Raw genomic sequence first — 288358 nt, 5'->3', positions numbered from 1 at the left:
GGACAAACATTGGCTATGGTTACTGCCACTCAATTAAGTCTTTCCAGACTGTCAAATCTCCAGGGTAATGAATTAAATCTGAATTACAAGAACAAGCTAGCAGAGTCTTGCTCTGTATCTTCAGCCACCAACTGATATATCCCACACGTGAGTCTGCAGATTAGTGCTCCTCCAACAGATGTACCAAAGAAGATCAAAGATTTTTGAACATAAACTGTAACAAGATGTGGGTATAAGCAATGTCACTGCTGTTAAGTCAGAGATGAATGCAACAAACAAGGTATTGTTTTAAAGCAGCTCTTTACAAAGATGGAGCAGGGGCCAGGCACTATTCACAACCACAAGGGCACAGCATCATAGCTCAAAAGGAAGAGATGGTGGCAGACAGCCTTGCATTTAGGAAGGAGAAATGCCAGAAATTACTGAGAGGATGTCACTCGGTGCTTCTTGCACCTCCTGGCAGGGAGAAAATGAGCATCCTCTGACTTAATTCAGCAGCTGCCTCCCTGTGGTCACAGCAGAGCAGAGCTGGGGTTTCAATTGCTCTACTTTGGTCTCTTGACAGGGGAGGGACAAGATTTTTATACCAGATAGACAAGTACAGGGAAATTGATGGTGGAGAAATACCTGGAAATTCAGTTCTAGCAGGGATGGCATAACATATCCAACACAAGTCATCACCTGTCAGAGCCTCTACCCCAAATAACCAAATTTCTAAACAGATACAGGAGAAAGCTTTGTCAAGTACTTCTCAAATGCACTAAAACAGAGGCAGCCAAATTAATCTATAGTCCTTTTTCTTCTATATTCCCAAAGACAGACAGAATTAGAAAGAAAAAGAAAAATCCTAGAAGTCTAGACCACATGATTTTAAGCTTATTAAGTATTTCCTGAAAGAGACAGATAGTTGTCAGGGCCATACAGTTAACCCAAGAAATCAGCTGCATATGTTTTTTATTTCTTAAAATGAGTTTCTAAGTTATAAATTAGATTAAACAGCCACCTTCTTCCTGTCTCTGCCGAGTAAATGGCAGTAACAGTAGAAACCAGGAATAAAACGTGAAATTGAAGAATCGGGTAACTAAAATTGATTAAAGATTATAACAGTGTTCATAAAAATGTAATGTTCAACATCAAAATGCAACCTCCAGCCCCTTCCTGCACATGAAGGAACCAACAGCTTGAGATGGTGATATGGCATAAAGTAAATGGTGGGAAAAAGGCACATGATAAATCACTGTCACCACAGATAAAGTAACAGATACACCATTTAGCAAACACATCTCCACACAAATATCTTGACGTGTAAGTTTGGCTTACAAATACCTCCTGTAGCTTTAGTCACCATTACCCTTCCAGTAGCTTTACAATCCTGTGCACAAGATGACAATCAACCTTGGCATGGCCTGTGGACCAGAAGGAATGAGCTGAATAAACTTCAGACACTGATATTGGTGCTTGTGCCTATCCCCAAACTCAGTGACGCAGCAAACCAAACACAGGAGGTGGCCACAACACATCATCCCCTTACCTATCACTGCCCAAACCCACCTTCTGATTGGATCCCCTAGCAAAATCAGGGGGAAAAAAGTTAGGAAAAAGAACAGGAATTACCCAATATCTCTTAAAAAACTATCATGTGTAGCAAGTAAATTATGAAGTCAAAGTAACCCCTATGGATACTAAGTACATATAATATAGTACTTGATCTTCAAGTCACACAGATCTCTAATTTAATAAACCAGTTGTAATGGTACATGTGTGCAAGCTTCCCTCAGCTGTGCAGCAGAAGAAAGCCTCTAGTTCAAGGAATAATTAGATTTCCCTAAAATGATCTTATCAGTCTCTCCTGCACAGAGGAGCCAGGCCCACTTATGCCATACTACACGAGCAAACAGATTCACAGACTAAAAAAAGACTGATACAACTTTCCCTTAGCATTCCTCACACTACAGGCAGGCATGAAAATAAAATTAAACAAATCACTTTTTTTTTCCTTTTTTGTGTATGTTTAGATAAAACATCAAAGCAATCAATAACACTTTTCAGACCATTAAGTTTAATTGATGAGAACATCCATTAACAGAGTAATTTCTGAAACTGTAGGTATTAATTATTTTCTTTCAAAACTTATTACTCATTTTTATGACTTGAAGGCTATTGGGCACCCAGGAAAATGACGATATTAACGCTCAATACTTTCTATTTACTCCCTGTTTTACAAGATATCTTTCAAAGAGCCTCAAAGGTACCAGACACATCTAATAGCAGTGCAGCCATCACACACATCCCCCAGCACTGTCTATCCTGGCTAACAAATGATTTTGGCCTCCTATTGACTGTAATCAAAGGGCAACTTTAGAGCCTTTACATAAAATTACCTAGAACATCAGAGATAGTATAAAAGTCCTACAAGCATTCAGGATCTATCCAGCCTACTTTTCCATATAAAGTATCCTTTTGCACAAGCTCTTAAGAGAATCAACATACTTTCAATGAAAGCTAACGTTATTTGAAACATTACAGAGGATGCTTTGTTTGCTTTTGGTTAGTTTGGTTTTTAAAATTAAAACTTCAATTTCACTTTAGAAGAGCCAAGATTTTGACTTTTATCTCATAGGAGAAAGACTAATGCAAGACAAAAAAAAATTATACAAACACAGTTATAAAGAAACCAGGTCCATGGGTATCCTCACATTTCAAAATCAGGCAAGTCAGTCAGATCCAGGCTCTGAAAAAAACCCTAAATTCAACCTATTTATATCTATTTTTCCACAGAAAAGCCATACTCTAACAGCTAGAGAAGATTGACTTACTGTTGATGATTTGCCTAGGAGTTTTACAGATACTCACATTAATAAAAGAAACAGAATTCTCTGTATCAAACTTATAACTAGTAATGTCAATTTTGCTTTAACTATTTGCTCAATTGCGTGGTTTTGGGACCCACATATAATGTTATAAACAAATCTCACCACTGCCTAAGGGAGAAAAAGGCAGAAATTACTTCAGCAGAAGTGAATGAAAAAGACACTTTCTAGCTATAAACTCATATTTGTGGTCAATATTTAATAGTATTTGTGTAGCAATATTTCTGCAATTAAGTTTATGCACACTGTGCATCATAGTCCCAATGAATCAACACAAATATCACTTTCATTTGCAAGAGTTTGATTTCTGAAAAGAACATAAAATTACCTGAAATAAAGTTGGCTACAATAAAGTTGGCTGGTGTTCAGGATTTTTTTTCTTAAAAGTCATTTAAGGAAGAGACTAATAGGAAGCATACTTATCTCAAGTTTGCAGGTCCAGTAGCACAACTTTGTGTTTTGTTTCTCCATTTGTTAGTTAATTAACATATGCACAGAGGACAAAAAGACAAACTAAAGACCTACTTTGATAGACCCATTCCCAGTTTATGCTCTCTTTCCTTCCCAAGCTTTAAGACTCAAAAATAAATGGCAATAAGGGCATTAATTTCCTCAAAAGTCCCCTTGTTCGGGGGCTGAAGGACTTCAGGACTGTGTGAACAGTTGTACATTCAGTTTTTCTACCATCCACTTACCTGTGCTAACTTAACATTCTCTTCCAACCCTGATGACTATGGTTCTAAGATCACCCAGTCTGACTATCAGTCCAGCACCCCCACTGTAACCACTAAACTGTACTACTCCCTGCCAGATCCAGAACTGTATTACCCAGTGCCTTAAACACTTCCAGGGGGGTGACTCCACCACCTCCTGGGCAACCCATCTACCCTAACAGTGAAAAAAATTCTCTAATCTAATCTGAATCTCCCATCTCAGCTTAAGGCCATTTCCTCTGGTCCTTTCACTGCAGAAGAGACCAGCCCCCACCTCGCTCCAACCTCCTTCCATGTGGTTGTAGAGAGTGGTGAGGCCCCCTGAGCCTCCTCTCCTCAAGACTCAACAAGCCCAGCTTCCTCAGCCATTTCCAATCAGACAAGACTTTAGATGGTTCTCAAGCCTTGCTGGGCTTTGCTGGACATGTTCCAATGTCTCCATGTCCTTTTTGAAGTGAGGGGCCCAGAACTGGACACAGAACTCAAGGTACAGCCTCATCAGTGCCAAGTACAGGGATGTGATCACCGCCCTGGTCCTGCTGGCTACATTATCTTTGATCCAGGACAGGGTGCCATTGTAGCCAGAGTGACACCGGCTTTTACACAAGAGGTTTTAGAATCACAGATTAGTTTGGGTTGAAAGAGACCCACAAAGATCATATGGTCAAACTGTTTTGCAATGACCAGGGACAGCTTCAACTAGATCAAGCTACTTGGAGCCCTGTGCAATCCGATCTTGAATGTTACCAGGGTTGGGGGATCTACCATTTCTCCAAACAACTTGTTCCTGTGTTGCACCAAGCCCTGTAAAAGAAAAATTCTTATCTCTAGTCTCAGTCTATCCTCTGCTACTTTAAAACCAATACCCTGTGTCCTATTGTTACACCCTGCTAAGAAGTCTGTGCCCCTCTTTCTTAAAAACCCCCAGTGAGTACAGGAATGTTGCTAAGAGGTCTCCCCAGAGCCTTCGCTTCCAGGCTGAACAATCCCAACTCTCTCACCCTGTCTTCATAAGGCAGGTACTCCAGCTCTCTGATCAGCCTCATGGCCTCATCTGTACCTGCTGCAAGAGGTCCATGTCTTTTCTGTGCTGAGGACTCCAAAACTGGATGCAGCACTGCAGGTGGAGTCTCCCCAGAGCAGAGGGGCAGAATCGCCTCCCTCAGCCTGCTGGCCACACTGCTTGTGATGCAGCCCAGGAGGCAGCTGGCTTCCTGGGCTACAGGCTCACATTGCAAGGACCTTGTACTTATGATTAGCCACATATTGAATAGTGTTACTCTTTAAAAGGGATGCTACCAGCTCACTAAATACGGAGGTTGTCATCTTGTTGCAAAGCTCCCTTACCTTCTCGGTGATGTCTCATGGGCAGCTCCTCACAGCACTGACTCCTCCTTCTTCTTCACAGCGCAGCCAAAAAACTCCAGCTCGCTTCTCAACCAGCTAACCCACTCTTTTATAGCATTTATCCTTATTGGACACAGCTGGGGCCTGTTAAGGGCAGTCCTGTTCCTAATCCTTGGTAATTAGTACAGCTGCAACTCCTCAGGGGTGAGATTACCTTCTGCACCATCTTCATTTTCTTACATTCTATCCCCCCACATATGGAGATCAGACACACTGGTCAGTAATTCCCAGGTTACCCTCTAGAACCAAATTTATGGACAAGACTTACACTGACAACCCACCAGCTTCCTGCGAGGGTGGGATGCAGCCGCAGCAGCGCGGCTTCTCTCGATACTCACTCCCGGCTGATTTATTTTCTCTGACCCACCTGCTGAAAAAACAACCACCAATACAAAACACAATAAAAAGAAAAAAACACACCACCATCACCCCACAGATAATGAGAAACTCCTGTGAAAGACCTTCCCAGCACGTTCAGCAGCAGAGTCCAACACAAAGAATTCACTGACCATCCCTGGCCCAGGTTTTCCTCTGAGTGCCCCCAGTTATGCTGCTGTTGTCAAGTAGTCACACTGATTTCCTGGGTTTGATTGACAAAAAAGAGCTTTTTGTCAACAGCTTGAGCACCTTTTGTAAGGCATTTTTCTAATTCTTCATGAGATTTTTAATTTCCTGTTTGTGTTTGGCCTGCCATGTTTTAAGGACTTTCCTCTACTGTTCATCTGAGCAGGCTTTCCTGTTTCCAGCTGCTGGCCATTTTGTTACAGTGCCCTCCACTGAGGTTGCTATCTAGTGAAGTAAGCTCCTGAGAATGGTTTAGTATTCTCTTTTTTTTTTACTTTGAGATATATGTGGGGGCTTCTGATAACTTTATTAGAATAACTGTATTGTAAATAGCCCTCCGGATGCTTATAGGCCTTTTAGAATAATTCTTTAAGTGTTTGTTGTCCAATTGTCCGTTTGTTCTACAGATCCTGTACTTAAAATCAAATGACCATGTTCTGCATGTGTTTGTTTTGCTCTCTTCAGCTGTAGAGCTCTATGTGATCTTATGGCAGTCACTAGTTACTGAGCAGCTCCAGTGCACCACTCAGGAGCACGTCCAGAGTAACATCTTTCTGGAAGCACCAGGTGTTCTGGGAAGCAGTCACTTTGCACATCTGGATGCATCCTGTCTTTTTCCCATCATGAAAAGGCACCAATCCAGTCTCTACAGGGCACCTGCTGAAATGTCTCACTGTTGCTGCCTGTACTGAATTTGCAGCTTCCCTACTCTCATTTCACATTTCTTGAGCACTATTACAGGTCTGAGCAGGGGGCTGGTAACACAATCTTAGCACTGCATTATCATTAGAGCACAAGATTTCTGCCCACAGTATTCCATGGATCTGCTCTTCTCCCATAATATTTTTTATGCTGTTGTGCTTTATAGGATACTTCCTGTACAGCACCACTCCCTTACGACTTAATGTCACTCTCATCTTTCCTATAAAGCTGATACAGCAGCACTGATTATCCTCCTTTCATTAGGTCTGTTTTCCAAAGTTATCATTTCACACCAAATTCCCTCATCTTACATTATAAGCCTTAAAGCTGGTGGAACAGAACTCAAGTATTTCCTTTTCTCCATCTCTCATTACTGCTTCTTACTGCCTCTGTTAAGTGGCATTGCAGATGTTCTGAGAGGACTCCCTTTCTTCTTTCACTGTGCTCTTCTTTGTCCCTTGCAGGCTTGTTTGGTGTACCCTGAAACTCAGCCATGCTCCCATGGCAACCTCTGACATTGCTACCCCTGAAGGTGCTCCTGCTACAGGAGTAGGCAAGAAGACACTACAGCAGCAGCTGGCAACAGCTGCATCTGAGCAATCAGGCCACTCTTTCCTGACAGGTGCTTCCCTACCTGGAACTTGCATCCTCCACAGAGGGGCAGAGGCTGCTGCCATGATGGAGGCTTCACCTGCAGCCGTGCTGGAGTCCCAGTGCTTTGTGCACAGCTAACTGGGAGACACACACAGTGCAGCTCTACGAGGCTCTTTCACTTAGTGTTGAAAACAAGCCATGGAAACAAAGCAGACAAGAAGAACAAAGAAGAAAAACCACTGAATGGGCAAGGTCAGGCTATATGAAACCAGCACTGATCCCACTATTTCAATTTAACTAATATTCATCACCTCATCAGAAAAACCCTGCCTGCATTCTGCACTCCTTCCTCAGCAACATCCATCTGTCAAATTATGCACTCCTTGCTGAGACCATGATATTATGGCTGCAAGAAAGCATTTAGCCCATCATGGTTGCTATTGCTAAGTAATAAATAATACTTAAGGGAAAGGAAAAAGAAAGTATAAGACTCTTTTTTAATTCCATTTGACTGAGCTGATGGCCTTCACCTCTTAATATTATGTTATTATTGCTACAGTAGGAAGACATTTAGCTTCTAAGTGTGTTTGAGACATCTGTGAATGACTCATTATCACTTCCTTTTGTTAGAAAAGATTGGCTTCTGGCTCAACTCCAAAAAAAACCCACTGGAACACCTGAACACCAGAACCATACTGTTGTGACTACTGATCCATCTGCAAAACAAGCTGGCTACCTGCCTGATGCAGGATAGCTCAACAGGGAGATACTCTTGATGCTTCTCTGTAGCTATGCACCCCTCACCCAGAGACAAGGGGCAATTTGTTAGTTGCTCACTAAATCCCTTGGTTTCCATCAAGGCATTTTGGAAATCAACCAATCTGCAAGACATGTCACAGGTGCAGGCCAGGTGTTGCAGTGGATCAGAACAGGAACCAGAAACAGAGGTTTTAGCAAATGAACAGGGACTTTGACAGTAGCAATTTAGTTTCAATATGAGACCTTTTCTTATTGACTTGGTTTATCAGTTTATTTCATTACTTATTGAATTATGACTGCAACAAAGGCACCTGAACAACTTTAAAATATTTTAATTGGTCTGCATGACATAATTGATAACCAGAATTTATCTAGAAATACAAACTGCCTTTTGGTTGTCTGTCTATTATAACAGCTACAAACTGAATAATCAAATCCTTTCAAAATAGCCTTCTTTTGTCAAAAGAAATATAGAATGAAAACAGACATTACATGCAACTTCTAATGTTTTTCTCTTTTCCCCCATATAATTAAAGGGCTTGATATTCCAAAAGCTGTTTTGCTGTTGCTTGTACTAACATGATTTGCAATTATTCTAAAATCTCTTTCCATATGTAGACAAGTTTTTCCATTACATAACACTACAACTAAAAGAAAAGTTACTAAAATTAGCAACTCATTTTTACCTCTCACAATAGATGAAAATATTTCACACCAGCAATACCTTGTTACCCCTAGCTGAGGTGCCAAAAGTATTTTTCCATAAAAAGAAGGATTTATAGGAAACATTTGCTTTTGGTTTGAGAAGTTAAATGTTCTGCTTGCATTTAAGTCTTGCATTAAGTCTTGGGTTAAACATTTTCAACAACTTCCTATTCCTAACTTCTAAAGCAAAACAGGTCATGACTTAAGAATTTTCTCTCTGGGGTACCAGCCTCAAGAATTGTGTTCTGAATTAATGAGAAAATCCCAATTCTCAGTCCAACATATCAGAAGTATGGAAAAACATTAAATAAAAGAAAAATATTAATAATAAATAGACTAATCTATTACCCATAACTATTAGAAAATGAGCACAAGCCAGCTGTATACCTTACTAAAGTTAAACTCTGCATCTTTCAAAGATGTGTTTGAAGTGATAAGGCAAAGAGGGAAAGGATTGTTATGAACACAAAGTGCTAATCTGCTGTCTAAGTCCTACTGGATCTCTCCCCTAACACTTAATCTAAAATGCTTTCAGCTCTTAAATTCACCTTCCAAAACCAGCAGGAGGTTAAAGCGGGACCCAATGGGAGGTTACATTTATTTAATATTCAGTCCTTTCTCAGATGAAATATTGCAGTCTGTCCTCCCAGGTATTTGTAAAACCATTAAAATAATGGCTTATAACTATTACTTGAAACAGTTCTATTTGTAACCATCATTGACAAAGGGTAAGCAAAGTGCATTAATTTTCTTTGAAAAATACCCAAATCCTTTGCTGTAGAGCACTGAGGGAATGTGCCCCATTAACTAGTTCAATGCTGTAAACTGAAGCAATGCTAGTATTTATTGTTTAGCTAAAAGGAACCTGCATCTCTCTAAGGCCTTCTCCAGCTGTACCCTCCATGCCTCACAGCTCTGCAGCTCACACAGATGCCTCCTACAAGCTCTGACACAAGTTCGGATCCTGTACCTTTAGACATTAACAGCACCTGTAAAGATAATATTCATTTGGCTATGAAAATAGCCAATTTCAATAGCCATTGAAATTGGCTATTTTTAACAGTCACTACATTTGACAATATATATTATTGTACTTACATTTTTGTAGTATCCCTTAGAAATAAGATCATCACAAAGAAGCAGTAATAACACAAAATCCACAGAAGCATCAAACAAGACCTGTCACAGAAATCTTTGTGTCATTTCCATGACATGCAATGAGAACACCTTCCTTTAACTCTGCAGATCTCAATTTCAAATCTGCACTTATACGCTGTGAAAAATTTCTAGAAGTTTAATTTTTACTTTTGCTAAGGAGAATTTTAAGTAGTATCAAGAGAATATATTTATCACGTTAAAAGAGGAATCTTAAGTGTGGCCAGGCAGTTTTGACTTGTGTTAAAAATTTTTCATTTATACATCATTCTTAGTGACCATGGATAAAAGAACAATGATGAGTGCTTGTTGCTACCACCTTGAAAGGTATCCTTAAATTAAAAGCAAATTCGATATGCAACACTGCCTTTTATTGAGAACATCCATTAATGGATTTTTTTTTCAATCTTGTTAAAAAATCCACAAATCTAGTATTTTTATAATTTTGCAGTCATTAAATAACTACTGATAAGAATAATATATAGACTTTCTCACGCTATTTTGATACTGCAACAGCTTTTCCCAAAAAAATGTGTTTGCTCTGATTTAGGTTTTCACTTAAAAAAAAAGCTTTAGAACTTGAAGCCAGCAGCATCCCTTCAATGTCACACTGAACAAAACCAGGGCACTGCTTTGGGCCCTGCTGGCTGTAGGCTTCTGCCACCCCCACTGGATGTGGATGGTGCCTTCAAAACACCTGCAGCAGCAGCCCACATGCAAAGGCCAGATAAAAATTCTCAGGTTCCTAAGCAAGACATTATTTCCTTTGCTCCCATCCACCACAGGTGAAGCTATACTGCTGACAATTGGTTTTTTTTTCTCAGATAAGTCCCTCTTAAAAAGACTTTCCCGTTACTGCATCCCGTTGTAGTCACTATGAACATCTGCATATCCAGCTGCTACTTTTATTACTGTCTCAATTCCAGAATCCTTAACATATTTTTCCTTTTTCTTTTTTAACTATATTTAAGGTATGAAACACCTATAATTACATTTTCTGTATAATCAATTAATTATGATAGTTAATCACAGCCTTCTCAGAAGGAAAACGCTACTGAAGGCCACAGCTGAGGTACATCATTTCAAATGCAGACACACAGCCAGGCAGACAAACTGACTCTCAACCACTGCTCCCACATAACCTTCTAGCCCTTTATTTTTTTTCACATCTCCCAAAACTGTGAAGTCAACAGCATTAATATGCTACAGGCACAAGTACAGCATCTGTGCCAAATCCAGACATATTCATTTTCACCAGCTACCAGTGACTTTATGATGAGCTTATGAAATAGCAGCAATAGTTGATGATTGCTCTGCTCCTGTCCCAGCACCAAGCAGCCAGAGGAGCCATGGGCAGAGGAAAACCACCACAGAGGCTCAAGAGGCCTCAAAACAGGGATATCACTGCTGCTTGCCTGGCACTAGCTTGCACCTTGCTGCTCTGCCTGGAGAAGCACAGTGGGTCCTCTTTGTTCCTCTTAATGACTTTTTACAGCAAAAATCAAGTGGGAAACACTAACACTGAGGAAGACATCCTGTAAAATTTCCAAGGATGCCAAGAGCCACCCTGATGTCAGAGCAGCTTGCTGAGCCAGAGAATGGCACCCCTGTTGAGTACAAGGCCCTGGGAGCACAGTCAAAACCAGAGCTCCGCAGAGGTGCAGGCACGCTGGCAACACAAGGGTTATATATACTGAGGATTCAATTGCCAGTTCGCTTCTTGGCCTTTGATAACCAGAAACCAAATTGCTTTTCTGTTGAATAAAGTATCTTTCAAATTCAATTGCTTATCTCCTCATTCATTCAAGAATGAGAGACCTCAGATTTACAGAAATGAGAACCCACAATAGAAATATGCTATATTAGACACAGAACAGACCCCTGAAAAATAATCAAAACACACTCTATTGATTTTAACCTTCAATATCAAGGTATCCTTCAGCAGTCTCAACTGGATCCAGACTATAAGAATTTCCAATTATTTGAATATCTGTATATGGGATAAGCGTTTAGTTATCAACACCCACCATAAAACATATTTTGGGTTGTTATTAGGGCACCATTACTATGAAGAACTGACTGCATTGCCACTTCAGGCCACGCTGCTGCTGCAGTGAGAGCGGCTGCAGACACAGTGTGGCTGCAGACACAGTGCCCCGTGCCAGGGCAGGCGCCTGGGGCAGGGCGGGGGCGCTGCCCGCGGGGCAGAGCTGCCTGTGCTCAGCTCACCCCAGGCACCGCGCCCAAACGAGGCTCCAGTGCCACAGGCTGCGGGAGGAGCCACTCATGGCGCTGAGGGATTCTGCTTGGTGACAAGTCACCTTAATGTGAAAGGCACATGTGTAACTTTGTGTCCCTCAGGTGTCTGCAGCACCAGCAATGATATCGTCTGCTTCTTAACTTCCAAACTCTGCAATTCCAAAAAACTGCGGGCTGGAGGGCAGCCGGCCTGGGCAGGGAGCTGCTCTGCAGGCCCCAGGTGCCAGGGCTGGGTCACCGACCCACCGAGGAAGGGCTCTGCCATTCCAAATCATCCTGCACTGTCACAGCCAGATCCCGAGGGGCTCAAGGCATGGCAGCCTCCCCCCCGGCTGCTGACCAGCAGCTCTTCCTGCGCTCTGGCCCAGGCACTGCGGCAGCTCCTGTGGCCATCAACACCAACACCTTGCTTTGGTGCCAGTGCTCCATCCAGGGTGGCACAGAGCAGCCAAATGCTCCATTCACAGGAAGGGTTGTGCAGCACTGAGGAAAGAGGAAAGCAAAACACTTTTTTTCCTTATGAGGATTGCTTGACATCAGAGTATTATCTCTCTCCTCTGATCACTCAGGAGAGTCAGCCCAGATTTAGCAAAACCAAAAAGGAAATTTAACAGAGTATTATGGTGAAAGGCATTATCACAGACTTCTCCGACTCATTTGCACTGCTGCAGGGTAATACTGTGAAAAGTATTAGTACAGATGCATTTGGTGATTTAAATAAGCAAATAAAAATCCTATTGTAATCCTTTGTTTCCTCTGCATTTTCACAAACACCAACCCAGAGTTTTACAGACTTCCTCCAAAAGAGTAAAACTGTTCCTTCAAATAGCACTTTTCATTCTATTAAAAAAAATATATAAAAATATTTAAAATACTAATATAAAATTCTCATTAACTGACATTAATGAAACCTCTGCTAAAGGACTGCTCCTGATGAAAGGACAGGCACCACATATGAACGCAGAATAAAACCTCTAATTTTTACATAAGCTGAAAATCCACTGACTAATAGACTATATACCTTAAAGGTTATATATAACTCCCCAAAATAAGCTCCTGATAGTTCTCATCAGTTTGACTTTCCCAACTTCACCATCAGAGGTGCTGATAGCTGCATTCTGTTACTAATGTGGCAGATCCTTAAGAGTCTCTCCAAGCTTTCTGATGTCGGGGTTTTTTTTCATATCAACTCAAATATTACTTCCCTACTTGTATTGTCAGTGACCAAGTGAGGGCAACAAGCACTAGAGCAGATGTCTGGAAAGCTCTATCCTATCTTTGCAGCCTCAGGCCACAGACAAAGTCCCTTTTGCACAGAGGATCCACTCTGACTTTCTTACAAGGTTTCTACCAGGATTACCTTTGAAATTATCAACTGATATGAGACAATAAAGCTGTTTGGAGACAGGTATACTTTTAGGTTTACTCCACTTTACACAGATCTTCTGACCATGGTTTGAAGAGAACGCTTGAAAAGCAGACACTAAACAGTCTCCAAAATGTAGCTGCAGAGCCTTGTCAGACTCCCATTCCAGACAGTTGTAGCACATGAAGCAGCTCTCCAAAATTCTGGGTAATTTTGATGTGTTTCTGTCTGTGTCACCTTACCACGTACTTACAGCATGCATTAGCTTATATTGAGAAAGACTGATATTACACTTAGTATCAGAAACCTTTTCTACCTACTGTCATTATGAGCTGTAAAGTCTAAAAGGATGATTATAAATGAACCTTCCTAAGGTAAAAGTAATGATATAACTTTTAATAGTTTCACAGTTTCACCTTTATCATCAAAAAAAGAAAGGTACGATGCCTGACTTTCGTAAATTTAGCTAATTTTAAACATCCAAAGTAACTTCTAATAGGTGCCATTATTGAAAAGATGACAAATTTCTGTGGATTCACATTTTCTTATTAGAATAACCCTTCTTAGATAATCCACCAAATTTGCCATTGTCTTTATTATTTCCCACACTGAACCCAGGAGCAGAGAATGTTTATTGTATATTTATTTTGGATGTTGCAAAAGAAGTTTGATTACTTGGTATGGCAACTTAGACCTAAAGAGAGTTTAGAAAATGATCTTAATGTACTAGTAAATAGAGAGGTTTGATTAATATCCTTTAACAACAGCGAAAAGAACCACATTTTACTGTACTCCCATGACACCACCAAGCAGTGGCAGCAATAATCCTTCACCACACTGTATAATGAAAAAAGCACCACAACTTTAAAAAAAAAATTACAATTCACTATAGCTTTCCTTTAGAGTGCTATAAAATGCAAGCACATTCACATGACAGTGTACGTGTATACGTGTCTCTTAATAAAGCTTCTCTGAAGGGCAATACAGCATGTACCATGGAAACAGGGGTTGCCATGGAAAGAGCGCTTTTTAGTAGATGGCAAAAGAAATGAGGATTTGATTCCCGCTTTCTCACTTGTCTCAAAAAAAAGATTTAAATCTGTGTAACTATTGACATCAGCAGAGTTATTCCTGAGAAACGTCAGTGTGAACAAACAGACCTGATACGTTCACAGAGCAGAATTTTTGGCATCGGGGCTGTGGTGATGTGTACAGCCCTGCATTTCAGGGCAGCTCTCCAGCTATCCCTTACACCACACACAGCTCTGCAGCCAGCCCCCCTCAGGCACACTTGTGACATATCCTTCGAAGCTCTGCAGGAGCCAGAGCCACAACAAGCCACAGGAGAGTGGATTTGCAAAGTTGCTGTTCCTCACTGGCTCAATTCTCATGCAGAAAGTGCCAGAATCTTTTACCTGCCAGATCTTTTCTTTGCTTGAGTACAAAATATTTGCTGTTATAATGTGCATGGTGTTACAAATGAATGAAAAGCATGAATCAAATTAACTTAAAGCATATCGGTTTTCAGACATGCTTAAAATGAAGACTGTATTGATGTGTTTCATCTAGCTTACTCATTAAAATGGCATTCTTGATGTCCTCATGTTACTGTAATCTCTGAAGCACTGGACAAACAAGTACATTTGTTTATCACTCTTTCCTTACTAAAGAACAGGGTTTTATTAAAGAGATCAATCACCTGTGTACAGTTTAATAGCCTGAGCTGTGCATGTAAGACAGAGCTTGCTTCAATAGCCCACAACTCCTGAAGTATAGAGGGACATGTAAAACCATTTGTTGCTTTAATAAAACAAAATATTTCTCAGAGCTAGCAAGTACCCTATTAAAATTAGTAATTTGAGACAGAAAAGCAGTGCTTAGAAGAAATGAATTCTAATAAAAGCAGCAGAATCAATCCTGTTCACTTACTTCCATGAGACCCTATGCTTCTAAGCAGAGACACAGAAACGCTTTACATGCTTAATGCACTGCCTTCTCTCTTATTGAATCATGCTTATTGTGGAAACAGTCTTTTGAGACTTCTGGCTGTTTTGAGGTAATTGGAGGATTGCTGCCTCTAATGAATGGTCTCCTCATAATGGAGGCCAAAGTGTTCAAAACAATGTCAGAGGCAAAGCGTACAAAGGAAAGCTTTTCAGAAATGCCAATGAACAATCCTGAAATACATTCTTTTACTAAAAGATGATCTTTCGTACTAGGCTACAGCTACAGTGTAATGAAGTTGTATTAGAAGAGGAAATAATGTTTTATTAACACTGTTGGACGTTACTACAAATTGCAACAGCCACCCCTTTTACGATGAAAGGTGGCAAAGAAATCTAACATTAATGAAGACTTCACTTTTTCACAATCAAGAGTCAATAAATAGCTAAGCTGTTTACTTAATTGTCCAAAATTGTTCTTTTACCTATGTTAGAGTGAAGAACAGGAGCTTTCTCATTAGATGAAAACTTGCAGTTCAGTGCCTGTCAAGCTTTTGAGAGTTCTAATTAATTTTTAACTATTTAGCTTCATAACAAGATTATCTGCTTCATTTGGGGAAAAAAACTCCCTTTAACTGCCAACTTTGATTAAGCAGTGGTTTTAGCAAATGGACATGTCATGCAAAGAAGCTGTTAGCAGCTGTAACAAGAAAGATAAAAGCTATTGAAACAGCATTTTATAAGAAAACAAGCCCACTATAGGGAGCAGCAACTACATAAAACACTAAGGTGATCAAGAAGCGCTTCCCGGATTTTGAAAATAAAGACAAAAACACAGAAGAAAACCAATCCTTCATCTCCTATCAGCTGTTCCTGTTGCCAATGATTATGGCAATATTTCACAGAGAACATATGGCAGTGTTTATAGCCATCAGGCAGTATTTCACAGAAGCTGCGACACCATGTGTCCACCAACTAGCCTTTCTGATTGCAATTAATTAGAGAAGCAGGAGGCACTTTTTAAATAACATTACATCTTAGAGATTCCTGAAGTTTCATGGCCCATGTACAAGACTAAGTGACAGGAAAGTCTATTAAAATTGTAACAAGCGTAGCACAGTGAGTCTGTCCTTGAGGAACAAGACCTAATAAAAAAAATACTCTCCTTAAGGAGCATAAGAAAGAACAGAAATATAATAAGCCATTCAGGGTGGTACTTTGGAAGCCTGCAACAATAAGGAAATATTGAAGACCTTTAACAGGCCATTTTATGAAACAGATTCTGCAGAAAAGCTGCCATAGTGAAAGCTATAGGGTTGGTTTATAGTAGCAAGACCCAAGAGGATGTGTACCAAAATTACGTGGGGATCTGTTAAGGAGCCGAAACTTACAAAATTAACTGTGGCAGTCGTTTCATGACTCCTGTTTTAATAAAAGCAAGGAAGTGAGGAAAACTAAGGGTAATAACTACCCAATAGGTTTTCATACAGAAGTGAAAAGCTGAGCATCCCCAGCCAGCCCGTACAGCTGAATCCAGCACTTCAGGTAGCCCCACTCAAAGATAAAGCAGGGGGGGCCAGAACCACCCCACACAGCAGCAACTACAGCAGCACTGCAGACTATAGGGCAATTATTCCCACGAAAAAAGCTTTCCATTACAGAGGTATTTTCCCAACCCAGTGCAATCTGAGCCATTAGGAATGAGCCAGGAGAATCACACGAGCTCAATTTTATACTACAAGTGATCCAACAGGCAAGACACCAGTCAAAACTGATACAAAGAAGTTCAGCATCGTGTTCCTGCTTTTGGGATTGGCTCATAGCATCCTCTGTCCTTACTGACACCTTTGCCCCATACAGCCTGCATCCCTGATGCTTCTTGTCTTGAGTTAGGATTCCATTCCCTGGAGAAATGGAATATGAGAGCAAGTTTGGAGGAAGCCTGTCCAGCTGCAGCCTTAGCAGAGCTACTTTCTTCCAAAGCTCTAAGCTCTGATCATATAACTGAGCTCACCCTGCAGCTCTTCCCATGGCTGGGGTCCAAATGTATCTCTCTTCTCTCCAGACTCTTATTCTCATACAACTTCTAGAAACTCAACACCTTTGAGATGCCACTACATCTACTGAATTTTTCTAAGTTGGCCAGCAACCTCAGAAATTATTAAGACATATCAACAGTGCAGCCACCCAAGCCTCTTTTCCTTAAAAAAGCAGGCTTCAATATCCCTCTGCCATTATATTCTTGTTATTTTAGTATTTCCTTCATTTCCCCAAATCTCTAACCTCTAATTTTTATTACAGAATTCTCATCTTGGGACACAGGAATTACAAATGGTGTTGGTAATAATAGATACATTTATTTTTATTATTCTTAAGAGCAAAATTCCTCAATATACTCATGACGGATCTTGAAAAGGTAAACTAATGACCACAATTCACCTGCCTAACTCTAGTACAGTAACCTAGGATCTGTTGTTCACATGTACAACATGACAGAAAATGCAAGCCATGTTTAAAATTGCATCAGGCTGTTGAGATTGGTAAAAATCTTTCCTCTGGAACTGGGCATGCTATTTAAAACTCCAGATGTAGCCTCAACACCAAGCAGCAGCTAAAAATGAGCCACCATTCCACCCACCACTACAGTTGAATGATGACAATAGGGTAACTTTATAAATAAATAAGTACCAAAATAAAATGACAGCTGGCAACTTCACCATCCTTGTCTGCACTTTCCTAGAAGCAGAACTAATATTTTGAGCTGTGCATGTTGAATGCTTTCAAGGTTTGTACTCCATCAAAAAAGTTCCCAAACTGCGAGGCTGACAGCTGCCACCAACTTAACAGCTATACCAAAGTTCCTGGCACAACTTACAGTGGCTGCCCTAAAATTTAAGAGTAGCTTCAATGCTGAAAGAAAATTGCAATATATTCCTTAATAAAATATATTTAAATGAAAAGAAGAAAAAGCTCAGAGAGAAATTCCTATGCAATATGCACCACCAGCTGTAGTGCCATTTCTACAGCACTTACTAATGTTATTTTTAGGACAGTAACACGAATGCCACTGATAATCAAGAGCTGTGGCAGGAATCACCCTCCCCATTAAATCCCTCCTTTTGCCCCTTTCAAGGGGCTCCCATGGGTGCCCTGCTTTCCATGTGGGCTGGGAGCTGGACAGGCACCCAGCCCATGCCCCTGGGATGGTCAGAGGCTGCAGGCTCTCTCTTCCCTGCTGAAATGCAAGGAGCAGCTTGCAGCCTTGGACTGACCTGACCCAGTGATCCAGGTCTAGCAGATACAGCCCAAAGCCAGGGAGGAGTTGAAGGCAGCAGGATGGGCCCCAGGTGTGGGCAGCAGCCACAGTACAGTGTGGGCACTGTACCTCAGCCTTAGACTTTACCAACATCAACACTGCTTTGGGTATGACCCACTACATACAACTATGGTCTTTTAGGGAAAGGAAAAAAAAAGCCTAAAAACTTTAAGGATTTCAGCAGGAAGGAGGTATCACACACAGAGACACTCTACCTCCCACAGTGGCTGGCTGGAAAGATAAGCAGATGAAAAGTAGAAGAATAATTTATACTCCCCACTAGCTAAAGTGGGAAAAATATAATTTGTACCCAAAACACCAGGATGTAACAATACAGCTTTCTTTTGGACCAAAAAAATATTCTCGACTCAACTATATGCATAGTTATCCACATAACAGTCATGTCAGCAGAAAGAGTCATAAAAAAAACAAATATATATAAGATACCTGTGAAAAAGCCACAATTTGAGCAGAGCTCATCTGAGCCCAGCACTCTGCACTAGCCAGCCTCCTAATACCAGGGACCCAGCCAACCCTAAGGCCAGATTTGAAATGTTTTTTCTTTTTAAATCTGAGATGCACAACCTGGCACCCCCCTGGTGAGAGACCACTGATTCCAGTCCATCACCTGATTTGCTGTCAGGCCACTGAGTGATCAGATGAGAATGAAATGAAAACCAAGATGGTTCTGGCAGTCACACCTCACACCTCTCTGCAACACTGGCACTGCCCCGAGGAGCTAACAGAGCAGCTGATGATCAGTGGCCCATCCATTCTGTGTTTGAGAGACTGGACCCTGCCGCTAGTTCACATTGCACAAATGAGAAATAATTAGGAGATATAAATGGTCATTTTAATGAATAATTGACTTCTACCATAATTATTAGAGCTCTGATCACCTCCAGAATTTATTTGTGCAAGTACCTCAACACCAAGATTAAATTAATTTTCTCTTAGGCTAACAAAGGGATTAGATGAATAACTGAGTTGAAATAAAAAGTTTTCCCAATATCAAGCAAAGCCACGGAAAACTGAATTTTATATTCCTTTCCTGCACACACCTTGAAAGAGTCAAGTTAAAAATGAACAAATCTGAATTTCCAGTTCTTGTTTAACTAACCAAGTTATGCTTTAAAAGTCATGTAATGCTTTTAGAAGTCTTCTAGTAGAACCCACATTAGTCACTCTGAATGAACCATACCTTCACTGTAGATTACTTAAAGATGTACCTACACACATTACATGCTATTATCTGGATTACCTTTAACAGGAATAAATGGATAAGACAAAATATGCTCTTTTAATGCATATGGAATTCTAATTTCCTTGCACAGGCTGTGTTTAGAAGGGAGTGCTGTTATCAGATGTCACAGGCTACTTGACACCTTTGCACATATCACACAGAGGAATGACCAAGAGAATTCTTAGCCTGAGCTATCCTAACCATGACACACTTCAGATTCTTTCTGCCTAGAATAGTGATGCTGCAAAACAAACTAACAATTAAAAATCTAAGCTAGAACAAAAGCATGTTTTTTCCTTCCAAAACAGCTACAGAAATCACACTGAACATATTGTTTTGGAAGAACTTTGAAATAATATTCCTTGATTCTCACTCCATTCTTCAGATGCTCTATAATGATGCGTTAGTCCTTACACCATGTAGTATGCGATTTCTAAAGACAACAGCACCTTCTAGGTCAAACTGTCTCCTGGCCGATGTACATTAAGAGAGTTTATGGTTTATGTGAGATTGTTACATTAAACACAAACACTCCAAAAATCTAGGGAAAAAATATAAAGTACGGTAGTTCTTAAGCATTTGAGTGCAATGAAAATGGCAGCAAAGACTACTGCTAATGAAAGTTTCTAACTGAAAAAAATGCAAACAAAAAGCAAAATAAGAATCAAATTAAAGTTGCTATTTTTTACTAATAAAGAATTTTCATTTAATTTTTTCCCCTCAAGAAAGGTCATTTAGATACCAGTTTTAAGATTTTTTTTTAATCTTCTTCAATTAAAATTATCTGAATGAATTTTTTTTATTCTAACCCTTCTTTTGGTCAAGACTAACTCAGAATCAAGATTCATCATTCTTCAAAAATGAAGGCAAAACCCACCTTCAAATCGATAAAGAAACACTGAGAAATATACATTCTAATTTATTCACTTTTACCAAAATTCAAAGCTGATTGTTTGACACTGGTGTTCAGCTCATACTCTTTTTTACTACTGTAAAATAAAACACAAGCTTATATCACAGCCGTGAAAACACAGAAAAGAGGACTAAGCTGGAAAGTTTTGGCTTTATCAAAGGGCACACTGCATGGCAAATAAGCCTAAGCTGATCTACTATTAGAATAGAACAGAGTAACTCTCACATGCTTGTACTTGTTGTGTTGTGTCTTTTTCTTCCATCTATTTCCCATAAGATCTGAATTCACAAGGCATCATTTGTGATAGGAAGAACACTAATAATTAGGTTATTTATACTTTGTTCGCATTTTCTTCAACTGAAAATTACTGACGTGAGAATGATATTTGCAAACTGATTTGTATTCATATTTCACTCTTTGGAGGCAATGATAATTCTCCAGGACACAGAATTCTCCCTAGCATTTTGTTCTGAGTAAACGCAACAATAGACTAGTAACTCACAGCTTTAGATTATGCTCCAAAATAGTTGTAAGTCTCAAAAAGGACCGGGGGGAACCAACCACATACTCACAAAGGTTTCATGCTTCTAGTCTACAGCAGTGTGAAAATTGAACCACTAAATCTTTAGGGCAGTAAATGACCTTGAAAACTCACTCAAGATTTCATTTATTCATTACCATAGGATTTATCTGTTCTGAACATCAGACTTGCTTCACCACCACGGACTTGCCTGGCAACTACTGATGTGTGCCTGACCCCAATTACTGTCCTGGGCCAGCCCCAGTCACTGGGTGAGGGCACTGCAGGATGGGTACCATTCCGAGGGTCCCCTGCCATATTTGTCCTCTAGTCCCAGTTTGTCAGCCCTTGTGGATCAGCCAAGCCCATGTTACCCTGTTACCCTCAGCACACTTTTCCCAGATTTTTGGCTTCTAGCACAGCCATGCATCAAAGATTTAGTGTTTAACTCATGTTTTCTGTCAGTGCCTAGTCCTGATAGAATGTTTTGGGTATTAGAAGAGTTTTTCACCAATCCCAAATGACCACTGCATGCACAATGCTGAAGTTCACCCCTATTTCTTTTAGCCTTGAGAGAGTCCTCACTTAACAGCCAACATCCCAGGCCAGGACAGTATTCCACAGATGAATGAAGTCCCACAGTTCTGTCCCTCAACTCTAAAGAGGCAACCGGGAACCCAATCCACCTTGATTTAACCAAACAGTCGGATGTGGGCAATGGGAACATGTGCTGCAGCATGGATGACACACATCACACTGCAAATGCTCCTGCTGAAGTTCAGCAGCAATAAATAACAAAAATAGAGCAGCTGCTGCATGACTTGGCAAAGCAAAGTCTCTGGGCAGGTGCAGAGCATAAGCTCCCATGCAGTGAACAGCACCAAGAACTCATTAGGTTTGCTCAAGTCATGAAGGTTTGGGTTTTTTTTTAAGTCATCGCCATAGTTCTCAAATTGAAAGTTGGAGATTATAAACTGCTACCTCAATCATTTCTTGAAAACCTAGACCAGTTTAAATCACCAAGGGCATTTGAAGCAGACACCTTCCTTGAAGCTATAAAAATGACAGAGTGAGACTAGCACAGCACATGGACACAAAGCAGCAGGGCACATTTTACCCTTTCTGCTGCATCACAGATTTACATTGTGTCCAGAATCTCTCCAAATATTACAACAGCATTACTCCTTCAGCACAATATATGTTTTCAACCTCCACTGATCTGAGCATGCTCTGACTTCCAGAGTATTCTTTGAGATCATTTTCTACATTCTCATCTCACTAGCTGGCCTCAGGAAAGGGCATGTCCTGCAACAATACCAAGAAGTTCTCAGTTTTCTAGGCTTCATCCAAGAGCAAACAGATTCCACTGGGTTGTGGATCAGAGCCTCAAAAACATCACCGACCACAAAGTCGTGTGGAGTGACCAGGTTAGATAGAAAGGGTACAGAAATCCCTAAACACTAGCCAGCAGGAGCTCTCCTCTGGCCAGACCCTAATTTGAACCTCCTCTGACCCCTCCAACCATTTGCTGCCTTGGCACTTGGCCAGTTTGGTCAATGCTCTCTGAGAGCAAATTCAACAGACCCTCAAAACATATAAAGAAAAGCAAATTTTTGAAGGGAAGCCACTTCTGCTGGGACTAATGAATATAATGATGGTGGAGCAAGTCAGCCTAGACAGAAAATACACAGTGAATCCATCCTAACAGTTGCTTATTTCTGGTCTCGTAGTTAAAATAAAGCTCTTCTCTTTTTTGGCCTCATCATGTCATGTCAGATTGTCCTTCCTTTTCGGCCGTTTTTTGTTTTGCATGTATTTCATAGGATTTTTTAAAATAAAAGTGGAGGTGTTCTTGGCATTTCTGCCACAACAGTAGGGCTTGAACTTAAGGTCAAATTAAAGGAACAGTGTGTTCTGCTACCATGACAACCATTCCAGGCTAATATCAGGTACTAAGATACAAAGAATGAAGTGATAAAATCACTACATTAGTTTAATAAACAAGTTCCATTGTCATCATTTTACTATATATATATATATATGGTTCATTGAAAAAAAATCAAATTTCAGAACTTATTTTACTTGGCTTGTCACTCATTATCTAATAAAAAAGAAAAATTATTGCCGTTCTCAAGAGCTTCAGAATTACAGATATATTGAAAACTCATTAAGGCTGCTATAGATTTTTAAGCCATATTCTAGGTACACCAAATTTTGCAGACCCTAAAGCAAACCCTAATATGACATTTAATTTCAATTCTCACTTTACATATTCATACTCCGCCTCAGCCTTTTAATAAATGTATAATTGAATTTTAAATATAAATCTTAATGTGTCAAGCCATAAAGTTAAGGGCACACCTTAGAAATTCTTTATACCAAGAGGATGAATGTGAATGAAAGGCCTTCTCAGCACACATCCAAAAGCTGGTGCAGTGAGCTACAACCTGGGCATGTCTCCCACATCCTTTACCTCACATCCTGATCCAAAGCCAGCTCCCAAGCCAGAAAGATTAAACACCCACAGTGTTTGCTGGAGCTGGATCCAGCTAATGAAGGGAAGAGGATTTGCCAGGCCTGGATGCAAAGTAACCAACGCCACAGGGTTTGAGGCAAGCACCTTGAGGAGCTCCTGGAAAGCCAGGCCAAGGCCAGACAGGGAGAAGATGTTGCTGCATTTATTACTGGAGTGGGAACATCCCACCAGCTCTGCTTCCCACCAACCCCCTGGGCAGCCTGGACTGAGATGGCCAGTGAAGGTGCCAGAGACACAGAACACCATGCTGAATGACTGCCCTTGTATCAGAATTGCTAATAAGACAAAGATTTAAAATGTCACTTTTGGCTAGTGCTGACAGTAGTGGCTAGAGAAATAATTAACACTGATTTCCATATTACTGATAATTTTGCAAATGAAAATGAATGGGGCCAAATGGTTCTGAGAATTTAAGATAACTCCAGAAAGTCAGAAAATCCAACAGAGTCTGAGCACTTTATTTGCAAAATAATTTGAAATTACTTTGCATAGTAATAGGATTCTGGAGATATGTTGTTAACCATGCAGAACAGCCACACTGATTGAGAGCTGCAGCAGAGAAAAATAAAAGTTTTCTCCACAACAGAGGATTGCAAGACATTTTTGTGACCTTTTTAACCAGATTAAAAAAAAAAAAAAGGCCTTCACAAATCACCAGCACAACATCACTCAAAAGACAGAGATAGGTCACCAGGCCCCACCAGAGGAGACACTGCCTGTTTTCATCAGCCAAACCAAAGCAGCAGATCCAGACAAAATTTCTGCAGCATTTGCCTGGTTTCCTCAGGTGCCCTCAGACATGCTTATATGAAAGTCACATCTTCACTGCAAAAAAATTAATCTTTTCAGTATGAGAAAACATTTAGAAAACACGCTAACAAATTTGTCTGATATATTACATTTAATAAATGCATACACCCAATATTTACCTTCCAAATAAAGTCAGATCAAAAATGAATTGCTGAGTAACAAACATGCTCAGAAGCTGCTGATACCCTTCCATCTCATGCATTCATCTGCCTCTTGGCACCTGCTGTTGGACATAGATTCAATACAACTGTGTCTGCCTGGCACCAGCAAAGCAAACAGTGCACAGGAGTGGCCTATGGTCTTCCAGCCACACATCCACACACAGACTCAAGAACTGTAAGCTGTAGCTGCCAGTTCCTCCTAAAAAGTCTCAGGGCAGGAGGACTAGCTGACCTAACTGGTGGGTTGTTTGAATAGCTTTTGCAGTGAGGACACAGCTAATCCTTGGTTGACAGGCCAGCCAGGGGATTTTTATTTTTTTTACCTGTGATTAATGGACTTGACATCCATGTTCCCACAGCTTTTGCTAAACATGCAGTTCAGACCTTATTGTTAAATACCACCAAGATCACAGAAAACTAAACTCTTATGACAGCAGAGTGACTATGCCAGAGGGCAGACTGTTCTGAGACAAGTATTGGATTGCTCCAGAAATGTAACACGGACTAATAGTGCACTACAGAAATGCTCATGATCCTGGGCCCCTGAATACCTTGCATCCTTAAAACTAGACCGACCTTTTTGAATAGAAAATAGATTGTGAGAATTCAGAGATCTAAAAAGATAGCATGTTATTCCAAATTATACTGGGAGATCATACTCACATACAACGTGTTTATCCTATTTAAGTCAGGGCATATGCAATCAACTTGACCTTTCATTTTGTATTTAGTCACTACTCAAAGCAATATGACTAAAGCATTGGTGGAGGTCTCCCTCCTTCAGAATTCTCAGGTTGGAATGTGGACAAAATGCAAGACTCAGAAATCCTAATTTCTGTTTTTCCTCTACATTTTGCACAAATGCCAATAACAAAAAAAGAGTTAAAGCATGCCAGTCTGAAATAGAAAAGCAGTGTCAGTTCATAAGGGATGCTCTTTAAACACTTAGCTCTGTCTGAACTATTCTTGTTTTAGACTGAGAAGTATTTTAAACCTTAATTACTAAAGTCTGCAAGACTGTGACAGATCTGTCTTTTCCTTATGGGCATCTTGCCAGGATGAAGCATGAATTCTTTTAAGATCACCATACTTAATTAGTACTTCAGCCAAGTTTATGGTGCCTACATGATTCAATAGACTACTTTGGCTTTGGCAAGTAGATCTGTCTGTTGCAGTTGGGGAGCTTCTAAGGTCAAAGCTATTTTTCATGCATTTTCACAATTTGTCATTATGTCTTGTTTGTGCATGGATTTTGATTTCTCTATGTAAAGTAGAGACTAGAAAACTGAAATTTCCTGGACCAAAAAAACCTTACTTTGAATATTCCTTACTGCATCAATAGTCACTGCTTGATTGTTGGTTCAAAACGTTGTTATAGAACCCGGGTATGCATCTACAACAACAGCTCTGTATGGCAATAGAGATAATGGGGATGGAAGAGCTGAGTTATTGTCCAGGAGACTATTCCAGATTCTGAAAAGCACAGTTGGGACACAAGAATGATGTTGTATTAAAAAAACAGGAGAAGGAACAGATCTCCTGGGAAAATCCCTCTTCCTTTAGCACTACCTCTCACCTCTCGGATGGCATCAGGGCTGCAGAACACGCCCAGCACCGTGCCGTGGCACTGCCTCTGCCCAGCAGAGTCCTGTGGCACAGGGAGCCACCCTGCAGGGTCCCAGCCACCGCACTGCCATCCCTCAGCTGCACCTCCTGCACTCAGCCCTGGCTGTGCCTGACAAGGGGAGATGACTGATTGAAGTGACAGGGTTTCAATCGAGAGAGGAGCTTGTTTTGGCACAGGCTTGTCTCCTTCAGTAAATCTCTGGCTTTATCAGCGCTGTGCAAGTGACCCATTTAGCCCTGATGGGTGGCAGTCCCTCCCTGGCAGCCCCTTGTCGGTGACAGCCCTCAGGTGCCCAAGCACGGCAGGCTTGATACAAGTCACACCCTGCTGCGAGCAGATTAACCTGCAGAATCATGCAGGGCTCCTTTTAACTGTGTATTCTAGCCAGGCACAGCGAAACCACAGACTCCATCCAACTTGATAAACTTTCTTTAGCTTCTCCATTTCCTGCACCTCATTTATATTCACTCTGGAGGGTGAATAAAAATAACCAACGACCCAGGCAGCCTGACTACTGTGCAGAAACCACATGAGCCAAGAAATTTCTAAACGGTCTTTGTATAACCAAGTAGTTTGCCAGACAACACTGGAGTGACTTTCAAAAATCTGCATATCCATATAGAAGATGAAATATTAATAAATTTAATATTGAAATATTTGATTAAATTAATATTAATTCATCATTAAATTTTTAAGACTTTCATATTTCATAAGAAAATCACAGTGAAACTACCAAATAGGGACTTAACATGTGAAACCAATTATACAAGACCATTAAGCAATGCCTCAAAAAGCAATCCAAACAGTTCTCAGTGATAAAAAGGTATTAAGTGAATTTTGTTTACAAACTGGTTTGTGCAAATTCTCACTGGAAAGATTTTTTTTCACTCACAAATGTATCACGTATGTTACTAGAACATTAACATATAATTCTTCTTCAGTTCTGTAATACATATGGGTCCTATCTTTTTGGTTTTTTTACTACAGCAATAGAGTAAACCCTCTGAATTTTTTCTATGGTTGTTGGTGAATGTTCTTGAAGAAGCTGACTTACTGATAGGTGAAAACAAAAGCTTTGATTGCAATCAATTATCTTCTGGCAAAGCAATGGGGACAATAGTGGAGGTTTTTTCAAGAGGGTATATTCAATTTCTGCTAGTAGTTCCAAGTCTCACAGTTAACAACTTCTGGAGGATCCAATTTTCCTTTCCACAAGTACCCCTATTTTTCTTCTATCAATGTTATTCTTAAAAAATCATCTTGATAATATCAGATTCATTTAAAGTATAAGCAATAGATTTTGTTCAGTTAATTCCTTTCCTTTATATGTTCTTCTAAGGCAGTTCACTTTTGCCCTCTCAAGTATTCATAGTGTCCAACAAACTGCAGTCAGAATATCTCAGTCAGTTCACCTGAGATGTGAGCTAGCAGCTTATAAAGTCACAATGCAGACACATTAAGTCACAATGCAGACTATCTTTCACTGTAGCACGGCTTACCCGGGCTCAAATTAATTTTTCAATAACATTAAACTTTTGTTTGCCTAACGAACAGCACTGGACTGCTATGGTGCAGGGGGTTTCATAATTAGATAAAGCCATTGTTTGGAGTCAGACAGTGCCCGTTCACAGTTCAATAAACCACTTGTCACAGTTGCTTGGTCAGAGCAGACCTGGGTGTCAATGGGAACAGTTAACAGCGAGGCAGCAAAATAAATTGGTCTCCTGGGTAAATAAATTGAACATCAATATGAATATGCTTATCAGTAAAGACTGTAATTTATAAAGGTTTTGTAAATACTGCTTTAAATACACTGATGTTTAAGGAAAATGCCTTTGTGTCTTTTATGCTTTTTTTTTAAAGTTTTAACAATGGCCTTTTGTCCGTAAGTTTCATACATATTACTGCAAACAATACAAAATCATGCCATCACTTACAGCAAAACAGTACTTTGGGTATTTTTCTTAACAAATAAGTACAAATAATTATACCAGATTAAGGTGTGTTTACATTTCTCATGTTTGTTTTGCCATTTGGAAGTACCCAAGGAAATCAGACAGAAGCCCACTGAACACTACCCTGCTTTTAGCCAAGATGAAATGTAACTTCTTGGCTCTCCCAGCACCATCAATGTGTGTCATGATGCTCTGGAACTAGAATACAAATTTTAACTTTTCATTGTGAGACTACTTTATCCTTAACTCTTCAAATGGGTTTGATTTATCGAGACTTTTGCTTGTGATTAATCTCAAGAAAGCCATTAGTGCCACATAAGATCATACACACTTAGATAGTCAGTGGTTCTTAGTCCTTACTTCTCCACAACTAGATAAATGGCTAGGAATACAAATTATGCTGAACAGTCTGCAGACTAAAATATGGTCAAAGAAAATTTCATGGACATCTACTGTCTTGTAAGAAAACTGACATGGTAAAAAAAAAACTGAACACAATGAAATTTTTTATCTCTGTGCGTATATATATATACACACATACACATTCAAACCCCCCATAAACTTCAGCTGTTCAAAATTCATGAAAATCCAAATACAAAGGTTCCTATTAATATTGCACTCATTTGCAAAAGTGATCATTATTTCTGCCCTGTGTCTAGACTGAAGAAAAACTGATGGATTGCATTTTCTGGAATGCTTCCCAAACCAAAGGACATCAACAATGTTATTATTTCCATGGAAATAGTTTGCTTAGCCCTAAATCAAATTTTCATTTTAACACATCAATCCATGTACATCTATAAAAAGAGGAGGTAGGAGGGAGGAGAACAATAACATTAGTAAAGCTATACATAATTTGGAAAGAATTAGGGAAACACACTGTCTTGCTGTTTCCTTTACTATTCATTTTATTTGTCCTCTTTACACTACTAAAAAGAAAGGCAAAAATATCTATTAGGTTTCAAGTCCAAAGCAATTAATCACATGAAAACTACTGAACTGGTTTAAAAGTTACCTCTTCAAAATGCATAACATGTTTGTTCTTAAAAGATCATTATTTTATTTCAATGCCATTCATAAATGACATATTGAACTCAAATGCCTCTTTCAACTCTTAGCGTCTATTCCAATGCTTCTGAACTCCCTCTGCACTGCTCACCCAACATTATTTTTCTGCTCCTTTCAAGAGAAACATAAAGCATTCTCTTTTGTACAAACTGCAACACTTCCATTTACCAACCCAAAGAAACAATTAATTAATTTGCCCCTCTTTTTTCAGAAGCAATCCTAATATTCTTTTTTTTTCTCCAAACATCAAATACTGAACTTTTTATTCTAACTCAGCCCATTCTGTGATCAAATACCAAGTTCATTTCACTTGAGAACAGCTAGTTCTATTTTTCTTTCCAAAGGGAATCTCAGAAAGCAGCTCAGGTCCAACTAATTACAAGCAAGTTTATTAGAACAGTCTAGATATGGGTGATTTCAATAGAAATCTCTGCAGGAAGGGAAGAACTGCACATTACTGGAGAATACAAGTGACAAGGTCATTACAAGCCCCCTGTGCCTCCCTTAGCATCTCAGATCTGTTCTCCTCCAATTTCTGTGTCCTCTTTATATTCAAATACAGATGTCATAGTTTCGGTTCCTCTCTCACTTTCTGCTATGTTGGAAAATTAATTTTTCACTGTATCTGAAGGTTGGCTTTAATGATTCTGATACATACTGTCCAAAACAACTTGCAACAACTCATTTGGATTTCTTTTCACAGCCTTGATTTGACAGGATCCTTTCAGGGCAACATGACTTTACCTGCTCAGAGGCATATTTCTATTAAATATTTGCCTTTTTTTTCCCATGTAAATTCCTAAAATATTCTCTTTATTAAAATTTCTTAGATTTTTTTTTCTCTAGCTGTCATCCCACTTTGTTATATTGAAACACAAAAGTAGAATTCTCTGCACAGTATTTATATAAAGTGTGATAATTCAGGGCCAAATTACAAATATTTTTTCCAGACATTTCTCTCTTTTCATATTTTTCTTTTCTTAAATACACACAACTCATCACCACAATGCTGTGCCCACCACAAAAGGAAATTTCCTTCAGGAGGGATCCAAGCTACAGTTCTCATAACTGAAAACCAGACAAGGAAGGGAAACCAACAAAAAGTCAAGAGCTGGGGAAAGTCTGAGCGTGCAGCCCCTTCTAAAATCATGGCTTTTTATTTAAGTGCATAATCAAGACTTTGACATTCAATCATGCACATAGGTGTAGCATGATTATTTCAGTGAGTCAATAAAAAAAGCATTGTTGTCACAAGAAGAAAATAACAATTTGATGCAATAAAATTCAGAGACATCCCTAAAATTACCCAATACCATAATCAGATAAATATAGAAACAAAAAATGAAAGTACAGAGCTCCAGTTAAAGATCAACACTTGGTCTTTTTCCAAGCTGGACAATAATTCCATTCAGTTGTTTAATTTCTTTTTTAATTTGTAATTGGATTTACAGTGGAGGTTATGCCACAAAATAACCTCATTTCCAGTTTTAAGCTTTTACCTCTAGGAGATAAGTAACACCCCATGACCAAAAAAACCAGCCCACCTTTTTACCACATGAATTCCACTCTGTCTTCCTTCAATCCTTCCACCATTTCTGGCTCAGAAATTACAAAAATCAGACTTCTGTCTTTAGTATTCCCCAAAAAGCCTACCATACTCATAATTGAAAACCATTTTAAGCTGAAATGGCATTATAAGCATTACTGTACAACTGAAATAGTATGCATATTCTAACAAAAGGCAGGATCATAATGTATGAGTATGAAAGTCCTAAAACATGACACTGACCGTGTTAATCCTGGAATCTCCTCCCCCTACTGAAAGCGTGCCTTTGCAGCCCTCATGTTCCCTTAGCACAGCTTTATTTTAGCACAGCAAATAAAGGGAAACTCTTTCTTCTTGATTCAGGCTGGTTTTCCTTCAGGTAGATGAACACTGAAGTCGAAAGAAATTGTCAGTGTAATACTCTGCTTGAATGAAATCACTATGCCTCTTATCACAGAGCAGAACCAAGAAATACATCAATAAATAAAGATGTATTATTCTAGACTGTCATTTTGGTTATTAGGGTAATGTATTCCAGAAGGAAGGGAGGAAGAATAGAGTGCTCTTCCAGTAAATATGTGGCTCTGCAGGTATTAACTGAACAGAAATACTGTAGCAGAGCTCCAATTTGCAGGAGCCTGCAGCAAGGTTGCATTCACAGCAAGGTCAGTAAAAAATGGCAAACACATTAGCAAGTAAGCTACTCTCATAAGCGTATGACATTTTTTCCATCAATATTTTGTGGGAATTTAAACCACAATGATTTTATTATTTTATAAATCTAGGTTAGCATGTGTATAATGACATGGCAGTTCATGCACAGTGTCAATATTAAATGCCAGTTTTGAATTCAACAAGGCATGTTATTAAAATGAAAACTGATTGACGTTTCCAAGGAGCATTAGCTCTCCCATAAGTAACTCAGACCAACCCCCCTAAAGAGAGCAAATTATGTCCACTTCAGTGTCCAGCAGTCCTCCTACACAGCATATGAGCAACAACTCATTTCCACATACACCACTTCTGGATTTAGTCCAATATGATTGTGTTATTTTTAAAATAGGGGTGCATAGTACCACAGAGGTATTGGCCACCATTTGTGGAAAGGTCCAGAAATACCTCTGGCTGTGAGGGATATAGCACACAGTCACAGTTGTAGAGAGAAAGACTTACAAAATTGATTTAAATATCATATAAAGCTTTGGCAGCTTGAGGAAGAGTAAGTGCTCTGATAATTTCACTGCTATTTTTCATCTGATTTGTCAGTTAGTGGTTAAATCCTGGTGTTACTGAATTCAACCAGACATGTGTCACTGACTTCCACAGACTAAATATCTCCCACCACAGAGACCTTTCCTGAAACTGTAGTCAATAGAAATGTTATTAACTTGTATAATTGCAGAAAAAAGCATTATTACATCCACTAGTCAGTACATAATATGACAAATCATGCTTCATTCAATATCCTGTAATTAAAAATACTTCTTTCAACAGCTGGACCATTTAATGCAGAGAGGCAGCATTCCCTTTCACACTGCACAAACAAGGCCTGGCTAAAGGAGCTGGAAACAGACCACACCTGTGCCAAGTGACCATACTGCGCCAACCGTAACAACTGCAAAGCTGAGAATGAGAGGTCAGAGCAAGTCAAAGTGGTTAAAGGGCACCGAGGCACGGCTGGGCTGCACCAGCTCAAGGCATTGCAGCAGGGAAGAGAAAACATGGATTTGCTGGGTCTGCAGAATAGTGTGTGAGTGACAGGATGGATTACAAGGGTCAGTGAGTAGTCATGTGTGAGTGCAGCTGAAAGGAGTTTAGGAAATCTTGGAAACTGTTAGTGGAAAAGGGATGACAAGTAATGGGTTTTCAGGGGGAGGGGTGGATGAGAGCTAAAAGATGCCAACACAGTTCCAAAGACCACGACCAAGGCTCTTGTTCCAGGTCTTGTCTTCAGCAATAAACTTAACTAAAAGATTTCTTAAATTTATTTTTATGATTTTTTTTCCTAGCTCTGTCTAAAGCTCTCACAAGATGTCTCTGATTACTTCTCTGGGCATTTCTAAATACACAAAGGCAAGATCATCTTGCACGATCACAGATATTTGTCTTCCATACACATACATTTCCCAAATATAAACACCCTAGAAAATCCCACCATTGGCTGCCTGCTTCTTGCACAGCTAAAAAGGCAAGGTATTGACACAAGTCCCTGAACCAATCTATCAAAAACCATCAAGAGAAGGCAGTTGTTACTAAAGCTAATGTATACTTTGCACAACTAATATTATGAGAAGAGTGTTCCACCAATTTCAGCTGGAGTTTAGGGCAAAATTGAGTAGAAGAAGGGGCAAAGTAGATGTCTGAAGTTTACAGGAAACATGACCATTTATTAGTAGCTGTGACAAGAAGAAAAACTGAATACCATGACATTACAGTCAGAGCTGAAAGTAGTTCTGGGTACAGACCCAGAGCTGTACCACCAGAAATACAAGTAGAAAGAGAACTGGGAGGTGAAGACAGTGTTCACCAAAGCCCAAATGTTCTTAATCAAAGAGGCAGATAACCAGCTGCCCCCCCTCAAAGAGCTTTCCACCACTGACCAACACTACCTCTGATTTTTACAGAGCAAGATGAGTATTTTAGCCAGCTCTTGTTCCATGCAATCCCATCAGTCACACCTGCATTTGTCAAACCTATTCCACTGAGAGCTGCCCATTTTGGGATACAGAACTTTTCTTCCCCCTAACTGTATTACTGTTATTATCACTATGCATATGACCTCAGAAATCAGGTATCTATTTAAAAGTTCCCACAGTGGCTGCATTTCCACCTCACCTTCAATTTATCCTGCCACACACACCTGCATCCTGCCTCTCACCTGTGCTGTGGTGCATGTGCTTATCCAAGTCTGCAGCAGCAAGGATGGGGCTTCCCTGGAGCTGCACTGTGGCTCACCTGTAGCAATGACTGTCTAGTCAAACAAAGGTAACAGCACTACAACAGAGTTCTGGTTTACATTAGGAAGCTATTTTCCAATGGTCATCACACCCAGGTTTCAGTGTTTGAACTTGTCTCTATTCATTGCTCTTCTAGGAATTTCTAAGGCTTGATGTGAAGCTCTGTCTCTCCACAGAAGAGAGCAGCACAAACTCCTTTAGGTCCTTTACAGTCCAACTGGAGATACTGCAAGGGTAGGGGAATTTTAAAAAATTATTAGATATTGAAAAAAGAATTGCTAGTAAGTGATTAAACAGATGTGGTGTTCTAGAGTGTGTAGATATTTTGGTTTTGTTTTTGATGAAGAGGACTATCTTTACCATCAACAAATAATCATCCATTTAAAATATAAGATGTAGATGTAAAAACTTTGAGTCACTTACTGCAGTTGGAAATCACTGATGAGTACTGTTGATTACCACTGCAGTTTTTCAAAAAGCTTTAAGATTAAGAGACATTCACTGCTTTTCTTCTGTCAGGTGCCTCAAAAAGAAACCATGAGAAGAGACACACAATGGAAAACGGCGGGTTATAGCACATGAGACTCCTTATTAAAAACATAAAATGCCTTTCACTCTTGCTTTTATTAAGTCTACTTTTCAAGCCAAATGAAAGTTAGGTGAGCCCATTATAATACAAGTCACGTCTAACTATTTCATTATCCACGTCCTGCAGCACGATCGCCCACAGAACACCTTTTGAAAGCTCTGGAGTGACGGCAGCAGGTTGAATATAATGAACAGTGTTACAAATGGGGACATGAGACGACAGGTCTGGTGAAGAAGGAGTCTCCTGGAAACTGTATGGCTGTAATTACTGAGTGCTGGTGCTGTCTCAGTTGGCTTTGAACAAAGGTAACCGCCTTCAGCAAGTTATATTTCCTCAGCTAGCTAAAATGAAACCAGTCAGAGACACAAATATTTATGATACACAATACATAACCAAAGTCATTGTCTGCTTTTATTACCTTTTTTTTTGTTGTCGCTTTGAAGTCTCCCACATCAACAGCACAAGAGAATTAAACAGTGAAGCACTGAATTATTTTTAAATTAGACTTCCAAACCTAGAATGTTGAAGTCATACTTACAGGAAGATAAAATGCTCTTATTCTGGGCACTACGCTTGCACACCACCTTTATTTCTCAACAACTCATTCAGTTTGCTGTTCAAGAATCTGCCAAGCAGAAGTCAGTGAGAGCTGAGGCCCCTGCCTCCCTGCATGTGAGCACCCCTCACCCCTCAACAAACACCCAGCAGGAGCAGTTTGGTAATAAAGGGAGCATCTGGTGCAGACAACATTGGAGACAGCAAGACTGAGAAGAAAGCATAGATTGGCCTGAGCTTTCTCATCTGTGATCTGTTAAATCTTAGAAATGGGCTCACCTGCCCATACAGTAAAATACCAGAGAACAGCAGACAATCATGTCATAATTAGATAAGACACAAGGTGAGAAAGAATATCTCTGTTGAAGTCATTTCTGTTATTATCTGCATGCCCCAACTCCTGTTTCCCTCTTACCTCTTTTCCTGGAGAATCATAAATTCTGAAAATTCATTTCCCAACACTAGTGATAATCATTAGGTTGTATAGGAGAGAAGACAACTGGAGCTATTATATCGTTATTCTTCATCTTTATACCAGCTATAGTTTTATGCCTGCTGACAACTAAGTACCACACAGCCACTCACTTGCTCACTCCCCCAGGCAGGATGGCAAAGAGAATCAGAGGAGTAAAAGTGAGAAAACTTGTGGGTTGAGATAAAAACAGTTTAATAGGGAAAGTAAAAGTCATACACACAAGTAAAGCAAGGAATTCATTCAATACTTCAGGCAGGCAGATGCTCAGCCATTTCCAGGAAAGCCAGGCTCCATTGCTCAAAATCATGACTTGGGAAGACAAACACCATCACAGAATCATTGAGGTTGGAAAAAACCTCAAATATTATCAAGTGCAACCATTAACCAAACACCACCATGCCCATGAAACCATACAGCTGAGAGTAATCATCCCAAACACCCCTCCTTCCTTCTCTTTCCCCCAGCTTCATGTGCTGAGTATATCTCCATATGGTCTGGGATATCAGCTGGGGTCAGCTGTGTCCCCTCCCAATTCTTTTGTACCCCCAATCTCCTCACTGGTGGGGTGAGGTGAGGAACAAATGGCTTTCATGCTAAGTGCTGCATTAATCGCTAAAACATCCCTGTGTTAACAACACAAATCCAAAACATAGCCCCAGAGCAGCTACTGTGAAGAAAATTAACTATGCCCCAGCCAAAACCAGCATAATGCCATATTTCTTCACAGTTAATTATTAAAAGAAGACAAAAAAACTCAAAAATCAAAACCAAAATAGGTTCACAAAGGTAAAATTAAAATTACTACAAGTTTGGAAAAAAACCTTATAATGAGCAATTAAAAAGACAGGAAAGTTAGCTAGTGAAGAGATGAATAAAAGATGAAACAGTATGACATAAAATATAGTGAATGGAGTGAGAAAGGTCAGCTAGGTGCACCTGTACAGCTCTTCAATGTTTTCAAAGATTTCATATCACACAATGCTCTCAATGATACAAGAAGGCAATATATTTTGAAGTGGACAACATGACATATAGAACAAGCCTGAAGAAGTTACTGCAATAGTATGAGTAATATCCAAAAAATCCAGAATTTCATTTTATTTGTGGGTGCCCAGCTGTGGTTCACCATTCCCTGTGGAGCTGCAGAGCCACCACAGCAGCTCCCACCTGCCCATCAGCCAGTTATGCCTCTGTTATTGTCACGGGACAAACACACTGGGAGTGCACAGGAAAACTGGTCTGCAGAGGTGAACTGGCAAGAAATGAAACAGCAAAGCTTGTACATACAGATACTGTGCAAGAAAAGTTATTTTGCCACTATTATCACAACAGGAAAGCAGGAAAAAATGCAGCACAGGTTTACAAGGTAAAATCAGAGTTCACACTCTCAATCTCACTTTCACTATCTTGCATGTCCCACAGTCTCATTTAAGCTTTGTGAATGAGAAATTAATTTGAAAAGGGGGTTTCTATTCTTTATTACTCTGTTCTCCCTGAAGAGGCATAACCAAAGCCATAAGAGAAGCATCCTTTGTCAGGTCAAGGATCAAATCTGGGGAGAGTCCAGGACTAGTGAGAGGAGAAGAGGACACAGGTTTTAGTTGCACCAGGGGAAGCTTAGCTTGGACATTAGGAAAAAATTCTTCACTGAAAGGATGACTAGACACTGGAATGGGATGCTCAGGGAGATGGTGGAATCACCATCCCTGAAAGTGTTCAACTAAGACTGGACACGGCAGAACACCCACACTCTTACCCTGCCTACCACCCTGCCAAAGCACTGCAGGACAAAAAAAATACAAGACCTTCATACTAGGCAAAGAAAACACTGACTGTTAGTAAAACTTCACAGAAATAAATAAAAGAGAAAAGCAAGCCTAACTGTCAATACACATTCTCTAACTCTTCCCCAGAGGCTCACATCTTACCGCTGCTGTAACTACCGTGCCCTAAAGGCCTCTGTGCTGCAACTACAGTTCTGGCTTTTTAACAGATTCCTGCCCTTCATCACACCTGTTACCACATTACATCCTCCCACTGCTACTCTAAACACCTTCTATTCACAGTATTGACAATGGGCAATTTCACAAGGAGGGCAAAATAAAGCAGCCATGCTTAGTCTGGAGCACACAAATTTACTAACTGTAAACTATGTTCATACTGTTGGTACTACTTAAAAGTGTTTGGCACTGGCAGCAGCCTGAGAGGCTGAAAACCAAGCCTGAGATGTGAAATTGCAGCTTCCTTTTCCTCCTGTGCAAGCTGTAATTATCCTGCAGGCCACAAAAGGTAAATACACCTGAAACGTCAGCCCATTAATTTTCTAGGTTGAAGCTCTTGAATGCTCCATCTCAGCTGGTTGGCATGGAGCATTAGGAAGCCACAAACATGCTTCAACATTTGACATGGAAAGCAGCACAGGCCCCAGGCTGCACAGGCATGGGCACCTGTGGAGCTGCCACCCAGGCCAGGCACCCTTTGAGCAGAGCCACCTTGCTGAGAGCTGCATTGCCTGGCCAGAGCCCACTGAGCCCAAACCTCAGTGCACTGGGGAGGCAGGACAGGTACGGGCTGCCTGCATCATCAGCTCTACTCTCCCACCATCACATGGCCATACCATCCATGCCTGTTCCTATCAAACCACATCTTAAAACTTCTTGAGAAGATAAGGTACTGCTATTAGACTGAAATTATTGCATCTAAAATTGAGAAATGCTTTTAACCCGTGCTACTAACAGGACAACTCAATTTACTTTTAGAAAAAAAAAAATTAAAACTTTCTTGAGAAGATGTTCAGCTGAACTACAGGTAAGCAGTAAGGTATAATACAGCTTCACTCCAAACACAGAAACAGCAGTGATTTCAATCACTGACTCCTAGATAAAATAGTCAAACAAATGAAGTGACAAAGAAGATTGAGAGTCTTTTGCCATCTGATAACGGTGTGTCACGCATGGTTACTGAGGGCATTATTAACACACACACACACAGTGATGAAGATTTGAAGGTTTTCTATATATAAGCTAGTAAAATTTTTCATATGTGAGTCATTTAAGGCATTCCCTGTGGATTTTTTACTATGATAATATTTTAGATGACTAATATGGAGGATGAAGGGGTTTTGCCAAATCAGTTCCAAGTTGTACCAAATCAAATAAAAACAACAAAAATACCTCTCGGGACAATGGCATCTTCTACCATGTGATTTTTACTACACAAACCACTTTAGGTCAGACTTATGGAAATTTTGACTGAAAAAAAATTCAAATCCTAGTTTAAGGCTTCCAGATTTGTCCTAAAAGTAAAGTGGCGCTGCAAGAACTATACAAATAAGGAAATCAACCTGAAACATATACCAATTAAGTCAAAAACATTCTTAGTGCTCATCACCAAAAAAAAAAAAGAACTCAAAGGCTTCACCTAAACAGTTTAAACAATCTGTGCACTGTACTACTAGTGGTAAATATCCACTGGCTGACATTTAAGAGACATGGATGGCCAAGAGTGATTATTCTTAAAATAACATCTCAAAAATCATTTAGATAAAGGTTTATATCTCTATATTTCTGATCAAAAACTTAGGATGCAACTGAGAATACATGGCAGAGCAGATATGCCCTACAAAATCTTATATTAGGAAGCAGTTGCAATCATTTTGAGTAGAGATTTTAAAAGAAGAAAAACAAAGAGCAATGTAGGCAGTAATTGCTAATGTTAGTCCATTCAGAGAGTTATCTTTTATCTGCAGACTGCCTGCAACACTCCCAGTAATGACTTGGTAGGCACAGCAACAAGCAGTATCTTTTCCAACTTGGTTCCTAGTTAAGGAGCACCCATCCCTTGGTTCCCAGTTCAGGAGCACCCATCCCTTCCTGTGTGCTACACCACTCACATTGTTCACACTGCTGCTGCTACCAAGCGTGCTCTGCTGCCAAGTATGCTGAAGAATTCAGCATCTGTTACATATCTTTCCCCTGTTTAGGGTAAACAGTATGTATTTATCAAGAACCCAGCTCTGCTGATTAACCACCCTGTTTCTCCCTTGCTTCCCCATTTGCAATTCTCTTCCATAAAATTTCTGCCTGGACTAAATCTTTGCCTGCACACACACCATATGGCACAATGATATAAATGCAACAAGACTAAGTTAATTGATTGTATTAGACCCCATGAAACAGATTTTAAGTTCAATGATGAGCATTTTTTCACCAATGCAGAACACAGAGGTGTCACCCAAGCCACAGAGCAACAGGCTCTTGCACATACAAGTTATTTGTGCACAGAAGAGAGGAATTCTTCCTTTCATAAACTGGAAATGAAAGAATAGCAGTCTTTCTATGCATATTTGCCTCATGAAGTGTACGTACCTAAGAACTGACAGAGTCATATCTAGAGCTCAAAAGATATATGAAAACCTTTACCAAGCAAAGCAATGAAAATCCTGAATCCAGCAATCACATTGCAGTAGTTTTACTCACAGAGAAATTAGAACCAGGCTGAAAGAGACTATAAACAAGTGACTGTCTCTGCTTTTCCATTTTTTTTTTAATTACCTCATTCTGGGATTTAGGGATACACAAAAGTCAGATAAACATCTCTCATGTAGTTTACTATCTGTAATCTCTAGCCCCCTGCCAAAATTTTTGCATCACCTATGATGAAATCCAAGGAAAAGGAAATCTGTCACTTTAATACAGCTTCCAAATCACACATAACAAGGTATTTTAGAAGAGAAGATTTTATATCTATTCAAAGAAAAGAGCAAATATGAAGCATTTTTCTAGACAAAGAGAAAAAATATCATAAAAAGAACCTTAATGTGCAGTAAAAAAAAACCAAGAAATACAAGCTGCTGTTGAGCATGGACATAAATCAGATGCTGGTATGCTCCCTGCTGCTTATGTGTGGTGTTGCTCATCACTACCATAATTTATATATAGGGAAAAAGTTCTTATTTAAAAAAATTAGGGTGCAACTGATTTCAATGCAAATTCAGGAACGTGAACAATGATATTCACAAACAAATATTTTCTACTGAGGTCACTGAGCAAATGGGAATTCTCAAAGAGCATGACCAAATCCACTTTATGGGGAAACATCAATTCCAATGATTTGTTAACTTCCAGTGATTCATACAGCGGGTACATGAGTTTTCAATTTTTGTTTATAGAATACAAAGTATGTTAGTCATATATTTATGATTTTTTTACTGAAACTTAACATGATCTGTCACTATGCTATTTTGCATTATTTTTATTCTCAAAATGTAAGATTACCAGATAGAAACATCTTCACTTTCCAGATATTTCTAGAGCCCTTTGTACTAAACCTTGCAAAGTAGTTAATCTCTGTTATTTTTTCCTTTCCCCTCTCTTGCCACTAGAGGAAGAATCACAAGAGATACAGGTTGCAACTCCACAGCAAAAGCTGGCTCTGTACCAGTGAGTCCCTGCCCTTGGTGAGTACAAGGTACTCAAGGCTCCAAGGGCTCACCACAGCCCTGCAAGGGCCAGGGGGTCCCAGAACCCAAGAATCAACTCTTCCCAGGGACAGCCCTCCCAAGTTAGACTGGGGCATCTGTCCCCTTTAAAAGGCAAGCAAACATTTTACTACAGCCTTTCCTACATGAAGTGGGTCACTACAGAGCAGGGAGCATTCATGGATGCTCCAGAGAAAAGTGGTTTGCTGTTGGATCTGGTTTTTTCTCAGCAAGACAGGTTAAGGCTCTGTCATGCAGAAAACCAGAACAAATAACATAAGACTGGTGGCAATCCTGCTCCAAGGGAGTGGGGGGAGACTCAAAACAGAAGAAATAAATGCAGTTTGCAATGTCAAGTCATTACCAAGAGAAAGATTGTGGGGTAAAGTGCTGCCTGAGCCTGCAAGCTCAGGTCTGCCAGGCAAGACAGTGCCTCCTTCCTGGGTGCAGGGAAAGGCTGAACACAGGCTCCAGGTAAACAGAGCATCACATCAAAGGCACACCTCACTCCACCTGCCATTTTCCTGCCTAATGGGAATAACCTGCAGGACCCCGAATACTGCCTAACAGCTTGGATCAAAGAGGACAAAGAAATATTTGCTATCCTCCTGCAGAATTGGAGTTTGCACTACAACGAAGATAAAAGACTATTTGTTTGTCCTCATTACATGAAGCTTTTTCAACAAAGTAATTAACTGTAGCATAACAGAAAGCTTCACTGGATAAGAATTTTTAAAGCATGTGTTGAAATCCAGCTACTGAGAATGAATTTGAAAGGCCATGTAGAAATACAGAAAAAAGATGTGAGGCTTTTTTTAGAACTTTATGTTTTTAATATTTTCTACCCTCTTAAAAGCATAACCATCAAAGCAAATAAAAGTTTAATAAGTAAAAAAAAACATTTTAAATGAAAAACCATGATTAACTTATTAAGATCCATTAAGTGTATAATTACAAGGATTCTATTGCATTAAGATACCAATTTCTTTAAAGCCAGAAATAATACCTGCTGAAACTTTAATTATTTAAATGAGAAGAGAAAAAGGCATGTTATCTTCTCTGACAAAGATTAAAATCAATTTAATTGCTTCTCTGCTGCATTGACACGATTCTTGCTGTGAGTCAAGCAACCAAAAAGGGAAATTAATACTGCAGCTGTTAATCAAGTGATATTTGTGTGCTTCATCTTATTATAGCAGGAGCAAGAATAACTACTACTTTGGAGAGTTTGTCCACACTATATTTCACAGAATTTTTTTGCTTGAAAGAGCATCTTAACTTGAGTTGCAGGCATCTCCAGGTGACATGCAGCCTGAGAAAATTGTATGTTACATTGTTTGATCCCCTCGTAAAAATTGTTCTTCCAAGAGTAAGGTTTATTTCAAATTAAATTCACCCTCAGGTATCTGACTCGCTACTATGAAATTACCAAGTCACACCAAAAAGAGACAGAAATACAGCTGGAGGAGAAGGTTGCCTATGAATCATACTTTCAAGGAAGAAAGCAGGTCAAAGAAATCAACAATTTCAGTAAAATTAGAACATGCATTTAAAACACGAACAGCTGAGCGCACAGCACAACCCATGGCTTCAATCTGCTGATTTAAAAATGTTTATCCTTGCAGTGCCTTTGTTAAACCTCTGCAGCAAGTGAATATTCAGCAACACCTACAGTCAACAAATTAATGTATCTGATTGTAAGAAAAATGGTATTGTGAGATATTTATGAGTTCTGAAATACAAACCCATGTGGTTCCTCATCATCTCTTATCAGCCCCTGTTAACTTTACAGATGATGAGTAGCACCAGAATAACTGAGGTTGTCAAAACTAATAGATCTCAGAGGCTCAGCATCAGCACAGTTCAGTTCCACCTACAGTCCACTTTTGAGGAATTTTAACTCCTTCACATCTCTTCACTGAGCAAGAACCAATTCCATTACCTGGGCTGTTATTTACTGCTGGCAGCATCAGGCACTACCCTAGATATTTCAAGACGAGCAGGCAGCACTTTTGGGGAAGGACTTGTGTTTAGTGGCAGAAAAATACCAAGCAGGTCAATTTAAATACAACCTAAAGTACCATCTGGATCCTACTGAAAATTCTAGGATCTGGGAACAGCAAAATAAAGGTAAGATTTTTTGAGAAGGGCTTTTCTAGGACAGTATGGGTACATTTGGTAACAGAGTAGAATCATGCGTAACAATAATTCTTCTCTTAATGCACTAGCAAGCAATAATTAACTAGGTGCAGAGTTAAATGGCTGTTTTCCACTGCAAAACCGGTTTGAGTTTTGTTTATTGCAAAGAGTCAGTGAACATGAGGAGCCAAATCTCTTTTCCTTCTATATTACTTGGGCAGTTTCATTTTAATTTAGTGCTTTAAACTGGGTATCTGGTCACTTCACAGCCCCTGCCATGGCTGGCTGTGCTGCTATCAGACCGCCAGATTACATTCAGTTTGGCCAAAAGTGGCTGTGATGGATCCCAAAGGCTGGTTTTTAAGAAAGAAAAGCTTCAGTGAGTTTTGATACCAGACTGCAGAAACCAGCCTGGGTGTGGGTTGTGACAGACTCCCAGAGCTCAGATGTTCTTGAAACTGAAAGCCAGGGAGCCCTATTTAGAAGGGAGTTTGGCTCCATTTTAAGATCTTGCAGATAGGCTCAGGACTAGGTCTGCTTTTGAATGCTTATCTTCTGCTTCACTGAGGGGAAAAAAAAAGAACAAACAAGCTTCTGGCTGTAAGACACTCCAGTTTACCATCATTACGGCCTCAATTTTATTTTTTACAGCAAGTGATGGAGCTGCCTCCATCATCCTGGATAACCTTGGGAAAACTCCCCTAGCAAGACACCAACAAAATCTCACCCATACAAGAAGTGAGTTTGACCTGTGCACATCCTGCCAGCCCCAAGGACCCACTCTGGAAAGGACTGGAAATATTCTGGACAGAAAGTTTCTGCTCACAAGTCCAGGGAGGAAGGGAAACACCAGACAAGCCACTAAGGATGCTCATGAACACAGCAGCAATTTATGGCAAGTTTATTTACTGTCTCAAAAAATTGCTACATAGAAATCTGAATTAGGAAGTCTCCTGGAGGCTTTGCAAGCTCCCCAAGGAGCTGCAGGAAGTAGAAGAGCAGCACAGCAAGCTGCAAGGCACCTATGCACTGGGCACTGATGGCTGCAGGGAATGCTGCAAATCCCAACAGCCTGGCATGCTGTGGAGCAGCACAGTGGGACCCTGGACAAGAGGCCAAGAAATTCAAGTTGCTATTCAGCAGGGGAACAAAGCCAAGGAGCCCAACAGCATCAGCAAAGAAGATTTTCCTCCCTGCATTAGATCAGACTCAGAGGGAGAGGCTGGTGACACCAATAAGGACAGAACACGAGCAAGAGTCACTGCAACCACGCAGAAGAAAATAAATCTGTCATGGAGATGAGACAGCAATAACAGCAAGCTCTCTCTGTGCCTGGCAGGCACGGGCAGCTTCTGCACGTGCTCACGCACACACCCACAGGCTCAGATGGGAGCCTCAGCTGAACAGACACTACCAGGGGCTCAGAACAAGCCACAGCATCAGAGAAAAACTTCTCACTCATCTGACACAGCAAACAAATACATCCAATAACCATCATGTCCTCTGGGGTGTGCAGCAGAACAAAAAAAAGAAAGAGGTTTAGAGAAGGAGATTGATAGAATGAGTCCAATCTTATTTTCCACAAAATGTGACACAGCAAGCTTCACTTGCTCTGATGCCTGTCAGAGGGTCTTTGTCACCAATAGACAGTCTGTCCATCTGCTAGGTGAAAGCGGGATTGACTTTAGCGGCTGCTTCTCTTAAGAGTCCTAAATGTAATCCTGTGTCTCCAGACCAAACAGCCGTGTTCCATCCTGTTCGACAAGGATAACCTTACATTGCTTCTCTTCTTTCCCTCACATCTCGTCCATCCTGCCTCTGGCTGTGGGATGCCACAGGAATAAAAGAGTTCTTGGTGTGTGCTGTGCAAGCCCTACATTTGGCAACAGCTTTTTTTGATCTACATGGTTACACCCCAGTCAGTCAGGGTACCAGTACCATTTATATTGGTCTGTATATTGCCAACCACCTAACCAGACTGAGAAATTAATTAGAAAAAGAAAAAAATTTTAAAAATCTAATAAAACAGCTGAAAGCCACAAAACTTAAGGCAACTCAATAATATCCTTTGTCCTAAAACATTAAAGGAAAGTGCCCAGAGTTGTTGGGTGCACACAATGCAGCACTTCCCAAACAGTGTGGTACTTAGCTTTGGAAGTGCTGCATAGCCAGAAGCTGTGTACACTCCCACAACAGCAGAGCACAGGTCTGCAGAAGCAGCAGAGGGATGCAAAAGAGGAGGATATTTACAGGGCAGGGAAATGTGGTGGGAGGGGTAGAACAGCATAAAAGCCTCCTGGCTCTAGGGTAGTCACTGAATCTGCCACATGTAAGCACCTTGGTGTACCTTCAGCAGCTTGCACAAAATGGACTTGAAACCATGATCCAGTTCACAGCACTGCCTTCCCAAAAAGCTATTCCTTGGAGTTCAGAGAGCACTGACTGCATCTGGAGTGCCCTCACCAGCTCCAACACCAGCACTCGGATAAGAGACACAACACAAGCAGGACTGGATGATGCTGTGGGCCAGCCAACACTGCCCCTAAGTCACAAACCCCTTGGAAATGCTTAGTGCTTCGCTGCTTAGGTCCAGGGCAGACCCAAATGTATTTAAAGAGTCTGGAGAAAGAGAGATGAGAAAAATACATCTATCATTTCAAGAGCTGGCAGTACTCCTTTTTTGGGGAAATCTAGCAAGCAAACACAGTTTTTCTTATCGATTTCAAATGAAAGACAACAAAAAGTAGATTCAAGTCTTTCTTCTGGACATAAAAATGTTTTCAACCTGTATTCTGTACATTATTTTGAAGGCTCTTTCAGAAGCCATTTTGCTTTTTCCAAGTACTTCACTTCCACAAATAGCAGACAAACATAGCTTGTAGTAATTAGATATTAGCCTTAAATCCTCCCACTCCTCTCAACAACACCAATTCCAATTAGATTTTTGCATTTCTTTCATCACTTTGTAGAGATGAAATGTTCTCTAACCACTTGGCATGGTGCCAAGATGAATATTTGCAACTGTAATACACCACAGCTAAATCCCACTCCTGCTACAAGTTGTGGTGTTTTGCAGTAGAGGCAGGGAGGTGCTATAAAAGGAAGTAAAACCTGGTTTGATTTTTTCTTGTGGGTATAATTTCACAAAATAAAAGTGGGCCAGAATTAAAGGAGATGACTATTTTATAATATTGACTATATTTTAAATTCAGTCAAATAAAAAATATACTATTTATTTTATTAGATAATAATTAATACTATTTAATTACTAGAGAGCACATCAATCTTCTGGTATGGAGAGAGCCTGATCTGTGGCAGAAAATGTGTGAGAGAACTCTTGCTCCGGTGTGCTGAGAACAGAGTCACATTTCTCTATATGTCAGCACAGAACACCAAGGATCCATGTGAAACATTTGCTTTTTCTGGACACTATCAGCCTGAACAAAAGGAGAGATAAAGTGCTTCATAACCAATATTTTGGCCTCAACATTCCTTTTCTCAGCCAACAGCATTTCATAAAATCAGAAACAGTAAAAACAGATTTCTGGTCCCTCACAGCCTGCCAGGAAGCCAAAGGACATCAGAAGCTTATCAGGTTTCCAGCATCTCCAGCTCTCTTCAGTCATGCGTTCATCTTCCTGTCCTCATGACTTCTTTCAACACCAATAATTTGCAAAAGGCTTGCAGAAACAGGAAGGAGGGAGGGAGCAAAAGGTGTCCCCTCATCTTTCACCATCAGTAGTTTTTATGTTCTGGCAGTATGCAAACATAACTAATAGCACAGCATAGATCACTCTCGATGAGCAGCCATCATCAGGGACACAAGACAAACACAGAGGGGATGCTCTGAGATTGCTGGTGCAATTTAGGGCTGGGGAGCTGGGAAGCCACACACACTTCAGATGTCTGACAGGATTCTGCACTAGTGGTGCTACAAGGAGGCTTGCAATGATTAATTCATGCTTTACTGCTCTATCACTACATCTGCAGCAAGTTAACCTCTCTGCCTCAGTTTTAACTTCTGCAAATTACAGATTATAATTACAGGCTAAGGATTAATTAATATTTTAAAGAGACCTAAGGCTTGAAAAGGCACAAAACTGTCACCAGGTATGGGGGGGAGGAAACATTTTCTATGATGCCCATGAAAGTGTTATTCAATACTGTATGGAAAGAATGCACCCAGATTTGTATATGAGACATGCTGAAATAAAAGGAAAGAAGAAAACAGAAGTCTTTAAAGATAAATAGCAATTGTGAAAAGAAGTATATAGCTTGCTCCGAGCCCTACAAATGCTATGGATTTATGAAAAGAACAACAACAATATTATTGTAACTCCTGACCACCCTTAGATATGGCTCCACAAACAGTTTCCACCTGGGAGGTTACATGTGAATTTACAACACATTTTCTACTCTACAGTAACTACCCCCATGTCTGCTTTTACTGCCCAGTAAATACAAGACAGCTTATAACACACTCATGGTTCAGCTCATGTAACTTCAGCTAGGTCTGAATCTCAGAACACCGTTATTAAAAACACATGTATCTGAGGTAATGACAACAGCAGGTCCTGCATGACACCAGCAAACAAAACCTGAAATGAAATTCAATACTGCATAATATAAGGCAATGCAAGATGATGTGAAAATGGCCTTCCTGCAGATCTATGCACTGAAGAGGCATTTAAATCTTATTATACCCGATCATATTGCACTATTTGGGCACATTTCTAGATAGCATAAAGAAACATTATGCCTAGTACTGCTAATTCCCCACATGCAGCAGATGGTTTCACCATAGTGAAAATGTGTGTTTCAAAATCAGGCCCTGTGTAGGGAAGGTAATGATGGAAACCGTGGCATCACATTCCAGAGATACAGAGCTCAGTTAAAAAATTTATAAAAAGCCAAATGCTACATAGGCAGTAAATATGGCAATGATTTACTGAAGCTTCTGCAACAAGTAGGGGAGCCAGAAGTGAGATGCTGATGCTTTCTTTACCTTTATGATGTAGGAGAGAGCAGCTGCAGAGAGCACAGCTAAGGCATGGGGTTCCAAACAACAAAGTTGTTTTATGTGCCTGTGGTATCAGAAAAGTAGAACTACCAGCCCCAGTGCTAAAGGAAAGCTCAGAAAGCATGGCAAGCAGCAATGCCACATCCATAGCCTAGTGAAGGCAACAAAAACCTTTCTGAACACCTCACACAGCCCAGGCATATCAAGCTCTGGCTCCACTGGACCCAGTGCAGAAACACCTGGTGTTAGAGGAGGCAAACTTGGAATTTCTATGAAATTTCTCTATAGGGAAAGAATGTCAGCTGTTGCTGTTAGGAATTAAAGAGGGCCAAAAAATGTACTCAAGGCAAATTACACCATTTCTGTGACAAACTCCCTGCAAGAACAAGACTGCTTTATTGGATGGAGACTTGCATTTTGGCTCACAAACATCCTCAAGAGTTTGTCCCACTCTCCCTTGAAGGCAGCCCTTCCTTGGGACCTGACAGCAACCAGCAGAGGCAGCTGCCTTTTACAGATCATGACCTGAAAAGCAAAGATGTTTTTGTGTCCCTTTATCCTATAAACCTTTAGCTAGACAAATGGGTTTGGCAAACTTCTCACCAGCTCTTGTGAATTTGTTCTTTGAGACCAGTGTGAAACAGGACAAGCAGATCCAGTATTTTATGTTTGATATCCAACGTTCAAAAGGAATTAAATGAGCATGAGGTTTGGGACACAAGGGAGGAGGGAGGAGTTGGGGCATGGCTTTTCCCCAAATACCTTCAAAGAGACTGTCAAAAGACTGCATTGTTTATCCCACCCCTGACTCCTGGCCCAGAGGAAGCTCTCTCAAGCAGAATTATCCCTGTACCGCCCTGGCAGGGAGCAGGTCTCCACGGAGGCTGGGTCTGGTTTCCAAATCATGGTCGAGCTGAAGGAGGAGCCAGGACTGTCACATGAAGCCAGAGGCAGGTTCCAGGTGCCCAGCACTGCCCATGAGCCCTGTGTGCAGCACCCAGTGCCAGCTGTCCTACAAACAGAGCAACAGTTTTAACAGGGGCTTCATTACTTGCAGAAGGTTAATCATTTCTGCTGTGATTAGATCCACATGGAATCTGTTTGAGACTTAGTATTTCTGCATTCCCTCCTGGGATGAAAATGAGCCGAAGAGAGAAGATTCACCAGGACCAAATCCCTGCTCTGCCAAAACAAGCACATCCCGTATCAGCTCCTTCAGTTTCCTACACCTCAGTCAAAGCTTCTCAGGAAAAAAGTTTTTAATTAAAAATTCCACATTCCCTAAGAAAGTTTCAACAAATTGCCACTTTCTGACATTTGTTTTGTTGAAAAATTTCTGACCAGTTCTGTGAATATAACATTACATGTGCTGCACAAAAATAAACACTTAGAGAAAGCTAGATAATATAAATTTGGAAACCTGTTAATTAGAGCTAAACACATGAAACATATGTCAGTTACTGATATATATTAAAAATACAGTTAAATATAGCAGCTTGTTTTCCATCACTACAGCTATGTAATAGCTCACAAAAAAATGAGAAGTGTGAGGGCAACATCTTGAGACAGCATATTAGTGTTCATTTTGCTCACCTTAATGGTGTCCTATGTACATGTCCTAAGACAAAACATCACTGCTTTTCGGGGACCTTCAGCATGTAAAATGCAAGAACCAATACTGCCTGCTTTATCATGGGCAGTAAATTCCAAATCAAAGGTATTTTCTCAGAGCTACTAGTACTCAACCATGAGAAAGCCTGACATGTCTATGATAGCAACTTATGTCAGAATTTCATACAGCATCTATTACCTTGGCACATGTGTGTGTGGGTGTTTACTGTCCAGAGTCTAGTACTGGTACTTCTCCAGAAGTTATAGACACTTTCCTTCAAAGAGAGAATACTAACAGTTTTAAGTGAAGGATGAACAGAAATGGGCCAAAAAACCTTTTCCTCTTAAGTGTTGCTCTTTGCTGGGCAGTACCAAACTCCTCATGCAGACAGAGAAAAGATGACAAACTGTCTGAGTCAGCTCACTCTGAGTAATTTCCCAAAAGCAGACTGGCCACTGCACCATGAGCTTTGGCACAGGCAGGGAGCAGCTCTGGGGTCAGCCACCACAGGACCCTGCCAGCACAGGTCTCACTGCCACATCACAAACTCCTCAGCCAGGCAGAGACACATTTTAACACTGGTGATCAAATGTATTGGAGCTGCTCATGAGAGCATGGCTGCCAGCAGGAACCAAACCCAGAACCTTCAGTTACAGCCATACAAGTTGCTACTTCCAGCCCCAAAGTAAAAACTCACAAGCAATTACAAAAATCCACCAATAAAACACACCCACAAAACAAAAAACAAAGGGAAAAAAAAAAAAACAAAAAAAAAAAACCAAAAAAAAACCCCACTAGCTCCAAAAAAACCCCACTACACAGCCCCCAGATATGCCTGATCTCATTTCCAACACAACAAAAACAACTACACTGAAAAATTACAGCAGAATAAAGACCCTTAAGCCACAGACATTCTGGTCACGTTCGCTCACTAACATGAGAATCTCATTGGTATCCTGCATGATAGAGTTTGCCCTTTCCCCATCAAAACTTAGCTAAAAAGCAGACACAATCAATAATCCTTCCAAAACAGATACCATTTTCTGCACATGCCAAGAGTTTCTTAAATCATTTGTATACTACACTTGGGTTTTCTTCTCTCTGTGCCCAGAGGCTAAGTCCTCATTACACTAAGAGGAATTAAGGAAATCTGAAAGTGTTCATAACATTAGGTGGGCTGTTTCTATGATAGTAATGACTTTCCTGAATTAGGTTGTACAAACCTAGAACAGATACATACATAAGAAAAGCAAATGCTATAAAGTGAACTTGACACTCCTAACCAGTAGCTAATGAATTTCTTTGATAATACTGAAAAGTTAAAAATAGTGATAGAAAACTATTTGTTCCTATATAAAGAATTAATACTGCAGAAGAAAGCCTCTTTGAAGTTTTATCACATTTCATCCTTGCTGAATATTTGTGGCTTCAGCAGCTGCTACATGAAATGCAACTGTCAGTGCGGTGAATAAATACGTAAGCAGTACTACAATGCAGCTGCCCCTGGTAACAGCATTAGGATAAAGCCTTTAGTGGTCACCACAGACCAAACCAGAAATGCACTCTGACTTTATAAAGATGTGCTCTCATGTCACTGAACATGCTAGCCCATAGACTATAAAGCTCATGTACTAGAGCTTATCATTATTTTTCCTCCTTCTTCAGAATTCAGAAAAGGGAGAATCCTTGTTCACTGCTTATTTTGGCTTCCTCTCTGTAAGACATTTCTAACAAAAAACATGTTCAGCTCCTTTTCCCCTCTGGCCCAGTACTAAAGAGTTGCTTTCATCTCTCCCCACAGTCAGCACTACCTCAACCCCTCTTTCCCCTTTCTCGTGTTTTAACACAACCCTCACACACTGCCAGTAAAACACAGACCCTGGAACAATGCCTGTGGGAAAAGGGACAAGGTAAGATCAACTCCCTCATCTGTGCTGGTCTGCAGATTTCATCAGAATACTGATTTCAGGGAGAAAAATATCCTGTTCATTTTTCTAGGAAGCTCCAAGAGCAACAGACCTACACAGATGGACACCAGTGTAATAAACAGAAAGTTGGCAGTGTGAAGGGAACACCTGTTGCTGACAAACTATTTTTATTATAGTTTTAAGTCTGAATAGCTTGTACTACTTTTAATTTTTTTCATTCTCTCATAGATCTCAGTTAGATATAATCACAAGTCTTCAGATCAACTGATTTTCTTAGTAGACAAGCTTTTTTCGTAGAAACGAAATATGATTCTTTTATAAGGTCACTCTTTGAGAGCCTGCCCAAATAGAGATGAAAACATTAACAAGGGCCTGCTCTGTATTCTAGAGAAATATTTGAAAAGAAGGGAAAAAAAATATCTGCCAAGCAAGGACCAAGTGAGAAGTCATGCTATCTGCCCATTCAGCACTTCTGCAAACAAATCTATTTAGTCACCTGCAAGCTTGGCCATAAGCTCCCTGCAGGAATTATAGATCAGGCATTCACAAGCCCCAAAGATTTTTGTTCAAAGTTTAATCACATGACAGAAAAATATCACCCATTTACTGTATATACTACCTCAAGTTATCTGATAACATCACATTGTTGAAAAGGTGAAGGAACCACACAGCACTGACAAAGTGACAGAAATCATTTAAAATGCTCAATTCATCAGTTATTCAGGATATTCTCACAGAGAAGGGGAAAAAACAGTTATAAAGGAAGGTGTGCAAATGTGCTGAAGCTTAAGCATTAAAGTGAGGAGCACACCTAAAATACCAAATACTAAATTCAAATGAATCATTAGGATTTCCTCCTTCCCCCATTGCAAGAATGTTGACAAAAAGATCTAGAATAAAAAAGTAGCTGTGTTTTCTGAAAGGAACCATTTCATCTTGTTGGGGGTTTTTTGTTTCATTTCTGTGATATCAATGGTTATTACCCCTCCCTCTCAACATCATTTCAGGTCTAGGTAAGAGTGTCACAAGTACATCCAGCAGATCTTTTAAAGTACTTGATTTGCTTGTAACTTCATACCACTTTGGTTTCAGCCTTTCCTTTGCCTTACTTTGTAGTCTAGAAAGATTATGAGAAACCTAAAGAGGCACAGTCATCTACCTCAAAAAGAATGTAGGGAAACAGCTGTTTTGTCTCAAAGAGCATCTTTTTCTTCTGCAATCGCATTTCAATTTCACCTATCCCTGGGGAGCCTTGCTCCTTTTTCTAAAGGAAAATAGCTCAAACAAGGCAAGTCAGTAAATGGTTTTATACACCACAGCTATTACCTAACAAGTTGGTCAAAATTTCCTCAGACTGCAGGAGCCAGCTCTATCAGAGATGGTCCAACACCACTCAGTAACACTCAGGCAGCTTTATGAGAGAATAAAGAAAAATACACACATATCCCAAAAACCCCACAGGTGAGGCTGGGAAGCAAGACTGAGGAAATAAAGGCAGGGTATCCCTGCTGAATGTAGTTTTCCTCCTCAGCTGACAGATAATGCAGAGGGAAACTTCTTGCTGCACATCACCTCAGGGCTTTGCAGTGGTACAGGAGGTGCCAAGGCCAGGGAGGCTTTCCTGACATATGCACTTACTGCCTACCCAGCAGTTATTTGTAGTGCAGAATCTCCAAAACATTTGCTTAAACAATTATGGGGGCTGTGTGACTACATCCCAATAAAACCAAATTATTGACATATATTTAGAGACTTAAGGAGAAAAAACAATATACTAATCCCAAAGGGAAAAAAAAAAAACAAACTACAAAAGAGACCACAAAAGATGGAAACAGGAAAAAAAATTAGTAATTTTCTACATAGACACACTCTGGAAATGGCTGAATTACATTCAAACTTTTTTTGGAGAGAATGAAAGGAGTCCAGCTCAAGTGAGACAGGTGGTTGAAAAATTCAGACTCAACAGGTACAATCAGACAACACTATAAGAAATAAGAGTCATGATACTAGCTATAAGTTTGCCCTTAACACCTATGTAATGCCAGGTGCATATTTTATATCACTGTACAATACAGCTGCAACAGTAGAGAACCACATCATAGAGGGATCTTGAGCTGTGCCTTCAATCCACAACTGTACAAAGCACGTCCCCTCCTCTATCTTTCAAGATTATAGCACTGAGGACAGAGAAAAGCCAGCATGTACCAGCCCACCAGCACTGAGCATCCTTCAGGAGAGCCTGGCCTAGATGAGAAATGCTGCATTCCCACCACGTTTTCCTTCTCTCTCAGCCATTTCTTCCTGCCCAGTCTCCACTCCATTGGTTAGAAAGCAACAACCTTGGTCTTCTCCAAAATGGGTCTTAAATCAGAAAAAGCAAAGTGAAACCAAATCTCTACCACCTTATCCTACATGGTAAGCAGCCCACAGAAGCAACCAGCCAGCTCTGTGTTAGAAGGCTGATGGAGGAAGATTTAAAGCTGCCAGTATCAAGGAAAAGCCAATCTCTTACACCCATTTTTAGGCAAGCAGCCCAATTACCCAGAGCAGCTGAGCTAGCAGCTCTCACGTTGGCAGTATTGTACTCTCAGTCCTCACGCTTTGGTGCCCAGTTTCATGCTGCTGTGTTTGAATATTGTATTGTAGACCTGCTTCGTTTGGCCTTTGTCACTGCTCCTATTACCAGGTTCAAGAAGTTCCAGATGTGCATATTAACAGCACTGACAGCTTTTCTAGAGCAAAACAAATATCATCTTTGAGTTGTGCTTGGCAAAATCTAACTTTTTTAAGTGTACATCCATATTGCCTGGCATAAAGGCAGAGACCCACCTTGGGCCCAAACTCTCCCTTCCCCCAGAGGTATACAGATATGAATTAAAAAAAAAAAAAAAAAAAAGAAAATCAGAAGGCTTTGTGATTACTCTGTGGCACACTGAGACTCTAAAACTAAACCCATTTTATTTCATCATATTCAAATCCCCACAGTTCCAGTGAAATTTAATTATACCTTCACTTTGCATAATTAAACAGCCATTTCATGGCTTTCTAAAGCATATAAAATGACTGATGAGTGCAGTGGTAAAACTTTCAAAAGTACTAAGAGATTTAGGAGGCTACACGTATGTCTAGACAGCAGCTAACTTGCATAAAAGCAGCAGTATTATTTTGTTTGCCCAGTGGGATTAAGCAGTTCTCCATATATGCCACATTTTAGCAGTTCAAGTATTTCTGATATTTTATCTACCCCATTTACAGCCAGCTCAAGTAATTGCATCTCATAGAACAGATAGATGTAAAATCCTGGTTATTTATCAGATGGAACTCAACATTTTAGCCACAAAGGAACTTTCAGAAGGTTCATAGTTTGGTGAAGCAGCGGCTATGAACACTCAATTGAACCCTTAGCACTGTTTCATGCCAGCACATTAATTAGGAAGCAACATTTTTTTCCCTCCCTACACACTCAAACAAACACATACTATGTGAAATTTTTTTAATCTCATTTTGTATATTCCCTGAAAAGCTTCTTGGAGCAAATTCACCATATTTTAGGTTTCTTCTTTCCTGGTTTTCTGTGCCCTGTGCATCCTTGTGATATCCAAGTCAGCTGTGCTTAACTCATTCCTCTTTGAGAAGAGGTGATAGCGAGCTGTGGCATCTCTAACAGCAGAGCACAAAAGCTTTTTCCAACTTTTTTCCTTTTGGAAAACTGATATTTTGTAAACAGCTAGAATAGGAATCACACATATCAAGTAGTATCTGGCTTTTTTCTCTCTCTCATTCCCTTGTGTTTTCAAAGAGACCACCTTTGCTGATGGAATGGTTTCTGAAGCTAAAGGACACATCTTAAAGAATTCTTTCTTTTTATAGCAGCACAGGTGATAGGGACTTTCAGCCAACACACCACGCACAGAACATAATTAACAACAGTCTGCGAAAGTATTTGCTTCACATACTGGGTGAAAAGTAATGGTTTTTACCATTCTCAGAATCTCTACAAAAAGCCTTTACTATGCCCAGAATGTTATCACTTTATATGCAAAATTATTCAAATAATGCAACCAAGGATAACACAAGTTGATTTGCCTACAGCAGACTTTTCTTTTTAATTCAGTCTTGTTTTAACAAGTCAGTAGGCCATAACTTAAGATAGCATTGCTATGCCCAATACATAATCTTGTATCTTGTAAGAAAACCAGAAAAAACATTAATTAGGACTCCTGTCTGAAAAATACATCGTGCTGCACTTCAAGTAGTGAAACAGGTGTTTTAACTTATTTTACACATTTCCATTCAAACACAATCCTAATGTGGAATGGTAAAGACTAAAAGGAAAAAAAACACAGATGGAGTAATATATACATAACAAAATGTGAAAGTATAAATAATGCAAGCATATGGCATACATGTGAAACTGCTTAGATGATCAGGCAAAAGTCAAATGAAAGCAGCATTCCCTCTTTTAATCTTCAGTCATAAGATGGACAATCTTCTTGCATTTTTACAAAGGTTAGAACAGTCTTTTTTCTTGACAATTACAATGCTCCCTAGACGAAACACTTTTTACTCAAATTTCTATTACTGCATTTCTAAAAATGCACCTTAGCTTGGCCCAGTCACTGGAGATTGTGCAGAGCACACAGATCTGATCACAGCAGTTCTGTGATTTAGCATCTCCAGATCCACATGTACCTGATGGCTGTGCATAGAAAAGGTCACCTAAGTTTACAGCGTGCACCTGGATAGAATAACAATACAGGAGAGATCTCTAGTGAGGAAAAACAACCTTGAAAACACACCAGATTGCATAAACTAAAAATGTTGCCAGAAGCCAACACAGACAGAAGTAGAAATTGCTGAAAAACAGTTCTCCAACAAACAGTTGACACACACAAACACAAAACTTAATTTCAAAAAAATAAGCAACCTACTTTTTCTTGGACAATCCAGCTTGAGGAGCTGCTGCCCCAAGCATAGCCTGTGACCTTTACAGACCCACTCAGCTGAGGGACCCCTACAAAGCTCTTTTCACACCGGGAGCCAATTGGACCTTGAGGCAATCAAAGGCCCGATCAGCTGCTGCAGCTCCCAGGAACCCCACCCCTCTGCGGTTCTGCAAGGGATGGAGGGAAGTTCACACACCAACACCTCCGCTGCCCCACCACAAACTCCATGTTTTAATGGAAATCTCCCTCTGACATCAGTTTGAGTTACATTCCGGGGACTGCCTGAGGTCCAAGTGTTTTTCTCTTTTGTGCAGAGGAAAAAAACACCAGGCACACACATTTCTCACACTGTTGCTGGAAAATTTGCCACCACCAAAATGTCAGAAGTATTACATCCATGGCGAGAGAGCAAGTGTCTGAGGGGCACAGCCAAGCACCAGGGTCCCTCTCATGCTCCTGCTTTATGTCATGTCCTCTCCTGTGGATGGGGAGGTGACTGCCAGCCGTTCGCTGGGACCTATGTCCCACTGGCATTTGCTGACTTGCCTGTGCCACAGGCAATAGTGCAAACTACAACAGCATTTGCCACCCAGCTTCCTTTTACTCAAGAATGATGGCAGTTAGGACAGGTGGAAAAAGAAAACAGGGAGGAAATTCAGTTACCTGCTCCAGCAATTTAGGACTGACTCCTGGAAACAAAGCTGTAAGTGTCCCTGCAAGTGTCATCACTACAAAGCCAGAAATGAACACAAAGGATTTAAAAAACAATCCTCAGTTACAAATGCACATTGATTTTCAATAAAGCCATTTGAACATTTTTTCTTTACTTGGGCTGCAGTTTACTCTGTCTGATTTACAGACAAGATATCCCCATATAATATTATTACTACTATTATTTTGTATGTGTTAAGTATTTTTTTAAGCATTTCTACTTCCAGCAGTGGGGAAAATAATATGAAAGAGAAAAAAATAATAGAATGCCATTTGATTTTCCTTTATTTCCTGTTGGAATTGCTTGGAAAGCTGAAAGAACACAATCTTACCAGATAAAGAGGCATTTGTTTTGAAATAGCAACACAGATCATATTGGCTTTCCACCAGCAATGTCCCTAACAGACTGACCACAGGAAATTAAGAAGAGGCAGCTCTGAGAAAGCTCTTCATGATTCATATTCAAGGTGAGTGGCCAGCTTTTTCTTCCTCATTCAGCATCTTTCCACTACAAAACATCCATATACTAGAAGGCTGTCATGCAAGAGGCAGAGGTCATGCAAAGAAATTAAAGTAATACAACGGGCTGATATAGGTCAACCTGGTGATTGCAGACCTTCCAATTCAGGACTGCCTTAATTTGTTCAGCTATCACAGAGGATAGCCCCTGAAAGAGCAATCACAGTAAAAATGCATGAATAGGAACATGGAAAGGATGCAAAGAGCACCACCTGTTTGGTGATGCTGGATGCTTCACACACACATCCTGGCAAATACAAAAGGAGGAAACCTTAGAACAAAACTCTTGACTATTTTTCATCCACACACAGTACCTATGGGATCTGATTTCACTTTTCAAACAGATGCAACTACAGCTGCTTCACTTGCAAGGTGTCTCCTAACACTGTTGATGAATAGCCCTACATTTATCTCCCAGGGACATTGATCAGAAGGGAATCTGCTTTGTGCTCCAGATTTCAGTAGAAGTGCCTAAAACCATGAAACGCCACAGACAACCCAGGGCTCAGCTGGGAGGATGCTGCTGTTGTTATGATTCCTAAATAGCTTTCAGGCACTGTCTAAAGGAAAAGGGAGCATGCACTTGGAATGGCTAACAGTGAAGAGAGGGTTACACACTGGAGGTACGTCTCTCATTCTGTGTCTCCTTCAGGTGCTCAGGCCCTCAGCTCTTTGCCAGGACAGCACAGTGAGGGCTGAGAGCCTGCCTGCTTTAGGGCCAGGAATCTGGTACAGTCATCAATTCAACATTTTACCCACTACTATCAGTACTTACTTTTAAATATTTAGTGTCAATATTTGACAGGGGCAAATGAGATGATGTGGATAATTGTAGACTTTTCAGCCCTGCTTGAAACCAGAGGAAAATAATGAAGCATTTGATACAGAATGCAGCTTTTAAAAAAGTGATGAAAGGTGGTGTGATGTAAAACAATGTGGGTTTATGGAGAAGAATAGAACTTTTCAAGTAGTTGTTACCTTTCTTAAGAGAAATACAAGTTTCAGTGAAAAGGGCAATATACTTAGCCTTCTGTAGGGTATTCGACTTGCTAGTCCTGATAGAGGAGCTCAAATAATATGGGATCAACACAGTTAGCACTTAATGTGTTAAAAACAGGCAGTCAGGTTTCATCTTAGTAATTCGAAGTAACTAGTTATAGTTGAGAAGTCATCACAAGTAGGTACTTATGGGGAGGACCCCAAGGATCTGCCCCTTGAACATGCAGTGCTGACACCTCCTGAGGACACGAGAGAAAACAGAGCCTCCCCACTGAGAAAGGCAGGAGAGCTGAAGAATAGGAAGGTGGTGAGAAACAAAAACACATCTTTGCTATAGAGCATTCAAGGAGCCACATGCATTTCAGGACAGGCAAATTTACACGTCAAAAACCACAGACATTCTGAAAATAAAGAGTGAAAGCCAAAGTAAAAAAAATTAAATATGTTTAAAAAAAAACATTTCTCCAGGCATTGGCTCCCACATTCACTCCTCCTTGTGGTGCAGCTAGTAATCATGCAGCATGGGGCTGGCTAGTTGTCTATTCAGAGTTAGATTTCTGTTTGTAAATTTTGAAGGCTTTAAATTAAAACAACGAAGAAAAGGTTCCAGACATTATGTGGTAATCCCAAGCCTCCAGCTAGCTAAACCAGGAGAAGGGAAACAAGAGAAACCTCCCAGGAGATGCAGAGAGGATAAAAGGGAATGTTACTCATTCCAGAAAGTGCCCCACTGATGGCTGTAGACTTCTCCCTGTTCGTGATGCTGTGGAGATGTCGTAGATGCCATGGGCATCCCTGCATGTTGCCTCATCATTTTTGGCAAGTGAGAACTAGGTAAGAAATGACAGGTCACAGAGTGGACCCAGAAAGTCTCCTTCCTCAGGACAGCACCTCAGCATGTGTTAAAGTATACTGCTGCACTTGAAGTGCAGCTAAGAATGTGTTACCTGCCTCTGATTTTTGTGCTGAAGAGTGATGGCTTCGAGTACATGCTTAAATCAGTGTCAGAATCCTTCACTTCCTGGCTGAGCAATTAGTGTCAAGCCAGGGAAGGGGAGATATTTTTATTGTGAGAACATATGCCCAGAGAGAGTAGGACTGAGCCCAAAAATCATCAAATATGGTCCTGAATGTTGCCTGAGGGTAAATTTCAAGTTGTGTCAACTTGGCCCACATTCGAAGGAGTAACTTCAGGCAGGCAGGCAGGAGTAACCTGCCAGCCCTGAGAGCCATCCATTACATCCTCCCTGACACAGAGGGAAGCAGGTTAATTTTGATTCAGACAGCCCAGCAAAATCCTACTTGTACAAAGTGAGCCATTCTTCAAGGCTTGTTTTGAAAGGCTTTTTTTTATAATGGTTAAATAACTATTTGTTTTTGTGCTGTTATCAATCATCGTGGTGAACAGCCAGTGATAACTGAAAAAATTGGATGTGCTCAGAAAGGAAGAATACCTGGGGACCAGGCTATAAACATCCTTCAAAAAGAAAGCATCCTCTGTGGAGAGCTGATTTTCATTCTTTCCAAACACATATCCTAGACACACTGGCACTTCATGAATAAACAGTTTAACTGCTTTAATTAAGGCAATACAGCTAAGCTATCACATCCAGCCAAGCTAACGGGACTTCTGCTGAACACTAATGGTGAAAGTATTATTTCCTGAAACTTGGACGAGGGGCAGTTTTACAAACTATTTTTTTCCCTAGTCTGTTCATCATCACTCTTGTGTGAGAACAAGTTTGTGGTCTCCTCTGTACTATACCCACTGAGCTACAAAATGTAAAGACTAGAAACATCTAGTCATCAATCCCTGTTAAAGCCTCACTTCAGGAAATACCCAGTAAAAAATGTCACTGTTTTAAAAGCTGAAGTCTGATATCACCATTCTCCCCTCTCCCTCCACTCCTTTTCAAGGCATGCAGTAAGTTTCAGCAGTTTCAGAAGGAACTGTGTCTATCACAATAGTTGAAACTCTGGCAAAGGTATCTAATTATGGAGAAGGAAATGGCAGTGCTCTAGGTTTCAGTGCTTGCAAAGAACAATGACTCCTCCTTTAAAATAAGCAATGAAAGAATAATACCCTACATATTGTATAGGAAAATTCTAGTTAAAGAATCTAAAATTATTTATGAATGTAAGGACAAAATCAACAAGAGCATTAGGAGAATTTCTCAGCACAGACAAAAACATCCCTGACAGGCACGAGCAGTGTGTCCTGCAGACTTCCAGCAAAATATTTGTTCCTTTAGTAAGAAACCCACCTGGAGAACCTCATATCCAGCACTGCAAAATTGAGGGGCCAAGACCAAGCTTAGAGTTTGGGCACTAAATAAAAAGATGACAAATTTTCAAGTGTAATGAAAATAGTTTCTCTAAGGATTTAAGCATGCCTTCGTGGCATGAGCCCCTGCCCTTGGGCTCCTTCAGCATGCAGTCCATGAGCCACAGCCCTCCACAGTGCTGGAGTGTTGGAGTGCACTCCAAAATCCATGCAGCTAGTCCAGAAAAGCTCTGCCTGCCCACAGCATCTCCCTGTTTGTGTGCAGATCCCTACTCTTGGGTTAGCTCAGACAAGTTTACATGAACTGTAGCTGTACCTTTGAACTTCAGTGTAAGTATAAGAAATTAGCTGAGGTGACATGCACAGCCAAGGCACCCCTTGGTGCTGCTGGTGACACTGCTGGGACATCTGTCCTCTGCATCCCTAGAGAGAGGCCTTTGTCCCCCTTCTTTCTGACCTGAATCTCTCATGTCACACCTCCTGGGGCACAACAAGGAACCTGGCCAGATGTTTCAATTTCCTCATATTCACAGCTTTGATTACATTAGACTAGACAGGATTTCTCCACTGCCACTACCCGGGGGTAATGTGAAATGAGTTATGAACATTATCCACTCTGTGGTGTACATATCTGATGCCAAGGAAGCCTTAATGGGGTCAAGTGGAATTTCATGCTTGAAGAAGCTCATATGCTTGGACATGACCCAACTTCAGAAAATGAGATGCTTTTATGTCAGTAAAAAGGCTTTGGAGATGCAGTTCCTAGTAGAAAGTGACTGCTGTGTGAGGAAGCCTGGTGTAACCCGTCCCAAAGGGGAGTCCTGCCGTGGAGGCAGCTTTGTGTCATTTACACCACAAACTGTTTGGTACATTAAATGGCTCTTATTCTTTCTGAACGACTGACTACAGCAGCCTAGCATGTTTGGTTCACTAATTGAAATGGATAACCCGATCTACAAGAGAAAGAAAAATAATACAAAGTTTTGCTTTTGAGCAGGTGGTAACCATGACTTGACTCTTCACGTGATCTCAGCATTTCAGCTACTTAAGAGAGAACACAGGACACATCATCTGTTCTTCAGTGAAAAGCTGAAGTTTTGATAACATCCTCTGAACTGTTGAGTAACAGCTGGAGTGAAGCCTCACTCCTGCACACAGCTCCTCCCAAGGTGAGTGCCTGCAGGAGGCTCCAGTGCCTGACCTGGTTTAACACTACACTGGAGTATCAGGAAGGTTTCCAGATGCCCTATTTAAACACATGAGGACTTGATGCCTCTGAAATCTCCACCCTCAGTCAAACCAGACTGACATTGTCTGAACCCCACAAGTTCAGAAGTGACAGGGACAGGGGAGAGGGAGGACAGTCAGATAGAAAGAGTGACCACATTTCTCATTTTGTTGAGAAACCAGACTAAAAATCATTAGCTAATTAAGATGATCATTTTTGCAGTCGAAATACAATATGTTGGTATTGACTGCTATATGCATAATCAATAATAATATTTAACATTGCTGTAGCACTTTTTGTATGCAGCATGCACTGATTTAATCACTGACCAAGCAGTACAGAAGATGAAATTCTGATGGCTGCACAGCTTTTACATAATGACAAGGGAGACTTGCCTGATAAAGCCTGGCCTAGAAGGGGTTAACATGGAGTGCACTCTTATGATGAAAGAATGTGTAATTGTCTAAAGATAAAATATATTTATTTTCTTTTAAGCACAGTAGCTTGTCCAATATGCAGTCCATTACATCTGCGTGCCAAAGATTTGATCCAGGCCCGCTCTACATTTATTAAGTTTGCTTTGTGTAAATTTGTGGATTTAATAAGAGAGAAACTCTGGGAGCAGAGTGTCCAGCAATCCATTTACTGCTGGCAGAGGCCGGCTACCACATGCTTCAAAGGAAAGCACAAGAAACCCTTTGTAGACTTGTAGGGAACAGCCTGTTCAGAGAAAAAGCCCTAATTAGTTCAGAAGATGCCTTGTACCCTGAAGCACAGGAGGCATTCGACAGTAATTAAATATAAAGAAAATTAGCATGTAGTTCATGAACCACACAAGCAAGACGACACAATGCCTGGTAGCCCTGAAGTGAACTATTCTGGACGCCTAGAAATTAATACTTTTGTTATTAATGTGACCTTTTCCTCAGCCCCAATTTAAGTCTGAAAGAAAAGGAGAAGGATGAGAATTCAGGAGCAACTGCAAGAGAAGCTAAGACTTGCCAGTGACAAACATGGTGTGAGGAAGAGGCAGAAGCACCAACTTCTGCTCGACCTGGACCTGGCACCCAATGGCACAGGGTGTAAGGAGCTTCCCTTGCACCTCCTCTCACCCAAATCCTGTGGGAGACACACCAAACAGAGCACCAGATGGTTCCCACTTTGAAGAAAAAGGTGGAAAGGATTTCAAACAGCAGCTGAAGTGGTTCAGGGAAAAAGAAAAAACAAATGAATGCATCACAAAGGAGGACATCACATGCCAGACAGGCTGGATGGGTGCAGGGAATGGCAAGGAGAGATGAAGAGAAAAGCAGTTGAAATGTGAATTTCCTACTGTACTCCAGTAAGGTCCTACTAGGAGCCTGAACAAAGAGATATAGAAGGAGCCAGACACTCAGGACATGCAGGCAGGAGCCTGGCAAGCCAATTAAAAAATAGGACTGAAAGGATGAGAGGTAAAATCATCTTGTCAGTATAATATGAGAGGTAAAGTGTGGGTGATACAGACCATGAGAATAGCAATAGCATCTCAAGTGCAAATAGATACTCCTCCCCACCAACATACGAGGCATTAGAGAGAAGCATCAGTGGATATAAAAAGGATGTGCAGAGTAAATTCAACACTGTTAAAGACTGCAGTGCTTGCCAACAGGCTCTACCAGCAGGGCATGTCAGGTTGCTGGTTTTTCCCAAGTCAGGCTACATTTTACAAGGATGGAACATATGTCTGGAGGGAGTGAGGAGGCTTGTGTCTTTTCCACCTGCCTCAGCCCAGAAGAATCTTTCCTTTGGGGCTGAAATGTCTCATCACAAATGTCCCCACAAAGCTTTTGCTCTTCTCCCTATCACACCTGCATCAGAGGACCTTACACTTAATGCCATGAAACTCATCACACTTCTGTATTTCAGTGTGCACTATAACCTATTTCTGCTCACATCACAGTCTAATCCTTGTCTCCATTGAAAGTACCTCCTAATTTTTATCATTATATCTGCTCAAGACCATTGATTTTTTTCAGCTCTGCTATTATTTTTAAAACTGTATATCAGTTCTCCTTTGGGAGTCCCTGTGAAATGCATCCTCCTACTCTCAGGTCTCCTGGTTTTCCTTTGCAATTAAACTTTTATGGTTTAGTTCCTTGGCACTGCTTACAGCCTGAGATGTGATTTCAGACCCTTTTTCCATGTGAGCATTTCTCTGGCATTTGACATGGCATGGCCCCAGTGTCCCAGAACAAGCCCCGTAACCCCTGGGAGCAGTAATCTCACTCAGTGACCATCTTTCATGCTTCAGTGAAGAATCCTGAAACTTTGGAAGAGGAACAAAGGTGAATTTCAAAATCTCAATATTTTTCACAGGAACACAATTCCTATGTCATTTCAATTTTCATCATTTATAAGCAAAGCAACAAAACCCAGGAGCAGTGGGGAGGCAGAGTGGGGTGACTGCCTTGCCAGACCTGGCAGACGGCTGTGTTCATGCTCCTGGTATCTGATACAACAAAGGCACGCTCAGCTAATCCCTGCTGGCAGCTACCATTTCAGCTTCTGCTTCTAGTGGCAACACAAGGCAGCTAATATCCCTTTAAATGCCTGGGAGATTCATGTGAAAGGAAATACAGGCACCTAACTGGAAAAAAAAAACCACCACAGAGCCATAAATCCCAAGTCAAATTAGGAAAGACCTAGCACAGTATTACTGGCAAAAAAAAGTGAATATATGTATAAATGGCAACGAGCTGCATGTTTACAGGCAGTCATCTTTAAGCAAGATATCTTCTGTCTTTAATAAACACACACAGCTTTTTATATATGCCAATGCAGACAAACAAAGCAATCAATAATCCTGCTCAAACAGTAGATACTAAGCCTGAAATTTTTTTTCAAGAGTTTATCAAACTATAAATGTAAAAGCTGTAATGCTGTCTTAAAAAGTTATTCATAAATTAAGAATGACACAGACAAGGCATTACAAGTGTACAAAAAAGCAGAACTGACCTTAAGTATAAGAAGGCCACCATAATTATGTGCCTGTTACTCAGACTCTCTTATAGATGCTTATTTGCCTGCACTCTGCAGGAAACCAAGGTCTGGCAGCTAGGAGTCACAGCTTGTCTCAGCTCCTCCCTGCAGGTTTGGATGCAGACCCCACAGTCAGTTCCTACATCAAACAGCTCCCAAGTCTGGGGTAGGTGGTCCAAAGGCAGCCCAGCCTTAGCCTTAAAAAGAGCTGACCTCAGCTGCAGCTCACCTCACCCATCTCCTACCTTGGTACAGGTCTGGGTGTTTTCAATCACAAGCTGGAGTCCCCAGAGTAATAGGACTTTCAAAAAGCCTGCTTTATTTAGAGCCACAAGACTGGTGAGAAAGGAGTTCTCTCCTGTGTAGAGCCTATGCTCACTCTCTCATGCCTCTCCCTGCAGGTCAATCCCAGGGCCAGCTGCTGCTCTCCTTGCCCTGCTCAGGGCAGAGCAGCAGCTCTGCAGCCCAGGCAGGCTGGGGCAGGAGGATGGCACAGAGCCTGGCACTGCTCAGGGCAGAGCAGCAGCTCTGCAGGCTGGGGCAGGAGGGTGGCAGAGCCTGGCACTGCTCAGGGCAGAGCAGCAGCTCTCCAGCCCAGGCAGGCTGGGGCAGGAGGGTGGCAGAGCCTGGCATTGCTCAGGGCAGAGCAGCAGCTCTGCAGCCCAGGCAGGCTGGGGCAGGAGGGTGGCAGAGCCTGGCATTGCTCAGGGCAGAGCAGCAGCTCTGCAGCCCAGGCAGGCTGGGGCAGGAGGGTGGCAGAGCCTGGGCTGTCACACCAAGTGCTCATCGGGCAGGGCACAGCCCTGCTCCTACTTCCTGCTTAACCCAGAAAAACAGTTTATATCAGTTTACATTTCCAAGGCTACCATGGCAAGGAAAAGTGCCAGAAAGTTCCTTTTTTTGAAATTAAAGCCTACTTTACATGTTTAGCTCCTCCAAACAAATGCAGCCTCGACCATGTTTTGAGAGGCCCGAAGCCTAGCTCAGTGCAAGCGAGAGAAAAACTCGGGGCCTAAATCATCTCGAAATACATCTTGAGTGACTGTGATCACCAATGGAAATGTGCCATAAAGCACATCAATCTAATTTTGGAAGCAAGATGTCCAACGGGATGGCAGATTGCTAGTTGTTTTCCCCTTGCCTGTGGTTCCCTTCAGCCCCCTCAGTGCCTCCATCCCTGGAGGTCCTGCCATGCGCGGAGCGTTCAGCACTGACAGGAGCCAGTGCTTCTGATCCAGCCACTGCTGCCCACGGAGCTCCTGATCCAGCCACTGCTGCCCACGGAGCTCCTGATGACACTTACACACTGCAGCACTCAGTGCTTGCTTCTCTCTCCCTCGCCCCAACCACACCTCTGCAGAATGTCCCAAGCCATTGTTGTATGTTTCTGTCACTGTGCCATTAACCTAATTAGCAATAGGAAACAAGAAATCAAGACAGTGTTTAGTATGCTGAATTTCCAGAATGATTTGCTGCAGCTTTTGTCTGTACACAAGAGGATGTCATAAGAAGAGAAAAGCTGAAAGTTTATCTAAATTAATCTTTTGGAATCAGAAATAACAAACAAATACAAACACTCAATAGAAAGCTTTATTAATTTCTCCATTAGCCTTGATTTTCATTTTTTGTGAGAAAAAAAGTATTAGCAAAATATTAAAACATTCAATATTTAAAATTTCAGCATTATGCAAACCTGTAGTTACATAGCAGAGATATTAAAATATTAACACCTTGTAATTTTTTTTCTTTTTGAGGAGCTGGCCATGACTCTTTTAGCATGTATTTGCCTGGTTTATCAAGTTTAACAATTGTAGTGTGTCTCTGGACTATAAGGCTAATGTAATTAAATCCTATTAACACATCAGGAATAAAATCCTTTAATAGGCACATGAGGCTTGAGAGGCAGCTCATTCCTGAGTACATTTAATATCCTTAAATTAAGCAAGTGTGAATGGGAGGATGAATCTTATTAAAAACTTAAATCTGATTATATTTGAAAATTATTGGTTTCTTAATGTAATAAATTATCCAATACAGACTAGAACAAATAATATATCCTAGCTTCACATAACTCCACTCTATAACAAGTGACAAACGAAATTAAGAATGACTGTGGGGCAAAAAGGAAAGTCTTTTTATAAAAGTCATTTTGCATAATGAAATACTTAAATCATTTTAACAAACACTGGGGGAGGGGATGGAAGATATATATGCAGATGAGGGCATTAGAACAGGACTCATTTTTTCTCTTCAAAAAGGAAACTCAAAGACAGTCGGATTGGGTTTTTTCCTCTAAAAATGCCATTCTGACGAATTTGTTGTAAATTTTGAAAAGAAAAGATGAAGCTTATGTTGGTGGGAGCTGATTCCTTTTCCAGAAGGCTAATGCAAATGTAAACCATCTGCCACACATTCTGCTGATAAAGCTGTACTTCCGAACAATGGACCAACAGCACTGGAATACTAAAACATTAATGCAACATTAGGAAAAAGTTTTGAAAGAGATAATAACTTCCATAAAATAGAGGTGTTTTTACTGCCCCTTCATGCAAAGAGAAATTATTTATGATAGACAGATAGATAGATCTGTATGTACACGTTTTCTTATGTAACACGTATGGGTCATAAATCAGGAAAACTGAGGAAGTAAGGGAGTCAGTTAATGAGATCCTCTGCTAAGGTATAAATCACATTAAATCACTTCTATAAACAGAAATACCTCAAAGTTTATAAACAGCATTGCTACTTGAAAAGAAATCTGGAATTGCCATTAGTCCCTGAACACAACAATCTCTTCCTTTCAACATGGGGTCATTTCAAACCCTTAGCAAGAAACGAGAAAAAGTTGGACAATCAATAGTCTGAGGTCTTTACTCAGGACAGTGGACACCACCCAATCCCTAATAAATCCACTGGAAAGTCTCAGTAGATTTTTTCATCTGGTCCTATGTGACACATTTCTGAATGGAAAAACTGGGTATCAGAAAGCTTTACTTTCAAATCAGAGTAACCAAAACGATTTACTGTGGATTCATGCAAACAAAAATAGTTGACCTAAAGAAAACACCAGCAAAATATCCTTATGGAGATAAGAAAACTACACAACTGATTATACAATGTGCCCCAAAATGGTTTCTTAAACTACTTTGATGATGGTAGGTACCAATGTAAGAATTTCTAGTGAAAGAATTTATGATCTTTCTATCATGTAATGCACTAGATTAAAAGTGTTGCCCTATTTTAGCACAGTAAAATACTCTCAAGTGCATTTCAGGCTTAGGAGAGGGCATCATATACGTATTCACCAGAACAGAGATATAAAGTAATTTGATCTTAAATTGCTAATGATTTAACCAGAAGACTTCAATATCCAGTAGTTCACTTAACTATGTTAATTATTCAGGTATCAAGCTGGGGGTGGGAGGCCAAAACTGTATAATCACAAGTTAAAATTTCTTTAAAATGCAACACCAGTAATGCAACTTATGTGTTGAATAGACAAAATAGCTTATCCTAGAAAAAACAAAGTATATAAAATAAGCAACTCTCCTCCACCACCACCTTCGGTAGCCAGAACTCATTTCTCTTTAAATCTGAGGCAAAAAAATCCCAAGAGTTCTGGTTGTTTCTTAGATGGATGACAGATTTTGTTCTAATTAATCTAGAGCACTGTGTATAGAAACGACTGCAAAAGCAAACATGTCTATTAACAAAAAGCAGTGATTACTGCTTGGCATTTAGCCAGTAACTCTACATAAGCAATGAATTGATGCCTGCAACTGTCTCAGTGCCATATGGGTTCTGCTGTAGCAATGAATTGGATCCAACGCAAGGTTAAGATGTGTCAAATTTAACTGGGGTTTAATTGATACTGGTAAAGAGGCTCTAAATAAAGAAACAGTGTGTGTGCTATTAGAAACAGGATGCATGTCAGCCTACATCCCCCAGCTTGTTGGCAACAAAACTATGCTTAGAGATCCAAAGGAGTTTCCAAACTCCTCTTTTTTGCCTTTTTCTCTTCTTTTTTCTTTTTTGATTAAAAAACAAACAAAAAAGAGACAAAAAAACCCTTTAGGTTAACGGGTTTACTATCACTTAATTGGAATTGAAAGATGGAACACTAATCAGGTGGACAGTGTTACCCGTTCCTGTCTTTTACATGCTACAAATTCTTCACAGCAACACCAGTCATTTTGCCCGGCTGAAAATCCAAGGTAGTATTTCCATACAGTTATGAAGAAATATCCCTAAACTACATAAGTGGCAAGATTGCACAGCTTACTATGCAAAAGCTAAAATGGTAATGTTACCTCCAAAAAGGATTCTCCTCTCTTGAACAGCAACAGAATACTGTGTGACCCCTAACGTGCCTCAGAACTTACTCATTGTGTGTGATGGTTATTTTTGTCCCACTGACAGCTGTGGGGCAATGAGCCTTTTACCCAGTGACTCAGCCTTCTCAGAGCATAAACACCAAAACTGCTCAGTGGGGAACACAGAACTGCCACATCCTGGCTTCCTCCTCAGCTTTCTCCTTTGAACCAGCCTGAGCCAAAGCTGCCTTCACTGCTCTGCCTAGGGTTAGGCTCTTGAAAACCACAAAAAGGCATGCCAAGGTTCTCATTGCTTATTAATGCCCAGTTATATCATGTGCTGTATATATTTCAAGCAAAATGCAAACCCTGGTCTCATGCAGCAAGAAACACAATGAGAAAACAATTTTTTACTACTGTATCTTTAATGCCTCACTGACTGTCTTGCCTGAAAAGTAGGAGCTTGATTTTCTTCCTCTCTGTCCTTTCGAACAATGCCTGTGTCCGAGAGACAAGATTGCCATGTTAGTTCCAATTCTCTAATACTCAGTCTTGTACACTGGAAATCAGTATGGAACACTGCACTCACATCTCCCCTAACTTTTTACAGCCTTTAAATTGCCAGTCTTCTGACTACATTTCTTCAAACAATATTGCCATCTGACTGATATCAATCAAACACATTGCCCTTTGATGTCAGAACTCACAGAGTCATCCCACTTGACTGAATTTTGATTACCTCTGTATTCAGTCAAGTAATGTGCTGTTCTTCAAAAAATAAAGAAGCATAGCCACTGTGTCTTTTTAATAAAAAGACTCTTGGCTCCTGTATTAGGAAAATAATGCCAAAACCATTAGCTTTGATATTCTAAGTTTGCATGTATGTTTTGTTTCCTGAGTAGAGATGGATGTTTTATGGTTTAGTATGAAATGAAGGAGAAACGTTTAGGGATTAAACTTCTAATATCAGGCTTTCATCTGTTGTGGTTCACACATTTCCCACATCTCAATAGTCCTACAGTACCAGTACAGAGGGGATGTGCACCCATCTTTTTTTTATTATTTTAAATTTTAACCTGTTCCACATTAAAGCATTAATCAAAAGCAGAAGGTTTGCTCAATAGGGAAGGGGAAAAAACCACCAGATATTAGATTCCCTATTGTTTTAGTCAGGTGCAAAAACCACACTAGCAGGCACAAAGGACAGAAGTCCAGCCAAAACCCTGAAAAGCACTGACCATGACAACTGCTGCATTTGGTATTTTTTTCTTTGATAGTTAAGTTTTCCTGGGCTTTTTTTCTAACCCCTGCAGTATTCTGTTTCTCTGTGCTCTACTCTTTGCTTCAAAGAATGCATACCTTTGCATTTTGCTACACCCACCTCCATCCCTCCACGCTGCCAGAAGGAAGGCAAGAATAGCAGACTTGTGTCTGTAGGTCAGAAGAAGAAATCTCAGCAAAACTTCCTTTGCAAGCAGATATTTTTAAAGCTGTCCAAGCAGAGAGAGCCACTGGCCATCTTCCAATCTGACACTGAGCATAAGGATATGGTGTTTAACTCCTGAACAGGAAAAACAGACCCATTCCAGGACATGAGATCAAACATAGTCTAAGCATATCAAAGATAACTGTCTGCAGAGCAAGTGGGGACCAGTGCAAGTCACTTTCTCCTTATATGTTAAAAGTGCTGAGAAGATGGGCAAGATTTACAACCTTAAGAAGGAGGCAGCCCGAGCCACCATCTGGTAGAAATAGTTCTCAAACTTGTGGATAACAGAACCAAAAAAAATTACTTTCAAAAGACCCCTTCTAAGAAATAGCACCTCAGGCAGCTAAAATTCTAATTTTTTTTTCTAGCAGAAAACATCTTTTGGTAGGAAACCAGTAGTTACAAAAAATCCCCAATCAAAAGGAATATAAATTAAAAACAAAACAAACCAAGAAACCCCCCTTCCCAAACAACAACAAGCAAAAAACCCTCTTTATCTTACCAAGCTACCTAAGCGTCCTTTATGGTCATTTATGTAACTGAGTGGGCTGTGACTGTTCTTGATTTGGTTATTGGTACACCTGCAGTACATACCTACTAAGCATGCTGCTTAGACTCACTGAATTAGCACAGTTTCTATGGCCTGTGTTTCAGACAGCTCTGTCTTTTGCTTATATACCTCATGAAAATTCAAGTCTTTCACAATGCTTAGCTTTTGCTGCACTCTCACTCCATCACTGTTGCCAATACATAAAGTTCCTTGGCACATCAGGGCAGACAAACTGTTTCTCTGGATGGCTCATTTTTCCAGAAATGACATGTGTCACAAAGCAGCTCAGACTCCTTAAACCCTACATTCATTCCCAGCCAGTCAATATATTCTCATGCCCTTGTATACAACCTTCAGTCCTTGAAAGGAAGAAGAATTAACTTTCATAAAATCAATCCTCAGTATTCCTAGCATAACTGACTGTACTGTCACACCTGAAGTCTCTGCTTCTCCAAACATCCTCCTCATCCTTTAGGGGGAAGAAAGGGATAACACCAACTTTAGGAATTTGCACCCTCAGAATAAGCACAAGCATTTCTGGAGGTAGGAAAACACCATGCCTTTGTGGCATGGAGAGAATGATGTCCTCCTTTTGCTGGAGATAGACTGTCTGAACACTCACAGCATCATTTTTCCATTTCTGGGCCAGGAAAACTGCCCCAGCCATTCTTTGCAGAGTCTGATCAAGCAATGAGACTTGCTTGAGGCTATACATAATTCTTAAGATTGTACTTTGAAGAATGATTTTAACACAAAAGGGATTTTTTTGCTCCTTTCAATTGAAATGGCTTATAGTGACACTTATTTTTATTGGTTAGCAACATGAAAAGATTAGGTCTGCCAGACATTACAGTACGTGGGTAGTGCTGATCAGAAAAAAAGAAACAAAACCAAAAACAAGATTTACAGCTGTGGGTGGTTTATAACTGTGCTAGTCTTCCTTCTTAGTCTGCCTCTTCTAAGGCCATCAAAAGCTCCTTTGGAGTTGTACTTACGACATGACTTCAACATGTAAAAGGATGTATCAGTATGAGTTTACTTTGGCTTCTTCAAAGTGCTGTTCTTCCAGGCACACAGGCTCTCATCCCACAAGGAAACACTTTATGTTTTCAGTATCCATCACAAATGCTCCACTCACTGTCCCAGTTTTATTGCCTGGCTGAGCATGTTTGAGCAGAAACAGTGGGGAAAATGCAGGTGCTGAGGTAAGAGCCTGGGAGAGGAGGAGAGCAGGGCTGCCCTTGGCCAGGGCTGATGTGGCACAGCCACCCCTGCCACCCACTGGCCATCACAGCCTGCCCTGGGACCTGACCCTGGCCCACAGCAAGATTGCTGCTCACACAAACCAGGAAACCACCATGACGTTGCATTAGGAATTGCATTTCCATTTGGAAGCTAAAAAATATACAGTAGTACTGTAGTATCCTTCCATCTCCTGCTTCCAGAGCTGCTCACTGCTGGCCCAGGCTTTCTCCTTTCATCTACCTTTTTTAAATCTAGGAATGCATTTGCCTTTGACCATAAAAAAAAAAAAAATGTAGAGAACTCAAACACCAAAATCTTCAATCTCTAATCACAGGTATGGAATGCTCAACAACTAGCACAAAAGAGCTCCTGAATCATCATTCAGGAAGGAAAAGCACAAATGTGACTGAAATGGCGTTTACAAAATTAGGATCAAATCTTGGGCACTTTCTAAAAGCATTTTTGAAAGAAAGATGTGTTAGTGGTGCACTAGCATGGGGAATAACTTTCCTCCAAGCCTCTGACAAAACAGCTCACTGAATGATGACTGGTAGATTTTGCATCATTCAGAAAAAATAAATAAAAATCAAATTTGAGTAGCTGAGCATAGTATATATTAACATTGAATGGTTATTATGTTCTGGTCAACTGTTAGAAAGCTGTTAGAAGAGGACATCTGCTTTTCAGAAGAGAACTATACTTGAATGGGACTTTAACTCTTACACATCAGTGATTCATTTTTTTAGTCATGCTCAGTCACGATTTTTTCAGACATATTTCTTCTTTCCCCTTCTGATAATCTAAGCATAAATCTGTTGCAAATCTGATGGGTACCCCTCCATCCTCTGTCAGAGTCATGGTCTACTTACAGGTAAGAAGACACTTTTACTGTAACATCCAAATCATTGCTTGGTTTTTCACACTCCTAAAACACCAGTGTCCTGCTTCCTTCTTCAGCCCAATCCCAACCTCTTAAATAATTGAGTCCAAGCTTCCACATTATGTGCAAATATAGTAATTTCTATTTGAAAGGAGGCAGGAAAATTAAACACAATATGTCATTCTAGAACTACTAAGGGGCACTACTAAGATATTAATGACAATTAGCACACAGAGAGATATGCAAGCTATGGACTGGTTTAAAGGGAGAAAATCCATAAACTCCCCCAGAAGATGCTTTAGCCACTGCAGAAAAAAGTATAAAAATCCAAAAATTAAAAAATTAGCTAAATGCTGCTTATCCACTCACAGACTGGGGTGAGTTGCCACAGCCAGTTCTTTCCTTAAGCCTACTGAGTACAGAGAAATACAGAGACAACATGAAAGTTTCTTCTGGTGTTCTTTAGGGAAATAATGGAAAACATAGGGAAGAATTAATTAATGTTTTCATTGGCTGGGATGTCCATTTCAGCAATTCAGAGGACAAAAGATTAACTTGGGAAGCTAGGAGGAGTTCAAACTTGCAAGGAGTTTCAAAAGTCAAGTGCAAAAGAGGTTAGCACCAGAGGATACAATAAAAAAGTAGTTTAGTCTATGATCCAAGGTAAAAGCATTGTTCTTTAAAAGCTTACACAATGTTGCAAAACTGTATGGTGTGCTGCTAGCAAACAGCTTCAATAACATGCTTTAGGAATGGCAGCTTTTGCTTTTGGTGCTCATTTAAAAGTGGTTCTTGTGTCTTTTGTACCATGGCTCATCATGTGTTGCTGTTCTGGACCAATTCTTTCCTTTTTGATTTGATGTTTCTTGGACCCTCAGTCCTTTAGCAACTTATCTTTTAATTGTCACACTAAACACAATACAGCAGTACTGTTTCTTGGTATTGTGCTTAAGCATTATTTCTGAAGCCCTGTCAGAGGCATTGACCTTCCACTCTCTTGCTTTGAGTCAATAGGAAGTCACCAAAGACTAGGCTGAGCTGTTTCTCTTGAAACACTTTTCCATCCCTGAGTTTTATGTCCAAAGGTTGCTAACTTCCCAGAAGTCAGGAGAGCAGCACCTTTCACTGATGGTGCTACAGGCCCTCATATCCAGGTACACACAGCACAATTACACTCCAATGCAAACAACAGGTGTTTGATTGCAGTGAGGGGCTTTACAAACCATGCAGTTTTCAATTCTTAACTGCTGTGACAAGTTATTCCCAGGAAAACTAAGCATAAAGGCTCAATTTTACCCTTCACCAGTTCAGAACCGATTGTTTTATGAACTCCATTAGGAAATATTTGTTTATGGACTCATTCCTTTGGACCAGAACCTTTGTATTTCTCTACTCTTGGTTAGGATTTCTCTGCCACTATGCCCATCTCTGGACAGACAACAGCACAGGCCAGGAACTGTGATTTACTTCAGTTACACAGCACAATAATTTTGATTCTAATATTCCCATTCTGCAAGGGAAAATAGCTCTAAAAACCATAACATACACAAGCAAAGTCCTGAAGAGATACATCTTGGCTGTTTTAATTGGGAAATTCAGAAAAGCTTTAGCTGTATAAAGTATTTTAATCTGAAAAAAAAAGAGTAAAAAGAACAAACCATTGAATAGCAGCATTTATAACAGCTCTGCACTGCCTTCGCAGTGGAAGCATCTCTGTTCATGAAAACAGTCATGGACAAGTTCAAAACAGGCACTTGCTGATATGCTACCCTGAAGGTAGCCAATATTTGGGGCCATTTTTAGAAATTGACAGCCTGCTGAAGGCTTGGATAATCTGTACTTTTGCCACTTGGTTTTCAAATGCAGAATACAAGCTCAGCAGCCCTTACAAAACATTGCAACTGTGGAGTGATGAGGGCAAATTCTGATAGAAGGACTTAACCCACTCCTGATTACAGCTGTGCAATGTCCTCACAACTCAAACATACAAAGGAGATAACTCTCCCATTTCATTCATTATGACAATCCTGACTTTAATTCTTTCTAGACATTTCACTAGGAACATGCATTTTCAAACAAAGCTCACTCCAAGCTGTGCCTTTGGCAGCACATGGATCACTGCAGCAGTTCTTGGAAACCTGCATTCCTTACAGAAGGCTCAGTCTGCTCCAGCCCTCCTACACAGCCGTGGAAGGACAGGAGGATGCATGGCACTGCCCACTGCTGAGCACAGAGGAGCATCTGCACTCATGCAGCCACGTGCTGCAATTGCCCACGGTCCATTCGATTTGAAATTTTACTGCCTTCTCACATCAGCTCCAAGGGCCAGTAGAATTATAGAGATATCCACAAAAGGGAACAAGAGATGGTTACAGATCCTCCCGCCCCACTGTAATTTACAGTGTTTACATTCCTTCCTGATGGCTGGTTGCTTCCTTCACCACTGTCATGCTTTTACCACCATGATGGGAAACAATAAGGCAAGAGGAAGAGGGCTGCAATCATGAAGCAACCCAGTGACAGCCCAGCTAATAACATGAAATAAAACACACTGTGCTTCCCTGCTCCTGTGAGAGAAAATGATGAAGCACAAAGCCAGCTCTCATCATTCAGGAATCTGGCTTAAGTAAAAAAAAGAAACACCACATGATGGCTGAAGAAAAGGATTTTGGATTGTGCCACAAAAATAGTTCCCTTTTCTGTGTTCCATGACTGGAATTTTAGGTCTTCCTTCATACCCACACCTGTGAAGTTGCCAGCCCTGGTAAAAGTGAAGGGTTCCTAAAGTATTCCACAGCAAACCCCACTCTCAGCAAGCTGTGACAGCCATCCTGTTTCAGAAAGCACGTGTACGCTGTTCTGCCTGGGGACTATTCCCTCCTGCAAGTCACAAAGACACTCCTGGTTCACTGTCTATATTCCAAGAAAAACCCTGATGACTGTAATGAGGGAACACAGTTACCTTCTCCTGTTTACTTATTACCTGTAAGACTGCTCAGAAGAGTGACAATTTTATTGTGTTTAGTCTTTTCCCCAAAAGTTAAATGGTTAGAAATGTAATCAAATAAAATGTCTTTGCAGTCCATTTCATAATCTTTCAGCTAAGATTTTACTTTTTAGTAGACTTTTACCTTTTTTTTCCAAAATAGTAAGTATTTATGACCTGTCACAGGAGAAAAAAAAAAAAAGTTGAAAAGCTCTGACTCACCAATGTATTGCTCCTCATCATCACCTCTGACCATGGCTGGATCTTGTCATTTAAATTTTTATTTCATTTATTCTTTGAGCAGTCTGACTTCTTTAGGGAAACATAAGAGCAATCAAGACCAGACTGAGAAGCATCCTAAATACATAACATTATATTCAATTTGCCTTTAAAAAAATTTTTCTATTTCTACTATCTCTGACTTACTGAGCATGCAGAGATGCAGAGGGTACATATTCCTTGCTATTTTATAAAGGAGTTCTTTGAAAATAAGCAAAGGCATAAGTCAATTTTTGAAATGCAGAAGTGTTATTAGTACCTGAAATTTTAGTTTCCCACTGTAAGGCCACATTTCTTTGCAGCAGTTTCATTTTTATCAGGATTTCAGCAGAGTACAGTGATAAACAGCTGTTGCATACCCCCAGGCTCACAAGTAGTTGAGTAAAAATCTGCAATTTCAGGAATGTACAATTGCTAGATTTTTAATAAATACACTGTGTCATGCATCTCTATATAGCAGACTTAGATAACATATTAGTATTAGAGGCATATGCTTATTATATAACTTCATTCCAATAATGCATTTATACCCTGATTTATATGAGCTTAATCATAAATAGAGACAAATTAAGAAGTGCATAATAATTTTCAGCTGAAAGACCAGCACCTACTGTTCTGCACAGGGATTCATACCTTACTTAAAAATCACTGTGTAATTTGGAAGGAAATAATCTCTTTTCTCATGCTTGCATCTATGTAGCAAAAGGAAATGATTAATACTCAAGATATTTCCACAATGAAAGAATCTGCTTCCTCCTTCTTTTGATTTACTCTCTCCTATTTTTCTTGTTTTCTTTCTTTCTTATTTTGATAAAGGACATTGCAACTATCCATCAGGACTGGTCTTAATCTTTGTAACTAACCCAGTTCCTGAAGTCCTCAGGCTTCGTGCAAACCATCAGCACTTGTATACAACCATATTACCAATTGTTCCAGACACAAAGCACCTCCTTGCAGCCACACTACTCTTTTATTTAGCCTCAATATTTATTTAGCTTCTTATAAGAAGAAACATAATCAAGAAAGGGCTCCAGAATTCATCGTGCAAAGAGATATTCATTGCATAATTTATGGCAGCAGCCTGATTTCCTGCCAGTTGCCAATACACTGGATCACAAGTTGCTTTCTCTCAAAATCAGTACAGCGGACTTTTTTCTCAGAAGGTTTTCTGACACACCCAAGAGCACGAAGAGGAGAGTCCCCTGCCCAGTGCTGCTCAGCAGAATGCTTTGCCAGGGAGGGCTGCAAGGGGCAGCAGTGGAGGCACGGGGCCTGCCCTGCCACCATCACCACCCAGCAGGTACCCCTCCCCGAGGCACAAACACCCACCAGCAGGGATCCCACCCAGCCTGACTGCAAGACCCTGCCTTCCTAAAAACACAAAGCACTCCTCCCTTCCCTGTCCTGGAGGCTCACTATGCAGGAACCAAACTCCCAAACCTCCATGGTCCCCTGGGTCTTTAGCCCTTCTCCCTTCCCCTCCCAGCTGTCCCTGCCTCAGGCCATCTCAGCACACAGCAGCCTCAGTTTGTGTCTCCTCAGCCTGCCCTCCTCACCTAGCTGCAGGAGAAGAGCCACACTGAAGGAAGCTCCTACCCAAAACCAGAAACCACAGCCAGACCCTACAAGCCACATTTAACAAGAATGCTATCACCTGTTTGGCTATAACATCTGCCAAAAATATAAGTTAAATATCAGAAAATACCCAGTTTTAATGCTAATGTGAATATTTTTACTAACACTTGTTGAAAGGAGATGACAACTTGCCAGGAGCACAAATGCTCCAGGAGACACTGCATCCCAGTCTAACTAACAGCATTTGTTCCCTGCAGGTTATTGCTCAAAATGAGATAAACACTGGAAAATCTTTCAACTCACAGCACACAGGAGCCACAGTAGAAAGCAATGTTTGTTTTAGAAATAAGATTACAACATATACAGTGATTCATAAATATTTGCATTTTATAATTCTTTCTGCAAATGAGTTGGTAAGTCAATCCACATAGAAATGAGATTCTTCCCCTACAAAGGGAATGAGCCACAAAATTCTAACTGCCTGTGAGGTCTGGTCACTTATCTCACCCGAAGAGCTCTTTCCTCACTTTGTGCAAGTGCCAAGTTCCTAGCTTTTCTTTTGCATATCTTCTTACTTGGAGCTGTGTGGGAAAGGCAGCCATTCCCAAAAAGCAACAGAAATGGCAGGAATAAAGCAATGGCCAGCTCCAAAACAGAGCTGATGCTTCAGTCACTTTCCTGCAGTTCCTTCCCTCTATTGTACAAAGAGTGTAAATACTTGGCTGCCACAAAGTCAGCATGCTCCAGCTACAGGATCTAAAGAGCACAACCAGACTTACAAACACTTTTTACAGTGATATTAAAGAAATCCCTGGCAATTCTGGGGAAAGCAAAAGGCTAATTAGCTCTCAATAGGGATGCAGAATAATGCACACCCTCAAGGGTGCTTCTCCTGAGGTCCAGGTATACAAAATAGCAGTGCCACATTCTCTTCATCCTGACAGACCTAAGGATATGTGGAGGCTGGAGATCCCTCTCCAGGCTGATGAATGGCAAATCAAGAGTACGTGGAATTGTACTGAGTCACTTCTCTCTCCTGCCTCAAACACCATAGGGAAAAAAAGAGAGGGAACACAAAAGGTTAAGAAAAACAATCCAAGCCACAAACCAATAATCTCATGGCAGCCCAAACACAACATGGTCACCTACCAGTGCATAAAGCAGACAGCATTACAGGAGACAAAAAAACACCTAAGGCAGCAGCTCACAGCCAGGACAGCACAATACAGCCTTCAGCTGTGCCTTGTGGGCTTCCTACTCAGCAATGATGCCTCCAGCGTAAGGGTTGCCTCTCCTAGGAGACAGAGAAAATGGCAGCTGCAGGACTTCACTTAGGAATAAACACTCTTAAGCCCCCTCCTTTCCCCTACTCCTCTCCAGACACTCCCCTCCACCCAGACAGGTGTGCTCACTGGGCAGTTTTGCTCTTTTTCCACACTGGGCTGGACCCTTGAACAGGCAAGAAAGCGTAAGGGAGAGGTGGCTGCTGCAAACATCAGCAGCTGTGTCCTCCTGCTCTGCGCAAGGGAAAGTGCTGCCTTCGAGACAAGCTTGCTCTGTGAGTAAGCCAGGCTGAGAGAGAAGATGAGCATATCTAAAAATGAAGGACAATAAACACACTAACAAACATAACAAACCACTGAAACAACAGGGGCACATGAGGAGGTGCAAATGTGCTTAACCAAGGCCACCAGAAGTGTGTTGCAAACCACACTGAGCCAAGTGCACATGCTTAATCTGATGGCAGTAGTGGTTCCCTTCTCCACTTTGGACATTGATTCTTTTCTTTCCTTATCTTGTGCACCTGGCAAGCTCTGTGAGATATCTCCCAAATTCCAGCAAATACACCAATTTCTGACCATTTGAATGAGGCTGTTGCTAAGCAACCCCTTTTTCCTTTCTCTTTTGGTTTGTTTTTTTGGGGTCGGTTTGGTTCGTTTAGGAGGGGGTTTTTTTGTTTTTGTTTTTCTTTTTTCTGTTCAATTGCTCTTACAAGAAAAACAACATAAAATTAACAATCTCAATTTCTTTATGAAAACAGCGCCTCAAAAAGCAGCACACTTTTGTGGAGACCAACTGTATTTCCTATATTCTTCAAATAAAGTCTTTAAATGAAAAACAAGTTTCTTAATAATATGATGTTACTGATTCTTACCTACAGGCCATTCTATACTTTTTTTTGGGAGGGGGGCATCCAGTGCTAATCAGTTTCCTTACATCAATTTTTTTCCTTCCTACCCATACATCTGTTCCTCTGTGTGAAAGATGGAGGAGAACCTTTTTCCCTGAGTTATGGTAAATACATGAGAAAAAAAAAGTCCGCATAAGAGACAACCCAAAGCATGCAATACTAGTGGGAGATTTTCTTTTAATTTCAACAGATTTTGGATCTGAAAGGAGTCAGCCCATTTATAAATTTCCTTGCAAACAGTGCACATAAAACCATGAAGCTGTTTCTGTAAGCGGCTCATTAATTTAAAAGGGTGGCTGATCCCTGAAGGGAAGACCCACTTCAACAGGAAGGTTCTGATGTCACGCCGGGATTTCATTAGTGTACCGGCTAGGAAAAATGCTGAAATAAAATGTAAATAACTAACTAATTATGCATGCAGTACAAAATGGAGCGCCTCCAAAGTAATTAGAAATGTCCATACATGGCAGTCGGAACTGCAAGCTGAGCACAGAGGGTTCGTGCTCTCCAGCTATGACAGCAGAGCCATCACAGAGAGTTTCCAGGCTGTGGTGGGGCAAAAAGAGCTGGCATTTCCTGAGAGTGCAGCCTGTCACTACATTTAAATTAACAAAATTACGGGGGATTGAGCCACTGCCAAACCGAGACATCATGGGTTCCTTGTCTGTCAGAGACTCGTGCTAAGGGAAGGCTGAAATCTTACACTGGCAGACAGATAGAAATGGATTGTTTTTAATAGAGCTGAACCTCAGTAAAGACAAATATAGTCCTGTGTATTGTGAGTGAAAATGGTGCGAGCTACAAGAGAGGATGAACATAGTGACGAGTCAGGAACTAGGATGTTTCCCCTTCCCTTCACCAATTAAAATTTTCTTTTATTTTCATGTCATTATTCTACCTGTAAAACCAAAGGATTCAATGTAAATGCCTTTTTTTTTTAAGAACTCCTTGTTAGATCTTTTTAATCCTTGGCACAAAGAGATGTAATTTTGAAATTATTTTCCTTCTAATGAAAGTACCGTCTTTGCTAGGAAATGTAGGAAACTTTCTTTGTAGAGAATACAATTATGCAGAATGGCACAAATTTTGCTGTCATTTGTAATCCTAAAACTCTTGTGGAGCTATTGAAGCTACATGGGCATTTCAGAGAAGAATCTATTTTAACTCTTAGACACTCTCTGCTTTTTTACAGCAAGAGCTGTCACTTCCCACTCAATTCTTCTGCCAAGACATCACTTTTCCTCTGCTGCAATCTGAACTGAGCCCTGTTCTGTCACAGTGATGTGACGCTCACTACCTGGGCCAGAGGTTTCATTCTGTAAGTCAGGTCACAACTTTAGAAGCATTATTAGCAGCCAGAAGAAACACCGTGCAAGGCTACTGCTTCAGAAGGGTTTTTCCCCTCTAAAGCCTCCCCTCCATTTTGATTTAGAAAGTGGTAAACTAAGGAAGAGTCTCTCACATCTCTTGTTCTTGGCTGGGTGTCATGGGTGCTGCTGCTTGTCCCTTCTTTTTGGTTATTTGTCATACCATAGTGAAACACCCATCAGTTTTAAGGTTCTTTATGGTTCACACTATTGTCACCCAAGCCACTACATTTCCTCCTATAGATCAGCTTTCTGTGCTTCATGCAAAAGTCTGTCTTGTCATTGCCTTTGTCACATCTATTCATAACATCTTCTACACTTCTCCTCCAAAAACGCATCTATCTAGGAAAGCCAGATTCCTCCTCCTATCTTCACAGATATTTAAAGTATTGCATTCCCAGCTCAACTAGCAACAATTTTACATATGTTTGTGTAATTCCTTATATGCCACAGGTCTCTCACGTTTAACCCATGCAGGATTAGAAAGCCTTGACCCCCATTTCCCCAAGGATTCTCTGTGTTTTACCTCTTTTACATCTTTAGGTGAAAGCAGAGCTTGGCCACCTCCCAAACCAAAGTCCTGCTCTGAAATGGCATCAGGTCTAGTTACTAGGAGCTCCTGCAAAATGAGAGCCACCATCATCACACTTGGCACAGTAACCTACATTTTGGAACAGATGAAGTGCAAACTGCTCTGACTGCCTAGTTTCAGCGTCTTGCTCAAGTCAGGTTTCTGATGTGTGCTCCTGAAGCAAGCACGGCTCTTCCCTTGCTCTCACCTCAGGTCAGCAAAGGCTGCTTTATTAATAACTGAATTTAAAAGCCAAATAAATTTAAGGCAAGTAAACATTACTTCCCAAACAAGGAAAGAGCTGATTATCTGATATCTTACCAGTGCCTTCTGGTAAGAACCCAGGATGATCCTGGGCTCGATTGTGATTTCTGTGCAATATTTTTCAAAGCATGATGTTTGTTTACCTTGGGTGTTTGGGGTTTCTAGCCCAGGGCTGATGTTCCCAAGTGTTCAGGGAAGGAGCCTGCCATTTGGGAAGAGCTGTGTGGAGCCAGGCAGGGATGGAGCTGCACACCAGGCTGCCCGTGCAGGGCCAAGGAGGGCTGGGCTCACACCGAGCCCCAGCCTCACCTGTGCAGGATGTCACAGCCACAGCGTGGGGCGGTTGCCATGGGAACCCTGTTTTCCCAGGCAAAGCACACAGATGCATGCAGCCCAGCAGCTTGCTCACTGTAAATTACTGTTTTCTCAAGAGCTCGGTGACTGATGGGGGCGCTCCTTCAGAGCCTGCTTGAAGTGTTGTGAAATAAACTCTTTTTGGGGCACTGTAATGACACCTGTGCCACAAAATGCAGGTGTTGGCCACAGAGAGAAGGGCAGGGGGATGGAGGCGCTGGGGGGTCAAAGGCCACCTGGCACCCCTGCCTTTAGAGCTGCTGCACAGCCATGGAAACACAGGGCAGCAGTTAAAGGAGGGAAGTCCTATGTAGAAAAATGTGCCATGGAAGTAAAATTTCATCTTAAATACATTGTGAATATTGTGAATTGATTGATCAATTATAGCAGACTTCAATGAAATCACTACCCTAAGTTCCTAAAACCCACAGGAGTTTTTTAATAGCCCACAATTTTAAAACCACCTGCAAGTTTAAAAACATACCTAGGCTGAAGCTTAGAATTGAGAACGGGGCATGAACAAGGTGAGTTTATTGTAGTATGATTATTAAATAAAAATAAATTATCTTTTCAAAGTTTCAGAAGTGAAAAATAAACAGTTGAATAATGCAGGTGCATGCTGCATACCCTTTCAGAATGACCAACAAAAAAGGGTAGAAATTCCTTGCCCATAGAATTTAGTTACCAAAATAGACTGAAATAAATAAATAAACCAAAATCTGTGCATTCACAGTCAGTTACTTCTCTGCCTTAATAAACTCTTCAGAAAGAAACATACATTTCTTAAACTAGAAATACTCTATTCTACTGAAGTCACAGGGTGAACACTGGATTCTGAAAAGACAATGGATCCAAAGGGCAAGACTCAAATTTCTCTGGGAAACATTTACCATGCAAGCAGAGCATTTACAACTCTCTATGTGCAGTCTTTGGTATTTTCTGTTTTTTTCTTTCTTTTTTTAGAAGATAAAGAAGGGGGGAAGGGGAGAGTGCTGCTTCTGGTTTACAGGCTACAAGATGAGATTTGCAACATGCCATATTTTGTGTGGTCTAGCAAGCTACTACTGGTTCAGGGAGCAGAGTATTTGCAACTGTTTTCCTGGATAATAACACCCCATGCAAGTGTTTTCTAACTGAATCATATAGAAGGTTTGGAATCCAAGTGTATAAATACTCAAATAACTTTGTTTTAAAGCAGGTAAAAAATGCCAGAGGGAAAACAAACAACAAGAAATCACATTTGAGGAAGAAAACCAACCAACCAAACAAAAGGCAAGGAGAGAGACGGAAGGTGCTACTGCTATTTTTCTCGTGCAGCGAGGTGTTTTGTGAGGAGGTTTACATCCCTGCAAAATAATGTTAAATTATAACCATATTTTAGCCATTCAAATCATTAACAAGTCCATTTAAACTATCTCCTACCAAGGACTTGAGCTGGGGTTAGAATACACAAGAAAGAAGAAGGAGCTTCACTGCTTGCTGTATTCTGGAAGTATTACTTAAATTATATTCAAGACTCAGATAATTATGAACTTTCTTTTCCTTTATATTTATATGGAATATTTATTGAATTGCACAGTGTGCTTTTACAATAAAGTGCTTTTTACGTTGGTTTCTTTGTTCATCCAAAATAAAACTGACAGTTATCCTTTTATAGCCTATTCTGAGAACATTTTCCCTTCTTTGAAACTGATTGATGCACTACTTTAAATGTTCCTGCAAATATCGTTTCAATTCAAGTTTCTGCATAATGTAATAAGAAGATAAAAGAATTCTATACTTCAACAAGAGACATTACAAAGCAACTAAAGACATTATCAAGGGCATTAACAAGCTCCTAATAGCAATAAAACCTTTTAACTGTCTGATGTAGAACATGCTCCCACCAAACCACCACATATTATGGTAATTGGCTCCAATTTCTGAATCTTTCATTGTAAAGTTACAAAGAGTTAGGTAGAACTGAAAAATGAACCTGGAATTCACAGTTCAGTTGCTTATCTTCTTTTTGTTATTGTTATGATGGTGTTTTCTCTACAATACACAGAATCAGCATGAGTTCCAGCTGCAGCAGCATCATTTTATATTCTGCTCTGAGGTTCCCGAGTCTCCTCTTATGCTTGTTCCTCAATATTTAAAGGTATATGGTTTTAGTCCTCCCAACAGCTTATCATGTAAAGACTGTTACAATGTGTGAATTAGTGAATTATTTTGGCAACTTCATTTGCTCATTTACTACAACACTGAAACTTCAGAAAATGAAATAGAACTTAACTTCAATGTTCTAATTTACCTTAGGAAATAACCTGGGGTAAGTTGCTTACTTTTCTTTTTTGGATTCTCCTCTCAAAACCACAGAAGTTCAGGCTTCATCCAGGGTCCCGGGAAAATAAATATAAAATTCAGTACACAATAAAAATGAAACCAGAACCTGCAGCAGAAAAGTGGAGAAGAGACATGAGGCTGTCTGGTGATTACCCTGCAGTGTAAAGCCACGTGTCCTGCTGACATTGTCTGTAGCACCACACCATTCCTCTCAGGCTGGCAACCTGTTCAGTGGAGAAGGGCAATCCAACTGGTATCTAGAACCATGGTCCAAAAAATAAGCTGTCATTTCGTGTCTCTGGAACTATTCTGGCTTAAAGGACAAGACACCAAGAAACAATATAATGCAAAAGAAATTTCAAGGAGAAAAAAAAAATCAACCAAAAAATGTTATAAAGTTTCCAGCCCAAAGCTTGGTTTTCAGATAGCACAAAACCTGCCAGGCTCCATTAAAATGACAGGCTTTGGGGGCAGATGTGCAAGGTTTAGAGAAGAAACACACACTGGAAGCACCAAACAGGATAACTGGACTACACATGCCTCTCTCTCAGAAGAGGGAGGCACTACCTCATTTCTGAAGTTCTGGCTGATGGCCGGAAAGACAATCACTGGGACTTGACTGAGATCATAAAAGCACAGCATGCAATTTCTACCTTGTCTGGAAAAGCAGTTCTACTATTTCCTGTAGCATTTAATGGCACAATCCTTTCATTACAGTGTAAATTAAAGCAATATTTTATTATTTCCATTATCAAAGGCTGCTTTAATTAGACTCACTTAAAGGTTTGCTAAGGTTTTTGACAACAGAACACACAACTATTACAGTTACAAACATGCTTTCAGCATGATTACTGACAAACTCCTGAAACCTACTCAAAAGTAAAACCAAACCGGGACGAACAAACTGCTTTTCTCCCAAAACTCTGTGACTGTGGTCCTTCTACTGCAGCTGTTGTAAAAGTTTGGGAGATTAAAACAAAACAAAATTAAACCAAAAAACAAACAAAAAAACCCAACACTTGAGAAGCAACAGACCAAGGACACCAATTATGAAGGTGAAACATTTTATCAAAGCATTTTAATTACCGCGACTTCACGTTCAGAAAACACAAAACGGACTTTTTGCTTGACACCAGATTTTCTTCGTAAATTGCAATGAAATCTGCAAAGCCTTGCCTTCGCTTATTTCAATCTATTGTATCTCTGGCGTAAATTCATTAACTATTACAAGTGAGATATTAGCCTTGGGAAAACAAAAAATGCATTACTCAATGCCATATTACCTTACATATTTCCGCATTGAAGGAACACCTAATGGGGTGGTCTCTATCCCAGATCAACCTTCTGAATGGTAGCATTGCTAGAAACGTTTTTAGGGCATTTTGGATTAATTCCAATGTTAAAACAATACATTTTCTAATCATTATTTTACAGAAACCAAGCAGAAAGAAGCTAACAACTCCAGAGCCCGGGAAGAGCAATAAGCAGGCACCACGACACTGTGTTTGGCACATAGCCAAGATGAAAATCGCGCTGATGCCGCCTCACGGAAGGGAGACGCGTGAGTTATCCCCTGCGAACACGTTCCTCTCTGATTATCGCCGGGGCTCAGCGGCACTCGGCCCTTCCCAGCGCACGGGGACCCAGAGTTAAATCACCGCGCTCATGCCTTGGGGGGCGGGGGAAAGAATTTACCAAAAAAATTAAAATAATAATAAATTTTAAAAATTTTAAAAAATAAAGGAAAATAAAGGAAAAATATCCCGCGCGGCTGGGGGAATTAATTAATTAATACAGCCTGCATGTAAGGGGGGCGCGGGGGCGGCAGGGGAAGCCCCGCACGCCGCAGGGAGCGGGGCGAGGAGAGTGGGCCGAGGGGCTGGGGTGCGGAGCGGGGGGCGGGGGGCGCTCGGTGCGGAGCGGGGCCCAGGCCGGCCCGGCCGCCGCCGCGGTGCTCGAGCAGCCCCTGGCGGAGCCGGGGAGGCGCTGCCGCCGCCGCCGCTCCGCCCGCCGAAGGGGCAGCCCCGGCCGCGACACCGCCCGCACCCTGCCCGGCTCCCCGAGCCACGTACCGCTCCCTGCGCCGTGTGCTTCCTCACCGTCCGGCTCCTCCTGGCACCCAGAGAGGGAAAAACCAGTGGGGAAGGTTCAAAAATGTCTATTCGTCTCGTTAAAATGCCGTTATCTTCAGACAGGTGATTTACCAGACGAGCTGGCAATTCTACAAAAATTGCCTCTCAAAATCTTCCTCCGATCGCGGCCCTTGCTGGGTTTGAAAGCGCATGTATGATATTCGGCGTGGCATATGGACCCCGATTTTAGGCAACGAGCCCTCGTTCAACGAGGAGCCCGGGAGGAGCCCCCATGTCCCCCCTGGCCGCTGGGACCCCCCGGCTCCGCACTCCGTCCCGCACCAGGGCACGCGGGAAGCCCAGACTGCTCCACAGCCCCGGCCCAAACCTGCTTCTAACAAAGGCTGTTGAGCTCTGCAAGACTGAACTGTTCCTTGAGTACACAGGAAAATAAAAGGGGTAAGATCAGACAGTTTCTGGATACAAAAACCAGTTTGGTTATGAGTTAAAAAGATCAATGAAATCAAATAAATCACTGAAAGGGAGATAAAAAGTTCCATTGTAAGTTTCTACTAAATGTCACTTTATTTGAACACGAAAGGGAGGAATGAATGTGAGGAAAGCAAACAGTGTGAATCATCTCAGCCCTAGCGATTAATAGCTGCTACTTACCTGACATCCGAAGGCCCCCGCGAGCCCTGGGGACAGGGCTCTGCAGCTCTCTGCTGTGCAAAGGCTCGAGGGGTTCATGTTAAACCCCAAGCATGGGGGCATCAGGCTCCTGCCCATGGGCTCTCTACACAATCTCTTCTACATCCTTGTAATCCACTGACGCAGCGCTCTGGACACACCGAGCGTCACCCAGGAGCCACTGCTCAGTGCTGGGTGCCTGCTCTGGAGCTCAGGCCGCTGCACCATCACACCCTGGACCAACATCGCGCAATGACCGCTTCACGAGGACAAACCAAACCACTGCAAGCCATTTCTTCTCCTCATCCTGCCTTTTTTTTTTTACAGGCAGAGCTGTGCAGGCACAGACCCATCCGTGGGTTAGGACAGCACCAGCAGCTCGTGTGCTGCTGCCACTGAGCTGTGGGAACCGAGTGCAGGAGCTGCCACACTGTACTGCTGGAAGGGAGAGATGAAGCACATCTGCCTAAATCACCAACTCTAGCACAATGCATGACTCATTCTTGCACCTAGAAAGGAATTGCTTTTGCTTGGGTGGCACCAGCAGCTGAATTTTACATCCAGTTTTCCAGTTTGGTTTGCTTCGTCCCAGATGAAAAAGTGGAGGCTTGCATTTTTTCAGACTATTCTTGAAAGTTGTCTATTTCACTGTGCCTGCATGGTACTTAAAACACACCCCATCATAGAATACCAATTTTTCAAAAATAAGTGGCCAAAATCAATCTCTAAAAAAAAAAAAAAAAATCACAAAAATCTCAAAAAGGGGAAAAAAAGGGAAAGAAAAAAAATACCTTTAAGGGCCCCATCTGAAGTTACAAATATCTCCAGGGCCATTCAAGCACATAAAAGCAGGTAAATTAGCCCACAGCATTATTTTCAGGTAATTATCCAACCAGAACAAATGCAAATTGTTAAATTTAATCTAAACAGACTGCACTCAGCAGATTCTGGACTAGGGAGTCCACAGAAACCTAAGCATTTAAGAGCCACAACAGTAGGGTGTCTACCACTGAATTTTTGAGCGATATGTTTTTATCAACTCTTCTTTTACTCCCCCCTTTTTATATTCAGTTGTCTGAATTGTCAGACAATTGAGCTTGGAAGGGAGCATGGGAGTCCATCCTATCCAGCCTGTGCTCAGGACAGGGCAGCCAGGAGACCAGACCAGGTGGCTCTGGGCTTTGTCAGGCTCCTGAAAACCTCCAAGAGTGGAGGCTGCACAGCCTCCCTGCTGCACTGCTAGCGCTCCCACCCACAATGGGGAAAGTGCCTCCAGCAGGCTGCTGGAAGGTGACCAAATCCATCCTCCATGCCCTCCCCTGGGCTGAGCAAGTCCCGTTCCCTCACCTCCCTCCCAGGGCTCCAGCCCCAGACCAAGCTGCTGGCCCTTCACTGAAACCCACATTAAGGATGTCATTACTGTATTGGAGGTACAAACTTCATGGAGATCTAGACAAGATCTAGCAAGTCCTGAGAAGGAGATAATCACTTTCCTCAACCTCCTGGCTTTGCTCCTACTAAGAGCCCAGGATGCTATCAACCTTCATTTCTGCTGCACTTTTCCACAGAGCTGTCCCCAGACAGCCCATCCCAGGGAAACCCCAGGGGTTTCTCTTTCCTCAGGGCACTACTTTGCATTTGTTGCCATTGAATTTCATGAGATCCCTGGCAGCTCCCTTCTCCAGCCTGGCTAATTCTCCCTGTAGATCAGCCCAGGCCTCGAGTATGTTGATTGGTATCCCTCCCCCAGCTGCAGCTGGTGACACGTGCACACTTGATGAGAGTGCACTCCATCACCTCCCCAGGTCACTGACAGGGATATCAAACAGGACAGATCCCAGGACAGACCCTGGTACCACACTTGTGACATGCAGAGCAAGACCCATCACCCATAACCCCCTGAGACCTACCTGGGGTTTATATCCTCACTGCTTTCCACCCATCCAGGTCTGAGCATCCTAAGCTGGATGCCTGCCAGCCTCCTCCTATTTAAAAGTGTTTTGTCTTGTACTGACATAACACAAAAAGAAATGTCTCTCCTCCACAGGCAGAATAAGCAACCCAATCGCTGGAAAAGACAATTACTCCTAACAAAGAGTGGAGAAGTAGGAAAACCACAGGAATGTCCTACACTTGACTTTAGAGACAAGTTTGTTTATGCAGCATTGCCTTATGCCATAAGTGCCTGAGCAATTCAAGGAGTCATTACACAGTGTAACAGATGTTGCAATACTTTACAGATCTAACTAGCAAGTAAAAGCCACTCCATGTTGCTGTCACCTGCTTCAGTGCAAGCAGGGAAAGATTTGAGCCCCCAAACCCATTTATTTCACATCATTAACTTCTTTCTTCGCACTTGCCTCTCCTCTGTCCCCACTGCCTGTGCCTTTCCACCTCCCTGGGCCAAGGCTCCCATCTCCTCACTGTCCCCAGAGCCCCTGTCTCAGTTTCCTCTCTCCCTTCTACTTTCAATGCTGTAGGACACAAGCAGCCAAAGCCAGACAGGCCGAAACAGACATTTTCCATGGTCAGAGACACCCAGGTGGGACTCTCCTGACTCTCACCTGTCTCCTGCTGGGGCTTTGCTGCACCTTGCCTCCAACATTTCATGACAAACATTTTCCATTACATTTTCCATTTCCAGCTCTCAACCTTTCAATCATACGATTTCAGGTTAAAACAGCAGGAATTTTGTACAGCTTATCTAGTACAATGTGATCTTTCTGTCAGCTGCTGAAAGAGATTGTAGATGTTAAAGCCAAAAGCCAAAATCCAGCTGTGATTCATCTCCAGCCTCACCCTAGAAACTTAACCTCATCTCAAATACCAGAGTTTTTCTAACTGAAACCAAAGGCTTACACACATGAACCATCCTTAACATTCACAACACACTTCCAGCGACCATAAACAGATTTTCCTCAGCTGTGTATGCTTTTTACTGATTAACATAGTACAAGAGCTAAAATGGAAAATACTATGTAGTTTCAACTACTGAACCTGAATTTAACAGCTGCTCACTGCCCTGTGGGACTGCCAACACTGCTTTTGCTCCAGGCAGATAAAGGAAGGGTATGAGAAGAGTCACGTTGGCTTAGACCACCAGGGCATCCAGGCAAGGGCTCTCATCCCAGCCAACAGGGAAAAGGAGGAGAACACACACCTATAGGGATATTCCCTCTGGCCATCTGTGGCCTTAGAGAGAATGCCTTTATATTAACAAGAAAACATACAAGGAAGAACACCTTGCTGCTGTTTCCCATTGCATTCCTAAAAAAGGGGAGAAAACTTCTGACAAGAACTGTCCTTCCCCAAACTGGCAGCTTGCAGTGCTCCTGTTAGAACAGCTCCTCCAGGAGACCCAGAGCAAGCTCATGCCCTAAACCTAACACATAAGAGCTCTGCAATGCCACATGATTTATCTGAATTTGACTGGACTAGGAAAGAGACAAATTATATTTCTGCCATTTTAAAACAACTCCCATATTTAAACTTTTTATATCATTTCACAGAAGGCTCCATACTCGTGTGTTAGCTAACTCATCTGTAGCCTGTGGCAGGTTTTTCCATATTTTCCCTATTTCTCACATCAGAGGAGTGGTTCCTGAACTGCAGCCCACCAAAGCAACTGATCCCCAGGAAAAGGCGCACAGGGGTTTGCATTGCCTTTGTAATGCTCAATAAAGTTTAATGAGGAGGACACTCATTCCTCCATTGGCCACTCCTTGCAGCTTCATAGTTGCCTGTGCTGGAAAGGCAAAAAGCTTGGGAGTCACTTTCTGCTTTCTGTTCCAAAGAATAATGGCCTTAAAATGAATTTTTCCAATGACAAAATTCATCTGATCATATAACCAATTAGGATAACTAAGAAATTCACAAAAGTATGTCTCTGCAGCAAATGACAAAGATTCCAGAATTTTTCAAATCCCAGACACTAACTGGCTTGATCTTCTAATTTACACTGACACCACATAACAATGACCTGCCTACATCTGATATTAAGCATAATTTAAGGCTTGTTAATCAACAATGAGGGGAAATGTAAGCCCTGTGTTCCTTATCTAATGCTTTCCCTTTCCTCTGCTGAGAGAGTTAGAGGATTTGCCTTGTTCTGTCTATCATCTTCTTTGGTAAATACCAATCACTGCAGTAAATCTGGTAACCAGGCTGACTTCTGACCTCTTTGTTCATATTTGTGCCATATATAAATATGTTGCTGGCAATATTTTCTGGTCCTTTTTTTAACACATTAAACAGAAATGCATTATAGAATAGAACAGAAGGGAATTTCAAAGTATTATAAATATAGGATTAGGAAACTTGCCAGCAATATCTATTGCTGACAGCTGACTTTATTAAAGTTCATCAGCATTAATTGCCTCATTGTTGAATGACTTTTGCATGTAATTCTCACCAGTCGAAACACAGATTGCCTCAGGTACAGTATCTAATGTGATCATGCCTTCTGAATCCTATTAAAATAGCCAAGATGTAGCAGAAATTATTCTCTCCCTACCAGTAAGGAAGTGGAAGAAGCAACAGAAACAGGGGGAATTTATTTTGTTCAGTCTAAACAGTGTTATTTCTCTGTCTCACTCCAATGTTTCCAGCAATACTTTGGTGCCATGGATGCTGAAGCAAGACTTAAGAGATGCCAATTCAATACCAGTGTCATTTATCTCAAGGACAAGTGAAAATTCCTGTGCCCCACTAGAAAGACAATGCCCGAGGCATGATTGCTAAAATGGGCTTTAAACGTCATGCTACATTTTAATAGACAGAAAGATGGATACATCAATGTCTAAAATAATAATTCTTAGATTATATTTATCAGAACAAGGAAAGGCTTGAATTGTAATTTGAAGAAGTCTAAGTTCCAGTACTGTGAGCTAATATCCAAGGAGAGAGGACACATAGCTCCTTCTTTGAACTTCTATGCTGTTTTAAGATGTTTTCAAGATCTAAAGGCTCAGCATCAAAGACAAACTTTCATACTTTTTTTACACCTTCCTAAAATCTTCACACCATATTACTACCCCATTCCCAAACCCTACTTTCCCAATAAAAAATAAATAAATTCAATTACTATTCTCTTTTCTCAATGTGCCAGCTCTTTTGAGACTGAACAGAATATACTCTACTCTTTGGAATCATTACATGTAAAAGACACATGAAGGATTTTTTTCTTAAATGAAATGGAATAAAATTTTGCAATTTAGCTTGCAGATTTATTTAAAGTCTTCAAAAGGATAGTCTTAAAAGCTTCAATATCATCTTAGAAATTAGTTGCTCATCATAGCAAATTCTGTAAATATCAAATACCCACCCATTCTCATGCATATGCCACCTTATATGCACACCTACCTATTACCAGCCAGGCTTCTGGAGTGACTTTTCAGAGAAATTCATATTCAAGATTGTGTTTCAGCCACAGATTTAACAGCAATGGGTTTCAAAACTATTACACAGTATTTAGAAAAACAGCATGAAAACCTATGTTGAATATGGACTTTCAGCACAGAAAAAAAAATTTTACTATGGAGCACAGACAGCTTCAGAAATTCTACAGTCTTTTCAAATACTACTAAGCTGTTCTCCATTTGGTGTTGTCTGTTGTCAAGGGCTTTTGCAGTTCTCTTGTTAGAAAAATAGCTGCAGAAATAAATGCTTGAATACAGACAAAACTTGCCACATACTACCTTCCCTCACCCCTCCTCACATTGCTTTCTTTCACAAGTTTATTAACATTAATAACTGGAAGCACTGATGTAGCCTTTTAGGGTATTAGACCAAACCTGTAAATTAATGCATTTGTTCATCACAATTCATTAATCAAGCCTGTGCTGGATTTAACAGACAGCAGATTATTAAAGACACCAAATTACACAGACGAAAAAGCCCAGCTCCCAGAGGGTCAGCTGTAATGTGAATGGTTTTGCATAAAACCATAAACCTGCTATTAAATTAAAAACAGGCAAAAATTATGTCCACTGCTTATCTAAAGTAATTTTTTTAAGGGATGCTACACTAATTTACTTCTTAACTGGTCCTGGTTACACAGCAAAGGACTAAAGGTTAACAGCAATGGCTCCTCTGATGCTTGGTTAAGCAACTTACACCAACATATCCTGACTGAGGTGAGGAAATTAATGAAATTACTACTGTAATTCATTACTAATGGAAAATTGTCAATGCTTTCAGCCAGCAGTTCACACAAATTTTCTGCAGGCATGAAGACCTAGTACAGTGACTCATGCTCTTAGACTTGCTACTCTTATTTCAAGTCCTGGCACCATTCATCACGGCCGAACTTTATGCCATGCTATCCAGCAAAGTTGAGCAACCTTTGATCTCAATAGCTGAGGTCTTTCTACTTCTGTGACACTGCTTTATGAAGGAGGAAAAAATAACATGTAATTTTCAGCATCAATCCAGGGAATGCTAAAATAGAAGAGAGAGGCAGAATCACTGCAACCAGAATCCAAAGTATAACAAACATAGGAAAGGGTGTAATTTTCTAACTAATGATGCCAAAACCAAACAGTGTAAACTAGTGTAAAGTATATATATCAATTACCAATTTAAAAGACAATACCTGTAACAAATAGTGAACATTAACAGTTAGTGAAGAACCTACACAAGCTTGTCCTGTTGTACTAAGTAGTCTCGGCTTATCTTTATATTCCTCGCTAGACCACAAAACAGAACATCAGATCAAGGATAGCAAAATTATCCATCCCAAAAGAGAGAGCTATTCATCTGTGACTACTCTAGTAGTTGTCATCTACAGAGAGCAAGAATATGTAATATTCAGTGACTTTGACATAAATAAATTATTTAATATTACTTGACTGCATATAACAGGAAACTCCTAACAGGAACATTCTTTTACATTAATTTATAGAACAATGTTAATTTATAGAACATTATTTTATGGTTGTGGAGTTATGCAGGAAGGAAGCTAATAATTTTTATTATCTTCCCATTTATTTGTTTTTCATTTGTGAGCAAGAAAGATACTGTTTCTGATGGCCATAGATATCCAAGAGATGAGAATTGTGCAGCATGTTTCCCAAACGAGCAGCAGGGTTACATTTATGCAAACAAAAATTAAAGTTTTAATATCAGTATGATTTTCTCCCATGAGGACAGCAGAATTAAAAGAGATAAGGAAATCCCTACCCCTATAGGAACTTGACAAAGCACATCCAAAACTGCTTTAACTTTTCTATGTACCCCATGTGAAACAGAAAGATCTGGCACAATGGTAGTAACATCAGCATTGGGGAGGTTTTAATGGAAGAAGATGGCAGATTCGCTGTCACATTCTTCCCTTCCTGTGGGGAGTGGGGCCCTGTGGGTAACATGGCCAGAAAGTCACTGTACATCACCTATTTTAAATGATAGATCGTCTCCTCAGGAGAAGCCAGTGCAAGTAAAAAGACCAAAACAACACAGAACAAGGAGGAGCCTTTCTGCAGATACTGCCCATTCCTTATCCTTGTTCTACAAGCATCCATCAGCTGCTTACAGGGAGCAGGTGCTGAGACAGACAGCACCTCAGTACACTCCCACCAGTATTTCTCAGGCTAAGCTGAGCTCAAAAATTAGCATTTCTCCTAACTCAGAGCAGGGTATTATAAAAGCTCATACTCAAACTCCAGCTAACCCTGGCATCGCAGAGCACACGGAGAGCACAGCACTGTGTGTGAAAGTGTCTGCCCGCTTCCCTTTGAGCTGTTCCTGCCATGGAGTAATACAGAGCACAGGTCAGAAATGCAACCGAGAAATCACAGAAACAGTAATGTCTTCATGGAAAAAAGATGCTCAGAATGTATGTAGTGTAAAAGACTCCAGTTATATTACTTAATACATAAAAATTGCCTTGACTTCTAAGCTAATTCTCACTGAAATCAGATGAGTACTGCCTTTGTGTACACATCTATACTGGGAGAATACAACATACTGCATCAAGTACAGCCCTTTTGCCGGTACCACAGGCCAAATCTTCAAACGCTGAAACTTACAGTGCAAATCAGTAACCCTTCTGTCAATTTTTAAAGCATTCTTTTTTTTTTATTCTATATTAATGAATTATTTATATTCTTATTTTAATTTTAAAGCATTATTTTGCGAACTCCACTCCAGCATTCCGTGGGATAGTACATATTCCCATCCTTTATGCCAAGTGTCCCAAATGCCTGGGGGATTAGGGAGACACTTTGCACATATATATAACACTGCTGCAATAGCTGGACTTCTCTGTATTACAATCGGGTGAAAACAACAACTAGCAACAACAAAGCACACCTTCTTAGTACTATAGAAATTACAAAATGTTAATGAATGTGTTGAATGCATTCCTTAGTTATATAAAACTCTAAAAAGAATAACATGATTTAAATTTATTATTCAAATGCTTTTAATTTATAACAGATTGCTACTTCAAATACAAGTATTAAATCTCTATTAGATTCATTGAGGTAATGCACTAATATGCATGACTGAGATCTTAAATTCCTAAGCAGCAATAGTGTTGGCTAGATGCAAAAAGGATTACCTTAATTAAAACACTATCCTCAGCATCTCAGAAGATTTAATCCAAATCTTTATATAGGGCACATTCATTATCTATCTCCAGTTAATAAAAATATGACCTACTTTGGTTACATTTTAGAATTTAATCTTGATTACCATTTTGTTAATAGAAATAAGATACTAAAGACTTTAAAGACAAGCCAAAAGCAATTTCACCAGCCTAATTAAAATACTATTTAATGGCCTCAGAAGAAGCTTTGTATTTATTCATAACTGTGGATGTAGACTTTTTAGAAATGTTTTTAAAATATCAAATTAGACAACAGACTCCTAAAAATGTACCTTAGAATAACAAGTGAGATTTATAACCAACGAGCTTAAAGCAGAGCCTGAAGAGATTCAGAGAACTCCTAAACCCCACAGGGACACTTTGGAACACGCGAGCTGATCTGATAAGCTCAACAAGACTCTGCACTTCTGTAGGAGGAGGCCCATACCATGTGTCTTTGCAGAAGCAAGGCTTAAATTAATCATAACACTCCAAATGTAGCGTCAAGTTACTGCTAAGTAGTAGTTTCCAAGGAGACATGATGCTTATCAAAATACTCTGATGCACTGCAGGCTGCCAGATCTAAGACAGCATCTGAATGGTTTAGTGAACTTCTTAGCAAAATGCAGCTTATTCTGCTTTAAACCAGAGACACAGCAGGCTCAGCAAGAAGGCAGAGGTTTGTGAGAGCAGGGGGAGCTCACTTCCACACCATAAACCTTCTCCTATACACACTACTGACATATTAAACAGGATAAAACGAGTAAAGAGAGATCACAGCCAGCCAAAGCATGTGGTCAGAGCCCCCACCACTTCCCCAAATTGTCCTTCCAGAGCATTGCTCAGCAAAATGTAGCCTCCCTGTACATACTGCCTTTTCCCTGCAGAAAGGCTGGACAAAAACATGCATCCTACAGAGAGACCATATCCTTCAAATGCCCACAAAGGTGTCACCTACAATATCCTAAAACAAAATACTTACTTTTGAAGGTACAAATGTCAAGTGATGGCTGAATACAAAGCCTTGTCCATCTATCACCCAACAAAAAATCCTAGCATACGGAGTTCTGCTTGAGAAAATTAATTCAGATTGGACAGCTCTAGCTATTACTGGGTTTCGTTTTTTAAAAGGGCTTGAGAGATGAAAGAATCTTGTTGCTTTCAAGAGCCACAATGCTTATGGCTTTCTACTGAAAGTGATTATCAATTCATACATTGAAAATGAGAAAGCATTCTGGGTGAACAATGCCACAAACCTCTCACCAGGGTTCTCACCACAAGAGGCAATTCCCAGTTTAATTAAAGTCAGTACACACAGCCTTCTCTTGATCTCCATCATGTAGAAGCCACCTGCTCCAACAAGGGAACCAAGCAGTCAGTGCCTACACACTTGGAGTTTAGAGGTTGGGAGACCAAGTGACATGAGTGACACTGCTCAGAGGAGGCTGCAGGGAGACACAGAAGCCTTGCTGCAGTCTGTGGTCTCCACTCACACTTTCTGCTCTAACACACTGTGCTCTGTCTGGCACTCTCTGCTCTCTTCCCTCATGTTGGTTTTGGTATCAGTTTCTAATCCAATGTCTTTTTCCTCCTCCTTCCTTTAGTTTTTAGTATGGACTCTATTTCTTGTCTATTTTGTAATTCTTTGCTGCCCTTATCAATAAAAACTGTCTTCCCAACTCTCAAATACAGTTTCAGGAAAAAACAGGGATAATGATGCACTTTCATAGAACCATAGTATATCTTGAGTTGGAAGGGACCCACAGGACCGAGTCCAACTCCTGTCCCTGCACAGCACCATCCTCACAAGTCACACCCTGTGCCTCAGAGTGGTGTCCAAACACTTCCTGAGTTCTGCCAGGCTGGTGCTCTGACCACTTCCCTGAGGAGCCCATTCCAGTGTCTGACTACCCTCTGGGTGAAGAACCTTTTCCTGATATCCAACCTAAATCTTCCCTGACACAACTTTGGGTCCTGTCACTGTCACCATGGGGAAGACATCAGTGTCTGCCCCTTGTCTTCCCCTCGTGGGGAAGCTGTAACTGCAATGAGGTCTCACCTCCGTCTCCTCCAGGCTAACTGCACTCAGTCTAGCAGTTGTTGTCCAAGTGCCATTTTGATGGCCACATGCCCATGGCCAGCAGTATCCTATCCTGTGTCTTTGAGTGTCCCCAGCCCCACTGCCACCCAGTGCACCCCCTGCCACACACGCCCATGGGACTGTTCTCCACACCTCCCAAAGGCCAATGGCCGAACATGAGGAGTAAATTTTATAAGAGGCAATTTTGTAAGCCTAAAAAAACTGATGACATTAGAAAGCTCATTGTAAATTTTACATAAAGAGGTCTTGTCTCTTTATCATGTACATAAATGTCACCCACTGGAAGACTGTTGTCACAAATGCCTCCCATGAGTGCCAGATCTGTCTGTACACGGCATATAAGATGCTTGTTCTTCAAGTATCTGCACTTTTCAGCAATTATTAATTCCTTAAACGTTTAAAACAGACCTTTTCAATCATGCTTTCACCTCTTGAGGTCAATGCAGCAATCTCAGCTTGTGTGGCTCATAGTCCCCCTTTTAACATTCATTTTCAAAGACATATAAAACACCCAGACAAACCAAGAGTCAAAAGCAGACTCCTGAGGCTAAGATCTGTTTTTCCCCAAAAACTCTTCCATATGTTAATATGGAACCCTTTTACCAGGCTTCATGCATGAGACAAGGGATTCTAAAATATTTCTTATCTCAGGGAAAGCACAATAGTCAGGATTTTTCCCCTTTCAACTCTCAGCTATTCTGCTCCACGAGACCATAGGCTGCAAAGATGATAAGGAGAATATTCTAGCAGATCTATCCCTCTCTCTTCCTCTATTATTAAGAAAGCGAAAAAATTAAAAACCCATTACCTCCAAAATGGAGGCAGGCATTTTGTGAGATAAGCCACTCCTCCACATCGTGTATTCCACCAAAGGGATTCATACTGGGCTCAGTATCTTCTAATGGTTTCATCAGTTAACATTAAATTGGTTTCAGATAGGAAAAAGGAATTTTCCTTGCACTGCACTAAATAATATGCCTTTATAGAGACTCCATAAACTACATTTCTGAAGAGGAACAACAATTATTGTTCCATTCCTATAAGTGACAGATTGACAGTTACATCCCATGCTGTCAGTATTTTGCTGTCTAGTTGACTTTCACCATTTGGTTATTTTCTTACTGCGTAGAAATGGAAAGACATCTCATGGTAAAAAGACAAAAGGATGGTGTTTTGTAGCACAAAGCTCTGGAATTAAGGTCTTCTCATCCTCATGACAGCAAAGCAGTCCCTTGTGTCAGGGCTAGAAATGCCCATATACACAAAAGCACCCCTGTAACTTGGACAGTTGATGGGACAATGTGGCACATAATGTATGTGGGGTGACAGTCAGGTGTCCCCACAGGCACTGTCAGTACCAGTCCTCATGCAGCCTAAATCCAGCTCTGATAGCCACCTGACCCTTTGTGCCTGTCACAAGGTGGCCAGGAACAACCACTGCTGGGAACAGCCTCTGCTCCCTTTGCCTGGACAGAACAGACATGGCTTTCCCATTTCTTCCAGCCCCAGCTGCCAGAGCCCCTTCCTCAGTTCTGGGGCCAGCCAGAGTGAAATTTTGCCCATCTGGTGCCCCTTCAGCCAGCAGCTGCACCAACACAAACTGCAGGAGAAAGCCTGGGAGAACACTGCTCAGAGCATGTGCCTGCTCCTGGAACAAGCAAACCTCTGCCCTCTTCTCTAGGTGATTATTAGTGAATGGAGACACTGAAGTAACACCCAGCCTGTCCTGACCACAAGCACCCCCCACGGGAAGCAGTGGCTTTACCATGCCAGCTATAGCTCTCCAGGGAAATGACACTTCACCGCTAAAAACCTTAGGATGCTGCCATCATAAGCCAATCACTACCCCTTTATTTACAATTAATAATTAAACTATAATTAATAATTACTAGTCCTTTAATTACCATTCTGTCTGCATTCACTACACAAGGGGTTGTGAAACCAAATGGAGCAAAGAGCAACGTTAACCACTGCACATTTCTGATTTTTACCATATTGTGCAATGATCCTCCAGAATTGCCAAGGCTCCCTGTTCTCTGGAGAACTTCAGTTCCTCCTCTGTATCCAAGGGTAACTAGCCCCTGTTAAGGAAGCTTCCCTGTTCCTGTCCAGCCACACAGGAGCCACTCTGGCAGTGCCTCTCACACCACCAGAGCTGGGGCTGAGGCCCCTTCCCAGCTGCACATCCCACGCTCAGTCACACCACACTCCTTACCAGCTCGACCCCAGCTGTCCCATGGCACAGCCTCAGACTCCTGCTCCTGAAGATAATTTGATCATTGTGCAATAACTAAATAACACAGTAATAGTTGGAGCTGGTGCCTCCAAGGAGGGACCCCAAACAAAGAACACCAGGGCTTTTACACTCACAACCCAAGGGTGGGGACATCTGGGGGCTGTGGGCTACTGTCACGTCCCTGAGCGTCCAGTCCCTGGCTGGGCCAAGGTCAAGGGCAGCAGTTCAGGCTGTGTCCCTGTGCCTTGGACTCACCCAGAGCTCCCTGCACTGAATGTATAACAGCAGTTATACTCACAACTTTTTCCTGTAATTTATTCCACAGTAGTTGGAATTTTTCTAATGCTTGTGTCAGTTATTTAATGATTTGCTGTTAATAAGACATTTTTAGGGAGCTGTAACTCATTCCTACTTCAGATCCATAAGAAACCTAACAGTTAAAATTTCTCTTAGAACTCTCTCACATTCTACCTAAAGCAGTAAAATTTTGCTGATAAACAATTATCCACAACCCATTTGTTTCAACTTAGCAATGAATTTCTAGAAAAAAAATCCATAATTACATAAGCAAGAAACAATGTTTTTTCCCTTTTTCACAGCTATTGCTAAGAACCATGTAAAAAAATCCCACGGATTAGCTTTTCACTGTCCCACTGCTGAAAACTATCCAGCTTTCCAAAACCAGTGTTCTCCAGTACTGAACAGCTTCACCCTCTACAATCACCACCTCTCTTTGGGAATGATTACCCAAATTCAATGTTGTTGCCTTTTCTAATAGACTTGATCTGTTAAATAAGAGCCAGTACCAGAGCTCCTGTGGGTATTACTGACAGTGTTGCACAGTGAGTAGCCCAGCTTTCATGACTGTTCAAAAGCTGAGACCCTAGAAATTGTCAGTGTGCTGCCTGTGCTTCCAAGCTTTTCCTTTAGCTGTCCCCAGTCTTCCAGCACAAAAAGCTCTTTAGTGCCAGCATCAGGCACTACTGAGTAGAAATACCTGTTCCCCTCTGCTAAGCACTAACATCAGCTTCTGCCAGAGCTCGTAGAGATGGCAGCTCTGGACCAGTGGGGGGACATCTTTATTCCCACTCTGCTTTATGACTCTTCTTCTTGTGATACGTCTTTTTTTTCACAGCTCCAATATGTAAATTTACGGCTTCTCCTGAGATTTTATCTCTGTTCCTTTATTTGTTTTAAAAAGCATTCCCCTGCTTCTTCAAAATTAGTCTGAAGGAAACCTGTAGCATCTTTTAGTAAGAACAGAATTCATAGCAAGCTCCCTTTCTGCAGCTGCCTTCAAATAAATTAAAAAATTAAAGGGGGTGAAAAAAATAAAGAAATCTGGTGCAATGCTGGCAGAGAAGACACAAATACTGTGCCCAGCACTGATTGTACAGCCCAGAAATTCTGACTGACACCCTCACACCTAGCTGAGTTTACAGCATTTGGCTCCTTATCAATGCAAGGGTAACTCTGAACTTCTCCTTTGCCACACCAGTACCTCAGGAACATGACTTTCTGGATTTCTTGTAGCTATTCCAGTGTAGTGTTTCTTCCCCTCCTGTTCTTGCTTTTATTAATGTGCCTTGTCTAATTAATAGTTAAAAGCTGTTTCTTAATTCCAGAGCAAATCCTTGATCCAGAATAGGTCTGCAGTACTTAAATCTTTTCATGCCACTGACCACCAATATCATCCAAAAATCTTCTTAATTGATGTGGAACTGAAATACATCAGGTTCCCAAGACATTAGACACGATTACAGCAAGGACCATCTAAAATCTCCATACCATGTCTATAGTATCAATGCAGAAGAAGTCTTGTAAAAATTAAAGACTTACCTGTATTCTCTGATTCCACATGTAAGCAGAATCTTTTTTCCCCAAAAGTGATTTGTTAACCCTCTTAGCCCTTGCTTTCCAGAACGCTCAATTTTTGTAGGAAATCTGCTCCTGGGAGCTGCTGGTCACCTCTTCCATCAATCCTCCCAACTGCTCAGAGACAACAGCCTGGTTTTCAAACCATGAGACTTTCGGAGTTTGTTGCCTCTACAGAGTCTCTGTCATTTCTGAGTCATTTGGGGACAGTTTCTAAGAACTGCACTAATTCCTGCATGGACAGCCTACAGCTCTTGAGTGAGGTTTGTCATTTCTATACTTGTGAAAACTTCCACTACTTGTTCTCAGTTCTACATGCTGGTTCTACTAAAAAGAGAAAATTACAATGAAGCTGCATATTTATTTCAGACATTTCTACTTGAAGCTTGGATACAGTAGAAACTTCTTTGCTCATACTCCAAAACTTTCCAGAGAGAAATCAATGTAAAAAAACCTTCCTTTTGGCTTCTCTGAGAGCCACATCACCAGTGTTTTTATTGCTGTCTGTTCCTTTCCAACACCTCCACTTCCACCAAATAAAAATCAGCCTCTGGCACAGCTCAATCCATACAGCTCAGCTTCTGTTCAGCATCTCACGTGGACAGTGTTCTCACTCAGTTATTTTACTTCAAAAAAGAACTGCTTTTTATTGTGTCTTGGCTGAAAAGTAGTCATAGCACCATCTCCCATAAAAATGCACCCTGTCTCTGTATACCACTACAGATGAGTGACTGATCAGAGACCAACAAAATCATTTTCCATTGGTCTTTTTTCTAAGTACAGCTAAAAAAATGGTCAAAGTACATTGAGTTTACCACCTTCCGTCTTAAAATCATGGCACTGATTTTGCAGGGCAGTGTTCCCTGGGATTAGCACATGTGTAAACTTAGCTTATTACCCTCTGTGGTACTAACATAAAAGGAGCATCAGAGAGCTTTCCTGATGTAAAGCTCAGATCAAGCAGCAGCCAACCACTCCCCTTCTGCATTGGTGGAACTCATTCCATCAATTCTCTACACCAAGTTCAAGAAATAGCCAGCTAATCCCTTCAGTAGCAGTTAGATGCTATCAAAAGTGGTCCCACAAAGGCCTGGAGAGCAGCCTGCCTCCACCCAGCTGGCCCTGAGATCTAGTGTGACACACTGGGTTGGCCTGTTCAGCTCAGCTCCAGAAAGCTGATCCTCAGACAGCCTCCCATTACTGCAGGAATGTAAAAGTTGACAATAGGAAAAGCAGCACAAAGAGTTAATGTTCTCATGCAGAGCTCTTTTGTAACAAGTCTCATCCTAAAACAACACTCTGCAATCAAGTTACAATAGATAATAATATATACGTATAAAGAATCATAGATATTTACAATGGGAAATACTAATAAAATATTGACCTGAATCCCATGATCAGCTATGTTGTAACACAGGATACAAACTGATTACTGGTATCACATTAAGAAACACAAAGAAAATTCAAAAAGTGCAGCAGTTGCAACTTTAGTACCATAAAATTAAAGCATCTGAGGGCATAATTAACTCAAAACATTAAGGGATTCACCTTTAGAGTTTGAAGAATTCCTTAAATTAATGTATTTTAGGCAAATTTTTACATCACCCTAAAGAGTTCTCTTCACTGCAGATTAATACTTTGAAGTTAGACAACACAAATATAAAAGCCAATACATGAACATAGCAGAGAAAAATAGTGGCAAAATGCTATCAGCATATTTATATTCCAAGCTCCATTTATGTCTATAATTAAGAATATAAACAATCATAACTCTTGCACAAGATAACAAAAAATTAAGTATACATACAAAATATAACACCATAGCAGAGTGCTGCCAGTGTTGCATGTGTTATACAAAAAGACAGGAAGATAATGCTTAGTACTACTATAAGATATATTAAAGTTGATTCCAGCAGTTGCACTATTTCATAATATAAGCAATTTCAGTCTCAAACTCTGGCAGAAATATAGTGAGTGCAACATTTCATCATCTTATTTCAAATGTACTATAGCGTGGTTATGTTTGTATTTTCACAGATAAAGCTAAACAAATCAAGAAATACTAGGCTTTAAATCATCCATATGTAGGGTTTATTAAACTATTTTTAAAAGAAACAACATAAACAAAATATTTTTTCCACTATGAAGTTTCTTAAGGCTCATTACAGTACCTCTGCATATAATTTATACTCATCTCAGTGGGTTTTGTGGGTCATTCACACCAGAAGTAAGAGACAAATGCTCTTATTATAGGAAAATGAGATGTAACTACAAAACCACAAAAATCAGCCTTATTCACAAACAACAAATCTACTTTCCTTTTGAATTGATTGTGTCAAGGATTTTCATATATGAGTTCTTACAGTGTCCTGTCCTCCCTGTAACATCAAGTAACAAATTCAGGGGTGGTGGGGGGAAGAATTACTGAGATTAAGCATGAAAAACCAGGTGAATTCCCAATACTGACGATGTCCTCCGTTTATCTCCCTCCTCTGGATTGTTCTTGTTTCCTCAACCTGTTTTTTGTTTTCTTCATACTTAATAAGCCAAGGTATTCAAGAAGACCAATCAAACCTCAGTTTTGTCCTAAAAATCTTGATTCTTCAAATTGTCATTCCTATTGCAACATCTTTCATTTTAGCCTGATTTTTAAAGGAAACTGTGATTATATACCTGTGCTGTCCATAAAGAAGCAAGCGTATTTATACTACAAAGTTTTCCTAGAACTTTTGAATTTAAGTAATTTCAATTAAAATGAGAGGTTAATAACCTGAAAGAAACAAAGTACCTACAATTTCGATGAAGAAAGTAACAGGTGAAAAAAATGCTATTCATACATTAAAGATTTATGCAATAAGATTTATTAAGAAATAATCAATTTATGCACAATCAATCAATACCAGGCACAGGGGAACCCACCTGGAGAACACCATCAGGAATGCATCTCCTGCAGGGAAGGCTTCATGTGTCCTATAGCTTAGAAACTAGCAAGGCCACAGGAAACAAGGCTTTACTGACCATGCTGTTTGAAGAACTGCTTATAAAACCCCCTCAAAAGAAAGCTAGCTTCTAATTTGTTAAATCCACCTTTAATTTGTGGATTTCTTCTTCCTTGCAACTGAATTGTCAGATTCTGATAGTTACCGCCACTTCACTTTTTACACAGTGATGCATTTTTTTCCTTGCTTCTTATTCTTCTGTATCTGTGCATTTTGTTCTTCTGTGCCTGCCTCAGCTCCCTTGGAAGGCAGAACATGCACCACAGAACCCATTCTGATGGCTTTTGTGCCCCAGAGGCTCACAGGCTAGCTCATCTCTTTTTACAATGAATGCAAACAAACCATGAGCTAACAGACAGCTGCAACATCCTTCCAGAAGCACAGCCTTTAAAAATATTGCTTACTTGTCTGAACAGAAGATATCCTCCTACCCTTCAAAATAAGTGACTGATTGATAGGTAGGCAAAAGCATTTGTTTTAACAGAATCAGACTGACATCAGTTCTCATGTTCTCTGCTGTCTGAACTGTAGCAAGCTGATCAGATTTGTAATTTTCCTGAAGCACATCAAACCAAGGTATAAACTGGAGTCCTTTCCTTCAGTGAACTTGTGGATTTGTCCAGTGTGAGCTAGTGAGTAACAAATTTAACTATGGTAAAAATCCATTGTAAAAACTGCATTTTCCATCTCCTGAAACAAATCACCCAACTTCTCACAACTTCATTTGGCAGGAAGATGAGCACACATCAGGAGAGAATTACAACCTACCCAATTATTAACTTTTTCTTTTTAATTGGCTGTTCCAATGCCAGCTCTGGCCAAACAGTTGACCAGGAAGGCATGAGGCAGTAAAACTTATACTCAAGTGCAACCGGCAGCCACTGACACCACAAATGGCTTTTCTAGTAGAGAGGAAAACTTTAGTAGGTCTGCATCTAATCTTGCAAGAAAGATGATCACAACAACTTATGGCTCAATTATTTTTGAAGTCACATGCATTTTGAGATCACACAAGCAGGTAATGCCATTCAACCTGATTCCTAAAACCAGCAGATTTACAATGCATCTGGCAAAATCTTAACAATTTAGTTTTACAGAGAGATACTGATTATGTTTCCTTATGCTGTACATGCATAGGCCTTGAGTTTGATATTTGTCAAATCTGTCAGAGTATAAGGAGAGACTCTGCAGCTTTTCAAAACTTTATACTGCACTGACACATAATTTTTCAACACCTGAGAACAGCTCAATTCTGGAAACTGTAATTTAAAATACATGTTATTTTAATATTTTAAAGATACTTCTGTTTTATTCTTCTTTGTAAAAGTGAGGATTCATCTTCACATGCACTTAAAATGATAGAAAATTAGATTTCCTGTCCCTTAGGAAGCAATTTCAAAATAATATAGAACAGATTTGTAAAATCTGTTCAACCCAGTCTCTTTTCTACTGAGCCTGAAGTACTGTATGTGGTAAACATGAAATACTCACTAAGAAGAACTTTGCTACTATCTCAGTAAATTTGCATCAGTGCATAAAATAACATGCAACATATATATTTGAGACACTGTATATTAGAAAAATCACCAAACTCCTGAAAAACTTTAGAGACTTTCAAACAATATAGAACCCTTTACGCATCTGATATCTCAAAGAGTAAAATATAAAAATCTTCCTAGTCTGCTTTAGTTACTTTTCTAGAATATATAAACAAAGAGGTATGATCTCATGGTCTGAGCATGAAACAGGAAATCAGATCTTACATAATGATTTGCCAAACCCCACTTTAGGAACTAAACAAATAGTACTGGTCTTCCCCCAGAACAATGGAAATAAATTAGTTTATATTGAATTGATCAAATCTGTTTAATTACAGAATACACGAGACATTTGGCTTCTGAGACTGTATTTTAGAGAGCAGTAAAGCACATGTTTAGCTACATGCTAAAGCAAATTGAAATGGCAAATGGCAGTGCCAGCTACAAAGAAAATCATAATAGCAAAATTTTTATTACTGGATAATTTATCTAGTCTTGTTAGAGAATGGTTTCAGGTAAAATAGAAACCAAAGGACACACATTCATAATCATAATAAATAAGCATCCAATCCTCTCTGGGTAAACAGAACTTGCACAATTCATAAAATTATGTGCATAATTTGTAACATTATACAGATGTAAAACACAAACTACTGATTAAAAAAATTTACAGGTTGGCCAAGGCCAGTGACCAGTCCAAAAAACCCAAATAAACAAACAAAAACAACTTGGCAGAAGCCTTGAAAGATGGAAGACTAAAGTCTGCATATATACTGCTCCAACAGTTTAATTGAATCAAGATATCTGAAGCTGCACAGACAGTAAAACCAGATAAAGTGCAAAAAGACATCTGTAAACTATCAAAGAAAATATTACAATTGGCTCTACCTCAGCTTTTCATCAATTTAAATCCTCCATGTGGGTGTTTTTATAAATTTTAAAATAAAAACTAATATTCAAAAAGACACTTCTAAGTTTTTTTCAGGCCTCAAATGACATGAGCTTTTTCCTCAAATCAACCATCTAGTATTTGTAATCAATTAAAAGGAGAATGAAAAATTAGCACAGGAACTCCTAAGGGACATTAGGTATGTGCTGTCCTCACATATTTAAATGTGCGTTTGCTATGTTTTTATGGAAATATCGTCACACAGTCTTCCAAAGCAAAATTAATCATGTGTTCTAACAAGCCATCATTGACACATTCTACCATGAGAGAGAGGAACCAGCACTGAAAAGAGGGACTATAAAACAGAGTCTGACTAGAAGACTATTTTTTAGCATTATTTCTTCCCAGTCTCTCATGCTTGCCATGCAATTATAACAATCAACATCACATTGTTTTTTGACATGAATGTCAAAAAATTATCAGTTCTTAATGTATTAATTGCCTTTTTCTTGCAGAAGGATGACTACTACTAACATTTCTTGCAGAAAAGCTTGAAGATTGTTTTGCCACATTAGTCCTTTTATCTTCCATTAGCATTTGCAGTCAACCACTGCTTTGGTCAAAGGTCCAGTGGTTTCTTTTAATTTTATTTTAAGAGAGGAGGCACAAACTCAGAGAAAAGAGTTGTAAGTCCTGCAGTTTCAAATTCCTTTTGTAGCTCCTCCGGTGCTGAATATTCTTTGACTTCAAAGGTCTGAAACCTACATTGTAAAAGGGAAACTCATGAATATGCCTGGATTTGTCAGAATGTTATTATCAATTCTGTTACTTTTCTATCCACAACAGTACTAAATTATACCTTTTATACTGGGACTGTAGTTCTGTCTCACACAGTACTCTCATCATTTTCTCTTTGCATTTCTTTCCACTTGAGTCCACATCTACCTTAGAAGTTTTCTGAAGAATCAAGTACTCCTAAATGACAAAAAAAATCCCAAAATATTAAATGTCACCTAGTATTTCCAAAGTTTAGTAAAATGCAAAATGTAGTCTTTTTTTTTAAAAACACAGCAATCAAACTTTGAAAGCGCCCATGCCAAAAAAAGTGCACGACTGCTTCTATTCATCAGTTTTAAGTTAAGCAGGCCTAACTGATGAAGAGAACATGAGTTTAAAAAGCCAAAACATTCTCCTCCAACATCACCACAAAAACCCACCTAAGGCAGTGGGAGTTTGTACATACAAACAAGAATTTCAAAGCCCAGGCATGCACTAGGAGCACCATGTGGTTTTTTAAGTCAAGGAAAGAGACAGTTAACAATGAGTTAGAAATACGTCTGTCATTAATTCCTCACCAAAAACTTTTCCACTTTCTGGGGCATTTGGGAAATACAGGAAACTGAATCTAGGCATAATTAAGGTCAGGAAACAAAGGGATATGGGGGTATAGTTCTAATGGGAAGCAAAGCAATACAGGCCACAGGTCTACAGGTATCACTGTAAACAGAACAGAACACCTTTTTCTTAAATACAGAATAAAGTCACTGGGTCTTCCTACTCTTATAATGATCAATCTGCTTCCAAAATTGTTAATCTTCGAAAAACACACACAAAATATTCAGACACAGAGGTTTCAGTGGTAAATCAATAGAACTAGTCAGCATTCATTGTTCCTGCACCTTAATGCTGTTCCTGTCACCCTGAAGAAGAATCAATATTATCTTGCCCATGAACATCAGTCTTCCAGTCAGCCTTAGATTTGAAGCCCATTTTTCCACAGTTTTCACATATTTTGCCTTTGCTCTCATGTGATCTAAATGCAAAAGGAGCATCCAGATACCATCTTCTGTTCCTTTTGACAAAGTAGTTTTTTCATTGCAAACTGTTGCTGATTGCTTAATGACATCTTTAAGATGCTGCTGTACCCAAAGGATCAGATCATGTACCATGGGCTCAGAAAGATGCTTCTTGGCTTCTTCAAGAAATTTCTCTCTCACATCCATACACTGGGCCCTTGTAAGCTGGTCTGAGGTAACAGAAATATCTGGTACAGTTGATGGGTAATTGACTGGTAAATGAAATAACAGCTTTAAAAGTACATCTGTATCCAGCACTTCTTTCACACTGATTTGAATTCTAAATGAGATTCCATGCGTCTCTGGAAAATAGAAAAAAACCCCAACATTAATACTTTGCTTGAAGTTGAAATACATAAAGATCATTAAATCATGTTATTTTCTTTAACAATTCAACTCAAATAATTGACATTGCCTATAAAATACGAGAGGGTGATTTTTATTTTTTTTTTCTGCAGGGTGGGGGCTTGCAACCAATGGCTAAAGCTATACCTGCAGGGAATCCTGAAATGAAACACTTCTATAACATAGTAGAAGAAAAGTTATTAACACATTCTAAAAAGCATTCACACCTTTTGGCTCTTTCAAAGTCTAGACAAGCCAGTAATAAAGAATTGTCTCTCTCAAACACATAACTCAGCTTCCACAGCTCAGTAACAAAAGCAAGGGTAACTGAAAATAGAGACTTTTCTGGATGGACTCAGCACTGCCCTAAGTTTACTCCTACAGAAATCTGTAAGACTTCTAACATCAATACTAATGCAAGGCAAACAGACTTGCACCAGGTATTTTTTAAGACAATCATTCAAAAGCAGTTCCACACTAAGCAGAGACTTGGAAAGAAATAAGTCAGATTCTTTGTCCCCTACAACTTGCAGAGGAAATACATTTAAATCTTTTATGCCAATTCCTCTACCACAGTTGGACTGACAATAAGGAAACCATCTCTGTTGGACACCTCACCCTAGATACTACATATCTAATTATACATGTACTCATATTAATGTATGTTTATCTATCTTCATAGCTGCTCAAATCTGTTGTAGGGCTACTTAAGAATAGAATTATTTTCAGAGTGGAAAGGATACACTCAGTATGCAGCAGGGAAGGCTGAAGATCACATCATCCTGATAAATCATATAACCAAAGATGCTTAATATGAAAGTTATGTACAGTATTTCATTTAATGAAATAAAACCTTCTTAACTAGAAGTTTCACAGAAAAACAATACAAAACTTGACAAAGTAAAAAGCACGGACAAAGACCTTTCTTTCGCTCCTCTGCCATGAAGTAAGAGGGTATCAATCTGACAAAAGATGATCTTCTTCAGATGTTCTCTGCTTCACCCCTTTGATGCATTCTAAACACTTCACTCCTTTTCTTTCAAAAATTGCTAAAATGTCAGGTTGATTCACTCTATGAGGGCAGGAGAAGCCAGATTTGAAAGGCAGATTAGAGGAGAGCTGAGTTTCAGAGCAGGTCTTTTGAAGTGACTTGCACTCTTCCCCCTCTACCTTACCTTCTTTTACATGACAGTCAGATGAATTATGTTTGATTAGTATTACTGATGCCACTAACCAATCTCTCACAGTGTCTCTCACATAAAATGTATGATTTTATATTTGAAACCTACTAAAAAAGTGAAAGAACCTAAAAGTGACTTGGACAGACAGAAGTACTTTACAGAGCTTATCCAAGGGCTTGTTTTCAAACCTCCTTCCTGGGTCATGCAAAGAACTCTCAAGGTCAGAGAAGTCACAAAATAAATCAGCAAACCCTCCAAACCCAATAATCAAGTTCTAGCAGTACTATGAAGAAGTCTCCAAGTCAAATCCAGTGCTGAAAGCAGTAGATGCAATTCCAGTGAATTCAATGAAATCACACCCAACCATGCCCATATTTACACGCAGCACATGTCAAAAGAGTAATTTCCTGCCAACAGGAGTTTGTCTTCTATCCTCCAAGTCCCTATCAAAGGTTCCAGACTACTTTTAAGACAAATGTATTCCTCAGAAAAACACCAGCCTTGGAAGAAAACCCTTGTACATGGTCAGCAGTTACCAAGGAGGACCTCAAGCTTCCCCACTCCTAATTTCTGTTTCCTGCTGCTCTGACAAATGTTTCTTCCCTGCTGCCAGCAGCAGTAGCTCCTCTGCCATTACAGCAGGCTCAGCACACACAATCAGAGACACAGGCAGCAAACCTGCCCTGCGTGTCCTGGGGCCCCCAGCACCCTCCTGGCACAGAGCTGTCTGCACACACAGCCATTGCACCAGACAGTGCTGCTGCACCACGGCCCTCAGCTGCCCCCACTCAGGGCAGCCCCACCTGGCACAGCCACCTGGCATCTGCCTGAATGGGGCCAGCACTATTGAATCCTGCCTGAGAATCACCTTGTTTTAAATTATGTTGCCACAAGATTTTAAAATGCACGGCCTATGTAAGTTGAAAAATACTACTCTATCACCAGCTTAATTACAGTGACAGAAAAACACGTTACCTTTCTGATAATCCTCCTAGGATTTTTCCACTAGCTTGTCACAACAGATCTCACCAATTCAGAAGGAACAGAGGGATAGACAGGCCAACCCTGCCCCTCCAACAGGGGCCTCCTGCTGCAGTGATCTTATTCTTAAATCTGCAAAAATCTCACACATTTCCTTGTGATGAACTCATCTGAAGGAGGCAGAACAGCCTCACATCCCAAGGTGTATTACCCTGAGCCATCAGGAAAAGCCCAGCTGTGCTCATTTACATCTGCTTCAGACTTTACTTTTTTAGAAAGCAGAATCAGTTCAAAACCTTTGCAGGGCTACAGCATCTACAGTTTATTTAAACCTTGTGGCGTCCCTTTTCTGCACCAGCGCTGCAGACAGTGGCAGAACAAAGAGCAAACCAGCGGCGCCCTGCGTAACCTGGCTCCAAAGAAATATTTCCTTTGTTTGCACATGCTAGGAGGGCCGAGTTGTCTTCACAGCAACATGATGATTATTTCTGAAATAAAAGGTTGGGTATGACTGTTCTGCTGGCATTTAATGTGCTAATCAGACCAAACTCAATACATTTTAACTCATTTCCCCCCATAGCTGCATGCTTATCAGTATATTTAGCTCTAGCATACTTCAGATTTTTTCTTATGTTCCATGTCAACCAGACAGATATCCCCCTCCTCTCCTACCCAAAGGCATTTTATGCAACACATGCAGTCTATTTTTAAATTCAGAAAATGGCACCTACTAATGTACAAGCTTGGAATTTCTAAATATATTTTTATAGCAAGCTTGGTGAACAGACCAAAAGAGAACAGATTAACAATTAAATTATGGATTTCTATCTGTAACACTAATCTTTGCAAATAGATATGTAGGGTAAAAAAGATACACTGTAATTAGTTTATTTAAATTCATCCACACATTGGTTTTGATAAAAAACACATTTTACATTCTGAATACTTCATTGTTAAATTCCAAAAAGCCAAAGTTTTTACCATACCAAGAGACCTGCAAAAGCATTTTCTTACATTCCTCAAAACCACGAATCCCCAATGGCCACCTTTTTGATCCCATGGATCTACACACAAATTACTCTTAATGTCTTAGAGATTGCATAACATAACAGTCTTCCTGGAAGTTATGTCTGTGCACCCTTGGTCAATGACAATTTACATGGTTTGAAGAGCTAAAGCAAACCTAATCTAATGACTGGAGAGCAAGTCAATTGTATACTGACTAGAGATTCTGCAGCTCCAACAAGTAAACTCCAAGAGTAAGAAAAATACAAATAATCATTGTTGTAAAATAATCTTTTCAATTCCAGCAGAAAACTATGTAAACCAATCAAATATACCTGATCCTACCATATCACGAACACAGCCTGGTTAGAGGCCCTCCAAGACCACATAACAATATAAATAAAATAGCCTACTCCCATTGTGCACTCGTGGCACCTCACTTTATGTCCAGGAAGGATTTTAAACCTTTTAGATTCTAGTAGCTTATAAATACAAAATCATTTTTCCACGTATGAAGCACAGAGAAGAACATGCCTACATTTTTCAACAGATTTGGAGGAACAGATGTGTATATGCAATGCTCAGGTATACTCACGTTTTTTAAAATTAACATCTTATAAGCCTAGATACTGCTTTTTCAAACTATGCCCAAAATAACATTCTTGGAATTTTCACTTAAAAAAAAAATCAGTTGAAACACTTCATCAATCACATTTTAAAAATACAAGCCTAAATACCAATTTTAAAAAAATTAAATGGCAGAATTACATGCCTGCACTGGAGCAGGAGGCGTGTCATGTATCTAGATACAAAATTGGTAGTTTTAGATTGCTGTGGTTAATTGTGCTCCCTGCAGACACTAATGCCTTCATCCAACCTCTCCCCTCAAGCACAGTCACTACAACAGCACAACTGCCCAGGACAACTGCAGATATTCAGAGTATCTCCAGTGAGGGAGACTCCACAAGCTCTCCTGGCAGCCTCCAGTCACCCTCACTGTAAAAAAAAGTCTCCTTATCAATCTCAGTTCTTTAGGGCTGAATACATGCATGTGCAGACAAAATCTGACTACTACATCCATCTTTAGCAGCATTCCCCAGGACTTCACTGCAGGAAGCTGCTCCCTGTCCATCACTGAGCTGGGGAGCTGGGCAGAACTCTGCAAGAGCTCCCAGACACCGGGCACCTGTGGTACACAATATAGGCATACTCTGAGCATATATGTGCATGTGTCTCTCTCTCCAAAAAATATCTAAGAGTTGTCACATCTGTGCTAGGCACCAAGCAAAATTTACTAATGGCCTGGATCTAGACACCAACACTCGCATATCCTACCTGACATTTAAGCCTGACAGAGCTTGTACACTGGAACTACTGAGATTTATTCTCCCTTGTTGAAGGGGCATCTTCACAGCACCATACAGCACAGACTAAAAAAAAGCCATCTCTTAATACTATGTTCTGATCGGGGGCCACCATGGCTGGCGCACAAACGATGAAGGCATCTGCTGCACTCCTTGTCTACAGCATCCAGCAGCTAATGGCAGCAAGTGCTACAAACCTGCTCATTCCACCCACGGCAGACACAGCACATCAGCCTCGGTACCCTGTAAAACCTACAGCCGTACACATCCCGCTGAAGCAGCAGTAACATCTGGCACGTCACAGTGCCCAGGTAGTCAGCTTACCCCAGAAAAATACAGAGATAACCCAATGCTTCTCACGCACTGCAACAGCTGTACCCTACTCACTATTACCAAACAGCTGGTCTTGTTAACGCGTACAAGATTCACTTGCTTGTTTGCCTAGAGAGCAGCCAACCCGCTCCCAGCGCTGGGCCGCAGGGCACCGAGCAGGTCCCCTGACTGTAACCGAGCAGGGCCCGCTGGGCTCCGCGCCCCAAGCGCGGCCGCCAGCACAGACACCCGGCGGGGCAGGGACACGCGACAAGCGACAGCAGCGAGCGACTGAGCCCGTGCTGCCCCGGGCTGAGCCCCGCCGCGAGCGGCCCCAGAGCGCTTCCTCCCGGGGCCCGGTCAGGCCGGGCGAGCCCGGGCGGTGGGCAGAGAGCGCGCATCACCTGAGGCCGCCAGCACCTCGCAGGCACCCGGCTCGCAGTAGATGGCGGCGAGCGCCGACAGCTCCTCCCGAGCCAGCTCCGACATGGCCGCCGGCACGCGCCGCCGCGCCCCCTGCCGGCCGCGGGGTCTGCGCCATGGCCGCCAGGGGGCGCCGCCGGCCCGGAGCGCGCCGCAGAGCGGGGAACAAAATGGCCGCTCCGCGCGGCCCGCTGCTTGTCCCGAGCAGCCCGAACCCTGTCCCACAGCGGAGCGCTGTGCGACGGTCTGACCCACACGAGGAAGAGCCGGCTCGGCCTCGGGCTGTACACGGATCGCAGCCACACACAGCCCTGCACAGAGTTAACTAGAATATAAAATAATATTACCTGACTCAACTACTGGGGCTTCACAACCCCATTACCAGCCCTCACACCGAGGTTGTGCATTGCCAACAGTACCATTATGATGCCCGAAAGACAGGCTGGAAATAAATCCCCACAGACCAGCCTCTATAGAGCGGGTGTTTGCTTATTGCAGTGCTGGGGGTGAGGGGGACATCTCCCCCTAACTCACCCACCCGTGTCTGTGCTGTGGTATATTTATGCAGTAAGTACTGCTTAGTATCACTGTGTCACTACAATATCATCACATAGGCGCCAGACTCATCTACACTGCACGATCTGGTGGTTGTTAGACCGTTCTTTTGCACTGCGCTTGTGCCTCCCCAATTTGTCGGGCGTCTTTGATGAAGGCTTCCAAGGTCTTCTTCACATCTGAACTTTTCAACTTTGTCTTCAGAGCATGCACAGTTATGGTGTTCCTTGGTCTGTCTGGTCTTGACCAGCCCAAATTCTTTGTTTTGTGGCTAATTGGCTTTGCCCTTGCCAATTTCTCATTAGTACTATATTTACCTATCTCTAAACCTATCCACCTGGCGATTTTTTTTTGTCTATTCAGCATTATGCAAATAGTTAACCATATACTAGCCATTACAATATAGAAAAAGCTATTTATATCCGGTTATATAGGTATGAAAGTTATTATTCAGGTTATATAGGTATAAAAAACTATTATTCAGGTTATCTAGATATCAGCTTATATAGATATATAAAGTGATGATTTAGGTTATATAGATACAACAGGTTATACTGATATCTTATAACTCAAGCTATATAAGCACCTTGTAACTTTGAGCTAAATTATATAGGCATCAATTAACTCCCAGGCAAAATCATCCAGTATCTCCTATTATTACAAAATCACTTTCAAAAGCAAGGGCTGGGGGCGTTACTTTTCAGGATTTCTAACCCCCTAACTTGTGTTGAAATGACAAGAACTGTGAGGTGGCTGAGTAGGGGAGGAGGAAGATGCTGGGAGGGAGCAGCACAGCCAGGCCACTGTCAGAAAGAAGGCTGTGGTGGAAATTAGCCTTCTTAATAGTAGAATGCCTCCATTCTATTATTAAGAACTTCCTCGCCCTGGTCCTTCCCCCTTCTCCTCTGCCACTTTGCATATTCCATTTTACATGTTTAAATAAAAAAGTCGATGTAAATGTCTTTTGAATTGACACTATCACAAGACATGGAGGTCCCTGTGAATAAGTTACTGCACTCTGACATTTGGAAGTCATCAAATGAGACAGTATAATGTCAGCTTGATATTTTTCACTCTATGAAAATATCAGCTTCATGTCAAAGATCTAAATTCCATCTTAACGTAATAAATTTTCGTGTATTCACAGACAACTGAAAATGCTAAATATTTAAATTTGAAATGAACATCTACAGTTACAATCTGGCCTTCATGTTGCATTATTACAAAATTGAAAGTCAAGATCCTATTTCCTCTCTTTATTTTTTCAAGCATTGAAGTGTTTGATAGAATTTTAGCCACATTCTCTAAATGAATACTCCGCCATCAACACACAGCAAATAAAGTTAAAAAAGAAAAGTTTCACTTCTTAGTCAGCCTATATTAAACCAGCTTCAACATCTTGTCACAAAACAATTATGCCAGCAGTATCTTCCACTTTGCCTGACAAGGCAAACAGAATGCAACCTTTCATACATAGGTCAGATTAATCTTTCCAGGGTTATTTGCAAAAACAGTATCCTTTGCCTCCCACTCAGTATAATTACAGCCTCAACTGGGTGTTGTTTCAACAACCTCTAGTGAATATATATAAAACGTGCATTTGGACCAGTTTTCCCCTAACCTGAGCGGCAAATCAGAGGAGGAGTATGTCATGGTCATACCGTAAAGCTTTCATACCTTCTTTATGATACCTCATGGGCAGCTCCTCAGGGCCAGCTGACTCCTTCCTCCTCACTGCAGCACAGCCAACTGACTCCAACTCACTCACTCACTCACTCACTCACTCACTCACTCACTCACTCACTCACTCACTCACTCACTCACTCACTCACTCACTCACTCACTCACTCACTCACTCACTCACTCACTCACTCACTCACTCACTCACTCACTCACTCACTCACTCACTCACTCACTCACTCACTCACTCACTCTCTCTCTCAACTAGCCAGCCCACCCTTTTATAACACTCATTGGATACACCTGTGGGCTATTAATGGCAGGCCTGTTCTTAATATACCTGGTAATTAGCACAGCTGCAACTTCTCAGGGGTGAGATTGCCTTTAGTACTATCTCTTATTCTTCTACAATCCATCCTCCCACAGGAGCAGATAGACATTTGGAAAAAAATAAATTTGGAACATCCATATCTGTATCTTTTACCATCAATTCCATGCCAGCCCTTTTGCCACCTCCTCTATCCTAAGTGCAGGCAGTGCTACAAGCACGTCCTCCAGAAGGCATTAAGGACACTAGGAAGTCTAGGGGTCACTGCAGTTGCCCATTTGGGGTTCACAAGACCAACACTAATGAGGAACCCATAACCACAGCAAAGGTGAAGCTGACCAGTGCAACACTTCTGCCTTTAGCACTGCTACAGGACAGCTGCAGTGCCCACATTTTCTGATACAACACTGCTGCCAGCTCTAATGCAGCCAGAATGGCACAACCAGAGCTGTCCTCATCTGAGTTAAATAGCACCACTTTTTCAGAGACCTAAGGAAGAAGCTACCATTTCTCTAATAACAACTGTAAGTGCTATTGCAATGGTAGAAGTCTTACCCAAAGTGCCTTGTACAAAAATGGCAGAGAGAAACCATCAGGAAACCTGTAAAAATCTCTCCAAATAAACTAAGGCAAAAGCTTGAAGAAAACAGAAAGAGAAGCAATCCCAGTAATTGTGAAAATACAGGATAAAACATGGAAATATTTTTCTCCTAGTACTCTTAAGTACAGCTAGTGGAAAATTTTCTTTTTTTTTCCTGTCGTTTTTTTAGAGTTGAAATGAACCCATTTAACAAAAAATTTACATTGCAAATTAAAGCTGCCAAAAATTGCATGGTTTGCTGTAAGGTTAAATTCAGCATTTTCATGAGGTTTTGCTTTTCAGTTCTTCAAAATGAGGCAACAAATTCTCACTGATATATAAAAAAATACTTAATTTGAGGGAAAAACAAAGCAGAGGAAAAACCTTTCCTATTACTTTTCCTTGTAAGTATTTTAGAAGCAAGTTTTTCAAGGATTTGTGATCTAGCAGTGCTTTTTAAAGGCACTTGCATTTATCCTCCATGCATCAAACTGCTCTCAGTCAATTCCCTGAGACACTTAATCTTTTGGCAGATGGAAACTCATTTTGAAAGTGTACTAATGATCAATTAAAGCATTAGCTATCTCTGCAGACAGGAGGTTTATGGGGTCATAGTCTTCAGAAGCTGGAGGCAAAAACAGCAGCATGTTAGCAAAATAGCTAAAACTTTCTGTAGTTACCACAAAATTGGCATGACATGGGAAAACAAAAAACGTGACAGTCTTTTTTTTTTTTTCCCATAATATGTAGAAAACAAATGTGATGGTTTCTATTTTATGAGAGAGGCCATGGTCCCAACTGAACATCAGCAAAAGATATAATCTAATTTTTAAATTTTCTTAATGAAGCCTAATAATTATCCTAATACTTCCAATAAATTTACATAATCCTTTGAAAAGTGGATTCGTTCTGACTCCAGTCAGAAGTATGCACCCACACTGCAGACAGGCAGACCCATACTGGGGGAGCTGCCATCACGATCCGTGGCTCCCTGGTAATAATGTGTCATTTCACACATGGCCAAGGCCCCATGATAAGGTCTGGAGTCCAGGACTCTGCCTAGAAGCTTCTATGCAATGTACAAATATTAAGACCAAATAGATGTAACTGTCACATTATTAGTAGAATATAAGATTCTTCCTTTAGGAGTTTGACAAGCCATTTTTTCTTGAAGGAGAAGCACATAAAAGTGAATAGCCATCAAATGCAAACTAAAATTGTTGCTTTTTATGACCTGACATGTCTAATATGACCATAGATTCCACTGATGAGAGAATCAATACTTACTTGAATCACTGCATAAAGATCTTTGCATGCAATTTACCTTGTACAAAGGTAGAATGATAAACAGAATACATTTTCTTTCAGTGGGAGTAAAAATGCATGAAGTTGCCTACTAAAAATTTGTAAAAAGCTAGCAATTCTGTGCATTTTCTTAAATAACATATGTAAAGATACTTGTGGGAAGGGAAGGGTATGATACCGAAGCGATAAGCACATCTAGCATCTATCCTTAAAATATTCAGCTGCCACATCAAGTACATTGGCTTGTGGAACCTCACTACATGGATTCTCCTCCAGGTGTAAGCAAAGGAGACAGAGAATTAGCATGCCCTGTCATTTAGTAAGTGCTGGGAACAGAGTCTTTAAAAAGTGATGGCTCTGAAAGAGGCATTTCTACTCCCTATAAAAAACAAACTTTAGTAGAAGTCCAAATATTAGGAAGTGCTTCTTAGTCTGGCAGTTCATTTTTGGCTGCTGAGCTACACAATGTATCTGCCTTTATCCCTTGCAATTTGGCACATTAGCTCCTCTTCCCCCACACTTGGATACAAGAGTGGAACAAACACAATGGGAATGTGTAAGATGACAGACTATTTATGTCCATTTTCAGAGCACTGAGAGGTCCTTTGTCACTCTCACACCTTTTGAAAGCAGAACAGTATTCATCAGCACATTTGAGACTTCAAATTTACAGAGCACATTAAAGTTCTGATGGTAAATAAATTATGTAAACACTACACAAAATTTCACCCTAAACTAGCATGCCTCTTTCACATCATAATTCAAAAGTGGTAATCCAGAACACTTTGCTTTGGGAGTAGAAAGTAGCAATAATCAAGAATGGACACAACTATCTTACAGCAACAGTTTCTTTCTTTTACAGCAAAGCACAGCAGAAATTTTAAGGCTTAGCTGAAAAATTCTTAGAGGGATTGAAGGTCAGACCATGAGCATAGTATGAAAGGAAGGAGCAAAGGTGTTTCTAGGGGGACAGGGGAAAAAAATAAGTAAGACAGAAGAGCTACAGGTCCTCCTTCCAAACTGCCTCCAAGGGCAAAATGCAGGATGACGCAAGAGAGTCAGGAACTCCAGGCATCCAAGAAAGATCAGCCTCTGAATTATTCCCCAGCTACAGAGCACTCATGTTGGCCAGATACTAACAGGACAAACTGCAGGAGAGCAGAGAGCTGGTCCCTTGTGACTGAGCAGGGAGGGTGTTGGAGGCAGAGCAGGCAGTCTGGTGCCCCTGTAGAGTGGCAGCAGTGCCAGGCACTCCAGTGCAGGGCAGCCACTGCAGCCTTTAGTGACACAACTGCAAGCAGCCAAAACCCATACCTGAGTGCAGAATGGGTTCCTGCTCCAGGAAATCAAGGTCAGAACCACTCCTGACTGCATGGATTACAGCTGGGAATGTTACACTGGAGTCCTTTTCCACCAGTCCCAGAGAGTGCAGTTTCTGGGCACTGTGACATCCTTAAGCACACATCTTCAGAGCAGGCCAGGAGAGCACCCCTAACTTGTTTCATCTGCAAGAGTCAAACACAATCGTCAAGCAGGGCTTTGACACAGTAAAGCAGAACACAGGTGAACTTTAGATATCTAAATACAGAACTAATTATAGAAGCAGCTTTTCTTTAGTGAGTGCCTGCATTTTCCCTTTGGAATGTGCACAAGGTTAACCTTAGTTTGAGACAGGTTCCAAAATTCTGTTTCAGCCTGACCACGACTGGGAACCTGATGTCACTGCAGAATTCCCTGAAAGGACTTGATCAGGATACTTCTTCACTTTCTTGGGCTCCATGAACTCTCCATACCTTCCTATACTTACAAAGAAAGGATATAAATGTATTTATTTATGCATATATATAAATTTCTTTTAATATAGCCTGAACAATAGTTTTTTTTAGTTAAAACATCCTTCCTAAGGATTAAAAAACACCCAATTTAAATCACCATTTTTCAAATTTACATTGGAATTACAGTTTTAATTCTAACATCTATGCATCGTGCATCACGAAACCTAAGCTTAAAGAAGAAAACTCTATTTACTTCCTTAAGTCTTACTGCTTGTAGAAATTAACTATTTTCATTTAGTCTTCTAGGAAGTTTTTTTTGTGACAATAGTTAAGTTGTAGTAATATACAATAATACACAGTAACAATATCAAATATATACTCTATAGCAAGATTTTAGTTGTAACAGACTAGAATCTCATATGACACATGTAAAAGCCCCTTTTAATAATTCTTACAGCTAAAAGCATGATCACCAAATACCAAAGTTAAGAAAAGTATATTTATTTGATTTTCCCTTTAATTTGATGACAAAGTAGTACATTCCATTAACAGTAGCACAGAAAAGAACAATTTTGAATCTGTGGTAGATGAAAGGTAACAGGAGATAGTAAACACATGAAAGGGCTTGTGACAGTTTCCCCAGATTTAGCAGCGATTACAATTTCCACGCTCTCAACATCACACTGCTGAAATCAACAAAGCAAACTCGTGCTTTTGAAGCTTCTGAAGTACTCCCTACAGTGGTTTAGCCTTTCCATATTTAGTTATGAGAAATACAGAATGCTCAGTGTAGCAAGTTGCCAAATACATAAACCAACAACTACCAAAATAATCCCGTAGGAAAACAACCCACCACCCCAAAAAGAGTACTCCTCAATCTTTACTGTTAGAACAGAGCAGTTCCTTTGTGAGTCAGTTCCTTCATTTGCTTCATACAAACTCTCTTTTCATTTATCTCATCCATATATTGCCTATTTAGATGGAAATTTTTTTTTCAGTTTATCATATATATATCTCACTGAAAAGCTGAAAAAGGAATGAGCAAAGTGCATATGGGTAAGAGCATGGTTTTCCTCTTAGGATTCTGGATATTTATTCCTACCATGCACAACAGTTGTCTCTGAAGTGGGAACTAGTTGTGATCATTAGAATTCCAAAGTAGGAAAGCTTCATTGACTAATTTTTCCCTAAATGGGAAGTAACTTTCCTGAAACATTAAGAGAGGATTCTTATCAAAAGAAAAAAGGAAGGGAAGGGAAAGGGGAAGGGGAAATGGAAAGGGAAAAGGAAAGGAAAGGGAAGGGAAGGGGAAAGGAAAGTTCCAATGTCAGTTAAACACAGGCCACTTTCAGAAAATGAAATGTACAGCTATTTTACTGTTAAGGTTGGGGAGTTTCAAGAAGGCAGCTTCCCTGATTTGAGAAGCTACGTGCTATTCTCTTACTCCTTTCCATTCCCAAGTGTTTTGCACAGCACCTGAGACTTACTGAGTCGTGCAAACTTAAAGCTATTACAATGGAAGACTTTAAAAAGTTAGTTTCCCTTACTAAGCACAGACAATAATCAAATCTTTATGCCACGCATCACCCTTAGAAAACACTCCAATCAACCTCCTCCCCTGGCACTTCTGATACCCTTTTAGCCCAGTTATGTACACACCTGTAATACACCTCACTATACTCACGTGTGTGGCTGTGTAGCCACACCCCCTTGTGCAATTCCTTATTATATAAAAAACCATGCTGTAATAAATATCATTAATGCAGCCAGGATGCCAAATGCAGATGCACTGCAGGTTATTTAAATAAGGCTTAGCTCTGTCCTGAATTCATTACATGACACACATTACGGACATGAAAATACTGTAATAATGTATTTTCTTATGTCAGAAAACCAACTTTTAAATATTCAAATAAATAGCCATTAAATATCAATTTTGTCCTTTTAGAAATGCTGTTTTAAAAGTGATACTCATTTCCTGCTTCTAACAGTGTTCTTCGGTTCAAAGAAAAATTGCAGAGTAAGGCATGAGTATATTCTCCTTTTCTACATAACAGATCTTTAAAATATTCATACCACACTACACCTTCTTTAACTGATTAACTGAAGTTTTCTGAGGAAGTATGTATTTGAATAGGTAAAACGTCTATGTGAAAACAAATACATGGTTTTATTATGTAAACAAAACATGTAATTTGAAAGAGTCCACATCTTTTAACCTTTATTCATCATGGAGGTATCCAAAGACTTTATGTGAAATAGCTGATGAAATTTCCAGTTTTCAATACTCAAGTAATACTCAAAACTCCAGTCAGAATCAGAATTGCAATGTATTTAGAGCAGGACTGAAGTCATGAAATGAAAAGAGCTCACGCAGAATCTGAGACGAAGTAAGAAAGGCTTCCCAGTTCTTAAGAAAATTAAGATACATGTTTTTGCCACTGTAACTTTATTATTCCATTTGAAACACCACAAAGCATTGGTGTACTTCAGGAGAGACTTCCCTGTCCTCCCTTCCCACCCCCAAAAGAAGAGTGGTGATGATGAAAGCAATGACAGCTGCAGCGAACCTCTATCTCAAGTCCTGATATTGACATGTCCATTGTCTAGGAGCAAAGTGGTTATTTTCAAGTACACACCACAGGAGCAGTTAGGAAGTCCAGCGCCACCAGGCCACCTTGACTCTGTCCCAGACGGCCGAGAGCGAGTCCAGCGCGGGGCGCACGTCCAGGATGGTGAACTGGTAGTTCTCATCCACCGCCCCGCCGTCGTAGTAATCGATAACGTAGCGCACCTCCTTCCCACAGCGGTCAACGATCCAGTCGTGCCTGTCAAAGGGCAGCTCGTACCTGGAGAGGACAGGGAACACCCCATGGAGACATTTAATGGGTATTATGAACCTGGGAGAGGGAGTCCCATTCAAGATTTGTTTGTCCATAAGATCTCATTAGTACTTCTATCTTCTGGCAATTCTAACTTGCAATACCAGTTCTGAAACATCTTTCAATTAATTCCACACCATGTTTTCAGACACGTTTCTCCAGCCTCCCTTTTTGACAAGTGCTAAGACGCGGCTATGCAGTAACCACTGTAACAGTACCTACAAACCCCACAGGACTATTTCAATGTTCACCCCACCATGTGGGCTCTAAAGAGGCTGTCAAGTGCGAAAAGCAGGTGGGGAGCCGAGAAACATTAAAAAAAAGTCAAAAATAGTAAAAAAAAAGACTATGGGAGGCTGGATATCTTTTTTCTGAAAAGACCTACATACCCCATCCATGAACGTATTCTGGCTCTTGGCGAGTACTCCTTCGCTTTGCCTCCAAACCGCATCAGTGATGGCCCACATGGACATTCCCTGTGCACACAATTTAAAAGGAAAAGAGTTTTCACCTGTTAACAGAGTCTTATTTTCAGTGATTAAACCACTATGGTAATTTGTTTTAATAACAGAGAAACTGAGCAGAAGAAAGCAACAGTAAAAAATTAATTACAAGTGATACAACCCAATGTTTTTTTCCCTTTTTTTAAAGCTTTGGAAAGCCACTCAGTTTCTGTCAGCACTTACTGCTGGTATGATATAGTATCCCTGATCTGCTCCAAACCATTGTTCTAATTTGTAAACAAAGCAGTTCTCTGCAAATCTAATCCACAGATTTAATATTAAAGAATAGAAAACCATAATCCAAACTACTGTGTAAAAACGATTGAGGAATTTCAGAGAAAAAATTATAATATCAAATGGTTAACTAGTCTGTGTCTTGTAGGAACAGGGACTATGCTGATCTAAAAAGTGACAGTCTTGTCACCAGTCATGCTAATCTAAGTTTACAACTCATATCTTTGTCATAGCAAATATTCCATATGCAACATTTTACAGGTACGTACGTAGCATGTAGAGCTTCCCACTTCAAAATCTCCTTCCAAGCTTGCTCATTATTTTGATTATGAATCTTAATAATGTTGGTCATGTCTTCACTTGTTATGTCATCATCTTTCCACCTCCACCTAAAAAATAAGAACTTGAAAATAGTTTATAAACATTACAGCATAACTACCTCCCTAGCTTTATCTGATAAACTTTTGAATGAAGATTTAAGGCTGTATGCAAGACACAAGACAAGTATGCAAACTTCTAGCTCATCTGCTTAAGCATCTTGAGAACCACTTCATTTTCTGTGCACAAGTGTGGTTATCCAACTTATCATCACAGAGATCTACAAATTCTACAGAGCTAAATTAACAGCTTATCTGGATCAGAAAGTTATCAGAGTGTGCAAACATCACCACATCCACAGTATTCATAAAAAATGCTTAGGAAAAATCCCACTTGCATTCCTAATGCACTGAAGTCCTGTATTCAATACATTTTGCAAACACTTAGAAATACTTTCCATCTCTCTTGACACTGCATTTTGACTGCATGTGTATGCTTCCTTTTCAACTGGCATAACATTAACACATTTCAGTGTTTACAGGAGCCAAACTTGTATGTTCCATACAGGCTGCTTATGTCATATTGAGTTCCAAACCATATCGATATGTAGGAAAAAGAATTACTATTGCTCCAAAAGTAAACTACCTGTAAACTTCACCTGTTAGAGAATGACAAATCATTACAAAAGAACACAGAAACATCAGCACAGGAGGATTTTTAGTCTTGCCTACACTAAATTTTTGTAAATACCAAAAATATCTACTTGCAAATTTTCCCAGTTTTAGCAACTCTGCAGTTAGATGTTCTCACATAGAATTTCTACTGTCATTTCACAGCATTAGCATGAAACCAACTGGCAATCATGCAGCTGGCAGGACTGCAATCATGCAAACTTGGTCTACACCTGTACATGGACTTCTAAGAAAATCTTCTGAGCCACTAGCAGTTGCTTGACATTTTTTACCATCTTCCTAATCACCAGAAGACACATGGCTTTTGAGCCCAACTCACCCTTTAAAATATAAAGATGTTTATAAGATAGTACTTTTTTTTAAAGACCTACTTTATTATTTACTGGTTAAAATCCACAAACTCTCAAAAAAAAAAAAGAATAATAACTAATGATACTAGTTCATTAATTCCAGGCTCACAGACACATCTGATAATTCACAGTGTATTTACCCTTTTCTTAGCATAGCATTCCAGAACATTTGCTCTGAAGGATAGACCCATTTCTTGTCAGAATGTGCTCTAGGAATGGAAGATTCTTCTCTAACAGTTGACAATGGAAATGGCTGACCTGGAGATGGCTGCTGATTGGGAGGAGGCATCTAGAGAACAAGGAAAACCAACAACAAACTACAGTATTAGCATTTTGGTAAGTTACAGTGTTTGAGAAAAATCAAAGCATGATCAATCAACTCCTGCAAAGATCAAGAAGTTTAGCCTTTACTTAATTCCACCAAAATTATCTTTTTTTGCAGTAGAATTCTTTGCAAAAGTTTGCCATCAGGACTACAGGAAAGCTTTCTGCCTAAACTTCAATTTTCAAAAGAGCAATGCTTTTTGTCAATCAGAGGAAATCTTAGAGATGCTAATCAGAACTCAACCATACTGCTATTATACAGAAACTAAGATCCAACAATGTATCATGAAAAACATTTATGTAACTAGTAAGTAGAGAGCACAAGATATTTAAAAACAGAAAAACCACCAGAGACCAATTTAAATTTTAATACAATGTTAAAGAAGATGTGACTTGTTTTTAAATAAGAAAATGCACAAAAAAGAGAAAAAGCAGTCTTAAAAATAAAACAAATAATGTTATTTCCCAGAGTTTCCAGCTTACATAGTAACATTATTTACAATTTTGGGTATAATACTTCAGAAGAAAGAAGATTAAAAAAAGCATGTGAAGTAAGCAAAAGTTACCATATTGCTGGGATCTATGTCATCATTCATTTGAGCTGCACCAGACTTCACAGGACATGCTACGAACTCATAAGCTCTTTCTTGATGTGCAGGAACATCATCTGTGTTCTCAGTTTTATGATCAGCAGTCTTCATGTGCATTGGACAACCTTAAACACAACAGTAGCATACGTTTTGTTACAAGATGAAACCTCTAATACATGAAATGGAAAAGTTCATTGAAGGCTCATGTAAATGCAGATGTGTGTTTCACTATTTCTTCTGAGCTTTTCAACAGTTTTGACTGCTCTCTTTCCTGCATTTCAGGACCCAAAATCATTATAAGATCTGAGTTTCCTGTGTAGTCTCTGAATGTTCATTTCCTACTCCCTATCCTGGCCCCAATATTGAACTGTTTGTACTTAAGCTGACCCAGTGCATTGACTGAGTCAACAGAAGAGCTGATGTCCTTCTGCAGGCATCCATCTCATTCCACCGTTCTGCAACCCTTTTCCAGACACACGGTCTTTAGTGATAACCAATCAACCCACCACCATCTCTGCAGGGCTCCCTGACCCTCTGGGGCTGTACCACACCATGGAACAGATTTGTAGGGCCCCTGGGAAACAGGACAACTGCAAGTGACCCACTGCTTCTACAGTAAGCCCCTCCTGTCTCTACAAACAAAGCAGCCTGCACAGTGTTCTGATAAACAAGTGACTTCTCCCAAGGAAAATTTACTTGAGAATGACTTTTGTTGAACAAAAACCTCGAGTTTATTTGAAGAATTTCTCCCTCCCCCCCGCCAAGACTTTTCAGTCTTGTTTCCATGTAGAGTTTAGCTCATTTAGGTGTCACGAATGATTACCGCTCATTTTTTTTTGATGCATGGGACATTCTGAAGGTGGAGATGCCGTCTGGTATTGCCTGGATGCATTTGGCGGCTGCTCTGTGGCAGCCGGGGAGGAGGCGGACAAACCCATGGCCTCTGCACACCGAGCCTCTTAAGATCAAATTTCTAAACAGAAAGAAAGCAAACACTCGTAACACAAAACTACACTGGCTATTTATTAAGGTGAACGACAAGTGCAGGCGCAGTGTTGCACAACAAATTAAAAAATTAACTGAAAAATCGATTTTAGTAACAAGCTTCCAGCCCAAACAAAGCCCAAGCCCCTAGCGGGGCTGCCCTGAGCTTCTGCCCAGCTCCTCACGGTCCCGTCGGGGTAGTGCCCGCACGCCCTGAAGGACAGCGGCTCCCGGCCCGGCCCGGCCCCCGCCGTGACCGACCCGCAAGGTCAGGGCAGGCCCGCCCCTCTGCGCGGCCCGGCCGCTCCAGCACCGCCTCCCAGCGCCGCCGAGCCCGGCGCTGCCGCTGCCCCGCCGCGCCCCGCACATCCTCCGCACCCGCACCCTCATCCTCCTCATGCTCTTCCCCTCACCTCGCCCGGCCCGGCCCGGCCCGCGCCTCCACGGCGGCTCCAGCACCTCGCGAGAACGCGGCTCCGCTGCACGCGTGCGCCCGCCGGCGAGGGGCGGGCACGGGGCGGGCACGGGGCCGACTCCCCGTCCAGCTCCCGCTCACCGCCCGCCGCCGGGGCTGCGGGAGCCGGGCGGGCACGGCAGTGGGTTCCCTCCCGGGGCCGGGCACGGGGCTGGGTCCAGCGGCCCCGGGGCGCGCCCTCGCCCAGCGCGCGGCTGCCCAGGCCTGGCAGCCCGGGGGAGGCGCAGGACCGGGGACAAGAGCCGGGTCGGAACTTGCCAACGAGAGCGAACTGTGGGAACCGAGGCTCGCGGGAAGCCCCGGGCAGCTGCGGCAGCGAGAGCTTCGTGTGCTCGTACCTCGTGCTGTGGGCTTGTATGTGAAATCATTGCCCCTTACAACCGCAAATAATTGCTTAAGTATAGAAGGAACCCACAAACTACTAGCAGCACCAGTACCGTAAAGGTGTATCCTCTTTAGTATTAAGCTTGCGGAGATACTAAAATCATTTAAGATTATTTTTAAACATCAACTAGCCAAGAAAAGTATCACAGCTCTTTTAAGATTTCCTAAGAATCCTGCTTTATTTCCAAGCCAGAAGATGCATTTTACCTGCCCGTGTGTAAGAAGTACCGTGCATAACACACAGAAGATGGAGCTCACTGTGCGTCAAAGCACAGAATGCTGCCTTCATCGCATCCCTTTTTGACCAACAAGTGCTAAGACCCGGCTATGCAGTAACCACTGTAACAGTACCTACAAACCCCACAGGACTATTTCAATGTTCATCTCACCATGTGGGCTCTAAAGAGGCTGTCAAGTGCAAAAAAGCAGGTGGGGAGCCGAGAAACATTCATTTTAAATGTATAACAATTACAACTGATTTTTAAAATAACCATAGTTTTTTTCCCAAATATTCTCTTTCATTGTAACAATTAAAAATAGATCTAAAGGAGAAAGGAATTTAATCTTCAAGTGACATAGTTATTACAGTAGCTTAGGATGCAGAAAATCCAAACTTTTACATGCCATCTTTCAAAGTAGGATCCTTCTTATTAACAAGGACATTGCCATTCAGTGTGAAAATGAAATAAAAATACAAGTATAAAGCAATACCAAATATTAATCCTTTTAGTCATTTTTGCCCTTTTATAGTCTTGATTACTTAAGAGGAAATTATTTTCTACCCCCTCTGCACGCAGGAATTATTAGCACAGCATATTGAGAACCTTAAGATAGAAATTTAGCATTATGTCAGGAACCGAATCTCTACTGTATGCCCTAGAAAACATTCTGATTGCCTCCATCATTTCCCAGTTCAGGCATATTTGGCTTTACTGCAGTATCCAAGACTACACTCACAGTAACAGCTGTGTAAGCAGCACTGAACAATCATTTAAAGTCTTCACCTGCTACATGTACAGAACCACAAAATAGTTTGGGTTAGAAGGGACCTTAAAGATCCTTTCATTCCAACCCCTGTGCCATAGGCAGGGACACCTTCCCCATGAAATCCACTGAAAATCCATGAAAGGAATGAGAAGGAGGTGTCTACAAACAAACTCTGGGCCTGATGGTAGATATAGCCAGATACAGAGAGGTGAAAAAAGCAATGGGGGAAACCACAAATTCCATAGAAATTCCACTAATTGACACAGTCTGCTACTCACTCAAGACTGTGCTAAATCTCTGGATTTAGAGAAAAAGAATGGAGACACAAGAAAAAAGGGGGTGGGGGGTTTAGGTATTAAGTGTTTCAGGGAGTCTGTACCTCTGAAGTATCTCAGCCAATGAGGAAAGAGAGAGGAAAAAAATGCAGCTGGGAAATAAGGATAAAAATGTGTCCCCTAAAAATTTTGAGAGACCCCATGGGAATGCCCCATGACCTCTCCTTTTATTTGAATAAAGTTACAGGAGTCCTCTGTCTCCTTTTTGGACATAAACCTCAGGTGTTTGTGGATTAATTTTCCTGACATCTATACCAGGTAGCTCAAAGCCTCATCCAACCTGGCCTTGAACAGGGGCATCCACAGCTTCACTGGGCAACCCGTTCCCATGTCTCACCACTGTCACAGGGAAGAATTTCTTCCTAACATCCAATCTAAACCTGCCCTCTTTCAGTTTAAATCCATTCCCCCTTGTCCTATCACTAAATGCCTCTGTAAAAGGTCCCTCTCCAGCTCTCCTGTAGCCCCTTTACATACTGGAAGGGGCTCTGGAGTGTCCACAGAGCCTTCTCTTCTCCAGGCTGAACAGCCACAAGTCACCCATTCTGTATTCACTTAATGACACTGTTTAATAAGATCCTCCCACAGAGCAACTGAAATCTCTGCTTCTAAATATTTCAAGTCAGGTGCAGAAGGACTCCATGGTAAAACAGATTTTGTCTCTCTGATGTTCTCAAATGGAAATTTGCTTCTACTCCTTCATCTCCAAGTACATAATGCTGTAGATGTCAGTATGCCATCTCTCTTGCTTCCACCATCACTCTCCACCAGAAGCAACAACTGCTCTATTAGTCATTGTATAGATAATAGTTTTCACTATTGTCAGATAAGCCAAGTAGCAAAAATTTTTTACTCAATTTAAAGGCTTCTTTACAAAGAACGCCAAGGTCCCAATCTCAATGAAGCAGAGTCTGCCCATAGGTATATTGCACTGTGAACTCCAGAAAAGTAGAGCAAAAGAAGACACCACAGTACCCCACCTTCTAAAATATGACAGATATCCATTGCAAAGATTGATTTTTTTTTAATCTTAGTGCAAAATTATCACACCAATATGAGGAGAGAAACCAAAGTTTTCAGCAAGAATACAAAGAGTAATAAAAATTGGGGAAAAAATGAAAAGCACCTGTGCATTCAAATATGACAAAGAAGTGGATGTAAAAAATACTTCCTATATCCTACATCTTAGGGAGAGATAATGTTTCTCACTCTTTAAGCAAGATTTGTTGAATGCATCAGTTTAAGAATGGCTCACTGAAAGGCATCCCTTGTTCCCAGCCATGCTCAGTCCCTCCTTCCCACTATTCAGTGTTAAAAGCTGCCTAGTGCCAATACAAAAGCCTCCTACCAAGCCCCATTTTCCTTCCTCAAGCAGTTGGAAATCTGACCTATATAGCATCTGACCCCAAAGAACATCTGTTCCCAGAAACTCCCACTCACTTTCTAACAGACCCATTAGTTAATGAGTAGTTTACTACACTAGCAGTGTAAAATCAGTACCTTAAGTATATAATTTACAAATGCAACTAAATACCCTTCAAAAAACGAAAGAAAAAAAAGTAAAAACACTGGACTGCTTTGTGTTTTCTTCTAGCAATTTAACCACTGCATAACAGAGGAAAACCCAAAGAAACCTGTGCTTGGAAGCCAGTGGTTAAGATATAAAACAGCAGCAATCTCTAGGGATGCTCAAAGAGACCTGTGGGCTTTACCACACAATTCATGCTTCCATGCACATATAGAACCTAGGAATTGCCATTCTGAGGAACTTAATTGCCATTTTAGTATTCAGTAAGGGACTGTGTAGTGCATCATATTTCTAATATGCTGACAACAGCAGCTCTTTATCCCCAGAGCCTTCAGAAAACTGTCCAGTCTATGCCCTGGCACACGTGGCATTGCAAGACAATGCAATAGAATTATACTATCCAATCCAAAAGTTCTTCCCCAATACACAAATTTACATAATATACAATTCCCCAGTATACAAATTTGTAGTTTAAGTTACATTCTTGGCCCCAGTGATATCCTACATAGAATTTCAGCATTCAAAATTCCAGCCACCTGAGCCACAGCGGGGCTCAGACCTCATATACCCATCTTCACCTTTTTTAAAATAAATAAGATACAGCATGAAATCTCAAGATACCATAAAAGCCAGTTGTTTCAGAATTTAACCCCCTCAGACTGTTCTTTCATGAAGTACTCATTATAGGTACATAAGCTCTTACCATATTAAGAAAGAAAAAATCACAAAATAAGAAGTTGTGTTCCTTTCCTTTATTATGATGTACCAATACCTTGCATACAACATGCAATTTATTGCTTATTGACATTATTGCATATATCAAAGGAAAAAAAAATCAGCCGATATAATTTTATGCAAGCTCCTAAACTGTTCAAACAAAATACAGAAATGCTTTACAATATCACTGAAATGCTAACAAATAATTCAGATTGTTTCTTGTAATAGAAACTAAATTTAAACCCATAATACTTAATAATTCACTTTGCTATGATGGATTACTTTTATCACCAATCTTCAGAATTGTTATATTGCATGTTTAAGTTCTTGTGCCGTGATAAGGATTGCTACTCCAATCAGGTCACACTACCAGTTGAATTTAATAATGTGATCCTGACATTTTGTGACAGTATTAGAATTTACTGCAAACCAGATTGTCAAGATTTACCAGAAATCAGTCTAGCAGAATCTACAGTTTTCATCCTGGCTCTGCACATAAGTTAGATAAACTCATCAAGTTTCTTCTTAGATAGATTATATAAACATTTTTGAATTACAGGCTCCATTACTTATGCCTAACTTGTAACTCATTTCTTCCAAACAGGTTTTCTAATTTGATTTTATAACAGGTTAGCTGTGCTTATTCTACATAAATAGGTATCTGTCAATATTGAAGAAAACACTGTTTGGTAAATGCATGCTAAAAACAAATCCAGGACATTTGGATGTGTGCATATTAAGTGTGCAAATTATATAGCCGAGCTCACGATTAGCCCTTTTCCTCCCTTCCCCTTATGATTTGGTGTTTCTTGTGAAACTGGAATAGGATTACTATAAACAAAACCACATTGCATTCAAAATTTTGTATTCTGTATTACAGCTTAGTATTCAAATTTAAATGTTGCTTTCAAACCTAGCAAATTTGTAAAAATACCAAAATTTAAAAACTTAGAAGACAATTTACATGCAACATGTTCCATTTGGGTGCAGATTCTCATATACTTAAATATTTATAGGCTCATAAAAGCATGTCCTGTCCACAAGACAAGTACAATGTTTGACATCCCACACATAGATTAAAAATAAAGATACAATACAGAATATTTTATTTGCTTTTATATTTTCAATTTCAGTAAGTAGGAAGTTATAAATAGCACAATGAATCATTATGTGGTTGATACCAAGCCATGCTGATCTCTTCGTACTTCACTCTCTTACAGACACTTCTTTTACTCACAACTAGGTTAAAAATGTATATACTTCATATTAAACAGATGCCCGCTAAGTGCAGGACATCACACAATGAAACTGTTCTCAGAAGAAATTTTGCCAAAATATTTCTTATACCAAACAATATTATTTATTCTTCATAGCTACCTTCCATTCTTTACTGAGCTATAAAGTGCTTGGTTATTATAAATAGAACAAGACTTGAAAGGAGGTAGCTAGTAGGAATTTTTAATGGATAAGAAACCTTACCAAGTGTTACCATCTAAAAGTATGACTTGATGCTCTATCCCAGATCTCTAAACAACCCAGGCAGCACATATTTCATCTTCTCTGCCAGAAAAACAACTTTCAAGTTGCTTTCAGAAAATCCTAAGAACTTCGCCTAACACAGATTTTATCCAGGTTTGGATGAAGGTTAAAAGTTCACAAATATTATCACTATTTCCACCTGGCTGCCGTCAATCAGGGTATCAGCAATAAAGTACCGTTCTTTTTCTGCCTGTATTCCACAGACAGAGAAATCTGACAGGAACAAACTGCCCCTCGTGGAGTTCCTTGTAGTCAGATAATGCTGTTGTACAGTAGGGTATTAAAATATGAAAGGGGCTTGCAGTAGTTTTCAGTCTTCTACACTTGCACTTTTTCATTTGCAAATTCTAGTCCCTTTCTATTTGCTTCATTGATGGCTTTCAGCAGCAGCCAAGAGCACGCCAGACCCTAAGCTGGAGTAATTGTCAAGCAGCCCTTTATTTTCCTGACTGGCTCAGCAGAAGCATCACAAAACAATTTTTCAGACTTCTCTATTAAATGGTCTTTTACATAAAGTTTGAACATACATATGCTTAAACACACACAAAGCCATGAGAAAAACTCCTCTTCGTACAATAATCAACAACTGGTATTCCATTTTATACAGCTTGAAAGTTCTAAAGAATAAAATTTAATTTTCCATCGTGAACAGAGACACAAACACCTAAACCTTTCTGCTATGTTTCTGTCTGCTGTTGTCCCAAGCACAGCAGTAGGAAGACATCTGGATCTCTAGGGGTGTACTCAAAGTCTCCTCCTCCTCTCCTCTTTAAAGCTGCCTGAATGCATTTGCTCACTTGTGTAGGCTTTTACCCTTAGGTTGTTAGTTCTGCAATATGAGTAATCTTCTCCCACAATATTTGAAGCAAAGATGGAAGTCATTCTCTTCCAAACACTGTAACTAATATAACTTTTAATAAACTTTAGTACATAATTTGGAATTGTTAAGAATTTATATATGAAGCCAGCTCCCCTCATTTTCCTGTGCACATATTTCATTATTCAATGGACTATGTTTTAAGCAATTAAGTTATTAAATTATGGAGTTCCCTCAAGATAGCATGTATTTATAGAGGTAAAGTAGTCTTCAGAGATGTAATTCTTACCACTGAAGAATCCACACAGATAACCCATACAGCATCCCTGTTGTGTGAGACTCCACTGAAATCCATTGAAACACTCTGAGAAAATGAGTATTTGAAGTATACTTCCTCTCTGCAAGTACTGACTCCACAAATCAGTTACAGAATACCTAACCTACCACTCTCCTGCAGAGTTCTGAAAGTGGTATTTACTCATCTTTTGATGAAAAATTAAAGCCATATAAAAGGGAAACTTGCATTCCTACATACAGCCTAACTGGTACCAACAGTCTGTCCCATGATCAGCAAGCTACTGTCACCTGGTTTTGAAGAATGGAAAAGAAAACCAAGCTATTTTTTACAAGAGTCACTCCTTCCATTTGATATGCCCACAGAAAAGACACCTGGTGACATGCCAAGAGTCTGCTTTTACAATGCATCTGTTAAAAAATGAAGTTTTAAGCCACTAATAAGATATTACATTCAAAAGCATTTGTTACGATGCTAATTACCATGCATTTACTTTTTTGCATAAAAAAAGCAAAGACACAAGCTTACAACATTAAATTTTATCAATATTTCACCACATTTTTAAAATTAATAAAGTGCAATTAAAAAATGGGTGCCACAGATATCTAATTTGCTGTATTATAAGCTTTTAATGGCAGGTAAGAAGTGCCCTATATACTACTGTATTAAGTACATCACAACTTTGCTGCCTGTTTACTAAAGTCTTTGCTGAAACCACAGCTGTTAATAGTTTTTTTAATAAGAAAATTTTCTTCTGATGCATCAGGACATAACTGTAATAACTTTTTAAAAAAAATTATAAAATTTAGAGCTAATGAATTGCAAAACAGATTTTTAATTACACTAATTTTGTGCAGCAATTCAAAATACTAGCTGTTCTAAAAGAATTATCTCACTGCCCTTCAATCCTGGATTGTTGGCCAAAGTGTAGAATGCAGAGTTTTGGATTGTTTTTTGTTTCTAAATCTAGTTTTAACATCGATTTTGTTATAGCTTGACTTACATTTTTTTCTCCCTATCAAACACAAGTCTATCTAGAAGTGGAAGAAGTAGGCCATTTTAATGAATGGCCTCCACTGACAACAAAATATTTAAAATACTGAAATATTAAAATCAATGTAAGAAATTATAAATTTCAGAAACTTTTCATGAATTATCACCCTAAGAGTTTCTCCAAATCATCTTATCAATTTTTAATCCTACTTCCCTAAAAAGAAAAGCAGACTTCTATTTTCAAACATACTTCTCCAAAATGCTTGAATTTACTCAATTTTAGAAAGGAGCAAGCTTTTACAAAACTATTAATCACGGGGATCTAGTGATGTAAAAAGTAAAGAAAATACTATTTTGCATCAGGTATAGTGAAATGACATTTTAAAATATACCAGGTTCTGCAAATGAGCATATAAGAGAGTCTGTTGCTTTGAGCAGGGTGGACTCTCTGTGGATTTACTGGTACCCAAAGGAGGCACTGCACTCACTCAGATCATACAGCTCAAGAGATGAAGTGCTAACTCTCCCAAGGCATAAACAGATCTTTTGTCTGTAGGCTGTGAAGTGTTAATAACCATGGGATCCAAACCCACAAGTACTGACAATCCTTGCTATCTCCCTCAACAAGGCAGGATTGGGAAACTTCTAGTAAAAAGTCTGCCAAGCTGAGCAATGGAACTAGGGTTTCAAAAGTGCATTTTATACAAGTCCAAACAATACTCCCTGACAGCATTACAACTGTGGAACTAAACTCATTGCAGCTGCCTTGGTTAGGAGGCATTTCAGCCTATGCAGTTCTCCTGGGTCTTACATGCAATTTTTGGATGAGGGGAATACCTAGTCCCTCACCAGGGAGGACAGCACGGGGCACTCACCCCTCTGACTATGGAGGGGAGAGCTCATGTCACCCAGCTTTGTCAGAGGGAACAGGACTAATCACCCTACACAGGGTCAATATGCTACTTTTCTGTTTAAAATTAAATTGCTTTAACAGATTGCTACAATAATCGGGATGTGCACTGAAGTCGCAGTGAAAATGGACGCTTTTACCACACCTACACCAAGGAAAAAATAACCAGAAGTTAATCAGTCACAATTCTGGATAAAAGAAGTAAAACAAAACAAATTTACACATAAATATAGCTCTCAAAATCATTTTAAATAAAACAACTCAGAATTTCCTCAAATTGTATTACAAATGAGATTTAGGACTATTCCTAGATGGTGAGATTCCTCTCTGATGACCTCCGAGCCATCAAGTTCACAGGCAGAGTAAATGAGTATCTATTGACAAATGCGTGGTTTAAAACAAAATAAAAATTGTCTACAGATCAACTGTTCCTTCTACAGAATTACCACACAGTTTTAGAGGAGTTTGGCACAGTTAATTCAAGAGTGTTCTTAGTCACACCTCAGATTTCTGACTTGATTAACATCAAAAATGTGACAAAAACCTTCAACGATTTGTATCAAACAGGCCATTTTTGTGATAAAAGAAAAAAGTATTAAAGTTACACATCACATATACAGAAATTTTTTATATCTTTGCAATTAAACTTTGAATCCAAATAGCCAATGGTTAAAAATACTCTGAGAAGAATTGCAGCACTTCTCAAAGGTAGTAGCAGCAAAGGAAAGAGCACTTCAGTAAGAACTATGCCATTTCCACACATCACCTACCATATTAACTTACAAAAAATGTTCCATGGGGAATTTAGAAGATGTACTATTGCATGTAACCTAGGACAGCACATGAGAGCCCTTCCCATCAATGGGAGAATTTTAACAGCTCTTAAGATATCATGTGGTCTTATAATACAGCATTTTAGATAAAATTATTTCAAAATTTCCCAAAACGGTTTGCATTCATATAAGGCAGAACAAAAAGCAGTAAAAGACTTCATAGAATCAAAGCCAAATTTTTAGCTTTTCTTGCAAAAATTAAAAAGTTGTCAAGAATGAAATCTTGATTGTTATTCCTAGAAGAAAACATAGAAACGTGCCTGGAAAATTGCACCATATCAGGAGTTTGGGGAATTTTTAATTTTCTAAAAAAACAGATATGTCAGTATTCACTGGATTTATAAAACATTTTAATCAGAGAAACCTGAGAGAAACACTTTGAACACACTGGTGGACAATAAGTAGTAACCAGTCTGCTCCCTTCTAGTTTCTGATGCTTGCAACTGCTTACAACAGGCATGTGGAGCTCATCTGTGTGAGCTTTTGCTTTTATTCCTCACTGGACAGGATCCGCAAAGCGTGGCCCTGGGCGTGCAGGCAGTGTGGCTAGGGAAAGAGTAAGGTCAGTACAGAGGTAATACCTTGTTTCCATAATAGGAGCATTCCATGGCAGAAATGTGCACTGTTTCAGTGAACCCAAATTATTTTCATAGCAGAAATTTCATTTATGTATGATTTCTAGGCAGATTTTCCATTTCTATGAGTTTTCGCTTCCTCCTGTCCAATAAGACAAATGACCTTGTAGCATCCTTTTGCAATTTTGACCATCCACATCACATTCATAATATCCAAGACAACGCTTGAGATAATCCAGGCGCTCTGGGCTGCAAATCCTAATCTCTGGAAACCTTCTGTTCCAAATGAAGAAATGACGTGGCTGTAATACACAGGCATGACGGCAATCCTCACCACGAAGAACACAACTGTCATCAGCACACCATTGAGGATGTTGGCCTTTGAAGATTTGGGATATCCCAGTACTTCAAAAAACCACCTGCAAAAGAAGTGTTCACAAATACCAGGCAGACTTGAAGCCATCTCATTAAAAATTATTTTGCTTCAAGATTATTTTTAATTCATCATGTATTAATTGCTTCTACCTTTATAATTTCTAAATTATTGCACTTTGTCTTGGCTTAGTTACAAATCCTTCTGCTTGGCCGCACTTTTTCCCCACCACTTAAGCAGTGTATGAGATCCAGTATACTGCAGAATAACACATGGAAAATCCTGATATGAATTGTGAACCAGTTGACAAACCACGTGCATTTCAGTGACTATTGTGTAATATACATATATTTTAAAATCATAAAGACATATTTATTATTGCTGTTATAGTTTACACCAACAGCAGCTAAAATTCTTTGTCTCATTGAAAGCAACTCTAAAATTGCATTTGGATTTGGTAATCCAGACAGAGCTCTAATTTCTTGTAACTGGGATTTTCTGACTGCTTCTGTTCAGCTCAAAACCAGAACATTTTCAGAACCAGACATTGTGAACTCTTGATCATGTCACAACTTGGAACATTACCCAATGAAAAAAGATAAATCTAAAAACTGCCTGTCTACTGCTGGGTCATAAATGGTCTTTAAAAAAGAATTCTTGCATATTTATTCCTAGATATAGTAGACAGGCATAACTTATCTATTGCCTAGCACACAGAATCTGAGGATTGAAAAAGGAACAACAAACTTCTCTAATCCTTTGTCATTCACACTTAAACCAGAATAAACAAGTAAAATTTGTGCAGCAATGGCAGGCAGGACCAGAGCAAAATAACTTAAATCACTGCATTCATAATGGAGGACGGGGAAGAGAATGAAATAATCCGTTTTTCTCCAATAAGATACAAGACTAAAATGATTTAACAAAAAAACAGTTCTAAACCTGGTTTTAAAAGTAATTTTTAATTTAATTACCTACAGATTACAACCTAGGTAATTATAAATACACTAGAAAGATTTTCCAGACATCCAGCTCTAACAGAAATATTCTAGAAATTCATCAAGCATGCAACTAGGACAATTAAAATCCAGGCACTCGAGGTGGCAGTCCAGCCCGGAAGCAAGAGGCCTCACCATAGAACACTTACTGACATGAAGAGAAAGACCTGACATGTTTGGTCAGATTAACAATCAAAGCTCTCACTTTCAATGATATATACAATGCAGAATCAAAAATTAATGTAAAAAATGGTTTTCAAACATGCTGCAACACGCCAGCATAGGTAATTGGCATCTGCTTAGCAACTTCCCTTTCCCAGCAAATTAAAAAAAAAAAGTCTGTAAATAACAGTTACCATTACAATTTTACCCATCACAGTTCAGAATTAATTCCATAAATGCTGATACTAACATTAAAAGATCTAAATGCTTGGCATGGAGACAACCTCCAATTAGAGATCCCTAACAACACAGACAGGAAATACACAGACAGTTCTAAGATTAGAATATCTTTTTATATTTTAATAAGAGCTCTTTTGGTAGACTAAGAATGTAAACAAGAAACATAATCTAAGTCGTTACCATTATCCACTACTTACTCTCTTAAGGGTCTGATTCACTTCAAATTTAATGGAAACAAATCATGCACTAATGAGATGACATCTCTTAGTGCAAGGGACTTTATTATCTCCTGCAGCAATTTCTGCTTTTCTGAGAGAGTGCTAAATGTCAGTATTCAAAGACCCATAATCTCACCATGGGCATTTTAAAAGTATAAAATTACTTTTAAAAGTATAAATTACTTTTAATAGCCAGATGTAGCACAATTCTTTCTAATGCCACAGTCTGAAAGGTAACCATCAGAGCAGGAACCCACACAAACCCAGGATGACATCCTATCTTGATAGAAGCTGGGACAACAGCCATTCTCTAGGACATGAATATCAATATAAACCCTTTTTTTATTAAGTTTGAAGAAGTGTTTATTTAGTCTTTATTTTCTCTGTGCACACAGAGCACAGGCTACAACAGGCTGATATCTCCCACTCAATTGCACTGGGGCAGAGGAGAGCAGCCTCTGGAGAGCTCCATTATCCCACCCTGTCCTCCTGGGAGTTCGAGTTTACCAAACTGATATTCAAAAGGGACCACAGCACAATCTTTTTTATTTGTAAGAGCTCTGAGGAATGCTAGAGTGTCATAAAACACTTCAGAGATTAAGTCACAATGCAGTAATGGCCAATAGCCTGTCTGCAGGAGGAATACAGTTTCTATTTGTCTTATCCTTTCTTTATCAGACATCTGGAAAAGCAAACAGATGCCACACTTGTAGAAGCAGTAAAGCAGAAATACACCCCAAAAAGCATGGTTAAGAAAAATGCATCTGATACACTGAAAGTCCTCATCCTACCTTGAAAAAAAATTGGAGGGAGAGGACTGCAGCCCTGCTCTGTACCAAAGCCCCTCACCTGAGGTGAAGTCTTTGTGGGGCAAATCCTACCCCCAGCTGTGGCCTGAAGGCTACAGAGTAAGGGGAGAGGCCACCCTCCCCACAGCACCACGGAACTCCAATGACAGCTTTCCCCTTGCTGCAGTATGTGCCATTACCAGCCTCCTTTTCGGATACAGCAGCACATCAGGGAAAAACACTTCAACCAGCAGCCAGGGCAGGCTCTGAGCTCTGCGGGAGAAGCTTCAGCCCCTTTCTTCTCTAATCACAGGTGTGAAGATTAACCATAACCATTATAGTTAAGTGCTGAAAATAGCTTGCAGAACTATTTTCGAAGGCAAATAAAGAATATACATTTATATTATTCTAGATATTAATATGCATATATAAATACTGATCTATGTATGTGGAATACTGGAAAATAAGCTTCAAATTATACAGGGCAATGCAATTCCATTCCATTCTAGGATTCTGATGACAATATTATCTTGTCTCTTTTCCTCGTCCATGATACAAAGAAAAAACATCCATGTTGCAGATGGCTTTATTATAAAAAATAAATGAATATACAAAAGTTAATAAAGAATATTTTATTTGTGAATTTTTTGTCTGGTATTTTCATAAAAAGCTAGTATTTCATACAAAGCCTGGTCTAATCCAGAAAGGAATTAGGAGATTAATACATTTAGTTATACTGTTGCAGCTATAGCAGCAAAATGTTTTCATAGCAAAAAAGACTTTCATATAGTAATCCTTAGTTCAATATATATAAATTCCCTGTCAGCAGACATTCCACAACTATAAAAAGACTTCCGAAGTGACAGAAATAGTAATGCAGATTCAGTTTTAAAAGAGCTACGGAAAACCTCCCTAACCACTTACCGCTGATTGACAAAAGGAGTGGAGAACTCTGCAAGGAGACGGAAGTTTCCAAAATAAGCCAGCAGACCTTTGCTCTGGTTAGCAAAACAAAACAGACACACAAAAATCAACAATGTAGATGTGAAATTGTCATTTAAGCCTTTAAGTATACACAGAATGATACATCATCTCAACTTCTTTAATCAAACTGAGTTTGCCAGCTGTGGCCACCTTTCCTGCATTTTCAAAGCAAGTTTTTTCACAAAAGCTGCAATTGTCCTTCAGGTATCACCAATCAGTAGCTTCTTACTTCAAATAAATCTTTATAAGACCTACAGTTAAATGGTTGTGAAAAGCTAACTAGAGAAGATTTGCACAAATAGTCATAGATTACTAATTATCATGATAGCATTACTGCCTGAAATAATTATAAACATTTTTGATTTTTCAACGTTTAAACAAGCCCAAACAAACAGAAACACTTTATACTGAAGAAAAATCTCCCTGTATTGCTGTAGGAACATATTTTGCCAAAGCAAAGATGAATTCCCAGCTCTAATTTGACAGCAGGGAAGGGCACAGGAAGCCCTTTCTTCCCTCCTGCAGAGGGCAGGGACAGCTCTGCCAGGTCCCTGCCCGGCCCGTGGGTTGGGCACAGCTCCTCCATGGGGCACATCCACACCACATCCCCTCCAGCTGACACACAGCATCCACTTACACAACTGCTGGGTAAGCAGCAGTTTGCAGGTGTAGAGATAAAAAGATTGGGGGTTTTTAATTTCCTCAGGTCCCCTGAACAACCTATGGAGCGGGTGTCACAATTCCTCTTTTCCCCACTAAGCAGCAAATACCCACCACTTCAAGCTTTTCATGTCAGTTTGCATTACACCAAAGAAAACCTCTGCGTGTTTAACCAAATTATTTTTATCTCCAAAAGGCAATTTGGAAATAACATATTTAGGGCTGACTTTCTCTGAAGGCAACAGACTGAGAGCAACACACTGGCATCCACAGGCAGAGCTACATTCACATAGAAATAAATGCTCTTAAAGAAGCTCACACTAATATTATTCTTTCTGTTTCCTCCAGAAACAGCTAATGAATTTTCTGCACAGAGGATTAGCCTTGCTAGTGGTATTTTAATTTATTTAATATTCAGCTCTAATTCACTTTCATCCATGATAATAATAGTAAATTTAATTATCTTCAACCAGAAACAGCGTATTTACTTGACAGCGTACTTCAGCCCCTTTAAACCCTTACATGGGAAATCTGACAGTAATCTGGCATCTCAACACTTTCAGTATTATAAGCCTGGGATTCACACAGTAGGCAGGGAAGACATAATTAAGGTTGGAAAAGACCTCCAAGATCGAGTCCAACCATTAACTGTGTTCACCACTAAAGCACATCCCCAAGTGCCACATCCACACACCTTTCCAACTTCCAGGGATGGTGATTCCACCAGTTTCCTGAACACTGGCCTGACCACCCTCTCAGTGTAGAAGTTCTTCCTACTATCTAAACTAAACCTCCCCTGGCACAACTTGTGGCCATTTCCCCTCATCCTCTCACTTGTTACCTGGGAGACAGAAGCAGAACATAACCACTTGAAACCATTTCCTTCTAACTTTCCAACTAAGTATTCAAGCTTGTGGTTTTATTTAAAACACTGTTCTACAATCATATGAAAAGCTCTTCTGTCAAAGTCTCTTTACAGCAAAAATTGAGAAAAGTTTTTAATTTCAACGAAGTTACACATTTTTGTTGGAGTGTAACAATGAGAAGTCATGCATTTACCACAAATAACTGATAAAAACATTTAAAATAATGATTCAAAGTATAAGTATGCCTTTCATTAACCAGTGATTTTTTTTTAACATTAAGCAAGTGAGGTCTATAAAAGCTGTTTCTTCAATCTCATCTGCTTATGTTACAAGAAAATACAGCACTTACCAGTACAAAATAGTAAGCATACAGAGCTGCCAAGTGATGTATTACAAAAAATTTGTCACCAATTGCCTTCCAGTAGTAAATAATAAGCAACAGATCTAGAAGAGAACAGAAATAACTATAAATAACTATTTATTATACAATCATTGACCTCAGAATGGCTTCTCTACATTTTAGAGATATACCAAGATATGGCATCAGTGGAAACCCTCTGAATTAATGATGTCTGAAGAGAACACCTTCATCATAAAGACTTTACTTCAGTCAAAGCATTAGGCAACAGCATTCTCCCAACAATTTCCATAAATGATTACTTTCCACATCAATGGAAATACAGATGCAGTAACTTTAGCCAAAGTATTTTGGAAGGAAAAGGTGGATCCTGAATCTCATAGTGACCTCACACTTATAACCCCAAAAATCTGGAACATATGACATAAAAAAAGGTAGGTCTGCAGGGGGCATAGCAAACATAAAAATACATGCAACAAATCCAGGGATCTATTACAGAGAACCTCTGAATCAAAAAGTAAAGTATATTAGTAAATTTGGAACCATTTACCAAAACTATTTTGCAAGAGGCATTTGGAATAAGAAGCATATTTACTTTATTAAATCCCAATTTTCTAATTACTGCAAAAGTGACATAGCAAGTTAGTGTTAAAAAGAAAGTTTTAACATATAATAAACAAACAAAAAAAAACCCCTAAAAAATCTTTCTTTTCCCATGATGGTCTGAGAATTCAGAAGATCTTGTTCTCTGTACTATAACAAGCAATTTCTGTCCCTACTTTCTGCAAATGAGTACTTTGGACTGGAATATTATTGACCAAGGCTCCAAATCAAAGACTTTACCCATGTGCCTTTCTAAAGTCCAGAGTGTGCCTTGATCTCTTTTATATTAGCTATCCTCAGGCAGGGCTCTACATCATCTGACACAGCGGCTCACTTCCTATTAATAATTAAACATCAGCTATATAGGGAAGTGAGAGAGAATGAGTGGTCAGGTTGAGATGCCTGTTCAAAGGCTTTCATTAATTCATAATGAAAGTTTAATGTATAATTATTCAAAAATAGATACTGATTAATTTAAACATGGCCGCTGAAGCTATGAAAAACTCCAGACACTTAAAGTAATGCACAGTTTAACTGAATATGCTGATCACCAGATTATCACTTCCACTGGGTTGAGAAATTCAGTATGAGATAACCAAGTCTGTGGCCCAGTGTCTGATCAGAAACTTCATCCTAACATGAGAAGTTTTCACTGAAAGTAGTCCAAGTCACAAGTTTTTGCTTTGATAAGCCAGTATTATCCCCACACAACATAAAAGAAAGCTCCAAAGCATTTTGTAGCAAAATTCCCATGCCAATTTTAATTGACAGAAAAATTAAGAACATAAGAACATGTAGAAATAAATAACATATGAAATAAATAATTGCCATGTTTTATACATGACTGAATTTTGGTTTAAAAGAGACTAAAAGATGGGCAGGCAGGATCCATTTGCCTCAGCTTGTATTGAGGGTTACTAAAATTCTTCTGCCAGCATTCTGGGTCACAGGAAGAGAAACACCTGATAGAAGAGATACAAGCTGTAGGCACTGAGAAGAGAGTGAAGGGCACTGCTCCAACACCTTCTCAGCTGGCCAAAGGACAAAACTGAGCTGGAGCTGGTGGCTGCACATCAAACCATGACAAAGCCACACAGTGGTATTTCCTCAGTGCTTGGGGAGATATTCCATCTTTGACATCTGCTAGCAAGATGCTGTGATTTCACCACAACCCACAAACCCATCAGCAATTTTAAAAGCCACGGCAGAACTGTATTGTATACACATACCACATCTTCACCACAGTGGCTCAGGATAAACATAGAGGTATAGTGACTCAATATAAATTAACAGGTCATGCATGCTGTTTACATGTTGCATAATTACCAGAAATGAGGTAGCCTGTGGTAATAGCAATATTCAGCTTCACAATTGAAGGGTCACCCCTGTAAACACACCAAAAATACGTAGTTACAGCCTAATTTGCAAAGGACATACACATCTCAAACACAATGCCATCAGGGCGCATTATTCTTGGCTCATCAGTAAGAGATTATGCAACCTAGTTAAGAAGGGTTCTAATCACAAGTGAATTCCTTTTCCACCCAAACACAAGACACCTACTAACTACCCTAATCAGGATCAACCCCTGCCTCAGCACAGAAACTGCCCCAAGAGCCTTGCTAGAAATTTGAAGTGAAACCCAGCAAGTATTCTGAGGTGGCTTCTCAGGAAACTGAGAATAAAAGAGAACAGCCCAGTCTCTGTCTCTCAGCCCTTCCTTTAACTGACACTCTGTGTCTCCATTTTTGTTTTCTGCCAATGCTAAAAGTTTGGTAAGGGTGACAAAAATATCCTGCTCAGCTGCTGCTTTTCATATTCATAATCAGATGGATGTTTACAGGGATAAACAGAGTAGAAGGACACAGGAAAGGAATTATTTGCCAGTTCTCTGGAGCCAAAGAACCTTTGAGCAGAAATGCTTCTCAGAGTAGTTTCCACACCTTGTATCCCTTTTGGTGCCAAACATTCAGCGGGCAAAGCTCTTAGTAGCACACACACAGCTTCAGTTCCTCTAGAATGCTCAACAAACCCAAACTTGTGAATACAGCTCCAGAAAGGGAAGCAGCCACGTTACAGCAAGCCATGTTTGTTCTTCTCTCCACTGTCCTCTGTGCATTCCTGCTTTAAGGGGTTTGGTAAGCAAGTCTTCTTTCCTTGGCACAAGGACTGTAACTTAATTTTTAAATTAAACTAATCTAGCTATGTTTTGTGTAAATATGAATTGAGCTTCAAGTGACAGGTCAACAGATCCATACAATGTAGACTGCTCAGGACAAGCTGTGAAAGCAATCCTTGTTGTAAGCCTTTCCAGAAAAAAGGAACCCAACTGTGCTTACAGCCAACTCCAATACAAAGTCTGCCTCAGCCAGAACACAGTAAAATGCTATTACTTAACTATTTTTTCTTAATCCTATTGGAATGGAGCAGTGGGAAGAGATTTCCTGTATTATTACAATCTGATCACTAAATTGTAAAGCTTTCTTAGTGTCTAAAACTAACTGTTCCTCAGTGAGAGGGTAGTTTACAGGAAAATAAGACTCACAAAACCAGAATTCTGCTGTTAGGTGAAGAAAAATCATTACTAGCAGAGTCTGGAATTCACTCCATCTGTTAAGATTGGCCATAGACATTCTTTTAAATACAGCTTGAAATGGGAACATTTTTCCATGGCTTCAAAACTTGATTTCATGAGCTACATATGTTGTGGACTGAGTGCTTCTTTAGGTTTAGACAGAGTAGAGACAGATACATTCTCTTAACTTTAGCAGGAACTCTTTACATAGAGGCCTCATGGCAGAGCTCCCAGCTGCAGCAGCAGCATCATAACTAAAGTTCTCAGGGGTTCCAACACACTTCAGCACATCACCACCAAGACAGCCTGTGCTCAAGAGCCTTCATATTTTCCAGACAACATGCAAAGGACTGAGTATATGAAATAGGTTCCCTGATAATGGTAGACATGACTTAACTGGATGGGACAGGCAATGGCTCACTTCCCTCCTTTTTTTCCCCAGAGAATGGTTACTTTGCATTAAATCTCTTCTAGGCTTTCTAAACCCACACTTCAACAACATATATGGCTGCACTGTCTATCTGTCACATCCCTTCAAGAAGAGCCTATGTCAGAATCCCAAATTATTCTCAATCAATGGAGAACTTAGGTCAGGCAGCCTAGAAGATTTTAGACTAAATTCTATCTCCTTGAATGGAAGGTGCAGTGGAATTAATGAGCTCTGATGTCTGCAGGCCAGTTTTGATGCAAGCAAGAGCCCAGAGTGACAAACAGGGAGTGACTTGAATAAGCAAATGGGAAGAACTATCTCTCTGGTGATTGCTAAGAAGGTATGTGTGGCAAATGAATTACACATGGAGATGCATGGGCAGATAGAACAAACAAAAGTCCATACAACTGACTTTCTTCAAACTTCTTTGCAGATACAGAGTCATATAAAATGCTAATCAAACATCAAACTTGAAAAACTGTAATGACTATGAAGTGAACAGTCATAGGAAGGAGCCTGTTCTCCTATGAAGCTATAACTTAATCCACTTATTTATGTCTTCTCCCTCTCCTTATCTGATCTCTACCACCTCCACATTTTCTACCATGTGATTCTCACCACCACAAAAACAATTTCTACATCATCTATGTTAGTCTCTAGTACATAGAGAAAAAAGGAAAAGTTTTATGAGAAGTCCTAGACCATCAAAAAATGTCACACACAACACTGATGTCTCCCTGGAACTTACCAATGCTCCAGTCCCTGTTACGATCTACTGTATCCGTATTCAGGCTTTACCTGACAGTAATACCACATTCTCTCTCCACTGAACCCAAACCCTTTGCAGGGTTCAATGGAGAACTTTCACACAGATATACACTATCCAGATCTCCTACAGCTTTTCAATTCCACTTTAAAATGATTACTGTAAATAGTAGTGTTTCAGTCATACTGACTTATAGTTACAGTTTATTCTTTAATAATTTAATATGCTATTTCAAATCAACTGCTTGTATTTTATCTATTCCACTTCACAGAGACACAGTGAACTAAGACACTAATACTGACACAATAGTTATCAAATTTTCAAATAGTACAGACATAAAAATGAACACATCACAACTACATATTTTAATGGAAAATGAAACAATCATTCAGTACTTAATACACTGAAGGATTCTTTTTTTTTTTCCTTCTCAATTATGTTCTTTTATTGTGTAACCACAACATGTATGTAACACGCCTTACCAGAGATGGTCAGCATTAACAGCATCATCATACAACAAAATGTAAAGGCAAAACCCTCCAACCACCAAGGCGTGGAATGTGGACACTGTCCTGAAAAAGAGATCACAGTCACAAGGAGGTACTGCCACTCACAACTTCCTATGCTGTGCTTAAGGTAGGATGTATCCCAAGGCATTCTCAACTGCCTGCAGATACTTCTGTGGAAGACAATTATCTGTTCCCTATGCTACACCCAACCCCTTACACAAGGACAGGTGGGAAAAAACCATCAAGAAGGAATCTATTAGATTGGAGTGGGATTGACGATATTAGATACAAAGTGAGCCTTAAAAGTAAGGGAGATCTAAGTTTTCTTCAAATTATCCCATATATTAATGAATCCTTAAAGACAGTATGACATCTAGCTCTCTAACAAATGTTTTCTGTATTGTCCCATTTGCTGGAAAATGTATATGCAATTTCATACTCAGATTAGCCCAGGAGTCCTGCAAGAGCAGGTTTCTCCTTTCAGGCACCAAATTAAAAGACCCATAATAAGTCTAGTTTGGATTTGGAAGGTGGCATTAAATGAAAAATCCTAAGCTTCAGATAGAATTTCCAGTGCATTTGAAGTAGATGCTGGTTTTCAAAGAGAAAACTAGTATAACTTGGTTGTAGCTGAGTACCCAAGGTATAACAGCTACAGGTTTATATCAATTAGCAGCTTTGTACTGGACTAGGGAAATATAAAATAAACATCACAGTAATCAAAGTTGCCTTGTCCCTACCTGGGTACTAGACACATTTTTCCCCCAAAGACAACAGTCTCCAGTTTACAGGCTGCATGCACAGTGTAGATAAACTCTACATGTTAACAAGCATGCACTTTTAGAGAAATATCTATTTACAGAAGCCCCAGCAGGGTTTCTGCCAGCACACAGGCCAGGGCCCCTCCTGCCCTTTCAGTCCACACGTAGTCTTGGAAGGTAGAACAATGCAATGGGCATGGGTCCAAAATGTGTAACCTTCCTGCTCTAGCCATGGGTTTAACACAACTGTAAGCTGCACCTAATACTGCGTAGCTTCTGTCAGCTTTCCCACTTTCCAAATGTAATTAGAGAGAAAAAAAAATTATGCGAAAAAATATCCATAGGGAATCACAGATACTTTTTGAAAGATGAGAACTAAGTTCAGTGCTGTGTAATTGGAAACACTTCACACCATATTCACAGCACCAACAATATATACACAAATGCACAGATGCTGTTATTATTCCTGTCTTTGTACATATTGAATACATGTATTTGAAAGTCATTAATATTTTAGATGTCCTTAAGGCACTCTCAGGAATCTAAGCTCTACCATGCAAGATTTGAAAAAAACATCTCACTTCCTGCAGAAGACTTTGCAAAGAAAGAGTTTATAATCCCTACTCCATTTCCAGAAGTGGCATTATTATCTACTGGCAATAGAAGATTCCATAACTATTTATAAAAGAGACTGTATTTACAATTTGTTTCAAGAGTGCCACTGCGCTATTTTCAGCAGCTTTTTCAACGATGTGCCAGAAAATGAATGGAGGTTAGTATAATATGATAGTCAAAAACTGGATGAGAACAATTAATAATCATTACAGCACAGGCTGCACTTCTGCCCCCTCTTTTTTGAGCAAAGAAAGAAAATCTAATTATCAGAATTGTAATGATAATTAACAATTTAATTAAAAACTCTACTCTTGTAACACGGGATTAAAAAAGATAGGAACTTTTCTTCTTTTTAAAAACAAAGCAGAACATGCAATGTTAGTGTCTAAGAAATACCTGGAATTTTTGAACTTGAGGAGAGGATAATGCTACAAGAAGGAAAATTTGTCCTAAAATATAGCTCATTAGTTTACAGTTGTAATTTGTTTTTGAAGAGGCCGTTTACCTGAACCTTTCTGTTTAGAATACAAGTTATACACAAGTAGAACACTTGATGGGAATGAAATAAAAGAAAAAACAAGAAGGAAAAGGCAGCAGATTTCCTCCTTAATTCTGGACTTTGAAGCTTCCCCATAGGCACAGCAGAAAAAGGGAAATAGTACAACAGCCCATTTTAATAAGGAATCTAGGTCAAGCTATCAAGCTCTGTATATTTCCTTGAATTTTTTTTCAAAGCTTGCATCCTTTAACTCCTCATTAAGCTGCAAACAAAAAAAGCTGCAATGCTAGGTTGCAGACTTGCTTTCTTATTATTGAATTTTTTTTTTCACAACTACTTAACAGCAGTACAGGCATGTATTACAGGAGAGGTGACAAGAATATATGCACAACTTGAAGAGTTATACTACATCCATGACCAAATACAGTTTTTAACTCAATTTGAGTGTCCATATACTTCAGATGCCAGAAGCAATTACTTTATTGGTTCATAATTCTTGGAAGGTCAGAATGAACAAACTGACAGCATGGAAAATACAGCCAAGAGCTGCAGCTCAAATGCTTGATTATGAAACCCTCCAAACTGTAACAATATATTTCCAATGCTACAGCTCATTTCAGGCAGATGCCCTCTTCCAGACCCAGCTGAGCTGATAAAAATGCATAACCATCCTCTGTGCCAGTTTCCTTAGCACTGCCAACAGAATCATTTGTGTGTGCACTCCCTACACCAGTTCAATATAGGACAAAATAACAACCATCTACTTTTAAATAACTTAAATGAAACCAACAGATTTTACTGGGACATAGTAACTGTCTCTACCTGCAGAGCTCTCTGCAGAGTAAATACACATTCATCTGCATTCTCTGAACTTGCAAGATACTCCTTGAGGCCTCTCTTCATTTGGGTGAAACACTGGAGTGACAGGGCAGTTTGACAAGCACTGTGTTTGGTTAGCAGAGCTGAAGTAACACAAGCACAGCTAGCCTTTCTTTCCCTTCATGCCCTCCTCAGTTATAACATCCACAAGATGCTGATGAACCACGCTTTGTGCTTCATGCCTTCTAACTCCTGAGCTGGATGAAGCCCAGGATCACAACCCACCTGTGTGCTAACATCTACAACCTGCTATCAACCCCAAGGAAAAAAAATGTGCAAAGAGGTAAAAAAGGACATAGTCTGGGGTACTGTATCAATTGAGCAGTTAAACACCTTATAACAAAGTAGCCCAGAGATTTGGAGCAGCTTATTTCCAGCACACTTGTGATGTGTAAAACAATTCATGTTATTATGCAAAGCACTACACCAGCGCAGCGCTACCAGGCATGGGGTAAGTTCTCATAAAGCCTATTATGCAATTCAAAGGCCATTTGATGTGGCTTATAGACAATAGCACAGCTTCACATGGGAACAGTTTAGTTTACTTTCCTTGTCTGCCTCTTATTGTTCATTGGAACACAGAGGTAAACCTAAGCTGCACTGATACTGTGAACTGGCATCCTACACAGTGTTCTGGCAGATAGGTAATTATTCAAAGACGGAACTGAAATCAAGATGGTGCCTTTAAGAACACTGCAAGTGGACATTTGCCAGATGTAAGGGCAAGGCTATTTGAGTTGCTAATGCTGCCTAGAACAATGGAAACAACTTTAAAAGTATCCACCTGATACTAAACAGCACTGAGGAGGAACAGAACTGTAACTAATGCATTTTGAGTGCAGTGACAACCATACAGTACACATTTTTGAGCTTTAAATTTGGGAAACATCTGAAAAAATATTTTAAAGTTGTAATAGGCAAAGTATACTGTACCTCTGCATTTCAATTGGAGAACCTTGTGTACTATATATACCCTTGCAGAGTAGTATGCTGCAAATAAAACCTCACTGATCACCCCATTTTCAATTACTATCTTATACTTCCCTTATGGCTTAAAAGACTCAAAGGTCAAACAAGTTTCTAGAAGTCCTGTATCTGAGGGGACAAGTGAAATGCAGGTGGATCCATCCCACTGATGGAAATACAGAAACACAGAGAGAGTGAGGAATGTTTTTGGACTGAGTTTCCACAACTCCTTCCTGCACGTGTACCCTGTGTCTGCTATAGCTTCCCCGCCTCCTCCTGCAGTCTTCTTCCCTGCAACACACATGAACCTGACTCTTTTCAATACTACACTCAAGTGTCATCAAATTCCTTGGAAAACCTTAACCTATATAAAACAGTTTGTAGTGTAGTAGCACCAGGTGAACAAACTGCTTTGCTCCCGAAAGCACGACCAGAGATACACTGGGATTTCGAATAAATTGCAATAGTTTTGATTTTCATACGTGTTTGGAAAGGAATTTTTTCTGTCTTCTCTTTACTAGAAGCATCACAAAGCATCTCTTCAGTTTATTACCTCTCACCAGTCACTGTTTTATCTTTGTACTGACTTTTACTTGGACATCACTGTCTAACAAAGCATTTAATGTAGGAGTGTTAGTAATGCTGTGTTTCCATGAAGGGGCCTCAGCATTTCACATGCATTATTTGTCGAGTGCCTAGAGACAGCCCTCTAATCTTTAACTAATAGGGTTTTCTTCAGTCTTACACATAAACACACAGGTGGTTCAAGTGTCCCTGATTTCAGGTAAGTCTTTAACTGTTGTTGTTTTGAACACTTTACCTTGAATTCCATTCAATCTTCCTTTTTTGGCTGAGATTGTTAAAACCAGGTGTTATTCGTGTTGACACCCAAGAACTTACGACGTGGAACAGGAGCTGAAATACAGTAAAACTGGCAAGAGCTATGCCAATAGTCAGGCTGCTGAAGGAAGCCATTGTTCTTCAACCTGTGAAGAGAAGCAGAAGGTAATTTCACTCTATTCTCCATTTAATTATTTTTAGCAAACACAGAAAGTGTTTGTGACAGCAAACTTATCAACAGAAATGTTATTCGCTAAAAGTTTCTACTTGTTCAATGGCTCTACTTAAGCATTAGCAATACAAAAGTATGCCCAAACTTTTAGATACACAAGTTGCATTTTGGTTTTGGTTTTTTGTTGGTTTTGGTTTTGTTTTGTTTTTTTTTTTTTAACATTTTCATATTATACCTTTTTGGTGGCCTAAAATTGCATGTATTTTTATATTTTTTCTATACAGAAGGGGCAGTGAAGACCACTGACCAGGCCAACTGCCAGCTCTGCAGCCTCCACTCCTGTCCCAAGGACCTCCAAAGTTAAAACTTGTTTCATTATTGCCAGATTGACTGCTGCCCACAAGAGTTTAAAACCCAACAATGCAATCAGATAAGCCCAGAAGAGAGGTTTTTGGGTCAACCCAGAGAAGCAGTGGCCTTGCTGCAGCTCAGTTTGTGCACTTTGCAGAGACAGTAGCTCCCAATTCCCACTGTGCTCTGTCAAGAGCTCGTCCTTGGGATGGGCTGTGGGCTATTGGAGCTTTCCTTCACAGAACTCCAACCTCCACACATCTCCACACTCAGTGGAAAGCCTCTATCATCAGAACTGCCTGGCTCTTCAGTTGCTGGATGCTCAGCTATTTCATGAGGCCTAAATACCAAACCAATTCCAAACAGAACTGTCAGTCTCTAAATGCTTCAGTCGTTTTTCCTGAGTCGCCAGTATTTGCAACACAGAATGATATCTTCCCAGAAGCCAAAAACCTCTGACATGCATCCCCAATTTGACGGTGAAGTGGTTTACACTCCAAGACTGGCAAAAAGCACAAACTCAAAAAATGTCAATTTATATTATGTTGAACTGGAAAGGGGGGAAAAAGTCAAATGGCTTCATTTCAAATATTTAAATAATTAATCCCTGCTAAAAACCTGCTGTCACTTATTTTAGTTTTACTTAAGAAAATATCTAAAAATAAAATGAAGACTTTTAGGACAGCATAATATGATGTTACCACAGCAACCTAATGGTCAGCAAAGCAATACAATGACATAATACATTTATGTCCACCTTTATTTCATGTGCATTACAGAACAAGTGAATATGCCTTAGATTTTTGAAATTGTATCTGCATTGCAGATGGTAAGAAACTTGAACTTCAAGAGGAAAAAATACAGGAAAAAGTCCACCATAATAACAAAATAGTAAATTTTTTTAAATTAAGTACAATATTCTCACTTTGGGGTGCAAATGGTGAGTATATTGAAACATATAGATCAGAAAAAACATACTTTTATCTTCAAAGATTTAGAAGCAGAAGGTTCAATGGTCTCAAACTTTTTCCCCTCTACCTCCTTCTTTTCTATTTATTCTTCCAGAACTAAAGACAATAAAACTTCCTCTGACTAGTGCCCACAGAGCTACAGGTATTAAAAAAAAAACCTGCAGGACAAATTAGAGCAGATTTGCTGAGTGAAACCTGCCTCTATCAGGTAGATTTCAAGTGCTTACTTCAGCTTTTATTCTGTCCTAGAAACTCCACAATTCTTGGAACATATTTGATGCGCTCCTAGGGCCTATCTTCCTGCCCAGTTGAACCCAAAAGGAATCCGGCTTGCATACTCTGGGACAGCTATGCTACACAAATCACAGGGGGTGATTCAGTTCATAAATGCGTTTTTAATCCAAACTAAAATTTTTATGTACACACACTGCAGTGCATTGCATCAAACTAATTGATTCCAGGTATTTTCTGATGATCTGTTCTAGTGCAGCAGCATATAAGTCCTGCATACTTTTTAACGCTACTCTATCAAAACTTCCAATTTCAATTATAATCCTGAATATTCAGTATTCTCGATCCTCCACTGATCAAGAAGACACAAAACACAAACCAAACTTTATATCCTTTTCACATAGTATAAAGTACCAGAGACAACAGGTGTTAAGCTCAATTTTCTAAAACCTTATCATTTGAAGAAATAAAACAATTTAGTATCTACCAGTTTAAACCCACTGAGAAGCACTGTATGGTGTCCAGTTCCAGATTCTAACCCCAAGGACGAAGCTTTGTTATTACATTATCTCATTTGTAGCAACCAAGTCTTCTCTTGGACAACACAAGGAAAAAGAAATTATCAGTTGGTTTAATGAAGGAAGCCAAAATCCAGGCCAAGTACAAATCTCTTCAGAAAAATAGCAAACCCAAGCATTAACTAAGCATTAACCACACCTACTTCATCCTTTTGACTAAAATATAGCAATTCCCATGATGCTACATTTTATTCATCTGCAGTGACTACACTAGTATCTCTGAGTTTCAAAGACACTGACATAATCTCTTGAACAAGAGAAAACCATGCTTTGTTTTGTTTCCTTAGTACCAGAAGATTATATTAGGTAAGTAATGTTTCAGCTTTTGATAGGTGTTCATTTTAGTACACATTATGGAATTAAGCAAACCTTGCAAACATCCCTTGAAAGAAATGCATTAGAAGACTAATCTTTCACCTAAGGAGCCTGTGGAGGGAACTCATTTTTAAAAAAGGTACTTGCATGCAAAGTGCATGACCTGACTTTCAGCAAGTGCAGAACCATGATGCCCATGAAGGAGAATGGTACAGTGGTTTTGGAGAAGAAGAGAGGCAGACAAAAAATTAATCACTAAGCCTCTGTGGTTGGTCTCACAGATGCTCAAGTTTTGCAAGCCTGATTTCACATACGCTTATCAGGATGCTGTTTAAGTATAGTAACTACCAAGTCCAGAATAATTTTATGCTTTACTTTAGCAATTAATAGTGTCATATTTTAATTCAATTCAAGGACCTGATGTAAATACAGCATTTCACATGTGTTCAGCTATAAATATTGTCCCATATCTATAGGTTGTTATTTTATCATATCCCTAGGTTGCTTTCAACTGCATCCTGTTTAACATGAAAATTTACTGGTTTTTACCAGATTTTCTTTTCATTTACAAGAAAAATCATTCATGTTGCTGAACCTAAACAGCTTGTTGCATTGTGCTTATTGACTTAAAACAAGCACAATTAGCTTCTGATTACAATTTTCCTTGACAAAGTCCAAAGTTAGTAAGCTAGGCAGCTTCAACTACACTGTGGGTTTTTTTTCCAAGTATCTTCTATTAGCTGTACAGCAAAGTCTGATCAAGATACAGAACTTTGTGGATTATGTATGAGCAGACACTCTATCACCCAAACTGCATAGTCATTGATTACTGTTCTGTCAGCTGATACAGGGTTTGAGCTAATGGGAGGCTGCCTGGGCAGGAGGTTTAGTGTAACTACTTTGCATGCAGGAAAAACAGTACCATATACAGGTTGGGTCTCCACCATTAGCATTTGCCTTGCTTACCCAAAATTACCCAAAGAAACATTCGGTTAGACAGTAACTACATATGATAAGAGCTCCACTCTTGTAGCTTTCCAATGGAGTCTTTAGGAAAATAAATATTACCAAACACTTGAAACTAAGATTTTTTCAGTAAGGTATTACTGATTTCAAATTACTCCATTGTGTAATTTCACAATGTGTGATTTTAAATTACTCCATTGAGCCAATAACTTTGAAGAGGTTAATAACACAGGTTTTTTTATCATACTCCATAAGAGCTAAAAATATGTTCGTTTTCATTTGCTATTAACATGCAGTGGTTTTCCTGCAATTCTGTTTCTACTTGAAATTAAGAGGAAAAAGCAATATCCATTCACCCCCAATATGATAACACTATGAACTCCTGACAGAAACAAGTTGGCACTTAATGAAAGAGGATAAAGAGGATAAAGGAGCAGGAAAGTTATCAAGTGTTGTGCCATCAAAAGCATTTAGCATTTACATTCTCCCCCTCTTACCGCTTCCACATCATCAAAATAAGAAATGCAACAGTATAGCGAGACATGGTAAGAAGGTGCAGTGAAAGGTTTAAGGCCCACAGCCGTTACTTTCTTCGAGGCTAGATTTCCAGATGAGTTGGATCAATTTCCAAACAAGATTACACGGTAAAGCTGCTATTGATACCAGGACAACGCATGAAATACTGTGCTCTCCTGATCCGCTTAAAACTGAAAGCCAAATCCAATAGCTGTAAAACTTGTCAGACCAATCTGCAGAGAGCAACACTGGACTACTGACTGTTTCCACATTTTATAATAAGCCCAGTAACAAAAGCAATGCTGGAGCTCTGCTGTGCTCTTGGTTCTCAATGGTAGATCCTACTCGTCTGATATCTTATTTAGCTCAGTAAGCAGCGTTAAGGAGAAACACAACAAAATTCAAGCCGCTCACACTTAAGCCGTTCCCTTTTGTATTTAAGACTATTCATACCCTAAACTCCTCAGCTTTCTGCTCTTAGAACATCAAAGCAACCGGCAGATAAAGCATTCTTATAAAGGCAGTGTACTCAGGATGAGGTGGCCGCTACGATACCATTTACCCAATTTCCTCAAACCCCGCAGGCAGTCTGGAGACGCAAAGCTCCCAAGAGGGAACCCGCCCAGACTCGGCGGGCGCGGAGAGCCCCCGAGCTGCCCCGAGGGATGCTGCCCCCGAGCCGGGCATTACCTCGCTGTCCCGGTCACCCGCGGCGCCCGCCGTTCGCACCGGCCCCGAGCGGCTGCGGGGCAGGCAGGCAGCGTGCAGGCAGGCAGGAGAGCACAACAGCGGCCAGGCAGCGGGCACCCTCCGCGCTCGCTCCGGCCGCGGCGGCGGAGGAGGCGGCCCCGCGCAGCCCTGCGCTGTCAGCGCGCCCCGCACCGCCGCCTGCGGCCCTCGGGGCCGCCCCGAGCTGAGGGAGGGAAGGGGCCGCTCCGCGCAGCCCCGCGGGGCGGGGGAAAGGGGCCGCACCGCCCCCGCCCCGCCAGCCCCGGCCTCTCAGCGCCCTACCGCCTTCCCTCCCCGCACGCCGCACCTGGGACCGGGGTTACGGGGGCTGCGGCGCCGTCTCCTCCTCCTCCATGCCTTCCCCGCGTCGGGGACGGGACAGCCCTTCCCGGGCGCAGGATGCTCCGGCGGGGGATCGGGTTTCGGCAGCCGTAGCCTTAAAGGGGCCGAGCCGCCGCCGCCACCTGCCGCCGGGCTCCGCTCGCTGCCTCCGAGGGGCCGCGGCTTCCCCGGACCCTCCCCGCGCCCGCCCCGCGCTGAGGCCGCCGCCCCTCTCCGCAGCCGCCCCCGCGAAGGGTCGCGCAGAGCGGGGCTCGGTACCCACGGCGATGGCCCGGGACCGGCCAGCGGCTCCTCGGCGCGGCCCGAGCGCAGCCGCGGAGACAGCGCGCGGGCAGCGCCGCCCGTGCGGGCAGCGAGCCCCGCCGGCCGCCACGGCTGCCAGCGGAGCCCCTGCGAGCTGCCCGCAGGGGCGCGGGGGCCCTGAACGCCGCTGAGTGTTCATGGTGTTTGTGCTGGGGCAGGATAAAGGCCGGTCAGACAGAGCACCTCACCTTCCAACAACATTTTAGTCACTGTGTCTTTCACTTGCACAGCCCGGTTGTCTGAAATGTGTCATGGGAAAAATGCTGACGTGACCGTTCGTGCCCTGGGAATCCATTTATGCACTCTTTGGGAGCACTGCACAGCACAGAGAGCCATGGGGAACACACCCATCCATCGCAGAGAGAACAGGTATTGCCAATACTTGCCATTTACTAAGTTTAATGCTGTGATTTATGACAAATTATTTTTTAGTTTACATTTTTGAGCCATTGTGTTGAAAAACAGAAGCAGTCTTACCCTGATAAAATTAAATATGATAGATGTAGTTTCACCAATTAGAAAATGTAATGGTCATGACTGTTCCTCTTGACATTCTTCTGCTATCATCCACATCCTAAACCACCTCAAATTTACATTTCCATTAATGATTTCTGATTAATAAATTTAAAATTCTCCTCTAACAAAATAATAATGAAGGTACTACTACACATCTCACCCTATAGTTTAAGCTGCAACTGACAAGTCATCTACCCCACTCTGTACACTGATCTCTTGCCAGACATCTCCCACAGCAGGAATGCTCTGGCCTGAATAGAAACTGATGTTGGCTTGCCTTAATGCGCCAATCTGCAAAATGCAGAAACCCAGGTGCTGATTAATGAGGCATTGAGCCATTCCTGCTGCAGAAGTGGGAACCTGTGGGAGGTGGGCAGGGCACACTGCCAGCATCTCTAACTGTTTGCAGCCAGCTTGGCGTAATCCATTGCTGGGCATGAACCAATGACCAGCTGTTTGTGTAAACATCGCAACTACTGAAGTTTGCTTTCCTGTGGACTTGTGTCTTATGACTGACCAGCTTTTGAATTGATTTTTGTTAACAAAATTTCATGAGATGTCCTCAGACAAGTGAAGGGGGGATCCCATTCCTGCTTCCAGTCTCCTTCCACTTCAAAAACAGATGGACAAATAAAGACAGCAATACCATATGAACACAATATCAGCACAATCATCTAATTTCTTAGTGTAATTAAGATTAAAACCTCATGTTTTACTCTGATGCCATATCATTCTTGATATAAATGAATAATTCAACCTATTTTCTACTACATCTGCATTTTTTAGTGAATCAGAATAGCCACTAAATCCAAAGAACTCCATGATAGGATCATAAGCCACTTTTAAGATCACATAAACGATAAAAATTCCAAGAGAATTTTTTCTTCATTAATTCACCTTCCAAAGAACAGCCCTCACTTTTTACTCAATAGAGTATCAGTGACTTTGAAGTTTCTTTACATATACCCTTTTCTCTTTTGAGTTGTAACAGCTGTGACACCAGTACTCCATTTGGATAAGTGGTGGACTTCAGGGGTGACAGAGGACCTGCAGTGTAAAGGCAAGAATGCCTGCAGTGAAGGCACAAATGGTTGTCCTCAGGCCTGCAGGTACTGGCAAGGACTCTTTCCTCTCATGGTTAAGAAGCGAAGGCCAAAGGCTCTGAACAACAAGCTCTGGCAGATTTAGCTGCTGTGTTTTAAAATGTGATTTTTCTCAACTGCCTGAGGTCATGATCATTCCAGGAGAGTACACCAATGAATGTAGGTATTCTTTTAACATGCCAGCCTGTGACCTGGAGTCTCCACCGTGAGAGTGTAGTAACACCTACCAGCAGAGTAAAATAGACACTTGAGAGTGGTAATGTCTTAAACTGAATGGGCAACTCTGCCAAAAACCACTTATCAGAGCTCTAAGCCTCAAAATGACCCATCACCATCATGCATTTACAGGTTAGGAAGCATCTAGAAGACAAACCAGACTCTCCCCAAGCCTCTGTATCAGGCCTGTGTAGCATACAGCCTACCAGAGAATTCCTCTGGCCCAGTGTGCTGCGTGGGTGAAGAAAACAAGTTTGTCCTGCCTCGCTGCTCTCTTCTTGGCCTGAGATCAGCACGTTGTTGGGCACGCAGCAGATCGTGACCAGAGGCAATGGCCTCTTTCAACAGCCCCATCCCGTAACACGTGCTGGGCTGAGAGCTGCTGACTGTAAAGGTGAGAATGGTGATGCACTGAGGATTCCTGACTCTCTCCACATGAGCATACAGCGGGGTACCTCTCACACTTTCAACAAAGGAAATTTGCAAACAAAACACCAGCTATGGGGAAGCATGAAGGCATTGCAGTAGAAGGGAGACCTGTAGACATGGTTAGATATGGCTACCATATCCAGGTTATCTTAGATTGGTTGTCTGTCCTCTTTCCCAAGCAGAACTGTTTTCCAGGGAGATTTTAAGAACTGTGTATGTCTAGGATTTTGAACTGTGTACATCTAGGGTTCTTGGTATCTAATAATCTCATCATGTTATTGCATACATGCAGTAGTCTCATCCTTGGATGTCCCATGTCCAGCAATCCCAGAGACCTCAGAGCAAACTCCATAGGCCCATATTCTATAGGCAGTGTAATGCCAACAAAACTAAGGGAGTGCTCTGCCACTCCTACAAAGTGCTGCATGAACAGACCACACAATTACTTTGGGCATTTCCAGCAAGTCCTAAAAGTGTAAGGCTTACTGTACTTGCATGATGCAACTGGAGCACCTTTTTCTGTATCAGAAATAGAGTAGCCAAAGGGTGGGATAAAGAGCCACCAGAGCAGTATCACAGCTCACTGCCTGCTGAACAGTGGCCACAACTTGGCTTTCAAAACTAATACACCTCTTCCTCCCTCCCTTGTGATGTGCAGCCATCACCTTCCAGCTGCTGCAAACCGAAGCTGCCCCTGCTAAAGAGCAACTGCTAAGAACTTTCCTCTGTAACAGCTGCAGCTGCTGAAGTGAAGCTTCAGAACAGAAGGGAAGTACTGGCATTGGGCTTGCTAAGGTGAGCTGCACAACAGAGATTTAGCAATACAAGGCAAAAAATATCAGTGTATTCCATATCAACACATATGCACAGCAAAGGTAGGGAGGATGGGGAGGTATCACAGTAGCATTTGCAGGTAGCAGCATAATTCTGTTGGCTTCTGCTGAATAATCTTATTTGTACTTTGTAAGAGAAAAATAGGGCTGTGCTTTTCATCTATCCTTTAATTACAATAAAACTTGATTATATTGATGATTTTCAACTTCATGTCAATTAGACCCATTAATTCCATAAACGGAGAGCAAATTTGGATAAAATTGATGGGATTTGTTACAACAGGGCAGTAACTGGAAGGCAACCCAAGATAAGTAGTCAAAGTCTGCAGTAATCTATCCTCAGCTGAGTTGTACACACCTGTTCTGTAGCCTTCTCCTTCTGGAATTACTTTCAGAGTGGCACTTCAAGTATGGTAAAAATTTGTTGTCAGATGACTGCTCCCACTAAAATCTGCAAGAGGGATGTGACCATAAAAGAAAAATACACAGTAACCTTTCCAAAGTATGCCTGCAATTTCAGAATCATGATTTCCCAGAGCTGAGCCTCCTTCTGCCAAGAATGAAGCCTTTATCATGGTTGCTGTACTGAAAAGTGAGACATAGGTGAGAAAGAAAAATACTTACAGAGCATTTGAAGATTATTTCAGTTGTGGTTTTAAATTTACACAGGATGTAACTAACCTTTACCCACTGTAGTAAGAATAGATCTTAATGAATGTTTAAAGCCTGAGCAGTTTATGAAAGAAATTATATAACATGGTGTTGTAGAAGCAGTGGATTGAATTCAGTGACCTAAAAACTGCTTACATTTATTTCTGTCTTAGGAAGTTCCTAGGTCTACCTGTCAGCAGCAGAATATGTTCCCAGAAAATCAATTATACATGTAAACAAAAATATCATGGAGATTAAAGAACATATGAAAGAGCAAGCACAACTCTTCTTTCACAACACTGTGAATCAAGAGTAACTTCACTGAAGCCAATGAGTTACAGTGGTGTGAGTGAGAAAAGAACCAGCTCCATTGTCTGAAAATTACTTGGGCCACCCATGGAGTCCAATCACAGGAACTGCAGGCAGCTAATATTGCAGCATTTAATTCAGAAAGCTCAAGCCTGAAAAGAGGAGACTGAAAAGAAAGGATCTGAATTTGGTTTCAGTTTAAAAACCCTGAAAAATAGCAGGAAAATGGTGAATGGAAATGAAAAAAAAAATCTCCATTTCTAAAAATCCTCCCTCTCCAAAAAAAAATTACATAGACCAAAGAACAAATCTGTATGCTTTGGGCTTTTTTTAACACCCTGCAGGTACCCAGCTAACAGTGGCTGAGCTGTATGCTTCCCTGAAGGGAAAGTGTTATCTTGGCTTTCCAAACAGCAGCCACACTTTATGAGTTGATGCACACTGTGCTACACCTACTCAGGTGAGTGCTGCAGAACAAGTGTTACCTTTCCAGCACAGGTGACATATCCTACCACATTTTTAGGTAGTAACACACCTCCACTTTCCCTGCTTTAGCTTACTCCCTCTAAACACATGCTCCATTTTTGGTCTGAGGTCAGTGAGTTTAACTTTCCCAGCTCCTGTCACCTCCCACTTGAGAGAGCATTTCTGCCAGTAGTACTTACTGTCCATAAGAGAACAAAGGCTTCTTTCTGGAAAGCTGTCTGTTCACGAGCCTCTTCCCGTCCCTTCAGTTTTCTTCCAGTTTTTCTGTCTTCTCCATTTGTGTCTCTCATCACACACTGTCTCTTTCATCTACTTACACCTCACCTGCAGCATTACCCTCTCCATTGGTATTATTGTCCTGATTATAACTGTCCAGAAGCTACTGAGGACCTGTAAAACAGCACATTGTGAGCTTACCATGCTGCACTAGAAACCCGTACACTGATGCACCACGTCAGCATTATGACAAGACATCAAACCACATTAAGACAGATGTGCTGAGTATTATCCACAGAATTCACAGGAACGCCATCTCTCTTTTTCTTTTCCAGGTCACTGTCTCCCCCTTTCCCCTCCTCTTCTACTTTATATTCTATTTTACTATTATCTTTTCCTTTCCTGTCACTGTATTTTCTTCCTCCTCTGGCTTCCTTCAGTGTCCGCCTCACATTCCTCCATGCATTTTCTTCCCTCTGATGCGCCTGCACAAAGGAGTACAATGGAGGCAGTACTGCAGCTTTGTTAAACGTGCCCTTGGCCCTTTAGTAAACAAAGCAGTAACTGGCTGCATCTTTGGGATCTGCAAACCAGAAAGGTCTAGAGAAAGTGTTTCATTCCCAAAGGCTTAAGCCAGAGAGCTCTGAGATTGAGAAAACTTCTTGGTTCCCTAATCTCTGACATGAAGCACACCACAAACAGCAGGAGGAATTTTGAAATAACACCCGATTCTTTTCTTCACATGCACATACCTCCTTTTGCTTTGTGAGCTGAGGCTCTTAGCAACAAAAGCACTGTAGAACAGGGTAGTGACTAGAATTTGATGATGTCAGAATAGCAGAAAATTGAAAAATATGTACTTTGTAATGGCATACAATTGGGAAGAATAAAATTGGTGCCAAGCAGTGCTAAAACCAAACAAAATGTTTCCCAATAATTCAACATAGAGAGGGTCAGAAAGCAATCCAGGTTTTAATGTTCTGGCTGGTAATTAAAACCAGCATAATTCAAATGCAGAACAAAACCGTGCTTGTTGATACAAGGTATTTTGTTTTATGTGATAGCATGAGACTTTCAGGTAAAAAGACAGCACACGTGCTTTGGATGGCATCACTCATCTGTATGCTAAAGATAGCTCCTAAGCCTGGCTTAGCTCAGTCTGAACTTTGGCACACGCCACAGCAGCTGCACAGCGTGTCACTGTGCCCCCTTCAGCTTTCCACAGCATGGAAAGAATGGCTGGGAAGGATACTTTAATGGCAGATGTGTTAGCCTGAACAGGTCAGGTAGCTTCTTCAGACAATATAATTCCCTCTGAATGCTTTGTCAATTTTTTCAGATTTTTCAAAAAACTTTTAATCATGTTTTGTGATTTTTTGATGCTCTGTTGATCTGTGAAAGCCTTGAGGAAACAAGGAAGGAAAATTGCTTGATGACACAAGGAAACAATAAAACCTGATCTATACTCACTTTATATATGTCTAAATACTCTTGAAATCTAATTTAAAAAACTGAGTAAGAAAGCAAGAAATTGTTTTCCACATAGTTCTCAAAAGCAGTAGTCAATAGTATTTGTAATACTTTTTTTTTCAGAGAACGTGACTTTAAAATTTATATTTCTTAAATACTAAAAATTTTTAATTTCATATTTGGGGATAGATATTAAAGTGGTGTCATACATTGTTTCAAAAGTAAATATAATTTATGTCTTAATTTTGTCAGTTTAGGAGGTCCAGAATGTATTATTCATTTTTCATTTATTACTAATAATGAATTCTAGCAAAGCCCCTGCTTTTACCACTGCTACTTGTTAATATTGTGATTGTTTTCTAATTTTGCATTGGTGCTACTATAGATTCTTATCTAGGGTTTAATTGTTAGTCTGCATTGATATCAGGAGCTGTAGTGATTCCCCTCCCAAGGCCTTGTCCTGTATATTAATTCACACAGACATGTTCCTTTGTACAATTCTAGTCATAGGAAGGATATCATGCTCTATAGTGTTCATTCAAATCTAAGATTTAAGACAGCAGTCCTGGTAAAAACATACAAAAAGACACGAAACTACATTAAATACAGCAGTGCCAAAGTACAGAAAGGCAGCTTGCCTTTCAAATCAAGTGAGGAATTTTGTTTTGGCTTCTACTTCCACTGACTCTATTCAACACCATACCTTACTGATTAGACAAAAACTAGAAAAATATTGACTACAAACCCTAAGAATACCTAAAAATAAAGAAAATACAAAATTAATCCTAATTCTATATGTGAGATATATATATATATATATATATATATAGAGAGAGAGAGAGAGAGAGAGAGAGAGAGAGAGATAAAAAATGTTAAGGTGGAAGAGTTTCACCATGAAAATGTATCATGGAAACATTTTAAGTGGATTTGAAAAGTCACCTTGTGAATTGCACCAAATATATTGTCTGACTGAATAAATTGCAGAAAAATTGCATTGTGATATACACAAATTAGAACATCTTGGCTGTGGTTTTTTTCAGTGTTGCCCATTTCCTTGTATTTTGTTGTAAACATACACATTTTTCTGTGATAACTCTACTGGGACTGCTCAAAGAGCCAATATTTCCGCACCTGTTCATCTGATTTGCTGAGTGAGGGACATTACACATCTGGAGTGCCTCTGGTGATGTGCTCTTCTTCTGTTTGGAAATTATGCTCCAGTGGAAACAGGAATCTCACCACTGAAAGTGGAAGCTTTACAATTAAAGGTTTGTTGGACAACTGTAGTGCACATACACAGACCAAAACATTCCAGTCCAATGCCACGTTCTGCCGTGCCAAGGCAGCTGAGGAGTTCTGGCCACGCTGTACTCCACACGTATGCACTCCTCAGTTTCACCTGGAACAAACCTGGTTCTTCTTTTCTGTGTACAGTACTCTTTAAAGATGATTGCAGTTACAAACAACTCATCAATTAAATAATAATAATGATAATAATCATCATCATCATCAAGGCTTATACCAGCTCTTGCCTTTACTATTAGCTACTTAACAATTGCTTGTATATACAATTGTACCAGTCCTCCAACACAAACATCCAAACAAAAAAACAACACATTTTTTCTTCAAAGTATTCTAAAAAGAGTATGAAATTACATGTAAGTTTTCTTTTTGGAAATTATTTCTATTATTTGCTTGCTTTAGTCAGTGTTAGTAAATTGGAAGCTGACTTAAAACTTGTGTTTCCACATGTATAAAGTTTTTTCTTTTCAGTAATATATTAATCACAAGTCAGCTAAATAATTAACACCATAACTTAATTCTAAGCAATTGTCTCATTATCACAGTTTAATTCACAGGCACTGGAGTCGACCAGCTAACTCTCCTGACACCTTAACAATGCATTAAATCCACAGTAACTAATGCAAATGGTTTATAATTTCCTAACATTCATTAAAACTGTAATAAAGGCAAGGACATTCTTTCCTTGTACTGTCAAACAGAGAGAGAACAGTATTACATATCACCTGTGGTTGATGAAAAAAAATGTGAGGCATATCTGTTTTTAAATCTTATCACATAATTAAAGACTGTTAAAGTACAGTGCAGAGAGCAAATTATGGTGGCAATAGCTGGACTTTAGACTGCATCATCTAATAGGGTTTGCTATGGTTGATATCTTACATATTTTAACTAAACAGATAGAAGAAATAAAACAAATTCATATTTTGAAATCATAATATTTTGTCTCATAAGTATCATACACAAACATACAGAAATTAAAACACTGAAATACCTTTGGCAGCCCTTGCAAACTCTGCAAAGAATTCAATTTATCTCCATTGAGAGCTAGTGGAGTCATTACATTCAATTGACTTAAATAGTACTTGATCAAATCCCTAAATCCACAGCCATACCTGACAACATCCCCAAAACAATAGTCAACAAATTATATATTTTTAAACACAACTGCATGAATAAAAGATGGAAGAAAAATGGGAGGAAAAGAACATGAAAGACAGTGTAGAGCAAAACCAGAAGACATCTTCCCTTCTCTTTTAATATGACCAGTTATTTCCAGTCCAGCATGGCATTAATTCAATGCTAGAGCTTTAGAAACCTGAACAGCTCAGAAAACTGTCCTCACTTTCAACAGAGTAGCATTTCCTTACAGGGAGGATGTCAGTTCTGCTGCATTTTGAATGCTCATAAGGAGAGGAGGGAGAGAGCACAGAAGGATGAGATGCCCTTTCCCCAAGCCTAGGAATGCTGAGGGCTGGGCACTCAAACCGAGCTGTGACAGCAGCAGCAGCAGCCCCACAGCTGCCTGGGTTCAGTCTGAGAGAGGAAAAGCCCTGCACCCAAAACAAGCTGACAGCTTGGTCCCATCTATCTCCCTGCACAAGCAGTGGTCAAGTTTTCTGACAGCAGGAACCCAGGAAAGGCTAAAGCATGTGCATTTCTCTGTATCCTCCTTACAGATGCTTACATGGAAAGCTTGGGAAAATCCCAGCCAAAAAGCAGCAGTGAATAGGTAGAGAATCCTACACCCTAACCCTCAAGTATCCTGCAAATTTCATTTAACATTACAGATCAGAAAACAGATTTCCAGGAGATTAAAAATAGACTTCAAATTTATTTTTAGGCGTGTTTTTAAAAAAGACCTTATTTTTACAGGCCAAGTGGCCTGAGGCACCCAAGTGACCTCCAGGCCACTCAGTACTTTTAAGGAGTGAAACATCGGTCTCTTTCTCCTGGCCTTTTGAACAGAGAGAAGAGCATTATTTTACATTAGGTTGCAGGGACTGCTCCTGAACACACTACCCAGTAATTACAAGTTGCATTATGTCATTTCAGTGCTGTCTACTACAAGAGTTTCTGCTTCATAAAGCACACTCAGAATGCACCCAAATGGTTACAACACCATGTGTCATCAAAGGCACACGTCCCAGCCCTCCAGACACCTCAGATGCAGCAGGTTAAAGAAACATTGGCTGGCACTGTGGCTCATGCCTGTCAGAGAAAAACATTCTCCTTACAAATCGCTGCTTTGATTCTAAATTAGTACATGGTATTTAGACCCAAACAAATTTCTAAAAACAACCTCCTCTCCCAGTTCCAAAGACTATTTTCAGAAAACTTGACATTGCCAACAAGAGGGAAATGTAGGAGTGAAGGATACCTTATTTACTGAGCTATTGTAAACTCACATTCACTTTGCTATCTGTCACTGAAAATTAAAGTGTAAAGAACAGCAAATGTGAATGGGAAAAAAAAATAAAATTAAAAGTTTTAAATATGGAATAAGTCTTATTATTTGGGGAATTTGGTTCCACTTTTTTTGAATTTTAGCACAAGCATTGTTTAAGTGTTTGCAAAGTGCTGAACTTCTATATCTAAACAAAAGAGACTCAAATATATATGAGAAGTGCCCTTATACCAGGAAGTACAGCATTAACTGTAATGTTAACATAAATATTACAGCTGTTATTGATTGCAAATACAAATCAGGACTACTAAGATTACAGTCCTTTAATTCTAATGACTCATAAGAAAGTGTAACTGCACTTTGCCCAAAGTAACTGAAAGTAGCAGCTGTCTAAAGGGACAAATCTTGCCACAGACTGGCTCTGATAACATCCTAATTTTGCCTTCAAGTGAGATCAGCCAGTAGCTTGTCTCCAGTTGATCCCAAATGGTCTACTCCACTGATTAATTTAAAAATACCTTTCTTACCCAACCACAGAACTTGTTATAACACTTAGGATGTTATTGCTCTTCTAGAGTCTTCCAGATACAGTTTGCATTTCTAATATTAAAGAAGAACCCAGTTAGAAGTCTTCAGGTTTTGCCTAACCCAAAAGCACACCACTTCTCACAGTGCTCCCAAAAACACCATATGCACATGCAAAGAAATAACTGCTTCTGGCAAAAAAAATCAGTCAAGTTTCCTTATGTAATGTATCTGTTCTTATGAATCATTTCCATGAAAATATCGTGCAGAAACTAAGAATAATATTTAGATACATTTAAGTAAATTACTGAGCTTTAACATGATAAATGGTTCCACATTACAATTTTTTCCAGTAGCAAAGCCCAAGTGATTCCAGTCCTTTTTCTCACCCAATTGTTTCTACCATTTTGCTAGTTTACTCATCAGTAGTGCTGATTAAACTGTTTGTGGAGCTGCACTCTAAGCCAAAAGAAGAAAAAAGACCTCATTTTAGAAAACAGTAGTACACTCACTCTTGTTCATAGGTGTAATTATAGAACCTGTAATTAGAAGGGGAAAAAAATGCCCCAAACATCACAAGCATTCAAAGTGCCAGTTAAGAAATCATTAATATAAGGTGTATTTCAGTTGTTTAACAGTTAAGAGTTAGATCACTTACAGGGAAACTCAGAATAGGAATTACTGCCAGATAGCCAAAGCTGTCTACATTTCATTTCAGGGGAAAAAATGGTTTTATTTATATTCCAATTACAGCCTTTCCCGTTGGAGACAAAAGAACCTGAAACACAAAGAGCCAGCTTTGCTCAGTTCCCTTTAGTGCCCAGCAGTCTAACTTTCAAAGGAGCCAAGCACCCCAGGTACCAGGAGGCTTCCACAGAGAATATTCACATTTAAAAGGAGAGCAGCATGTCTTTCTTTGGAACATTGTCTCACAAGTGATACATGGAAAAAATACCGCACCTATTTTTTCCTATTCAAGAGTTACAGAGTTGGACAGCCGTGACCAATTATTTAGACAAGTGTGGTTCATTTCTCCTTCAGAAAAGTTCCAAGCTAACTTCCTGCATCAGCAGCAGAGGTGTCAGAGGCAGCCTCTGCTCCTGCATCCCTTTCTGTCAGATGCCTTTTCAGACCAAGTGCACCACTTCCTCCCACACATACAGGTCACTCACCCACTTGCAGTATCAGTGATTGTGCAGACTGGAGAGCAGTATCAGCACTAAGCACTGCCTTCCTCATGGACCCCAGCACTTCACCTGCTTCACATCACTCAGCTAACACAGCCATGCTGTGCTAAACTTTGCATTTCATATTAACTTTCATATTAACTGTGCATTTATGCACAGCTGATGCTGACATAGAGATTTCTCAAGGCACTTCCCAGACTGGAACCATGGCCGAGCATTCAGCACACACCTGGAGGAGCAGACAGCAACCTGCTTTCTTCAGAACTGGCAACAGCTGTTGCACTGAAGTCTCCCAGGTCCAGAACATGGTATCAAGAGAGCAGGGAGTTGCCATGATGAAACACAAATACACCCAAGTGCTCCTGAGAAAGGGCAGGATTAGCAGTGTTACACTGCAAAAGGGATCTTCATGAGCTCTGCTCCGTCTTCACAAAGGGAAAAAAACGCACAAAACTTTATTGCAACTAGGTATCAGACTGTTGCCTTAGTCTTTAGTTATTTTAAGCAATCTTACCAAATTCTGAATCCTCCCTCAAGCCTTGCCATCTTCTGTGGATACTACTTAAAAACTATATCCCCTACTCTTGCAAATTTAACAATGAGTTAGCAGACTTCAAGCACTAGATGTAGGAGTTTATGAGGCAAACTCACTGCTTAGATTTTTAGACTCCTTGAAAGTCAAAACCTTTGCTTTGCATCCAAGAAACTGTCTACTCCAAAGAACAGATCTGCATCACTCTAATTTTTTCCTCTTATTTTTAAATGCCTTCCAACTTCCCTGGTTTTAGGTCAATTTCTCATTAATTTCACCAAACACATTTACAGAAGGATTCTGTATTAGAAGTGGAAGTATGTACAAACAGAATAAATACCATGAAAAGGAGAAAAAAAGTTGAAGCTTTTTATATCAATCTCTACTGCTGAGCTTCCAGGACCGTTTCTTGGAATAAAATAAAAATAAAAAGCAGTTCTTCATTTATGATAGGAAACATTTATGATAGGAAAAAATAAGAGCAAATATCTTGAGAAGTCTTGAAAAAAACGCACCTTAAAAAAAACAATTGCTAGCCACACCTGCTGTGGCAACTGGTATAAATTCTATATCAATAATATTTATTTTCATTGAAGAGACTACAAGAGGGGAAAAGATGACCATAGACAAAATTACTATTTGAATTGTCTAGAGAACTTACTGTTTTGTTTTAACCTAGTAGTTCATGTCCTGAAAAGGTATTGTGTACTTTATTCTGTCATTGACTTGCACCTCTATTGTCTCTACTTATTAGTTTTATGTAGCTAATTAAGTGGAAATCAAAATGAATTTTGGAAATTTATACATCATCAACAGAACTTTTAATTAAAACCTTGTTGCTTCCAAATGTCAATAATGACTAGGCAGTGAAACACTTTTTGTGAGGTTACTCATTTGGGTGGAAGACAAGCTTACCAAAGTAATAACCGTTTTTAATACTCTCTGCTAAAGCAACTGCAAAATTATATGTTACAGTGACATAAAGAAAAACCAATCTGTAGAGCTGTGAAGCATGAATCACAAAGACTCACTTCAGATCCTAAAATGGCAAAGGATTGGTGGAGCTTGTATCTTTTACTTGTAAGACATACAATAACCATTGGAATCCACAATTGGAACACCTTTGTTAAAAATGAGAAAGAAACATTAAGCTTCCAAGGCTGGTAGGGATACAAAAAGTCCAATTCGTTCAGGAGGAGTAAGAGGGAAAAAAAACAGCCAGAGAAACCATGGCAGGCAGATGCAGAATTGCAGTGTGTTTGATCTATTGTGGTTGTACACTTGAGGCACAAGTGCAGAGCTGTCACATTTCATGTGTTTGACAACTCACCCCATAAAGCAGTAGCATCAAACCTCTCCACAAAGCTCCAGAGTTCACTGCTCCTGATTCACTGACCAAGAGGAGGGCCTTGCTCCGTGGCAGATAATTTAAGGACAATGATGAACAAACTCTTTCCTAATCATAAAATGCAGTATATTACTCTTTCTAGCAAACACATGTCGCATCTGAGATTAGCCCAGGGGCTGAATCATCGCTTTCTCCCAACAAAGGCTGGATGCTGACGGAGGCAGAAAGAGTGCTGATCTGCTGCTGCACACTTCTTACTGAAATAAAAAACTGAAGAATTACCATGAATGAAAACTAGAACCACGACAGGCAGTGAAACGTTAATATTCTTTATTGTACGCGTTACTGTAGGCTGTGTAACATTACAGCTGCATGTAAGCAGACATACCTGGGTCAGTATCAGTGCATACAGCAGTCATGCTCCCGCAGGAATCCATCCGTCCATCCATCCGTGCGCGTCACGGAGCGCCCGGCCCCCGCTGCAGCCCCCGCTAAAACCGGAGGGCTCTCTCAGCTCCCGCCGCAGCCCGTGCACAGCGGGCAGGGCTCTCTCAGCCCCCGCTAAAGCCGGCAGGGCTCTCTCGGCTCCTGCAGCCCGTGCACAGCGGGCAGGCTCGGCCTGCGGGCCCTCATTCCCCCCGTGCTTACAGCGGTATTTCGCAGCTCCGGGGCGCCGGCTGCGGCGCAGCGGGTGCTCGAAGGCGCGGGGAGCACCGAGCGGGCACACGGGGATCCCCTCACGCCGCATCACCGCGCCCCGGGCCCGCCGAGCCCCGCCCGACCGCGACCCCTGCCACCCCCGGAACCACCACCGCGCTCAGAGCACGCGGAGGTTTGAACCGCGTCGGCCGCCGTACGGGGGAGGTGTCACTGCCGCTTCCGCGAGTGGTGGCCTCCGCCGCGCATGGAGGAGCTGCCCCTCGTCGTGGTCCTGCTCCTCCTTCTCTCCTCACTGATTGTCCCGCTGGTGCTCCTGGATAGGAAAAGACGCGGTCGGCAGACGCCTCCGTTCAGTCTCCTGGTGGTGGCCGGCTCTGGTGAGTGGCGGTTGCCGCCGGCGGGAGCGAGTGGCACCTTGGGGCTGCCGCTCCAGATTCCTGGAACTACCAGTCCCGGCATGCAGCGCGACAAGCGGCCAGCGCAACGCTGCCATATACCTTGGTGCATGCCGGGAGTTGTAGTCGCGGTTACGTGTGTCGGGAGCCGGTGCCGAGGCCCCGCCTCGGCAGCTCTTGTGGTGCCCCCGGGCCGGGCCGGGCCGGGTGTCCTCGGGGCCGCCGCCTGCCCTTGGGTGTTTTGGTTCTCGATTTGAGTCATTGTTGCGCGTTTCACCGAGGTCACGGTGAAAGCACCGGTGCAGGACTGAGCCGTGCAGCTGCTCGGCCTGACTGGAGGTTGCTGAGGCGATGCCGGGCGCGGCGCTCCAAGCGCTGGCGCGCCCCTCACACACGTGGCATTTTGCAACCTACCCAAAGCGCGGTGCTGTGATCTGCTTACACGAGTCACACGTGGAGCCGTCAGAGACAAGAATGTCACTCCTCACTAAAGTGGGTGTACACCTGCTTCTCCTTTTTACCTTGTTATCAGAGTTGATGGGCAATTAATTTACCTCCAAAAATTTTATTTGAAAATTTGCAGTTGACAAATACAGGTCAGCTGTGATTTCAGCACCCCAGTATCCCTTTGGTTTTTGCACACCGACTGAGTAATAATCCTGAGATCTCTCTGCATCTCAGTTTGACTGGCAGGTTTATAATTCTTCAGGTCATCTTTACATCCACTAGGGCTGGAAATGTGTGTATTTTCCTTCAGTCCTTTGGAATCTAGTTAGTCTGTATTAAAAGAATAGTTCCACTATACATAAGCTTACCAGGTGAAATAATACATGTCAATTAAGATTCAAGTAATGTTCAAGCCTATTCTTTGAGACTTCTAAGTAGAAATCTCCTGTGAATGCTCAGCTGATTGCATTAAAATTTGCAAAACCTTAACAAACACCACTCAGGAGAAAATATCTCCAAACATATCTGAAAAATACCACATGGAATTGTATGGAAAGGTGGCAAAGTCTAGTGCAATGCTGCAGCATAGCTCTCCTTGTTGTCAGTTGTTCACCAGCTTTGCATTTAACCTGTGCAACAAAGGTCTCGCAGCCTAGTGACCCTGAACAGCAGGAGGTAGTAGGAATACATGCAGTTTACTGGTTTTGGTCTGCAACTTCCAGCAGAGTGAAAAGCAACACATCCAGTCAACACATGGTGTATTTGTGGGTCTGGTTTCATGTTGGTCTGATGCAGTCCAGTGGATAAAAGGTGAGATTGCTCCACTTCACCTACACAGTCTTCCTTCTCCCCCCCTTCCATTCTAACAATATCCCTCTTAATGCTTTTCAGGGAACTCAAATGACAAAAAAACCCAAAAATTAACCCAGCTGCCAAAAAGCCCAGTATGTACAGCCTCCCCTGCTCTCTGGTTTGGTGCCAGTTTAGCTCTGGGACAGAATGACCCTGCTGTTAGAAGGTTGTGAAGGCCCCTTCAAGGGCAGTGCTCAGAGCAGTGCCTGAAGCAGCACTGTTTGTTCTGTCAGCACCCAGCAGCTACACTGCTCTGGCTGTCACTGCTCTGGCTGCAGGGGGACACTGCTGTGGCTGTCACTGCTGTGGCTGTCACTGCTCTGGCTGCAGGGGGACACTGCTGTGGCTGCACGGGGGACCCTGCTGCCTGGCTGGTTTCAGTGTGATGAGCTGGGCTAGCACACCCCTGCCCTGGCAGGTCACAGCGCTGGGCACAAGGCAGGGTCAGTGGCAGTTCTGCTTCCAAGGTGCAGCCCTGAGCCAGATCCTGTCCAGCTGCATTTTGGCCATGGCCCATGGGGTGGCCTTTGAGTGCAGAGCACAGTGTCACTGTGTGCCTGGTTGTTCTGCACCGTGTACAGGACATTAAACACAAACATCAGACTCCTGCATGACCCTGGTTCAATCTCATTTCACTGGAAAACGTCCATCAGTACCACTTCCCTGGGAGCTGAGTTCCCTCCATGTTATGTAAACAGTCTCAGCCGTCCTCTGATTGAATCCTTTACTTCCAGAAGATACTTTCTCACTGGTAGTAGGAATACTCATGTGCTTCAAAATGAAAAGTGACTGATTCAGCTGAAGAAATGGAAAATTATGACACTTTTCACACGCTAATTGCAGTTTGCTTTGTTTTACAGGTGGGCACACAACAGAAATCCTGAGGTTACTCAGCTGTTTGTCAGAGTCATACTCTCCTAGACATTATGTTTTGGCAGACTCAGATAAGATGAGTGAAGCTAAAATACGTTCTTTTGAACAAAAAAGGGCTGAAACATTCTCCAAGTCCCAGGTAATTTGTTAAATACTCAGTAAGAAAAATTATCTTGACATTCTAATTGAAGGCAATTTGGAAATGATTCTTTGAAAGGACATTTATACCAGCTAGCCACTGAAGTGTTACTTGTAGCTGTAAGACAAAAATATTGCAGGGGGGATTTTTTTTTTAGTTTGGCATTTCCCTCAGTGACACATAATATTTTTTGGAATGAAATTATATATAAAAATATTTCATCTAAGAAAACCTTAATTTAAATTTTATTGGCTTTGTTTCTAGACTGTGTCTTGGTTGTATTTTTAAAATAATGTATTAAATGTTTATTTAAAAGGGATGCAAGGTCTCTGAATGTCAGTTTTCTGACTGATGACCTGAGCAAATCCTGAACTCCTAAAACTTATGAAAAAATCATTAAAATATCTTGTTTATTTTTTCCTCAGATGTTTGCTTGCTTTCAGCTCCTTTGCTGTATGATTAACAGACAGCAGCATAACTGCTGACCTAAAATGTGATCTGACATCCAGTGAAATTAGTAGAAAGTTTTAGTGGAATAAGTACAATGGAAATGAATGTTCTGACTACAAAAACTTTAGGTCCTTTTGAGCAAATAGTACAACACACAGTAAATTAATTATTTGCATGTTGTTGATTTCATATGGTGCACTTCCACTGTTTTCAGCAGTGCTGTTGGGACAAAAGACTGCACGACTCAGTACCAGTGACTTTCAGAATAAACCCTGTTAATGTTAGGCAACTGCTGCTAAGGCTTACTAAGGAATGACATTTTTAAGTTTGTTTACTGCAACTTTCACGTCTCATTGTGCACCAAGGATGAATATTTAATAAAGTGACCAGAGATGTTTCCTGTTCAGAGACATCTTATTGGGTAAATTGCCATTCACACAGTCATATTCACTTACCTGAAGAATGTCCAACCCTAAATTATTAGATTTCTTAAAGATACATATTTTCAGTATTAAAAGGTTATGTGGTTTTCATAGCTCACTTTTTTTTTGCTAAGCTTCTCTTTTATAACCTCTCCAACTACTAACAGATCCTGTAGTTATATTTTCCCTCAACACTGAAAGCCAGAGGAGCATTTTTGGCTGCATGTGAGTTTGATGTCTGGATAACAGATGCTCATTTTCCTTTGGCCATTCTCTTTCTACTAAGCAAAAGTATTTAGAGTGAAAATGAAAGATAAATTTTGGAAAGTAAATATCACATGCCTGTAACATATATTTGCTAAATTTCAGAGTGTGCTTTCACACACACACACAGTGTGTGTTTTGTAATTGGGGGCACTGGAGATCATCAAACATTTTAAAATTTTGTCTTAGTAACTTCTTGAAGCTTTGCATAAGTGAAAGGGAGAAGTCTGAATGCTTCAACACATGGTCATTCCCTTCCTCATCCTGTTAAGGAAGTAGATTTTTCCAGAACTAGGGACCAGATGGAAGACAAATTACAATAATGATGTAACAGAAAACCAGTGATGTAAGAGAAAATTAAACACACACACCTCCTCACCCCTCCAAATAATTTTCTTTTTGATCTGTGCTCTAGCTCTGTTCTAACAGCTATTTAGAAGAAGAAGAAAGCCAGAATGAGCATCTTCCTTGCAAGAAGAAAAAGGCTGCACCTCAACCCACTAAGCCTCTTGAAAAAGAACTAAAAACTGCCACCTATGAAAAGTCTCTGGTGCTGCTATCACTGGCCTCTTTGTTCTCTATCACTCCCCACCTGTAACCACAACTATTCCACATGGATGCCCCCAGAGCTGGTACTCAGGGAACCTTCTATGCTCATAGAGAACCTGTTTCAGCTGCTGGCAACGTGGTCTAGCAGCAGAGAGACAACTTATTGAAGAAGTTGAATTCCTATACCCCCATGGTCATGTCTGAGATGAGCAACCAGATTAACTAACCTTTACATAAACCTCTTCTGACCATATGTTTTTTTCCATTTCATGAGAGGTACTATGCTAAGAAATCTTATTTCTCATAAGGAAAAAGAATTATGTAAACTCAGTTTCTTTGCAAGCATTGCAGTATGTTCAGCTGAGAATATTATAATAATTCACAGCAGTTGCAGTTTTCCACCAGCTTTTCCTTGCATCCTTGCAAAACAACATTAACTAGGTAAAGGACAACATCACTGGTTTTGAAATTACTTTACAGATTTGCCAGTTTGGAACACTTGATTTCAAATTAGAAAAAAGATTCTGAGTGCACGAAAGATGTAAAGAAAAAAAAGATGCAACAATACGACACCATAGATAGGGGAGAAATCTTTTTCTGGTGTCAGACATACTATGCAGTGTTCCAGCAAAATATACAGGATGTACCTTTGGAACGTTGACAGCACTTAATGAGAGGAGAGGCTGGGATTACAGAAGCATCTGGCAGTGGCTTCTAAACAAACAAACAACAACAAAACCCCCTGAGTTTTGGTTTTTAATTCTAATACCTAGGAGTTATTTGATGTGTGGACTGAAGTCCTAACACAACATAGACACTGATGTACAGTTTCCGCCATATTTTTTGAAAAGTATAGATGAAATCTGCTTGATCTTTGCTTGAACTCTCCAAGTAAATTCCTACTTTGATACTGTTTGGAGTTCCTGCCAATCTCTGCTGAAATTATTTGGGTTTTTAATGATGATGAAAATCACCTACAGTTTTTTTGTCAAATGCTCTTTAACACCATCCTTACAGTGACGGTTCATCTGAATAGTTCCACTGGACCCTGATTGCCTAAAACCACTTTATCATACCCATATTTCTTGCAGGGCTGAGTACTAGGCAAGGGTCTAAACTCCACTTACAGCATTTCTTTTTATCACCTGAACTCTTCCAAGGCTTTGAGAAACAGAGGCAGTGATAACCAGAAACCTGTTGAATAGGGAGCTGGGGGGGTATGTTTATCTTTCCATATTCTGTTGTCAGAGTAATGCAATCAGAGTTTCAACACCTGCAAATAAAACATAAAAAAATCAAGTTTGTAACATCTGTTAATGCCTTCCAGTATCACAGCTATTGAAGAAAGATATCACAATGAAATAGGATAATCTCAGACAAGAAAATTAACATTCTGTATTTACAAATGTTGGGGTTTTTAAAATTCTTTCCACCTCATGTATAAAAATAGTCCCAGTTACTGCTTTTCAAGATAGATTTGTAGCTTGTATTTACCATACAGCTTTTGTTAACATCCTCTTTCAGGGGCACAAATCACCAGGAGTAAGCTATGACAATCAGCAATATGCACATGAAGTAACTGGGCAATTTTCAGTATTTAGAGTTTCTCACACCCCATGTAAGTTCTTCCAGAGTGGTGGTGAGGTGGTCTGGTGTCCCATGTGAAGTGAGGTAACAACCACTATCCACATGTCAGCATCACTGAACTCTGCACTGCAGCCACTACATTTGCCTTTCACTTACACAGTCCAAAATGTCTTTGGCATCAGGAGTGCCTTCTGCCATAGCAATAATTCTTAGGTGCAGCTCCTCTCCACTGAGGTAAAGGCACCTGCAAGGAGGGAGGCAGCCTAACAACTGCTCCTGCTCCTGGGCCTTCAAGACAAAAGGAATCATCCTTGCTTTATTAATTTGATACCTTTTACACACCATGAATAATCTGCATTTAGGGAAAGAACAAAGCAAGTTACTTCTTTACCTATTTTTTATTTAATGATAAGATGTTCTTTCCTGTTTCTTTACGCAGATATTTAGCATTTTGCATATGTGTTACGCATATTTATTGAACACTCGCTGAGTACTCATTTAAAGGGTGGTGATATCCGCTTGTACATGTTTGATGGCACTCGGCGGGCAGTGGCGCAGCAGAGCTGTGCGTTCCCCGCAGTGTGAATGCCCGGCAGCTGCGGAGCGCTCCGAGCGCCGCCGGTGCCCACGAGGTGCCGCCCTCGCCCGGCGCTGCCGCTGCTGCTTGCCGGGGTTTGGGGAGCCCGAGGCGGCGCCGAGCAACAGCTACCAGTTCTGGTGTTATCTGTGCTTTATGCTTCACTGTATACTTTTTATACACAGTTCCCAAACTAGACTAAGAAAAGGGGGAAAAAAGGCCGGCACAGATAGATTTAACAAGAAGGAGCCGCAACATTGTCAGGAAAGTAACAGCTCTGCTCCTCGTGCTCTTTTCCAGTTCAGCCTGGATCGCATTCCCAGGAGCCGGGAGGTCAGACAGTCCTGGGTCTCCTCTGTGCTAACAACACTGTACTCCATACTTTACTCTCTCCCTCTGACCTACAAACGGAAACCAGATTTGGTAGGTAAAGAAAATCTAATTTATTGAAAACTTGCTAATCCGCATTATAAAAGCACTTGGCATATGCAGACTGCATCTCATATGTATGCTTAAGTTTACAATTCACAGGAAAACTATTTTTAATTTTAAATTAAATATAGCAGCAATACATCAAGAAAGAGAGAACAGGTTGCACTGCTGGTGAATTAGAATAGCAAATACCAGTTTTCCCTCGCGAAGTTTGCAAGTACCTTTAGAGAGTCACTCCCTTGCTATGCTGGTAGAGCTAGCAAAAACAAGATTGCTGCTTCCTGATAGTATCTCTTCAGGATTGCAGCAGCACAAACTATGCCTGAAAGCCTGGTTATCCTGTTGGCTGGACTTGCTTCTAAAATGGTATGACCAGTCTGGCACAGACAGGTTCAGACCAGCACAAATATATACAGATTCAGTTCTTGTGCTTACATGGACTTCTGAGCTACAATGCATATTTATTTAGTCTTTGGCTGACTGACATTAATTATCTCATCTAATGACAAAAAGCATCACTGCTGAAGTAGCAACTCCTCAACACTTTAGTAGCTTTTTTAAACTGTTCGAAAAAGCTGCACTCTCATGCTAATTACATTTATTTTAAAATATTCCACACACTTAAGTCAGAAGCATTCAGGGTTGTTAGATGGTATAACTACAATGGAGATATTCAATCAATAAAGTTTTGTGTTAACACAAAAGATAGTGCACTGCTCTCCTAGCATTAAGTCTTACAATTTTGTAAGAAAAAATTTGGTTACAGCTGGCTTCTTGCTAGAGTTGTTGTCATCTTAAGGAGTCAGTAATCCAAACTTGAGTATTTTTAAAAAAGTATTAGTTCAGCAGAATTTCAAATTAATACTTTATGAGGTTTAAAATGCTTAAGTGAAACATGTAAAAACTAGTGCACTTACAAAGTATTTTTCAGAATTTAGTAGTAGCATCTATACACACACAGATATTTGTAAGGAGACAGATATTTGTAAGGAGACTATTTTTAAATCCCTCTGTGAACTGCATGGCTAATTCTAAAGAGGCTTTTAAAAGTTTGTGGTATTTTGAATGTTTAGAAAGGCTGCTGTGAGTAATGTGATCTCATTTGCTTCAATAGTACTGGTCAGTTCCTGTCAGATCAAAAGCTTCTCACTTGCTGGACTTTTCAAACAGTTTAGTGTGCAAGACAACAGAAGTAGGGTTTTTTGCATTTGCTGTTTTTCAAGTCTATTCTGAAAACTGGAGATAAAACTGGGAGAGGGGAGAAGGTGACATCCTATTCTTTCTACAGTGGTTTTGATTGGGGCAGTGGTAATAGTCACTTTTGTTCACATGAGCAGACAGAAAAATGTGAGTAATTATTTAGTAATCACTTTGCAACACCACTGTGTTAGGTTAGTGTATTTTTTTACTTATTGCAAAAGAAATTGACTGGAAAAATCTCCCTGCGTAGTTTAATAAAGGGAGCAGGAAGTTACTAATCTAATTCCATGTTTTCTGTTTACCAAAGGAATTTAAAGTGACAGAGAGATTTACACATAGAGTTATCAGAAATGGTGTTGGAGCTGATAAACTGTGATAAGCTATCAGAAGACGAACGTTTTGGAAAACACTTGTAAAATTAGGGATATGTTTTAGCAAGGCCTTTAAGCCCTTTGCAGTGTTTAAAGTAACCCCTGTCTCAAAATGAGATCCAAAGAGTCTTTATCCATGGTTAAAGAGCTGGAGGGGAAGGCAATCCAAATTACTTTTAGTCAGGTGCTATTATCAACCAAAATAGCAGCTGGCAGAAGCATCCCTGGCATTATGGCAAATCATGTACTACTTGAAAGCTGCTTACATACTACTACTTGTATGTATATCTTAGTTTAAGAATTCTGTAAAATATAATCACTCAGAGAGCTGCAAAGATTTTAAAACACTTAGCCAAGGAGACTGTTTCAGGGATTAAAATACCTCACGTTGCCAGTGAAAAGACTGTATGGTATGTGAGGCAACTGGTAGTATTTAATTGCCTTTCCACAAAAATGTTTGCAGTGAATTGAAACTCACTCTACTCACTCACTAAGCAAAATGTAATGCTTAGTAATGTAAAGAACTAGAACTAGGCTGGGACAAATGCTGGCACTCACAGGTTCATCTCTAACTTTTGGCATGGAAATCAACAACCAAGTTTAGAAACAAGCACAGTATTACATCATGCTGAGAGCTTCGTATTTTTAAACAGGAGAGCTCATGGATGCTGTACATTTTCAGTCTAGACACTGGTTTTGTTTAACTCCAGGAAGGAAAGACAACCTTGCTTCTAAGTCATTTGTGTGTATGAGTGATCCCCAAACCCTTACACTTGCTTTCAGGCTTGTCAGAAATATGTGTATGTTTGAAGGAATGACTGAAGTCTTCTGTAGGCAGCCTAAAGCTAGAGAAACACAGAAGTGTTGCAGTGGTCAAGAAATGCAGGACAAGAAAGGTACTGCAAAGGGAGCCCAAAACCATTAGGTGCACAAAGGCAAGATTTGGAACAGATATGGTAGTTATGCCAACCTAAGCCAGTCTGTGGAGTGCAAATAGCTGCAAAAGGGAAACAGCAAACCCAGCTGCACTGGAGTTACTTGATGAGCACTTGATATGTGCTTTACTTGATGAGCACTGGGTCCCTTTTGTATCTCACACTGATCTGGCAAAGCTTCTTGCATCAGTTTTCCTGAGCAATCAGTTCCATCTAACCCTTCTTCAAGATCGTAAGTTCAGAAAGAACTGAAAAGAACCGAACAACTCCCAGGAGATCTTTGCTATCTTGCAGAACTTGACCCACACTTGAAGTGGGCCTCCAGAGAGTTAAGGAAATGTAAAAGTTAGTTGAGTTGCTCAGCTTGAGATCATCTTCAGGAGGCCCATTTCTGAGTTATGAACATCTGCACTCTGCAAAGTTAAGTCCCTTTAGAGATATTAAGCCAAGTAACAATTAAGATGTCAGAAGTGATGATTGGCTTGTGTTTCTATAGCCAAGAATTACAGAAATGTAAATATCAGTGTGTTTTGCAGGTGAATGTATGGTGAGCAGTTTTTATAACATCTATCTGCCTTAGACAGGCTTCCTATACAGAGGCCTAAAATTCCAGGGAAGGAAAGGCCAGCACACACTGCTTACACCCACCTTCCCCCAGAAAAGCTTTTAAAACCATTCATCAGCTGTAGCCAGATTTAGCATGCAGCCTCAAAGATTGCAAATTCCTACCATGAAAACAGGCAGCTGGTCAGAGAAGAGAGACTTCTGTTGTCTTCATTTGAGAGAAAGGCTAAAAAGAAACATAAAACTAGAACAAGATAAGATCTATTATGTAGAAAAGGATGCAAATCCTTCTTATTTATAGAAAATTAAACAAGCTGCACAGAGATTTTTTCCAAAGATAAAGAAAATTACTGCATCCTACATAGATCATTTGATATACAAGAAGGACTAAAGTTACATCTTTCCTTTAATATGCTTGAAGTCAGTCAGTAGATACAAGTTCAGAGGAAACTGGTCTTCAGTTCTCTTGCTGCTTACAGAACCATTGTCTTTGGGCCAGTTTGCCAACCCTGCACCTAAGTTTTCAGGTGATCTAGTCTTTTGTCTGGATCATGATTACCTTGCTCATTCTGGCATACCTGAAGTCCAAACTGAAAATGAAGGATGTGGCCCTACCACACAGCAGAAGCTGCAAAATATTGTATCCAATCCATGTTTTCAGCCATAGATGGGTTATGTAATTGGGTCAGTGATTTGCTATCCTTTAATATAATTAGATTTCACCTACAGTTGTGCATAAATGCTGCATAAAGCTCCATTCATTAGCAGATTGCACATCCTGGACCCTTAGGACCAGACCTTTTTTCCCTTTCCTGGGGACTCTTCTCAACAGTTCCCACTGCCTCAGGGCTCTACAGAGCCTGAAATAAGTAGATATTTTCAGATGACTGCTATTTGGGAAAACCTGGGTTAAATCAGGCTAAGAAGGCGGTCCTCCCACATTAGGGCCTCCTTCCTGTGGGAAGTCTGTAGTAAGTTTGCACATTTGCACAGCAAGTACATGTTCTGCTGTCAGAGAATGAGAATGAAACTTCTTTCTAGGAGTCTGAAACCTGCACAGCTTATCATGCTTGTAGCAATCACCTCTTCTTTTATGACTGCACATCCCTTCACTCATGCCTGATCCCCTGACTGGTAAAACTGACTGAACTTCTGGTTACAGAAGTGTTTGCACAGTAAGCTAAATGAAAGGAGATCATTATTTCATTTAGCTAAGATTTTCCATTCTTTGTGCCCTGCCCAAAATGCCTTAAGTTCATAACACTCTCACAAATTACTGTGACAAATAGTAAGTTATTGTCTCTCATATCATGATTCTAATTGGTACTTTGTGGAAAGCTACAAAATCTGGGTGGTGGCATTTTTTTCTTTATTCATTTTATAACAAGTGATCTTTGTATAATGCAATATTAGGACTGTCTGCTGCATTCTTTTGTACACTGCATCTTTCCACAGTGTTTATAATTCTTTGGACCAGACTGACTGTATGTCTGATCTGCTAGTGTTCTTCTAGGATCAAAACAGTCAAAATAAGCAAAAGTAAGAACACTAGATTAAGAACTTCAGCAATACAATTGTTTTCATCCAAAAACAAAACAAAGTGAAGGCATCAAAATTTGTTTAACTTCTCAATGTTGACGGAAATTAGTCTTATTCACCCCTCCTACCTTGTGTACAGCTTCCCTGCAGCCCCAATGCAGAATTACCCTGTGCTGAACACAGATAAACATCTGGAGCTATTCCAGTCAGCTGGTTCAAAGCTTTGTTGTAGCCCTGCCCTTTCTGTGACTGCCAATTAACTGCCTATAGACACTCCTTTTCACAGGGAGGACAGGAGCAGCAGTAAAGATGAACTGAGATCTCAGCTTAGATTTAAGGAGGCAGTTTTAGACGTAAAAGAGTCTTAACTCATCAGCTATCAGGGTCATTATGAGCCTAATGAACACCCTGGTCACACTTCCATGTATGTTATAAAACATAACAGTCTTGCTAAATCTAAACCACTGGTATGCAGAGACAGAGTGCCAACACCTCTCGGTTTTACACTGTGAAGATATTTCAGGCAGATATTTGATGCACATTCTTCCTATACCAACTTCAGTGATTAGGCAGTAGCCCAAGAGATGTTTTATGAACATTTAAATATCATGTTTAAAATACTGCTTTCAAGTTGAAGTTAAGCAAATGTCTGATTAATGAAAGACACACTGAGATTTGCAATTAAAGGCTCAACTTGGGCCACTAGTACTAACATATATGAGTATATTTGAAAGTCCTTGGATTTAATTTCTTCTTTTGAGTAGAAACAGGCTACTAGAACAAGCAGTACTTTTAATATGAAGAGATATATAAAAATTATTTGTAAAGAGGTTCTAAAAGGTTGGATGGTATTTCTCATGGTGACCAAGAGACTGGTCAGGTTCAGATTCAGCCAAGGTGACATTGCTGAAAGCCAGATAGTTCTTAATGTTGTAGCTAGAGATGTAGTTCAGTAACTACCATTTCATTTACTTGGCAAAAGATTTTTACTAAATTATTTTATGACCAACTTTTTCATCTACACTAGGTCAAATTTCCTCTACTTCCTACTAATTTGTCAGCAGCAATAAACCACATACCCACTCCATAGTAATGTAGGTAGGGAGTTAGTTTATTCAGTTAGTTTATTCTCCACCCTGTATCTGCTTTGGTAATCTTGTTTTTTTTTAACCAACCTATCCATCTCCCACAGTTTCTCAAAAGATTCAATGGTTGTTTTGTTGGTCCCTCTGACAGCCTGGGGATTCATGTAATGTTTTAATAACCAACACTAACCATTTCACAGACTTGAGCCTTAGTACCAGTCTCACAGCTGTCATTTATTATTATTTTTAATTGATCATTCTATGCTTCTCATTTTACATTTGGCAACTAGGCTGGGAAGTTTGCTGATGGAAACTACCACTCCAAAGACCTTTTAATCCAATGACAGACCTGTCACCTGGCATACAGGGGCAGTTAGGTATGGTGCCTAAGGTTAGACTCCTTAGAAAAAATTAAAGCCTGCATGTTTCTTTAGGCATCCAAAGGAACCTTCCTCACTAAGCTGTTGCCTAACTTCTGACACTCTTAATGACCCCAGTCATATCATCTCTTTTCATCAGTAAAGCCCTTGGGCATACCCACAAGCAGGCCTGAGCTGTTTTAAGTCTTTACAGTGTCAAATAGCCACATGCATAGCTAAGCTCTGCTGAAATCCAGGGGCTGGGAGCTTCCCTCACTGCTTTGTATTCAGAGGCTGATGCAAATCACATCAGCTGGGCCTCTTCCCTTGTCTTGCCCCTGAGGACAGTGGGTTGGTAACCCTGGGTCAGGCCTAGAAGGCAGAAGTGATAATGCCTAATGCTGTTACAATGAAAACCCTACATCCAGTTCCTAGTGGGTTTGCAGAAGCTCTCCTTTTCTCCCATAGAAAAATCCACTAGGTTGGATTTTTTTCTGTCCCCAAGCCTTTAGAAAGTGAGAGCTGCATAAAAGGTGATGCTTCCCCATCTATTTCATTCTATGATGAAAGTAACACTCAGAAACAAATAGAAGCCCAGCTGTGTAGTGTACTAATTTAGAGTCCTTGCTCTTCCACTTCTGTCTTCCCCACTCTGGCATTCACTAATCTTACTTACCCTGGTTAGGTAATCTGCCTCTAGGACCACACATGTCTCCACTTGTTTTGAAGAGCACCTCACTTACTGCTGCATTGTATGATAATAACAACAGCTACTGTACCAGTGAGATCCAGAGGGGAACAAGAAAGGTTTCCATGGCAGTGCTACAGCCTAGAGTTGCTGACCAGCCCAAACACAAGCTGCTCCTGTAGGACACTAGAACCACCTTCTTGCACCCCTGATGATTCAAATGATTTAGACAGCAGAAGATGAAAGTGCACCCAGGTAAAATTCAGTTCCACCTTAATTACCTGATTTACATCAGACTACACAGCTAGTTTTGGCTTTTTTTTTTTGTCCTGCCCTGCATTCTGTAGGTAAGTTCAAACAGAAAATAGGGTGTGAAGTTTTAGCAGGTTTTATATGCAGGTGGTGGAGGAAAGTGAACTGGATAAGATCTTCACTCTTCAAAAAGAATAAACCAGTAGGTAGTTTAATGACCTTTCTATTGTGCAAACAGAACCTGAAATTCTTCTTTCTCCCCATCAATAACAATAATAAGGAATTGTTGAAAAAGGTTCCTGCCTTTTTTAAACTGTAAAAAGTATTAACAATTCTAAGCTAATTTTTCTCAACGTTCAAAACTTGAATTTTCAGACATAGTAAAGAGCAAAAGCTTCCATAAGCACTCCCTCTCAAAATGCTTAAGTATTTGAGTGTGAAGTTTTTAAAATAGTAATATAATATTAAAACCAAACAAGGGCTGATGAGCTCATAAAATACTGTAATTCACATAGCAGAATACAAATTAATTCATTGCAGATTCTCTCTTCTTGTGCCACAAAAACAACCACCTCCCCTCATCAAAACAAAAACCACACAAACAAAAGAATTCATTATCCCTGTAACATAGGAATATCTAATAGGTTTTCCCTACATTGTTAAAAAGTAGGCATTGCATAGCAGTTAAAAGGTAGCACTTGCATAGATTTGGATCATTCCGTTAACCCAGCTTTGGTCCATTTTGTATCACTCCACTTGCCTTTGCCTCTTTTAGTTGTCTATCACCACCACCTCCTATTCCCTTAAACTGACTCCAGGTGTTCAGCACTGAGGAGTAGGGAGCATTACCAGAACAAAGGAAGCCCAGGCAGTGTCCTACAGGTGCTCCAGGAGGCGGCTCCATGTCTGGTAAGCAGCACAACTTCAGCTCACACATGCACATTCCCACACCACCATCCTCCCCAGCGAGCAGGGCAGGTTTTCTGCTCTTGACCAGGTGACAAAAGGCCAGTCTCTGCAGAGGTCATTAAGGAGAGCAGCAGGTGCTGCCAGTTCCCTATGCAATGCAAATTGCAAATTAGTTTTCCACTTTCTATTAAATTGAGGAGGACTTACATTGTCCTCCTTTTGATTGTTGTACTTTGGGAACATAAGTAAACACTTGTTCTTTAAAAGATATGTAGCAATTATATATTTATGTACTTATGAGAAAAACTGCAAGTTTACTTCTTTACTCATTTTTGCTTTGGCCAGTGACATTTAATCCCAGTGAAGCTGCAAGGTCTGCTTTCAGTGTTTTCCCTGGTAAATGTCACTCTGCTACAGTGCTGCATTCACCAACCCTAAAGTAGCTTTTATCAGCAGTGGTGCCATGTGCCAGTGTTCCTGGTGTTCCCAGACTGCTGGCTTAGCTTATTTTCTTTCAACAGCTGTGGAAAATATTTGAGGCACAAAGGCAAGAACTATTCAATTTTTATATAAAAGTGGTTAATAGGAAATTAGATTTATAGAGTTGCTGAAGGTAAATGTATTCTGATCCTTTACTTTTAAACTTCCATTAATATACAGCTTGATTTGTTTCTTTTACTGTTTAGAATTTGGTTAGATTGAATTGACAGAGAATTTTAGTATGTAGGACTTAGTTTATAGACCTAGCTGTGAGCCCAGGCAGCCAGTGAGCCAATTTAACAGTGAACTGGACATTTCCTTGCATTAGAGGTGCATATGAATGGTATGGAGAGACCTGTAGCACTGGTTTCTGGAACAATCCCTTACAACTTCTTGGCAACAAAGTAGGAATGCCCAGTGACCAGGAAAGTCCTTGGACAATTGCAGCTCAAGAGGTCACAAAGGTGACACAAAAATTGTCTTTGCCCCCCTTTTCCCCCCTTTCTGCTGCCTCATTAAGGAAGGCTGAACCCAGAGATATTTTCAGAAACATATCTCATGCAACACAAATATTCTACAGGCAGCCTTGTAGCTAAAGTAAATAGATTCAGAGGGAAACAGATAAAGGGAAAGAGATTTCTGAGGGAAATGGCATTTGCAAATGCTGTTTGTAAATAGATGCTTGGGGGAAACACCCTCAATAGCTGCTTGACCTTGTAGAGGGCCTGGTCCCTTCTTGACCAATAGATGCCTGCCTCTTCCCCAGAGCATACTGGTGATTGCCATGGGAGATACTGGTATTCTGCTGGTGGGGAAAAACAAAAGCCTTGGTCCTTTCAAGGTGTAAGACATCAATCATTCTCCAAAATTTACTTTTGAATAGTGCTTTGAAATTCACTAGTAGGACTGCTCATCTTCTCATCTTTGAGGAAAGCTGTAGGTGATTCAGTTCCTTTCCATCATCCTTTCCAGTTTGTGTATAGCAGGAGCTGAACAGCAGCATTTCTACCTTACACCTTCTGCAATGGTTCCTCGTGTTTGTAATGTACATATTTGTTTTCTCAAGTTTCCCCTGTACATCAAATGCTTGAAGAGTGTATGATGACACTTGAAGAGTTTATGATGTTGGACTCCAAGCAGAAGGACCACTGGTCTCCCTTCCTGCTGGCAGTGTGAGAGAGAGTAAATAGGACTGGTCAGACCAGATTTTTGGAGAGGAACTGCCACTGCAATTGCAACTACACCAGTTCTAAGCAGGACATGCCTGTAGACACGTACTGAAGGTTAACTGAAGGTTAATTTTTAGTTCTGACTTACAGATCACAGCCACCAGTTCAGATGGGCATCTCTTTGTGGGCTTCAGCAGGTTTATAACAGTCTTTTTCATGGCCAGTTCCTAAATCCAAGCATTTTGGGATAGGACCAGCTATAACCAGAGTATTATATGAGCATTTTGCATACAGAAATCCTATAGAGCCACATCTGCTTTGCCCTCTTTGAACTCATATGTGTGGAAAGGGAAAGAGCAGAGGACATGAGTTATGATCAGACCATGTTTTTTTTAAAGATGCCAAGTCCATCATTTTCCTGATCCTTTTTCCTACATGCAAGTACTTTTCCGTGGATCAAAGGGCATCTGAGAGGCAGCTTACAAATTATAAACAGTCAGTAGAAAGTAAAAAACTGAATGCATCGTTGGGAATTCTGTAGCACCAAATCTGTTGCTGCTTTTTGCTGAGGCAAGGTGCTGCTAACCAGATTATCAGTGGGATCTTGCCATGAAGCAGGAAAGGAAGTGTTCTTAACTAATTGTTACAGCCTTGAAGCAGAAATTCAGATTCCCCCCCTCCACCAGTATAATATCTTTCACAAGTTGGTGAACTTGGAACAAAAAAATGTGAGTTTATGGGGTATAGGGCCATGATTTTATAAAAGAACTCTTTATTTCCATGTAAACCCAGCTGTGCAGAAAAGTGCTGATTACATGGTAGTATTTAAGTTCAGTAAGAAATTTCTTGCCTGAAATCAATTTGGATACCAAGTGGAGTGCCTAATATACCCTGGTTTAAACCTTTTACTTTTAAGCAATCTGTTTTTCAGTTAAACAATGCCTAAAATTAACAGAGTACTTTCTTTTCTTGTTAACATTTATAAGTGAATTTGAGATCTCTGCTCGAAGGACATGACATGTTTTTACCACAACTCCTTCCTTCTGTATGCTTTTAACTGTCTCCTAGTGTTTATTAAAAATAAAAAATAAAATCTAGTCACACATATCAGCTAATAGATTCTTGTGAAGGTCCTAATTCATCAGCACATTTTTGATGAACTCTTAAGTGTTTGGCTGACTTAAGCCAAGGTTTAAGAGGTTTATAACTGGATCCCAGGTTTAATCCTAATTAAATTTCTTTGCCTTTATTATGTGCACAGATTTAATGACTGACATAACACAAAGCTGTGACTGAGAGTGGAAGTTGTTTTGGTTATACACCCATGAATCAAGGAATTGTAAACTTTTCCTTCATAGAAATAAATGTGCCGTCTCAGAGGTCTTTTCCTCCTTCATAACATGTAAAAAAAGATGGTATTTTGAATATGGTATTATTTGGTACTTTGAAATAGTGTTTTGTTTGCCCCTCCTAATTTTTCATATTCACCTCCCTTTTCTGGGTTTTTAAAGATATTTTTTGAAATATATTTTTTGTGTAAATGTAATGTTAAATGAATATACACTTAATTCTTTACTGTATTAAAAAACTCATTCCTTACTTCTGTAATGTGTTTCATCTCTTTTAGATATTGTGCAATGGACCAGGAACATGTGTTCCTGTCTGTTTATCTGCTTTTCTTCTTGGCCTTCTACGAATAAAGAGAACAATTATTGTGTATGTAGAGAGCATCTGCCGTGTGGAAACTTTATCCTTGTCTGGAAAGATTCTTTACTACTTTTCAGATTATTTCATTGTTCAGTGGCCCAATCTAAAGAAAAAATATCCCAAGTCAGTGTATCTTGGTCGAATAGTGTAACAACAGAAGACAAGATCAACTTTACCTGAAATAGATTCTACAAGCTCCTCACTTGCATTTCTGTAGTAATTTATTTTCCAGAATTCCTGTTACTAAATTAGGCTGGTACTTAAAAATGAGACAATAAAGTTTTCTCTACATTTAAGTAAAATTTGTGTGTATTTGTATTTATTGCTATCATGTAGATCTGTTTGTCAATAACTCAAAGTGGCTCTAAGTCTATCCTGTCTCTGTTTTCATCTAGATTTTCCGCTATGTGAATGGTAATTTTTGTCTACAAATAAATATGGGAATTTGTATGAATGTAACATTTCCTGTTAGGAAACTTTGTGTCATTTCTAAAATTGCAGGCAACAAAGTATTTTTCTAGCACAACAGATTTTATTTCCTTCATGCTAGCGGTGAAGTCCCTTGTGAATCCTTAGAGAATAAAGGAAACAGTTGTATTAAGTTGGCTTCATGACAGTTTGTACTTTACAGTCCTCCAAAACCCCCAGAGCATTAAACCAGTATCATTTTTCCTCTGGTCTTGTCAAAGCTGTCCTTATAATCTGTTGTGCACCTTTGAAAATTGTTGCTCACTTCTTAAGATGAATAAAAAGGTGGCAAGTGTCGTGCTACAGGCACAACACTTACCCATTTAAGAAGACTTTCTTCAAAGCTTATGTGCAAAAAGCCTTACCAAATCTACATCAAACAGAGCAAAACTGTCAGCTGGGGAAATTGAACTGGTTTAAGCTCTGAAATAGAGAAAAAAAATCAGTAATAAGGGAAAGAACAGAGTTTTCCCTCTTTTCCTGATACAGTGAATTTGACTTCCAGTATATCCCATTTTCTCATTTTAAGCACCTTACTTTGAACAGTACAATATATACTTAAGACTTTGCCATGAAAAATGGTATCCTGTACATTGGAACAGCTTTTAAAAGGAATCTTGTTGGCAGTAAACGTTTGAAAGCATACTCCAGCATTTCACATTTATCTGGCAAAGATAAATAGATATACAACTATCCCACCTATAAGGCAATGTAAATACATGTCATCTGTACACACAGAGAGCTCTGTGGCTGGCTACAGAAACATAAACAAAGAAAAAAGCTCAAAGAAGAGGAGAAACGCCCTCCAGAGTGCACAGCCTAGCTCTGGTGAAGCCCAAGCAGCTCCTCACAAGGAGACTCAGGGAGGGCTTTTCCTCAGCGTCAGATGTCAAAACATTGCAGCAGCTCTTCTGGTAGGGAACTGGGTGGAATTTAGCTCACAGAAACAATGGTTCCTGCTGTTAGGAAACAAGGGTCCAGAGGAATAGGCTGCTTCATGCAGAAAGCCATTAGACATCATCAGCAAACATTGTGCAGAAAACTGCTGTCATGATATTGCAAGGCCCTGTGGGGAAGCCAGCTGTTACAACCTGTCCAACAGGCTTAATAATCCTCAGCATAAATTGACTCCCTTGATGTGGTCACATGTGAGAACAGGGAGTTTTGTGAGTTTTAACCAAGATTATGTCTGAAATTAAAGAGCAGTTAATAGGCTAAGGCTATGTGAGAAGGACTTTGTGTAGCACATACTGAGGTCCTTGAAAATGACTTGGCTGAAGAAAATGCGATGTGTCCAAGGGCTTTTTTCCCCTGAACCAAAGGGAGGGCTATCTTATCATGACTTTCTGCACGGTTGCAGATAGTTTGATAAGCTGGAGATACACTGGACTCTATTATGGCTAATGGTAGTTTATTTTAGATCAATGCTTTCTGTTTTGCAAGGGAACTAGAGTAGAGGGGAAGGGGACAGAGGCAGCCTCTTCCTCTGCTCTGGGTAAGGGGCAACAGCACAGGCTCAGTGTGCTGGGCTTTAGAGGAGCCTGGCAGGAGCAGGGCAGTGCAGCTGCCATTGCTGCAGCCCAGCCTGTGGCAGAGCCATACACTGGGGTTTAGAGAAGCCTGGCAGGAGCAGGGCAGTGCAGCTGCCATTGCTGCAGCCCAGCCTGTGGCAGAGCCATACACTGGGGTTTAGTGAAGCCTGGCAGGAGCAGGGCAGTGCAGCTGCCATTGCTGCAGCCCAGGCCCAGCAGCCAGGCCAGGCCTGTCCCAGCACAGCGGGGCTGCACTGCCTCCATTCCAAGCAGAGCAGGAGCTGCCCTGGAGGCCTCGTCCCGCTCGGGGTTCTCACCTCACCAAAACCATCCCTGGCTGCTCTGTTACTGCCTCAAAGCCCTGCCCAGGGCAAGGTTTGGGGTTTTGGTGTGCTTCCCAACTATGGGTTCATAAACTTTTGAGTCTGCCTTTGAACACTGTGGAGTTCCAGGAATTTTTTTCACCTGTCACCTGCATGGCAATGACTACTGCTAAAAGAAAGAACTTGCCTGTTCAGACTTGTCACCTCCCATGTAAACGCTCTGAAGGTAACAGTAGATTTCTTTACAAGAGGCTGTCCTGAAAAACTGAATTGCTTCAGGCCATCTGATATGGAGTAGTTTCATTTTCAAGGATTTGGGAAGACTTTTCCCACTTTTCTTCACTGGCTGCCTTCTGGGGGAGCAAAGTCAAGAATATCTCAGCCTATGATCCCCCACAGCATGTTATTTACTCCGGTAAACCTGGGAAACACAGGCTAAAATAGCACATATGAGGTGGTTTTTAATGCAGATTGTTGGCTATGAGGATGTGGGACGGTATCCATTCCCTGGGACTGCTATTTTCCTAACTGGCTCAAGTGCATACTTGAGTTAAGGGCATTTGCTTTTCAGCAGCTTATAATTAGTTCTAGCAAGTAAAAGCTTGGATTAGAAATGACCCAGAAGTCTCTAGAGTTGAAGCAGTTAGAACCAAAATGGGAAGATCACAGCCTAACTGACCAAAGCCTTCAACAGAACACTGCATCACAGTCATAGGAGATAGTTCAGAAGAAAAGACTTTGGCTCAAATTCTCCTAAAGGAAGTTTTGCTATCAACCAGAGTGACTTTTCCTTGAGAAGATTATCTCAAATAACTGCTAGTTCTCTCCAAAAGCACAGTGGAGCTGAAGTAAACTAGCGTTTTGTTATTGAGAAGCTCTTTCTTATCTTTTGTTTTTAGAAGGTGGGTACAACCAAACAGTCTATTGTTCTAGGGGAAAACTGCATTCTTCCTCTCCCAGAACAGAACAGAAAACAGCTCTCCCAGGGTCTAGCTAAAGACTTAAAGGTCACTGACTGGATTCCTTAAGTTTAGATTCTTGAGGTTTGCTATATCTCATTTTTTCTCTTAAACATTAATATTATGGCAAACACATTTGCATTACATACAAGGAATGTTTGATGTGAAATACATTACCTCTTTTTCTCCATCTCCAAAAGAGGGAACAGTAATACCTTATAGATTTGAAGCAAAATGAGGAAGAAATATATTCTTAAAGAAAACAAATATGACTTTATGGAAATATCATCATCCTAATTGGCAAATATTTTCAAAGAGAACAAAAGACATCCAGAAACTCGTTCTCTGGGTCCTAGCAGGGAAGCCAAATGCTAAATGAATTTTCTTTATCAGATTGTTTTATCTAGATATGCATTACCTGACAAATATTAAATATTCAGAGTTACTTTACTTTGTTTAGTGCCAAGAGGCACCATCCAATTGAAGACATTTTTGCCCCACACTTCAGGGAAAAAGCACAAAAGATTTGCTGTCACCATTTCCCTCTAGCAACTGTGTCTCTTACATCTTCCTAGTGGAAATGAAGGGTTCTAAGAGACCCTTGGTAGATGTTCCATGGCTGTTCAAACACACTGCACACACAGTGCTTGTGTCTCCTTCACATCCGTTTGTGTTGCCTTTGCAGGGCTGAGGGAGCTGCCTGGCCCTCAGTACTCTGATAAGCCTCTCCTTTGGCTGGCCCCACGTGCTGTGCCAACAGGCTCCTGCTTGTTCCAGGAGCTGGGTGAGGATCTAGGAAAGCAAGCATTGAGCTGCTCACAGCACAAACTGAGCCCTAGACCTTTCTGAAACTTGAATTTGACTTTTTCCAAAGACCATACTTCCTGATACTTCCTCATAGCATAATGGTAGTCTCATGACCAGTATTGTTGAAATCAATAGGAAGTACTCAGAGGCAGAGGTCATCTTGCATAAGCTGCTTGGTAAGAACCAGAATTTTGCACAAGAATTCAGGAAAACCAGTAGCTCTCACAGTAAGAGCTTTAGACAATTTTTCCTCTCATTGCTGTTTCATACTGCAGTGGCAATGGAGAAGGAAATGAAAGTGATATATGATACATGAAGATGGACCTTTGTTGACACACTTATTTCAGCTCAGGTCACTTTCTGCAGAGTATAACATTTCCCATTTAGAATTTCTTGTATCTATTTTACTCCCTTGCCCAAATTTTTTTAACATGCTTTATAATCCAGTTCATGAACTAGTCAGACATAAATATGCACCCAACAGAAATAAGCAACCTCACATTTAGCTATGTCAAGGATTAGCTTTAACCACGCATGCATCTACAAAAAGATGCATTTGTTGATTGATAATGTAAGTTTTACACATACCTTGTGTTATCTTCGTGTGTACCTGAGGAACAAAGCTAAACAAGGTGTTTGATGTGTTTGTTATTCTCTAACAAGAGACAGAGCAGGAGTAATAATATTTAACAGACAAAAATGGGAGAAATTAGGGTCTGTCTGAGGAATGTTTAATGTTTTAAAAAACTTATAACACTATCAATTAAGATATTATGCATATGTGTATTGTAAATTGATAAATTAATGAACTGTAGCACAGACATTAGCCCACTGTTCCACCCAGAATGCTTCATTTGCAGTTTGAAGTGCCTTTTTTTCCTTTTTTTTTTTTTTTTTTGAGTAAGTGTTTTAGGGGTGTGGGTTTTTTTAATACAAAAATCAGGTATTGATGACTATGCAGTGAGATGACCTGGACAGTACTGGATTTAGGAAACTGCTCAAAGAGATTTTGTATAAACATCAGAGAAAGAGAATATTCTTGGAGGGATGAAATTGTCCTTGTACTATGCAGCAAATAATTTTTAAAGGAGTCCATAAAAAAGTTATAGTATTTTTTTTAATATTGTGACTTAAGTATTTTAGACCCTACAGTAAAGTTGCTGTGCAAAATCTTACCCCTTCTATGCATCAGTGCACAGCAGCTTCTTAAAATCAAGAAGCCCTCTCCTTGGTTTAAGAAGGAGTGGACATTTGTAATGCTGCATCAACAGTCAGATCTGCTCAGTTAGCATTACGGTAAATTCAACTTTCAGCTGCCAGGAGCTTGGCAATTAGAGTTTCCTGCTTTATTGTTAAACACTGCAATTGAACTCTGCTGCTTTTCATTTGTGATCCAGCTTGGGATGTCAGCTGACACTAAAATGAATGTCCTAACCTCCAATTCAGTGGCTTAAAGGATATCTCTCCAACATTCACTGCCAAGATGAAATCCAGAAATTATTATTCAGCAGCAGTAAACAGGGCCTGTTTTTGCAGGCACCCATTTGTAACAAAGCAAGCATGACAGCTGGGAATTTCTGTTAAATCTGCTTTACATACCCACACTGAAAAGCAGAATATTAAAAGTAATGTAGCTGTATTTGTAAAGAAGCAGTTAAGTGATATCTTAGCAGCTCTGCATTAACACTTGTAATAATTCCTTTAAAAAGTAACTTCATAGGAAGGCACACTAAGATTTTTCAGTGCAGTTAGATACAAAATAAATACCTTTGAAAATTCTTGGTGGATCTCCACTCTTCTGTCACTTTCAGATAGAAGATGACCACTGACAAGCAAAGCACAGAGCACATCCCAATTCTAAACATATTTTTCATTAAATTCCAGACTAGAGATAATTCCTGAAAATCTTCATCTAACTTTTTCTTTGAATAACACTGGGGGTAGAATAGGAAGGCTGAGGAAATACAGAGAGAGCTGCTTCCATGTAAAGTACTGCTTTGGAAAGGCTGAGCAGGTAATTCTGAGAGGAAAGCAATTATTACTGCTGCCTTGCTCCCCTAACACACCTGCCACCCCCACAAAGTTCTTCCAGGTTTATTGAAGAATCAGAATCTATGCCAAAGCAATTAAGGTTTTATACTGCTTAGACTGAATTTACCCAGTTCAGCACTGTCCTGTGATGTAATGAACATTTCTATATGCTCCTTTGCCAAGCTTTTCCTCTGAAGAAATTTTATTACAGACCACAGATATAACTTTATTTTTTACCTGTTTACTTGCAGCTTGAACCCCCATGATCAGGATTTTCCTTTATGTCTACAAGTAAACTTTACCAGTACTTTCTACTCCATCCCACAGCCCCTTTTGGAGATGGGCCAACACATGTGGGAACTGCAGATACAGAACTGAACCATCCCAACACTGCATTTACTACTCAGCAAACACACCTAGCAGGCACTAAGTACATCATATTGATACCACTGAGCTTCAAAAAATAGTTATTGCTTGCACTAAAACTTGACCAAATAAATATTTAAAATGTTAAATCTTTGTTTCAGTTTGGGAGGGGAAAAAAAAAGAAGGCAAAAAAGTACTTTTCCATAGCACCAAAAAACCACAAAGCCAAAATAAACAAGAAAAAATCACCCAAACCATCAAGAAAACCCCCATACTCAACATCTTCTGGAAATTGTGAAGTTTTGTGGGATGCAATGTGAGCATAAAATAGACAAGATTAATGATCTGGGATAAAGTGGCTAAAAACCTCAGCATTCTGTGCTCTGGTACAGTCTCAGTTATCTGAGCATCAGCTATTCCTAATTCCCTTCTCTCCCCCAAGTCTGAATCACATCCTCTGACATGTACTGAAGTACATTAACAGTGACATGGATTATTTGAAACCTCTCTTATTCAAACAGATTTGGGATCCAAACTATTGTAATAACTGAGTTTCCATGCCATGGTAGCCAGCCTCTGGCTAAACGCCACTGTGTCTCAGCCAGTCACTCATGTGCAGCACTCAGCACTCTCTGCTCCATTGCACCATTCCAGTCCCAAAGAACCCTACAAAGCACTCTGACAATCACTTGCTATGTATTGTTTTGCTCCTGAAATTATCTTAATTTCTAAGTATAACTTTATTGTGAGATTTCACAGGAGGAAAATGAACTAAAGTTACACAGGCAAAAACCAGCCCATTTTCTTGAGCTTGTGAGAATACCTTGTCAGAGGTGGAAAGTATTTCTGACAAGGAATCAGTCTCATTTAGAAAATACTGCCAAGATAATTAAAATTGGAAGAAGTCATGGAATTAGGCAGCAAGGAGAAGGGTTTTATTCCTTTTTCCTATATTAGCATTTTGATTATTAAGACTGGATTAAGATTGTTATTACTGGATAATTAACCAACCTTTTAAAATATCAGCACTGTTCAAGAAATGTCTTGTTCCAATAAGTGTGCAAGAAGCCATTAACCATCAAATAACTGTTTTGTTCACAGGTCAATTGTAATTATTTTGTGTTTCTCATTCACATTAATAAATTTGAATAATGCAACATGAAGTTGCATGAAAAAAGCTACCATGTACTAGCTTGAATCAATCCTCTTGCGAGGTTATTATTGGGAACACAATGGAGAATGAAGAAAAAAATTGGTGTTAACACACCAGACCTTGAAAGATGTGAATTTGTCTGGACATGTTAAGGAAATAAAAGGAAGGAGAATGTGCTCAAGTGGCATAAAAATCAAGTCTGGAGGTTCAGGAAGGGACATAAAGTGTTGAAATCAATCTCAGATCATGCTGAGCAGGCTTCAGCCAAATAGTACATGTAATAACTTCTTCTGCATCCTGGAGAGACAGAAATTGCTTCTTCAAAACATATATGTGAAAATCTATATTTCGCATGTATACATGGAAAGTTAAAGTGGTAGCTAAAAGCCAAGAATTAGAGAAGCACAAAATACCACAAACTTACAGTTTTCTCCCTTTCTTTGATTCCCTCATGCAGTCATCCCCTCTGAAAGAGAGGGCTGACTCGTGAAGTTTCACAGAAAAATAAGGAAAGTTACAGGCTTCAAAGTCATTCTGCATTAGAATTAACCAGTTATATCATTACCTTTTGCATCCATTCAGAGTTTAAGAGTGGAACACGTCCTTAACATTCAGTGTTTATAATTCTGAGGCAGCAGCCCCTTCTCATCAGGGCAGAGGTGCCCGTGGCTCAGGGCACCCTCAGGGCAGCAGTTCATGTGAAACCACTTGGCCTCTCCCTCTGTCCTCTCAGAACTGCAGCTCGGTACAGCTGTGGCAGCAGGGGTGTGTGTGCCCATCCTCTGTGGCTCACTGCTGTGGGGAGGAGAGATCCTGGTGTGTGCTGGTTGCTTGCCCAGCCTTGGCTCATCCAGGCTCCCAAGGAGGTGGCCTGGTGAACTTCAGGAGCTACAGTGTGACTGATGGGGAGTTTCAAGAAGAGCCAGCAGAAGCAAAATAATTAAGAAGGAAAAGGCCACACTCTTAGGTCTAGTGTTTAAAAGTGGCACAAAGATACAGTGCCAAGTTATTTTCCTACCAAAGTCTGCCTTAAGTGGAGATACGAGAGCCGAGTTGGTTTTGTTCTTCATACACATGAGATACAACAAAGAAGGAAAACACACAAAGTCTTGTCTTCCTTGCAAGGAGGGTTCTGGTAGCACATGCTGTCCATGCAGGCATTTCCTTTTGCTGTAGGTAAATACCACTGTGAATAAAACTGATGGCTGCTAGCAGGGAGTCAAACACTTCTGCACCTGCATGCTGGGGACACAGCCTGGCTATGAGCGCTTAGGTCCCACTGGTGGGGAAGTGAAGCCAGCAAATGCGAGGGAGAAAGGGCACTGACCCACCTGCTGCAAGCCAACACACTGCTGCTCCCGTGCTCAAGGAACAGAACTGTAAAATATGCCAGGCATTTGGGTTGCACAGCAAGCAATCTGAAGTCCTTTGTTGCCTTCTGCTTGTGTAGTGGTTTTTGCAAGTTAAAAACTCACACCAGCAACAAGCCTTTCACCCAGGCAGGGAGGAGCACATGACAACACAGGACCCCCAACAGTAATCAGGTTGCAGGTAAATTATATTTGATTTTTTCCCCTATATTACTATGGAATGTGCTTCAGCATTCAACTGTTCTTGAGCTATACCCCCACTGATAAGAATGCAGCTATCCCCTTTTAAGAGGAGGTCACGAGCCTAAAATAAAATTTAAAAAAAGCAGAAAAGTCTTTTCTTAAGCTTATTTAGGAACAGCTAGCACAAGCAGGTAACAACCCCCCATCCTCATAAAAGTATGGAGGACAGAAGATGACATCACTGCTGGAATCAATGAAAAAGTGATGGATTAAGAAGGAAATATTTAGATATTTTAACAAACTAAATATATCAGTTTTGTTTAAATACAGCTTAATCTCTAAAAATACAAACATGTAGATAAGTCTTTCCCTTCAGCAAGTTATTTTATCATAAACATGAGTAACATTTATGTCCTTAAAAATTAATCCCAAAGGGGAGTCTTCCCAAAGTTAAGACCTGGGCTCCAGTATTTTACTGCCAGAACTGATACTTAAGTTCCCTTCTCAAAAGAAGGATTTGAACAACACACTTTCAAGAAAAGTCTGTCTTAGAATTTTTTTTCTACTTCAGTATTTTAGGCTTGGTCCTGTGCGATTCTCTGAGCATTTTGGCATCATGTGCATCTCAGAAAACATCTCCATATAAGGGAATTTACTCAAGCAATGTAGGGAAAACACAGAACACAGATATCAGATAATAATTCCATCAAGGCTGAATTTGGTCCCACAATTCAGCTTGTGGTATTTGAAAGAAGTCTCTGTACTTAGTTTTTCCAGATGTTGATTTTAAGACACTTGCAAGATACTTTTAGGTAGAGTTAATGACTGTTGAGAAAAGGCTGTCTTCTGTAGTCTGGTACAGAGGAAAGAGGAGTGGGCTATGAACACCTCTTAGTGTCTGCAATTGTTCTACAAGGCAAGAGGATCTCTCATGGGATGAGAATGGTCTGGTAAAGTAGTTGAGAGGCAATACAGCACACGTACAGCACACCACATTTAACCAAAGTACCAAGGGCAGTGCTGCATACCCCCAGAATGTTCCAGAGTAAGTAGCAGTATGAGCACAGCAAGGTTTAAAGGAGATATTTGAGGCAACATATGAATAAATATTATACCAGTTTACCTAGGACATGCATTATTTTGAAAAGGAATCCTAATAACTGAAAGATTAGGAACAGTTTTGGGTAGTACTAAGGCTGTTCTGTAGAGTTCTTTCTTTGCAGTGTCAGTGCTACTGCTAATGTTTGGCCTCGACCCTCAGTAAGATTCAAGTCTTACTGGAGTCACAAGTTGTATTCATCCTACAGCAATTTTAATAACTTTAGTCACGGAAGTTAATTAGGCTAAAACATTACAGAGTGTCAGTGTCCTACCTACCTGGGACAGGCCATTTCACAACCCTGGGAGTAGTTAGCGCACTGACATGGCAGCCTGAGAAAAACTCCCCCAAATTCAAGAGAATTGCAAAAGGCCTTGGTTAGCTCCTTGCCTCAGCTGAGGCACATCAGAGGGGAGGAGAGCAGCCCAGCCTTGCTTTGGCCTCACCAGATCAGCTCACTCTCTCACTGGTATTTTTTTCCTTAATCCTTAGGAGACAGCACAGTTGTAACTCAGAAACTCCAGTGCACCTTTCCCCTTCCTCAAGCCCCAGGCTGGTGGCCAGCCCTGTCTTTAGCCACCCCCCCAGTTACCTGCAGGCCAGCGAGCTCCATGGACGGCAGCACAGCACAGCGGGCCCTGCTCCCCTCGGCCGCCTCCTGCCCCGCCGAGCCCCTGCTCCCCTCGGCCGCCTCCTGCCCTGCCGAGCCCCTGCTCCCCTCGGCCGCCTCCTGCCCTGCCCTACCGAGCCCCTGCTCCCCTCGGCCGCCTCCTGCCCTGCCCCACCGAGCCCCTGCTCCCCTCGGCCACCTCCTGCCCTGCCCCACCGAGCCCCTGCTCCCCTCGGCCGCCTCCTGCCCTGCCCCACCGAGCCCCTGCTCCCCTCGGCCGCCTCCTGCCCTGCCCTACTGAGCCCCTGCTCCCCTCGGCCACCTCCTGCCCTGCCCTACTGAGCCCCTGCTCCCCTCGGCCGCCTCCTGCCCTGCCCTACCGAGCCCCTGCTCCCCTCGGCCACCTCCTGCCCTGCCCTACTGAGCCCCTCCGGGTCCTCTGCCCTACCGAGCCCCCCTCGCCACTCTGCTGCCCTACGAGCCCTCGGCCACCTCCTGCCCCACCGAGCCCCTGCTCCCCTCGGCCCTGCCGGGGCCGCGCCACTCCTGCTTTCCTTCTCCCTGCCCTCCTGTGCTTCCAAGCTCTGTGGCTCCCACCCTACTCCTGTGCTCCAGGCAAAAATCACACCCATGACCACAAACACACACACGGGGGAGTATTTCCTCATCTGCTTCCACGCTGCCCCGTGGCTGGTAGCACCATTCTCCCCACTTCAGAACCCCATTCCTCTCCCTCAGACCAGCCACAGCACCCAGCAGTGCATTCCTCCTTCCCTTATGGATCACCCTTCAGAGCTCATCCTGACAAATTATCTTCCTGTATGCAGCTTAGCTCTCCCAAACGATCTCCTTTATCCTTTAGGGAAATCATCTCACTCCTCAGCTGAGCCAGCTGATTAAACCAAGGCCCTTTATGAGGATCAGACGGGTAGGAAGGAGACAATGCTCCACCTCAGAGATGGCTGGGCTCACCCCCACCGCTAGGACTCACCAGCCACCATCTTCAGTCATTGAGCAGAACACAGAAATCAAATGTGTTTTAGAAGTTTGATTGAGCCACATTAATTCCATAGATTATGGTGGAATTACACATGGGATAATTTAAACTCAGGGAGTTTAACAGGACTACACATATGCTTATAATAATTCATGTGCAAGAATATTTGTAAGATTATGGTCCATGTTTCCAAGAAAACAGACTTAGTCTCTTCAGAGCTCTTTTTCTCTAGTTTCCAACTGAAGTCATCAGTGCATGTTTATGATATTACGTGTGGTGGCTGAAGAAGTTATTACAATGTCACAAAGAGGATCATGATTTCAGGTGGGGAATAATTCTTCTACAAATCCTCTTTCCATGCAAACAGCCTTAGTAATAAGAAATGTGGAAAAATAGGACAAAGATAAGAGATTTACCCATAATGAGCCATCTTGCCCAGTATGCTCCAGCTGCTTTGTAGTGCACTGACAGGCTTAAATTTGCTTTGTGTTGTCAGAGTGATGCAAAACAGAATGTGATTTTAACTACACTCAAATATTTCTTGTACAACTTCTTCCCCCAGGATGTGAGCATATTCCTGGTCACAGAATAAAAGGCAGCAATCACCCCAAAACATTGGTAATGTGCTAATCAGATTTCCAGTATCAACAGAAAAAACCAACAAATTGTATTTGTGCCCTGCTCAGATGAGATAAAACTCCCACAAACTACAGGATTTGTTTGAGGATAACTTAAACCTAATTGTACAGCAAGAAAATGGTAGGCCATATTTTTGTCTGCTACTAATCAGGACCATTTCATTCCAAAATTGATGAGACATATAATTTATGGAGCTGAGAAAATCATACCAACTGTAAATGTCTCAAACTTCCCAAGCCACTGTTTATTGCAGCAAAAATGATTGAGAGTATTAACAAACAGTGTCCTGATCCAACACCATTTAAGTCAATGGAAACATTTCCAAGGACTTCGGAGGATGTTGAATCTACCCCTAAATCACATGTTCTCTGAGGCTATGAAAGATGAGTTTATCCCAACATGAATGTCTAAAAACTAATGAACTTTCATTATGTTTATGTGAACTGCCATTCCCTCACCCCATTCTTCAGTTTCCTGCTTCTCTTGCACAGTTTCCTTTTCCCAGTGGGTTCTTTAGGCAGTTCTGCTTCCTTTAATTAGGAACAGCCCTGGCTGTTTTCCTTAGAGGCAGCACAGTGGAGAAGCGGTTTGAGCTGAGCTGATCCACAGCACCACAGTACAAAACAACCTGCGGGCTGCCCTGCCAGTTCCTCAGCACTGTTACAGCCCCACCACAAGTCTTTTGAAAGAGCCCCGTTGGCTTCAGACAGAGATAAGACCACTTAGTCCAGATATTTTGCTATGAAATCGAAGCACAGACCTGTTCTCGCCGTGGGATACCAAGTGGGTGGCTAAGCTCCAGCCTTATAGCCTGCTGTGCCTTATACAACCAGTCCTACCAGTGGATCGTTTTATGATTTTTATTTTCAAATTTGTTAAAATTTAACCGGATTTGAAAGGTTACTTTGCATGTCTAGGGTTACTCTAACACTGAAGGAAACAGTGCTGTATTTTCGGGTCAGGATTTCACTCAATGGACCAAGTGTTCACTGTGTACTCGCTTTCCAGAGTGGCTTCAGTGCCGATGCCAGCCGCGGTCCACCGCTGGCTCCCAGGAACGAGCTGGATCCGGTGTAATCCCGCTGGTATGCCCAGCACGCAAACCTCGTGTGTGCCCTGTGCTTTCCACAGAGGGACGGGACTCCCACGGTTCCCGGCGGCCACTAACACAGCGCAGCGCTGTCCTTCAGCGCCTGAACGCCGCGGGAAGGAAGGGGGTGACCCGTACAAACTCCGGAGGTGCTGCCTCCCGCGGGATCCGTGCCCAGGAGCACATGGTGCAGAGGAGCTGAGATCGAGACGAGCATGAGCCCGTCGTCCTGCTACATCTCAGCTACATCTCACTGCGACAATTGCGCGCCTTTCCTCCCTCTTGCTCCGTCTCCCAGAGTTGTTCCAAGTTTCGCATACTATAACTTTTAAAGGAATTTCACAAGTAGCTCAGCCGTGGCACAGCGCAAGAGAGCGGTTTGCATAAGCGGCCGAGGGTTTCCCCAGCATCCAACCCTGCCCGCGGCCGGTCCCACTATGCCCAGGCTCCCCGAGCCCTCCTCTCCGGCGGCCAGTCCCGCTCCACCCGGGAAAGGCCCGCGGGCAAGCATCGCCCCGAAGGCAGGCAGAGCCGCCGCCGCGCTCCCGCCTTCCCGGTGCTCAGTGCCGTCATCCCGGTGCGGCGGAGGCTGCCCACCGTGTGCAGCACTTCGCTGCGGGGCGGGAGGCCCCCGTGAGCAGCCGGGCAGCGCCGGCCCGCGGCTGCCGGTCCCTCGCCGAGATCCCCTCCCCTTCCCCGAGGCCGCCGCGGGCCGTAGCAATCCGCGGCGGCGGCGCATTCCGCGGCGGCAGCCCTCGGTGCCGGCGGATTCCTTCCCGCTGACGTCCCCCCGCTCCGCCGCGCTCCCCGCCCCGGCCGGACCCCCGGGCGGCGCCCGGCGGCGGCGGCGGCGGCGGGCGGGGGGGCGGGCGGGGCGGGGCGCCCCTCCCCGCGGCCCCGCGCCCCCTCCCCGGCCCGCCGGGGGGGCTGCCCCGGCCCCGCGCCCCGATTGGCGCACAGTGGCTCCGGCCGGAGGGGAGGGACTAGAACTTTCCGCGGCCGCGGGCGGACTCTCGTCTCAGCCCGGAGCCGCCAGCGCCTGCGATCAGCGCCCCCAGACCGCGGGAGCCCGCCGACATGACCCACTTCAACAAGGGGCCCTCCTACGGGCTCTCCGCCGAGGTCAAGAACAAGGTAGGGGCGGCGCGGGGCTCGCTGGGCTTTGTCTGCACCGGGACGGCGGGGCGGGACGGGACGGGACGAGGCGCTACGCGACGCGGGGCTTCGCTGCCTCCGGCTGCCGGCGGGGTCCCGCCCGCCCTGCGCGGTGGAGCCGCGCAAGGATGCGCCCGCCGCCGGCCCGGGACAGCGCTGCCCTTCGCGGCACCGCTCGGAAAACTTGCGGGCACCGAAGAGCTGTCAGCGCCGGGCGGGCCCCTGTGTGGAGCCGCGAATGGCGGCGTGGCCCGGGCTGCACCTGCCCGTGCCGGCAGCCCTGGCACGGGACATCCCGCTCGTGCCTTCTCCGCCCGCCGGGATCGGGCGGGGCGCGGCGCTGGGGCCCGCAGCCGTCCCAGAGCCGGCGCAGCGGCGCGGCGGGCAGGCGAGCCCCGGCGGGCAGAGCCGGGCACGGCGCGGGCGGGCCCGCCGAGCGGGCGCTGCGCGGGGGATGCGCGGGCGCTGTGCGGGTCGCGGCCCCCGCGCGGCGCATTCCATCCGCATGACATCATGGGCACGGGCGGCGCGCGGCCAATCGGCGCGGGGCCCGCACAGGCGCGCATTGTCCGCCCGCCCCGCCCCGGCCCGCCCCGCCCGCGGGGGCGCACAAAGGCGGCGCGGCTGCGGGCGGGACCCGCGCCCCGCGGGGAGCCCCGGCAGCGGGGCAGCCGTACCGAGACACCGGCGGGCTCCGCGACACCGGGGCTCCGCTTAAAAGCGGCCCAAAAGGCAGCGCTGACAGCAGCCGGGCCCCGCGGCCGGAGCCGGTTGTGCGCGGCTTTGCTGAGGTTTTTCCTCTTAGGAACAAAAGGTGTCTCGCGTTGTCCTGTTAGACTGGCTGCTACCTTGCAGCGAACAACTACCTAATAAGAAGGAAAACCTTTGCAATAAAAATTACACCGCTAAATAAGCGGGGATAAGTTGGTGCTCAGTGTCTTTATTCACAGGCTTAAAACCTAAATGTGGTCTTTAACCGGTTGTTTCACACGCATGTCTGGTTTCAGGCTTCAGCAGATCCCCAGATCCTGTTTGACTTGTAGCTGAGTAAAAAGGAGAGCAGGGAGAAAAGTAGTTACTTTTAACATTGTAATTTATGCTTTGCAAAACAACATTTTGCTTTGGTTTTTTTCTTTATCGGCTTTCTCAGGATGGTTGTGGGTTCTGCTGCAAAGTTTGATGACATCATGTAACCAAATGTCTTCCAGAGCGGTTGCTTCCAGCATCTAAACTTAGTGATTTATCTACACCATTACACACTGAAAAAAAACCTGACAAACAACCCAAACCTAAAAAAAGACTAAAATGTGTTGTGTATTATTGCTTGTGAATTAGGAAGGAAGTAGATGCTCTTCTACTTTAAAGATTATTGACAAAGTGATGTAGGTTTAACAGTGATCCCTTAGTGGGGACAAGATGGGAAGAAGTTCTTTGTTCTTTCTTTCAGTGTCTCATTGCCATCAGCTTCCTTAGGGCCTCCTGAGGAACTGTTCCAAGCCTGTGCATTAGCAGAGGGTTTGAAACTGGTGTAATTAACACCTTAATGCAAAGGGCCTTCTACTTCGTCTTGCTGAGTTTTGTTTTGCTCTCTTCACTGTCTTCAATGCAAGTATTGCAGAGGGGTGGATGTTTTGGGGCAGCTCCAATTTACTTGTTTGTAGGTTTAGGTTTCTGTTGTGTTCTTTGAAAATGTCAGTGCAGCAGTGCCATAGAAAACAATTCAAGTGCACCAAAGGCAAATTAACTCCTCTCCTTTCAAAAAACCCAAGCAAACAGAGCCTCCAATCAACAACAAAATCGCCAGAAGAGATGTAGCTTTGAGCTTTTAGAATGTTGTTCTCATTGGAAGAGATCAAATTTCAAAGCAATTGTGTTATATACAGGTATATCGTGTACCTCCAATCTAGTATCTTGCATGGGATTGTGGGTTAGATGTGTGTCTGTTCATCTGTATAATTCCAGAGGACCAGCAGATAATATCTCTGGAAAGATCAAAAATTCCTTTTCCCAGATTCTTCTGTCTCATGAAGATCTGAAGAATTAGAAGAATTCCAACTCTTGGAGCATCAGTTTCTGCTCCCAGTTATAATCACACTTTGGAAAATACTGGCCTTTGTGCAGACTATTGTGTTATGGGTTTTTTAATGTGCTTGGGGTAATGTTTCTAAGTAGCTGTAGAACCTCCCTGCTTGAATGATAGTTACTGTTAAATACCCTTGTTTGAAATTTTCAGTGCTGATCTCCAAGCAGTGTTTTTCTGCAGTAAATGGACACCTTCATAGCTATGCTGCCCCAGGGTCCAGCTGTGCTGGATAAAAAAAATCCCTTGATTCTGGTATTCTTTTTTTGCTCATTTGACATTGTATTAGTGTTCAGAGAGACCTTTGTTTGCTATGGTACTTGAATAGATGAATATAACGTGTCCTGATGCTTTTTAAGAATTTAATTGAGGTCAGGATTCAGTCTCTAAACTTAAAATTTATGTCTAGTTTGGGGTGATGTAGTTTTTGGGGTTTTTTGTGTTTTGGGGTTTGTTTTTTTTTTTGGTTGGTTTTGTTTGTTTGTTTGTTTGTTTTTTTGTTTTTGTTGCTTTGAGGCTCCACCCTTCTCTTGTTTTGCTCCTTACCTTAGTTCACACAAAAATGGTGTCTGGTGTCTGTTAGGGATCTCTTTTCCTCTTTCCTGCAGAGAAAGCATGGAGTTTGTGTACTGGTTCCCAGCTGTAAGGAAACTTGTCTGCATGAGAAATGTGTAGGTAGTCAAACTAGTGTAATCCCTTTGAAGCCAATTCCCTGTTTGCTTGAGATCACAGAAGATAATTGATCCAAAACAAATATTCAGTGGGGAGCCCTTTAAACTGATTGAAATGGATGGTTTCTTCTGCAGGCAAGAAATAATTTTCTCCTTGAGCAATGGGGGAGTTTCTGCAGTACGTGAGGTTGACATAGCATGAAATGGTGATGCAATTAGATAGAGCTGCAAACTCGATTTTATGTTTGTCTCTGATTTATGCCCCATTGTCTTGCTGCAGAAGGTGTGGAGCAAACAGGGATATTGGGCAGCAGGAGGAGAGGTTCCAGTCCATTCAGCTGCTTCCTAGTGGCTCCACCCTTCCCATGGAAGTGTTATTTATATTAGGCAGGCATTTATCTTCCCCCTCCTCTTATGTTTGATACAGTGCCAGTTTCATCTTCATAAGAAAGTGAGGGTGTGCAGGAGTATGGTTTGTGTGGGGAGTTAAATTTTGCATAGCATTTGGCTGTTGCATGTCCCCAACTTTCCCTCTGAGCCATCCTTGTGGCAGGAGGCTTTCACTGGGCAGTACCATTTTCCAAACTTTTGAAATGCAGCAGAGTAACTTTGGTGTTATCCCAGCCCTGCAGCTGCCACCCTGAAAGGTCAAGCCCTAGCGAAATGGAACAGGAAGGGAAACAAACTTTATAAAGTGAAGGCTGTTAGACAAATGAAGCCTGTAAACAAAATATCTCCCTGTTTTGCAAGTGTGCAGGAGGGCAGTAGTGTTTCCTGCTTTCCTTCTTGAGGGCAAATACAGATTAATGAAAAAGAATTGAAGGCTGTGGTGAATAATGCAAACCAGTCCTAGGTATGATTATTGTGTTCCTCTTGAAATTGCTGAGGAGAAAATTCTTGTCATCTATTTTACCTGCTACAGGCCAAATAAACAGATTTAATTGCTTAGTCCAGAAATTACTCTTTTAAAAATAAATATTTTTATCTGGGAACCAGATTAAAATCATTATCTTTCAGATTTTTTAGTAAGTGATTTAATAGTGAGATAAGTTTTGGCTGTCTGTGGTTGAACTATTGGGCCCTTCTTTCAAAACAGAAATAATACCCTTTTCCATTCTTAAAATACAACTCTTCCTGCCATATATTTGCTTTACCATTCTGTTTCCTCTGGACTATTTTCCTTTAACAAACCTTTAGGTTTGCTCACTGAATTTTGTGAACACTAGGTAGGAATGTTTGCCACTGATAAAAGTGCATTTCTATCAATGTTGTCTGACATTATACAATAAAAATTGAGACTGTACTGGATGAAGGCAGTGAAAACTTAGGCTTTAAGAGCAGAGGAGAATTTTTCTGTCATTATAAATGACAGTATAAGATTCTACATTCCTATTCTCTTGTACGTAGACATCTATGTAACTTTTAAAGAAGTACTGTCTTTCCATGTACAAGTTTTGAATTAAATTCAGATGTTTAGTTTAAAATAAAATCAGCCTGTGTGACTATTTGCATTACACAAATCTTCATTTTGTTGCATGGGGAATAAATAAAAAATCTAATATTTTGGTGCTCTTAGAAATATTGTCATAGAAATATGTACTGAAAAGGGAATTTCAGAGGAAATAGCAGAAGAATTTATAGGAGCAAGCATTAAACTTTAGTTTGCTCCAGTTAATTCATGGTTTCTGATAGCTGATCATGGCTCTTGAAGTTTACATTTCCTACCTAAATATCAGTTTCACCGTGGAAAGCACTAAAACTTTTCTCTTTGTGTCCAAATTTTGTATTTTTTTCAAAGAACTGTGAATTTCTTCGAGCTGGATCCAGGTATTGGTAACAGATCTGCAGTTCAAGTGAACTTCTTGACTTTGTATTTAATGGTACAGTTTTGATAATTAGGTCCATAGCAAAACTGTCCATGAAACATAAATATGGCTGTGGAATAATTCCATAGCTAAATTTACAATCAGTTGATGCTTGGCAAAATAAACATGCATCACTAAAAACACATTAGTGATATAAAAAAGGAAACCATCTATTTTGTCAGTTAGTTTTAAGATTTTTTTTTAATGTATCCGCAACCAATTTATGAGAATTCTCCAATTTGTTTTCAATTTCTCTGCTGGTTCCTTGTTTCTGATGCTTAGTTTCACTTTGACTGACAGTGTTAAATGTTAGTTAATTGTGTCCAACAGCATTTGCTTGAAGGTGGCCCTGCTGCCCTGCACTTCCAAATCACTGGAATTTATTTTTTTGCTGGGCAGGTGCTCCTGTGCTTTTGAGAACGTGTTTGCCACCTCAATGCTGAAACGTGACTGTAGCCTCTTGCTGGGAATTTTGCAAAGGATTTTGTTTTAAAGGAACCCAGTGAATCACTGGCTTTATTAAGCTGTAGTAACCTATTAATTTGTATTCTCCTAGTGTTAGGTCCTGTGTGTGAAGAGTTCTCATACTCACTGAGAATTGGTATTAAGGCAGATTAATTAGATTTTTGTTGTTGTTGTTGTTAAATGAGGAAGGTAATCCAGCAGTGGAGAATCTTGACTGCAGTGTTTCCACTCATCTTCATCCTTTACTGTCTATCTCTACCTTGATGTGTCTAATCCATTTACCACTTTCACTGTTACAGTCTCAGGACAAGTCCATTCTGTTAGGCATGATCAAGTATGGGTTTCCAGTTCTGTGGCTACTTCAGGAGAAGTATTAACACTACAGCAGTAAGAAGTAGCCTTACTAAGAGACTAAGAGCCCTACTATGGACTGATGGTGATGGAACCTTGGTAGCATTGCACTGACAGTTCATAGCAAGGATACATCTCTTACCATGAGCAGAAGCAAGTGATTTGCCATGGAAACACTTCTCTTGCCAGCAGCTTGGATGTTAGCACCCATTCCTGTTCTGGACACTTGCCTGAGGCCACAAACAACGAGACTCACCTTTGGGAGCCCTTGCACAGCCTCACCTGGTAGATGTGCCCTGTCCCCAGTGCCATAGCTTGGGAGCCCCTGGGTAGACCAGACAGATGTGTGGAGGGGCTGCCCCAGGGACATCTGGCAGTGGTTGCTGTGAACCAGGAGTTAGCTGCCTCTGCCCAGTGATTTCAGTGCCCAGTAAACCCTGACTCTTCATTGCCAAGCTGACTCTTGTCTTTGGGGCTCCTCACGCCTGAGGCATGGAGCAGTGCAGGCCGTGCTGAACTGCAGGCAGGTGTCACTGCCCCTGCTAAGCCCTGGCCAAGGGGGGCCACTTCCAGTTCTGCCTCTCATCCTGCACCCTTCTTTCTAGGAGGAAGGTGAGGAATGGCACAGCATAGCCAGGATTAGCTGCTGCTGCCTACTGCAGAGCCCCACAGGGGTCTGCTCCTGTGTGGGGACAGCACAGACAGAACTGCCAGTGCTGCACCAGCATGGGCACCAGTAAATGAACAGTGAGGGTGTTTGCTGAAACTCCTGGTATGTTTAACCTTAGTGAGCACCCTGGGTCCACACTTTAAATTTAAAGCATTTTCTGTCCACGTATAAGATGTATTACAGTGACCTTGTTTATGGTGAATTAACAAACTTTCAGTAAATCTTACACTGGTGTTAGAAAATCATAAAACTTGCTAAGGTTAATTTTTAAGGATATGAGATAAGTATTTTGTGTCCTTTGAATGCAAGCTCATAGTGTACCTCCTATGACTAGAACACTTCTGAAGAAAGCAAATAGAGCTTGACAGTCACGACAATTAAATGGGATTAGCTGCCTCAGAAAATAAAAACTATGATTTGCATTACAGCAGTGCTTGCTTGTTTAAAATTTACAAATGAATGTGCTCTTTGTGTGGTTTCAGAGTTAGACTTCGTTTAAAATTTGGAGAAAAATACTTATTACAGTGCTGTTGCTGAGTCAATACCCCTAAAAGATAGATGGATGGATGCACACATTCTTGTGGGACAGCAGCACATCACTGATTTTTGTCTCACCTTGTCTTTTTTTGACAGAACATTAATTTGGATGCTTTTTCTTGCCTGCAAATAGTTTATAATTTGCCTCAGAGAATAAAGGATAGAAACTTCTTTGTACTCAGAATTGTCAGCTCCTGTAGCTGCATAACACAGTATACACTGGGCATCTGACACGTCCTTTTAAGGCAAACTTTGTAGAGATTCCCATCCCCTATGGAACTGTACAGGAAAGGCCTTCAGTAAAAATGGGCTCCAGGCCAGGACACGTAGGGCAATTTGAAACAGATTTTTTCTAAGTGAGATCATGTGAAAATCCTTCTTTTTTTCTTTAAGAGGGACTCTTGCTTAAAAATGCTTTTTGTAAGTATCTGATTCTAAACAACTGTTAGCTTGTATAGCTGTGTTCAGCAGCAAATACTTTCTTTTGAGTAAATACATTTGGTTCTGCAGTAATGCCTCATAGTAACTTATGTCATTGTTTCTATTTAGTGGGGTTGAATGACAGTGATTTTCTCAAAAACACTTTTGACTTTTCTTCAGGTGGGTGGTTCTATGTTGGGACTTTTTTTTTAAAGCTGCAATGACCCTTCCCTCCTCCCACCCACACTCACCCCCCTCCTCCCCTTCTTTTTCCGCCCCTCCTCAAACCAGTGCAGACTTTAGTAGATACTTAGAGGGGAAACATAATTAAACTTGCTGTTGTAGAGAGTTGTACAAAACTGTCTCTTACCCAAAGTGATGCCACTGTGGATGTGTGACTGGCGAAGGCTGGCAGGCGTCGGTGCCCCTGGAGGAGCTGGCAGCAAGGGAAGGCCACTGAGTGAGGATGAAGTACTGCTGTCACAGCCACGGTCCAGTGCCCTGCTTGGACTGTCCCCAGCTGTCCCAGCAGCTGGGCCAAGCAGGCTGTCAGCCTTGGGAGCCTGAGCTTACCCTGGTCGCTGGCACTCAAGGAAACCAGACTTCAACCATTTAGTGCCTTTGCTGCTTCCCTTTCAAGACTCAACTCTCTATTCTGGGGTCAACACAGGATTTTTCTTGAGGATGTTATTTAGGCAGACCTTTCATTAGACAACCTTTTGGTTACTGAGTAATCCTTGAGGGGTACAGAGAAGTGAATCAGTATGTGGCTTGTGCAAACACACAGGACCCGAACACCAATTATTTGCCTAAATATTTCTGCACTTCCTTGCTATTCTGAAATGCTTGCATGAAGATGGAATCTGATCTACTGAAAATCCTAGCTGTCTGAATTATAGATGGATTCTAAACAAATCTTGCCCTGTTTGCATGTTTTTACCATGGCTCTTCCTAAGCATAAAACAGAACATTACGATTGCAAAAACCATACTTTGCTTTCCTGCTAAAAAAGCTCTGCCATTATATTGCTTTCCTGCAGATATTTCTACTGCTACAGTCTCTTATTTATAGACAGCATTATCTCAGTATCCCTGGTTTTGCTTGAATAAGAATAATTTAATTTAAAAGTATTTTTCTGTTGTCCCTAATCAGTTGGCTGTATACTAGAAGCCTTCACAGAAAAAGGTAAGGCATCAAATCCACATGTATTTTGGAAGGGATTTGGTTATAGTTAAACATTCATGGTGAAAAGCAGCTCCTGCCTTGCTGCTGATATGGACCCCAGCAGAGTATTTCCCTTCTGTGTTGAGCATGGGCAGAACACAAGTCAGAGCTCAGGCCAGTACACACCAAGCAGAAGGATGTGCTGGAGCAGGACCTGTACTGCAGCTCCTGTTGAGATTCCCACTGTGTGACCAGCCTGAGCTGCCACTGCCTTGGTTCACTTCATAACACTGTGGGGGATCAATTAGAAGTTCCATTATATATCATAATAGCAAGTCAATACTGTATTAGGTCAGTGAAGCATGTGTAATTCAGGCACATATCTGGTGTGCTAAGGCTAAATGCTCTTTGCTTAATTTTGCAAGAAGCTGTTCCCCTACCTTGCTGACATTGTTCTATTAATAATGTCCTATACGAATAAAAAGTACAAGTAATTTTTGAAGAAAATTAAGACTAATGCCTTTTTACTATGGTCTGTTTTGATGACAGCCTTTATCATTAATAAATGATGGTATGAAAATGTCTTTGATATGGAAATCTACTTCTGTTTGAAAGAACCTAGCTGGTTTTAATAAAAGAGTACAACGATTGTGAGATTAAATATCAGCAATAAAGCACTGGTCTTTGAATGGATGGAACAGAATTGGAACAAAATATAACTAACAAAGTTAAAGTTCAGTCAGTGCACCTGAGCATTTTGTTCTGCAGAACAGTAATGGAACCTTAAATCATTGAGGATTGAGACGTCTCACAGTCATTTGCAGCACAACCTTGCCCTTACGTTCTTCTGGGTGGGTATTTCAAACCTACTCTCAATTCAGGAGGGCAGCATAGTGACACCACAACTTGCCTTGTGGCATCCTGAGTTTTGGATGCAGTGTGTACGTGCATCTCCTACCCACCCCCAGCAATGCCAGTTGCTCTTTCTGCTTGTGTTAAATTGCTGAAAAATAGTGCTTTAAAAGTTTCTAAAGCAGGGTATTGAATCAGAGTCTGTTACTTTGGAGTTGGACTGTCTTTTCTGCTTTCTCACTTGTACTTTCTTCTTTACTCATAAACTCCAGCATAACAGGCTTATGGCTAGATTTGTACATTACTAAAACTATATTAAATAAAAGGTTGAGCTACAATGTAGTTCATGCAATCATAATTTTTTTCACTTTGTCTTACTTTTCTTAGAAATTCTTCTTAAGATGTATATTATTAGAAAATTAAAGAAACATTTTCTAACGTGTTTATGGTCATTACCCTTTAAAAAACATGTATTGTTATAACACTTTCTGTGTGGTTAAAGCACAACCTGTCTGGGTGGCCAAATCCAAAATATTTTTGAATGTTTCCTGGATTATAATCAACCTTGTGCATCACCTACTGAACCTTAATTGGTCAGAGATATACCCAGGAGGGGGTGAGGTAAAGGGCCAGAGCAGCAGATTATCATTGTCTTTCATTCTTTGTGCCAAGTTCATTCTTGCAATATTTTTGCTGGCGGTAAAGCAAAACAAGAGTATGGAGCTGTTGATAGACAAGGTCTTCTAAAGCTTAGGGTGTGAAATCTGCACTACTTGTGCTTCTGCTAAGAAGACTAGCAATGGGGAGAATTGTCTCAACCAGAAAAACGTGTGTGAATGGAAAGACTTTGATCTATTACCTTTACGAAAGATAAATCTAGGCAGCTCTTAGTAGCTGGAAGCAGCTAAGGAAGTTCTCAAGAAATGTCTTTCGCCTAAATTACAAAAATAAAAGCCAGACTGAATTATGTACAAGGATGGTAAGAATGAGAGGAATCAGTGGTTTTTTTATGAATGCCTATCACAGACACCCCAGTGAGCCTGTTCAGTTAATGTGAGTTGAAGGAGTTAAATCAGTGCAGGCTGACAGGCAACCAAGTGCTATCAGTGGGTTAGAGGGAAGCCCTGAGCCCAATTCACTGGGAAATGCTGTTACCTCAGCAGCTGCCCTGTCACCTGTGCATGTCCTTGTCACAGCTGTGCCAGCAGCAAGGAATCAAGTACCTGAGCTCACTGGGTGGGGGCAAATTAGAGCAGTGAGAGGAGAGTCTTGAGGTTTGCTTTAGGAAGCAAAGTGCTGAGAAGATGCAGCATGGACTGCCTCTTTGCTGGAGAGGCAGAAGGAATGTGCATTTTGAGTAACTTTTATAGCAACACTTGAAGTGACAGACTTAGCTTTCTTTAGCCAACTTTTCTGGTTGGTATGTTTGAGTTACCAGTTACCTGCTTGCTGCTGTAGAACGTAATTACTCTGGTTTGGGTAAGTGAAGAGGATTTGCAGAGAAGAAAAAAGGTGTGGAGAGAGAATGAAATAATCAGACTCTGCAGTCCTGTTTGGGAGGAAAATTTTAAAGACTTGTCAGCAAAGTTGGGCCTTGGGGAAGTGCTACCGACTCACAATACAGTTTGCTTGTAAAATTACATATTTGAAAGCCATTCTGTTGGGGAGAAAAGGGAATAAACTTAAAAGAATGTCTAATTTCCTGGGCTTCTGTAGTAGCAATAGATTAGAAAAGTGTTCTGAGAAAGATTGAGTGATCATTGATGTTACTGTTTATGTTTGCAGGCTCCTTCTAGGCTTTGAGAACTACTGTTCCACCAGAGTTACAGTAACAGTCCCAAGAGATGTTTCCTGGGTTACTACTGGAAAAAAGAAATTGTTTTCAGATGCTTTGGAATTTTTTTTGTTTATGCACCAGATTGTTCTCTATGATTTTTTTCCTTTCCCCCACAAAAGAACATTAACTAGGCATCACTGAGGTCTGTCAGGTTACCAGGATTTTCCATGCAGCACTCAGTGTGTTGTCTCAGGAGACATTACTGCTCGTGATGTCAGAGCCTGTCCAGATTTGCTGTGTCATATCAGTCATGCTGGGGCTGGGTTTCAAAGCAAGGAGAATTCCCTTCCCATCAGGGACTAACAGGCTTTTGTCCATTGGGTTGGACCAGCCGTGTCTTAGCTGAGAACAAATTTCATATCCCAGTGGATTTTTGAAACAAAAATCAGCAGTGGTTTAAAATAATAGATAGTGGATACTACTGGAACCATGTTCTCTGAAGGAATAGAAATAGTTCAGCAATATACAGACTAAATAAACAGAAAAGGAACTCCATACCAAGAAGTATAAAGTATGGTGGCATGACCAGAAGGTGCTACAGTGGGAGCTGATGGCTAAGGAGAATTGGAGTTACAAGCCAAAAAACTGTGATTTTTGGCAAAACATGATGAGAGCAAAAAGTGCAAGAAAAGCTGAGAACATGTTAGAAGTGAGGGTGTTACAGAAGCTGCTGGGTGCGAGAGGGAAGCAGTGTTCAGTCCAAGGGCAGGCCTGTGTCTGAGTTATTGGTTCATTCTGGGGGAAGAGATGGTAGCACTGCAAAAATGCCAAAAAAAAAAGAATTGCAAAATGTCATAAAATCCTACTGGACAGCCAGGGAGTAGAACACTCAGTTCTTCCAGCCAGCTGATCTGGCAACAAGCACCATGCATGACTGCAGGTATCTGTACTTGTAAGATGACTTGGAAACTTTGAGGCATGGTTTGTTCTCACTTCACAGAGTTTAAACTGGTGCCTATGGGAAGAGTGCCAGGAATTTTGGATTAATGCTCATCCATCTCTTCTTTTAAGATTGTAGCCTAAATTTTGATTTACAGAGAAAACAGTGAGATGTTGGCAGAGTATCAGTTATGCTACACATAAAAAGAAGAAAAAAGGTTGAATATTAAGCAAAATGGATACAGCTGTAAAATTTTTGTGCTAAGTAGCATTTTGGGATGTAGTGAGATCTTCCAGTAGTAATGTTAATGCAGCGTTCTCTGCCTTTCTGTACAACAGTCCATAGTGACAGAAAAAAATGCATCTTCAAATACCAGGGCATAGTGAGTGGTGGCTTTGAGTTTTTGAAGTACTTTCCTCTTTGGTTTTCATCTGCATTGTCACATTCCTGTTACATTTGGGGTTCTTGGGCACAAATATGCCTCCTTATGACATTCGCTTTTGCATGCAATCCAGGTCAACATACATGAAATTTAACAGGAAATTTTAATTTGTCCTTATGATGAGTGCTCAAACCTTAGGGCTCTATCTGTTTTTCTGTCTACTTTGGTGAAAAAGCATATATGTAACCTCTTCCTATGCTACCTTATCTTGGAGTGAAGTTCTGGTTATTTCTCTTGCTGTACATGGCCTTGTACTTTATTTACCTTGGAAAACCAAAATGTACAACCTACTTTGCTGCAGTTTTATATGTATATACATCTTAAGTTTTGTTGACAAACACAATTCCTATAATAGAGTAGTTGATGTACTTTGACAAGTACATGCTTTTTTGGTTAAAACTTATGACTAGAGAGCAGTTTTTAAAAATGCTTACTAGTACTTTAAATTTAGTGTGCTGCACATGAAACCTTGGACTTCTGCTGGGGAGGGCAGGAAGCCTGCAGCTTTAATCAGAAATTTCATCAGAACTAAGAAGTGCAAGCTGTTATGACATGATGTTTAACTTCAAAAGTTTTATCTTTTATACCTGCTTTTTAGCTTAGTAAGATTTGTGTTTGCTAGTCCCAGTGTAAAAAGTAGTGCAGTGTGCTTAAACTCCTCCTTGAGATCCTGTTACAGTAATTTTCCAGAGTAACAGCAATGCAGCCAGCTGAACTCAAACTGGAGATCTGGCATACATGGAGCCCTCAGTGTACAGTGTGTACTGTGTAATTTGGAAAAGATTAGCATAAAAGGACAGCTCAAAGTCCATATGATATCAGTTATGGTGTGAAGTACTGGTTAACATCATCACTCAAACTAAACATGCTACAGGCACACTGAGTAACTTCAAGGGACACAGACACATCATTCAAGCTGGCCAGCAGAACTTTGCTAGCTTCCAGGAATTCATGAGCTTGATAAAAACAGTGATGATTGTTACTGTCCCTGTACTGCACATGGAGGGAGGGTTTTTACACTCTAAGATCTCCCAAAGAGGAAAGTCCTACCTGAACAGAACTAGGTGTGAGGATGAGGTGTGAAGTTGCCAGAGGAATCAAGTTGAACACAAGGATTCCAGCGTGAAGCATACATTGGCACAAACACATGTATCTCAGTTTGTCATAGGCAGGTAACACCCAGCCTTTTCCTGCCACAATCTTGGATCACCCATCGTTTTGACCACTTCTGTAAACATTAGTTTCCTTTCAAAGATATTTCTATTAAACCTATATCTCTGAAGCATTAACAGAAAGAGCAACCAACAATTTTATGTATCTTTTGACATTTGTCAGAAGAAAGAAATGAACAGTTGGCTTCCTGCTATCTTGTATTAAACTTCCGCAAAATCTTATATCCATTGCTACAATTGAATCATTTTTACAGTGTTCTGTAACTGTAGGGTTTTTTTGTGGCACTGATGATACTTTGAATGAAGCTGCTTAGCTACTGCTTTCATCTTCAGTAGACATTATTTTCTTTTGCTGTAGACTTGTAAGATTTAAGTATCTTCCATGAAGGTTCAGTATTTATAAAGGATCAAATGTTGGCATATTTTTGATTATTAGTAATGGAAAAAGACATAATTTTTTTACATTCATTTCAAAGCCTCTGGCTTCATCTCATAGATAGCAATCAAAGGAAAACTGGAACATCTCTGATATCCACATGTGGAAAATATGAAATATTCAGTAAGAGCATTACATAACCTCTGGTTGTGCCATTGGGAATAGAAGAGCTAAGAATTCAGAATAAGCATAGTGACTTATTTCTGGCAGTATCTAACCTGTCACTCTCCCTGTTTAATCCCTTCTTCTCACATGTTTAAAGCCTTATTTGAAAGATTCCACATCTCTACGTTTTCAGGTAGATTGAATATAATTTGCAGAGAAATTAGCACCAGTTTTTACTTTTTGTAACTTAGTTTCTCACCAGCTCAAAAATCAGAACAAAAATACTTCTTTTAATGGCAATAAGAACTCTCTTCATGTGTATAAGTGTTTTTTACTTCCTGTCTCTAACCCTAACCCTAACCACTGTAGTGATACCCCAAGGCAATTTAAGACCTCTTGAAAAGCTCAAGATTTGAAACATGGTAAAGTACTCCAACATAAAGTAAATATCCTTCAGAAGTGATAAAATTCCACCTGATTACTTCTAAGGTCCCCAAGCAGTGGGATCAGCAATTTAATATTCAGTTCAGTTGTAATCTCCCATATGGAATGCACTTATTATTAAATGAGGAAAATTTCTGACTTTTTCTTCTTTGCCCGCCAAGAAAGATTAAGATAGCCACACTTGCAGAAATCTTTAGGGTTTGCACTCTTACTGACTTCCATATTTACTTTTTTTTAATATTGGGAGGGAAAAGATTAAACTGTGTCTCTTGGTGGTATGATCACAAACCTGACTTACTTTTAAACTATCAAAAAAAAAAAAGGAAATTAAGTGGTAGAAACAGAAGTCCAGTTCTATTCCAGATGATCTCAACTGCAGGATGTCTAACACTGTCTTTAAGCTACACTGAAACTGCCCAAATTTTCAGAAAGCACAATGTTCATTATGTCTGTAACTAAAGAATTGTGGGGGACATTAGCTCAAGCCCTGCTTTGTACCCACATGCATGCTGGAATGGTGATTTTATCATAGTATGATCTGTCAGCATATGAATGACCAGCCCAAATTATCTGCTGTCTTCTAACTGGAGCATCAGAATAGAAAGTTCTGGCCCTTCTATAAATCCTGTTCCTTCACTTGAATTGGGGTACAGAAATAAATTATCACTGTCTTGCCTGTACACATAACTTAAGGTTTTGTGGGTGAGGTCACTTTTGCAAGATTTTAAAAGTTCTCAAAAGTGCAAGAAGAGTATGATGCTACAATTCAGTCTTTTGGGGAAGATGTTTTGGTATCCTTCTCCCTTACACATATATTTATTTTCACACAACATGTAACTGGCTCAATTCTGTCCAAGACTGCTTCTTTTCTATCACATTGAGTGAGCTAGTTGGGTTCTGCCAGATGTTATTGAGGAGACAAATTAGGGATGTGATCACATAAGCTTTGCTTCCATAGGAAATAAAAATATCCATGAAAAATCATTTGTAAGCTAATCACCAGGTTAGGAAGGAGAAAGATGACAGTTGACTTCTTCATACACTATTTTCAAGATGTTTCCCATCCCTTGCTGTTATTACCATCACTGGAAATGAACGTGGTTGTGGTGCTGCTGTGCTAAACTGAAGGGATTTCAAGGGGGACTGCCTGCCACCCACGAGACGAGACCACAGCCATGTCCTTTGAAGCTGTGATCCTCAGTTAGCTCTTCTAGTCTGCATCTAATCTTAGCTAATATCCAAAAGGTGTGATTAAAAAATAAAGTCCTGATATTTTCCTTGTTGTCTTGTACAGAATGCTGCACAGAATTTCATACCTCAGTCAAGATCTGAATATAGGAATGGGTTAGTACATTATCCCGATCTGTAACTAAGGCACCATTGCACTACTATTACAAACAGTCTAAGGAAAATAAGTATTACTCAGACAAGGTTTTGAAGTAAAGCCAGAGATACAAGAATTTTCCATTCCCCTTAAAAGAAAAATAGGGAACAGAGTACTGTAAATTGTAGTTTGGTCAGTTTGGAGTCAGGGATTACTAATGCTAGCCAAAATGTAGCAATTGCCTCTATCCAAGTAATTCAGATATGTTGGAATTATAATCTCCTTCAGTATAAATATAGCTGCTAATAGCTGGTCTTTCTTGGCTGAAGTCTTAAAACTATATGTAAAAAGTCTCAGATGTACATTTTGCTCTAATGTGAATGGCTGTCCATGAGTTTCTTGTTTGTAAGCAACTGGTGTAGCTGAGCTGACTTTCTGCACATTAGAAATACTGCAGGTACATTCTGTGCTTGTCTGTCAGGTTTCTCACAGTGGCTCCCTCACTTCCCACCCTGCTCACTGACCCATACAGGACAGCTAATGAAGGTGGAAGTGCTGCCAGCCTCTGCACGACTGCAGGTTATTTATCCTACACAATCTTGTGCTCAGATAACTTTGTCTGCAGAAAACGTAGGGATGATTTCAGGGATAGAATCCATTTTGTCCAACTTGCCAATACTGAAAAGGACTGCAAAGGTGACGGGTTTAGCCTGAAGGAAGTTGGAGCTGCTTTGTGGTGCATTCAGGGGAGGGGAACAAAGGGCAGAGTGAAAGAACACGGATGCTGTTGACAGCTGGTGGTGTTGAAGTTCACTGCTTTGAAGCATTCCTTTCACATGGATTGATTTCTAGTGACTGAAGCATAAACTTACACACAGAGTAGGGAAGTCTGAACATCTGGAAAATGAATTTTTAAGTCGTCTTTCTAACAACTCTAGGCCTCTGCTTGATGCCTTAAACTTCAAAGATTATTGCACGTTTTTTTCCTTTGCAATTAAAATATGAGATCACAGTTTATTCCAGAAGAGTCTTCCAGGAAGGTCAAAGAGAAAAGAAATAGCAGGGGTACTAAAGGTTAACGATAAACCAAGACACAGACACAGCCCCCAGAATCCCCAGCAAGATAACTTAATGTTGTAGCAACAAGAAAAAAACTTACTAGGTCATCTCCATTAATCATAAACTAGCTATAAAAGCAAACCCACTATAATCTTCAGCTGAATAACTTCAAATCTATTATATTAAAATTTTTCATGTAGAAATTTACATCTGAGCAGTAGTACTGATGGCATGGCAATTCAGAATATACTATTTCCCTTCCTTACTTCCTGCCAAAGTATAACTTGACTCCGTGTATTTTTTCAAAAATCATTCCTCTGTAGCTGTCAAAAGACTTTTCAGGAGCTCCAGGAATTCTTACTGAAAGAAAAACTGCAACATGCTTAAAAGTGCTTTTTCCAAACAGACCTTTAGTAAAGCCATGAAAGTTATAGTTAAAGGGATAAAGTACTTACATCTGTACTCTGATGTATAAAATACAGATTAAAAATCCAGAAATAAAATTACTGGATGACAGCTATAGCATACTCTGAAATGGAGTTGGGGTGGGGAAGAGTTGGAGATTTCTCTCCTGAAGTAACTTTATGACTGCTTGTGTTACAGATTGCCCTGAAATATGATCCCCAGATAGAAGAAGATCTGCGTAACTGGATAGAAGAGGTGACAGGGCTGAGTATTGGTGCAAACTTCCAACTGGGATTAAAAGATGGCATAATCTTATGCGAGTAAGCATTTATTAAGTAACCTTATTTTTAGGAGTTTTTTACTTTCAAGGAATTAAGAAGGGACTTTCTGAAGATTCCCCTTGAAAAGATGTCAACAGTTACAGTCAAAGATAGCTGACTGTAGGGTGGGAGGCAACTTCTTGGAAACTGTTGGAAAAATGAACACTTAAATCTCCTTTATATTTCAGCTAAGATTTCTAAGTGTTTCTAAATTTAATGGCATAGCTCATTTCTATGGTAATCAAATGGCACACAAGAATTCTTACAGTCTGTTGGACTTGTGAGACCTGAGGACTGAGCTAGTCCACTGTATGAACCAAGACATTAACCATTTTGATGAAACTAATGCAATAAAAAAGCATGAGTGAAAGTATTATATAATGCCTGCACGGATGGTTTAAGGATGAGATTTATTGTTTAAGCATTTCCCTCTTTTTCACCTCCCCAGGCTTATAAATAAGCTGCAGCCAGGATCAGTGAAGAAAATTAATCAATCAAAACTAAATTGGCACCAGGTAAAACAAAAAAAAATAACCTCAGAACTACACCTTTAACCCCTTGAACCCCCACACAATACTTTTGTTCTGTATAACAAATTTGCTGTGAAAATGGTACATCTTAAATCCTAGTAGCACCAAGTTACATATGATACATACCCAAGAGTTGAGGATGCTGCAGACATGAACACTGTTTAACAGAAGGCAGCTACAGCTGAGGTGGTTCATCAATGGCAGTTGAGTACCTGTATTTAATAGCAGTGCTTTAGCTGTTCAGGGAAGTGTCAGATGGAAGAACAATAGAACAATCTAGAGCCCTATAGCAAGGCCTTTACCCAGTTAAAAAAAAAAAAAAAAAAAAGGAAGTTTTCTTTTTATTGAATCATAATTGAGTTTTCCATCCAGGCAGTGCTGCAAGGTATTAGGTCAACAGCCTGCCTGTACCTAGACATCTCTGTATGAAGAATGCTCCTGAGAAGGTGTCTGGAACAAGCATTGGAAGGGTTGCTGCCTAGAATTACTGCCTTTGCTGTTGCTGGGTCTAGCTTAATACCGTTATGTCAGCCTCCTTGTTTTCTTGGCATTGAACACTTCTAAATATGGGTGAGAATTTTTGTTTTTGAAGTTTTAATACCTCTTAAGACTTCAGAAGGAAAGAAGAGATTCAGTCCTTACTCTTTGTATTCCGTATTGCTTTCCAATTTCTACAGCACATAGTGCTAACAAGTGCTAATAAACCCCAAGGCTTGTTTGTCCCAGGCAAGATGATGCCTTCAGTCCATACAATGATCCCATCCACATAGTTATGGTTTTATTTTATTCAAAATTATCAGTTGCTGAAGTCAAATAGTGTGGATACTATGTCAGATTTTCTAATTTTGAAGCAGGTTTTAGATTAGAATTTCTCTTGGAAGGGACAGACAGTTGAGACAAGTCTTATCAAAGCCCACTCTAACAAAGTATATGGTACTCACTGATGTAGGGATGCCAGGCTGGATGATCTCATAGTCTGATTTCTGAGATCAGTATGAAAACTAACAAAAACCTCTCACCAGTCACTCTTAACCATGCCAACTGTTTTGTCCAGTTTGCACGAGGCAAAGAACTTGAGTAAAACAAGCAAACAACAAACCAGCCAACACCAGAAGGCTTTAAAATTACTTAATTTTTGATCTGAAACACTGTAGAAAACTGGCTTTTTTGTTTCTATTTAGCTGGAGAACATTGGGAATTTTATCAAGGCCATCCAAGTCTATGGTATGAAGCCACATGACATTTTTGAAGCAAATGATCTTTTTGAGAATGGAAATATGACTCAAGTACAGACTACTCTAGTGGCACTGGCAGGTCTGGTAAGTATTTATACCTCTGGAGTTGGCCCAAATCCACGTGCCAGTTCAGATGCACCTTACAACTCATGTAAATACAGAAAACAGCATCCAGCCTGTCAGGAGAGGACAGACAGTACTGAGAGTCTGAAGTGCAGAGGTTGCACTTCAGAGAGCCGTGTGCTCCCACATGCCCCAGGGAGGGCTTAGAGGTCAGAGTGGGGGCTCCTGACTGCTTCCATGTGCAGACACAGAACAGGGCAGGCTCACAGGAGAGCACTAATCCCTGCAGAATACCCTTTTGACTTGGGTAGCTTTGGAGTGCCACCTTCAAATGGTGTGGGGAACTGGTACCTTCTCTCAGCCCTGACACAGTCTCACTGAGACAGCCCTGCTTGTGGCAGCCCAGGCTTAGAAAGTGGAGAAAGAAAAGACTTCAAACCCTGAATATTCTATTTTTCCTCTTCGAAAACAGGCAAAAACTAAAGGTTTTCATACTACAATTGATATTGGTGTCAAATATGCAGAGAAACAAGCACGAAGTTTTGATGCAGGAAAACTAAAAGCTGGTCAAAGTGTAATTGGCCTGCAGGTAAGTATGAAATTCAAGTTTGCAGTAATTTGTTACATTTGAGAACAACTTTCTTGCTTTGATTAACTGGGACATTGTTTATGCAAAACCAGGTGCAGAATAACAATAAATTCTTACCGTGGAAGGAGGAATGAGGTTTTAATTCTTGTAAGCAGTTGATTGGCTTTATAAGCTCAAGTCACTGCCTGGAAGGTTGGTTTGTTTGTTTTAAATCTGCTGTAAGAGTGATAAGGAGGAAAGGAACAGCTAATATTAGCAGCATCATCTCTGTCTTTTAAGGTGGTTTTAAAGTAAGAGTCTTTGGATAGTTAAAGTTCTTTGTATGGTAGAAACTTGTTTTTTCTCTCCTCTTTCCTTAGTAATCATAAAAGCCAAAGTAAAATCTTAAAATTCCTGTGGTAGAAAAGTTGTGGCAGTATAAATGAATCATTACTGTCCAAGGTAAAAGGTACACTTTTTACATTTTGAGGGATACATCCATTCCAATTGCAATGCAGTTGGACCTTAGGATGACAGTTGCCTTTATTTTTCCCTTTGAAACTTTTGAAAGGAGAAAGGGTAATATATTACACGTAGTGGTCAAACTACATGAGGAAAACAAGCACTGAAATTACTTTTTTGCCAGCCATTGCAGTTACCAACCATATGTTTTTTCCTTAGACTATGCTTAATGTACAAATAAAAATAATTTCTTCTGTCGCCTTCTTCCCTCCCCCAATAAAGATGGGCACCAACAAGTGTGCCAGTCAGGCAGGCATGACTGCTTATGGAACTAGAAGACACCTCTATGATCCAAAAATGCAAACTGATAAGCCATTTGACCAGACAACGATTAGCCTACAGATGGGCACTAACAAAGGAGCCAGTCAGGTAAGCAGGACTGTGTGTGATGTGCAGGAGGGACACAGGGAGGGACACAGCTCTCAGCCCAGTGGGAAAGGACAGCCTGGAGTGGTGCCCAGTGGCAGAGTCTAACAGGCAGCAGTGAGTGGGTACGGTTCAGCTGTGCTCCTAATGCAGTAATTGAGGGACTTGAATCTCTTATCTTAACCAGTGTGTTCTGTGCTGAGTGTCTTAAGGCATAAAAACATCCCAGTGCTTCTAGAATTTCCTCCTGGCAGTGTTATACCAAGAGAAAACAGTAACTTCATTGTAAGTATTAACTAGACAGAGGCAAAAAAGAAATTGCTTACTGGCACTACCTTAGTCAGAATGCTTAGTATATTCTTTCCAAAGAGGAGCATAAACTGGACCTTTCTGCAAGGACTTTTTTCTGTGACTCACCTACTAGTGAACAGATGTTACTGCGCTGTGTTTTGTTACATTTTAGTTCCTACTTTTCAGCACTTTCAATGAGGCATACTAGTTGAAACCATGTATCTAGTAATCACAGCTCTTGACCTTCTTACTGAATCTCTACAATCCTGTTCTATTAGGCTGGTATGCTGGCCCCAGGTACCAGGAGAGACATCTATGATCAGAAGCACATATTACAGCCTGTGGATAACTCAACTATTTCATTACAAATGGGTACCAACAAAGTAGCTTCACAGAAGGGGATGAGTGTGTATGGGCTTGGACGGCAAGTGTACGACCCCAAGTACTGTGCTGCACCCACAGAACCTGTCATTCACAACGGCAGCCAAGGAACAGGGACGAACGGCTCAGAAATCAGCGACAGCGATTACCAGGCAGAGTACCCAGATGACTACCACGGAGAGTACCAAGATGACTATCAAAGAGATTACCATGGCCAGTACAGTGACCAGGGCATTGATTACTAGCTTTGCATCAAAAGTTCAGTATTAGTTGATTATTTTATTCAGTAAGAACGAAACTAGCCTTGTGGAATTGTTACCTGTCTTTCCTACACACTACGCTTAATGTACCTAAAGAAATACTGCCTTACATACATTCCTTTCTCCTTTCTCTGCCCTTTCCCTGTCTAGTTGCCTTTAGTGCTGTAACAGTTGTAGTCTACAGCATAAACAATAACTGCATATGAAGTAAAAGGAATACTGTGAAAGGGGGAGTGCTCTCATACAGCCAGGTTGTTTCGTAAGGAGCTATGCATTCTCACAATCTCTACTTAAGTAGGTTTTTACATACCAAGTTAAGCCTTCATTTTACATATTTACATCTTTTCTCCAGAGGAGATAAAAGAATCTCGTGCTTAAAGTTACATGTGGTCTTTGCCAATTAAATTTAAGATATCTCATTAGTGATTTAATATCATTGCTATGTTTTTAAAGTATTGTTTGCTAATGTTAAGTCCTGCATTAGACATAAGTGTGCATTTGTGATTGTGTATTCATTCCATTATCAACACTGACCAAACTTAGAAATAGTTGTCTTACTAAAAAGGGAGCTTGTACAAAGTCTTGAGCCAACAGAAGTTCCATGATTGATGGTGCATTTGCCTTTTATTGTGCCATAATATATCCATGTAGAAATGCTTTTTCTTCCTTGAACTGTATTTATTGCCACACTTCTGAAACTGATCCCATTGTATTTTTATAAATAAATATTTTTTTCTTAAAGGTATGTAGAGGATCTTGTCTCATTTGTTATGCTACTGGTCTTAAAGATTAGATGTCATAAGAATTATTCCCAGACAAGCATCACCTTTGCCTATTTTAAGGATAATGTAGAACTCTGTTCTGTTGCAGTTTGGGTTCATTTTTTTCCACAGGATTTAATCTATCTTGTAAAAATCTCTCAGGAATGAGTGTCACTGACTTAACAGGAGAGGAATGTAGGTCCTTCACAGCTGGGTTCACTTTCCCTCTCATGACTCTGAGGTTATGAGCAGAGATCCTTAGCTGTTCACTAAATTCCTGCCATTTTCTCAAGGCAAACAAGGATCACACATATTTATTGTTGCCTCTATGCCATCACTTGGAGAATGCAAAACACTGTTGCTTTAGATTATGTAAAGACACACACAGTCTGTGCCTGCTGAGTACCTGCAATCCCAGGTACTCAGTTACTGATAGCAGAGCTTTATTCCTAAATGGAGGATGCTTTCTTCCTCAGCATGGAGTGCAGAGAAGCTACACTAACTTACCTGCACTTTTTAAAAGGAGGAAAAAGAGCATGTGTCAATGGGGGCCAATGTTGCAGTTTCTAACTTCTGTAACATAATTCAAGGTTATCTTAAAAATGTTCACTGCAGTTTAAATGTACTACATTCACATATTAAATGTTTTACATTTTCAAGTTCTGGATTTGTGAAGGATTTTTTCTTCAAGACTGGAAATTGTTTGTGCATGCACCATTAGTTTCTGTCATCTTTGAACGTGATGTGGTGATCTGACTTTCAGCTGACCTGTTTGTTGCGTAAGTCTTAAGCATATTTATTTTACAGAATTTAAATTAGAAAGGGTCTCTAGAGGTCACTGGTCCAAGCCCTGCATCTGAGGCAAGAGAATTATTAGCAACAGATCTGTTAAGACCTGCTCTTCCTGAATGATCCTCCCCCTTCAAAATAGTAGTTCTTAATTATTTAGAACTGTTGTATTGAATGCTGAAAAGCAGTTCTACAATCAACAGCAAAAGCTTTTTTGTTTTTATAGTTTGGGTGAAAGCAATCTTTTTGAAAGCCTGACCATGCCCTCCTTCCTTCTGAAGCCAAAACTTAGGCTTTAAACTACTTGTCCCTTATGTACTTCAACAGAAGAAACAACACACAAGCTGTTGTTGGTATGCATGTTTCATCCACAGAGAGATCCAACGGAATCACAACTGAATTCAGAGTTTGAAGCAGACACTGAGCAAGACCAAAATCAAGCTGCTTTGCTTAAAACATTAGGCTACAATACTTAGCCATGTTCAGGTTAGCAGACACCAGTAGGCCCTATCTCCTATTTTTAAGGAACATAGTTATAAAAGTACCTTTCATTCTGCTGAATCTAATCCTCCATAGCTGCAGGAAAGATGAGTCCACGCTTACTGGGCTGCATTGCAGGGCAGACATCAGATTATTGGAAGTGGCTTAGCCCAGCCTCAGAAGCAGCAGGAAGTGTATTCCCAGGAGCTGTGCCTCTCTGCAGCCTCCTTTACAGCTGCCTGACTGCAGGACCCTGCAGGGGAAGGCAGCCCTGACAAGCAAGCACTAAATAGCATCAGCTTCTGCAGGAGTGCCTTATCCCTCACTCAGGTGGAGGCTCCTGCCACACAGGAGTGCTACAGCTGGAGATGGTTGACACAATTGCCAGTGCAATGTATGTAAGATTGGGAGGTCTTGAGTTGTAAATGAAAGCTATAAAGCTATGCTTTCTGTACAAATGTAATTAAAAGCTATATATTTGTAAGTATTCTCTAAAAAGTGTACACAGTTCTCAGAATTTATTTTATAATGTAATTTCTGGACTAATGACAATACAGTATTCCTTAAACAGTATACACTCAAATACAGCTTAACTGGTATTTTTCAGTACCTTCCTTCTTTAAAACTTAACCCAGAATTTGTAGGAAGTGTATGAATCCTTTCTCCACTCTGGAGCTGCAGTGAAGGCAATGACCCTGCATCATAATTGCAATGAGCAGAACCACAGAGTTGTTGAGATGAGAAGGGACCTCTGAAGGTCATCCAGGGATTTTCTGAAAACAAGGACATACTTAGATAAAAATTTCCCTCCCTTTTTTCCACCAGAGTTCCTGAGTCAAAGGCCAAAACTTGCAGTGTGAGTACCAAATACAAACAGGAAAAAATACCCTGAATGTGTAATAAGAACTGGGTTTTTTTAACTTCAAAGCAAACCTCTTATGCTTTGTAAATTGGTAAATATCATGTTTACATTGTGAAGACACTGCTTCTTGGAAGCAATCTTGGCAAACCCATGGCAGAGGAAAAGTTTTGCCCCTTTGTAAGTACCACATCTGCACACTTTCTCAGGGTTAGAGGGCTATTGCTTATTCAGGACTTTTCAGAAGTTCCCACAGCATCCACAAGCTGAGCACAAAAAGTATCCAAGGGTACAGATTTATCTAAGGAGAGGTGGTGAGTCACAGCCAGTATTATCATCTTGGCAGGCAGAAAGTAATTAATCTATTTCTTTCCCTTTTTCATCATTTATCCTATATTCCACAACTTCTTGAAGTGGCTCATATTAAAGTAGACTGAAGTTAATTAAATTATGGATAAAAAGCAAGTATTTTTTAGTATTTCTAGATAACTAGTCTCCTTTCAACAGCAGGAGGCCAGATACAGTATTTAAATGAAATGGATTTCTTATTCAGGCATCAGTGAGCTTTTCTGTACATCATTTCCAAGCTCTGACTAATCAAGGGTTTATCAATCTATTCATTTAGACAGTTCTGAGTCACCTGCAGTGATGTCTCACTTCCTGTATTGATACTTTACTGAAATCCCCGGCTGGCATCATTTTCCCACCACAAACCTCTCCTCAAATAAAATTTGAACAAAGAGAATAAAATGTGACACCAAGTAAAATCTGAAACTACTCCATACTCAGAACAAGGTGGAGCCTACAAAACGTATTACAGTCAGGATCCAGGTAGAAAGCTTGAACAAGCTTTAAAATTGCTCACGAGGAAGTGCTGGCAGACTGTTACCAAGTTAATTTTTAAAAAAGTGTCGGCACTTGTGTTCCTCTTCTGACTGAAGCCCTGACAGTTGCTCCATTTCCTCCATGATGTATTTCACACCCATGTTACAGCTAACATTTCTATAAAGTATTATTTATAGCATTTTTATCTCATGTCTGTCCTGTTATTTTATCTCTGTCATCTGCTACTTTGTCAAGCTCTAAATACAGATACAAATTTTTCTGCTTCATCTTTTCAATTGCAGAAAGAAGGAAGGAAGGACTATTCCTCATCTGCCCTTTGGAGAGGAGCTGGACAGTTTATGTTACAAACTTGTAAAAACCATTCCCAAAAGAGTATAATTAAAAGAAAGACACCTACCTCATAACCGCTAATTATCTTGACTACAGAGAATTTCTATCAAGGGTAATTTCCATCAGTGAGCTTAGTCTGTTCCTTAATTGGCTGTTCAGATATGCAGAATGAATCAGGACACAGTCATCTCAGAGCACCTCCTCTACAAATGTTTCTGCATTTACTGTTCTAGGGATGACTGGCACAGCATTCCCAGAGAAACCTGAAAAAATCATGTTAGCTGCATGACCTTTTTGACTTACTAATTTAGTCTGACAACAGAGACATTTACAAAGAGTGAGTTTATTATCAACTTTCAGACCATCATAACAAATGTAGTAATAAAAATCAGATGTGATGACACACAAAAAATATTTTATTCATACAAACAGACTGTGTGTCATTTTACCAGTGCAGAAGATACAACAGATTTAGGGAGCTAATACTTTGTCCTGGGCTACTGGTAACCTTTACTGATACGACCGTTTGTGCTATTGCTGCTCTGCTTCCACATCTCCTGGTGTACTTCACATTCAAGTCTACAAAGAGAGAAAAAAGAAGTCAAATAATGTGTAGCACTGTTTCTGCATTTAAATGTTGTAAGAGTAAACTGGGAAAACGATTAAGGTTCTTTTGTATCTCAAATCCACAATCTTCTTGCAGGGAATAACACCCACGCAGCCTCTGGTTTCTGTGCGTGGCAAAAAAATTACTGAAGAATGCAATAACAGACCCAAACAATGAAAATATTTAGTACTATCCCTCACTGTAGTAATAAACTGGAGGACTGCTCTGCCTGTAGCAGAATGTCCACAGAATTGTGTGAGAAGTCACTAGAGCCTGGTACCTTTTGAAAGCAGATCAAGGAAAATCACCAACTTCTGTTACACTTGTGTGAATAGCTGTGACAGCAGAGGACTTGTAGTACCCAGCAAGTGTGGGTGCCAGAGGAGCTGTTCCTGCAGAATCTTCCTCTAGCCTGGCCCCCACAATGCTTGGGGAAAATCAGTCCTGATTCTGAACTTGCTGGGGCAGCTTCTCAGGTTGGGCAATTTGCAGTATTTTTTCAGATGTCAGTGAGCGAGTGTTGACTCTGAGGACTTTCCCAAGCCTGGGTGTGGGGAAACACTCCCTTCTGGCATGTTACCTTTGCTACCCCATCATAAAACTAAATAAATATATAAACTGATAAAAAAGGAGGGGAGGGCAGGAGAGGAGAGGAGAGGAGAGGAGAGGAGAGGAGAGGAGAGGAGAGGAGAGGAGAGGAGAGGAGAGAGAAGGAGAGGAGGAAAGGGAGGAGAGGGAGAGGGAGAGGAGGAGAGAGAGGAGAGGAGAGGAGAGGAGAGGAGAGGAGAGGAGAGGAGAGGAGAGGAGAGGAGAGGACTCTAAGCTCTGGTCTTAGAGGTCTGGAACTTCAGCATGAAATTAAGCAGCCTACCACTCTTCTCACTTTGATACAGCAGGCAGGTGAAAGACTGAGTATTATTTATCTCCCACCCCTCTGGCACTGTCCAAACTTTCTCTTCTTCTGCTGGGCACAATGGGGAATGTGGAAAAAAAAAGAGAATATTTATTTGATCCATTTATTCAGCACTCACTAGCAGAGGGTTTCCTGAGGAGGGAAAGCAATAGAAGAACAAGATACTGGATACAGTATCCTGGTTGCTGTGAGATGTCAGCAGATACATGATAATCCCTTCTTGGAACATAAAGGCAAACACATTAGCTGGCAGGTAAACACATATCCCACGCTCCTGTCTCACCATGGGCTGGAGCTCTGTCCCATCTTCATTATCCTGGAATGGTCTTGTGTTTCTGTGGTTTCGCCCTTCTGTTAACTTGTTACTCTGACTCACAAAGGTCTACAAGCAAAAACCAGGGTGAGATCGTTTGTGAAAGGAAACCATTATGCTAATAAAAATACCTGGTGAAGGAAGATAATTAGCCCAGGGCTGAGAAACTCTAGCTGGTTCCTGGCTGGATGACACTGAGTGACACTGCAAAGGACTGCAGATGCAGCAAAAGTGATGAATGCAACTGAGAAAGATGAATCAAAAATCTCTGTTACAACTCCTACTGCAGGAATGAGGTTTCCAGCTGTATGAAATCCCTCCCCCAGCTCTCCACCCACTGCTGCATATTGTCCTGAGGGCCACAGAGCCTCCCTTCCACCCCCGGGATGTTTGTAACCTGACTGTAACACAGACAAGTCAAATGCCTTCATGTGTTGGGAAACTCCAAATTCTTGTCTGTGTTAGCAAACTTACTCTTGATCATACAATGAGGAGGAGTTTGGATGTGCTGCCCACAGTTTTTCCATAGAAGGGTACAGAGCCTGTCCTGCTTGGAAGACTCCTTGTCCCTGTGGGAAATCCTCTCTTCACCCACAGCTCTAGGGCATGGCTAATTACACAGAATTAAGAGCAGAGTTAAAGAGAAACTACCACAAAGTTTGGAAGTGGAGAAAGGAGAGCCTCTGTTTCATGAAGGAAAATTGGCTTAAGAAGTATTTTAGAATTTGGCAAAACAGAGAGGGAAGAACAGAGGTCAAGGCTTCAGAGTTTTCCATTTGGTTTTATATTCCTAGCCAGGAGATGTGCTTAAGTACTATTCTGAACCAAAGCCAAAGAACATATATCTGCTTTCTTCTGTACAAAGGGTTAAGACTATCTTTAGGCTGCCTTTTTGTTGTGCTGTTGTTGTACTCAACAAAATTCTATGAACATTACAGAAACTCTAACAGCAGCATTAAAAAAATAAATAATAATCAAAATTCCAAAACAGTTCTGACATTGTCCTGAAGAAATCCATCCAGAACATTTATGTCAGATGAGCTACTCTGGCTGCTGGTTGTTTTCATGGATTGCTAAGATTTTCTTTTGTTGTGCAGTTTGTGAAGGAAAAGACAGAAGTGTCAAAAATAGCACAAAAGGAAAAAATATCTGCATCTTCAGATATTCCCTTAATTAGAAAGGGATGGCACATATATATTCAAAGGCTTCAGTTACAGCACTGCATCACTATTAGCTAAGTACTGAAGGTAATACAATACAGTAATTACAAGGGTAAAGATGCAGAACAACCTGTCCAGAGGCAGAAGAGTTTAATCAAGAGATGGAAGACAATGTTTTGGCGAAAGAATCTGTAAAGGTATGAAGCAGAGCAACTCAGATTTGCATTAAATATGTCCAGAACTACAGCATCTGTAAGATGTGGAGTGGATCCCTGACCTGCTACTTGTTAATTTTTTCTCATCAGTGCACAGTGAGTCACAAGAAATATAAGCACTAATCTTAGGGCACCCCATGGTTCAATTTCTGCAGCTAGCTTATCTATTTATTTATATCTTCTAATTATCAACAATATATTGAAGATATATCTAATTAGCCTAAAGAGTCAGCCATTGCTTACTGCATATAATCTAAAAGAAGGCAGCAGGTCGTAGCTAAGATACAGGAGTCAGAGGGACCCATTTACTTCAGTTTATAAATTAATGTACTTGTATCCCTGTGTCCATCCTGTTGTAAGGTGTTGGAAAGGAAATAGCATGGGTTGTGAGTTCCAATTACTAGGTCTTGGGGAAAGAAAAAGTGCTTAAAAGCTTAGAATGTCTCAAATATCTTTGCTGTAAGCAGTGGGATTTACCAGCAGCTCCTGATCCACAAAGTATGGCTTCTCTGCAGTTCCATAATTTGTTTCCATATCAATAGCAAAGCAAAGGAACATGGCATCTGCTGTCACTTCAAACACAGACAGAAAGCTGTGGGACATCAGGTAGGCAAAAAATCCAACCAGCAACAGAGGAACTACCCAAGCTTGCAACTCCCGGTGGTAGTTAAATGCCATCAATCCCCCAAAAACAGTGAAGCACACAACAAACACCTGTAAAGGGCAGCAAGAGAGAAGTGCAGCCTCATTAATCATGCAGAAATGTTTCTCATTAAAAAAAAACAATCCCCCCAAACCCTGAGGCAAATACATTACAGCCAGAATTTTAAGAGCACATCTCATCTGGGAGATAGCTAAGCAATTTCCAACATCACATAGCTGTGGCACTTTGTGTTCAATTCCACGTGTAAATACCACAGGGCAGAGGAAACCTCTTGCCATGTATTTACCAAAGACTTGATGCAATTGGAACTGCCAGAGTGGGTCCAAGGACACTGCTATCATAAAACAAAATAACTCTGCAAAGGTAAATTCCTCAGATATTCTTCTCTCCCAAACTTGTTTTTATAGCATTGACAACACTGGATTTAACAAAGATAAACTTAATTTACTTTAGGTATATGAAAAGATAATCAAACCTGATTTTTCACTTCATTTTCACAGAACCAATATTTTTATTTACTCTTACCTTTCCTAAAAATAGGAGAAAATCTCCAAAGCAGCTAATGGATGCAAGTTTAGCAGAATTCTTTGCCAAAATACAGACAGCATCCTTTGCTGATGTACAAAAATTTGTCCCATTTATGGCTGTAGTTGTGTATGCATGCTGAAATGACACAAGATAATAATGTAGTGAGAGAGGAAACACTGATAATCTAGATTTTACTTCAGCCAAACACAAAGCCTTAAACTCTATTTGGAATTACTGACTTTATGAATATAAAGAGTTATTTTGCATAATATGGCAATTTTATTTTAAATTATTATAATAGTCATGCTTCTAAATTCAAAGAGTTTTTATACATAATTTCCACCATTAGCAAATGTTACAATAGTGACTAAATAAATTCCTGAAGCCACATTTATCCGGTTTCTTTTAAAACACTTAGGTTCTCGACCCCAAAATTTGTGAATGAATATGACACAATTACCAGAGAACACCTGGAGTCACACTGTCCAAACTTACTGGCTATCTATCTCCAACACTGCTGGCCAACTGTGTCAGTGGAAAAATGAAGTTATGTATTTACTGGGTCATTAAAGGTTGATGATTAAAAACTTTTAATACATGGCTCTTTCAAACACTTCAGTGAAATTCAAGCTTATAGTCATAGCCATTGAACAAACCTTTTTGTGAAGGATTCTGGACTAGACCAGTGACTGTATCATGTGCCCCACCCCACTGAGAACAACAGATAATTGGGGCACTCCCAGTTTTTCAATGTATTGAGAATTTTACACTATATTGCTTGGTGAAAACTTGCTTTGACAGGTGGGGAGGATAGAATATTTACCTTCATGAATTTGATTTTTTTTGCACTTATGCATAAATTAACATGTATGTCCCATTTATGGAACTCCTCAGCAAGGTTTTGAAATTATGTCCAAAATATCAGCTAAGAAAAGCAGCACTCATGATACATGAAACATATTCTGGGCTTTACCAGCAATACTTATGAGTAGTTTCCCTTTACTCAAACTATTAGAAGGCAGATTACACCACAAGAACTTTCGTCACATCTGATATGGTCAGTAAGAGCCACAGTGTGCAAGGGATCACTCTTCTAAAGGAATTTAAAAACCAAACATGTACGTGGTGCTCACAATTGCTTTCTGCTTCACCTGGAAGTGAAAAAATAAACAGCACATAAGGGGTTTACTGAAAGTGAATTATACTGGCCTACCGAAAACCCTTCCTGTTCAAAAATCTGTTTTTTCTTACTTAAAATTCAAAATGTAAAACAATTTCAGATATCTGAAGCAAAGAAAATTTATTTCTGTAGAGTTCAGTTTTACCTCTGAGCAATTTCTGTAGCATAGCAAAGCTATGACATTGTCTGAGAGAAAAAAGGAAGGAAAGGAAGGAAAGGAAGGAAAGGAAAGAAAGGAAGGGAGGAAGGGAGGAAGGCAAGGAAGGCAGGAAGAAAGGCAGGAAGGCAGGAAGGAAGATTAAATGCAATCAAAGAGTTTCCGCCTCTTTATTGTGGATATTATTCATATAATAAATAGTGATTTTTCCTCTGATAGTAAAGAAAAACCATTGACATTCTGTAAATACTGTAGTTACATATTAGAAAATACATCCATAGATGGAAAAAGTATAAATAAAGACCGTGGATCTATTGCCTGTTCTATGAAAACATCAGAGACACCAGTGAACTCTACAGAAACTCAAAGAGTATCTGCATAAAAATATGTTTAAACAAGCAAGCTTACTTCATTCCTAAATAGGAAAAAAAGCTTTCTTTGCTAACTTTCATTTATCCTGAGGGTGTTCCCTTCCTGGCAGGACGCCGTCACACCAGAATTCCCAGGATGTGGCCACAGGAGAGCTGCCAGTGCCAGCCCTGCTGGCCCAGGACACGGGCAGAGATGGCCTCACAGCACACCGCCTCTGTCTGCCACCCAGAGCTGTCACTGCAGATTTCAGACATGGGCAGATTTCTCTTTATAACATGCTGTGAGTTCAGTCTCTTTCATCATTCCCATTAAACACACAGGGAACTGAGACACAAAGTAGAAGAGTGTTTTCTAAGTTTGGTTTTGTTCCTTAAGAACTAAATTCACAGAGCAGATCTTGATCTGGTGAGGTCAGTATAAATTTTGCCAATAAATTAAACAGAGATTCTGTATTCATTATAAATTGCAAAAAATGTGTTTTAAAAATTAAAAAGAATGTTGAAAAAGCACGTGAGCTTGTACAAACATTGTTTCCAAACTTAAAATAAATACTCATTTGCTTGCACTCTTGAAATAGCCACTTTGGTATTCAAAGAATGTGCAATGAAAAGAATTTCTGATATTTATTAACTAGAATGGTTACCTTGGAAAGACTGAAAATGACACTGGAGACAGTACACTACCTGAACAGGCATTTGTTGTGTTATAAACCAGCCAATAAAAAATGGCATTTATAGCAGTTACAACTTAAACAAATCATTTAAGTATTACTTAATGATAATACTCAAGAAATAAAGGCAGCCAGGTAATCTAACATTCTAGAATGAATAGGAGAGAGACAGAAATTAATGAACTGCTGAAGGCTACCAAACTAGTCAGACATATGTGAAGCAAGAATATTACCAGCACAATTGGAAGACTCAGCCTAGTGATCTCTACCTTTTAGCAAAAAATACATTTCTGAGAAAAAAAAAATATTTGAAGGGTTTCTTGTTCAGCCTAGAATCTTTTTCCATACACCCGCCTCACAATTTTCAAGTTTCTCATACAGACCCCATGCCCTGATCCCATCCAGCCACATAGAAATCTACATGTTCTCACTAACAAAACACATCAAACATTTAAGCTAACATACATGTCCATGCAATTCAGCATTGCACAAAAATGAGCTCAAGTGATTTTTCATTCTTACTCATCAAGGAACACCTAACACATACAAGTTATTACCTATATTTGCAAACAATTTTGGACTTTCAACTAAAAAGCTTATATATCCCATTAAGTTTAAAATTGCAGGATATGTGCAATAATCCAAAGCCTTTCAAATTAAAGATTGTTGTGAAGGCTAAGATGGAAGACCATGGCCAGTTAAGAACCTGCTAACATTTAGAAACAGGTTATTTAAATATGTGTTTCTACAGAATATATTCTTCCATGCCCAAAAGCTTTAGTGGATTTGAAAATGTTTGGGAGAAGGGCAGCAGGAATGATCCAAAAGGCATGGAATGTCTTCTGTCTGGGGAACGTGAGGCTCTTCTGTCTGGAAAAGACATGACTGAAGGAGGATGCAGCAGGAGGCTCATGCTGCCAACTCACGAGAAATGCAGAGAGGCTGGGTAGGCTTAGATGGCTCACTGTTTCTTCCAGAACAAAGGCCAGGCAGGGGCAGGACAGTATGAAGTATTAGGAGCCAAATTTGAAAACAGACAGTATTCCTTCTCACCATAAATCTGTAAACTGTGGACTGCTGGGCAAAGGATGCTTTAGCTTCTAAAGGTTCACAGGAGCTCAACGGATATGGGGAATTTCAGGGAAAATAACTCTGCTAAGAGTTATTAAACACACAGAAAACACGCAGCTCAAGAAGTCCCTAGGTTGAAAACAGATTCAGAAACAGCACAGAGGCAGGGAAATATCCTTTTGTTCTACCTTAGCATTTGCTCACAGTCATTGCTGAAGATGGGATACTGAGCTAGAAAGAGATTCAGTCTGATCTTATATACACATTATAACTCTTATATTTTTATCTTTGCCCAGTGAATTGATCTTTTACAATGGTAGTCTCTGCTTGGTGACAAGCAAGTAATTGTGGCATTAATAGCATTGAAAGCACAGGGGATAGTGGACTGGGATCAGCATTTATCCTTCCACCAGCAAGTTGATCTCATATCACCACCTCTCCGAAGAACACAAGCCTCTTCTGGCTTGGGGCCTGGGAACTAGACACTGATTTCTCAGTGTCAGGATGAATAAATAGGGAATGCGAATGTTTACATATCTCCAAATACCACAGTATGCAAAAAAAATCTATTTAAAGAATATATCCTTCTGTGCCTCACAACACAGAATGTCAAAGGTCTTGGAAAAAGTGACCTGGTAGTTTCATGAGAAAGGCGCTGTGGCTCAGATCCAGGCTGTAAGTTCTCCAATTGTTGAGAATAATTGCTACTTTGTGTAACAGCTGAATTCAGCCCTCCATTCCAGGGCTTGCTTTCATAAAATTAGCTTGGGGAAGAGAAAATTGCCATAGCAACAGAATCTTCTTAAAAAGGAAGAAGGAGACATGCTGATCTCTCATCCCAGTTCAGCTTTTTCTGCGCTGCTGGTGTTTTCATCCCGATCTGATCTTATTGCTGCCAGCTCTCTTGGGGGCTGCCCTGGTCAGCCACCCCCAGTGCAGTGCAGTGCAGCTCGGGCTGGACCTTAAAGTGCCTGCCAGTGTCACTGATGCCAATGGAAGCCCTTCAGAAAACAAAATCCAGTGGTAGCAAGAGGCAATGAGTGTGGCTGCTGTGCAGCAGTCAGTGGTCTGGTGAGAGAGTTGTATCATGACTCTCAGATGGTGGGAAACAAGAGCAAGATGGGCCTTGTGAGGCCCCACTGAAGAGATGACGACATACAAGACTGGAAGGGACTTTCAGCCATTCCAGTGCCTATTTCAGATTAGCATATTACGCAAATCTTCTCCCAAGTGGAAAACCCCTTTTTTAAATCACTTAGGACTTCCCCTCTCCCTGGGCCTTACATGTGGAACTGTTCCAGACAGTTGTCCTGCTGGTCCTTAGGAACCTTCCAACTTCCAGACGACATTTATTCATGAACAATTTATATCTACTCTATTCTATTTTTCTGCTGATCTTGTCAGGCTTTTAGCCCTCCCTCCTGTCTCATAGATGGCTAATGGGCTTGCTCTTGCTCTTCACTTGTCACAGGATATTCCAGTCCCCTCTATGAGATAAGCCTGAGCACATAAGCAGCAACTTGTACAATGGCATTTATCCCCTTCTTTCCAGTGCAAGTGTTTCATCTTGTAGCTTCCAGGACTGACTCTGTGCTTTCTGCACCCTTGTTAAAAAAAGGCTATTGTCCTGTGGCTGACAAACACATGGAGAATATTTTTCTCCTCTACTTCCAAGCAATAAGCACACAGCTAATACAGAAATGGTTATTTTTTGTTCCTAGGCTAATTACTATCTGTAAGAAACCTTCAACAACTTCCTGAATTTTCCCAAGCAGTCCAAAAAGCAGAACTTTCATTTACTTCCATTTCACCTTATATTTTCAGTCTGGACTTAATGGAGAAACTTTTCAGGTTTCCTTGCTTCCTACTCTCTGTGTTATCTACTCCCTCCACGGCTGTCATCCAGTGGGTAGGACCAACACAGCTTTTTTCTCACAGGGTAATTGGGTGTCCTTTCCTGCTGCATCACAGTGTTATATGTGGGCTCCATTTCCATGACAGGGTTGGAGCAAAAGGATCCTGCTTTATGTGCCCATTGCATGATGATTAAATCATTACTGGGGTTGCTTTCAGGGCTTCTGCACTTAGTGAGAAAATGTTCTTATTTGGGATTTCTGAAATAAATCAAACTGAAGATTTCCAGAGAGTTGTTCATAAATTTCTCTGCTTAAAAGCACAGAATTACCTGTCACTTGCCTCATTGCCTTTTATTTTCTCTTTCTCTCTCTTTCTCCCCCGTTTTGTTTCTTCTTAATGGGATAGGGAAGAAGAGAAATGTATCAAAGTAAGAATTAGTCAACTTTGTTCAACTCTATTCCCTACATGGTTCATCCTACAGAACAAGTTAAGACCTAAAGATTTTTGTTTCCTATTATTACATACATAAAGTCTGCAGAGGGGAGATAAACTTATATAAAATATTATTTCAGTGTAGAAGAACATTTTATCCTTGTATTTTCAAGAGGATTGAAAAATTAGCTCTATATCTAGAAGCAATATTGCCAGTAACATTAAAATGCATTATTGTTTTTGGGAGGAAAAAGAAGTACTTGATGGGGTGAGGCACAATGTGTTTGGCATGGAAAGAACTGTGCTTTACAATAGCATGCATTAATTTTGGTTTTATCTAGGTGAATTCTCCACAAGGCATTTAACTGAAACCTCCTGATAGGCTTCCATCCAAAGCTTAAGAGACAACCAACTGCTATGGATATAGAGTCGTTAGACAGACTTGCTTTTGGTTTATTACACTGGACAATTGCTGGCTTTCAGTCCCCAGGAAGGGTCTCTGTCCCAGGAAATGGGGCTCACACCCTGCTGAATTCACTGACAGCCCAGAAGGCTGCACTGCTGCAGCCATGCTGATGAACACAGAAACCACACCCTGCTCAGCAACCCCTCAGAAACCCAGGCACTGTACTTTGGAGCAGTCACTTTGCCAACTGGCTGCAGATGGACCTAAAGCAGACACAGAAAAGCAAAACTATCCAGTCGTATTGTTTTTAAAAAGTCACTGCAACAATGCTGTAAAGGGAGAACATGTGAACACTTCGATGTTTCTAAAGTTAAGACTGCCAGTACAACTTAAGAAAGCAGGAGAGACACAGACCTCATAATCCCCAAATCACATTAAACGCCAGTATATTCTTTTTACAGAAGAAAAATTTCAATCTCCTAGATTTTACTTGAGATGATTGGATATGTTTATCTGGAACATACTGAAACCATCAGAGCCAGATAAAAAATCTGTGGTAATTCTGACAAGTGTTGGCAAGCAGAACTGTCAAGTAAGGATAGTGACTTTATATTCAGAAAGCACTTTTCAGCCACAGAACCCCGAGTGCTTTACAATTGTTGCTAATGGATTATACACACACATGAATCACTTTGCCCATGACTGAAGTGGAACAGCTTAAGGAGTGAACTGTTTTACAGCACATAGCAACACTACACCACAGTTTAGCACAGGATCCAGTTGCAAATCCAAGAGAAATTTAGGAAGGCTGGATGTAATTGTCCACACTGCAATCTGCACAGGACACTGGGCTTACATTACCCCCCCTGCAAATATGACAATAGCCAGCATCTAGCACAGCACTCTGTCATGATGGAAGATGACAGGGTAACTCTTTGGCTTGTTCCACTTAACTTCCAGGAGAGATGAGCAAAACCTAACTGAGCCTGCAGAGAATGAGTCACTTCAGGGATGCATTCAACTATTAATGTCAGTATTAAATATCACATGCAGGGTGGTAATGGAGCCCAAAAAGTACCCTTAGATAACATAATAGAGCACTTGGTTGATTCTGCATGGGAAGAAAGAAGCTTGCATTTTTTCACCAGGGTTACTTTCTCCAGCACCTGTTTCTCATCTGCCAAGTTCTCAGAGGGAAAACAAAGTACTGTTTAATCCTGATTAAACTTGTGAATGAAGGAACAGAAAGAATTTAAATTACCTAAGCAGTTTAACAACAGGTTGAAGAAAATAGTGCAGAAGTGATTGGATCTTCTATTTTTTTTTAGAGCTTCAGGTAATTATATACTTTTCATTAAAGTGAAAATAATGCTAGAATAAAAAGCAAAAGAATAGTAAATAGTAAGGAATGCTAATGTACACAATGATCTTTGGACCAACTTTTACAGCAGCTGTTCCACATTTAAGGTTACAAAAAAATCAAAATCTGAACTTAAAGAATACATCTCTAAGAAAATGTTAGAAACACAGATACAAATTCTTAACCCCTCCCTCCCAAGTCCTGCTCTCAGGTCTGTGTTCAACATATGTGGGAAATTTCTACCTTGCTCCTGGCATCTTCCACCAATCTCAGTAGGAGCTCTTAAGAGCTCACTACTTCTGTTAATCAAGAAATATGTCAAAGCTGCTTAAAACTGCAGACATTTTTTTCCTCCTTTTTTCTTTTCTCTTCTACACAGGGCCACAGATTTTACAGAACCAAAGAATAAGACTTTCAATCATAGTAAAAAAAAAAATTAATAAATAGCCTTGAACAGATTAGTTATAGGGGAAAAAATGAAACAAATAATTCGATCCACAAATTACTCAATGAGATGCAATAACTCAAGACCAATGTTTAAATTTCGTACAGATAGAAGTTCTATTAAAATCTTGTGGCCTGTTCTTGCTTTTTTTCTTCTCTAATTATTGCCCAAATTTCTGTGGATTTGAAACGTGGACAACCATCACCTTTGCTAAAAATATATTCAAAAAACAAAACAAAAGTGAACACTTTATTATGATCATTAGATTAAAAACCACAATTCACATAAAACCAGAAATCTGCCAACAATAGAATAGGAAACAGGAAATCTTTAAAGGGGAAAAGAGCTACAATACAGCTTTCTGAAACAAAAGGAAGAACATTATAGTAATTAATTCTTTTAACAAACACACAGCAGACAACAGCTGGAGAAAGTAAACACTAGGATGCTGGATATCTCTTTGAAAGGCAGGAAGCCAAGTCAAGGGGAAAGGGTGACTACAAATGGAAAGCCTGGAGGCAAAATGAACTCTGATATTCCTCACCAAGTCACTGACTACAAGACCTACCTAGAAAATGTAAGCCTGGAAAATTCAGAAATTTCACTGCACAAGTATTTAATCTATGGTGAACTAAATCAAAAACTCTCTTAATAACTGTCCAAGACTAAACCTAATTTATGCACCTACTTAAGAGGAGAAGTCAGACCCGTTATCAGGATTGTCTTGTTTACTTCACTACTACCCTCAGCAATGAGAACAAAGAGCTCAGCATTCAGAGGGTGTAATCAGTGTGAATTTGATTCCCTTTCACATTAGGAATATCACTGTTCCCAGAGATAAAAATAAGGCAATGACAAAGACAAACTATTTATAATTATATATGTAAATCTGGAATGCATTTGGAGAAAAGAATTGTGAAGGTAAAAAGAGGTGTCAAGTATCTGTAAAACTGCTCTATGTCAGAAATCATCCATTTCCAATTAAAACATCTTTTAAACAAGACTGCTCAAACAAATCATGGTTTGTATTTCCAGATCTACTGATACTGGCAATCACTAGGAATTTAAGTTTCTTTACTCAGGACTTTGAGGTGGAAAACACTGTAACTAGTTAATGTCACATTCCAGGTATGGAATGTTTCCTAATTCTTCATTGCTTCCTGCTACCTGGACTCTGTGTTTCAGGAGTCTGGCACAACTCAGCAAAATGTTAAGTATTCTTACCTACAGAAACAGCAAGTGGCTCTCTGAAAGGGCTGACTACCTCTAGCTGTATTACAAGTTTTCTAAAATCTAGCACCTTGCATATTTGTCAATTCCCTGTTTCTCTGCACCAAGCACTTGGAGGCTTTTTTGTTTGTTTAATTTAGGTGGCCAGCAGGAAACTCTGGCCTGCATGCCAGGCTAAGCCATTTTTAGCCATGCTAAGGGTCAGGCACCAGCCATGGTATCCAGACTAGGCTGAGGGACTCAGACGACACAGCATACCTGGTTAAAGTATGTTAAGCAACTTTTCGGGAAGCAAACCCAGCAGGAACAGCAGTTGAACAGGTGCTTTGCATTCTTCTGTAATAAATGAAATGACTGGTTATTGGACACATAATTAGCCTCAAACGAAACCAGTGTTCTTAAAAAACCTTGCTTTACACGTAACTGACCCTTCTAATAAACTTTTCACTTAGGCAGCAGATATTTCCACTAGGATTTTAGGAACAGCTTTTAATTCAGACTGTTCAATATTAATGACTGCAGAGCTGTTTTTTTTTTTTCTTCTTGTGGATGGAAGATTCTTCTCTGGGAAAAGAAACTAAGTGCTGCAAGCAGCGTTATGAGCTAACAGCTGCCTGGGGAGAAAAACAGGCAGGCAAGTCAGTAATTCTTAAAGCACCTCACAGTGATCAGGGAGTACAGAGACAGATTTTTAAAACCTTCCACAGTTCTGAAATGACTGGTACCCTACTGAACAAAAATAAAAGAATAGGTGGAAGGGCTTATATGAACATACATGTGTTTTGACTCAGAGCATTACATTAATTTTTCAGATCAGGAAGAAAAATCTTGTACTAGAACAGGCTCTTTACAGACCATTGAGCTGAATTAATTTCATAGCAAAAACTGAGCAGTAAAGCTTAAGGTTTGTTCCATGCTCCCCCATCACATCACGAGCTCAGAACAGCTCAGTGTGGAGATGATGCAAGATAAGAATAAGACACCTTGGTATCCAGAATAGCCTTCCAAAATTAAGCATCTGTTTTCCTCAACAAAAGGAAATCCAGTTCAGGGATACTCAGTCTTTTTAATCTTATTTTTCCAAAGGTCAGAATGTTTTTATCTTGTTTTGGAAAGCAGAGATCTTCCAGTTGCTATAGAAAACTCAAGTACCAACAGCTCCTATTGTTCAAGCAAAAACCACAAACCTCCCAATTTTTTCCAAAAAGTTTCATGAAAATATTCCAGAAATAACTCCTTCAAAACAGTGACTGTACATGCAAACTCCTGACAGTGAACAATTTACTCTTGCTATATATTGCTGGAGAGATGATTTTACTAAACCTGTGTTATCTTAGTAAGGACTGTTTGTTAAAAGCCTAGAGCAAGGGATCTCACCTACAACCTCCTCTCTGATTCTGCTTGATGACTGCTGTGAAGAAAAATCTGTAAATTTACCTGCAAGCTCACAGGCCCCTGAGTTTTTCTCTGTTCATAGAGAACAGCAACATTTTTTGCAAGGGTGGGGAAGTCTGTGTGAGCTCTACAAGAATGCAGGGTCACTTCTCCATCCTTTAGTCCAGCTACTCTGGCCCTCAGTGAAAGGGGCCATGGCCTGTCCTTTCTGCCATGCCAAGGAGCAAGGTTGGGTACTCCTGGGGGGATCCTTCCCAGGACTGAGCACATGAGCTGCCCAGAGCACTTTCGAGTCTCCTTAGCAGCAGTTACAGCTGTGGGACATGTCACTGAATGCTTGGACCAAAAGGAGCCTGCAGCACAGTGCTGCAGACACAAAGAATCTTTCTTTGCTATTTAAATCTACAGTAATTCAGATTACAAGACCATGTAACAAGCAAGCCCACTTATCCTGCTTCCTCTAAAGGCAAAAAATACTCTAAGTCATCCCACCTACTGTAGTTAACATAACTCACAAAGTTTTATAGCCAAAACTTTCATATGAAAGCAACATAAATCCAGACCACACCTTTCAAGTGTTTTATGACAAGGAGTTTTTATTTAAGCCTTCATAACCTATAGCCAACACATGCCTCATAGCAAATACATTGTCACTTTAAATGTAAACACCCTGTCATAACTATACATAACATGCTTCAAGGCCAATATAAACCCTAGAGGAAAAGACCTACATTAAAATATTTTCTTAAATCTTCTCCTAAAATCAGAATTGTGCATTCCTAGCAGCCCTCCCTCCTTGCAGAAGTGCCAGAATTACCTACAGTGGTGTGCTTCCAGCAGAAGATAATAGATGTGGAGATGCATGAAAGGAAAAAAGAAGGCAAAAAATATTCAAAACAGCCCAGGTCTATGCTTTATGTGTCTTAAACAATGTGTCTTGGATACTACAACTCCCAGGAACAGTTCTTATTCCATATATTCTTTCTATAGAAGCATATTACAAGGCAGATGAAGTATTTTCTCTAACAGATTTAAAATCTAACATAAGTATTCTTACTCCTGCTCCTTAAAAAAAGAATGCAAAAAGTTTTAATAGAGCAGTCTGCCAATTTTTTCTTTATCCTTCAGAAAAATCTTTGTATAAAAACACTAAATAAAGGTGAGTTTCATATTGGTATTTTCTGCTTTTAAAATTATTGGACTTTGAGAATAAAAAGGAAGCACTAATATCTGAGTTGGGAGAAAAAAGCTTTTCTAATGATGCTTTTTTCAGCAAAAAACCATGATAAAATAGAAAATCCATCTATTAATAATAGACAGTAATAGCAATACCATCTATTTTTAAGCAAGAAATATATTCTTCTCTTCTTTACCCCATGATCTCATGTGTAACACTATAAAAATAGTAGTTTAAAGAAGTATTTACCTACCTTTTGGTTTAGGATATTGTAAAGGTACAAGAGAACAATCCTTGGTATTCTCAGTATTGCGATTAGAAATGAGCCTTTTACAGCAGTTCCTAGATGGTAGCAGAAAAGAACTGATATGGAAGACAGGACTGGGTGAGGTGGTGGGTTATTTTTATTTCTAGAAAGAGAAACAAACAATTTTAAAAATGGTTTAGCAACTTATTTAAGAAGATAAGCATTGTGTCTTTTCAGTATTTGGCAGTTTTAAGAATTATGCTGTTACCTCCTTTCCTAATTGAACTACTCCAGTCTTTCTACTGACTTCATCTGAATGTTCACCTTAGTCCAAAGAAAAGCAGCCAAATTTATAACTTCTGGGTTAGTTTAATTCTTAAGAAATAACTATTTTCTGGAATAGAAAAATATCTAGGGAAAAAACTACAATGAAAAATAGGAGAAGAGAACAATATCTGAGAATACTCCTTGAACACCACTTTCAGTTTCTGTCACAAACTTGCCTTACTGTTATTTCTTCTTTCCTACTACTTTAAACCATTAATTGTTTAAATTAAAATATAATGTTTTTTCCCACAATAGCCACCACCTTATTTGGAACCCACAAGAACAGTTTAATTTGTTTAATCTCCAGACCCCACTCCCACACCCAGACCATCTGACCCCTTTCCAATACGAAATCGTAGTTTGCACAAGAAATTAAAATATAAAAAGACATCAATAAGAGAATGACTGGTTTGGGCTAAGAAGTTCTAAAAATATAATTTTATTAAATCCCCACTTCAGCAAGGATTTAAATCATACACACTATATTCAGGAGTGGGATTATAATTCTGCAAGAATCCAGAAGGTATCACTGCAGTTCATTCAAAACACAAAAAAATTAGCAGTGGAAAAGTTGTACTTAAATATGCGAATATACCACATTATTTGAAATAGGAAATTCCAGAAAAGCAGTTGCTACATTTATTATTTTTGTCTTAAAACCAGGGGAACAGCTTGGGGGATAGTGGAATTTTATACTGAATAAGGCAGTTTGGGGTTTTTTTAGAGTCATCAGGTTTCTGTGTTAAAAACACATGCATTGTAGTGTGGATGAATTATTCTATTCATATTGAACCATTGTTTTTTTTCTCCCCAAAACACTTCCTTACATATGACAGTGTTAGTTTGATCTCAGAATACAAATTATTAAGTTTCTGCAAGTTAAAGGTTAACTAGTGATAAGAAACACAGAAAGAAGAAAATTTATTCCTGTGTTAATAATGTACTTGTTACTGAAGAGAAAAACAAAGAAGGGTTAGGATATTTTTAACATGAGTAAATAACAAACAAGAATGTAAAAAAAATAAAAATTTAAAGCTTAGTTTAGATAAATTTTTACATCTTTGTATGTTTTTCCACAGCTCCATTTCCTAGCAAAGGAACTAGCACAAGAACAGGGTCTGACAAGGATTTTGCTTTGCCTCCAAACAGATTAGGAAAATAACAGATTTTCCTTGTAATTCTGGTCCAGAGCAGGAAGCAGGAAAGAGGCTAAACACAGCAACAGGTGATGGTTATGTCTGTAAACAAGTTCAAGATTGACTCCAACCTACTCCCATTGCTCCCAAGGCTGAAGTTCCACCCAGCTTTGTGCATGATGTGTCTGCAATCCTGAAGGGGCTTTAGCACAAGCAGACAATCATCATGCAGTGGATTCTGTGCATGTCAACTCATCTGGATGTGCTCAAGGTATCAGGGAAATCTGTGAATCTGCCTGATTGGTTATAAGACTGAAGAGAGCCACAGCTTGCTTTTCCTCTTTGGTATTTCTGTTTTATGTGATCATGAGATTGTTTGATTTACTCTTGTGGACCTGTATTCAATACCAGATTGTCTTTGAATAATTTTATTTCTTCACTACTGTCAATTGCCTTCATTTACTTGTGAGCTCTGTGACACAGTGTCTTTCTTTAACACTAAGTTCCTTGAATCAAATGATCACACATGCATCTTTGCTTTCATTTGAAAACATTTTTTTGAGAATAAAAAAATGTCATCTTGACACACCCAACAGACACAGATATTTAAATGGGAGAAAAATGTATTTCTTCAGTTCTTTAAAATTCTCTTAAGAGCTATGCTTACAGATTTCTTCACTTATGTCTCACCAATTCCAAAGACTGAGTAAAAATAACTTTAGTATAAAATACTTCAGAAATGTTAAGGAATTAATCTTCTATTCCTCAAGTAAATATTAATCTCAAATTTGAAACAAACACAATAAATTACAAGATTTGTAATAAAACAGACATGATGAGACTAACAGAGACCACACAGACTGTACTGCACTTTTACCTTATCTCAAAGCCACATGGAACAGGTCTGACCACATCCATGATGGTGGCTCTTTTAGGTCAAGTGTGTAAATAGGGCAAAGGACGGCCATAAATATTGCAGATTCATTTGAAGAGGAAGACTTTAAAAGTTTATTCTAGTTCATCTCTCAATGACTTTGGTGCAACATCCATAAACCTTCATTTTTGACTTACTGGGAGAGATATGTATTTCACTTCTCTTGGAAACTGTGGTACTCAACACCTTAGTCAGGCAGATAAGCCCAACCCTTAATTTCAAATCTGTGCAGTGATATATGTGCACTGGAGCTACCAAAGAAGCTCAGACATGGACAGAACTGTGATGCCTGTGAGGGACTGAGTTACCATATGACCCTCCTTTACTCCCAGAGAGGGGGAAAGGCTCATCTCCCTGCAAAGGTAAATAGATACATGACACCTAAGCACATCAAGGTGAGAATAAACCCTCATGTAAAACACCAATTATAACAAAGAAAGCTTTTTAAAAGGCCAAGCCCTTTCCACAAGATGTAAAATGTAATCATTAAGCAAGAAAATCTACTTATTTTTATTAAATCAATGAAATCTTTTGTGTATTCATATTTAATCTAAAATAAAAGAAGGCCAAATCCATTTTCAGTCGTGATATTACAGGCCAAATAAACGTATCCTGAGGCAGAATGACCCCCTGCCCACCCCAGTTACAACTCAGCCGTGGCTGTTGGCCGTGCAGCGCATTGCTGAGTGCGCTATGGAGGGAGATTTCCGCATGGGAAGGCCATGCCATTTCCTCAGAGCACTCACAGGACAAGAAGAAAGCCTGTCTGTGAGATCCCATAAACAAACTCTTGTGACGTGCCTTTATGATGCAGCCCCAGGGAATACATTAAAAACACACAGCAGACAAGCTCAGAGTTGCTGGAACAGCTCAAGATAACCCTTGCCCTTGCTGGTGTGGCTACTCCTGCAGCTAACCACCCTCTAGCCACCCTCTCCCCATTCCTGTACTACTCTGCATCTCTGTGGACCTGTCCTGACAGCCTAAAGGCTGGGATAAGGGATTACAACCACAGAAAAGCTGCATTTTCCCTTGCAAACACAACCCTCTCAACACAGGTCACCTGGCAAGCAAGAGGAGAGCTTAATGGTATTGTACAAAATGATACCAATACAATTGGGAGCAGGAACCTTCTGTACTTGGCAGCCAGTTCCTGCAGCAGTAAAAAATAGCTGGAAAGCGGAAGCCCCTAGCAGAGCAGTAAATGTCATCACAGCAGTTTCTACAGGTGCTTCCCTGCTCTGCACCAACAAGATATGGACAGTGCCTTTGCCTTGTGGATTTATGTGGTGTATTGCACCAAAAATGTGGTGTATTGACCAAAATGCAATGGTCAAACTGCCCATGAATACATGAAATTACCAGGGAACAATATACTGCTTATTATTTGGAGCTAACACAGTCTCCTGGAAAAGGGTGCAATGCAGCCTGCGCCTTCCAAATGGTAATTCCCTCAGAGCCAACTGAGCTCCAATATCAAGGCCCAGTTTGGCCCAGCATCTCCAGCAGCAGGGGTGAGTCACATTAAGATCATGCAAATTGTAAAATCTTACTCAAGATCTTGCTACAAGCAACATTATTTTATAGTAAACTGTATTCCCGATATTGGGACTATTTTTCCTAGAAAAAGATTGAAAATAAATGCTGGAAAATCCCCAAACTATCAGGGGCAATTCTGCACTCACCTGTTGAAATAACAAGTAACCACTGCCCCAGCAATGACCATTTGCTGACAGGCAAGAATGAATTCACTAGTCCAGATGAGGCCAACGAAATGATACCATGCCATGTAGCAAATTCCAGACAGAGCTCTGTATTCTACTTGTCCTCCTGAAGTGGCCTGTGCAGTACCTGAAGTTGGGATTACACCATTGTGTTATTATAACATGCCAGACGAGAGGGGGAAGGAGAAAGGGGGACAGGGACAAGGAGGGACATGGAAGTGCTTCCGTGCATGTTCTTAACTTCTCTTCAGTAAAGTTACAAAAAAAAAATCGATGCTATTTAATTCTGTCCATTCTAACAAAGTTAGAGAAACAACATCTTATAATTCAACTTGGATTTTGAAAAATATAATCTCACAAAAAGCAAAAGATCATGTTTAAATTGGGATTGAGACACTGCTACCAATAAAGGAAAAAGGAAAGCTACATATTAGTAAAGATATCTGAGAAGACATTACTCCAGACTTGAGTAATCAAATAGTTCAGAAGTAAATGAAATCTTGATTTCCATTATTCAAATTTGAAATAAATGCCTAGTTATGAAATGTTTTAGGTTTTTTTTGTAAGAAGCAGAAGAGAAAGACTACAGAAAAATATTAAGGATACGTAACACACTGTTGCAGCAAAACAAAACAAATATTTTAATTGCTATTACTAATCAGAACCATGGCCATTAGTCTTCTGTTCTCTATACTTTGCAATCTTTGTGCAAAATACAGGCAGACACATCTAGGCTCTCTGAGGGGGAAAAAGAGCAGAAGTTGGTATGGTAGTACATGCTCCAATGCTACTACTGTATCTAGGAGCATGGATAAATTAACTTATCCAAGCTAAAAACATTCCTTCCACTTCTGTTACCAACAAAGAATGTATTCCGTATGCAGAGACAGCTTTTCACAAAAGGTGGGGTCAATTCAGATTCCTCAACAATCTGACCTTTTTTCTGTGCAATCCTATTTGTGGCACTTGACACGGAAGAGTAGTCAGGGGATAATGGCATTAAGACAATTTGACTCTAGTAAAAGGTCTCTAGGTTCCTAACATGCTATTTTTCTTTTTAATTTTACCAAGCCTTAAGTCTACTAACCTTAAAGAGAAACACATTCACCAACTAAAACAATCTCTGGAGGTGAGTAGTTTCTTATTCCAACTCCATGAAAGAAATAACAAAGTGAGACAGAATTGGCTATTACTGCTCAAACAGCAATATAACTTAAGCTTTAATACTTCATGTATTCATTTTGTGGACTTGGCAGTGTTAGGTTTACAGCTGGACTTGATGATCTTAAAGGTTTTTTCCAAGCTAAAAGGTTCTATGACTCTGTGTTCTCTTACAGGACAACACACCACATTCAAGTTCAAAACCACCACATATACAAAGCTATCTAGGAAATGGTTCCTTTCTGGCCTGTTTTTCTACAGCCACAGACTTCTTACTCAAGAACAACTAAAAGTAGGAACAGTAAAGATTTGTTTCAGCAATACCATCAGGTTTAGACAAGCTTTTTTAAAGTTTTCAGAAGCAGCCTTTTAGTCTGTAAATTAAGAAAAATATCCATCTACCCTATAGTAGCACTGCAACATTATTTAAAAGTTCTTTGAAAGATAAAAAAAATGCTACATGGGTACATAAATACAGATATATGTTCTAGATTTATTTTTTTTTCTGAGAGGTTAACAATATTGGCTGAACAGGCAAGCTCTCTCCAGTGCTGTTTGGTTGGTCATTCATGGAAATAATGTAGTGCTTCCAATATATTCAAATGAATTTTAAGTCCGTGAATCGCAAGATATTTGATGGTTTGAAAAAGCTACTACTCAGATCTCTTCTCACAAACTCTCCCTCATTCCTCCCCATCCTGTGCCTCACTGGTTTTAAGTTTGCAAAAGTAAGGGTTTTTTAAGGTGAGTTTTTGAAGATATAATAATTTGCTTAAGTAAATTATTATATCCTCAAAATATTTACCATTATAATTACCATATAATTATGAATTCAAGAGATTTTTTGTTTCCCATATTTCTTCCAGAGGCTCTTGACTGCCTTCTCCTGCAGCACACACCTAGCCAAATACACTCATTATCCACAGCCTACAGCCTTCACTAAGGGAACTCGTGTTCTGCCTCTCCATTGTCATGCAAAGACATTACACCATTTGGTAGCAGAATTAAGGACATTTTCCACCATACAATCCACTTGAACATTTCTTTTTCCAAAATAGACCTGTTCAGGCTTTGTTTCAGTACTGTTGTCATGAAGACTGATAAATGTTCATATGGCAAGCTAATCCTGTTTGCTTTTTACCAGCCTACTGAAATAACCACCTGCAGCAGTAACAGTAATGGCTTTGTCTTCCCTGGACAACCTTGTACCTGTACATGTGCACAGTGCTGTGCTCAGCTGCACAGAAATCAGGCAGAGCCATCTGTGATTTCACCTTTGATCACTTTGCTGATCAGGTAAGCTAAAGTAGTTTTGTTATTTCACAAAAATCTGTTTAATGATATAAACATCTCTGTCAGATTTCCTGTCTTCTGGGCCTACCAGACATGCCTGATTTTGTCAGCAGAACTACATGCAAGGCTATTTTTCTATATCAGTATCTCAGATAAACTTTAAAGCTGTCCTAGATAACCTGTCAAGAAAAATGTATGCCATTTTCCTCATCATTGTACTATGATCTGTCTGGTCATACCAACTAAACTTCTTCAACACAGCCCTGAAATACAGTTCAATCTGTCAACAGAATATTTTTCTCCAAGGACACAATAATGAATCCTCCCATGCACCATACACTCTTAGCAATGACATTAACAACTCAGTAAAGAACTGAACTCCCTACATCTGAGCCACCAAATCTGGAAGCCTTTGATCAGTACAAGTGTTGATCTGCTGCCAACACTTCAAAAGAAGTGATGTTAACAATGCAAACAGGCCAAGTGTTTGCAGCAGAAGCCAGGAGAATTTCCCCTGGGACTCGCAGCGCTGCCCTGGCAGCCAGCAGAGCCGGGCAATGGGACACCAGTCAGTGCTGGCTGTGTGTGGCACCTTCAGCTGCATTTTGGGACTGCCACACTTAGGTCAGATGTCCTTCTTCAGCAGCTGCTGCTCTGAGGCTTTGCTGATGCCTGTAGCAACAGGCTGCTGTAAGAGACAAAAAATTCCTAGGAAAGCTAGTCCAGCAATTTCCTTATCACAAACAAAGAGCCACTGACAAGAAAATACTGAGAGCCTGTTTATCAGTTCCTGTTAACATGAAAATATGCTGTGCCCCTCCCACTGTGAGGAAAGGTTCTGGAATCATACACTGAATCCTAGTGCTTCCTGCAACACAATCTATTGTGTTATCTTATTTTGTGCTTTTTCATGTAAAGGTATTTACAGGTAAGCTACCTGACTGTAATTGAAATGTCAAGGCCCCTGCAGGAAATACATTTTTATTGCTCATTTTGCTATGACACAGCTTTATGTGGCAGTTCTGCTGCTCACTTGCTTGTAGGATGCACCTTTATTACACAAAAAAATCACACCACCTTCTCATCCTACATTCGCAGTATTTACACCATGCAGACCTCACAGCTCCCGCACTCTGGAAAGGTGAAACACATTCTCTGCTGTGCCACATGGCCACTTCAGTTCTGCAGTGAAATACCCACAAATTAGCAAACAATAAAACTCAATAACCCTAAGACATATCAGCTTTTCCAAAGAACAGCTGAATTCCATTCCTAGCCAGCTAATGGTTCTAACTGGTGCCACTGTGCTACCTAAAGTCTCATGAAGTCTTGGCATTTCTCCTAGTTTTCTAGGCCTGGAATTCAGTCAGTCTCTGCTGCTCTTACAGATTCTGAATTACCAAGGTACTTAGGCAGGTGCCTACCCTAAAATGCATAAGTAGTCCCACTGATTTTAATAGGATTATCCATGTGTTTCAAATTAGTCATGTGCATAAGTACCTTCCAAGTGCAGGCTACAGCCTTCTATAGCTCCCAAGAAGTCAGGACTTCTTTCTCACAGTAACGCTAACTTTTGGAGGAGATGTAAATAAGGTGCCTGCATGGGCACATAATGATCAGGTGTGCCACAGCTGAAGCGAGGATCAAGTGCTCCAGAACTGTTAAGATGCAGAGACACCATAAATATTATATAACTAGTGCAGATTCAAAGAAAATGTTAAGAACAGGTGCAGCACAGCAGCAAGCCAATTTAATTTACCCATCTCTCTGTATTAGACAAAAAGACTAGTGTCTTTGTAAACATTTCATTTTTTCAGCTTTCTTGGTATATTTGCATTTAAAATACAGCCTGCACAGCCCCAGAAAACACATTTGTGAGAAGAAAACGTCAAAATGTCAAACCCAAGAAAATCACCACCTGTATTTTACAAGCTGAATCCTAGACAGGCAACTATTTGTCAATGAAGAAAACAAATTGCTCTGTAAGAGAAAGCATATCTTTGGAGATCTTCAGAGAAGTACTCTCAAGTGGTGCAAAAAGTCCCCAAAACTCAAAATAAAAAGAAACATCTTCCACTTACAGGACAATTATAGAAAACTAATTCATTATACAAAGGCGTCCTGTCAGTGCATTATTAACCATACAGTTCTGTATGCATTTGTCATTACAGGATGTGTGGCTCTGTCATCCCAGAACAGCAGAACGACCCCCAGCTTATCTGATGGTGAGCTGCTTTAACAGGCAGCACTTCAGAGGACTCATATTTGGGCTGAAAATTTTACCGACAACCTAATGGAATATTCTCAATACCAGATCTCGTTTAGCGCTGGTCGTGCAAGATCTGAATCACAAAGCACATCTGAGGTAGAGTAAGGGACTGGGAATCCAAACAGCAATCCTGCTGACACGGAGCTGCCCGTGCGCTCAGGCCCCGGCCGGAGTGGGCCGGGTCAGGCAGCGCACTGGCCGCTCCCCGCAGCACAGCGGGCTCAGGCGCTGTGTCCCGGAGCACGGCGGGCTCAGGCGCTCCGCCGGTCGCTGCCCGGAGCACAGCGGGCCGAGCCGCCCTTTAGTTCCCCGGAGCACGGCGGGCTCAGGCGCTCGGCCGGTCGCTGCCCGGAGCCCAGCGGACCGAGCCGCCCTTTGTCCCTCCGGTTCTCCGGAGCCGCTCCCCTGGGCAGGCCTGACGCGCTCCCCGCGGGCTGCGGCGCCCCCTGGCGGGCGCTGCCGCGGGCACAGCGAGCGTCCGACGGCCCCAGAGTGCCCCCATGGGCACGGGCGGGACACAGAGCGCCCAGCCCACCCACGGACACAGCCCGCACAGAGCCGCGCCTTCCCTTCTGCCTTCGTGCTCGGGTTTTAACTGAGAAGTGATCTGGGTTATTTATAAAATGCACACGTGCTCTTCTAGACATTAACATGCTTCTAACAGGAAGATCTTATAAGGACTGACACCTGCACTAAAAATACCTGGCCAGAACACCTCTGTCAAAACCTATGTTTTACTAGGTTGCTCATAAAAGCAATATATTGACCGTCCCTTCTTATGCTAAATCTCAGAAAAGTAATTTCTTTCAAAACTGAAACTTTATCATCACTCTGCTGTGCAGTAAGTTTGTGCTGTCCTCTGTATTGTTTGCATCACTTGCTGAAAAGATCAGCATTTCTTTTAAGCTAGAAAGAAGACAAAACATAAAATACCTTTGAGCTGCACTATGAATGTAACAGTAGGTAAAAAAAATTAAAAAATTAAAGCATTAAAAAAATTAAAAAAATTTAAAATACAAATAAAATAAAATAACTCAGCTGTGTAACAATGCTAGCCCACATTTTGTACGCCAACACCAAGAGGTCCCACATTTAAGAAGAAAATTTAGGAAATGGATAGCACTCAGTCAGAAACATGAAAAGCATTTGCTTACCTGCAGTTCCTAAGCTAAGCAGTACAGCAACCCAAAATACCCAGAACATAATGAGAATCAGAAAAGTCCAGAGTGGCTGGAACAGGAGGAAAGGAATTCTGCCAATGATTTTGCCAACAATTCGGAAGAGCTGTACAGAGAAAGGAAGCCTCTTTCTTAGTGCAAATATAAGGAGAGCAGAACAACCTGTTTCAGGAAATAAAAAGACAAATTGTTAGGGGTTTTACATCAAGAAAATGATCAGAGTTGTCAAATGTGAGATCAGAGGATACAGATTTCACAAAGACATGACAACAAAGCAATTTATACAATCTTACTACGCATTAGAAAGTCCTTCCAAGACATTGCCTATGTTCTCAAAGAGCCTGTGGATTAAAATCTATTTTCCTACAAAAGTTGTTGCTGGGGTTTTTTTAACAAAATAGTATCCATAAGACTTTAATTGATCTAATGGAAACGGTATGTTTTGCTTTATAGCAAACATAAACATACATTACACACTGCACATTGCTTTCACATACCCTGCATGTCATGAACTTTTAAACTTTCTTTCTACTCAGGTCAGCTTGCCACAGTTCACTTTCACAATGGTAGGAGAACCAGTCCTTTTCTGCAGTCCACAACCCAACTAGTTTCTGAGCTATGTATGTATAGGAGCAGAGCAGACATAAAATGAAAACTTATTTAAATAAATTACTGTCTTCCCAAAGTAAAAAACCCAACCTGCCAACAACAAAACCCCGAGTCAAAAATCCTACAATATCCCCAATTCTTTCTATGTGACAAGGAACTGTGAACAGCTATTAAAAGGGAGGCTGGTATCTTTAAAGCAATAAATACAACCAGTGGCAGTTCCTGCACTAGTTTTCTTGCCTGCTGTGGAAAGAAGCCACCAGCTCTGAAGAGAAGCATAACCTACAGCAGTGGCTGTTCCCACAGCTCTGCAAAGAACAATCAGTTGTACTGGAACACACTAGCATTCAAAGAAACTTTTTCTTACCTTTTTAGTATCAGCAGATGTAAAAAGGTCATAACTTATAGAGGATATAAAAAAAATCTGGTCTGTGACACATTTATATTTGTCACTGTAAACTGTCAGACTGTTCATATCTGGCAAATTCCATATGGATCTTACTCATCTCTAAGACAACAGGACAGCTGCTTTGACAAATGTCTCATGAAGTACAAATTGACTGCCCCCTCAAATTGAGAAATGGCTCCTTTTAACATTGCAACATCAGAGTGAAAAAACTCTTCAGAAGTTGCAAGCCACACTCAAGATTTTCTGTTGTAAAACAAGGTCAGTGAGAGAAAACCAGAATTTAACCCCACAACTTGAGGTCTAGACAATGCTGCCTGCATTTCACTGCCCCTTTCATTGTCTCAAAGAGCTGCCACCCCTTTCTCCTGCTGACAGGGTGGGATGAATCCACAGATCTCATGTCCATACTCAGCCAGTGCCCCTGTGTATATTCGACATGATTCTCCAGTGAGCTGATGCAGCACAAAATGGGCATGGAACACAATTCTGGCATTTTTACACCAACAACACTGACACAGTTTGTACAGGTTTGAAGTATGGCAAGGCTGAAAAACAAGTTTCACAATGAATATATAAAATTCTTTTTGTAGTTTTGTGGGGGCCTAAAAATCTATTTGGAACTAGGGATCTTTAAAGTCCCTTCCAACCCAAACCATTCTGTTATTTTATGATTATATGTGAATGAATGTAAGAAGATCTTAGAATTTACTCTCATTTTCCAATTTGAAAAGAATTAGGAATTATTTTTATTGTTGCAGAACCCCTGTAGTTCAAGTTTTCAAGTTACAACCTCTGCCATTGCTTAGGACAAAATGCTACTTACTGTGATGATTGTTGAGAAGATGGCATATCCAAGTAGGAACTTTACATTTTCCTTTTCTGTTTCCAGTTCAGTGCTGGGGTCATTCCTGTAGTCGTAATGGAGCCACCAGAGAACACCTGAGACAACTGAGCAGAGCAGAGCAGCGTGAGGGCGGGCAGGGCACGCTGCTGCTGGCAGGATGATGCCTGCCCGCCCTCCCTTCTCAGTGTCCTGGCCTCCCACCATCCCCCAGGGCTCGGGAATACTGCCAGTCACCAAAGTGAGGCATAGGATCAGTGAGCACAGAGAAACTTCCAGTAATGGCCTGTCAGACTGAGGTAAAACCGCAGCAGAACATTTGGATTTCTTGCATTTATCCCAAAGCTCAGGCATGTAATTTCATTGTGGAGATCCAAAGCTAACTTCCATGAAATGACAAGCTTTAGCCAGACACATTCCTATGGTTCTCCCTTCCTAAAGCAGGCAGTATAAGAGTTCACTAAGCATTCTTTGAAACAGTAGCATTTTCATAACTGCATTCATCTGCCGAAAGAAATGTTGTTTCTAGGCATCTATAAAAACAATAAACATCACCATCATCCTAACACTCAGCAGCTGGAACAGCACAGCCAGACCTTGGCACCAAAAGGCAAGCAGGCCTCAGCTTGGAAATGACTGTAGTAAGCTGAAGGTTACTGAGGATGGCCATGGAAATAAAGGACAGCTGTTTGCTCAGCTGCTAATCCTTCAGAACAGTGAAACAGTAAATATACTTACACAACAACCCAAACACAACCAGTGCAATCAGAGTATGGATGAAGAGAGTCTGAATGAATCTGAAGGCTAAAACCAGTATCAAAGAGAAGGCTGAAAAATACATAAAGTTTGAGTGTTACAACCCTTTTCATTTTAAATATAAATTTAAGGTTCTTGTAGAATTTTGGCTTTTATTTTTAAACAGTCATCTTAATAGCAACAGCATTTAATAAAGCTGGCAACCTTTTTAACATTTAAAGCACGTAGTTACCTCTAACTTAAATAATAAGAAACTTATAGCTGATATATTTCACCACAGGAAATACTAGCTTTTTAATAACATTTTATGTAAGAGTTAAGTTCAAGTATTCATGCTGATGTAATCTTTTTCTTCAACAATTTCTTACAGTCCCCCAAAATGAGGTATACAACCATGTCATGGACCACAGAATCTGATAGAGATCTGCATTTCACCAGTCTATTAAATGTCTCCTGATAAAATCTGATCACTCTTCCTTAAAAAATAACTGTGCCCAGAAAATATGAAAAAAGTCTACTTTTGAATTAAACATATAGACTTACAAGAAACATTTTAAACTTTTAATTGAATATCATTATCCACTTTTTACTTATAACCTTACCTAGTGCAAGGACACTCAGTCCTATCACAGTATCTCTTCCTGCCAATATTCCACTCAGAATTCGGTGAAAAACATCCATTTCATTAACCATACTTATTAGGACAGATGCATATTTGGAATAGCATTCAGGATTTTGTGGAACACAGCGATTAAATAATGGAAAGGATTTACTGAAAGGTTGAAAACAAAAGTGGTAAAAAATATTAATTACTGGACAAACAGTTTAAAATCCACAGAGATCCATCCTGCCATTCTCCACAGAGAGCATTCTGTTATAAAGAGTAGTTTTATGTATAATCTGCAGAATAAACTCCTTAACAGTGTCATGCCGGTATCACTATACCAGAACAGATCCATTCAAGATCAGCCTGGGGAAGGAAAGTAACAACTCTCTCATTAACTATCACCATCAGCACATAGCTCCTATTCCCATTGTAGTCTGGCTTCACCTGCTTTGCTCCCATCTATTTATGTAAAAACAAAGTTCATGCTAACATAGCTGTAACCTATGCTGTTGTAGATAATTCCAGATCAAAAACACTTTGTATTGCTTTTATGATATTTAACCATTCTAAAAGCCACATCAAAACAATATTTGCAAGGTACAATTAATGGCACCAAATATTTATACAAAATTATATGGCACTCCCAGCCAAGCTTCTTGCATATATTTCTTGTCCCACTTTAGCAGTGCTGCCCTACAACAGCCTATGGCAAAACCATACCTGAAAAGGAGAGGTTTTGTTATCAACAGCTAAAAGCTTTACTAACTAGCTTTGCTTCTACCATGTAATATTTTTGTGCAAGATGAATAACTTTGCTGAGTTCCTTGACAAACCAAAAAAAGGCCTAGAAAGTTGAGGAAATAAGTGAAACATGCCATATTTTTTCATCAATTTACACACTGTACTTTGATCCACTGCATGTAACATTTTTACATGTCTCCTGCTCTCTTCATTTTGTTCTATTTTCTACTGCTCAGAGCAGATGAATTAGCTCTGCAAACACAGAGATTCCAATTCTCTGCTGTATTTTCATGACACAGTGGAATTTAAAAATCACGGGTTTAAGAATTTTGACTCACAAATGCCAGATTTGACAAAGACAGCAACATCCACAGATATGTGCTTCAAGCCATCTGGCTAAAAATAATTCTGATGGAAATTTCTGGGCTCAGGAGAAGAAGCAGGGCCAAAGACCACGTCCTTGGCATTGAGGGAGAAAGCAAAATCTGTGCAGGAGCTAAGCTGTTCCTCATATGGAGTGCTTTTTCCTAATTTGGAAAAGGAAGAGGAAGGGAAGGGTAGAGGAATAAAGGGTAGAGGAATGGAAGGAATGCAGTCCTTGTTTGTTCTGTGGGACAGGACACTGGCATGTTCACAGGCACATAAAAGAACTTGTAAGGATACACAGAAAAAAAAATAAATAAACAAAGCAAAACCATCCTGACTGTGAAGCATCAAGCCAAATAAAAAATGTGAGAAAGTAACAATCCATAAGAAGCTGTTTGGACTGGAGGAGGTTGTAAAGTACTCAGTCATTCTTACCTTGGTGGAACTGGCAGTGTGGGACACAGCTGAGCTGCCTTTGGATTTACTGTGTAACTGGAAACGTTCAGGTCGTAAACGCAAAGAAAAGAACCTAAAAAAAAAAAAAAAAGAGAGAGAAAAAAAAGTAACTTAAGATTAGTATAAAAATTGAGAGAAAAAACACATTAATAGCTAAGTTTTGTTTGCACTTCTGGTTTGATCCCTTAGCAGGCCATTTTCATCCCTGATATTCCAGTGGGAATGTGAATAGCAAATTAAGTAGTTGAGTAAATCTAAACCAATCTCTGCAGAATCTTTTGCCTTCTCAACTTAACCACAGTTACCACTTATGTTCCTGGAGAGCAGGCACACTGTTTGCTCCACAGTGCCATTAATCCCTGCTCACTAGGACTAGAGAAAAACCTGAAATGATGGAAGCTACAATAGAACCAGGCCTTCCTGAGTTAGAATAGAATACATCTGTATCCAAAAACTTAACTAGTGCTGGGATCTAGGTGAAATATTTCCATTAGACAGCACTCCCAGGAAAGAAAGGCTGGGCAATCCAAGCCATTCAAAATGCAAGGCTTCTCCCTGCCTTGACATAAACATGCAAGCAGTTTTAGCTGGAATTTGATGCAATTATGTTTAGTTAGACTGAAAATACTTATATAATCTCACAGGTGTTTACAGCTTTCTGCAGATACAAAATTATGTCAAACTACCCCAGAATTAAATTAAAACGAATATTGTCAATTTAAATAGCAATCCCTGCCAAATAGAACAGCAAAACAAAAAAATAATGGGATACTGACCTCCAACAATAACACCCATTAATATTCATTTGGTCTGAAGTTTATATACACCCCATGAAATAAGGCTTAGGCTACAGATTATTTTATTTACATGTTGAACATGAATAAATTGGAGCCTCTTTCACATAACAGCTATTTCTGACAGCATTTTCATCTTCAATACCAGAATCAAATAAAATTTCAAGGTGTGTCCTGGTTTTGCTGGGAAGTGAGTGGCTGCGTGGTACTTAGTTGCCAGCAGGGGTTAAACTACAACAAAATGCAATAGCAAACATAGGGATCTAACGTCTAGGGGGATAAATCCACTTGTGTCTTCATGGAATTAATAATTCCACCACAGTTTTAATTACATTTAAAGGAACCAGTTGGACAAGAGTCACAAACAACATATGAACTCTGGTCACCTACTGGCACCTCCACCAAACTTCACTAGTTCATTATCAACAGTCAGTTTTCTGTTACATAATCTCAACACTGTGCAGGAGTTAATGAACAACTTTCTAATTTGCATAAGAGAGCTGTAATGTTTCTAGAAACTACGGGTTTGAAATAAAGCAGAAACAAGACATTTTATTTTCTGCTACCATGAACTGTTCAGGAAATTAATGGTAAGACATGACTCCCTAGTGTAAGAGCCATAACAAAAACGAAGTGGAAGCTGCTCAACTGTTCTACAGATACACTGAGGTTCTCATATTCGCTGTGGCACACCATTATTCCTTGCAAAACTCTGTAGATCTTCCAGAGAGTTGAGTTGCTGTTGTGGACAACTTGACACGCACAAGGAAAGTGAACTGATTTTGGGGCTTTGTATTTCCAGGCTGCATGAATTCAGAAAGAACACATACCTAGAAAGAAAAAAGATCCTCTTCTCAAAAAACAAGCTTTCTTGGTTTTTCATAAGTTTAAATTCTGAACCTTCTTTTTCAAAGTGCTACAAAGCAAGTGAAACTTGTTCCAAAGGAGTCAGGGAATGACTGGGAACTTCAATGTGCAACATCCTTAAGAAGAAAGATTTGCCATATAGAATGACTGCCTGTTTCACTGACGTCCCATTTAAGAGCCTCTTTAAGAAGGCAGCTGCATAAAGCATAACAATGCAGCAAATTTTCAAATTCTACCTTAACTTTTTAATTTCACTCACTCTTCTGAACTATTCCCACTTTTTTTGCCTTTCAATACAACAGTATATAGTTACACAGATGTATATGACTGACAACTAGAAGATGTGTATTTTACTAAGTTCTCAAACATTTGATTGATTTATACATTATCTGATGCACTTACTTTTTATTAGTCATGTCCAATCCAGAAAGATTTGCCCCTTCTACAGGAGTGTTCTTCTGACCACATATGTTCCCAAAGCTGTCATATCCAAGCACAAGTCTTTCTGCAGCACCAGCCACCACAGCATAGCCACTTATAAACATCTGTTAAAATATTTTTTAAAATATGAAAGCATGCTACCATAGCTTTTCCTTCCTATTCAATAAATATTCCTTTTAGGTTATGCATTTTTGCCTTTTGTTTGCAAACACTTAAATCTAAAATTCACCCCTCTGCACAAGGCCAGAGCAAGTCACATGGGCAACTTTAGCCCTAATGCTTCCTTAGAGCTTTCCTTCATCTATTGTTGAAAGTATATAAATTAAGCAGAATAACACAAGAGAAGGAAGATAGAGGTCCTGATTAAAATAAGAGGAAAGCATTACTAAGGTGCTGAACACTGTTCCTAGTGATGTTCATGAGTGTCAGTAGGCAAGATCACTCAAATGGTGATTTTTCATGTACTCACTGCATCTCATGTTACAGGGTGACCTTCAAGACACACTTGGACAATAGAACTGCTGCCATGATGGGCCCTTGAAGCTGCTAGTGAATGTAATCAGAAGTATTTTTAAACACGAAATATATTTAAAATGGAGATTACCTGAAATTTCAGGAAGGAGCACTCTTTAACACATGTGAAAAACCTGTAGAAAGCCACACTGTGCAGGGTCACTTAGGTGACACTGCCCTGACCTTTTGTTGCTCTGCTGCCAGATCAAAGTTCCAGTAGATCATCTTCTTGTAAACCCCAGCGGTAGCTAAGTACCTCTGCTGGACAGGTAGCAGCAATCCTCAGTCAAAATGAAACACCTTGTCCAGGAATGCAGCTTAAACCCTCCTGTGAGGGCCAAAACAATTCCTGGAAAGAACCTTTGCAAGTCCCAAGAAGCATCAATTCTTCTGCGAAACTGGTGAAGTTCTGAGTACTGCTTTACCCAAGGCTTATCTCCCCATCACTCCAGCTACTGAAGAACTCAGTGATGCAAGCTTCTCCTCTGTCCCATGGGGCGCAAGTCACACTTCACACACAGCAAGGACAATCACTAAGCTCTGTGGCTATGTGCCAACTGCTGGCTGCAGCAAAGCTCCCCAGTCCCACATTAACCTCTGCTGCTTTGAATGAGTACAGCTGAATATTGGCTGTGCTCGAGACATATTACACAGACCAGCACAACTGCCTTCTAACTTCAGCTTTAGAGCCTTTATCTGTGCTTCTACTTTTAGTACTTGTGACTAAAGAATGGATCTGGGCAAAAACACGTCTCATACACAAACATGTACAAATGCGCTTCTTTAGCTCCGGGAGCAATCTCATTTTTGCTTACAGCAGACTCTTATTTTGACTTGTCCTTCCAGGAAACAAACAAACTGTGCATGCTTACCAAACCAGCCCAGAAAAGACAGAAGAGGAGCAGCCAGAGAATGTCCGTACACTTTCTGTAAACGGCTGGTCTCCATTCCCGTAGTTCAGAAACACTATCTCCAGAGTCCTAAATAGAAAAAAAAAAAAGTTCAAGAAAAGAACAGAACAAACTTCCTGTGAAATTAACTCAAGTTCCAGAGGGCGGAGATTTCAGCAAGCGCGTAACTTGGCCCCCTCGGTGCGGAACGCCTGGCAGCTCTGTGCCGTGGCGAGGCGTGCTGTCCCCGCACCGCGCGCTCTGTGCCCCCCGCACTGCCCGCTCTGTGCCCTCCGCGCTGCCCCCTCTGTGCCCCCCGCACTGCCCGCGCACTGCCCGCTCTGTGCCGGCCCGCGCTCACCTGCCGCCGGTTCCCGCGCCGCTCCATGGCCGCGCCGGGCCGGGCCGTGCTCGGCGGGGCTCGGCTGCCCAGGGCTCGGCCCCAGAGCCGCGGGGCCGGGCCGGACCGGGCGGCGGCACCTCGGGCAGCTCCGCCCGCCGCTGTGGCCGGGCTGTGCCCGGAGCCGCGGGGCCGCTGCGCCGGCGGGAGGGAGGGACGGAGCGGTGTTGCTGCCCCGGACGCTCCGCTCCCGGGAGAGGCGCTCGGGGGTCCGGCAGCTCCTCCACAGCCGCAGGTTTATGCAGGGCCTCCGGCCAGGGTGGGACGTTTGTATTTCCCCTTTCATTAGCTTATTTCTGGGAATAGCTGAAGATTTGTCACTGCCGGCACAAAATGGGGGCTGTTCCGTCCTATAAAGCCCATTGGCACCGATACCCGTTCGGCCGACCCGGCTGCATTATCAATACCCAGCCAGTCATAGAATCTTATCAGCTTCTCTTTGGCTGTAGTTTGTGCAGTTACATCACGCTGACCTGCTGTATTATGTTATACATAGTCTCATCTATGTCCATATGCATTTTGCATGCACAGGAATAACCTGCAAAAACAGGAATAACACCAAATTAGGTCAATCCATGTAACTTAGATGACTGAGGAATGCGGGAATTATTAGCCACTTTTAACAACGTTTTCTCTGTGCTGTCCTTGTTGCCAATTTATCTTTATCTTCACTAAATTCGGCTCAATATTCTAGAGAAAATTACAGATTGGAAGGATGTTAAAAGTGTGGTTTTGTCCTCTTCCTGACAGTCAGTGTAACAAATAAATATCCTCTTTAAGAAATAACACAACATCTGCAATTGCAATGAAATTGAATTAAATGGAAGCTGTTTTGCAAAACTATTTAAGAATTGGTCCATCTTGTATAGGAGACAGAGCACTAGGCTAGTCTTGTCTAGAACAAGAAAGCAAAACAAAGCCAATGTATCTCAGTTCTCTGGAGAAAACACAGCATGAAACCTTGGTGACAAACTAGCACAGATGGAAGTAAAAAGGTAATATCAGAAACGGGGCTTTTATAAAAAGGTGTGAATCTCTGCCCCAGAACATTTGAGTCCTTCTAAGCTGACTGGAAATAATTACATTTTTTCCAAAAGGCTAAGTCATACAATGTTTCTGAAATTAACATTTTAACTGTTTTGACAGAACCTGCTAAAACTCTGATTTAAATTTACACACACCTCCACCCCCACCTCCTCCCCCTCCCAAGAAGTGGTTCTGAAGAAACACAGCAGGAAAGATTTCTAAAAACTATCTTACAGATGATTTATTAACCATTTAGTTTCCAGCTAGCTCATAGTTCTTTTCTTTATCAGTATTTTGTCTTTTAATGTTCATTATTCATCAATTTTGGGGAGATTTCAGAATTTGGATGAAAATTAAAATAAAATTCTAAAACCAAAGGAGTAGTTTTGTGCTTATAAAACGTAAATAGAGAAAATAGTTTTTCCTTCACTTTCTGCTGTTGCACTTTAAAAATGTGTGGGAAAAGTAATTTTCCCTTGAAATACAAATGTAAAATTTCACAGGAAACTTAACATTTTTAAAATAAGATAAGTTAATTTTCTATTATATCAAGAAAGCTAACCAAAATATTAATAACCTTTAACCTGGACAAAAAGCATTCTGAGACATAATCATTATCTGATTAAGAAAAATCATCTTGAAGAACAATGCCAGTAATGAAGGCCTGTATTAGAATCTGATGACTTGCTGTCATCACATGCTAATATTTTGCTGTTGGTCTGGCACTTTTTGAAGGATCCTCTTTAAGTTTTGTGTTCCATTCTTACTGTGAATAGAGGAAAACAGGAAATGGAACAAATATCTTTTTAATAAACGCCAGAATCCAAGTAACTGAAGTTCATGTAAAAAAATTTGCAATCAGCTGTAGAGGCCTGGTTTCACTGAGCAGTATCAGTCAAGATTCTTTTATTTCTTCAGCTAGACCAGGAGCAATTATCTTAGAAATGCTAGAAAATAACCCACAAGTAGAATAGGATTTTAAAAAATCATAAATTAAATATTTTAATTTTACTAAGTTTTTATCCTGAATTTCAAACATGATCAAATAAAACATTTTTTCTACTTAGTAGCAGCTGAGTACTTTTATGCTGTGTCACTAGGTGGGGCTCGGCTCCCAGTTTCAGCTGCAGCTCAGCATTTGAGATGGGTGCACAGAGCCTCACACCACGGTGGGCCAATGTTCACAAATGAAGAAGGATCCTCATGCTACAGTTGAAGAAAATACCAGGAAACAAGGCTCAGATTGGATAACAGATTTAAACATCCACATCCAAAGTGTAATACCAAAAACTCTTGCTTGTTATTTGTCCAATCCTGCCAAAAATTGCCCAAAAGATTGATTTTGGATTTTCTGTCTTACCACTTTCATTGGATAGAGCCTGGTTCTGTAGCTGAGTCATTTGAGCACTCAGTGAGGAGCAGGGAGCTTTAGAAGTGACATTTTGTAGTGCTGAAATAGAAATGAGATGAAAATGAATTCTGGAGAAAGAGTATTTTATTAGAGAACTGGTCCTTCTTTGTGAGCACTAATGCCACTGGCCACTGGCCTGTGCACTCTCTCTCTGGTGAGAAGCCCATGTTGGAGCCTTTGGTCTCAGTCCCCTGGTCTACATGGGCAAGATGCTGACTTTATAAAATAAATATCTTCCTTTCAATCTTGTATCCAACTACAGCCAGTTCCATGGGAGATTGGTGTAATGAGGATCCACATTCACTTGTAAGTCTGCTTACATTCTGATCTCTCAAGAGTGTAACATTTCTTGTAAAGGAAAAGAAAATACAATCTTGGAGTACCCAGGAACTCACAGTGATTTATTTGAATTTTAAGATATTTTTTAATTTCCTAACCATTTAACCTGCTTGGTGTGTTGCAGTGGGGGAACCACAACAGGGGAGATTAACATTTACTTTTCTGAGACTACTTGTAGTTTTTAAAGGATGTTTTACATGTTACACATCTTCAGACATGTTTATCAGCAACAGAGATGAGCAGCAGTGTAAATTCATGGGCATTTTTCAACTCTCTGTTTTTCATGAAGTCACATAGAATATACAGAAAAAAATCAAACATGAAATCAAGATTTCTGACGCCAAGCTTTAAAAACAAAGCTCTAATTATTTCTTATGACTGTAGTTTACTCACTGAGAATGAGTCCTGGTGCTGCCTGCACTTAAGGCTCAACTTTCTTACCAAGAAACTTACCTGATTAAAACTGGAGCAGGAATGTGGACTGGGAGAGGAAGGTGCTAAATGAAAACATGAGAGTTCCCTGCTAGACTGGTTAAGTGAGATGACTATCCCTATCTGTATCCCCTTCTGGGTCAGACAAGGAACAGAGACCAATTACTTTAATAACAGGACATGGTAACTGGGAAACTCAGCTTAAAAGCAAACATTTTCTGCCTAATTAGAGAAGGTGCAGCTGAGCATAATTTCCATTGCTCTCGAATGATCTTGCTTATGTACAATAGCTTAACAGGCAGGCACTATTCTCTGTAGGTAGCTATGCTTGGAAAATCCTGAACTGTAACACCCAGAAACCAAACATAATGCCTCCTATGATGCTCAAGCTGCTGCTCAGGTTTGCATTCTAAGTGCAGTTATTTATGACCTCATCTCTCTTGGACCATTCAGTATGAAATTTCTCACGGCAGGTGCTGAAGATTTTTGGAAAACATCAGCACATATTATTCAGTCACTTTTAAGAATGAAATTAAAGAACCAGACAATATGGTATCCCTTCTTGGATCGTAATAAAGAAATATTACACATTATTTCATCAGAGATGTTTAATGGACAAGAGGAAAGAAATGCTTCTAGCTTTTTCTCATATTTGAGAAAATTCATCCATATTTACCCAAACCGCTTTGATAAATCATGTGTATGCTCAGTCAACTTGATGAGCTTCATAGCTAAAGGATCTGTAGTCTGTGCCTGCATGGTGTATCCAGGGCCTGGCTGAGACAGTCTGGGCAGCCCTGAAAGGTGCTTCTGACCTGTCATGGACTTTCACTGTTTCACCTTCACATCAGCAATTGTCCTGATGGAGAGCAGGCACAATGGACAAAGACTGCTCCTGAGATGAATGTAAAGAAAAAGGAGAACTGGGTATTGCTGCTGAATAGGTTTCTGGAGTTGATAAGGAATACTTTGATTAATAAGGAAAGCAGGACCTAGCAGGTCTCTGAGAAGGATGAGGGATTCAAAAAGTCAGTATCATGAAAGCATTTAACCTAAGGCTGTAGACAGTGGGCCATTATGCCTTTGCTGAGCCACAGTAACAGACTGAAAGCCAGGACTGGCTCAGCAAAGGCACCAGAAACAGAAGTGAAATGGAAGTCTAGGACAGTAGGGGAATGGCTGCCAGAGAGAGGAGGTGGAGGGAGGACTGGCATGCAAGGGACAGCATGCAGGATTTGAGGAAAGGGTGGGGCTGGATGTGAATGAGACTGAGAGATAGGAGGAAATGGCTGAAAAAAAGGAGGCTGAGATTGAAAAAAAGTAGGACCCTGAGAGCTAAGGGAGGCTAGAACTGGTATGGGGAGGCATAAAACTGGCCAGGAAAGAAAAGGGTAGACAGTGAAAGCTGTGTGGGCATAAACAAGCCATAGCACAAGTCTTGAAGGTACTTAAAAGATTAAGACTGTGGGGAATGATCAAAAGAATCTGGGTCTGCCACCACTCCCTTTCACAAGTAGAGTATCACCTTTCTTCTCCTGTCAGCAAGTATTCTCAGTGTTGGCCTGAGAGTGCCAGAGTGCCCTGGCACAAAGCTCCCAGCCAGATTCCTGATCAGAGTACTGCCACTTGTCCTCTGGATCCACTGGCAGACTTCTGTCCAATGCATCTAAAGAGTCCTATCTTTCTGATGACTTGAGTTAGTTTCTTTATGATGCTCCATGCTCACTTTTCTGTTTGCTCATCTGTTTGCTGATCATTTACAGCTAGACTTTCTAAATACTTATAAATATAATTATGAAAATGTACAAAAGATAAAATAAGCAATATTTTTTCTAGTAATTTTTGAGATGTTTTACTTCTCAGCCTTCTCACTTGAATTTAACAAATTAATAACCAAATTACTAATCAAATTCTTCTGAATATTTCTAGTGCATTGAGAAGCTCCATTTTTATTTCAGGATAATGATTATTGAGTAGATTAGCCAGCAGTCTAGAAGAAAGGAGTGTGCACATCTTACTGCCTCTATAGTTTTAGATTACTGCTGCAAACCACCATCCCTCCTGTGATTTACCAAACATATGAATCATTCAAGGAACGAGTATAATACCACAAAGTTAATTTGTTCCACTTGCCACACAAGCATGCAGACATCTACACAAAGAGCCCTTTCATTCCTCACAAGGTAGAGCACAGCCTGACCCTAGAAAAGTGTTTGCTGAGTTGAACTTGATAATAAACTTTAGAGGTGACTCATTTCAAGGTCTGAGAACAGAGCAAGAGAATGAATGTTTCAGGATCACATGGAACATTATCTACCAAGCCAGACAAGGCTGGAGCTGTACCTTTGTGGGAAATCAGAATTGCAATGTGCCCAGGGCTCTGACCAGAAAATGGCGTGGGTAGCAGAAGGTGAAAGAGCTTGAACTGAAACAACTTCTGTGTTTCAGGGCTGTTCATGTCCCTCTCTGGTCTAAAAAGCAGACATGCCAGTACATCTGAGTGTCTCAATACAGAGAACAGACAAGTTACACTGCTCTTCAAAACATCCCCTCAAAAAGCCATGGAAGGGAATTACTTGAGTTTCAGAGGAATTGGGAAGTGAAAGCTGTGGATTTGTAAGGTTGGGAAAGGATGACTTGTTCTGTAAATCATGTAAATGGAAGGAAGGATGGAAGATATTCTTGAGAGCCACAAAGAGAATGGAATAACCTAGGATAAACCCAAATCAAACAGGATTGCAAAAGGCTTCAATCTGGACCACATGGAGTATACAGAAATATCTGTGACCTGCAGAGTCAGGTTTAGTTCTGAATGAAAACAACGAGATGTTTTCATTAGTTGGGTGGAGAACCAGGGAAATGTGGTTTTTATCAACACTAAGATAAGTAGCAGAATCATTGCAACGACTAGAGGGAAGTCTTTTCTGAAAGCACAAGATGCTTCACTGATATTTTAGTTCTTGTAAGGACAATTTACATTAATGGAATCAGCTACTGAGAGTTTGCCAGAGAAGAATAATGGTGTTGTATCCAGAGAGACAGCTCGGACTGTAGGGCTTTCAAAGAGCCGCGAGTGCAGAAGGAGCGGCTGTCCCCATCTCCCGCTGGATGTCACTGTCGGGCAGCTCTGTAGCTGCGCTTTGCCGCAGCGGCGCCTTGCAGCGCCTCCGGCAAACCCAGGTACCGCGCACTGCTCACACGGTTTGCTAAGAGGCTTCAGAGCCATTTGTTGGAGCTTTTAGGTTTGACTTGGCGAGCACTACTTTTCACCGCTTCCTCTAGTGGAAACAGCCTAACTTCATGGATTTATTGCCTCTAGATGTTTATTGTACTGAGGTTTGACAGCACGTAGAATTCTCTCTGTGTTAATTAGTTGTCTTTTTAAAACAAAGCCTGGCAGTATCTAGGGAGGCTTGGGCAGCAGCATATATTATTTTGCTTTTTCTTCCTCAAAATAACACAGGTTTTATTTAGAGAAGGCATTAGGCCATCTAGTTTATTCAAATGTAATGCTCCCAACAATAGCACAGGCAGCCAGCACAGAATCTACTCAAGTTAGTAGTCCATTTGTAGATTTCATTATATTCACTGCACCATGTGGCCAATTACTTTACCTGAGAATAATCATTATTTTAGTCTGGAGTTCCAGGGAAAGGGTGTTCATGGACAATAGTGTGTTTCAGCATAAGTTTTATACAACTAGACAGGATCCAAAGTTCCATTGCAACGCACATTAAAAGACTTAAATATCTTCATTGCCTGAAAAGGGAATACTGAACACCCTGCTTTGCACAGCCTGTTGAGAGCAGGAGGAAAGGTGATTATCTATTTACTTAGTGCCAATAGGGTCCCTTGTCACAGAATCATCAATCTGCTCTCTAAACACTGATGTTTGAACAGCACATCTATAAGATCAGTATGTGGCCAGTCATACTGAGTCAGATAATGGCCCACAGATGTCTGTTATCTATTATCTTTATACTACCTTTGGTTTACCTTCATTTTTTTACAGAGACTTCTCATAAACTACCTGCTCAATTTATGTTTTGTCTTAATTAGTCATGAGAAGAAAAATCAACAGCGAGTGGAATGCAGTAATGGGCCCAGCAGCCACTGGTGGTGTTACAGACTATGAGATGGCATGACTTACGTAAACAGTATATTCATCTCCATTAAAGTAACTTTGAATCAGCACTCTCTCAGATGAGTAGCTCTAACTCATAGAAATTCCGCAGTCATTCTTAGAAGCACACTTCTTTATAGGGTAAGAGTGCAATAGCTTAAATATTTACTAAGAATTGTGGTCCAGTTCTGCAAAACCTAATTAAATGTGAAATAGCTAGAGAAATAATTCCTACTCTATTAAGAATTCTTGGAATCTAATATAATAAACAATTTTTTCAGAGAGAGGAATCCTGAAATCTAATGTTCTTTCCATTTAATTTTTTCCCATTATCTGGAAAGATATAGAATATTGTTATGTGTTATATATCAAACTTTCTTACAATGTTTTATCCTGCATATGTGCATGAAGTTCAGCTAGGCAGAGCAGCTGGATTCTGAAATCAGAAGCATAGAGCCCCCTGTCATTGGCCAGCCCTACTCTGCTCTCATCCATTGCCTGCTGGTACTTCCAGTATCAATATATAGTTTAATACAATATGTAATCCTTTGTGTCAATGTTTCTATCAATCATTTAAAGTGAAAGAAGAAACAGTTTTCCTTTAATAGTAGGAAGATCAATATTAACTAATCTTGTAGCATTGTCACTAGGGATAACATTTTTCCATTACTAAGATTAAAGAACTGCATTTTTTGAGACTTCTTTTCAAGTAACATTTCTGCTTCTGCAATAACAACTCACCACTCTGTTCATAATGCTTGTCATAAGCAATCTTATTGTATGAAGTGTTTTCCTGGTGTTAGGTAAAATGAGATACAAGTCTCTTACAGTCTCTTACACTGAGACCTATGTAAAGCAAAATGTACATAAATGTCTAGAATTGTTGCAGTTTTGATTTATTTTAATCTTTGCTCATAAACTGAGGGCTGTTGCTCATCTGTTGTGATTAAACCATAGAACAACACTATTCCTAGTCTGTCACATTATGGGTAAAGTCATGGGATAGCTACTATGCTTTGATTGCATTAATGCAGTAAAAAAGAATTCGCATTTTCCTAGCTGTTCCCAACATTTGTCCTAGTAACTGTGTATCATTACAGTGGAGAAGACTATTAGGCAATGTTTGTTACAAAAACACTCAATGGAAGGTAAAAACTTCTTCTTTGAGCAGCTGTTTGAGGAAGAAAGATGTTGCAGCAATCATTGTGTGCTTAAAAATGGAAAGATATTTTGAAAAAAGGATGTTGACCCTCTTTCTAGTGACTAAAATTTGAAGTTGTCAAACTGACATGAGCAATGGCAGTATAACAATTTCCTGTCCACGTAACATATTTGCACAACATAATATTGCTGATAACACCAACTAGGAAAGTGTATAACCCAAAGGATGTGGATGTGTCTGGGAATTCCCATGGCCCTTCCTGTGTATCAGTAAAGGAATAAGACAAAACAAACATCTATGGGCTAATCATGCAAACTCTTATTCATAGAGTTTGCTCCTCTTCACCTTGTTGATATGTGAACTTTACGCTTCAGTTTCCCTGTCTAAAGTCAATTAAAAGTGATCCAGCTTTCTGTCAACACTTGGCTCAGAAAATAAATGTCATATAAGAAACTATTTAGAAATGGATTGCTTTGGGCATGTAACTGTTCTAGGAGAGTTAGAGGCAAAAGGTGATTCTGGTCTCTTTTTGGCTTCTCTTTGAACCCACAGAAACCCATGGACTGTGGTGGTCTGACTGGCATGGCTCAAAATGGATTATTTGAAAGCTCACCAGGACGCACCAGAGACCCGCACTCACACTAGGCCCCATATGATTACTCATTTGTAGAAATTTGTTTGCTCATTCTTTCAGGCAGAATTTACACAAGGTTTGGGTTAAATGTAGGGATATGTCCTTTAGATAGTTCACCCTTTCTTCTGTGCCTGACTTTCTGCTGTCCAGCAAGTATTTTCAGCCCTCCCTGCCTCAGTCCTGCCTCTTGCTTGGTAAACTGGCAGCAGCTGTGTTTATCTAATCTCCTAAAGCACCCTCCAATCTATGTATAAAAGCATGGTGGCTTTGCCACACATGGCTTTGTTTATTGAATTAATCTGGTTGTGGTCTGCTGTACACCACAGCCAGTGTAAGGAGAAAAATACATATATTGCATATAAGTTGTAATTTTGATAGTGCTCATGTAACAAGACTATTGAAATTTTAAAACTAGTGGCCAGTGTATATTTCCACCTGATTTATTTTTTAAAAATTCAAATATTCCATTTTTACTGCAGTAGTAGTCACCAAACCAAAGTATTTTTATATTTGATAACGTAATCTTAATAAAAACATTCAACTGTGATATGTTTCCCTCTGGAACCAGCTATCTGCAAAGGAGTTTCAACATCCACATCATTGGGAGTCACAGTTGGATCCAGATTTCTTTGAATTATTTTGAAAATCAGCAATAAACAATAGTTTTTTATGCCATCTTTCCATAGAATAATGCAATTTCCACTCTCACTGGTCCCAGAGAAGTATATATTCATTGTGTATCTGATACTCTAAAAAGAGAAAAAGGCATAATCCACAGAATTTTAGCAAGTGTGGTCTGCATTACTTATCACCCTTCTTCTAAGAGGGTTATGAAACAAATACTGGGGGCCAAAGTAAATAGTGTTTCAGTGACTGTACAACAGCACATGCCATGGAGGTAGCCTGTTAAACAGCTCTGATCAGATCTGTTGGAAGCTGTAAGTTTTCTTACCCATATTAACAAGCTGTATTCCATGTTTCATTTTGTGTTCCTGTGGAATGCTGTAAAACCTTTAATTAAAACTGGAAGTGTAAAGATACTTAATTTCCAAACATGGCACTGTGTTCCTTTATACCTTATTTTAAAAACTCTTCTGCAGATATGTTTGTAAACCAAGCCACTAGTCACATCTTTCATGTTGCAACTTGCTTTTCAGGCTTTTCCATGAGAACCCAATGCTGGTATTTCATTATTCTACAACAATTTGGATTTTTGTAAGTATCGGTATCTTTGGTAACTGGAAGGAAGTTCCTCCTTGCTCATACTCAAGTTTGTTGCAACTTATTAAAAGTTAGAAATCCCCATGTGTAAATCTCACTTCCTGTCTACTAGTGATCAGTGAAGTAGCATTTTAATAGTGGCTAAAGAGGCTAATTTTTTATGCAGTTGTCCATTTTTCTTTAGATTCCATCTCTACATATCATGTGGCAAAGAGTGCTAGGTGTAGTATGGAAAATTTAGTGAGACAGAGAAACCAAAGCAACTGATGTCTCAAAAGTTCCATGGTCAGAAGCAAAAGTTCCTGCAACAGAAAAGTCAAGGAGGGAGAGAGAGGAGAGATGCGCCTCAGGACAATGATATTAAGTGCTTGAGTAATCAGGGAGAAAACAGACTTTAGAAGTGTACACAGCAAAGTTTCTCAGACAATCTCCTGTGATTTTTCTTTGTTCTTACTTACAACTAAGAATGAATATTATAGACAGAATGAATTCAGAAGTCTCATGAGTCTAACTCCTAAGTTATTATTTCAGTGGCAAAATATAGAAATGGACTAAATCCTCCCTGTCTATTAAGAAACATTCAGAAGGAATAGGAAATATTAAACAATGGAACAGGAAGGTTTGGGGACAAAACCAAAAGCAGGTATTCAATATGATTCTCATCTGTCATTTCTCATTGTGATAAAGTAGAGAGAGATATAGAAGAACATACTCTGGGTGCTAATATTTGCTGCCCTTCCTGATGTCTCAACAAATTAATTCTGCACCTCATGCCTGGACCTCTCCAGGGATGGAAGGAGAGAGTCAGAGTGTCCCTGTTTGCTGTGGTTTGTGCCTATTTATTCATGGATTTTGAATCAGCCATGCTGTTAGTTACTGATGCCATCCGGGCTTTGATGTTCCCAGAGCACATGGCAACAGCTCCTGAGACACTCACCCTCTGTTACAGTACTTACTGTGTGTACATTTTCTTCCCAAAATGAAATTAATTGAATAATGATTCCTATGACTGATTCAGATCTTTCTTCTGTTTACGAAATGACACTGGCTAATTTCTAATTTAATTTTTTATGTTGTTTTCTTCAACTAATAAATTTTTTAAACTTTTTTCCCCTTCACTGATGACCAGGTCTAACAGTTAAAAGTAGTTAAAATAGTTGAATAACTGATAATTAAAAACTATATTAAACCTAATAACTGATGCCTAGATTTATTTTGACTCAGGCCTGCTCACTTGCCAGCATCTTTTCCAGGGATATATAGGCCTGTTTACAAGTGTGCTGGGACCCATGTAAAGTAATGGCCATAACCTGAAAGTAATGGCTCTGTGAGGATACAGGTGACCAGATATTTAGAGTTACAGGGCATTCCTGAAAGCAAACATGACAAACCAGTTGGTTAGCAGCTGGCTACGTGGCCACATGTACCTTATACAGTTCTTTAAACTAAAATGTGAATTGTTAATCACAATATTGTGAACATTCAGCATGAATGTGAACAGCTAAAGAGCAGTAAGGAGGGGAGGATATATGAACAGACAATGGACAGAGGAGCAGACAATGCAAAATTATCCATCTGTGCTCTGATTCACAGAAATGAGTGGCACAGGCACAATGAAAGATGGACAGAGTCATTACTTGGTTTCATCGTAAAGGGAAGCAACATAAGAATGACAGAAAATAGAATATGCAACAAGTTCCTTTTTTTGTCTCTAATATACTCCTTTTGTAGTTTATTTAATCTTTTTTTCTTTTTTTGCCCATTACACCAATATTGAAAAAAGAAAGCAAATTAAAAGTAGATAAAGGGAAAATGAGTGTTAGAGACTGACTCACTCTGATTCACAGCTCCATCAAATGGGGCTTGCAGAGTTCAGGTGGTCTAAATTGGAGTAGCCTTGTAGCTACAGCATAATGGACAGACAGAAAATGTCTCTGGAACTGCCAGGCTGGAATTTTTATAAAAATTAAAATTGACTGAAGCCTGTTGTAATAAGAGTTGAAGTGGACAAATATATGTAGTAAAGTATTAAAAATAAGTCTTGTGTGTATGCCTGTACTTCCAGTTGAACCCTAGGCAGGCAGTAATCAGTGTGTTACTGAGAGGCACCACTGCAGGTCAGCAAGACAACAGAATGCAAAATGCAAAATTACTGCAAAAAGATTATTCCTCTGTCCATCTCACACATACAGAGCAGCATGTGCAGTTAGCAGAGTTGTGTCAGTGCTTCCTAGCAGACACAGACTGCCCACAGGCTCCTACAGGCTCAGAAGTCACATGATGTCTATATTCCCTGTATTTTTCATCAATATGTGTTGAACAGCTAAGCTGTAATACTGTAAAGCAAAAAATTACAGTGTACTTACCCAAATAATTAGAACTTGTTTATCTTCCCTTGAAATTCCAGTTAGTAGTGGGTTGCATAATGGCTTTTCCCCATTGCAGTCAAGCATCCACCTTACCAGAAAAGGCAGCCAACACCAATCTAGACTAAACAGTGTGTTCATCCCTACAGTGGTGGGGCACAGCGCAAGAGCAATGTTTGTCCTGTTGCAAGGGACCTTATGAGACACAGAAGGGGCCCCAGAATATATTTCAGGACCTGACTTTCCCTCTGGAAGGGAACAGAAAGATTCATTGTGCTCCAGCTCCTCCAGGCCACTGTGCTTTGAAAATGTAGCATCTGGTCCAAAATCTAGTAACTCTGGGCAATCTAACTGAGCATACATTTCTCAAACTGTATAAAATGTATTTGCTGTGCTAATTGTTCTGTTCTAAGGCTTTAAGAGGATGCCAGACATGAGCAGTTGAATGTGGGTCAGTGTTGACCGAGGTGATCTGATCAAGGATTTGGCACTTTTGCAGGGTATCTCTTTGGTATTAAAAATGCTAGTCTGTCATTTTACTATGGATTATTTATGGTCCATAGAATTAGCCTACTAATAGTTTTCTTTCCTATTCTACTATTTGCTGTTACAGTGCTATTCCATTCCCAGAATTGTCAGTAATCATCTTTCTCTGTCAGTTAGCTGTTGACTGATGTAGAAAACAGTATAAAAATTTCTGAAGTCAATGGGGCTGAAAGCCTGTAAACAATGCAGGAAGGAGCTATGCAGTATCTTTGCATTACAAAATATTTAGTAAACAATCATCTCTAAAGTGTATACTTTAGGGAGCAGGGCTCCAAACAGTCTTCCCTGATGATGGCTTAAAATTATCATAAAGTAAACCCATAAAAGTGGAAACAAGGACATCATTAGTTCTCCTTCATTTATACTACACAGAGTCCAGCCTTTTTCAATTTAATGAAAGTGTTTACTCCTCTGAGCAGACTGTGACTGCCAAAAATAACAATTTGATGAATGATTAGCAGCAGTAAATACAAAATGTTTATATCGTTATGTATGGAGCCCTGAAAAAGTTGTAACAATAGTCATTGACTTGACTAACTTAACCAGACACAGAAGATGTCTCAGATGGGGGAGGTGGTGCTAACATAAGATGTGCCCTCTTTTCAGACACACACTGAGGATGATCACAACCATTATCTGCTTTGCCATTTGCAGGACATTGCTATCTGAACAGTATGAGAAGCGAGGCTTGAGGAACCATATGTAAGTAATGCTGGCTTCTGAGAGGTTGTATTTATCTTGCAAAGGCAAAAATGTCTTTCCAAACTAATAACACATGTTTATAACCAGTCCTGATGGCACTCAGTTCACAGATGCTGCAGATTCATCCCTGGCAACTGATGCAACTGATGGAACTTGCAAAGGATGATGCCCTTTGAAATATTTGCGCTGCATTTTAATAAGTTTTTTTACTGAAATGTTTTACTAGACAATGCAGGGAATGGGGACATGAAAACTCCTCAAACTCCATCTCCCTGAAGACATTGAAAGAAATACTGATCATACAGAATCAATTTGAAAATGTAAGCAAATGGATATTAATGTTTTAGAATCATTAATATTTCAATGTGAGGGATTTTTTCTGATAATGTCAAAATGCAGTACTTTGGCATTCTGGTTCTTATGTTTTCCAGAACTCTATGAAGATGTCAATATTTCACTGTGATGAAAATACATTTCAGTGATGGTGTTCTCCATTCTGATTCTTGCATTACTGGGTGAGTTGACATGGATCTACATTGTTTTAGTATGTCTGAAGCCCAAGTATTATGAGTTAAATGTTCATTAAATAATTCTGTTAATAAGAAAATGTTCTCATTGCACTAATAAAACACTATAAGTAAAATTGAAAGGTTCACTCCAGGTATGTCTTTGAAAAATAAAGATATTTTATTTACTATCTCTCAAAGTCTGCATAGCCTAATACTTAACTGAAACTCTCCTCTGCCAACTGAGTCTCAGAGTTTGAAGGAGATGTGGATTTGCATCTGAGTTTTACGACTGTAACTGTAGCTATTTAATAAGAAGGATCCAGACACCACTGGAACAGCACTTTAGAGCCTAATAATTGATTTGGCAATGCTAATTTTAAATAAGTAATTTAAAGTAACATAGGGCAAGACAAGAGCCTATTGGCAGAAATAAAGATGTTTTTGTTTTCTTCTGATGATCAAAAACGTATGTGCTGAGATAGTATATGAGAACTGTCTTGGTTATGGATGTCAAATCTGAAACTAGAAAGAACTTGATTCTTCACACTTTCACTTACTTAAGCAAACAGGAAAAAAAGGAAAGAAAATCAGGAAAAATATGTCAAATTTACTTAATGACATAATGATAGGAAGAACTTCAGGAAGATAAATCTCTTGTAGCTTAAGAGTTTTTGTAGCTTAGGAATAATGATAACCACAATTCTCAGTGGACTCAGTCTAAGTCTAAGAAGATCAGGCTATAAAAAGTAAAATTTGGAAAACTCTTAATCATGTGAAGTTAGCTACAGAAGCTATAGAGAGCAAGTCACAGCAGGTCAGTGCAGAGATCTGCCACCCCAGGAACCATCTGAGTGTTGTGATACTTGAAATTTTTCCTACATTAAATTTCACACCTATCTGACAGATTAACAAATAGATTTCTACATTCAGTGAAGCATAAACTCAGTATTCATCTTAAGAGAATAAACCACCAAAGTGTCCAAACCAAAGTGAGGTTTGGACAGTATCTGTGTTGAGTTTTTTATGTGCCACCAAGCAGTAGTGAAATAGGACAGTGGGACTGAGCTCCCAGTTTGTGGAAAGGCAAATGGGAGACCTGGAATCTGGAGTGCTGGTAGGAGGTGTGGTACAAGTGTGGGTGCAGCACAGAGCTTTGGGCTGAGAGAGGTGGTAGGACAGGCAGGGCAGCACTGAGGAGCTGTGACCTCGTGCTGTTTTGGAAGCAGAGTGAACATGGTGGGGTAAAGCTTAGGGGCTGGGAGGATGATTTGAACCAGGTGTGGTAAGAAGGCAGCTGGCAGGGCAGGGTTCCAGTGGCCAGGCAGGGACAAAGGAGTGAGACCCGGGACGAGGGAGGAACATGGGAATGAGCCTTGAGCATAATGAGGAGGTGCAGCTCATGGCACCACCTCAGATGTGGGGCAGGCATGGAGGTGTGGAGCTTGGGGCTGAGGAGAGCCACCAGGATGGGCCAGAATTGCAGCGAGTCCCTGGCAGGGCTCCAGAGAAGCTGTTCCCCAGCAGTGCTCCTGCAGCACGGGCACTGAGCTCGAGGGACGGCTGCCAGGCCCAGCAATGCCCATGGCTGGGGACAGGAGCGGCACAGGCGTGGCAGCCAGGGCGTGCTGAGAACATGGAACAGCACAGCCGAGAGCCTACGGAATGTCGAAATGCCCAGACTTTGGTTCTGCGCCCACACAATGATAAAGAGGAAGGAGAAAGCAAGAACTCATACAGAGCAAGTGGTAACATGCTGTGTCCCATGATCCTCCCTGGAAACACTTGGCAAAATATGGGTTGCTGTCTACATTGATTTGTGTCAAATGGCAACAACACGTCTGAGGGTCCAAAAACTGTCTTCAGTGCACCACAGAGCAAGGCAGGAGACTGCAGCCTGATAATACTTTTTTTGTGGCAAAGTTGATTGAGCAACTTGTCATTCTTTCCTTTTCCCCTTTTCCATCTACTTAGTTGAAGGGTTGCTTTTAATAGCTCATCTGCCATGGGACAAATTTCATTTCTAAATTATATTCAACTACAGAAATTAAAGAGTTCACGTCATCATTATTGTTGCTTTTATTACTATTTTATGCCTTTTCTTTCTCCAAAAGATGTCCTTTCCCTAATTTAAAAAACAAACATGAATTATATGCTACCTATGACAAGCTAAAATTTAGCATCTAAAACCCCCAGAGAAATGAAAGAGTTGACTCCAACAGATGAAACTTGCTGAGTAATGCTATCCCTGAAAAAAATTCTACTCCGACTCATGCAAACCACATCCTTAATAATAAACAGACCTCACTACTCCATGTTGCATAATGTCTGTGGCAGTTGTGCTCATTATCAGCTTTATTAGCACTTAATAACTACACAAATATTTTCCAGTTCTTTTGCTTTTTATGTCTGTGTATGGTTATACTAAACGCTGTGTCAGAAATTGCTATGAATAGGACTGTTACATTCCTTAGCACTGAGCAGTAATCCTTCTTTAGAAAAAAGAGGTAATTCCTAATTGAGCTTTTTCCCTTGGGTGGTGCATGCATACTTACGTATACACATATGTATGTGGCAAGTGTATGTATACATATATATAGATATAGATTATATAGATATAGATATACATAAATCTCAGTACATATGCACACTGCTCTCTACCAAAATATGGTATTTCTGAATGTTACAGTTCACATGTCCTATAACCTGCATATAACATCTTACACATAAAGGATTGTACAACCAAACAGCATTAAAGACCCATTTTAGGGTTTAATGCCTAGTGGTAAGAAGACAGAAATAAGCACCAAAAGAGTTAATTTTGTGTTGTGGAAAATAAAACTTTATGCAGAAAAATAACAGTGAAATCAAAAGGGAAAGGCTGCTCTCTATCTACCTTACTAGAAACATACTATATCTTAGTTCTGCATTCCTTGTGAACCTTGAATTCCTATCCAAGTCGATAAAGCACAGTAAAGTGAAAGTTTGGATTTTAAAAATCTATTCATACAGATTTGTGAATGAATATTGACATGACCACAGCATTTGTTTTAGAACACTACATCAGAGAGATGATAGGATGTTTACCTCAGAAACAGATCTTACTGTAACAAAAAGAATTTGTACAATCAGTGATCTTCCAGGTCTTATTTCTTGTGTTGGTAAACAGTTTCATGACTAAAGATGTCCAGAAGCACAGTAAGATGTGGAGGTTATGAATCATATACTATCTAGTACATAACCTCTAAACATACTGGAATGGGTTTATAAAAATATGAGCCTAATTTTCTAACCTTTATCAAAAAAATGTAGTGAAATCTCAAGTATTAGAATATGAAACAGCAGCTAAATCTGGGATGTATTCAGCTGTGAAAATAAGAGAACATAGTTTTTTATTTTAATAGAGGAACTTTTCAAGTCATATAACATTTAGCCATTGGCCCTCATGCAAGAGAAACTCTCTCTAATCTCCCCATCAACATATACTTGTTGATTTCAATCTCTTTGCCAAAGGCTTTTTTCCACTGACCCAGAAGTTTTGCTTATCATGCACATGACTTTATGCTACTTGCTTTGATGTGTCACTACATTCAATCAAATAGTATTTCTATTTCATGGGACATTTTACACAACTGTGAGAAAAGATCATGTTTCTCACAGCTACTTTTAAGCTGAGCTAATATGGAAATGAATATGACTTATCCTTACAGCAGTATAAAGATATATGTGTTTGTACATACAAACAAAATCATCATAGCTGTCAGCAGAGCTGACAGATAAAGTTTGCAGGTGTCTTTGGCCAAGGCACTTAGCTCCCCATGACCCAGTTTCCTTATCTGAGAATGAAAGACTGTACCACCTAGACTTCTAACTCCTCTTTGATAGTGTATTTCAGTTGAAAAAAAGATAGTATTGTTAGTATAATTACTTTGGTTTGCTTTCTCCAAAATACCTTGAAATCGAAGAGCAAATATAAACACATGCTCCTTATGAGTGGTCCGGTAGTAGGGAAAGAATACTGAATACCCTTACATCTCATCATTCCCTGCTGGACTCTACCACAGAGAGGAAGTCCTTTATGGAATATTATCAGTAATCACTACAGTGGTGAACTACTTGAAGATCATTAGTTTGGGTTCAGAGGCAGGGACAGCTAAAAACTTCAAACTTGGGGATGGTTTTAAATGCAGAGTAGGTATTTAACAGTATCTTTAAACTCTTGGAACCTACCAAGATTTTGAAATCCTGACGATCCCTTTGTGAAAAGTGATTATTGTCCCCAAAGCAATTCTGATGGTCACATTTGCTTTCACTTGCAATAGAAATAACACAAGCACAGTATTTTTCAGAGAATTTCAATGCCTTGGGTTTTGATGCTGGTCAGAAGTTCTAAGTCTATGGTTTAGGCTGTTAAATCCTTTTTGTAGCATATGCAAGTATGGTATGAGATAGTACAACTAACACAATACTAATATGGATTAGTTTTGCACAGTTATGGCCTCTTAAAATTGAGATTACAATATTTCAAGTACTCTTTCCTAAGCGACTGAATTTTTAAACAATGTGGTTTAGTAATGATGATGTAAGATATGTCTGTTTGCCTGATGATGCAAATCATAAAGAATGTATGGCGTTTATTCTCTTTGTTCATTTCTGAGCATTATTTCAGGTAGTGCTTGAGACTCTCTACATGTTAGACATTCTGGAGCCAGACTACTTACAGGATATCTGTCTTTATGCAGTATTGTGATAACCAGAATCATCCAGCACATTTTTGCCAATGAAAATGTCATAGATACAGAGAACTCTCAGTTTGGAAGTTTATTTTGAGAAGGTCTAGTCTTGTTGACTTTGAAGGCATGAATCTGTTTTTGTGGGCTTTTTGCACAGGGTTTGTTGGTGGGAATTATGTTGACTTCTCCTGAAGTGGGACCTGTTATGTATAAAGAGTTACCCACATATTTAGACTATGCTTTGACAGCTTTGCTCATATAGTGATTTAAACATGAGTGTGTCCTTATAACCAAACTGTGTATCCAGACTGCGTGAACACAAGCACAGCTATGCCTGCCCAGCCCATGCCCACTGCCCAGCCCCTCACACCTTGCAGCAGTGTCAGCTGCCAGCCAGGGTGCCATGCTGTTCCATGATTTAATCTTTCACACACACGAGCCTGACCAGAAGGAAATGTTACCAAATCTGTCATAAGCAATGCAGGTACCTAGAGCACATCAGGCCCCAGCTCGCCTGGGCCTGGGACTTGTATTTCCTTTGGCATAATAAAAGTAGGCTATATGCCAAAGCAAGGTTAGAGAGTTGTTTCATACTTGTTCCCAAATAAATAAATAAGAGATCTTGCTGCATAAATACGCTGCAACTTTTACAATAGACTTTGTTTTGAAATTTGCTATTTCCAAATACTCTGGAAGAATCAGAAATTCAGTATTTAATGTCTTCCTGTAGGGTCTTGGAACAGACTGCTGGAGTGGGAGGCCTCTGGCAGAGTTCTGAGTACACAGGAATCACACATTAAGAGCAAAGTTCCTATGAGTTTGGAAAGATTTTCAGCCATATATTTGACTTTTAAAAACATCTGCCTTCATTCATTTCCAGCATGTTTATTTAATTCAAGACAGATGTCTCTCATTAGCCTGTTGGTGGGGCTTGGCTCCCTGAGGCAGTGTCATGCTCTCCAC

At 40.5% G+C, this 288358-nt stretch overlaps 6 protein-coding genes across 8 annotated transcripts; 2 read left to right on the top strand and 4 right to left on the bottom strand.

Moving 5' to 3' along the window:
- Nucleotides 1-107992: 107992 nt before the first annotated feature.
- On the bottom strand, nucleotides 107993-116127 carry RWDD3 (RWD domain containing 3). Its single transcript, XM_030953832.1, has 4 exons — nucleotides 116016-116127; nucleotides 110247-110725; nucleotides 109427-109542; nucleotides 107993-109328 (listed from the first exon to the last, which is right to left on the bottom strand). Exons 1-4 carry the CDS (start codon nucleotides 116098-116100, stop codon nucleotides 109214-109216), a joined length of 795 nt encoding a protein of 264 aa, XP_030809692.1. The 5' UTR covers nucleotides 116101-116127; the 3' UTR covers nucleotides 107993-109213.
- Nucleotides 116128-124466: 8339 nt separating this feature from the next.
- On the bottom strand, nucleotides 124467-129624 carry LOC115906249 (cytochrome c-type heme lyase). The gene is made up of 7 exons (XM_030953344.1): nucleotides 129548-129624; nucleotides 128974-129123; nucleotides 128127-128275; nucleotides 127377-127525; nucleotides 126146-126265; nucleotides 125529-125615; nucleotides 124467-125106 (listed from the first exon to the last, which is right to left on the bottom strand). The coding sequence occupies exons 2-7, from the start codon at nucleotides 129086-129088 to the stop codon at nucleotides 124908-124910; spliced, it is 819 nt and encodes a 272-aa protein (XP_030809204.1). The 5' UTR covers nucleotides 129089-129123; nucleotides 129548-129624; the 3' UTR covers nucleotides 124467-124907.
- Nucleotides 129625-133580: 3956 nt separating this feature from the next.
- On the bottom strand, nucleotides 133581-159933 carry LOC115906459 (TLC domain-containing protein 4-B-like). 2 transcript variants are annotated; one of them, XM_030953631.1, is made up of 7 exons: nucleotides 159749-159933; nucleotides 154593-154758; nucleotides 150026-150115; nucleotides 147099-147157; nucleotides 145161-145255; nucleotides 143226-143299; nucleotides 133581-139941 (listed from the first exon to the last, which is right to left on the bottom strand). In XM_030953631.1, exons 2-7 carry the CDS (start codon nucleotides 154745-154747, stop codon nucleotides 139626-139628), a joined length of 789 nt encoding a protein of 262 aa, XP_030809491.1. In that variant the 5' UTR covers nucleotides 154748-154758; nucleotides 159749-159933; the 3' UTR covers nucleotides 133581-139625. The 2 variants fall into 2 exon arrangements, with proteins under 2 accessions (XP_030809491.1, XP_030809492.1); XM_030953632.1 differs by lacking the exon at nucleotides 159749-159933 and adding an exon at nucleotides 159403-159588.
- A 14557-nt stretch (nucleotides 159934-174490) lies between these two features.
- ALG14 (ALG14 UDP-N-acetylglucosaminyltransferase subunit) lies at nucleotides 174491-192823 on the top strand. Its single transcript, XM_030953946.1, has 4 exons — nucleotides 174491-174653; nucleotides 176831-176982; nucleotides 181132-181254; nucleotides 192442-192823. Exons 1-4 carry the CDS (start codon nucleotides 174521-174523, stop codon nucleotides 192670-192672), a joined length of 639 nt encoding a protein of 212 aa, XP_030809806.1. The 5' UTR covers nucleotides 174491-174520; the 3' UTR covers nucleotides 192673-192823.
- Nucleotides 192824-207087: 14264 nt separating this feature from the next.
- On the top strand, nucleotides 207088-229763 carry CNN3 (calponin 3). 2 transcript variants are annotated; one of them, XM_030953024.1, is made up of 7 exons: nucleotides 207088-207282; nucleotides 224681-224802; nucleotides 225251-225317; nucleotides 226514-226651; nucleotides 227103-227219; nucleotides 227943-228089; nucleotides 228656-229763. In XM_030953024.1, the coding sequence occupies exons 1-7, from the start codon at nucleotides 207226-207228 to the stop codon at nucleotides 229001-229003; spliced, it is 996 nt and encodes a 331-aa protein (XP_030808884.1). In that variant the 5' UTR covers nucleotides 207088-207225; the 3' UTR covers nucleotides 229004-229763. The 2 variants fall into 2 exon arrangements, with proteins under 2 accessions (XP_030808884.1, XP_030808885.1); XM_030953025.1 differs by lacking the exon at nucleotides 207088-207282 and adding an exon at nucleotides 207417-207527.
- A 3893-nt stretch (nucleotides 229764-233656) lies between these two features.
- Nucleotides 233657-268244, bottom strand: SLC44A3 (solute carrier family 44 member 3). Its single transcript, XM_030953581.1, has 16 exons — nucleotides 268156-268244; nucleotides 267777-267884; nucleotides 266353-266495; nucleotides 265777-265913; nucleotides 264269-264362; nucleotides 262722-262891; nucleotides 262102-262191; nucleotides 261342-261470; nucleotides 259481-259666; nucleotides 253565-253730; nucleotides 249489-249645; nucleotides 246922-246999; nucleotides 237481-237618; nucleotides 236769-237005; nucleotides 234722-234985; nucleotides 233657-233662 (listed from the first exon to the last, which is right to left on the bottom strand). Exons 1-16 carry the CDS (start codon nucleotides 268180-268182, stop codon nucleotides 233657-233659), a joined length of 2130 nt encoding a protein of 709 aa, XP_030809441.1. The 5' UTR covers nucleotides 268183-268244.
- Nucleotides 268245-288358: the final 20114 nt, after the last annotated feature.

This window comes from Camarhynchus parvulus, chromosome 8 (assembly GCF_901933205.1).
Source record: "Camarhynchus parvulus chromosome 8, STF_HiC, whole genome shotgun sequence".
Classification (NCBI taxonomy): Eukaryota; Metazoa; Chordata; class Aves; order Passeriformes; family Thraupidae; genus Camarhynchus; species Camarhynchus parvulus.
Note: the sequence above shows the minus strand (reverse complement) of the source record. Positions and strands in the feature narration are given on the sequence as shown.

Coding starts and splice junctions, on each gene's coding strand:
- RWDD3 (XM_030953832.1), bottom strand. CDS start 116,100: ATGTCGGAGCTGGCTCGGGAGGAGCTGTCGGCGCTCGCCGCCATCTAC. Junction 109,543..110,246: donor GTGACAGGAACAGCATTAAG/GTGCAGGAACAA, acceptor TTTGTCATTTAG/GAGTACTTGATTCTTCAGAA. Junction 109,329..109,426: donor CTACAGTCCCAGTATAAAAG/GTATAATTTAGT, acceptor TTTACAATGTAG/GTTTCAGACCTTTGAAGTCA.
- LOC115906249 (XM_030953344.1), bottom strand. CDS start 129,088: ATGGGTTTGTCCGCCTCCTCCCCGGCTGCCACAGAGCAGCCGCCAAAT. Junction 126,266..127,376: donor AATGCTATGCTAAGAAAAGG/GTAAATACACTG, acceptor CTTATTTTTTAG/GTGGAGGTGGAAAGATGATG. Junction 125,616..126,145: donor TGGGAAGCTCTACATGCTAC/GTACGTACCTGT, acceptor TTGTGTGCACAG/GGAATGTCCATGTGGGCCAT.
- LOC115906459 (XM_030953631.1), bottom strand. CDS start 154,747: ATGGCTTCCTTCAGCAGCCTGACTATTGGCATAGCTCTTGCCAGTTTT. Junction 147,158..150,025: donor GTTAATGCTGACCATCTCTG/GTAAGGCGTGTT, acceptor GTGTGTTTACAG/GGGTGACCCTTCAATTGTGA. Junction 139,942..143,225: donor ACTCCTTTTGTCAATCAGCG/GTAAGTGGTTAG, acceptor CTTCTTTTGCAG/GTGGTTTTTTGAAGTACTGG.
- ALG14 (XM_030953946.1), top strand. CDS start 174,521: ATGGAGGAGCTGCCCCTCGTCGTGGTCCTGCTCCTCCTTCTCTCCTCA. Junction 174,654..176,830: donor CCTGGTGGTGGCCGGCTCTG/GTGAGTGGCGGT, acceptor TTTGTTTTACAG/GTGGGCACACAACAGAAATC. Junction 176,983..181,131: donor AAACATTCTCCAAGTCCCAG/GTAATTTGTTAA, acceptor GCTCTTTTCCAG/TTCAGCCTGGATCGCATTCC.
- CNN3 (XM_030953025.1), top strand. CDS start 207,432: ATGCGCCCGCCGCCGGCCCGGGACAGCGCTGCCCTTCGCGGCACCGCT. Junction 207,528..224,680: donor TCAGCGCCGGGCGGGCCCCT/GTGTGGAGCCGC, acceptor CTTGTGTTACAG/ATTGCCCTGAAATATGATCC. Junction 225,318..226,513: donor CAAAACTAAATTGGCACCAG/GTAAAACAAAAA, acceptor GTTTCTATTTAG/CTGGAGAACATTGGGAATTT.
- SLC44A3 (XM_030953581.1), bottom strand. CDS start 268,182: ATGGAGCGGCGCGGGAACCGGCGGCAG. Junction 249,646..253,564: donor GTTACTTGTTATTTCAACAG/GTGAGTGCAGAA, acceptor TTCTCTTTCTAG/AAATAAAAATAACCCACCAC. Junction 247,000..249,488: donor ACAATATCCTAAACCAAAAG/GTAGGTAAATAC, acceptor CATTTATTACAG/AAGAATGCAAAGCACCTGTT.